The following is a 285,994-nucleotide window of genomic DNA, read 5'->3' as shown; positions in this document are numbered from 1 at the left end:
ATGGATGGGTGTGTATGTGTGTGTGTGAATGTGAGTGTTTGGGTGTGTGTGTGTGTGCAGGATACACGCTATGAGAGGGCTGCTTTTGAGCCTCATCCTGTTCGGGTCTGGTCTGACTTAACTTGGCCAGCTCTGGCCTGGCATGACTTTGACTTCCTCTCTGCTGAGCTCTCTCTCCCCCCCTCTCTCTCTCTCTCTCTCTCTCTCTCTCTCTCTCTCTCTCTCTCTCTGGGGGCGTATGACTGCTCGGCTTGCACATGTTTATTGTTGTTATTGTTGTATTGAGTACGCCTCCGGTATTGTTGCTGCTGCTTTTGCTGTTTGTTGTTGTGATTGTTGTGTTATTGGCAGCGCCTAGTGCGTGCTCAGTTCGAATCACGCAAATTTCATTATTATTATTTTTAATGATTTGAGTGGAAAAAGTCGACAGCAAAAAAAAAAAAAATAATAAAAAACGAATATATAACAAAATACAACAACAAACAAAGCAAAACAAGAAAACACCCAGTTAAATAGTCCACTGACCGGATTGCAATGCATTTTGTTTGCATTAAGTGAGGGTCGACTCGCGGGGCCCAGCGGATCACGTATGAAATGTAATGTAATGGCCCGTGCCATGCGTTTGATAATGCTCTCTCTCTTTCTCTCTCCATTTGTCCTAAGGTTATTTAGACTGAGTTGATAGGAAACGAGTTTTTACCGGCTTATATAAAATAATTTCTATTCCCAACACAGAAAACTGTTTGCTAAAACCAGATATATATTGAATGAATAGCTTAAAAATGGTTTAAATTATCAATTACATTGATTTAAGACTGTTTTAAGAAACAATATCAATCAAACGGAAATGTAGGGGTAGGGTATAATAGTTGTATGGAAGTGTATATAGAAGGCAACAGCTTGTCATAAGTTGTTTCATATCAGCCCCTTCTAACATAGTATCGATAAATATAGATTTTAACTTAGAGTTAGAAGAGCTGGAGACTCAACATTTTAGATGTAGGTTCTTGTATCTAAACAGTTCCTGCGTATTCAATAATGGAGTCTTCTAAGCTTAACTTACTAAAATATTTAAACAAAATAATTTGGATTTACTTTAAAGATTTAAAATTGTTAACTTTACATTTATAATTAAAACATTTTCCTACTTTTTTATACCCTTGCAGAGGGTATTATAATTTTGTCGTGAAATGTGTAACGCATAGAAGGAGACATCTCCGACCCCATAAAGTATATATATTCTTGATCAGTATCAACAGCTGAGTTGATATAGCCATGTCCGTCTGTCCGTCTGTCTGTTTCTATGCGAACTAGTCTTTCAGTTTTAAAGCTATCTTTATGAAACTTTGCAGAATTCCCTCTTTCTGTTGCACGCAGCTCATATGTCAAAACCAGCTGGATCGGACCACTATATCATATAGCTGCCATAGGAACGATCGGTCGAAAAGTAGGTTCTTGTATGAAAACATTTTTGTTTATAAATTTATCTTGACTCAACTCGGTATTTATTAGTTTTACTACGCTCCACATATATATGCAAAATCCTATTAAGATTGGACCACTATATCATAAAGCTGCCATAGGAAAGATCGGTCGAAAATTAAGTTTTTGTATGGAAAATTGTTGTGTGTTTCAAGATATCTTAACCATACTCGGCATTAACTATTTTCCCTGTGCTTCTTAGATACGGGCAAAGCACTATGAGCATTTAGAAAAGGTTGGGTCTGCAAGGGTATTAAATCTTCGGCGTGCCGAAGATAGCACTTCTTTCTCGTTTTTATATGTATTATGTTTCTCCTATTTGATCTACTTATATCGCATAGCTTTCAGCCAACGCACACTTGAGTCTTTGTAATCCGTTTAGCAGTGCACCCTCCAAACTTTATGGCGCTGACTCAATTTGGAAAACTACAAGCTCTGCTCGTGCTTTCATTACCATCGCCCCTCCCCCCCCCCCCCACCCTTTCATACCGTCATTCCCCCATACCATCACGCCCTCATACCATTCTATCTACTTTACATAATGTTCCACCTTAACGGTTGTATTTCATGTGTAATCGTGTGTAATTTTTAAGAAAATTGCACGTTTACTCACACACACACGCATGCAGACGTACAGACACACACACACACCCGTACACGCACACACACACTCGTGCCAGTGCATGAACATCCCCGACAACAACAACCCTAAAACAATGCAATGGCCAACAACAACTCAGCCAAAAAACTTTTTAGCTCACGTGTGTGTTCGGGTGTGTGTGTGTGTGTGTGTTATTGTCTGTGTGTGTGCGTAAGTAAATGTTGCATAAATAATGTTAACTGAATGACTTAATGTTGTGCTGGCCACCCTGTGGCATGGGGCGCATTATTGATTATTTTTCAGGCCGACACTCGGAAAGTTTGGCTGCCAAAAAGTTGCACCGAGGCCGCATCGCCCCGCCCCGCCCCCTTCCCTCCCCAAGGCCAGATACGCAGGCTTAAAGAAGTCGCCATTCGCTTGGCATTTAATGTGCATTCTGTGCTAATTACAAATCAAAAGGCAATTTAATAGCCTGCGGCATAAATTGGAGTTTGGCTCAAGCCGGACGCAGTTTTCCAATCAGAAATTGCTTTGTGCCACATTTGAAGCGATACCTCCGAATGGATGGCAGAATGTGCTACAATTTAGTTTGACTATTAATTACAACAAGTGGCAGCAGCAGCCGTGGCAGCAACATGTTCAGCATGTTGCAGCTATGCAAAATTATTGATGATTTTATTAATTTGAATATTGGCGAGCAACTAACGCTCCGGACCGCTCTCGAATGCTCTGGCCTGACAAAACGCTGGCCAAGACATTGGCCGGTCGAGTGTGTCTCAAATGATAAATTTTTAGCAATAGAAAGTTGCATGGAGATTGCAATTTATAGCTAGATTTTACAGCAGCAACATGTTGCAAGCGCGTTGCGGCAACAAAATGAGTATAATTAGACCGGTTTGTAATGCGTTATATGCGATAGGCCGGCGCATGTTGCAGATGTTGCATGTTGCTGCTGGTTACAAAAAAAAAAAACAACAAACACACACCAGCACTTGATTTGAATTATAGCTGCCCGGCCATAGCGATAATTAATCGTGCTATTTAGTGTGCTACATGAAATTCTACCAGTTTGTCGGTTATTGATTAGATTTGCTGCTGCTGCTGCTGCTGCTGCAGGAAGCGCTGTTGCATGCTGCATGAGCTGCTTGCTGCATGTTGCTGCTCGCCTGTGCAATTTAGACAGAGTTTTAATATGCGCAAATTGTACTTAATTTGGCTGGCATATTTTGTCGCTGCAATTTGCCGTATTTACGGCAAACTTTCACAACATGTTGCCAAGGTGCAGCAGCAACAATTGCTCATTAAGCCTCAGCTCAGACATCCACAGAGCCTATGAAATTATATTCTTAGCATGTCTCCTAAGTAGTTACCATACCTTTTCTCTCTCTGTAGAAATTATTTTGGTGTTGTTTCTGCTGCTGTGCATTCGTGTGCTGCTTTGTTTTGCATTGTTTGCTGCTTATGCATATGCCACATGCCTCGAACCGGGTGGGTGGCTCTTAGCCCAGACCAGCAGTTGCCTACGACCATGGCCCAGACATTTGCATGCAATGTACAAAATTAATTATTACTCCTTCTCTGGCCGATGCGAGTGCCCTGTGCTTCGGCTCCTGGTGCTGTCCACTTCCTGTCCAAAATCTACAATACAACGTCTGCTGCCCTGACTCGGGCATTACATGTCCTGCACACAACTTGCAAGGCATCGTCCTCGTCGCCTGCCTACCTCCCCTAGCTTGTGGCTCATTATGACCAACGACGTCGGCGACGTGGCCGGAAAAGTGCGTTCGTTGACTGCTGCCGGCTGCCCAACGTCGTCTGTGACTCGGACTCCCGACTCTGACACCAGCTCCAACTCGGACTCCTTCTCTGAGTGCAGTTTCTGTTGCTGTTGTTGTTGTTGTTGTTGTTGTTGTTGTTGCTGGCGTTGGTCATGGCGGCTTTGCATTATTACAACTGCAGACAGTTGTAGGCGAGTTGCCTGCATAGTTGCCGACAACAACAACAACAAAAACAACAACAACAACAACAAACAACAGAGACTCAAACACACACACACACAATCGGACTCAGTGGCACACACATGCACATCCATTTGCATTATGCATTAAAATCAACGCCCGTTTTGTGTACCGAAGCCGAAGACAGGAACAACACATCCAGAATCGTAGCTCGACTTTCGCATTTAGTGTTCGATTTTCGACCAGGCGTCTCTGTGCGAGTAACACGCATTTTGTGGGTGTGTGCGTGCGGCTGAGTTGGACAAAAATGTCAAGGTATGGGAGCAAAAGATTTGGGCACACTTTGCTGGTTGCATTCATTTAGGCGCCTTAACTTGGCTCAGTCAATTTGCAGCTTATCCCTTGAAGCATAAAAGGCTTAAACTAGAGATCAATTTATTGCAGAAATCTTCTTAATATCTTGTCAAATGATGCAAGTATGAGGGAAAGTAGCTTTTAACATTATCTAAAGATAACCTTTTACAGATTTTAAGGTATTTTATTTTATTAGTTCACTAAGTTTTTATTTTTCGATATTATTTTTAAGTATTTTATTGACTAATTTAATATTATATTAAATTATATTAAATTTCTGATGAATTATTTTCATATTCATAATCTTATTTAGTAACTAATACAATTCATTTACGGGTTGTTTTCATTGATGCAGATATTATTTGTTATAATTATCTTTTATTTTAATTATTATAGATATTAGTATTTTTATTTTGATCAATTAAGTTTTGTCTCAAAACATCTAGACAGAATTTCTCATAAGATTTCCTCATAGCCTAATGTCTTAAGCACATCCCTCCATGATTTATGAAAAAAGTTTCGCACATACTCTGATCTCTTATATACACAAAAGACTTTCGCATTTATATACCTCGAGACATATGTACATATGTATAACAAAAACTTTCTTGCCAGACGTGACTCATTCCCTCTTCAGAGTCTGGGCCCCGTCCCGCCAGGCATATAAATTATAATGCGGAGTAGGTGTAAAATTTTCGATTACGACAGGCGGCGGGCAGCCCTAACCACCCGCTGGAAGCCACACTGCGCTGCTGTAGCTACTTTGCGAATTCCCCTCTTCTTCGGCAGAGTCATTGTCCAGTGCAGGACGTCGTGGCTTGCAAGGACATGCACAGGACTCGGTCTCGAGGCAACGTTTTGCATTTGCAAAATTATGCGGCATGTGTGCGACGCTTCCCACACCACAGGCCCCCCTCCCCCTTTCCCGCTTACCCCCTGCCGCTGACGCTGCTTTTGGCTTTTGTTATTTTGTTTGTTGCTTTTGCTGTGTTGCTGTGGTCAACCGGATGGCAACAGGGATAATTAATGAAATTAATGCGCTTGGGCATGAGTTTTAAGTGCACGAAATATATTCGATAAATGTAAATTCTAAATTATGAGCCGTAGCAGGCAAAAGGCACAGGTACAGTCACCACTTAGCCAAATGCCAGTCGATAGGGTTGTTTGCATAACCGGCTGCATTTTAATGGCAATTAACTTCCGTATTGCTGCATACCTTAGACACATTTGCATACCTAGTACGAAATATCACAAATTTTATACCCTCGAGGTGCCGAAAATGAGATACACTTGCGAAATATAGTTGACATGAACTGCAGAATAAATGAAGATATCTCATTTTATTTGTTCTTATATGTTCATGATATCTTAAACAAACTCAGCAATTATAAGTTTCAGTAGTCTCCCTATGTATCTAAAAATCTTTTCGATATAAAATGACATAGCTAATTCAGGTCAGAAGTAAAGGTTTTGTGCCGGCAGGGATATATTTAATCTTCTGCTGGCTGAAGAAAGCTCTTTTTATTGTTCCCAGATATTTCAAATATTACAAGAAATCTAAGATTTAAAGATAGTTTAAAGTTTGGCGAGGGTTCAGGCAGCCGTTTATAAGTATTAGCAGGATATAGCAACAGGTTATATTCATATTTAAGGTAGAGATTTTATGTAGAACTATTAATCTTATTATACAAATACTTTAAGACTGCAAATTCCAATTTATTTCACGCAATAGCATATTGATTTTATCAATTAGTTTTTACTTATTAGTCGAGATGTTTACAAATTACAAGAAGATAATTTAGTCTTATCAAACCTATAAGTTAATAAGAGAAAAAAGCTCAAAAAAAAGAATATGCCGAATAATTGCAGACAAAGCCTAGGGGAGCCCTAGGCCCCTGTTGCACAGCGTTACATTTTGGCATATTTACGTAAAAGAACTCATGCAAGCCATTCATTTACTGTTTACACCCGCACGATGACAACCTGTTAAGATGATCCTTTGAAGCTGAACTGTTTGATTAAAGGCAACTCTTGACTTCTTTGCTCACTTTTCTTGCAGACGGCGCACACAATGCGAGCGGGTCAGTGACATGGCCGAGGGCTGCGAGGACTCTGCCGGCGCCGCTGAATCCACCACGTCACAGTATAAGCTCGACAACATGCTGGGTACGGTGCTGCCCTGCGAGGCGGCTATTGTAGCGACGCCCGGCAGCAGCAGCAGCAGCAACAACAACAATAACAACAATAGCAGCAGCAGCAACAGCAACAACAACGGCAGCAGCAACAACACTGCCAGCAACATTGTGAAGCGAGAGTTTTGCGATGGCAGCATCATGCCAGGTGCTAGTGTCAACAACAACAACAGCGCCGTCAGCAACAATAATAATAACAACAACAACAACAATAATAATACCAAAATGCAAGCATTGATATGCAGCAGCAGCAGCGGCAGCAACAACAACAATAACAATAACAGTAGCAGCAATAACAACAACAGCAATGCCAACAGCAGCAGCAGCTCATCATCATCCTCCTCCTCATGCTCATCCAGCTCGTCCAGCTCGTCGGCCAGCACCTTGACCAGCTGCACCACCGCGGCCGTAGTGCCCTCCAATTGCTCCACAAATGCCAACAAGTCGCCCGGTTCGCCCTACTCCCAAAGCGGCACGATCGGCATCGGCATCGGCGTCGCGCTCGCCAGCCCAATGCGCGAGGCCAGCCCGCTGCCCAGCCGCTGCTCACCAGCGGCCGCTGCGGCGCAGTCACCATGTGGCGGGGCCACGCCCGCTTCGCCGCCATCTGTCTCCTCCAACAGCTCGTCGCATGTGCTGGCGCTCAACATCAAAACCGAGTCGGTGAGTCGCTAAACGCAAACATTTCCAATTCGAATTATCTAATCAGAGCAACTGCGTGAGTCGTGCTTAAGGGGGTTAAATGAAGCGCAATTATTTCGATCAGATGGGCGGATAAAAACGATCAAGAGCATAGTTGTAAAGATACTAAAACAAAATATGGAAGAATATTAAACTTGGGATTTTATAACCAAATTTGATTCTTGCATTATTTATAAAAGTTAATCCCTTTTTGAAATCTTATGCATAGTATGTTACCATTTATGTACCTTTAACGATATAACCATAAATCAATCCATCATTTATCATCCAATCCTTTGATGAAATTCGTTTGCCTTTGCGATTAGGGATAGAAAAAAAAGAATTTATTGAAAGTAGACGAAAATGTATTGTAAAATTATGAATCACGCAGAAAACTATATTTAACTCCTCTAAAATCTATTCTAAATTCTTGCCATTGACACGAAAATAGTTGCGCTTGGTTCTGCGTGACAAATAATGTGGTCACGCGCGCATCTCTAGTTGAATACTTAAATTGGTTTGCATTTAATTAGCATGCAAGCGGCGCGGCGATCATTAATTAGTCGCGGCACCGACTGGCTAATCATGAAATCGGCGAGCTTGCCGCAAAATGTTGCCACTACAACAACTGCGACAATTCCTGCAACTCAGGCCGAGCGTCAAGGGCAAACTTGGCGTCAAACATTTTACGCTACAAAACGTTATAAAGCAGCCGCAGGCTGAAGCCATGTCGTGCGCAAAAGCAAAAACAAAACAACAACAACAAAATGAGTAAATAAATAAAAAACAAATGCCGAAAACTTAATACAACAGTGGCGGCAACACTCGGTCAAATATTTGTCCCAATTTTAATGACCATAAAAACTGAGCACAAAAAGCAGCAACAACAACAACAATAGCAACGACAACACCAACAAAATGAGATCACAAAAAAGTTTGTGCAATTGTCAGCAATAAATAAAAAATTTCGCATGTCCTCGTTGGCTCAGTTCGCTTGGGCTCGCATTGGCTTTGCCTGGGCTCGATCTGTGCCTGCTGGCGCATAGTTGCTTGGCGAATCAGCAGAAACCAACAACAACAGCAACAACAACAACAACAGCAGCAGCAACAGCAACAATGCCAATAGGAAAACAACATTGAAGACGCAGATCCGTCGATAGCCGAACCGAGTTTGGATCAGTTTTTTTTTTTTAAGTTTCAAGTTTATTTTTGTTTAGCTTTAAGTCTAAGGCGATTGTTGTCGTTGCTCATAAAATTGGGCAAAATTATGGCCGAAATAAAGGGATAGGGTTTCGAGTAGCTTCAGGCTTACATAAGCAATAAAAGCACATAAAATTATGATGTGCAGCAAATTTGAGCAAGCAAATCAGAATTGTATTTTTTTTGAATTATTAATTAGATTTTTTCATTATTTTTAAATTGTTAAGCCATATTTTCTTTTTTTATTATATAAACTTTTGATAAAAAATTGTATATTTAAAATAGTTCAAATCTAAATCTTCCTGATTGAGTGAAAAACCATATTTAATTTAAATATATACATAATTAGTATTCAAATTTATTCACAAGTAACTGCAATTATAAAATAATTGAACTGTTCTTTGGGTTGGCCATTCCATATTCGATAAATAATAGAAGCATATTTGATATCTTTGACCGCATTTTGGCTTTGCTCGCTTTGTCTCTGTCCGATCCGCATTCATTCTAATGACACAATCAGCTCACACGACACGCACACACAAAGTGTGACACCCTCTCCGGCGATTTGGGCCCCCTCTTATCCCTGCCAGCGACCCCTGCATACCGCCTGCCGTTTTCCCTTGAGCAAATCATGCAACTAAAATGCGACTTGTAATGCTCAAAAAGCCAAACAAAATGTTGTAAAAAGCAATTAATAAAAATAAAGCAATCAAAAAAGTGCATAAAATTTATGTGCATGCAGTCAAATGAGTAATCGCCTGGTCCAAACACACACACACACACACTAAACACACACACACACAATAGAGTCAGCAGCAACAACAAGAGCGACAATAATAAACCAGCAACATTTATTGAAAATTAAACAAAAAAGAAACGACAGCAGCAACAAAAAAATCGCATAAGCCAAATAATAAGCGCAAAATAATCAGCACACACACACACACACACACACTCTCACATACACACACACATTCACTCACACACTCGTAAAAAAAAAGAAATAAATTTATATTGGCGACTGGAAACAAGAAAATCCAGGTGCTATAAAGATCGTATTAAAGGCCACAGAAAAAAAGAGTGAGAAAAGCCACGTTTTTGAAAAACCGAAATTTACATACGCTTACAAGGATAACAAAAGTTTTAAAATATATTCTAAAAAAAAAATTAATTAATTAATCAATTAAATTTATAAACTTAAATTGTTATTAATAGTCTTATAACGAGTAGAAAGTGTTTGCCACAACTTGAGTTGCACAGCCTCAAGACGTTGGCGAACAACTCTGTTGTTAGGGTATTTCGAGCTAAGCAACTTCACAATAGCGCACTGACAGCAGCTGGGGAAGCGGAGCTGGGTGCAGTTCACAATATATTACAGCTAATTATGATCGGGGCAGTCGGGCAGCCCATTGGCCACGCAATTTGACGGCTTTGGCAGCGCGACTGCAATTTCAATGCTGCATTTGAGGCCAAGGCGGCAGCCAGCCCGCTGGGTGACTCATGTTGGCAACTGCAGCGTCTAATGAGCCTGCTCGGCCTGAGGCTTGGCCCGGCCGGGCTCTGGTGAAAGCACCGCAGTCCGCACATGTACTCTAATTTAAAGTCTAAAGTCGCTAATTACAAGCTGCGCTGAATAAGCGCAGGCTGGCTGCAGTATTCGCACTCGCACTCGCACTCACACTCACACTCATATTCATACTCATACTCACGCCTTTACTCGCTTTACAGCGCACATGTTGCGCATGTGCAATGAGGATGCCTTCTGCTGCGCGGTGGCTGCCACGTCTGACACGGCAGCGGCTACGTGAGTGCCAAGCGGATTTCATGTGCGCTGCCTCTTCTGCCCTGCTGGGTGGGTGTGTGTGTGTGTAGGTATGAGTGTGCTTTCGCATTCACATCTGCAACGTCATCATCATGATGATCGGCAAGAGCACAAGAACAACAACTGGCAGCTAAGAGTGGCAACCGGTTTCTGCATTTACTTTAAATGTTGCAAATATTTAAAGCGGGATTATCCACAAGCGAACCGGAGGCCTGGCCTGGTTCTGGGCCCAGTTCTGGGGCTTGTGCTCCCTACCTCGCTCCCGTCTCACTCCCCTCCTCACTCCCGTCTCACTCTCTGGCCTTAGCTGCATGGCATGTAAATCGTTTGTAATTAGTTAAGAGTCTCTACGCGTCAACGTTTAAAAGGAGCAGACAATAATTGGTTATTAAAAAGAATGTTTTCTGCAACAATTTTTATGACCGCCGAGCAGCGCGAAAATTGACTGCAAATGAGGTGACTGAACAGCGCGATAAAGAAATCAACCTGCAAATACCTTTAAATTGGGCTCAACAAAAAAGCACAGAATACTAGGTCTCAAATAGGTGTTAATTGGCAATTTAAGTAATTGAAGTCTTAAGATATAATATAATATAAATTGAATATTAAATATTATGCATTATATATTATAATTATATACTAAATATTATATATAAAATAGTATATATTATAAATTATTTCCTATATATAATACTATATATTATTTATTACATATTATATATTAAATATACATATATTTTCATTCTTAAGATAGTCATTATTTTATACATTTTTTATTCTAACTTTCACGATTTTTTATGATTTTGATTTTTAGTTTAGGTTGACTATTAAATCAAAATTATTAAAAATAATTTTTATAAATTTGTCAAATATTATTTTATAATTGTCAAGTTAAAAATAATATTCAAAAATAACATATTCGTTTATACGTTATAATTGGAACTTAATACAAATGCTTTATTATCTAATATACTTATATTTTAAATATTAAATATTTGTTTATTTATTTATCACATCATTTCATTGATCAAAGAAACTAACTAAATTAAAGAAAAATAGCTCTTTTTTTTTATTATAACAAACAACTTTTGAATTAGTCTATTAATAAATCAAGTTTCTTGAGCAACTTTTATCAATTAATTTAGTTATCTCGCTGCAAAATTAATTAATCTCAACTTTACATTTTTTCAATATCCTCGACTTATTTAAGAAGAGTTTCCCAAGCTGAAGCTGCAACTGCAATGGCAGCGGCAGCGGCAGCGGCAGCGGCAGCGGCAGCGGCAGCAGGTTCTCAGCTTAAGTCCCACATTCGACACGCCTTCACCGTCGCTTTCACATGGCTGACATTTGACAGGCTCTTCGGCTGCCCCCAAAAACTCAGTATTTATGTGGATAATGTTTCCCCCAAGTCTGAGGTGTAAGTGTAAGTCGCAGCCAAGACAAGACCCAAATTCCATGCGGACAATTTGTGGTTTTTTCTTTATTATTTTTTGTTGTATTAATTCAAAATTAATTGCAAATAAATTACAAAGCAATTTGTGTGTCGGACGGTTGTCGTTGTTGTTGTTGTCGGTTGTTGTTGTTGTCGGTTGTTGTTGTTGTTTCTGCGTGCTGCGGCTGTCGTTGTTGTTGTTGTTGTTGTTGCTGCGGTTGCTCCGTCAGCTGCATGCAACTTGAAATTGGCAGCGTATTTAATTATAAATTAATTATAATGCAAGCTGTACTTATGCACGTCCACGTAATGCCAATAATCATCAGGCGCTGCATTTATGGGGCGATATTATATGGCAAGTTGATTCTTTTTTGACGTTGAGCTCATTTTTCATTTTAAACGCCCCCTGCACCCCAACACCACCCCTTCTGTTCTCAGCGGAGGCCTTGACTTGCCTTAATTTCATTTTACTTACGCAAAAAAAAAAGACAGCAAATGGCAAATTGTCTTCATCTTAATTATGGTGGGTATTAAAAATTTATTAACTATGTTGCTGACGTTGTCCACAATTCTGAAGTTGTGTTGTTGTTATTGCTGCTTGTGCAGTAACTTGCAGTTGTTAAGTAGTATAAGCTACAAATAAAGCTGGAGACTCAGTTGGCGCTTGGATATGACAAGCATGTGAACAACGCCACCTGCCGGCTGAAAGTGGAGGCTAAGCGTATTAAATATTTAAAAATTTGAATGCTAATGGGAAAATTAGCTAATTTCGTGTCTATAAACTTTTAAAATGAGACATTTAAGCGGAGGATTAGTGCATCCTTTTTAATGGAAGATTAAAAGAGAAAAGGGGATCAAATGTGATTTAATAAGCACAGTAAATCCAAGGCCTGAAGTCTAAAAAACTTGTAAAAATAATAATCTTAAGTGAAATAATATATAAAATTAAATAAGTTTAACATTAGTAGGTACAGGATTTCGCATAAGTCCCCAGTTCCACTCATCCGTGTTCTTATGAACCTAAAGATTTCGCTGTGTGGTATTTTCGTTGCTGCCTCAAGTGATGAAAATATGTGCAACTTATGAAGCCATTGTTCTTTATAGATCAGCTAGTTTGCCCTTTGCCAGTCTAAAATTCTTTATTGCTGCGCCCTGACCTATGCTTAGTCATCTGCCAGATGCTACCGTAAACGCAGCTAAATGAATGTATCTATACATTATAAAGTGAATGTGTATCTGTGTATGCTTTTGTATCTGTATATGCATTGCATTTATGGCCGTATCTCTATTGATATCTGTGCCTGTATTTAAATCTGCCACCACGTGCAAAAGTGTTGCACATCTGTATATGCGGTTGACCTCTGACCTAAGCCAACCGTTGCTGTAGCTGCAGCAACAACTGGCTAAGAGAGCAGGCCAAGTAATTAGCAAAAAGCGGACCAAATTCAACGGTCAGTCAGCCAGTTGGGCCGGGTAAATACTTGTACTTAATAAAACATAAAGCGCCCAGCACATTATCATTAAAGCCCGCGCGACAAGCCAAGGCGGTGAGAATCAAGGCAGCACAACAATACCTATGCCCGCTGGCCATATAAGACGGCGTCTTGATGCTGAGATTGAAACCGAGCTGGGACGAGACGGGAAACGTCTCTGCAATGAGCGCGCGCGCATTAAAATAAATTTAATATTGGCGAGTGGAGCCGGTTGCAAGTTGCCGGTTGCAAGCTGCGAGTTGCCAGTTGCAAGTTCCGAGTTGTGAGCAGCGCATGCGCCACGTTTTGAGCCTGAACTTGGCGGGCCTTTCATAATTTGCAACCGAGTGGCAGATTGGTAGAGTGCTGCAGCGACGTTGTTGGTTCAACTTTGCTACACTCAATTAAATGCCCCTCGGTAACTCGATGTGCCTGTGCCTGTGTCTGTGTGTGCGTGTGTGTGTGTGTGTGCGTGTGTAAGCCAGCAATAGTTAAAGCCAAAAATAGCATTTAAACTCATTAATTTAACGCGTGATTATGACCATGTTTGAACGAGTACGAGTACGACTGTGAGTACCCGTTGCAGTTGTTATTGCAGTTGTTTTTTGGGATTTGAAAAACTGTTGCCAGCAGGCATAATATTTGTTGCTTTTATTTTTATTGTTGTTACTGCTGCAGTTTTCTGTTGTTGCTATTTTTATTTTGGCATTTATTTTGCGCTTCTTTGAGCTGCGGCCTCTGGAGTCGTACGTGGCACCACTTCGGCCATCGCATTGATGTTTTATGCATCAGCGGGACAATTTGGCCAATGCGACTGGATTACACTGTGCGACAGTGGATTACACTGACGACTGTAGAGCTCATTATGGCATAAAGTTTTAATAATATTAAAATATATTCTTGTGAATTTATCTCAGTCTGCAAGGAAGAGAACATTACATAAGCGCAAGACCTGTTACATATACTGCGAGTGCAGCAATTTTTATTTTTAATTTTTGTCAAAATTTTACTGTCCACCACCAAATAGAACCGATATATTTTCAAGCTTAGAAGCTATATTCTCAAATCATATCAGCAGCCCAATCAATATCATTCCTTTATAAATGCCTAAATGCTTTTTTTAACATCTTTTATTTCTGTTCAAAATTTTTCCAAAAAAGAAGCTTGACTCGTTTGTCATTTAGTTCCTAAAGAAGAGATTGCTTCTCTCCTTCATCTCATCTTAGTCAGCTTCGGGCTTTAAAGGCAAATCTGAGCTTCGGACTACTGTATAATACAGCTCTCATATAACTAATCAGATGGAAATTAAAGTTTGTATTAAAGGCAGTTGAGTATGCAAACAAGCCGCTAGGGTAAATAATATTCGGCACTTTTCTTTCTACTTTTTAGTATACTTTCTTTTAACTTTGTGCAATTAGTGTTTAATTTTTTTGAGTGTTGCCCGTCTGCTTTACAAATTAAATGCACATTCGTTTTGGCATAAGGTAAAACCCACAACTACAGCCACACAAGCCCACAAACGGCGACTAAACATAAAAGAGATGCCACAATTGCGATAATTTTTCTATTTGTTAGCGCTGCGTTTGTGGCCCCAAAAGAAATTGGCCATGAGCGAAACGTACCTGGTTTTTAAGCCAGCATTAATATTTTATGTGATTATTCGGGGCCAATGAGGGGACAGGGACAAGCAGAGGGGCCGGCGGAGGGGGGACCGGTGACTGGGCCAGGGCAGCAGCGGCTCAGTTGTTTATTCAAGCCAGCCATGCAACAGTCCCAGCGGAGCTGCACACAAGTCGAAAGAAAGAGCCAAACTCGGCGCTGCAGTTGGAACTCGAACTCGATAATTGCAATAAAGGCGCATTCTTTGGCCATTTAGCTGGAGGCGCTAATTCGTTTATTATGAGCGGGCCAACTGGCTCGAGGAGCCGTTTTCATAGATGCACTCGCAGATGGCATACTAAATTCGAGAAGAAAATGCATAATTTTTTCTCTATTTGCTCAGCGCTTGCGTTTGCTCCTGGGTGTGGCCAGCAAGAGCACAAACAATGCCAATACGAATAAGCAACGTGTAGCTTGTGTTTTCTTAATGACCCGAAATGGGCGGAAACAGGAAAGCATAAGGAAAACAGAGCGGGGAGTGGACGAAAAAAGAAAATATATATATAAACAAACAAGCTTGCGTCTAGCAAACTGGAATCGTATTTCAAACGATCTTAGTTAATAAATCTATCCGTACTTTGAGCAAAATTTAAGTTTTGATTATATTATGGATATATCGTATTTTAATGATAAAATGAAACTATATTAATAAGATTTATATATATAATATAACAAAATATCTTCAAGTTTTTGACTATAGAATATGTCAAATCTTTCTATTTATGTAACATTTTTATATACTGATTTGAAGATTTTATATTTATTGAATATTTTTTATACTAATCAATTGATAATTACAAATATATTCATTAAAATTGAAAGTTGAGAAATATGCAAAATTATTATAGACAACATTTAAATTGATTAACAAAGTAGATTAGAAAAATCTTATTTAGACCTGTTTAACAAACTTCTGCATTCCTGACACGATTGCAAGCAACATTCTAAGATAGATATGAACACAATAAGAGAAGCTTTTCTATGTGGGAATTGAACCTACTTTAATAGTGAGTGGAGTGGGGATCCCTTTATGACCCATACTCTGGCCAAATTGGTGGCAAACATCTGTCAGCTGCCTTTGTAGCTGCTGCTGTTGGGCGCTGCTGCTCCGTGCAACTAATTAAAACATACAATACCCAAATTAATTACTAAAACAGGTTAACTTGTGCGCAATAATAGTCATCTATCCACTCAGTTGGCTGGGTCAACAGCGGCCACAACCTGGCGACGTTGCTTGATGCGGCTGCCAATGAACCTCCTGCCCCTTGGTCTTGCTTTTCATCTGCCTCCTGCTGTTGCTGCCTCGCCGTGGCGCCAGCGAAATTTGTTTGAATAATTATTGCAGTCAACTGCTGTGGGTTGTCCCTGGGTTCGTTCGCGCCCGACCTCTTACCATGATCGCAGCACTTCAATTGTTTTATTAGTTCGTACAATGCCGTTGGGTGGTTGTGTGGGGCGGGCAACGTGGCGTATGTGCAACGCGTCACAGTGTCATGTGTCTTCTGTTCTGTTCAAATATTCTGCTCTATATGCTGTATATGTATATTCACTAATAACTATTTTACCTTAGCGACATGTGTCGTCCCGAAAACCAACCAGGTTATCCTTGGGCAAAAAGTTTGCTTTGCTGTTTTTGGCTTGTTTACTCTGACACTGCGCATATGTCAGCTGCGGCACTCATAATTTATTGAAGCACATAAATTTCACTTAATTGGCATTGACAACAATAAAAGAACAACAGCAATAACAACAAACACAACAGCAGCTACAATATTGATGTTAGTGGCAAAATACTAAAAAGTCTTTGCTCTCATATGCACATTAGTTGCAATTAGCCAAACGACTAATTACATGGTGCTCGGCATGCATACAGGGTGCTGCTACACTTTGCCCCCCCCCCCCCCCCCCCCCCATACATATTGTGCACCCATTATCAATTAGTTGCAAACAACTTTATTCTAGTTAATAATAACTTATTACAACTTGCTATCAGCTGGCAGAACTGGGCGTAATAAAGTAGAAAATGGCAAAAGCAGAAATTTGTAGGAAATTATTGTGACTGGGCGTTCACTAAAAATCTTATTTGAAAGCAGGTTAAAAATGTATTCTATAAATTGTTTAGCTTTAAGCTACTACAGCTACAGCCGAACCCAAGACTGAATCGTACATTAAAAGGAGTTCGGTTCTCAAAAAAAAGTATTATTGCAATACCTTTACGCGTTTGACTTTGCGCTCACGATAGTTTCAGTACTCCACGAGAAATCAACTAGTTTCTCTAACTAATAATTAATATGTTTATAACATATAAATGACACAAAACTGCAAGTCAATAACTTGAAGCAAATTTCCTTCATTCCGCATTAAAATCTTTCAATTATTATAATCTTACCCTGATTATAAAATACCTAACATAATTCTTGAATTTTGCAAGACACCAACAACTTGTTAAATGCAACTTCTAGGAAGTTAGCTGAATTTAATTAACTCAGCTACCCTCAAATCGCCAGTCCTGCTGCACCCTCTCCATGGGTATATATATTAACTAGCTGCTAGCTGGAACTGGAGCTGGTTGCAGGAGTCGTCGCCCCGCGGCCATCTAAGCATATTTCAAAGCCTGGCTAAATATATTTTTAATTATGATTTCGCCTTAATAATTATGAGCTAACAACAAAACGAGTTGCAAGTTGCAGTTGTTGTCGTTGCTTTTTACTGCTGTTGTTGTTGTTGTTGTTGCTGTTTTTACTGGTGTGCCTACAACTGCTGGAACAACAACTAATTGTGGCTATATCCTACGATACCCAGCGGAGCCGAATGCTTTAAATTAATAATTACGGAGAAAAAGGCGCAGGCGACTTTCAGGCGCGTCGCCACGTTTGCATGTGGTTGCAAAACGCGAGTGAAAAAATAATTAATGCACTTAATGTATAATTATTTCAATTAAACGATACGTATTGCTGTCCCGGGCCCGAGTTAGCTACCATCAGCGGGTCCTGTTCCGTATCGTTTCATTCCGTTTCATTTAATTGCCGGAGGGGGGCTGCCTGGATATTAAGGTCGGCCTAATTGGCATTGGCTCTGGCTCGGACTGGACTGGACTGAGCTTATGCCACCCCCTTCTCTCTGGCGATCATCGATAGAGCGTCCGCATATGGAGTACTGGCGAGAGCAGCCACATCAATCAGCCAGATCAGCTAAATGGCATGCCAGGTACCGGTACCGGTTTTTTGGCTGGCCAACAATTTGACTTAATTATAAAATGTCGTGCGACTGTCATTACAATAAATTTTATTTAGTCAAAGTTGTAAATTGCCGGTCGAACCAAAATCCGATGTTGGACAAAAACTCTTTTGGGGCTGCCCCTAATCGCGGCATATAAATTAATGTGGACGCGCAATCGCAAATATTGTGCTGCCAAGCACTTAACTCGGCAACATGTTGCCAAGGTGTGAATGCAAATGGCTAAGCAGCTGATTAGAGGTGGCAGCGTGAATTGATTTTGTCTAATTGACTTTCAGTTATCGACTAAATAATGTACTATATTCATTTTATTATTATTTTTTACACCAAGCCCAATTGAATGTCGTCTCAGATGTGGGTTCGAGTTTTTATTAGCTGTTTAAAAGTGAGGCCTTGCCCAATGACTTGACTTTCAATCATCGATTCATTAGTTATTATTGTTATCTATTGTTATGTATTTATTGTTCATATATACAGCTGAGCTTATATTTATCAATTTGGCTTTTATCATTTTTATTTAATTTATATATTCAAGACAATTTAATTGAATACTATTTTAGTTTATATTAGAGACGAAGAGATAATTCGAAAGTAACCTGGCTTTTTGAGTAGCAATTACATTCCGACTAGAAGATATACACTATTTTCTTCTAATTGTACACGTAATTCTGGTACAGTCGATGAATATGCTCACGGTCACGGTGCTAGCTCTAAAAGAGCTTGGCAACATGCCTACAAATTTGTTAGCAGCATGTTGCAGGGGCAACATTTAATTGTTGCATGGCAGCTGCGGTCGCAGCAGCTTATTCTCCTTTTATGCTTGCAATTATTGTGCGATTAGAAAGTTTTCCGCTGCCTCATATTGATATACAAATGCCGCCTAAAATTTGCACATATTTTTGCATGTGGAAATGACGTTGCGTCCGCTTTCCAAGTGGGTTAATGGCATATTTATTTATTACCGCCATTTGTCGCGACTTTCCAAGCGTGCTGCACTCACGTGCTTAGTTCTGACCATATCATACTCATTACTGTCCTACGCTCTCTTTCTCTCTCGGCACAGCTCTGCGTCATAGCAGGCGCACAGCAAACGGCAGCCGGGCATCTGGCCAGGGAGGTTGGGAGCTCACAGTCACAAGAAATACTCACACTGAGAGTAGGCATATACATATATACGAGTACTTCTAGTTGGACAATGCTTGGCTGGCAAGAAAATTCTCATAAGCGGAGGTGTGTGCGTGCGTGTATGCGAGCGTGTATGTGTGTGCGTGGGTGAGTGGGTTGAGCTGCAGATGTTTGCTTAAGGTTTGATTGAAGTTGCTTGGACACACCAAGTAGAGTGTTGAGAAGGAAAAAAGAAACACTTGAAAGCTTTTCCTTTAAAATAAGCAGAGATATGTGGAGAGTGTAAGCTACAACATCTGAGTTTATCGAGAATTAGAAAACTTCAAATATATTATGGCATGTTAAGCAACAGCTATGTGAGCAAAGTGGTTAGTTTATCCAAAGAGGTTTTAATTATTTTACCTCTGTTAAATTTCATAATTACATATATATATTTAAGTTTTATGCGTTAAGCCTTGAATGCCAACATTGAAATGCTAAGATGTTTATTTTTCAAAAACAATTGCATTTTTGTATACGAGTGAAGAAAATGCTCATATTAAATTTAGATGCTTGTCATCAAGTCTTCAAGTCCCACACAAAGCATGAACATTCACAGCTCTTGTGCTTTGGACTGGCCACATTCAATTTGATTATGTTATGTCCGGCAGCTATTTTAGATTTGATTTTCACACACATTTTCTGCTGCTCGTTCGCTCTTTGCTGCACTCCCTGTCGCCTCGAGTATTTTTCATATTTTAATTTAAATTAGAGTAAGAGAGAGTGAGTCGCAGAGCATGTCAGACTGGGAGAGAGCAGTAGACACACTCACACTCGGACACCCATGTTCGCAGAGATGCGAAGCTAGCACTCACTAACAGACAGCTCTGATACATATAACCCATTCAGACACTTGCTCAAACCCACTCAGACCCATCAGAGCCAGAGACTCATTCTGCTCTTAACGCGCTGATGTATGCTAATGAGCCGCATTGTGCCGGGTCCGGGAGTTGAGTCTCTAACTGGGGGCCCGTCCATAAATATGCATAATGCAATTAACAACCAAATGTAATTGCGAGCAAGCAACGAAAAAAGAAATATGCAGAGAAAAAATACAAAATAATGCAGAAGCTGAGGCAGGCAGTGACAAACCACCCGCCTGACAGTAACAGTGACAGTGACTGCAACACAGTGACTGCGACTCGTCAGCTGTCACAAAGCGCCAGCAGCTGTGACTGGATGCCAGCGCTTTTGCATGTGCTGCTGCTGCTGCTGCTGCTGTGCAACTTTCCAGGCTCTTAACCTGTTCGAGCGCACATTTTAATTAGGCTATTAAACAATTGCAGAACGCATGTTAGCTGCCTTTCGAGGCCCCAGCCCGCCGCACCACCCCTTCTAGGCACCCTGCAAACCAGTTGGCCACTTGGCTCTTAGTTCCGTCTCAAATGGCTGCGAATCTGTGCCAAATTTCGCATAAGAAAAAACTGCAACAATTCACAGCCGAAAAAAATCTACGAAAAGGCAAATAAACCGTTGCGTGCTTAAAGCCTGGCCAACAACTTGAGATCTCTGTCTCCATTACCAGTGTCTCAGTCCTTGTCTCTGCCTCTGTCTCTGTCTCTGTCTCCGTCCCAGTCGGTCTCCGGCTGTCTGTTAGCCTTTTTGGTGAGTTTGGCTGATTGGGCGCGCGTTTTGGTTTGTTTTGCATTTCACTGCAAGACTTTGTCTCTTGGCTGCGTAATAAAATGTATTTTAATTTGGCTAAATGTTCAATTAAATCTAAACATGCGCAGTTTGTTGTTAGCCGTTTGTTATTATTGTTGTTGGTGCTGTTGTTGTTGTTGTTCACTGTCGGTGCGTAGAACTCAAGCCAAGTAGAACTGAGCCAATATATCAATACTAACATCAGCAGCAACCAGGAGAGAATAAATCGAAACTTACAACAGTATAAAGATATTCAGATTCAAAATTTTGAGAGTTTATAAGAAATAGTTCGATCCGGTTGCATGTGAAAATCTTGAAGAATACACAAAGGGAAGCGACTGTCTAGTTTGTATTAATCAAACAAATGCATTGATTTTAAGCTCACACATATCATTATATACAATTTGATACGACAAACTTGAAAAATTTATACCAAAATCTTCAAAATCTATTGTTGTTTTAAGTAATTCACTAAGAACAGGCAGTAAGACGAAGAGACGATCTAAATCTAGCAACGAGATAAGCCAGTTCTAATGGCGGGCACCTCCATTCTGGCTACAATCTGTGCGGAGCGCTTGACCAAGTTCCTAACGCGTTACTCCAAGGCGCAGACAGGCAACTTGCGCAGCAGCATTCCAGTGGCATCGATAAAGCCGAATGTTGCACCACCCACCGTACGAGTAGTTCCCGTCGAGCGCAAGTATTCGCTGTGCCAGTCGGTAGAAAATCAATTTCAAATTCCGCTCCTGGAAAGGCCCAAGTCTTTAGACAACATCTACGGTTTTATAATAGGACAGGGCAAGCCTCAACAAAGAGCCGCCAATTTGGACGCGAGGCCCAGACTCGGCGGCATGCAAAGATCGCAGCTGTTGACAGCCTCTCGCACGTGCCTGGCCGACTACCATGGATTGGAGGCAAAAGAAATGCTCTGCAATGGACGCCCTGTTCTTTGCGGTCTACGTCAGCAATTTTTCGATCAGACCTTGACCAAAACGAAGGCTCGCTATGAGGTCCTGGCCAAGTATGCCAGTGTTCTACTTAATTCCAAGCCGCAAATACCCCCAATCTTTTAAATATCCCTCCATCGTGCCATTGGGTCCAAAGTAATTCTTTGTGTTTCATCTTTAATCTGTGGTATGCAGCAGCGTGATCCTTCTTCCACCTTCGTCTGTAGTCCCATAGCTTTCACAATATTTTTTTGTGGATAAACAACAGTCGTTTGTGGCAGAAGGACCCCGCTGCTTTATATCCCAACAAATAAACAACTATTCTCGTTAAAAATGGAATCTTTCATTAAGTTCGTAAGGCTCGTAAGGGAACCAAATTGAAACTCCTTTGACGATTGGATGGCCAATGATATGTCTGGGTTTTTACGAACCCCTTACATGTTAGCCTGGCTATCTAACTCAGAGAAAGTTCCTTTCAAAACTTTGTTCTGGTATTGATACAATTTTTGGATAAACTTTCGGTAATGTCAATTTAATTTAAAATTTATTCCTTTTGCCAACAAGCTTAAGCAAATCTCCTCTGCCATGCTAAGGAATGTGGTCACGGGTATTACCATTCGGTCAATGACGCGATGCCTGCCAATCTATATACCCAAGACCCAATTCCATTGCACTAACAGGGTGCGCGAAAAATATGATCCCCGTCGCCCGCTGGACTGCCCGGAAACAAAGACTGAAGATTGCAAAACCAATTTATCCAACAAATGTAGTCCAACGGAGCCTCCAGTGCGGCCATGCGGCGAGCAGGATTGTCCAGACAAACAAAATTATTCCTGTTGCGTGAATAAGCGAATTTCGGATAGCATTTGTGAAAAGCCTGTCAAGGCATCAGAATTTAAAAGGAAGCCGGACAAGTTTATATCGATGTGGAAAAACCGAGTAAATAAGGAGCAGAAGGCGAACCACGTGTGGGACTATCGACCCGAGTGTTGCCCCATGTGCCCCGACACGCCCTTCGACGTGATGTACTATCGACCATCGAACAAGTGTCGTCAATTTCAGCGTACGTGGTGGGAATGCTGTCCTCGCATGGTGCCCAAGCGCGTCTGCTGCTGGTGCGATGCCATTCCGCCCGAGACCCCAAGGCGTTGCTTGCCCATCTGCCCGCGCTCCGCTTGCACGCAGGACCATGAAGCAAAGCGTCTGGACTGCATCAACAAGAAGGCCAAGGGCTGCCCCCGGCAATCCATGCCGTGCTGTCGCGCGGCCCGCATACCGCCTAAATGCGCATTAACTCGTTTACCGACCGACTGTGTGAAGATCAAATGCCCCTTCCCTAGTTACTCCGAATGCGACCGCATGGACCCAGCTGTAGTACCCGAACGCCCTCCAGAGTGCCAGTGCTTAAGCTTAATATCAGTATGTGAAGCCTACCGTCTTCTGGACAAAAAGGAAAAGCTTGCCCAAAGATACTGCCCTTGCCCCACTTGCAAATAAATTAAGTCCATTTAAACTACAATGAATACTTTCCCTAAAATGCGCTAAATATGCAATATAGTTTAAAAGGATTTTCTCTATGGCTAAGGCCTGGGGCGAAATGCTCAAGTGTGCAATTCAGAAAAAATATTTACAAAATAAATGTACCAAATAAAAAACATGATCTATATTTCATTATGCAGTTATTCTTTTAAGTGACCTCTTAAGCGTATTATAAATTTCAAGCGATGTCTGATGAATTTTTATAGAATTCTAAAACCTCTCTCGGTTCTGTACCCAGTCCTATACTATAACCTCTTGAGAATTATATATATAACGCAAACACGAAAATGCTAGAAGAACCAAGTTCACCACTTATCTCTGCTGTTGCAAAAAGAATCTTCCAGTCTTCCGCTTGCGAACAACTCGTTTTCGGATTTCACCCGAAGCCTTGTTGGCTCCATAAGGTGCTTGCGTTTGTCGATGATGGTCTAAAAACCTTCAACAATACGGACTAACACTTTAATTTCCAGTTTTGTTTCCATTTGCCCTCACGGGTCGCAAATGCTCCTTCATTTTTTGTATATTAGATTAAGACATGATCGGAATTTTGTTTCAAGTTTTTCCCCTTAATCCAAGCAGCCCCTGACAGTTACATTATTTAACAGAATAATTTTCTTGGACTAGTCTATTATATCTCTTGAACTATACAAATTAAAGTAAGTTTACTTATCTTTGGAACTTCTAAATTTTTGTCAACAAAATTTATATACAAATATTATCAACGCTCGTCTATGAGCAACAGTCGCTGTAATGTCCCGTCTGTTTGGGAACGCTTATTACGTCCGCTCATTATGTCGTTGCACCCTAACCCCGTCCTCGTGGATGCCTGTCTTGCGGTGTAGCACCTCAGAGCACAGTCGGCCGGGAGATAGGGAAGTTCAAAGCGCTGAGGGTTTACCGCATTTCAAACATCAGAATGAGAACAGGATCGAACTTCCACTTAATGAAAATGATATATCAAAGGAAACGTATAGTAACAACAGCAATGAAACATGCCAGGACCTAAGCGGCAGAGATCAGAACGCTGGAAGTAATCTATGCGAACAGAATAGCAACATGAATGCTTACAGTGACCAGCTCGGACAAACCAATGAATCAGAGTATGCTCAGGATGGACAGCTTCACAACTCGGTGCTATCAGATTTTCCAGATGAATTAACTGAAACTTGGAGTGAACAGACACTGGATCCGGAGCTGGAGCGAAATGTCAAGTCCATAATACAGCTGTGCGCAACGCGAGATCCCGAAAAAACAGACGATACTTGCATCGGGGTCGAAGATTTCGATGTGCCATTCACAAAGAAAATGAATTTTGATTCCGGCGAGATTTTTGACAAATACCTACTCCAACAAGTCGAATCTGATATTTCAGTTCGTAATCCATTGCAAGACAGTGCAGATAATGCATATGCAATAGCTGCCTCCAAGGAAGACCTGCAGTCAAACATAAACGAGAGCCCTATCTCTACAGATAATTGCGAGGCAGATGGCGAAATTCTTGGCTTAAGCGCAATCAATAGTCGGGATGTGGACCCGCTAGATATCCATGGCTATGAGAGTGCCCAGGTCTACAACAGCATGAAATACTCTGGCTGTAGGTCGCAGCCCTTGATGGTGGGCCAATCTGAATACTGTGGGGCTCCCTGCAGAATTGATGGATTACATGATGGCAAGCTTAAAATTCTGCATCAAAACGAAAAACTTAGACGCTTATCTGATAGAAATCCAGATCATTCCCGTGACCAAAACGACGGTTTCTATCAATCAGAGAAACCGAAGCCTTATCAGCAGAAGGGCCGAGACGACAATATCATACCCTCTTATAAGCCCTTTCGGACTATTGAGGTGCCGATAACAGAGCCAGACGCAAGGGAAGCGGCAAAAGAAACTAAAAAAACGGATCATCCAGAGAGCGTTAAGTACGATCGAGTTAATCAAGATGTTGACAGAGATAAGATTAAAATAGCTGGCACAACTCAAATTGAGACAAATATGGAAGATCCCGATTCGAGGCAACTGATGCGTTATGCCCTTCTGCGGGCACTTCACAGACTGGATTCTGGGACCGGTTATTTTTCGGCTAAAATTACTATCACAGAACCCTAGAAAATCTCGAAAATGTCGAATTTTTGCATTACGTAAAAATAAAATTAAAATCTAGCTGTTATGTCCTTTATTTAATTTCAACGTGTATACAGCAGCTGACGCGTTCTTTAACGAACAACTGTAGCTTATCCTTGCTAGAAGGATCCAGAAGGTCCACAGTGTTAGAAAGGTACCGCTGCTGGCCTATATCACATTTGTCAAAATGAATGGTGGACTCATTTAAAATATTGCAGTTAATTTCGATTTTGTCCTTGATCCTAGGCTCGTATGTGGATCTTCTGGTGCTCCTTACGAAAAGTGTGTGGTGCTTTTGCAAGTTACGTTCTAGAGCAATCAATGATGATAGACCATGGGGTTTGTCTTCATTGACTGCTCTAGATCGTAGCTGGACTAGCAGTAAGAACCCTTGATGCCAGTATTTTCACGTTTGTGCAACACTTGCCAGATTTCGCACCTGCTTGAAGGCTCTTGGAGACACTGTCGAGGTCGCAGCGGTCGGTGCCTCGGGCGTTTATCCGAGAAGCAAGGAAACGGAGTCCGTAGCCTTTTGCACTTGCTGAGCTTGTTACGGATATAGCAGCTGCTAGCACAGCGCGCTGGCTTACAGCACGGCCAATATAGCTTGGGGCAGCTGTTTAAAGGATCAACTTTTCGATTTTTGCAAAAGTGCTTCATGCGTGCGTAGTCAAACATACAGGTCGTCTGGGGGCAGCGCTCCTTCATGCGCCTATTCACCTCCGGCGGGTCAATGCCATCCAGGCAGCAGACCTTCTTTAAACGTTCCTTCACCGGCGGGCACTCATTCCACGTGCGCTGAAAGCATCTGCACTTGTCCGACGGCTTGTAATAGATAACATCAAAGCGCGGCAACATATCTTTACAGTAGGGCTGCTCAGGTGGCTGACAGGGTGGCTCCCACATAGAACGGAACGGCGGACACTCCTTCTTCTTCTTCTTCCGCCTTGGATATGCCCCCTCACAGGGATGGTGATGGGCCGAGCGTAAAACGCAGCACGGCGGTTCCAACAATCTTTCCCGCTTCAGCCGCTCTAGATCAAGCATGTGCTTGTCAAAGGGCAGCTCAAGTTCCAGAACATCGCGGGACGTTTTGCAGTTATCTTTCACGTAATGGCAACGCGGATCAGCAGGCTGGCAGGGTGGATCAGGAAATGCGGCTGAAAATCTAGCTAATGTGCGAGAGCTAGATAAACCGCCATGTGCATTCCAGAGGCACCTGGCTGGTGACATCAAACGAGCCAATTTACATTTTAGAACCATTTCCGAATATAAATTTAGAATTTGGAATTATTTTTGATAGCAAATGCCGAATATTGTATCAAATTTATCAAATGACTAGATCTGTGGAAATTAGCATAACCTCGTAACACACTCAGCAAGCGTTTCGCCGAGAATTATCGAGAGCCTTCTTGTTCGTCTCTAACCCAAAGGGCGTCCACGATTCTTGAATGGACAGTAACCAACTATAGCTTCAGTGCACTTCTTAACCAAACCTGAGTTGCGATGATGCTCTCTCCATATCTCGCAGAGAGAGGGTAGCAGTCTGCAGGCGCATTCTTTGTCACAGTAGTCCTCTATGCAGTCTTTTTTACACTCGGAAAAGCTTGGAAATGGGGCCGGTACCTTCTCGCATTTTGTGGGTTCTCTGACTATTGTGCATTTCTTTTTCATAGTCACACCTGCGCGACACTGCGCTTGGCACAACTTTTTCAGCATGTACATATACTTTTCGGTCGAACTCATTGGTGGATGTGGTGGTTGCCTCTGGCGACGAGGAATAGGATAATACTCCTCATCAGGGCAGCAGGTCTTTTTTGGGTGCAGCCAAATAAGTGGACACTCGGACCAGGTGCGCTGATAGCGACGATTCTTGTTTGAGGGTCTATAGTAGCACACATCATGCTTGAATAGGCCACAATCAACCTCTTTGGGTCTTAAGATGTGAAACAAATGCTTGGAGTATTCACCGAACGCCACAGACTCCTCATCGACACGCTTGTAACATTTATTCGGTATTTTAATGGGCTTGCATTTGAATTTACCTTCCAAGCATTTATTCATCGAAGCGTCGTTCACTTTACAGCACTGTTTAGTGGAGGCATCGTAGTTTCCCCAGTTGTAGGCACGTTGTGGATGGAATAACAGAGCTTTAGACAATTCTCCTGAACGCCGCGATAGCTTTGATGATAATAGCAGCTTAGAACGCATTTTTTTTTTAATTTTTAAATAATTTTCAGATGTTGCCGAAAAGGAAATTAAAGACTGAATCTAGAGTAAGCTATAAAATATTCTACAGTAAGCTATGAAATATTCGGCAAAATTCGAAACTCACATTGTTTTTAATTTAAATTTTAAAAAAGTTTTTCTATATTCCGTCAGCTCAGGGGCTTGAGCCCTAACCCTTCTCCACTGCGGTACTCTATTGACTGACCGAAGACTACAATAAAAGACATATGCCAGCATTGCCGAGAGAAACTTAATTATTATTATTAGCTTTGTATTATTTATTTGTTTCCTCTTTATTGTTATTTATTTATTATTGCATTTCTTTGTGAAAAATATCAAATCTAATAAGTTAAGCCGGCGACTTCTTGCTTCAAAGCACAAAAATTTTATACCCGAGCTATTTTAGTTTTTTATAAAAACTTTGACTACGGTTTTCCCCACCTCTAAGAGGAAACTCCAGCAAAAATGTCAGCCGTACGCCTTGTGCTGTGCCTTGGTTGCGCTTCAGTCAGTTAGTCAGGACAATAGATGACATTAGATATGGAAGAATAGCTGTCGTATAAACTATACGTATAATTATTATCCTTTTTGAGTTCTTTAAAACTTAATCTTGGTAGTAACATAATCATTATTCTTATATTTGATAACTTTTAGTGTTATATTGAATATAATTAGTACGCAGTAGGTAATGAACATCATACCACTTTTGACAAATATTCCTTCTCCGAATATTGTAAGATCTATAATAATTGACCTCGATGTGCCCAGTAATACAATTTAAAAGACATGCATACTTAAAGGCGATTTGTGAAAATCCTCCCCTATCAAAAGGGAATTTTCAATTATTGGTGAAAAGGGCAGAGGTATACAAAAAGTCAAATATACATTATATTTAAGAACCTATAAACCAATTTCGACTTCTCTCCGATGTTAAAATGGGAATAACAAGATCCTTCTGCATTTCATGGCTCCCGATATCGACGTAGTAGAAGAGATACCAGACGTTCTTTTTCTCAATTTTCAATCGGTTTCTGGGTATTAGAACGTTAAAGTTGTGTTGCTCGGCAAAGTTTTATTTATGGCATATTGATATTATGAAATATTTGTGCGTAATTTAAGTGGATACGCCATCTAAAGCTCCGATTTGTCTAAGATTTTTTGTTGCGGTAGTATTCCCAAACTTTGCACATTGGTGGAGTCTTAGAGCAGTTGCATTCGATAGGCAGAGGGATCAGCAATGGGTCTATGAGACACTCTGAAAAAGCAGGATACTTGGTTAAACGCTTGCGGCACTTTTTTGGCCCTCTGGCGCCCGCCTTGCACGTGGGTGGAACAGCGCTCGTCTTACAAAAAGGCATTGTTACACGTGGACATGACGTTTTTTTCTTGGTTTTGCATGTCCGTAGGTTTAACTGTGGGGACCCTGGGGCACAAGGTGGCTTTTCACAGGACGAAGTCTTGCGTGTACGATCAATCGTGCGCCGCTCGGGTGTAGCGGGCTCGCTGACGCACTGCAACTTAACCTTGCGCTGCTTCATCACACACTTATTCCAAGTGCGTGGATACTTGCGCATCAACTTGTCGGACGGCTTATAGTGGGTCAAATCTAAGCGAGGAGCATCCCATGCACAGAGGTTTCCTAGACATTTCTTCCTTGCATCAATGAACGTATCTACCAAAAACTCTGGATCAGTGCGGCACTTGTACTCCGTACGCCGAAGCGATTGCCAGCATGGATCCTTGTTTGCAAAGCGATCCGGCTCTTCAATTTTCTTGATGTCTTCTCGGACCGGAGATGTTTTGTACGACTCTGCGCAATCTTCACATGTCTCTGACTGATACAAAGTATCCAAACCACGCTTGGAGATTAGGATGTTCGAAGAGCCAATGCTAGAGACAGTTTCTGGTATCTGCGAAGGTGGACTCCTCTGTACCATCACCATCTGAAGCTGACAGAAGCCCTTTCTCAGAAACTGCATTTCAAAGAATTTTGTACCCAAACGCGTTATCAAAAAAAAAAATTTTATTACTGAACGATTTTCATTTTTTTTTACGGAATGATACTGCCTTCAGTAAATCTAAATAAAAACTGAAAATTGTTGAGAACAAATGAACATCAGAAAAGAGTAAATCTTGTTTGTGTAAGGCACAAGTTGTGCTGAGTTTTCTTTCCCCAAAACTGACGTGAAATTGGAAGTTATATGAATTCCAATATGGTATAATATATACGCCAAGACGCAAGACTCTACCTATAAAATAGGGAAGTATCATATGCCTTCAATCAATCAATGTTAATCTATATTATGGTATGAAATTAAATAAGACCGTTCTTCCTCGGCCTGTTTCGCATATGACCAACTCATGTAGACCCTTTTATACTCTTACCAATTGTTTATCGGCTGGGACATAACCGTCCCCATAAAGTAATTATATATTTTTGACCTGCATCAACAGCCTTGGCGACCGCTAGTCCCAGTTTTAAAGCACTCATGGAACCTTAAAGGTCCGGCGCATCGCAACCACCCGGATGGGACCACTATAAGTTTATTGTAGTTTTACTGTAACTACTAATGCGTATAGCTCTATAGGGGGAATCTTTAAATATATGCTTTATAAAACATGTCTAATTTGATGTTCTGAAATTAATCTAGTTTAATTTTCGGCGTAAATAAATGAAGTTATGTGGCTCAGCAAAATTTTATTGACATTAATATTTTGAAGCAATTTTATCCGTCAATTAATTGAATACGCCTTAAGGTCCGATTCTTCTAGGATTTCTTGTTCCGGAAGTATTCCCAAACACTGCACATTGACGGGGTCCTGAGGCATTTGCATTCGACGGGTGGTGCTGTTGGTAACGGATCTATTAGGCACTCTGAGAATGCAGGGTACTTGGTTAAACGTTTGCGGCAGTTTTTTGGACTTCTGTGGCCCGTTTTGCACTTGGGTGGAAGAGCGCTTGTCTTACAAAATGGCATTGTTATACGCGGACACGATTTTTCTGGAGGTCTGCAGACAAGCAGCTTCAAATGTGGGGCACCTAGAGCGCAGGCGTCCGCTTCACAGGTCGAAGTCTTGTGTATACGTTTAAACTTGCGACGTTCGTGTGGAACGGGCTTCCAGGCACACTGCATCTTAACCTTGCGCCGCTTCACCACACACTTAATCCAAGTGCGTGGATACTTGCGCTTTAATTTGTCGGACGGCCTGTAGTAGGTTAAATCAGCACGGGGTACATCCCATGCACAGGGGTCCTGAAGACATTTCTTCTTCGCATCAATGAAAGCATCTAGCAAGTACTCGGGATCAGTGCGGCACTTGTACTCCGTACGACGAAGCGATTGCCAGCATGGATCCTTGTTTTTAAAGGGATCTGGCTTTTCCATCTTCTTTAGGTCGGTGCGGGCAGGAGATATTTTGTAAGACTCTAAGCACTCTTCACATGAATCTGGACCATACAATGTGTCCAAACAACGATTGGAGCTTAGTACGTTCGAAGAGCCAATGGCCGAGAGAAGTCCTGGGCTCGGCGAATGTGGGCACCTCTGTATTACCGCCATCGGCAGCTGAGAAAAGTTTTTTCTCAAAGTCCGCATCGTCAATTTAGATTACTTTGAGAATACAATTTTTCGAAGAAATTTTATACCCAAACGTGTGATTTACCAAAAATAGTGTTACTGAACGATTTTCATTTTTACTTTTTCCGGAATGATACTAACTCCAGAAAATCAACTTAAAAACTAAATGATGTTGTATGGAACACATAACCATCTCCCGATAAATTTTAAGTAAAAGTCATAGCCAACCTGATGAGGTTTTTTCTTAATATCAACGATTTTGACTGGATTTCCTCATATTTATTTAAATGCGGTAGAAATGATTTTGGGTTGCAAATGCCTGGAACAGAAAAAGGCTTTTTAGACCGCATTAAAAACACATGCATACATACAATATAGCCGGGTCGATCCAATCCGTCGGTCAGTCTGACCGTCGACTCCTTTCTAGGCACACATTGGAAAATACAAAGCTCCGAGATTGGTATGGATAGTTAAAGCTTTCCCATGAGCCTATTTGGTAAATGGGCTGAGGTAAAACCATAAATGCATAAACTGTTGAATGGATCTAAGGAAATAATGCTTGCTGCCCCACAATATGTGCAAGATGTCTGGCCTAGAGCCTACGTTTAAAAACGATATTATGTGTAGCTTCAATGCATTCAGCTTATAATTATATAATTCTTTATTTTAAATAACAAGATATTTTCTTAAATTATTTATAATCATTTTTAATCGCATCTTAAACAGTAACACGTCACAAGAGAAGGGGTGGGCGCGTCTGAGAGTAACGATTGCAGGCCACACACTCATATTTAACCACTTTTTTGCTCTGGACATCCGATTTTCTGCACTCTGCGGGCTTTCTGTACTTGATCGGTGGCTTGGTTTCAGGGGTCAGTCCTGGCTGTGTTGCCGCACAGCTGGGTTGAAGAGAGTCTAACGGTTCATTACTCTTTTTATCTTCAAAATCAGCCCAAGTACGCTCATAGAATCGGTCCTTTAGTTGCTTTGGTCTGTAGTGGATGCGATCGAAGCGGCTCTCGCTCATAGGCTCATATACAGATTCCTCTGGTTCATGAGCGCGGACTGCCTCGTGGTTATCATCGCTTGCCACATCTTGAACCACGTCCTCTCTAGACAACCAATTTTGACTGAGAAAGTGGCGATCACGAGAACGCGGCCGATAAAAATGTTGATCGTAGCTGGAACGTCGCTTTGCTGGGGGCGCTTCACATCGGCGGGCCTGCTTGCGAAGATCCCAGCATCTATTATCCAGTATAGACGAGTTGGCAGCCAGATGAAGGCTCAACTCTCCATTTCTTAAATGTCGCCAGAATTGCTTTAACGTTTGCATATTTGCTTTTAGAATTTAGACACAACAATAATTTATATTATTCTCTTATTTTTTTCCCCCAAAATTTTAGTTTCATAAATAAAATTGTGTAACAAACCGAATCATATAATAAAAGCTGATGAAAATGTGTGAAACACATATATTTAATATCAGCCCAAGACACCTAGGGTTACTTTGTTTTCAATTTGAAAACGTTTTTAATTTGAAAGTAATGACAGCTTATATGAGCTTATACCAAGGATGAATGTTTATAGATTTTCCAAGAGCGGAAGTGTGTACACGAATAGCTACAAGCCAGATATCTATCTATAGGCAAGAGAATATCTCAAATGAAATTTTGCAAAAAATCTTCCTTGATTTAACTTTGAATAATTTGCAGTTTTATTTTTACTATTTTCTTAAATCATTTGTCCGGCTTTAGGCAATCGCATTCGCTGGGTGACTTCGGCGGAGTTGGCTCCTTTCTACACTCTGAAAAGCTAGGGTAAGGCGCAGGCGTCTTCTTGCACTCCTGGGGCTTGCGTGTGCGTTTACAGCTAGGCTTGACCTTGTTTTTGGAGTCGCACTTGGATGACTTGTTGCCACATGAGGCATCCTTACCAAACAATCGAGAAGCAATTGCAACTGACCATGCAGTGTGTCGCAAAGTCAAATGAAAACGCCAAGCCATATTTCGCAGCATTTTTATTGAATTTTGTTTCGTTTACTTCCAAATATACTGCTAGAATGGAAAAACTCAATTATTAGAGCATGCCTGTACAATTTTAAACACTGACAGGAAATATACAGCAACCATGATAAAATGTCGAAAAAATATCTGGTAAGAAATTTGCATTTGCGTTTATTTAACATGAAGCTATTATAAATGTCAGTTATTTTGTAATAAATTTATATATAATATAATTTTATTATTTGTGTTATCCGTCGCGAGTATGTCATACTAGATCTCTTGCTCATCGGGACTTTGGGGCACCTTACTATTCGAGCTAAGTCTTAAGCTTCGCCACAGGCCTGGCCTGGCTGTTGTCCCCTAGCAATACGTCGCCGCAATACTGCCCATGCATCGCACAAGGCAAAGGCGTTCAAGCATTTACATTCGGTCGGCGGTAATGGTATCGCTTCATCCTTTTTGCACTCCGAAAAGCTTGGATAGGGCGTCTTGCGTTTTTTGCAGCTGCCAAGAGTGCGGAAAGCAGCACGGCACTTGGGTGGTCTGCGACCAACTTTGCAGCAAGGAGCTTTGACGTACTCGCACGTATCTTTACGTATTAGTGCGATACATGACTTCGTTATCTGTGGAACAGCAATCACCTTGGCGTGCTTGCGACGCTCTATCTTGGGGCGCACCATTTTTTCGTAGAGGCACACTTTTCTTGGTTTGACAAGAAGGCGTGGGCATTCGTTCCATGTCACCTGGTATTTGCGCTTCTTCTTATCTGAAATGCGGTAATACTTCATGTCGTAGCGAAGATCCAAAGTACATATTTCCGGTTCACAATCTTCAATCTTCCACATCGACACCAGGGGAGGATGGTGAACCTTCGGCTTGGTAACGTACATCTTCGTGGGCTTTAAGCCACAGGTGTATTCGTTAAGCACAAGACCGCACTTGGAGGCAGTTACTGGCTTACACTCCTCCTTGTCCGAGTAATGGCGTATTGGTCGGTTTGCCAGGCTAAACGATCCCAGCCGAGCCACCGAAACGATGTTGCCTACGCGACATCTTTTGGGAAATGAGAGCATGCTGAAAACTTTTCTCGCAATGAAAATTTTCTATGGTTTTTTAATTTTGTTTTAAACATATAATTTAGATAATACGTAAATCCTAAACAAATTTTTGAAATTCCAAAAGATCTATCCAACGAATACTCGGAACTCTACTAATCTCAGAGCAAAGCAAACTCCTTAGCTTATCCAAAAGCAAGGGTTCCTTTGATGTTGTACTTTTCGAAAAAGCAATTTAAACTTTGACTATAAATCTAGTGGCTTCTAATACTTTCGATTATTCAATATTTATTTCATGACAAAGTACCAATTTGTGTATTGAACTTAAAGAGAAGTGAAGTTACGACTGTTCTTGTCGAGAGTTCCTACCTAAGAAATTAATTTTACAAATAATCTTCTGCTCTCAGCCCAACAATATTGGGAATATGACTCTTTTTTGCTGTGGGTCTAGTCTGATTTTAATATAAAATTGCATGGACTTTAAAATACATTGATTCAAGTGTGGGGTTCTTAGGATAAGGTAAAAATGTGCATACTTTATAGGTCCTTAATACCCAATTTACCTAATATATTTCTAGAACCTTTCATTCTTAATTTGTTTACGACCTGGTCAATAACCATGATTTCCAAGTCGATTTTAATCGATTGATCGGAAACAATGCGAGTTACCAATGATTGAAATCGAAATAGTTCAGCGCAAGCCACAGGTCGGCCCACGTTCAAGGTTCACCGAATGTATCTGCTTCTGTCCCTAGCACAAAATATTGACCCAATCAATTTGAATAAAGGAATTACAAAAGCAGATCAGCAATTACCTGCTGATGTATGGTATAAAATATGAAAATGACTGCAATTTAACAATTTATTTATTTTTATTTTTTTGTACACCGCATAATTTGATTAAATTTGTACTGTCAGGAAAGTGTCTTATTTCCTAATTGCCGATCGTTCAGACAAGCGATCTGCTTTTAGCATATTATCAGCCAAAAGGACATTCTCACAGGGTTTCTCATCCTTTTGCTTTCTTCCAAAAACATTCCCAGTCATGGGTTTTTCTTCTTTTTGTTTTCTGCAGAGGATCTCTTCGATTATTTCAAAGGGTTTCTCTTCCTTTTGCTTGCGGCAGATAATCTCTGGATTCAGACTGACTGGCTTCTCTTCCTTTTGCTTTCTGCCAAAAACATTCGTAGTAATAGGCTTCTCTTCTTTTTGTTTTCTGCAGAGGATCTCTTTGATCATTTCAAAGGGTTTCTCTTCCTTTTGCTTGCGGCAGATAATCTCTGGATTCAGACTGACTGGCTTCTCTTCCTTTTGCCTTCTGCCAAAAACATTCGCAGTCATGGGTTTTTCCTCCTTTTGCTTTCTGCAGACGATTTCTGTATTTTTAACGACGGGCTTTTCCTCATTTTGTTTTCTGCCAAAATCCCCATTCGTACCAACGGGCCTTTCTTCTTTTTGCTTTCGACAGGTAATTTCTCCATTTATACCGACGGGCTTTTCTTCCCTTTGTTTTCTGCAAAAGATCATTCCATCCGTACTGATGGGTTTTTCTTCTCTTTGTTTTCTGCAGAAGATCTCTCTTATAGCTTCTGGCTTTTCCTCCTTTTCTTCCTTTCTGCAAAAGATCCCGCCATTTATACTGGTAGGTTTTTCTTCCTTTTGTTTTCTGCAGAAGATCTCTCCATTTATTCCAACGGGCTTTTGTTCCTTTATCTTGCGGGATAATATTTCTCCACTGGTAAGGATTGGTTTTTCTTCTTTTTGTTTTCGGCAGTAGATTTCTCCATCTAAACTGACGGGCTTTTCTTTTTTTTGCTTTCTGCAGAAGATTTCTCCATCTATACTGACGGGCTTTTCTTCCTTTTGTTTTCTGCCAAAGATCTCCCCATTTATTCCAACGGGTTTTTCTTCCTTTTGTTTTCGGCACAATATCTCTCCATGCATATTGAGCGGCTTTTCCTCTTTCTGTTTTCGACAATAGATCTTCCCTTCGAGGCTTGTCTTTTTGCTCGTTGGCTTTCTTCCAAAATCCTCCCCGGCGACACCCAATGGTTTTTCTTCCTTTTGCTTCCTACCGGACATCCCCCGGTTGATAGTACGGGGTTTACTTTCTCTCTCCAAAGGATAGTTACTCAATTGCTTTACGCTTTGGGTGCTTCCAATAGGGAATCCCGCCAACAAAGATCTTTCGATTTCAGCATGTCTCTGCAAGAATCCCTGTCCCGCTGCCGTCCTCGAACGCAGCAGCGCTGTGAATCTTGAACTGAAGGACAAACAACGACATATGGGGCTTACGACACGAACGCCTTTCGCAATAGACAGTATACCAGTCATTTCGTAAGTGTCGAATCAAAAATAAAATAAAATAAATAAATATAATTTGGAAGTTATGCCAAGAGGAGAAAAAAATTTTGAATTTGTTCTTATTGCGACCAAATCATGTCTGAATCTGACAATGCTAGGAAAGTATCTTTAGAACTGTGTGAAAAATCGATATGCCTACTTTGATTTTAAAACAAAATGGTCACAGCTAGCTTTATGGCTGCCACGTTGCATGGCAGCCAAAATCAGACTACCTGAACTCAGTTAAAAGCCACGCTGCTATAAATTATATAGAATGATCGTAAAAATGCAAAATATTCCCTTTGCCCGCTGCAAATCAAATTCTTGCTAAAAATAATCCCGTGTAAATTGATAAACAAGGAACAGCCAATGGACAGGATTCCAATTAGCAATTTTGGCTACCTCTTTTTTACACAGAAGTTCAATTTGCAGCTCTACAAATTCTGGTAAAACCGAACCCTTTGCCGAGAATTTGAGGAAAACAGCAAATATTTAGAATCAGTATTTATTATGAAAAATTATGTGATATTAATTTGTCCATGATGTTCAATTGGAGTCTACGATCAATTGATTCTGTTGATGCGAAATACTACTGTCAGTGCTGCTAGGTAAAAGCTCTAAACGTGCAGCCCCGATTCAGGGCTTGCAGGGATTCATGCTTATACGGCCAGAGTTGAGACGCTTGTTTAGAACCCTGAGCAGCACGCACATTGGTATTTCATCCCAACAGTGACATTCGGAACTACGCCTCTTGCGCAGCTTGGGACGGGAGCACTCCGAGAAGGCTGGGTATGGCGCCTTCACCTTTGCGCAAACGCTGGGATAGCGGATACGCTGGCACTTGCCAGGAACACGCGCAGGCCTACAACAGTGGGGCATTGTAATTTTTTTACATTTCACGTCTTCACACTTTTCTGGGGGTGGCTGGCAGGCCGTGCTGGGTCTCTCTTTGGGCTTGCGACGCTCAAAAGGTGGGCGCGCGTCCCTGACATGGCAACAGATCTTCTTGGGCTTGATTTCAACAGGTGGACACTCTACCCAGGTGATCTGGTACTTGCGCTTGTTCTTGTCCGACTCTTTGTAGAGACACTTGTCGAAGCTAGGGAACTCTAGCTCCGCGCAATCCATTTTACAGCAATCCTTGCTGAATTTTATCAGGTTGTAGAAGGGAAAAGTTTCCTGAATATTCTCTGCCTTGCGTGGTTTGGGGTGGTCATCGACGCAAGGAGTATTCTTTTCCACAATTTTTTTTTTTCCATGCACGTTGGAGTGGGATTGTGCTGTGGCATGGGATTGTGGTCCTCGCTCGATAAGCCTCGAAGTAGAACAGAATCTAGAATCCGGGCTTTTCCCAGCAGGCATCGAGACTTGCCAGATATTTGCTTCCACATCGACATTGAACTTTACAAATTTGGAACCAAAAAGAGGGGAATATAAATTTAGAAAATTTTTCCAAAAAGCCAAAAAGGAAAAATTAAAAACAAATTTTAGCTGTCGCAGTTGATTGCAGACTGAACATTTTCGGGCTACACTTTCTTACCCTGAAAATCAATGACAGTCATATTGACGCCTGCTTTGAGAGTTTTATCTTAAGTGAATAGGTTTTTTATATTATACTAGTGAGTCCACCCGCTTTAAAAATGATTTTGAAAACGATGAGACGGTTAACAAAAACTTTCATACAACCGTTTTCCGCCAATTTCCAAATGTTGCGGGTGAAATTTCCCAAATCGCTGAAACACGGGTTCATTAAGTTCTTATGCAGAGCTTTTGAAAATAAGTGTGAAGCAAATCGGACAAAACTTAAAACTTCAACAAAAAAATCGCTGAATCGCACTTTCCATCGCAGACGTCTTAAATGATTTTGTATATAGATCCTTGGAAATGAATTTGAGCGAGAAACATCATCCACCAAATCTTTGACCCCCATTTCCACCAAGGAGCAATGTATTTTTTGAAAAGTGTGAAGCACTCCTCAAATGAATTTGAACAAAGATCTTTGAAGCTGAGTTTGAGGATCAATAAACAATAAACAATAAAGTTTCATACAAATTTTTCCACGCATGTGGGCCAAATTTCCCGAAACCCCGTCTTAACGTGCACCTTCATCCCATTCAGTCAGTCAGGACAAATAGTTTTATACATATATAGAGATTTAAGACTTTGTGCGCAAGACTAACTCGAGTAGAATCTGAATCTTGCAAACGGTTATTTCCAGGTTTTCAAGATTTTAATAATTAAAGTTGTATTAAATAATTGCGTGAAAATAATATTGTGTGCGTGCTTCATCGATATTTTGTCTTTTTTCTAATTTCCCGCCCAGTATTTTAAATTAAATAACGTCCCGACCATCGTAAAAAAAATATTCTGCGAGTTACTAACATCGCACAGAAATTCCATGGCCTAAATAACACCTTCTGAAAAAAGGAGAAAACTTAAAAATGTAATAGAAGGATATTAATTTATATTCATAATTTTCGACTCTTACCATAAAATAGAGACAATTTTTAAAGTTATCCATCTATTAGTATTACGATATCATTTTCTTGATGTTATGTCCATATGTATTGCAACTCTGCTTACCGTTAACTCTATATATTATTTACATATATATATTTTTGGACTTTGAGTGTTCAAAAGTGTGTAATACGTGCAACTTTTGTCGATCTAATAGTTTCTTTTCCTATGTCTGTCTGTTTGTCCGTCTGCCTGTCTGTGTTCCAGGCTACTTAACAATGTAAATGCAAATCAACAGAAAGGCTAGAGTAAGAGCAGTCAAGTCTCTCATCTGGCATGCAAAGTATCTTTGGGGTTCCTGCTGCGCATGTGCAAATGCACACAATATTGTTTTAGTCAAGAGTGCCTGACTAGAAAATACCCTTGTATTCCGCGTTAAGCTGCCGTAACAAACATTAGAAATTTCTTTTATACATACATACACAAAAATTCCCTAAGACAAGTTCAAGATATTCGCTGACTATAGTCCGATTTTAATGAAATGTTTCATTCTTGGGATGAAAATGTGCTTACATATCAAAACAATAAGGAAGTACCTTTAAAGATGAAATATTTTCTAAATTTGTATGGGTTAAAGGGAAGGTATGCAAAAAGTACCATTAATAATTTTGACGCGATCTTTGGGCTAGGTAGGTCCAAATTGTAGGCTATCAATTTATTGGGACTTTTCGTTTTCTTGGTCAAAAATTTAAAACTTTATCAGAAAAGACGATTATGGTACACATGTCGTCTCTTTCTCTCTGCGAACAGAGTATAAACATAAAATGAAAAACACAAGTCTTAAGGAAAGAAAATCAAGGGGCACTGCGTGCCATATTAAATTCGCTTTATAGCAAATTACCAATGCAGATATATACACACAAATCAGTTATACTCGGCATCTATCAGCATATGGTCGCAGATACATATATTTGTAGATCGTATATGCATGCAGGCCGCATTTATTCGAGTTCGACTGCCAGCAACGGGCTGAGAGCTTCGAGTTTGATGTACGAGCGCGTCTACCAAATGCATGTGCATAATCAAGAGGGAGACAATCGAAATGAGTGGAATCACATTTAAGCAGCTGCCAAAAGGCAAAGCTCGACTTCAACATAATTGATGGATGGATCGATGGTTGGTTGGATGGCTTGGTTGCCTTGGTTACCTGAGATACTTTGACTGCCATCGCTGGCTTGACGACAAAACGTTCTGGCCGCATCCGCAGCTAAATCTTTCGCCTACCTGCCTAAATAATGATGTCGCATTATTTATGCGCCGCTTGATTTGCATAGGCATAGTGGGCCGAAGCTCAAGTTGTGCTGCTTGGGCAAGGCAATGCTTTCTTTAATAAATGTTTAATTTATAATTGATTTTCTCTCAGCTCCACGTTCACTCACGCACACACATATGCACGAACGTAAACACATGGTCAGAACGCCTTAGCCTTAGCTAAGCCCTATAACTTTTACTCAGCCCACGAGGCAGCTGAACCGCAAAAGGATTTTGCCCGCGCACGAAAACACTTAATTAATTCGCATAGACAGACAGGCTATGTGGCGCTTGGTATGGGGGAATCCGGCAGGTCGAGGACACAGCCCACCCAGCTGGTCAGACAGCCACAACTACAGCTACAGCCACTGCACACACACACACACTCACATAATTGAAATAATTAGAAATTAGAATGGAAAATGTATGCAAGTCGAGTTGACGATAACAACGCCCTAGAAATGCGACGCCCACACTCCGTGTGGCCCACCGAGGCATATTTAAAGTGTAACGACGGCGACTGCGACAGAGCAACTACTATATGATTTAAACTATATATGTTTGTCTGTGTGTGTGTGTGAGTGTGTATATATACTTAGTCCCTTTTAAGCAAGCCCGCGACAGCAGTCCAAGCCCAGTCGAGCCCAGTCGAGCTGCCATGCGGCAAAAAGTTGTTACCAACCTCATAAGCAGTTTCGATTTACATTGTAGCACTCGCAATTAGAGATGACACTTGGCATCGGGAATATCGAAAAGTCGATATTAGACGACATATTAAATACATGTATACATATGATAGTTTGTGTTATAAAATACATGTAATGTGACATATTTCCTAATTACTTATTCGATCTATTATGTGCCCTTATTACATATTCTCTATATATATTATAAATTATATAATTATATTCGAAATCGATTGTTTATTACTAATTCATTTTCATATTGAGCAAATTGATAATTCGGTATTTATACGATTTTAAAAATTACCTTCCGTTCGATTTTAAGGCTGTGTTGTTAAGCACATGTGCATGCACTTAGAGATGACATTTTTAATGTCAGAATATCGAATAGCCGATATATTTTAGTCTTTTAAATTAAGTAACTGTTATACTTAAAGGTACCTTCTAGTCGACAATTTGAAATTAATATAATCATTCACATAAATATTCGATACATCAAGTAGCTCATTCCCAGCCATCATCGCGCTTTCTGGATTTATTTCTAGACTGTAATTGCTCAATTAATTGAAAGTTTGCAGTTGGCGATATATCAACCCTGCTCAAACTAATCAGCATATTCGATAACAAAGGGCGCTTCCATTGCCATTTGCTGTAAGCAGAGTCAACGGCAGGACAACGTTAAGGACTACAAATGACGTGGGGATACATTTGCTGCTAATATCCGTTTACGTCTTTGGTTGGAAGAAAATTACAATATTTCGTGTGAGATAGTTTGCCCGACGCGGACAAGCTGCACCCCAACACCCACCACGTAGTCCTGTATATAAGCATACAGGATTTATATGTACATACTGTATATATTCATATATATAATATATATAAACAGTGAGCTTGAGCTACTTTTGTATCTAATTTAAATTTCACAATTTGGTGAGCAAGAAAAACGCCAAACGAAAAATGAGCTGGGCCTCAGCTTAAGCTAATTTTCTCGAGCTGCGTGGCTGCCGGACTGGGTTGGGTTATACGGCCATGGCTCGGGTTCTCTGCCGGATTAAAGCCCAGCAAGTGGACACAGACAAGGGCCTAACAAGGGGTTTCGGCAGTATGAGGTTCTGGTTTTGTGCTTGTGATGTTGCTTTTTCCTTTACTGCTTAGCCAAATTATATTATGACTTGTTTAAAATTCAAATTTGAAAACACTAAAATCATGTTTTCGATGTCTGGGCGCCGTTGTCCTCCTCGTTGGGCTGGGGCATAGTTTTGGCCAAGGGTTTAAGTAGCGCACGCGGCTGGCACTTGGCTCAGGCTGGGGGCGACATGGGGGTAGTTTGGCATCTTTGCCTTTAAATGCGCCACTCGCAACTTTAGCAGTGTCTGTGTTGGTCTCCGCCGGCTCAAGTTGGATGTTTGTATGAGTGTATATTATATTTACCTTCAGTTAGCCACATAAATTTAACATGGCGCTGTTTACTAATGTGTGCGTGTGTATGTCTGTCCTGCATGCCATTTGCAAATTTGCTTCTAAACAATTTTAATGATTTCATTAGTTGAAGCCATGGAAAACTGGCAATTAAATGAGGGAATTTCTTAGCATGAAATTTGGTTTAATTTGGTTTGTAAGATTTGTGCTACAGTTGTGGGCAAAATATAAGGTTGAGAAAAACATCTGCATAACAAATTGTATACATACACATTATATAATATTCGATTTATCGTATCTACATCCAAAATCAATGCCAGCTTGCCTGTCCCAACCACTTTCGTAACCAAGTCAATTAGGCTCATTTACAGGCAGACATAAAGTTTTGCGGGCGGAAAACTATTGCACCTGCATAGAAAACTTAACATTATACTTGCGCATATATCCTTTACCTATCCTTACAATCTAATTAACTGTCATTGTGTTAAAAAGACGCCAAACTGGCAACCAAAACTCGCTACCCGCCACACTTCACACGCTCCCCGCCGCCTGCGGCCTGCTAGCCGAACAATGGCAGGCCCGCAGACCGGCTGTTCGCGTGTCAGTCCTGACGGCAGCCCAAGTCCTGCCGAGTTGCAAGCTCCCCCCGCGGGGCCAACACGGGCAAGTCACGTCATTTGAGGCGCTAATACTAATGCGTTGGCAATAACTGGGGCTACACAATTTAACATGCTCTCGCGTGGCTCCCTTCGCCAGCCTTCGGAAACTAATCAATAGTGCAAAAATTTTACGTTTAATTAAAAATGTCTGCGTGTGTAAACCGGGCAGGTGGCAGAGCCTCAAGACAGTTTCTTATTGTTTAGGAGTGTTCCATGTGCGCCGTGTCTATGACTATGCAAAATGCCACGGAGTCGGGATGTCTGAGTCGGGGCTAGTTAGCTAGCCATAGGGTTGTGGCATTAACCGAACTGTCAGACTGATAATTGCATTGCATAATGCATAATTACGACCCAAAGCAAGGGGCAAACAAGGCCACAGATATTCACTCAGTAGATACCTTCGAAATGGCTTTTAACACAATTAAAGTTTTATACCTAATTACATAATTAATTTTCAAAATCAAAGGCATGTTTTCTACAATTTCAAAGGCATTGCTTTGATGATGTAAAATAATTTATGATCAGTTTTCATCGTGAGTTTCACACAAAAACCTTACAACAACCTGCTAAAGGAACCAGCTTATTGATACAAAAACTTCGCATCAACACATAGTGAATAACTTAATCAACTCTTGAATTTAGTCCGAAATTTTCTGATTATTTTGGATGAATCGCGTTAAGAACTAATTTTATAGTACGGACCACACATATTTGCTTTTGCAAATACCCAATATTTGCATTATAAAACTTGAAAAAAATAATAGATCATTTTATTAGTTCGTCTTTTATATTTGTTTTACCAGTTAAGCTTTACATTCTAAAACCTTATCTTAAATATTTTTGAATAATTTTCTTTGATTCGATTTAGGTGTTTCCCTGCCGAATCTTATGCTCGCAAGGCATAGATATGCTTCCTCTGTATCCTGTTCTGCTGTTGCTGCTTTGGGCAACAAAGACAAGTCCGAATGATGCCGAATGTAATTACATATCCTTAACAAGCATACACACACACACACAAACAAGCATACCTGATAATGTGTGAGTGTGTGTGTGTAACTGTGGCTGCATTTGGTTTGATGTGCAAAATGAAGACATTTGGCTGCGGTTTGAGTTTGAGCCCCGTCGGCTATAGATTTTCTTAGGCAAGCCGACACACACACACACAAACGCTCTCTGTTATATAATGCACAGCACATATGTGTAGATATATACATGTATATTTACCTGTGCCTGTCCTAGCCCCTCAGCCTGATTTTCCTGCCCGCTGGCCATGCGGGGGCATCAATATAAACTGCCTTCAACATTTAATTAGTGTGTTTTCGCATACATAGAAACTGGTTGGTCATGTATTCAACGTGGACTATGCAAATGTCGACGCGCACAACTGTACATGCTTACATATATACCACACACACACACACTACACACACACATGCTGGTCGCATGCAGAAGACATTGACGTTCAGTTGGTTATGCAAATTCCATGCCAACACCTTTTCGGCCAAAGACCAAGACAAACTTAAGTGGGTGTGCGGCTGTATGTATGTGTATAACATGCATACACACTTAGATAAACATGCACATAAACCCAGACACACACACACACGTACACACAATTGCCTTTTATAATTAATTTTACAGTTAAGTGTATTTCAAGAAAGTTAAATTTACGTAAATTCGAAAATTTTGAAAGGCCATTGCCTTGGCCAAATCCTACAGCTCACAGGCCACACAAGGAGAGAGAGAGGAAGTTTTCTAAGAGAGTGCATGTGTGTGTGTCTGTGTGTGTGTGTGTTGGACAAGGCATAATGCCAGGGCGAGACATCGCTGTGGCTTGTGTCTGAGACATTTGACTGCTTTTTGGGTTTAGTTCGTCCCGGACTAGCACCGAATTTTATTGAAATTGCCTTGGGTAAGGGTTAAGGGCTTAGACCGGCTATGTGGTGGGGTTTGGCGTCTAGTGGCATCCACTGGCCGCCCTGGCAACACTTACATAATGCAATCTAATTATGGGAGCCGGCACATAAGTGTGTGTACATCTATCCTGTCTGCCATTTCAAAGCAAAATGGCGACTTAGTTATAAACTCGCTTGAGCACAAGTCATTTCTAAGCGCACAAGTTGTTTTAAATTGTACAATAAAATGTTCGGCTCTTAACTCTAAGAAGAGATGCATTGAATATATTACCCGTCGTTGTTCATTCCAAGATATTTCCTTCAAGTTTAATATATATTTATCGTTTTCATTTATTTCTCTCCAACGGAAAATCTATGTCAAGTTATTTTAAACAAAAATTAAATTGAGGTGAAAGTTTATCGAATTGAAAAATATAAGGTAGAATAAACATTAAAGTCTCGTAGTATAATTTCATCAAAGCTTTGGAGCAAAGATGTTATATTATCTTCGTGCATTATAGTACTCTACGCATATTTAAATATGTTGCAATCATTTGCACTTATTTGCAAATTGCTTTGTAATTTATGTCCTATGGAACTCGGAGTACAGGTTATGCATACAATGCCTGGACTGTCTTAGCCTGCGTAACAAATGACGCCAACGCCTAAGTTGAAATATTGATCAATAAATTGCTATAATACAAAAAACTAACAAGACACGAAAATCGTACATACGAATACCTATTCCTACAAACAACCATCGGGGGTATGTTGCAGCCACTAGCAAATGCAGTAAGTACACACACACAATTGCACACACACACACACACAGTCGCATACATATGAACAGCTTGTCATTGGAGTTCAGGCAAGTGAAGAACCGAACCATTTAACCAACCGAAAATATTTCGAATTCATGACAAATGCATAAGATTTCAACAATGGCAGCAGAATGTGATGTCGAGGGCTGCACGTAGCATGTTACCCTAAACAGTTAAGTGCAATAAATACATGACTCACACACATAGCCACCCACACAGATACTGTGTATACACACTGCCATAAACACAATCACAATCAAATAAATTACAAAGCATTTAATAATTCATTCAAAAAATGGCCACAAGTACATGGCTAGCAAATGGCAGAGCCACAAAAACTCAAACCCTGCCTCGAAAGCCTGATAATTTGAAAAATCAACAAGATATATACAAATATATACATATATGTGAGAATATGTATGCATGTGCAGATGTGTATATTCATAACTGTAAATGCATTTTGACCACAATGGAAGGGTTTGGTTTTTAGGTTTTGTTGCATACTTTAGAGCAGCTGCTGCTGCTGCCGCCTGCCTTGAATTTGTCTTAATGCACTTGTCTGTCTAGCTCACACACACATACACACATGTATAAGCTTATCTCTCTTTTCTCTCCTTTCTCTTTCTTTCTCTCTCGCCCATGCCAGCATGCCATTGCACTCAATTAGAAGAATTTTGTCATTGTGTCTAGCAACAGTTTTGCCAATGCCCTATCTCGTTTCCACGCACTCACACACACACACACACACACACACACACACACACACGCAGCCGCTTGTTTTGTATGTTGATGTTGTGTGTTAAATTTCGCAGCCATTTTTGTTATTTTGCACTTTTAGTTTAAATATTTGATGCCTTGCATATTGATTGGTGCTCTGTGCAACGTGGCGCATGAGTAATAAATTTATCCATATACACCTACAGGCATTTTAACTACATACATGTGTAGCATATACACATATGTATAGACAATAGCAATTTTTCATTAGTATGTGTATTGCAACGTATTAATAGCCGAGTAGAGATATGTATATTATGAGAAGCGAAAGGTGTGAATATAACAAAAAGAAATTTACGAAAAATTATGTTTTGCAGCTTGTTTAGTTTTTCAGCTGATATTTTAGTATACCCACATCCCAGTTGGGGAATTTTTAAGGTGTGAACTTTTGTTTTAACTTTTGAGAGTAAGATCGATAAAATATCGTAGATAGTTCTCAGTTAAATCAATAGATATATTTTAGTTTTAAATCAACAACTTTATATTGGTATTCAGTTGGTTTCTTATATATATGGATTTTATGAGCTTGGAGTAGGCTTGTTATATTATCAAAAGAGATCCGATTTCATGTGGAATTGAGAAATAGATAATATTGAAATATTTACGTTTTAGACAAAACAAACAAAACATATATTACCAATGGTTTTATATTCTTGTAAAGTTATATTTAAAAATAATTTATAATCTTTTTTGCTCCTGTGCAACTTCCATTTATTATTTGGATTATTCGATATTTCACACATTAAATCCAGAGTTGGTGCTGAAGGAACTAAAGCGTTGATATACGTACAGACCAATGCCATTTAGGCAATGTCTTTTGTTCCTTAACCCCAAATGCGAACCGTAATTTCTCGTAGAATGCGTTTGCCAACGTTTGCCGCCATCGCCTAGGGGCACGCAGTGGAGTCTGCTCCAGCTGGAGTCATCTGCCAGTCACAAAGTCGGCGTGGGTAAGAGATTCGTGGACGGCGTAACCAAAGCCACGCAGCGACCGACAACAGGAGCACTAATCAAGAAATCCAAAAAGCATAGCATATTTTCAGGCTGATTATATTTACAGTCGGACGGGAGGCGGCGTGACACCTGAACAGAGCACAGGGAGACAGAGAGCTGGCAGGCCTGATTGCCAGTGCCAGTCCGGGACGGCCGTGTCTGGCTCATTCACATTGTTGGGCTTAAGTTGCGCCTAAGCGTTGCCAACAGTCGGCCAGCCGGCCCTAATGTATGCAACAAATCTCGCCGAAGCAACGCATTTTGTAGCCATTTAAGCTACTTGCATAAATGTAGCTGCAGTCAGCAGGCACCCGTCAGCCGGCACCCGGCACCCGGCTCCCAGCACCCCCGTCAAAAGAATTCGCAGACCCACTGAGCTGAGATCCAAGGTAGGCGACTCCAAAAACAGAGCCGGGTGTGAGCTGTTGGGGTAATGAGTGCTACAGTGCGGCTTTGACCGAGCACAGGGCCATGGGCCTGTCCAATGTTGCAACTCTCACATCTCGCCCCTTGCCAACCCGCAAACGTTGGCAAATGAATCTCATTTGCATTTAAATTAGGAATGAAGCTCGATTTGTTGTTGCTGCTGCAACTTCTAACGTAACATGGGTCTAGGTCTGGTTCTAGGCTCTGGGCAATGGGCTCTTGTCTCTGAGCTGGGGTACAGGTTGAGGGGCGATTTTTAATGAAGACAGCGCAGCTACTTAGGCGCCAACATGCATGCATGCATGTCGCCACCTATAGCGCTCCTTGTTCCTCCAAATCTCGCCATCACACTCTCTCTCCGTCTCACCCCTCACCCCTCTCTTTCTCACTGTTTGCATTGGAAATCTGGTTATAGAACTTTCCTACTTAGCTGAACTGCGTTGGGCAGCTCATGGTTTTCGGACAAGTTGCTCGATTGCATGCGAACTAATGGACAACAGCTTGGGACAAATGTGCTGGTAAATAACACAGCCAGGAGCCAAGGGGAAGCGGTACTGAGCTCAACTAAATGGGCGACGTTATGGCAAATATGTTAATAACCATTTTCGGGAGCGGGGCTTTACAAAATTTTAATTAGAAATGTTATATGAGGCGCACGTTTTTGGCTCTCCATATGCCGGTCAGTCCTGGCCGTGCTTAGACAACATTAGGGTTAAATGTGCAATGTGGGCGGACCTGGCACAAGGAAATGGGCAAGGCAGATAGCGTTGGCCGATGCGACGCTCAACAACATGACAGTAATTAAACTTTAATGGTAGATAATATAAAAGAAAAGCTCGGCTAGCGCTTGGAGATACTCTTTCTGACTTCTGTGTGCATACAGAAATAATAAATCTGCCCTGCTTCAACTACAGCTTAGAGTAGAATTATTTAAAAATAAATGAAAGTTAATAATAAATACTATTCAATTTAATATAAATATATTTAGTAAAAACAACTAGATTAAATTACATAGAAAGGCAAGCTTTAGAAAATTTGGCTGAAAATCGATAGTTATCGATGATGGGCAATTATCGAAGCTTGTAAATAAACTTTAGCTGGTGCAATGAACGGTTAAGGTTTCTAGCTTTTATAATCTTTGAAGTCGACTCAGTTATTTTATATTACATTAGTTACGATCTTAACACGGAACTTCATTATGCCGCTGCCACCTTGACCTTTTCGCTTATTATTCCAATAGTAGTTCTCAGTAATGACTTACATTTATTATCAGGGCATAATTTATGTACATTAGAATACGTGATAAATTTTCACTTTTATCTAATACAATTCATTTCTGTCAAGCATTATTTGAAATTAAATAAAGTCATTTACATATTACAGCCATAATTATCTAACTCGTTTAGTCTTATCATTAAATCGTTCATTTGTTACGTTTATTCGCCTGGTAGTAAACAATTGCAGTGCTCACCTGGCTCATGAGCCGCTTCTTGGCTTTAATTAGCTAAGCGCTAATGCGAAATTACAACAAACTAAATGCAGAAACCTTGTGGCGCACCCGCTCGGCTGGTGGTGCTCACGGGTGGGGTTGGTTGGGCTGGTGCGGGTACTGGTACTGGTGTTGGTAATCTTGTTTTGCAACACTGGCCCACCACTGCCAAATGCAATGAATGCAGCTATTCATTTATGTCAACGGTAATGACATTTTACATTGGGTGTGTGCCGTCCACGACGATGACGACGACGTCCGACGTCCGACTAGCAACAATTGCAACTCATGCAGCCGTCTCCTGGTAGGCTCTCCATTCGAAGGGAGGGCTGGGGTTTTTTTGTGTTTGGGCCCGGCTGCCATAGACAAGTGTCAGTTGTAATTGAAAAATAGGAATATTAATTTTAAAGCGTTATAGCGTCATATGGCTTACACAAAGGTAGTTGCCGCAGGGCTGGGCGAATTACAGCGCGCAGGGTCGACAAAGTGTAACATGTTCAAGCAGCATGAGACACTATGCAACAATGCAGCGCAAAGTAATTACATTTTGTTTAGTCAATACGCACGGAGGCAGAGACTGTTAAGGATTGGTTCGGAAAACAGTAAATGGGATCTTACGATATATGGAAATTAGCATTAATATTAAACATGAGTTTATACTAAGCTTACATTATCTAAAAGATATTTCGATAATAATTTTAGCAACCTATACTTATTTTGCTCGTTTATAGGAACTCTTTGTTGCTAGAAAAGAAGCTGTTGTTTGTGCTATCTATTGACAGTAAGCTCTGCACTTAATTCTGGCTTCTAACTGTTAAGGATAGTGCTGAAAAATATACTTCTTTCATGATTTTCAGCACTAAGTATTTGTTATTTATTAGGCATTTTGTTATAAAAAATGCAAATTGTACGGCGAAACTTACAGAAGAAGAATCAGCATTCGAACGGTGTAAAATCCCAAATATAGAGCGTGTGGAAAATTTATATAAGTCAACTTTAGTCAGCCTTGCTGACCACTTTGAATTTGATTAGGAAAACTTGAGCGAATACCTTTAAGAAACCCTCTAGCAACGAGTAGACGTTGCATAGACTTGAGACGGACTAGAAAACTAAACTATAAATGAGTTGATATACGAAATCGCAAAGTCATATTGTAGTTATCTTCCATTCCCCAAACTTATGTTCTTTATCCAGCAGAGAGGTTTTACTGTTTGAGACATTTAACGGGCACGCATTCAAGTTTCGAGTGGTATCTTTATTACTTTAACCTGATCGGTAGAGGAGCATTTCTTTTAGATGCACTCAGCCCGTGCTAATGGCCAATCGCTGAGTACACAGGAGCTGAGGAGCTCGAATAGTCGCCGAGCCGGTCGCCCCCGCAGCGTGCGACAGGGACAATGGACAATAAAATGGGTGTGTTGCTCTACGGCTAAAACAAAAATGTTTCTGCTGTTGTCATTGTGCTACTACATGTGTTGCCCAAGGGGGAGGGGTGGCGGGGTTCCAGAGGGAAATGGTGCGCTGGGGTAACAGGACCAATCAGCAGCAGGCACACAAACGCTTCTTTTTCTTTTTCTTGATAAAAACGCAACGTCGGCAGCGAATGAGAAGTGTAGAGAAAAGCGTAGACCAGCACACACACACACACACACACACACGCACGCACGGGTACGCGCGCAGTCACATCCCATAACACATGTGAGTGTGGCCCAAAGAGAAGAAAACAATTGCATAAAAATGCAAAGCTTTTGTGTTTTCTCAACGGCCGCCTAAAATAAAAATAACGCATCAGCAACAACAACAACAACAAAACAACAACAACAACAAGAGCAAGAACAAGAGCAACAAAGAAAACAACAGCGAGAACAACCAAAATGCCAAAAAATAACAACAAGAAGTAAAAGAAAGCGACAGACAAACAACAAACATAACGGTAGCCAAGCAGAGATCAAGGGAGCAGCGCAGCTGTGCTGCAGAGCGGGGAGGGGGAGTCATTGCTAAAAAGTAAACAAAAATTGCATTCGAAAAAATTGTTAAAAATAGCAAAAGCCGACAATAGGCAGAAGTCCAAGCGGTTTGGTGGGGTATGTATTGCAGGTAGGGTAGGGCAGGGACCCAATGGGGGAGAAGAGGTGCGGCAAACGTTGGAGGCACAAAAAATAATCTGACTGGCGCTAAAGGTGACAAAGCAGTAGCCAAGTGGTGCAGTGGGTGGAGGGCGTCAGGTGATGGGTGGGTGGAAAGAGGTGTCAGGAAGGGGAGAGGGGATAAGCAGAAGTTGACTACATTTGATGCGCTGATCTGTGCAATAGGCTTATAATACATTTTTTGTACAGTATGCGAGAGATGGAATGCTTAAAAGATCAAAAAATGCCAGATAGAGAGAGAGAGAGAGAGAGAGCATCACAAAGACCTTAGCAAACTTTCCAAAAATAGAGGAAAGAGAATTACAATTCTTTGAAAATATACGAAAATCTCTAAACTTGAATATCAGATCACAATAAGAAGTTTTTGATAAAATGAGAGACAAGAAAGAAAAGTAAAATATCAAATAAGAATAAGAGACGAAGAAAAGCTCAGCCAACATAAGTATAACCAGTTGGTAACATAAACAATAAATTAGAAGACCAAAAACTCCTAAAACAAATAGATAATCTTTGGGATATAATAGTTGCTTAATCTACTTATTTTAATGTTTCCACCGTAGGTAGATAGAGTAAATATATAGTACATAGGACTTGGGTTCTATGAGCGAAAACGTCGAAAAAAATTGGATTTATTAAGATGCAGTAAATCATTAATATTTTACGATGAGTGCTTCCTTTGTAAGTAGACAAAGTAAATATATAGTATATGGAACTTGGGTTCTTAATTTTATATGGGAACAGTAACTTGGCAATTTTTAATCGTTGTGCCTGCGTAATATTCGCTCTGGAATAAAGCAAAAACCTAGAGTAGTCACAGATGGGGGGCGCAGAAAGAGCCAATCAGTGCTTCTAAGCCGCTTCTGGCTCATTGTCTTTCACTGTCTCCACTGCTGCTCCACTGCTCCCGCTCTCTTTGCGCTCCTTTATGCACACATCCACTCTCTGGCACCAATTCCAATTAAAAATTTGATGTAAATGAGCAGCAGAGTCAAACGGAGCGGCCCCCAGGGGCCGCAACGTGGCAATAAATGCCGCGACAGACGCCCGAAATGGAAGAAACGCTTGGACTGAGGCTGGGCTCACAACTGACCAGTCAAAGGAGTGGGCAGGTGTTGTATCGGGGGGTGGGGTGTGGGTGTGGGTGTGCGGTGCAACTTTTACTTTTATTTTGGGCCGCAAAAAAGAAATGTGCCGCCAAAAGTGAAAATCAAGCAAAAGTTTCGCATACGTAACGCACGAGGGCGTTGCCGTTATCCAGAACCTGCAAAGGGGCTGCATAACGGTGAGTGTGTGTGCTGGGCGGAGGGAGGGGGGCAGATAATAGCATTTATTTGACCAGCGAGCGTCGAGAGGGGCCCAAGAATAACTGCGGCTGACCAGCGACCAAGCAGTCAGAAAGTTGTAGCAGGCAAACGCGGCGCTCAGGCCATGAAAAATGGCCAACAGCAAAGAGAATGAGAGAACAAGAGAATGAGGGGGAGCCTGAGAGAGAGAGAGAGAGAGAGAGAGAGAAAGGTGAAGAGCAAGCAAGTATACGAAAAAAATTAAATGAAGCGGCGCGTAAAAAAATGCTCCATAAATATAGTAGGAAGAAAAAAAATTGGGTCTGCTTGGGCCTGTGCCTGGGGTTGGGACGCGCTGCCTGGACAATACTTGGCCTTCATTGTTGTCAAGCAGCAGCCGTCGCCCAACACTCCCCACTGCCCGCTCCCCAGCGACTCTTGACAACACCCAACCCGCACACAATTTTCAGCCTGCTTGGGGTTGATTGAGTGGCGCGCCCATTGATGTCGCTGCTGCCGTCTCTGTTGATGGGCCCATCGACTACTGGACCGAGCCTGGGAAGGAGGGGGGTTGGGAGGCAGGCAGGCAGGCGGGCAGGCGGGTCCACAACTCTCCTGTCAGTTGTTGGCTCTGCTGTGTTTTGTTCCATTTTTATGCGCTCTGCACTCTCTCCACACTTTTCTCCATTATTTTTTACACATTTTTGTTTTGGTTTTTGTGTTTCGCTGTTGTTTTGCACGCTTTTTTGTTTTCGTTTGGCCATTCGCCATGCGACTGTCAGCTGGCGACTGCGGCCGCCCGATGCCCCCTCCACACCTACCGCTGCCCACCTATATATTTCAAAGTGCATCTGTATGCGTGCGCTTGTATATAGAGAGCCGGTCAAATGCTCGTGAAAACTGCAATGTCTGCAGCTTGCAGCTTTTGTTTGTTGTGGACTGATTGAACTGCGCGGGCGAGTTGCGGGCGCGGCGGGCAGCACAGTAATGGGCTTCGACTGCGACTCCGCTGTGTATTCGTATTCGTATTCGTTTTCGATTTCGGCTGCAACTGCAACTGAAGCTTACATTTTTATTCACACTGTGTGCCGAGGAAATTGTGCAAGAAATCGCTTGGCTATTGCAAATGGCGGCTCACGTTTTTTATTTGACTGCTTTATTATCGTCTCTTTTGTTTTCTTTATTTCTGTGTCAAATTTTGCTCATTTTTGTTGTTTTTGCTTACTTTTTGGATATTTGGGTGATTCTGCAGTTCATTGGATTTGGTCAATGTGCAGCGCGGGGCTTTTGAATTGTTTAGCAGTGGGCGAAGGGTGAGTGGGGGGGGGGGGGTGGTGTTTGTGGTGGTGGTGGTGGTTTAATATAATCTGCCTTATAGAGGAATTTCATAAACGAAAATTCGGATTGAAAACATGAATTCGTAGCTCACATAAGTTCGAAAGTAATACTCATTAAACAAAATAATGGCAAAAAATAATAAATAAAAAAAATGCTGTAATCGATACAGAAATTCGGTGATCACATTTTATGCATATTTTACTTATACAGACATGTATGTATACCTCTAGAAAGTTTTCTACCAACTTAAGAAATGTATCATATATAATTAATAATTAGCTAAATGCATGTGACTATAGATATATATATATATTTATAAGTGTATATGAGTATATGGGTTTGAAAGACAGGGGATTCGGGAACGAAATTATTGTGAAAGGGGCTAAGAGATGTGCAATTGTATTTAACTATATGTAAAAAACAATCTTGATGTACCTTAAATGTATTAAATATTCGCTAAATATAGCTTTATCACAAATATGATAAAACTGATTGGTAAATATGTATTTGCCTGGTATCTGCTGCATAAGGGATATATCAAGAAGCTGAATTTCATTAATATTTCTCACACACTAGCTAGCAACTGCTGCAGAAGTTCAATGAACCACATTGGGATCACATGGAGCAGGTCGAATCAGCTATATAGCTATATGATGACTTTCTGGCCACGCCCTTAAATGTTAGGCCTGGCCAAGCCATTTACCGGAATACAGTTTGGTTCCATTTGAGATTGGGCATTACCAATTCAGGCATATAAAGCAACATAAATATTAATTGAAAAATATTTTCACATCTCTGAGCGACTTAACAGGCGCAGAAGTAGAAATAAAAGAAAACTATACACAAACAGAGAAATATACACACGCACGCACACACACACACACACACGCATGCTCAATGATGAAATTATGTACATTTGCATTAAACAAAACATTAAATATGCAAAAGTGCATGCAGCTACCAGGGGGAGACGAGGCGAGGGGCAGCTACCAAAAATATTTGCATCCACACGAACAAAGCGGGGGATGGCTGCCGAGGGATACAAAGGAGAGCTGGCCAGCAAGCATGTAGCATATTGCTGGCCACAGCAGGCGCTGGCGACCAAAAATAGAACAAGTCAAATATTTTTCGACAATTTATGAGCCTGTTTCCCCCCGGCTCCTGAGAAATGCATGTCCACCCCATGCTTACGGCCGCGTGCCGGGAAAGGGTCCCCGTGTGGCTGTTGGTCAGCCTGTAACGCGGGCGCCCCACACAAAAAAAGATGCCATTTGCAATTAAAGCAAACAAGCAACGCAGCCGAGGCTGCAGCCGCTGGTTTCTTTTTATTTTTGCTGGCTACTTTTTGGCAATTGCATTTTTTAACAGGCGACGGACGCGCACCCTGCAAATGGCCAAGTACAGCCTCGACCTCCCCCCAAAACACTCAGACGTCCGGTCGGGCGCAGCCCATGCCACAAGTCGTTCGCCCTGGTCACATGTGTGAATTATAATTTCGCATTCGGCGTCGCGCTCAAAAGCATGCAACGAGACCAGCAAAAATGTGCTAAATAAAAACTGAACGGCAATGAGATACCCTGTATACTGTTTCAGATGGTTGTCAAACGTTAAGTTCTTAAATATTCATTGAACGCATCGAAAAGTATAAATTATATTTTCTTTGAATAAGTTGATGACTTTTGTATATTCTAAGAACCCTTTACATAATATTTTTTAAAATGTTTATGGAATCGAATACTTTCTAAAACAAACTACGTTTGCATATCAGAGAGTCTGGACTCCAATTTTGTGGTCTATTTATTATTTGCCAGAACCTAAGCTACCCTCTCAGACTCACAAAACACAGGGTATACAAAACAAGAAATACAAAACACAAACACACACACACACATACAGACGCACACGCACACGCACACAGATAGAAGTGCCAGGCGCATAATAAGAAGAAAGCAAAAGCCGCCGTTTCCATCGCATTCGCCGCCATCGCATTTCCATTTCGCGCCGGGGCTTTTGCTTATCACTGGGGCTGTCAAGTGCCCAGCATCCTACCCCGCTCCCACTCTCCCACTCTCCCTCTCTCTCTCTCTCTATCGCTCTCTCACTCTCTGCTTTGGGAAGCAACGCAGCTCGCGCTTTTTGCAATAATTCAATTCATTTTCTATTTTTTGACTTATTTTCATCTGACGGCGTCGAAAAAGCAAAAAAAAATAAAAGTTGTTTCACATTCATCGTTCGGCGGCTTCAAGTGCTCGCTTGATACGATACGTTAAGGGCTGGAGTCGAGGGGCGGTGGCTCATGTGTGCTCCTGATGCTTCTGTCCGGCACTGTCCAGAGTTCTGCCCGAGTGGCGTGGCTATAAATTTGGCGCGTTACCTTTTGTGAGCATTTGTGTTGCATATGTTGAGGCGCCTCGCAACTGAGATGTTAACGCAAAGAGGCAGCCCCGATTGGGCAGACAATAGCCCTAGTAATGACGAATTCTACACGTACGCCTGGAAATGTGTACAAGTTTATATGAAAATCAATGGAAATTGAAAATAACAACTTCAGCGGAAATTAAGGCGAATGAATATCTTGTTGATGAGGTATTATTTAAAAATGTTATTCTCTAAGAAATGCTCTGTAGTTAGTAAAAGGTCTTTTGTACTGCTTGAAAAATAGTATTTAATCGAGCTTTCTTCGAGAAAATAAATTGCCTTTATCTTAAAATTACAACATTCATAGCCAATGTAGTTCGTTTTATGTCCATAGAGTTTACACTTTCAAAGCCTTGGACCTCTTTTTTGTATATTCTTATTCCAGTGAAGAGAATGTGTGAGATTTCTAAAGCTGAAATCCTTTTCTATTCAGGTTAGCTCATGTGCAACGAGTGTATTCCAGGAATTTGGCATTCCATGCTGCTGCAGTCATCAGTTATGGCAAGCCTCTGCTCGAGGACTCGCATCAACAACCTGAAGTCCTTGCGTGTGGCGAGATGTTATTTTCACTGCTCGAGTGTGCTACATTCTGCTGGTCAGCTGGCATCTCTTCATCTATTTGGCTACAGTTCGTTCGTAACTTAGCTTTTGAGGGGCCTTTCAGCGCTATGCAGGCACATATAATTTTTGGCTGCCCAAAGTATATTAATGCACATATCTGGGCAAATGTTTGCAAGTGAATGACATCTCTCAATAGGTTTCAGTTGCAGCAGAGTACAACATCCAGCAAGAGAGTCCATGACACTGCCCTGCTGCAACACCCCCCCCCCCCCCCCCTCTACCTAACTCCCCCATCTCCCGCTCTGACTGACATCATACTAAATCAGTTTTTAATTTCCGCTCATTTGCGAAACTGCTGCGACTGCTGCAACAATAACCAACGTCAGCGCCTCATTATATGCCCCGTTTTGTTCGGCAACTCTGATGCCGCGGGCGCAGCCACTCCCCGCACATAGTGGCAGGCAGCGCCTCCTGGGCTGTGGACTCACTCTACCATTCAATTGAGCGTGTGTAAATATGTTGAAAAGTTAATTCATTGCACATCAGTGCATCAGCCAGCCCCCTCCCCAGCCCCGACCCAACTACTACTGGCTGGCATATAGTGACTGTCAGCGTCGTCGGCGGTTGCCGTCTGTTTGCATAAAGGACATGCATACAGGACATTTACGTTGGCTGCTTTTCATTTTTTCCCCCCTTTTTTTTTGTTTTTGTAGCTTTTCACCTTTTTTTTTTCTTTTTTGCACTCGTTCAATGTGTGTGTCATAAATTTAGTTCGATTTGCTGTTCAACGGCATTAACTTGCTCGTCCTCACCGGGTGGCAACAACTATCGAGAGTCCTGTTTGCGCACTGGCAACCGCTCCAGCTCCTGGTGTTTTAATGAATTTTGCTGTCCTGGCCAGAGCCCAGCACCTGCTTAAGTAGTTGCGGGTGCTTGTGTTTTCCCATTGCCGTTGTCGTCCCCAATTAATGTCAATTTTCATATTCGCTACCCAAATCCCAGACGAGTGTATTAGTTTTTTGCAATGTCCGAGTTGCTTTCAATTCGTATTAGCGTAGTTATTGGTACAAAGCAAAAAAAGTCCTCAAATTTTGAAGGCTTCATTACCAACGAATGATCCAAGGTCAGTGCAAAAATCATTATAAAAGTTCATATCAACATCAAGTTTTTGTATGTTAAAGTCTGAAGGTCACCAATCCTTGCATTAAGTAGACTCTTTTCGACTTATGCAACCGGCAAACAGAGTATTACGCAGTCGGTTTCAGCTACGTGCAGCGTTTTTTACTTGTTTTAATGTAGTTTTAGCACGCGGCAATGAAATTTATCAAGCGCTTAATTATTGTCCTGGCATATGGCAAATGTCGTTGCATACTTATTGCAGTCAATTTTGTAATAGATGGAAATTAGACAGGACACGTTTTAGTGTGTGTGGATAGATGATAAAGCGCAGCATTTATAGGCGGTGATTTTTATAGTAGAAAAACATACATACAAAAAAGAGAATTGAATGAATTATGGTTTAAACTACGCAGCAAAAAGCGAAAAATCAGTTATCGACGGTCGATTAAAAGCATCCATATGTGATACTATAAAATTCAAGCTGTAAGCCCGCTTTGGAATGTGAAACAATAAATTGTTTTCTATAAAGTCATATATTTAAAATATTTTTTGCGGATACGAAGCGCTTGCTTGAGGTTTTCTTAATCCTGGGATATACAAATTATTGTCAAGGAGCTAACAAAAATGTAAATAAAATACGATTGGGATGAAATATACTTATCAACCAATAAAGTTTGAAGTTTAAAAATAGTTGTAAAATTATAAAATTAATTTGAAAATATTTATTGTGATTTATTTATGTTATACAGTAAAAAGAATTACTGCTTATTTTGTTTTTTGTTTGTTTAAATATTATTGAAATACGAGAGCATATAAAATACTAAATTCAAATTCGTTGGTCTTATGTGATTACCTGTAAGCCCTATGCTCAATCGCATTGCAAACAAAACCTTCATTTAGTTTGGTTTCCATTGGTTCGGCGAGCATCTAACGCCCCCATAAAAATTCATTTAATTATCACTGTGGCCAACAAATTTCTATTTGCATTTATTCCTTGCACATTTAACACTTTTTCTGTACTGTCACGTTCGCTGCTTATTTTTATTGCTTTTTGCTGTGCTTTTTTCTGTTTTTTTCATTTCTGCTTTTTATTTTGTTTTTGGGTTGTTATTTTGCACTACAATTATGTTAATTTCCTATGCAAATAAAATTTAATTGAAGCTCTGGCCAGGGCACGTCGCGGCCCACGACGCCGGAGACGCCAGCAACCCGCACTTAGGCAACTGCGACGCCCTGGCATTAATGTGGCGCCTCTTCCCGCCCACATTTCCTGGCCACACGGGCGCGTTCTACCGCCGGTTCCTGCTGGACTTGCAGCACATTTAGAGAGCGTTGCCAGCATTAATTGCCAATAATTATATTGGTTTACCTTTCTATTTTCTTCTTTTTTTTTATAAATATTTTCTCTATGGTGTTCTGTTTACCCAGAGGCAAGTTCCTTCTTTAAATAACAAATGCTTCGATGGGCAGCGCGCAAAGAGTTTGCGGAATATTTAAGGGCTTTAGCTGCAGACATTTTTATTTAAAAAGGATTTCTTGAACTCTCATATTTATATATTCAAATAATGATCAAATATATTTATTATATCTTCTATTCTAACTAAGCATTGTAATTTTGAGCGTAAAAACACATTTCGATCTTTTAAAAAACATTTTATGTAGACTCTGCAAATTAAACTGAACGTCTTCGAGCTGATGAGCTTCAACAACTTAACTAAAATAAAGAGACGTTCCTTAATTAATTGAATTTGTAATTCCCTAATGTCCTTCAAGCTATATGCCTCTATTTAAATGCCCACACACTCACACACAAATTGGCAATTGCAAGCAATTAAATTTGCATAAATTGCGCTAGAGCCCCTGCAAGCAGGAAACACAATAAGTGTCAAACAATAAAAGTGCGTTGACAATTACAACAAAAATTAAATTAACTTATTAACTCATATAGCCCCCATGTGATATATTTAAACATGTAAATGAACACTCGGCAGAGCTGACAAAATGTAATATAATACGAGTAAATGCCGCGGCTGTCGCTTAAATAATAATCCAATCAGCAAACATTTGGACCCCTGCGGCACAATGGCCGCCTAACGTATGAGGTACGGGGGGGGCTGGGCGTGGTCAAACAATTGACAGTGCTGTGGATTATGTAATTACCAAATGCGCAAATATAATTTAATAAAAGCAATCACGGCGCACAATTCATTGGCTGTGCCGTGATTTATGCTGCACGCGGCGTATGCGTAATATTCTGTAGGTTCCCACGCAGTTGCTCTTGTTATGCAATAGTTTTGCCCAGCTTTAAGTGCTTTTAAATGCTTTAAGCTCATAACTAATTATCAACTTTATTCACTTTGGTTGCAGGACTACGACAAGGAGATCAGCTGCCACAAGATACATTCGCCTAGCAGCAGCAGCCACGCCCACCACCCCTTGCATCACCAGCATCACCAGCAGCAACATCATCAGCAGCAGCAGCAGCACATAGCGCTCCACCACCACAACCACAACAACAACAACGAGGATGACATGGAGCCAACACTGCTCTCGCCCGCACACTCCACCCACTCAGCCTACGACTCCAAGGAGCATGTCAAGGAGCTGGAGTTCTATAAGAATCTCGCGGCCAAGGCTGCCTCGCTGGCCAACCAGCAGCGCGATACGAACTCTGCCTCGCCCCTGCCCATGCAAATCGATGCGGATGAGGACGAAGCGGAGGATCAGACCGCCGAGGCGTTGCGTCTGCGATGCGAGGAGCAGGCCCAGGCCAAGGCATTTGCGGCACATCTAAATGGAACTAGTGAGTACATATCGAAAACCAAACTTTAAACGCTAAGCAACAGAGATGGAAACAATTATATATAGCTGCATAAATATGCTAAACAACTAGGATATTGGCTTATTGACTGCGAGACACACTGTCCTCAGCGGTGAATCGAATTAAATATCTCCAAACTCATATTGGATCTTGATGATGTTTTAGGAGCATAATTATGAAATTTGTAGTGCAACATCTTGATGAAACACACATTAAATATGTTGAAATTGTGATGCTAAATTCCAAATTAAATATCTCGCTTTAAAAGCATCTGAGAACGGGCATACTGGGATACAGAGAGTCAGCTAGCTAAATCGACTTGGCTCCTGATGCTTAAGCTCTTTCTCTCCCTGTTACAAAAATGTACACAAACCCATATATATGGGTATATATATATATATATATATGAATGAGCTCCGCTATATATTTACTTACGGCTGGTAAATTCAGAATTTAATTGAAAAAGTATTAAAATTACATTAATTGTTGCATTGATGATAACATGCAAATTCATTCAAATTTTAGTGCTAAGAGTTTTTATCTAATTCCTAATTAAACTACAGACTAAAAAGTGATAGTTTCCATCCCTGAATAACACGTTCACACACTGGCAGCCCTTCGATAGAGCTAACTGGCAATTAGTGCTGGCAGCTTTTAGGGCTGCTTCACCACATTCAAGAGCTCCGTTTGACATTTCTGCTAATTTTGCAACTGCTTCACCAAAAACTAATGAAAACATTTTCCGTGTACCTTTCTGTTTATCTCCCACTCGAACCAACAGTGCAAGACATGATAAATTTGCAAAAATTACAAAATTTGGCCACACTGCAACAACAGCAACATCAGCATCAGCAACAACAGCAACAACACCAGCAGCAGCAGCAGCAGCAACAACATCCGCATTCACATCATTCCCATCATCATCCCGCCACGGCTGCCGCACTGGCAAGTCTTCAGGGCTTAGCCGCCTCCGTGTTCAACTCACCATTGAATCTGAGCGTTGGCGCAGAGGCTGTGACAGCAACAACAACAGCAGCAGCAGCAGCAGCTGGTGGAGTCACCTCAACGTCCGCAGCAGCAGCTGCTGCTACAGCGAAAGCAGCGAGTACCTCGCCCAGCAACAGCAACAACAACAACAACAGCTGCCACAACGGCAACAAGCACAAGACGTCAAAGGGCAACAGCAACAACAACAGCAACAGCAGCGCAGCCGGCAACTCCTCCAGCCAGCAGCCGCAGGATAATCCCAGCAGCAGCAGCTCACCACATGCCCATGCCCATGCCCTCAACGCGACGACGCTGGCCAATGTGTTGGCTGCAGCGACCGCATCGCCACCGCCAGCGCTCCAAGCGCCGCCGGCGAGCGCGCAGATGCCGCAACTGATACTCGCCTCCGGGCAGCTGGTGCAGGGTGTCCAGGGTGCTCAGCTACTCATACCTACAGCTCAAGGTGGGTACACACACACACATACATGCACAGGATGTGTGCGCAGGGGATTAGTTTTAGTTGTGTTGGGTATCAATAACATAGTTGACTTCACTTGACTTTGGCTTATATCGCAGTCAAAGTCGGTGGCTGGCCGCGTCTATTAAAGCCACAGCTAAAGCGATTTGGCAATTTTCAATTTCCTTGATTTAGCAACCCATTTGGGCAGTTCCGAGATGAGTTTCAAGTTAGGATTAACGTTCATTTTAAAGATATATTTAACAATTAAAGTGCTTTGATCTCAACTGTAGAGAAATTATTTTTGCATGCAGCAAAAGGAGTATTAGAGATCATTAGTAGAGTAGAGAATACGTAATTTGCTAGAAATACGCCCCGAGAATATGCGCTCCTCTCTGTAAGATCGACAAACTAAGCTGCTTACCATTACCATAGTATTTTTGTATTTATAAAGCATATAGAATTCATGTGAATATCAATTTTTGCCTAAAAGTACATTAGTTTTTTTTTCAAATTAATCATGTTCCATACTCCGTAAACATTTACAAATTTCAGTTTTGTTCGCCTAATAAACTCAGTAGCTGCGATTGTGTTTAGGTTTGCCAAGCAGATCAGTCGAAATGAATGGTTCAAGGGGTTAGGGACTCTAAGATTCTTCCAAAATTGATTTACTGCTCAGAATCTCAGAAATGGCATATTGACGGATTGTGTTCGGGAAGATTTCTCAAATAGTTTGAATTCAAAGTTTCGTGCAAGGCGGCATATTTTTAATGCAACATTTTATTAGTATTAATACTCAAATAGTTTTATTGTTTAAGTCTATCATCATTTACTTATTATTTCATAATTTTTGATTTAACATTTATTTATTTTATTATTTACATCATTCATTTACTTATTTTATTATGTATTTATAAATAGTATTATTTTAGACATCTACATTTATTTATTTTATTATTTACATAAATATTGTAATATTCTTACAGGCATCTAAGTACTCACAAATTTTCTAATGCACTATTCTCCCCCTTCGTAGGCATTGCTGTGCAGACCATTCTTACCATTCCGGTGAGCCCACAGATTCCCACCAGCGAACAGTTTCTACCCAACGCATTCGGCGCTTTTGCCAGCTATCAGCAGCAACAGCAGCAGCAACAGCAACAACAACATCAACAGCAGCAGCAGCAGCAGCAACGCGAACAACAACGCGAACTTTTGGCTCCTCCGCTGGCTGCGCTGCAGCATGGGCCAGCCTTGCCGCAATTGGCGCAGACACCCACGAATTTACTGAAGCCTAATCTCTTTTCCACGGGCGTGCAGCAGTTGCTGACGGCGCTGCATCCGGAGCTATTTGCAGCCGCTGCCGCCAATCACCAGCAGCAGCAGCGCGAACGGGAACGCGAGCAGCAGCAGCAACAATTGGCGGCAGCAGCAGCCGCCGCAGCCGCGGCGAGCCACTTGCCACATGCCCACCTGGCCGCTGACATGCGTCGCTCCGCGGAGCGGACACCGCCCTCTGGCTCACCCACTGTGGGCAGTCCGGCGCTGCCGACGAAACAACCACCACCACCGCCACCGCCGGCTGCGGCGTTCTTGCTGCAACAGCAGCTGCACATCAAGCCTGAGACGCAAACGCACCTGCATCATCATCATCATCTGCACGGCACGACGACGGCAGCGTCAGCGGCACATCCACAGATAAGCTTGCGGCATCCGGATGAGCTGACGGCTCCGCAGCTGGAACTGAAGCCGCTGGAGCTGAACAGCAGCAGCAGCGTCTCGCCGCCCTCGTTGCCGCCTTCAGCTGCCCTGGCGCGACATCATTTTGGGCACAATTTGCGCAGTGCGGCAGGCTCTTCGCCCAAGCACAGTCCAGGACGCGGCTCCTCCGGGGCAACAGGCATGAATCTCAGCCAGCACCATGAACGGCTCGATCGACGCTCGCACACGCCCACTGCGACGGCCACGAGGACAAGCTCCGGCCTAAGCACATCCAGCGCTGCGTCGGTGCATCATTTGCCGCATGAGCGAGGAGCGGGCAATCTGCTCAGTGGACGCCTGACGCCCACTGTGTCCACTCCAACCGCCATCTGCAGCAGCAGCAATGAAAGAGGCTACTCATCTCCACTGTTCCGCTCACACTCGCCGCCCGTGCACGCCTTGAACATGGGCAGCTCGCCGCGACTGGAGCGCGACTATCTGGGCAATGGACCAAGTTTGAGCGGTGGCTCCAGCGGAGCCTCAGCCGCGGCCACCAACTGCACAGCGACGGCAACGGCGTCCAGCTCCACGGGCAGCGTACTTAGCAGCATCAATAGGTAAACTTTTGGCAGGAGTTGCACTTTGAATGGATTATCTAAGCGCCTGCCGTCTTCTCCTCCCCTAGACTAAACGCCTCCAACGGCGAGCTAACCATCACCAAATCTTTGGGCCCGCCGACGGCTACTGCCACGCGTGCCTCATCCGCCTCACCGCGGGACGATTCACCCTTGCCAGGGCCATCCACATCAGGGGTTTCTCTAATGCAGCCTTTGAAGCTGAGCCCCTCTTCGCGCAGCGAGCCGCCACATCTGTCGCCCAATGGGAACGACAATGACAACGACCTGCTTATGGATTCACCGAGTGAGTAAAGATCGACTCTTTTTCCATATTTTTGCTATAAGATTAGTTAACTTTTAGCTGCCTGTCGACATAAAACTAAATATTCAGCGCGTTATTATTTAAGTGCCTGATGCTTCTATCAATTTATTTTATTGATTTTTGTGCAATGAAGTTTCCAGTTCCAAAAAAGGCTTCACATATTTCGTGAAACTCTTTAAATCGTTTTCAAGTCTAGTTAGTAAATAAATGAAGCATAAAAATTATATTTATTCTATACAATTGTCATCTCCAGTAGATATTTTGGCTTAAGGCAGACACCTGGAGAATATTTCCAATGCATCAATCAAATATAAAGAAAGATAAAGTCACGAATATAGATGATTCAAGTTCAAGAGTTATTTGCAATTTTAAACTATTTATTTAGTTATAACTACTAAGAATCTTAGAGTTTAAAGCTGACTGTAAGCCCTAAGGGGAAATCTAGAGCCCGATGCTGGTCATGGTTGCAAATTCAACAAAAATGGTCATTGGTTAAGATCAAGGTTCAAGCTAATGCAATGTCTTTGGTTTTCGTACTTGAACCTGGTTTCCTACAATGTTTTGGTTCAAACAATTTTACAAATAGAAAGAGTTTATTTAGGAATTACACTCTCTCATAACTAGTTTGTTTATTTAAAAAACCAGATCTTTTGCATTTTAATGGATTTGAATTAAGGTTAAGAGTCAAGTTAAGGGCCTCTGGTGAAAGTCTGGAGAGTGTTTAGTTCTCTTTTGTATATACATTTTATTAGTTTGCTAATAATCTCCCGACTCATTCATGCCAGCTAATCGCAGCAACTTGGGGAAACGCCTTCTGACAGGCTGTTGCTTCAGATTTGTTTCTTATTCCCCCGGACTTGTTACCGACGCGTGACAGGTTCAACTCTGCTGCTAATTTGGCTAACACTTTCGGCTGACATCTTTCAACTTTTGGCAACGCGTTGCAAAATCTTTGGCTAGAGTTTTGTGCGGCGCTCGTCAAGCAGCTCGCGGCTGCATCAATTATGGACCATCTTCTGGGAAGTCGTGTAAATGCACAGCGAAACTTTTGCACACATGCGACGCGGTCCGGGCCAGAACTAGCTGCTCGATAAGGCCTGTTGCTGCGCCCCCTTCCTCCACCGCTGTAAACTTGGGGCGCATTTTCTTTTAGAAATTATATAAAATCCTGTTAACTTGTTAGGGCTTGTTTTCATTTAAAACGCAGTCAAAGTTTTATTTCTGTTGCTGCTCTCGAATTGCGTTAATTAATGTTGAAAAAGTTGCCGAAAATGACTAACTCCTTATAAGTGTGTGTGTGCGTTTGTGTGTGTGTGTGTGTGTGTGTGTGTGTATTTATATCACTCATACGCCACGCTGCACACGACCTTTTGGGGCTAGCTCTTAAAATATCAAATCATCAGGGAACTGCATCAATTCAACATTATCAACAAGCAGCAAAAGCAGCAACTCCAATTGAGCTTTTCACCTGGCACTCGAATTTCATGCACCCTAATCCCAGCTCTGTGCTCATTGAGCATTACATGATGAGTGTGTGTGTCTCTCTGTGTGTTTGTGTGCGTGTGTATTTCTGAGTCTTCAAAATGCTGACTAATTGTGTAAGCAAATATTTATGTTTTCTGTTGGGTTCTTTTTTGTTCTATTTTGGATAGATAACAAATCCTTTTTCGAACCTTTTTTAAATAATTTTGCGAGATTTATTTATTTCATTTTATTTTAATTTAAAATATATTGAAGAGGTAAAAGCGAAAAAGGCTTGACGAAGTTTTTGAGAATTAAGATTTTATTTATGCAAATTAACCAATTTTTCAAGTTAAATAAACTAAAGCTTTCTTAAACGTAAGCACTCCTTAATTTTTGGAGCCCGTGTCAATTAATGTTCCGCTCGCTAGCAAAAACCAATGTAGTATGTATGCGTGCATGTGTACGTTGTGGTAGCAGCTCGCTAAGACCTTAATTGAAACTTTGGATGCATTAAAAATGCAATCAGCACAACAAGAAGGCAAAGCCAAGCCCCAGGCAGAGCCAAAGGCAGAGCAAAGGCATCAGCTAAACCATCAGCTAACAGGTTTAGTACCACGTAGCGTACGTAGTCTCAATTGCATTGGGGGATCGTTTGCTGCTGCTTCTTTGGCCACTTGCGACTTCGTACTTGATGGCAGCTCTCTAGTGTCGCATCGCATACAAATTGCAGACAATATGCAGCTTAATTACTACTAATTGATGCATACAAAAACTTAAGATGTTTTCGTATTTAATGACATATTTCACTTCTCGAAGCCAAACAAACAACAAAGACGGCGACGACAGCAGCCCAAGTTATGGCTTGGCAAGGATTCAGGCAAGGATAACACTGGGGCTGGCTCTTGCTCGGGGTCTGGGTCTGGGTCTGGGTGTGGGGAGGCGCATCTTAATTACCGCTAAAGCTGGGCTGCAGTTACAGTCAAGTGAATGGCTTTGGTTTGGCTTGCTGCCACGCCGCCTGCTGATGGTGTCCTCTGTCTTCTGTCCTCGTCCTCGTCCTCGTCCTCGTCCTCGTTCTCGTCGTCGTCTCCTTGTTGTCGCTTGCATATCATTAATAAATAAATCAAATTTCTGTGCGTATAGTTTGGCGCAGCAACAACAGCTGCTAACAAATTAGGCATATAAAGGCAATAAGTTTTGCCCGCCTTGCCTAATAGACAAGCATAACAAGAGCTAAGTGACAGGGCAATAAAAACAAAAACAACAACATCCGCATCCAAGTTCCTTCCCGGGAAATATGGCAAATGAGTTTTATCCATTTACCTGCGACACTCTAATAATATTTCGCAATTACCGCAATTAACTGTAATTAAGAGCCGCGACTCGGAGGCAATTTATGTTGTCATTTCGCATTGGCAGTTATTACCTTGAACCGGGCTCGTTAAGAGACTGTCCGTGAGGCAGACGACGAGTTAAACTGTTTGACAGTCGGTTCGACTAACAGGCCGCCATTTTAGCTTAGCATTTAAGTAACGTTAGCAAAGTAACGGTCGCTTATCTCGCCCTCTTGACTTTAACCCTTCAACTGAACGCTATTTTGCAGATGAACCCACCATCAATCAGGCCACCACCAATGTGGTCGATGGCATTGACCTGGATGAGATCAAGGAGTTCGCCAAGGCATTCAAGTTGAGGCGCCTCTCGCTGGGCCTCACCCAGACCCAGGTGGGGCAGGCTCTATCGGTAACCGAGGGACCCGCGTACAGCCAGAGTGCCATTTGCAGGTGAGCTATGAATAGAGGACACGTTACATACGTATCTAATGTACAAATTATCTTAAAATATATTTATTTTGTTTATAAAAGGAGATATACATTAAAGTCAAGTCTGTTAGCAAAAAATAATAAATAGCTTAAAAGCATTTTAGATTAAATTACGAAAGAATTTTAATTCTGTTTGATAGTATTCAAGCACGTTCGAGTATTAGCTGGTCAATCAATCGAATTTTTTATTACACTCAGAGCAAAATCTATTAAATACAACTTAACATCAAATTATTATGTGAGCCTTAAGTGTTAAGTATTTAGTGATATACAAACTGTAAAAGCTTTACAATAGTCTTTCTTTATATAAAATAATGTATTTATTATTTACCAAATTTGTAAATAAAGTTTACTTAAAATTATTTAAACTTGAGGACAAAAAGAGCCTAGGAAATCCATTGAGTAAATACATTTTTATAATTTATCAAAAAAACTGAAAATTTGCATTGTATCGAAACAAATTGAAAACGCTTTAGTTTTAATTAGTTTTATAATATTTCTGGAACCATTTTTAGAGTGCCAGGACATTTTGAACAAGCTATTAAAAGTAAATATATATACACAAATATATATATATTTATATATACATATATTGTATGTATTAGTATTAATATATCGAACATAATGCTTAATTAGTTAATTATTTAAACAAGTGACAACAAAAATAATGCGAAATTTATTTTATTTATTTTATTTGTTTATTTTGACATCGCCAAATCGCCAACCGTCTCTCCTTCTTCACACTACCGTTTCACAACTCGCTGTCAACCGACTGTCTAAACCCCACGTCAACCGTTAACCGTCAAACGCCAAATGTCAAATGTCAAATGGCAAATACCAATATGCAAGCAGTGCACTCGCTGCGCAGATGTATGCCGCTCAACTGTCGACGCAACAACAGAACATGTATGTGTGTGTGCATCAGTGTGTGCATCTGTGTGTGCATCTGTGTGTGCATCTGTGTGTGTGTGTGTGAGTGCGTGAAAGAAACTTAACTAAAGTGCAAGAGCTCATTTTGTTTACATTTTCTTTTTGTATTTATATGTTATATAAGTATGCGCTTTTCCAACACCATCTAATCAAATTGGCCAGGGCATTGCCAATGAGCAATTTTAGCAGCTTTCAACAACAAATTTTGTATGTTTTTTGTAAAGCCAAAAGAAAGATAAAGTATGCTACTTGACAATGTCCTGGCACTTTAGTTACGTTTCTCTTACGTTAATCCAATTAGCGCATACAGACATTCGGTGTGTTACTAAGATACTCTATCTATATACCATGTAGGTTCGAGAAACTCGACATCACACCAAAGAGTGCACAGAAAATCAAGCCCGTCTTGGAGCGCTGGATGAAGGAGGCCGAAGAGAGGTGAGAGTATGGAGGCAGTTCCACGCAACGTCTAACCATACAATGGGCAGCCCAACTAAACTATATCTATCTCTATATACTCCCCGAAGCAGTCACTGGAATCGCTACAAGTCCGGCCAGAACCATCTGACAGACTACATTGGCGTGGAGCCCTCGAAGAAGCGCAAGCGTCGCACCTCGTTCACACCTCAGGCACTGGAGCTGCTGAACGCGCACTTTGAGCGCAATACGCATCCATCGGGTGAGTGGTAACTTTCAGTTGACCAAAACGAATAGCCAACATTTGGACTTGCCCTTAATGCAAATTCTATTCTCATTATGGCTTAGGCACCGAAATAACTGGCCTGGCCCATCAGCTGGGCTACGAACGCGAAGTGATTCGCATTTGGTTCTGCAACAAGCGGCAGGCCCTGAAGAACACTGTGCGCATGATGTCCAAGGGCATGGTCTAGTAGGGCGTGTACATATAGAGGCCTGCTATATACTGTATATAGTTTGTGTGTATTTTGTGATAGTTTTAAACACTTAGCGTTTAGTTTCTAGGCCATGTAAAGTAAAAGCTGTGTCATAGCATTTACAGTAAATGTCAGCAAATGTCAAACGCCCCCTTCCCCCCACACTCCACACACCACACTCCACCACACTCAACAAAATTAAATACAACCATGTACTATTTATGACTAACATTATGGACTAACATTTATCATATCCGAAAAAGTCTAAAAGTAGTCTAAAGTCTCAAGTCTACAGGCGCAGACCTTTGCGGATTTTAGGGCCTATTTTATGATATTGATGTGCCATTCCAAAAATTAAAATACAAAACAAAAAATAATTATATATATATATATATATAAATGGGATAGTATATGTATAACAAATTCACAACTAGAGATTTACATTTATCAATTTGTATGGCTAAGCGCAAAACCAAAATGTCAAAAAAAAAGAAGAAGAAGAAGAAGCAAAATGACACAAGTAAACAAATTCTTTATAAATCGTAAGCTCTTTGATTTAAAAAATAATTGCATTTAATGCGTTGGCTATATTAATATAACGTGTATACTAAAGTGTATTTTATTTAAACAATTTATAAACAAATTATAAACTCTAGCAATTAACGATTCTCATTTGGCCATCAAACCCCTCTAGCCCATAAACAAGCAACCCACTAAAATGTATGGCAGCGCACTAAAAATCTAGAATAAGCAAATTTATGTAGCAATTGTCGACAGCCCAGAACAAAAAATTAAATACAAGAACAAACGTATTTCAATTGCAAAATTCAAATGGTACACAAGAACAAACAAAATCATGAAAAACTGAAAACAAAAAAAAATATTTAAATAATTGTAATAAAAAACCAACATAATTAAAAATATGAATCTTCTTTGCGTTTTATTTTTAAAATAGATTGCTAATAGATTTGAATGAACAAATGTTTTAAGAACCGAACCAATTTTTGCTAGAATTGTGTAATTTTATATGAGCTATTAGAAGTAGTAACTATAACCTTATCCCAATCCTTTCGCTTGGTAAAGTTCATCACTGATCGATTCCAGCGCATATTAAAAAATGCATACTTTTTAATCGATTCATACGCCTTTGCGAAACTCCCATTGTTATATATTTTTGTTTTGCAAATTACTGAATTATATTAATTTTGAATAAAGACAGATTTCCATTTGCAAACGTATACATTTAATAAAAAACATTGAAGTAAAAACTTAAAAAATAGTTGTTTATTACTAATTACATTGTTCCTAATTGCTCTTAGTGTAGTCTGGCAATATCACATCAATTAAGATTAACATGGCAGAGTGAATCAATCGCTTAACATGGCTTCCAAGTTCTTTTGTTTTTGCCACACGCGATACTCTATCAGACCATATCTGTAAATAATATAGGGATTTTAAAAATGACATTACGTGGGTCTATTCAAAAAGTAAAACTCACCCCACGCAGCCCACAAGCATGGCGCACATCAGAATTATCAGTTTAGTGGACGTGCACAGCTGTGAGCTGATGACGTAGCCAATTACCGAACCGGTGCTCTCCCATAAACGAAAGTTGCTGTACGCGGCAATCAGGTGGTTGGGAAACAGAATGCCATAAAACGCTGTAAAGAAACGTTAGCAGCGCTGAGCAAAAGTTAACGAAAGCTCTGGCACTTACCATTGACAACAACCAGCCAGACGCCATCGCAGATACCCCAAATGGCCGCAAAGGCGCAGTAGGTCAGATAATCACCCTCGCGCGCCTCCCAGCTGTACATGTAGGCCAGCAGGCAGAGATTTAACACCGCACAGATGGCCGCCAGTGTGACGCGTCCGATGCGCTCCACCAAGGCGCCGGCAATGCCAGCGGCAATCGCATTGGCAATGCCAAAGCATATCATTGCGAATCCAATTTTGGAAATGCCCCATCCACAGGCCACAAACGACTATGGTGAATAAGAGGCAGGGAATTTAGTTGGGTTGCGCACCCGGCTAAGCTCTAAAGCTCACTTACCCGTGTAAAGTCCACGGCCAGGAATGCCTCCTCCAGGCCAATGAACATGGTAATGGGCAGCATGAGTATCTGGCGGCGTTTGCGCAGCAGATTGATTGTCACCGTCAACAGCCTCAGGCCAGAGATGCCATCGCCAGTGTCGCCGCGCTTAACGCCGTAGCTGAAAGTTGCGGAAGATGATATTTTATTCGTAAGATACAAATGCAAGTCAGATACATTTATAAATCAGAAAGTATTCCAATCTTACCGCTTCAGCGAGCTAACGCCAAAGATCATCATGACCACAGCGCCGGCCATGCACGTGAGGAATATGGAGTTGAGCAGCTGAATTTGTTCGGGCGCGGGTGGCACCAGATTGGGATTCACCTCGGCACCAATGCCGGGGCAAAAGCGGGCGCCGCACAGCTCGCCCACGCGACTAATGCTCGCCTCCAGCGGCTCCATTTCCAGGCTCTCGTTTGCTGGCGTTGTCGCTGCACCAGCGCTGAGTGTGAGCACCGAGGAGGATATGAGATTGCCCCAGACCTGGGCCATTTGGTAGAATATGAAGAACAGGCCAAAGAACTTAACCGTGTTCACATCCTTGCGAGAGCTGCTGCCGCGCACCTGCGTCAGTGCCTCGGAGACGGTGGACAGATATGTGCACTTGGAGCACCACAGCGGACCACCGCCAAAGCCCACCATCAAGGCGGCCGGGATGAGCGTTTCGAAGCGCGGATAGAACTGGGCGGCTATATAGGGCATGTAGGCGAACAGGGCCAGGGCCATGGTCAGCCGGCAGCCGAACCAACTGTTGATTAGAGTAAGTGGTAAAGCTTTAGTGTGTTGTCCATTTGTTTTGGCCCAGTGGGCCAGCCAGGCAGGAAGTGAACAGCCAAGCAGCTGCCCCAAGGACGGCCATAAATCTAAATAAATCGAGTTAACTGATTAAAGTTGCCACGGCCAGCATTTTCGGGCCGTCGGCTGGCGCGCGTGCCTGGAATAAGTCAAACGGGTCGGAAAAATGTGTCGAAACATGTGCGGGAGGGCAGCTACAAACGTTTTCTATAAATTAGCGATTTGTTTAAATGTCAGCCAAAACAAAATGGTCGCCAGCCAAGGGGCGAAACGGCGAAAGGATGCAAAGACAGGCAACAAGGGCAAAGAGAACGCTCGGAAAGGCTCTGACATATTGGCCACGCCCCCAACTCCCAAGCTCCTTCCGTTGACATTTAGCAGTCAAGCGCTTTGGGACGCAGCCAAAGTATTAACTGCTGACTGCTGACTGTTGACTGCTTTTCTGACTGTAGCATCTGCATAAAATTGCCATAAAAGCGCCACGCAATTGCCAAACATTTATGGCAATGCCGAAAATTTATGTCTAAGCACCACTCCAGCCCTGGCGTATGGAAGCAATTATTTGACAATGAGACTGTCTTTCAGATTTGAAATAAAACTGTTGGGATTTTTAAAGCTTTAGCTCATAAATGTAAAATGGGGTTAAAAACCGTTCGAATATGAGTGCTGCTGATAGTCTTGTTAGATCTGTAGATAAGACACCCTTCTATGCGATTCTCATCGATTCAAGGAAAAACTAAACAGCTCTGTGTCACTCGCGCTGTCTGCCTCCCTGTTACTTTATGGCTGTTTCATTTAAGTATGATAATATATCTAATGAGGGGGACTTATTTGAATGCAAGTGTCTAGTAATTTGGCCTTTTGGTTTTTATAGAGTACATTTTTGAAGGAACTTGCCTTCTAGTGCAATGGGTATATAGAATCAACAGATGCATTATCATATTTAGTCATTTTAAATGTTTGCATAAAGCCCACAGTTGCGAAAAACAATCGATGCAGAGATCGATATTCTCGATAATTAGGCCGTTTGGCAACACTATAATATGCAGATAGTTATGGAAAATGGCATAGAATTCTATATTATATATGTACACAAAGTGCTTGGTCCTTGTTTGTATCTTTAATAGGTTCATCTATCTCTCATTATGCTATTTAATTATTACGAACCTATTTTTAAACTACTCCCGGACTAGTCTAAAGCGGTCCGTACCCGTGATTTGTCTGTAATTGCTCACGCATTTTATGGAGTCAATTAGTGAGCGGGGTTTTTGCGATCCACTCATGCGTTAAATGCGGCATAGTTACTCACCTAATCACCGTCATGGGTAAAAATATGTTGGACAGTATGAGAGAGCCATAGATGACGGCAAGCGTTGTAGTGCCCAGCGCCTTGTCCGCATTCACTGAGCTCTGCAGATTCGATGTGCCGTGAAAGGCCGTGAAGTGTATCATAAATGCCAGGCCAATGACAACAACATTTTTGGTTATAATAAACCGCTCTCGTGGCTCATACTGTCGCTGGCTCGGCTTGCTGTCACCATTTGTGCTGCTGGCGGCAACAACGGCCGCGCCAGAGTTGCCATTCGCATGTGCGATGCTCGTGTCCAGTGCCAGCTCCTCGTTGTGTGCGTCCGATGTGTCTTTCGGGTAGACCATGTTTTACAAATTGGTTTTCTATAATATAGTTTAAAGATAAAAACTCTTTTATTTATCTTTTACAATGATTATATATTTGTTTATTATATTAGGTTTATATTATAAAAAGGTTTCAAAATAATGTTTAATGTTCTCCCATAACGCTTATATATTCTTATTCATAACGACAAGCTGAGTCCATCTGTTCGTATAAATGAACGCTTCTATCTTTAACTAAAACGACAAGCGACTTCTAATTTGAAATATATATTTCGTTTGCAAGACATAGGCAAAGTTAATTTTGATTTTCGATAGCTTCCTCCATTGTGATAAACGATAAGTATCAAATTTTGATCTGAGAGATCGGAATCATTTTAAGGCCCTCTAGAGTTTTATAAGCAACAATTCCACTGGAAAATATCTTAAAGTTTAGGAAGAGTTTGTGGGATTGATTAAAACATGTGATCTAAATAAAGTCTAAAAATTATTGAATTCATCTTTAAATTTTAAGCTGAATTTGTCAATTTTTTCTTCGCTCGTTGCTTACGATATGGTATTCAAAATGGAATCCCCTGTTTCAGCCAATTGATAGCTATTTATTGCGCTCTAAGGAATCTATTATCTCTTTGTTTTTATTCAAAAGCGCACAACTTGAAAGCTAGACACATTTCCAATGAAGAGACCAACGACAACAGACACTAAACCGCAAAACACTTGTCGGCACCGGCTTGCCATACCCTTACCCCAGCTGCACGAAGGGTATATTAGCTGACGTGTGTGTTTTGTAGCAGTTAGCAGTAGCGTTAGTTAAGTAGGTATACACAGGTTCTCAATAAATCCTGTTCCTGTGCATCCTCGCAACTTGTCAAGCTCCAGAGTCGTGCGCTGTGATACATGATACAGGAAGGGCCTTGGGGTGGGGGTATATCATAGTCAATCGCTTGTCTGCAGCATTGGCGCTTGTTTGGCAATAACTCTGCAGGCGTTACGCCCCCCTGAATGAGAGTGATATAAATTCTTACGTCCTTGCCAGGACCCGGCAGGCAGCCCGGCTGCCTCGGCTTGGCTTGGCTACGTTTCAGTATCAAGGACGAAGTCTGCGACTGCCGCCTCTAATCCTTTAGGCAGCGCCACAGCACGTAGCCCAGGCTTCAGCGTAAATTTATGCCTGTCTACGCCCACACACTGAAGGGAAGCCCAACACACACCCACACACACGCATACAGAAAGAGAAGCAGCCTGCCGGAGTCTGTTTGGCCAAGACTGAAAATTCGGCTCGACTTGTTTGATTTCGCGATGCCAACGACACTTTTGTGCAAATTTAGCACCTTTGATAAAGTTAAAGGTTTGTTTGCCAGCCGCTGAGTGGCTTCCCACGCGGCCGTAAAGTGTGTTGATATTTTAGAAGGGCAATGATTTTGATTTAACGCACTCGCACGACTCCTGCCCCGCCCCAGAGAACTTGATTGAATTGAGTATCCGGCTCGGGAGCGTGCGCTGACACCCCTGGGCGCCACAGCCGGCAGCGGGTAACTTACCAAAATGTTTTCCAAGATTTTTGGCAGCGTGATAAGCGAGTTAAATAATCAAGGGAAATTGATTCGGAATACCTTGGGGCGTGACAGCAACAAATATTAATTGCCGCAATTTAAAATCAGCCAAACTTGAATTAATCTCCAAATGAAGCGAGAGCGTTGCCAACAATTTCTGAACTCTTGATAGGCAATTAACTTGGCCCAAACGCTGCCCGTAAATCACTTTTATGAGCCATTTCCCAGCGCCTAACCCCCTGCATTAATCATACGCAGCGTTGATCGATTGTAGTAGAGTTGGGTCCTTGCATGCAACTAATTGGAATCATGAAGTGCACTTAGCAAACACGTCTATTCCGCTGAACCTAGTCCATGCTAATGTGCAACAAATGCATTATTGATTACACACATTCGTAACTCTAATTACATATACATTGAGTACACATGCTTTCCATTTATTCGAGGCCCAATTGTGAAAGCAATCGGAAAAGGATTTATTTCGGAATTGTTTACCTTAACACGAATAAATTATAGTTTGGAAAGTGACCTTAGCAGACCAGCATCTATACACCAATTATTATTTAAAAATATAATTAAACGCGAAAGAAAATATATCTTCGGCACACCGCAGATTAAATACTCTTGTATACATTTCAATTTGGCAGATATGTGAGCATGGTGATGCTCGAAAATGCTGAGTTTGATGAAAATATCAATAAAAAACAGAATATTTTGCCATATATGAACCTACTTTCGACCGATCGCTCCTAAGGCAGTTATATGATATGGTGGTCCGATATTAATGAAACGTACAATTACCGAGTTTGGCTAAGTTATCTTGAAAAATAATACAGCTGTTTACATAAGTACTTAATTTTCGAACGATCGTTCCTATAGCAGCTATAAGAAATAGTTTTTCAATGCGGCCTGTTTCACATTCACTTCCTGAAACAGAATGTCGGACCTATGCATCTATCTATCTCCTATGGGAGATAATTTCGCATAGGAACACACAGACGGACAGACGGACATGCCTATATCCACTCGGCTGTTGATGCTGATCTAGAATGTATGTACTTTATGAGGATGGAGATATATCCTTCTATGCGTTACACACTTCATAACAATATAATAATACCCTCTACAAGGGTATAATTAATAAATCTGTGCATCTGTTATTCAAATTTGACCATTAAATTGGCACTTTTAAATTTTTTTATTAATGGTCGACAAAACGACTGAATAAAAATATTAAAAGCTTAAAAACTGCACAATTATCATGTATATAATTTTTAATTTGAAAGTTTGCAATTATTATTGTGAAGCAAAGCCTTTATCAGCAGTCCAGCAGCGTTTAGCATAAAATAACAATAAAAATTCCCAAATCACTAAGCAACCAGCCATACACACACCCACACACACAGAGATATGCGCAGCCATTTGGAGCGACAAAATTGAAGCCACGAGACACCATTAAAAATAAAAGTTTTTATGGTTTGTTGACAGCTCACGCGACGCAGACATAAAATTTAACACATGCCTGCCAATTGGCCGACATATTTGGCTGGGCTGAACAAGCTGCTGGGGCCTCGTCCATCATCTAAATGGAAATCAAGCATAATCACCGAATGGTGAGGCAAATGTGACAGCCATTTTTACTATCCACTCTCTAAGTGGGGCATAAAACAATGAAACCTGGCGCTGGACCCGGCCGGACTTGGTCCTTTTGCTCAAAATTTGTGTCATAAAATGGCGTCCAGCTTGTGGCTAAGCGTGTGTATGTTTGTGTGTGTGAGAGCCCGATAACAAGAATTTGTTGGTATTTGCTTTATGTTTGGGTTTTATGTGGCGCCCCACAATAATTTGATTAAACTGTCGGAGTCCACGACCCACTTTTTAGCGGACTTTTAAACCCCGGAATTGTGTGCACATGAGATACGAGACGAGCTCCACACAGACATATTTATTTTGTATTCCCGGTACTGAGGAGTAACATTATTATGAACTGCTGCTCTGAGAATCATGAATTTCTGTTGAATAAATTAACCGTTTGATTGCCCATTCGACTGGCAATCGACTTTCCTGGAAGCTGCTCTGACAACAGCCTCGGCTGACCCACAAGCAAAGTAGAGCAGCAGCTGGCCAACAGCTAATCAATCACTGGCCAAATTAAAAAGAAAACAACAGGAAGAATGCCAACAAAAAAAAAAGCAGCAAGTCAGCCGAAGAGAAAAACAAATACTTTGACTTGTGGCACAGGCCGGGCAAATGCATACATACATATGTATTACAGGCGCCCGAAAAAATGTCGGTAATTAAGCCCATAACTAGGCACTCAACAACACGTGTCGAGTTTAGCAACAACAGTAAGATCTATCATACATACATATATAATATATATATATAAATTAATATACATATTTGGGTTCAATCATGCACAAGAAAAACAAACACAAGTGACTCGAATACATCACGAAATGACTGGGCAACAAACAAATCATTTGCTTGACCAGCTCATTAGAAACAACAATAAAATTTGAATCGCGCCCGAAAGCAGGCAACACAAATTTTCCCATAATCCCATACATTCTCAATTACAGTTTATCTGCGGTTTGCAGACATTGAGCAGATGTGGTGTATATTTCGAGACTCTTCTTCTTCTTACTAACCTTATTGTAGGTCGATTGTTTCGACTAGACATATATATTAATAATGAAAATGATACACAAAGTTCGTCACAACAACACGAATTTCATGGCGATTGCAACTAGACGAAGAATTCGCTTGCAAAAAATACGTTTGTAGTTTTTTCCCAAAGTTATTCAAATAATTTTTTGTGCATTTTTCTCCGAATTTCAATCAAGGGTTTTGTGCTTGTCAAAACGGTTTGCCCTGACAAAAAAAAGTAATCACAAATGTTTTGAATAGGTTCTCACACGGAAAGCAAGAACAATAATAATTTGGTATAGTGCACGACTAGCTGCTACCCTGTAATTGGTATATATTGGTGTTTTAAAAAAGTGAGAATATCTCATAAAAAAGTTACATTTCGATAGAAGCATTAATAAAAAAGTGAATATCAGTTAGAAAGAACTTATATTTTATATATTAAGATATTGTCAATCATTCTATATAGAACCTAGGGAAAAAACAACAATATGCCCTTGGACAAAGCTTTCTTCAAAACATTTTAATTTTAATCTTTAAGCATAGGTCCAGGTCACACCTTTAACGAGAAGAATGAGTATGAAATATGAAAGCTAGCTTTGAGAAAAAACAGTTGACACCAATTGTAGCAGCTATTGTTCTAAGGAAATGATATATGTATATCGATACATATATAATGTGTGCATGGGTGCCTGCCGATATTTTGCTGCTTGTTGGGCTGGCCTGTGGAGGCTGTGACTACATTTGATTTGCCGGCATTGCAAGCCGGCAGTTGCTGTATGCAGCCATTCGACATAAAAGAGTTTTTAATTTGAGACATCAAAGAGGAGCGCGCAGTCGTCAAAGATATCTCGATGCAGTGCGTCAGGTGCAAACAAAACACATCAAACCAAACAATGGAAACTTTTGTTTGCATTGCCAAAAAAACAAAAAAAAAAAAAAATAAAAATGAAGTAGAAAATAAAACGATGCTTGTTGCCATGAAAACTTACTTTGTGTGCTAACCAGGCGGCCAGGTCACGCCTCTTGCGCACGGCAACATTGTAAGAATGGCAGCAAGCAAGGCGGCAGGCGAGTGGGCGGGGCATAGAACAAAGTTGTCCAAAAAATTAAGCAAAAAGTTTTTGGGTGCCGCTTACCAAAAATGAAAAACAATTTCAATGCCAGAACATCGAGGCTAGAGCATAAATCTTGCCAATGCCTGCCAAGCGAATGCTGCTGCTGCTGCTGCTGGGATTTCTTTTGTGCCGCCGCGGGAGATGCCACATTTTTACAGCATACTCTTGGCGAAATTGTTTTATTGCCCAGTGAGTAACTCGGGTAACTTGCCTTAGACCAAATAGTAGAGACTACATGAGTTATGTTATTTTTTCATCTCAAAGCCAAAAACAAAAAGCCAAACAAAAACAAAAATCAGTTAACAAAGATGTATTACAGAACCATATAAAGGTGGAATTTACTCAATTGTGCGCTGCTGAGAACACAGCTAATAGCATCTATTTTACATTTGAGCATTTATAGATATTGTAGATGCTTGCATCTAGATCTGAGCCAGTCTCACTTTGCCCCACTGTGCGACTTTGCAACGTGCAATGGCTTGTGTACTTTATTTACATGCCTATGCGCTAGCTCCGGCAAATCTTTTATTGTTGCTTTGAGTACGCGATAATTTAGTTTATGCTTTGCCATTTCCTAATGAGCCATGCCCACAAAGTCAGTTCCGCGATTTGGCGCCCAGCATGAACGCAACTCCCGCACATATGCGCATTTTATGAAACAAAAAAATCAATGCCAGAATTTTTGCGAGGAGTTAAAGGCCCGAATGCGGCGTCGTCAGCCAGTCAATCATAAATTTATAATGCCTTCAAAACCTATAAGCATTTTTATGTTTATCACCTACCCCCCGCACGAATAAGCAGAGCTACTTAGGAGACTGCGCGCGGCTTTTATAGGCCGTGTGCGTGAAACTTTGGCGGAACTTAGCCATAACAAAAATAAACATACAAAGTGTAACGCAAACGTAAACGTTTTTCATTACTTCAGCGGAATTTGAAGGGCAATAAAAATGACAATAATAACTGAGACGGGCTAACGGAAAATCAGACCCAGCCAAAATACTCGTTTATTATGTATTTGAATCGATTTTGGATTTTGGATTTCCAAACAAAATCAAAAGACGTGGTATGCAAGTCGATTCCAGAGATCAGTGCGAGTTCAAAAAGTATAATTTTCCAAGTCGGACCATTTTTAGTTGAATTATAGCAAAAAAACGAAAAATCTTCAAAATTATAACGGCATTTTTTCGCGTTTTTTAAATCGCTCTATCTCGGCCAAAAAAGCCCCGATCTTGGAAAGATTGGTCTCGTTCGACTCGTGGTCACAGCCATTTTCAGCCAACATTGTAATTTTTGCAAAAAAAATAGTAGTTTTTCTCAAATTTTTCTTAGAATTCAGATCTTTTGGTGTCAATCGATAGTCGGGATCCGTACGAGAAGATAGCGGTATATCATTTCGAAATCGGATTGGTACCCGATATTTCATATTTTAATTTTAATTTCAAAAATAAGCCTCAAACGTATTATGTAGACAGCACGAAAGTACGCAGTACTAAAATTCTTTTGATTTGATGTGCGGCATTTCGCTTAAATTTCAACACTGTTGCCTACTCTTTGGCTGCCCAGTTAATATTACTGTGCGCTTGCATTACAGAGCGCTGTTAAAATTTCCCTGCTCTCAGGCCATGTTACTGGCTGTAACAGCTTAAGAGAGTCTTACAGCGACAATGTTGGGGAGACAGAATTTGAAAAGTTTTACGACCCGCTTTGCCAATTTCCGTTATCAAACTGATAAGCGGCTTAAACAAGTTGGCAACAAGCATCGAACATTTTAATGAGGTCGTCGTTTATTGCCAAGTTGGCATAACTATTCAGCGAAATGACTTCAATCAAGTGAAGCTGGAGACGAAAAGTCTTGAAATAGTAGTATTTATTTATAATGTCTTTAAAGCCACTACAAAATCACAAAATATTAATAGTGAAAGAGTTTCTTTTAATAAACTATATTTAATGGCGAAAAGGTGGTGCTAATTTGGGTCAAATGCAGCGTCTTGCAATTCGAAAATGGGTGGAAAACTTGGCTAGCAATAAGCAAAAAGCCTCTCTTCTTTTTTAAGTTATCTGAACCAAACTAATCAAACATTAACTTTGCTAATATATAAGAAAGAAAGTAACTAAAACCGTTTTGCTCCAGTAAAAGCAATTAGTCGCAGGGCCATTCAGGTATAAGGATATCTAGACCAAACTCAGCAATTAAAAGTTTTCTTAAGCTACATAAAGTGCAAGAAGACATTAAAAGTAGTAAAACTATAGAAACAATTAGAATAAAACTTGTAGCGCATCTCCTGCTAATCCTCAAGACTCTGATTAATTCTACTAAATTAATTAAACAAACTTTGATTTATAATTTATTATGTTTACTTCATATTGTAAAGTTGTAGGTTTCAATTAGTTATATTTAAAAAATGTTCAGAATTCGATGTTGGTTTCATTGTTTCCTTAAATTTGTGTGTAACCTGTTATGGGGATGTCATAAAATCCGTAAAGAAAAACAAAATATTTTCGTAAGGTAGTTCCTGTCAAAGATCTCAATATCAAACGAATAAATATAAATTTTATATGTAAAGAGGAACAGCTCTTCATCTAAGGAGTCAGATCTTGTGCAGCTGATGGCAGTCGAAATCCTGTCCAATCTTCCTTCTAAGCTAATTTATATTTTTAACTGCATTCAAGGCATATCTCCATTTCTTAAAAAGAATACAGGCAAATATTATAAATTTATTTCGCTAAACTAGGACTCTTCTAATAGTTTAAGCCCTTAAAATATTGATATTTATCAAAGGCAAAAGCCTGCTTGCCTTTACTCCTTGCCACTAATGTTAATTAATTAATTAAAGTGCAAGTGAGTTGTTCATTAGAAAAATTAAAACTGGTCGAAAGTTGATTGACTATTGGCCAAAAATCACATCGCAACGAGGCATGTGGCAAGCAGCGTGCAACACTCGGCATTGATCAAGCAGCACATATCCATAAAGTGCACCAGCTCAGGAGCAGAGGCAACTGCAACAAAGTATGCTACATTTATGTATGCGTATGCGTATGTGTATGTGTATGTGTGTGCATTGGAGCGCCCACAACTAATTTGCACGTTTGGAAGTTTGCAGCTGGCAACAAAGTGTAATGAAAGATTAGCTAAGCGAGGTAAGCACATGAGGAACATGCAAAACAAATGACAACCGGAAACGGAAACCGAAATGCAAATGGAAATGCAAGTACAAATGTCAACTTACGCATTTGAAATCGAAATTCGAAATGTGCACTTTTCGAACAGGTGCGACGATTAAATTGCAAATGGTCTTCGTATGCCAAATGTCAAAACCAGATAGTTTCTTCATTATGCCTCTGAGCTACAAAACGTTGAGGCATCAAATTGTGCTCTGCACAAGCAATGGCATTGTAATACGGTATGTACAGCAAGGCATAAAAAAGAAGAAACCAATTAGGATGGAACAACATTAAGGATGGCTGGAAATGGATAATAAAATATGAATGCACTATAATTACAAGAAAGCGCTGTCTAACAAAGCACAAAATGGGAGAGTACAGGTGTGAAAGCGCATGCATATAATCCACAAAGTAGTAAAAAGCCACTTTAATGCCACGTTTGTGTACGAGCCACAAAGAAGAATTGGCAATGAGGGTGGACAAAGAATTCGCAAGCCTAAAGTACAAATAAGCGGAGAGAAGAAATGATTTTGTGAGCGCGAGTAAAAGCTATTTGAGCACTTCAAAAGCATGATTTAAATCAAACGTTTACGGATGAGCCACAAGGCAGAATTGGCAAGTGAAATGGTCTAGAGAATTTGTGCTTCAGACCGAATTGTGGCAAGTGCCAAAACGGCAACTCTCTGCTAATGCGAAAAGCCCGCATACTCTGGCTAACCACCGTGAATATTTCTAACAATCGCCAGCGGAAGAGAGTTATTTGCAGCTGCAACTCAGACAAAATAGCCGCCGGAATATTGTGTAAACATTTGCTCAGTTGCAGTTTGTCGTCCTTTTTGTCGCGAGCTGATTCCTAAAGTGGGAGTCCGTACCACAGGCATGTGCCAAGCTCGGGATGCGTGTGTGCATTTGCTGAAGTGTGCGCACAAAAAAACTGGTAGTTTTCCTCTACTTTTTTTATTATTATTTTTTGTAGAGTACTTCCGCTTTGCTGCTCTTTATGTTGCTTATTTTCTGCTCGGCTTTCTTGTCGCTCCCACTGGCTGACTGACTGACTGACTGACTGACTAAGTGAGTGCGTACGAGTATATTCAACTCTGAAACCTGCACTGAATGTGTGCATTGTAGTATTTATCATCGTCTTTTTCGTATATTGTAGTTGTTTGCTTTTGGTGCGACTCTTTCGAGTGTTGTGTAAGAATAAACATTAAGCAGATGTCCTTAAGTCCATTTGACGTATGTTTTTTTCTGCAACGGAAAATGGCTATCCCAGGACTGAGTTGTTCCGTATAATAAATATCTTTTTAAAGCTTTTTATTTCTCTAGGTTTTCGATGTGCTGGTTAAAACTTCAATAGAACTTAAAGTAAGCACACTATCCATCGTGTAGCTCCTCCGACTCACGGGTTCCACTGACCAATGCCAATAAAGATTGAGGATTGACAGCCAAAATAATGTTCGAAATAAACTAACTTTGTCAGTTTGAAAGAGATTGCATGAACATTTAGAACTAAAGCAACCATTCACGAGAGTTTGAGAGAAGCTCGATTCAATTATTTCCGATTTTTATATGCGATTTGGTATTTAAGAATATTCATAATATAATTTTCTATTTTTAATTTACGATTTATTATTTTAACAAATATTTAAACTGATTAAACTAAACTGAACGGAATTAATGTTTCATTTCCTAAACGGTTGTCAAGAAGCAGACAATGAAATGCTTTTAAGATTTTAAGAGAGCGATAGAACTGACTTAACGATTCAATTGTTTTTATTTTTTATACAGCTTTGTGATTAATTTAAATTTCAATTATTCCCCATTCACTTCATACATAAAGAAGTGCGCTGACCTGTACTAACATTTCAAATTCGCTTTTTCGATTTGTGTACCCTATTGTTAAGCATTCCGCGAAGCAATTGATTAACTTTATGCCCAGCAGCTGCCAATAGCCATAATTTGTATTAATATGCTTTGAAAATCCGAGCTACATTGTTGAGCTACAAATCAAGAATCGCAGCTTGTTTATTGCAATGCAAACGAATAACTACAAATGCATGAACACCCCTTCCATGGGTAGGGTGTCAGTAGGGTGTCAGCACGCTAAAAGCGTTGGCAAAATAGTCCAATGGCTAATAGGCAGCTGCGGGAATGGAACGGTTTTTTAATTGGCATTAAATATGCAAAACAAAGGCAGCAACATCGCATTCATGGCATAGCTGAGCGTGAGAAAAGCCAGTCTGGGGATTATCGGCTTTCAATAGATATATATATATATATGTATATATATATTCGATGCTATAGCTGATGCAATTTGTTTGATGGCAGCGATCATCGAGCCACAAGCTCAAATTGCGTAAATTACAACAAACTCAGACCAAAAATGGCTGCGGTGTCAGAATCCCAAGTGTTATTTATGGCAAATGAGCAAATGCGCTGCACAGATTGCAATATGGTCTGGTTGAGAGCGTGTTGATTGGCATAGAGCGTAAGAGATGGACATTTTGATTGCTACATGAACACGCGCACTTGACTAGCACGCACGAACATTTCAAATAAATTGATTAGATTTAACTAATAATATGCTTTGCCATTGCAAAAGGCATTGCTTTTTAAACTATGTGAACCCTAGCGAAACGAAAGACAAAATCATGCTGTCACATATATTCTTGCATTGCTAAATGTACAGATTCGTGTTGGGCTCACTTTAGACACGCATGAGCTAACATCTTGTACACGAGCACGACGCAATGACTTTTCAGCAGAGTTCGCCTATTATCGTGCTTTTTCGTGTCACGAAAAAGTCATTGAGTCACGGCGCTCAGCTCTATGGCCAGAGTAAGAGTCTCGTGCTCGTGCGGCAATCTCGTAACTTAATTTATATGAAAAGGCAGCAACAACATTTGGCACATGCTGCACGCAAAAAGTTTAATGGGGAATGGTGCGCGGCTGGGCTGCAACATGCGTGTGAGTATAACAAGAATTCTGGGGACCAATGTTGCCCCGCCTTTCTTGCCACCTGCCACGTGTGCAGTGCCTGTGCGTGATATTCAAGAAACGAATCACACTTTGCGTTTCCGTTGCGCATTTTAATGAGTTTCTCGTGAACGCGTTGGAGCCCGAGTCAACCGAATGCAAAGAGGCCCTCTTAAAAGTAAACAGCATCAGTTCACAATTTATTATACTACATATTATACTGTACTACTATCTATGGGCGCACGCTTGATTCCAATATATTCCTATTCCCCCACTCATTAACTATGATTGAAGTTGAAGGTCACAAGCTTGCAACATTTTTTGATATTTCACTAATTAAAGCTTTATTATTTCCTCGTTGCGAATTATATATTTACGTATATGATGAAATGGCTAAAAATTACAGCAATTGAAAAATATGATAAAATATGAAAGAATTTTGCTAGTGATGATACCAACTATCGACTATCGGGCAAGGTCGATATAGACAGAATCAACAGTCATCAACAGTATCAGTATTTCCTCTTTCCGAATTCAAGGTTTATGTATGATAACAATGAAGTGATAGACAAATATTACAAAACTATCCACTTTTTGTAGTAATGGTACCAGCTATCGACTTTCAATATTAATATGAGTTAATATTCTCTATAATGTTACAGGAATATAACATTAAAAAAAAATGTACAAAAACAATCGTCTTAAAGTATCAACTATGGAATATGGATCAAGGCCATTTATGATCAAATAAACAGTATATCAAATTGTAAGCACATACATATGTATCCATTAAATAGGAAATAGGGTTTAAGTAAAATAGTTCTAATAGTATATAAAAATAACAAAAAGATAAATGTAGCTTTATGGCAGGAATAAAAATCATAAATTTATATATTCCACGTGAGTTGTTCTTTTGATTCGTATATCTTCTTTACGATATTCCCTTGTAGTCTCTGCAGTCAGCTAAATGATATCATTAAGAATGTGCTCTCGAGCTCTTTAGTTTACCTCGCTTTTTTCTTTATTTTCCACTTGAGAGTCCTCTAACTTAAGTTGGCCACTTAAATTGATTGCAAAATTTGTAAATTAATCGCAATTATTTACCCGCACTTAATTCACTTTTAACGCTTTAAAAGCCATTGCAAAAGTTTTAACTTTGCAACTTTGTAACTCAAACGAAATTTAATGCTGGCCGGAGCTAAATGAAAACCATCAATGTGACCGCCCAGCCACGCCCACGGCCGCCAACGCACATTTCAATTATCATACAATTTTTTGCCTTGCAGCCACGAGTTGTCTTCTTTCCTTCATTTCGCTTTCTGGTGGAGTTCTGAAACGCCCCGTTGTGGCCCATTTGTGCAAATGCTTGGCCAAGGCAGATGCCAGCGAATATGTAATTGAGAAAAGTCTGTACAATCGAAAGCCGCATGCATTTAATTAAAGATTGGTATTTCAGGAATATATCAGAGAATTTTACGCAGATATTTTATTACCAATCAAATGTATGCTAAGAAGAAAAGCCTCGAAAATAACAAGAAAAAGAGCTACCTAATAATAAAAGTGGTATTTGCACACATTTACTAGCCACATTTAAGCCTAATACTATCAAACGTATAACCCTCAATTTAATGTTTATTTTTTCTGCGAAAGAACGAGTAATCAAATGCCGAATTAAAGTTGCGTCTTAATATAAAACTAGAATGTAAATTGCTTATATTATTTGCGGCTTAATGAAGATTTATGCAAATGAGCATTTTCAAATGAAGGCATCGCAAACTATCGAATACAAGCGAAATCAAACTGGAAATTCAACGTCTTACAGATATGGAAGTGAGTTGAAATAAAACACGAGCCCATTGTAAATACTTGATACGCTCTAGAGGGTCGCCCATCTTGTTGTCTGCTTTAATTAAAATTCATTGTAAATATTCCGCATGGGGTAGGTTTGGAACTGCTCTCTTATTTGCAGGGCCCATCCATAACTTACAATTTAAGCGTTTATTCGAATGATGCTTGCTTTTTATTTCACGGACTCTTGATTGTGTGCACAATTGATGCAATTCGCTTTTCGCACTCGTGCGTATACGTGATTTTTTCAGTCCACACTTCACCAGCTATCCAATTATTCAATTTAGTTAGCTTTTGATTTATCGCACTTTGCATTCGAACATTAACCAATTTACCTGTGTTAAACAATTATAAAGAAATCACTTTTCACTTTGTATATATTAATAAAATAGATATCGAACTGGGAGATGACACTCCACGAGATATGCGAGCCGTTCGAGCTGTGGCACTTCGCGGCGAACTGTACCGTTGTCGCGCGCTATTAAAACTGAACTGAAATCTCAAATGGCAAACTTCTAAATATGAAATGACATGGAAATGAATGCGACAGTAACAACAAGAGGGCGGTCTTGCCAGCGGCCAGCAGATCGAGACTGGTTTTGGGCTTAGCTCAGTTCCATCTCTCGGGCTCCCCCTTATTTGCATGCTGCGATTGCCGAGTCGCCGCCCCTGGCGCACGCTTAGTGCAAAGCATTGTTTAGGTATTTGTTTATTTTTTTTTTATTAATAGTTTTTATTGCAGTTCTTTATTTTTAATTTTACCTTGCCACTTGCCACGTCGTGACGCCTTTCGCCACTTGGCGCTTGCCGCTTGGGCGTGTCAATTTAAGAACAAAACGCGGCATCTCAGCGAACTTATCATTCACAATCAGCAGATGCTAACCACAATGTGCGGTTAGCCAAGGGCTGCAGGTGAGCATGTGCGCACATTCGAAGGTTAAGCTCATATCAAGTTTGCACCTGATTACTCATACGCCCTGTGGTTAATCTGGCATCCCACAAAAAGCGCACTTGAACCCGTTTCTCAGCCAAAAGTCATAAACATTTCCACAGGCGAGTGTAATGAACGGATGGATTTATCGGATATGCATTATTTTTGATGGGCCGAGGTCACGTGAGTTGTATCAACTTTTACTATGTGCATTTATTGTTTTGTAGAGTGTAAAATCAGCCTTCTAAATTACATGCAAATGAAAATACGTTTATACTTCTCCATTTAACCTTAACTAAGTAAAATAGCAAACAGATAAGAAAACTACAAGACAAACCATTTGTATTTTGAGATAGCAAAAGATAACAATATATTGACAAACAAGTATTGAACGAATCTGGCCCAAACAAGCTGAAATAAATGAAAGTTAGGTTCAAAGTTACGTTGTCTACGCCTCTTTTTACGCCCAATTGTGATTTTTAAAGCTATACAAAACATATTGCGATATTGATATCTACTCAACAAAATATCAATAATCAATAAGATGCTTTGCGACCGTTTTAGATTGCGAATAGAGTATTGCGCAGTCTGTTACACCCAGCTGCAATGTGCATGTTTGTATTTTGTATCATTAAGAAAATAATGGCGAACAATTTTATTTGTACGTGTTGAGTAATTAAAAATTTCAGTTATAAAAATAGGTGTTGGAAAACGAAACTAATATCTAACGCCTTTGATCACAATTTTTCCCATATTTGTTAATGTATTCTCTCGTGTCTCTCGTCCCTTTCTCTCTCTCTCTCTCTCTCTCTCTCTCTCTCTCTCTCGCTCTCTCTCTATCTCTTTCTCTCTCTCTTTCTCTTTCTCTCTATCTCTCTGGATTGGTTATTCATGCTTTATAAGTGCTCAGATACGAGACCAAATGAACCAAAAATAGACTAAATTATTATGATGAAATATGTCATTTTATAAATTTTATATATTTTAAAGGAATCAAAATATAAATATAACATAAACAAATAATTAATTTCTGGATTTTATTTAAAGAAAAAATGTAAAAATCATAATGCTGCTGGGAATTTTGAACTGTTCCTGATTTAAGTTTGTATGGAATACATACTTAAAAATATTTATAATATCGCTTAATTATAAAAAACTGTAAATAAAACGTAACACACAGGTAAATATATGCAGTTGTTTTATAAACACAGCACAAGCGAGCTTTTTTGATGATGGTATTTACTCATTTAAACCAAAATCTGATTCATTTAGCCGGTTCAATTAATTTGTTGACTTTGCCGTAATGATTTACTAATATATGCTAATGGTATCAAAACAACGCACAACGGGGGCAAAAATTACCGTGCTTTAAAATAACATTCATAAAGCTATTAATTTGTTTCTTGGACCAGTTACTTGACAGTCAAAAATAAATAAACACGTCGGAAAGTTGACGCAGATGCCGCACGTAGAAGCAGAGGCAAAAGACGTCGACACTTTAACTTTGTTCTGCTTTATGGCTTAAAGTTCAGGCCAACATTGTTGCTGTAGCTATTTCTAGGTATTTCCCCAATTGTTTGTCAATGCGTCAGGTCTGGAAACTGGTTAATTGTTTTTGCTGCCGGTTATTTTTTTTGTATTCCTGCTGTCGTTGCCTTTTGAAACTCTCATGCTCTGGTGCTTTACATCTGGTTGACTAACTGAAGATGTCTAGTACGCGAAACGCACTCAGTTCTGGGAATTGGAGACAGCTTTCATATATTGTGTGCCTTTTTGCATAATCCGCTTATATGTGCTCGCCAATAACCAGAAACCAAACATCGAAGGGGCACACTTGGACGCTAAGCCCAACCCCCTCTTATTATTTTGCTTTTCTGTGGCGCTTCTGGCTGTTTGGTTAAGCACAACGTACTTCAGTGTTTGCCAGCTGAAGCCTTTCACTTGAAACAGTTTGCGAATTGAACTGGCCGCATTGAATTTGCAGCTCCGGCTTTGATGCCATAAATCCAGCTGAAGGTCGCTTCTATTTTTATAGTTTTTGTCTGCTTTGCTTGACAGTTTTTTGTCAACTGGATGCCGCTCTATGACATATGTACATTAATATGAATGTATAAAGTAAATGCACTCGAGTCGCAATTGAAATGGTTTTTATTTTAAGTGACTTTTTCTTTTTTAAATTTTTACGAATGAACAGAAAAAACATATCGTAGTTATTCTTTGAAAAAGTTTGTTGGCTATTTATCTTTATAAGACAATTGATTTTGTTGGCACAATATTAAAAAGCTGTGTAAAAACTCTTTAAACTTGATTTTTTATTGGTATCTGGGTTTATCTTTAACTCTTCATATTAATCATTAGAACTATCTATTCCCGAACTTGCGACTAGTTTTGAGCTATTCTCTATAAATCGCATCTAACCGGCTCTTACGTCAAGCAAATAACTATTTCTGCTAATGGGGCTTAATCCAAGGTAACGATAAGAACTTAGCTCGTCTGTAAGTTTGCTTTAAGGCGTTAAATAGTTGCCCATTGAGATTGACTAGTGTACAGAATTTGTAGCTGTTGATTTATGAGCCATACAACTGCGAATGTTGATTTTGTGTTTGGGAATCCCTAATTAATTTGAGGCCCCGATTATGCATACTCAATCTCAATCAATTAGTGGGCGCGTTAAATTACAAATTAATGCAGGCAGCCGTTGTATTCGTTCTTGTTGATGTTGTTTTTGTTGATGTTGTTGCTGCAGCTGACAAATGTTGATTTTGGCAAAAAAGTCGAACAAAACGCTGTTTTGATTTAATTTGTTATTATTTGTGCATGCATGTTGTTTTTATGCGACATTAAGCATTCATGTTCTTAATTAATGCTCATACAACACTTAGACGTCTAAATAAATGGTAAATAAAGGTTAAAGACAGATTATATGAGTCCAAACACTTAATAATAAGATATAGTATTGTGCCTTAAGATCAAGTTTAACGGCCCGCAACATTTAAATCAGATACTAATTTAATTATATTAAATAAAACCTATTTTTTATCAACTTGTCGGCATGTCGCGCATTGCTCAGAAATATTTTTAAACCAGTTTTAACATAGGCTCCACAACTGGCGACTGTTATACGAAAGCTTATGCTATTTAAGACACGAACCAGAGCTTGGGACAATGTGAGTTCTGTTAGCTTGCACTGTTAGCATTTTAACAGCATAGGCAGCTTTTATTGGTACTTTAATGAGGTTAAGGTACAAAAAACAATTAAAATAGTCCAAATTTTTTTAAATAATTTCATAAATTTGAATGTCAGCAAAAGTATAAGCGTATCTCTTTGTAGCTCAGCCAAAGTTTATTACAAAATTAATTATATTTTAGTAATTTTGCAAATGCTAGCTCTCCTTTAATTTACATAAAATTAATTTAATAATTGAATCCCTAAGCTAAAGTAATAATTGAAAAATTATTTCTTTGATTACTTTATTTAATTGGTCGTAAAATTAAAACATTTTTGTTCAGGCAAAAACAAAACTATGCATTAAAGCCATACTAAAGCCAAATCAAAACACAGAAATCGTATTTGAATTACTTAAATGTGACAGTATGATCGACCAGGATATGACCTGTAGCCAGGTGTAAGGGGATCGAAGTGAATACGAAAACGTGATTAGAGATTATTCCGTTTAAATAAATGTTTTTATATTATATGTACTCTTTTTAATTTACTTCTTTTTTATCGATTTACTATAATATTATTGTCACAATTATGTTTAATAGTAAATAAATTTATAATTATAAATTTAAATAAATATAATAATAACAATTAATAAAATTCGAACTATTTATTGAATGAGTAAAAATTTTTGTATGCATGGACAAATACTTTTGGATATAATTATTTGTACATGTAATCAATATTGACTTCATTCAATTTTTTTGCACCAGCAAAATAAAGATAGTTTTATAATACCCCTTTATTTATGTGCGTAGAGTGTAGGGTATAGTAATATATGTATGATAATATGGAATACGCTTATCGAAATTGTGCAAACAGCAAAACATATTTTGATGTTTTAAGTAGTTAATGAATAGAATAGTCGATAAGTGAACTGACTTAAATGTAAAGCCACATTTTATGAAATTGCAAATTAACTAAATATTCATGGCTGATCGATAAGCTTCAGGTAAACAATGCTGTTGACTGTCTGTCAGTCTTTACTTTTACCTGAACCGAATTGAGTTAATTGAATTATTTGAGCTGTGCAGCAGGTGTAAACGACAAACACATGCTCCACATGGAACTTATCTCGCTGGCATTCAATTTGGAATAATTCAAATCAATTTCCAGATGCGTGCCAACAAATGCATAATTATACTCGACATTATTGTCGGCTCAAATAGAATTAATTACACCCGGGTATTCACTTCTTATGCCGGGGATTGTCAGGACATGCCACGCACAAACATGCACACACACACACACACTCACACACCAACACACACATGCATATATTGAATACCAGACTTGGTAAAGCGATATTGATCAAAATTTGATTGAACAAAAGTGCGTTTGGAAAACATATTTATGGTTAATTTTGTCAGTAGCTGCCTGCCTGGCAATATGCTTGTGATGGATCGAAATTCAATTAAAATAAAGCCTTTGAAATAGTTGGTAGCATATTTTCGGGGCTTATGGCAATAAATAGTGCAATTAGTTCGATTTGCGGAAAATGCAAAATGCGTGGCATTGCAATTTTAAAATTTCCAACCGCAAAACTTGTTTTAGCAATTAGGCTCAATCAATTGTGGTCGAGTGCGTGTAATTACAAATTCTATTAGGCTTAATCGATGCGTGCAATTCAATAAATAATCAGGTAACTAGCTTTGCACTTCAACACGCCCAGAACTTTAAAGGCCAATCATTCATGAATGTCAAGAGCCAGACAGCATTTTGTTGCCACCTTTTCAGCGTGCTTTAACCGGCACCTCGGCGCTTTAAGCCCCCATTTTTTGCCGTGCGGGTCCCAGCTGCCTTTTTACATGCGCGCAAATATTGACAAAAGAAATAAGAACCGTTCCCGGGCCCGGGCTAAAGTTACAAAAAATGTCAGCCACGGCAATAAGTAAACATAAAAAGTTTAACCAAACATAATGAATGAACCACGAAATATCCGCTCAATGAAATTGATTTTTTCCCCCATTTGTTGCTCTTTTTTTTATGGGTATTTATACGTGTACATTTGTTTCCCTTCAAGTACTCTGAATTGAATGAAAAATTATTCAAATTAAATCAACTCAGTTGAATTCAGAATTCATTTAATATTATTAATAATTGGATGCCTATTCTTCTTCTGCTTTTTGTAACTGACAATACAAATTATTACAATATTAATCAAGTTAAAATTAATTGAACAATAACAATTTGCGTGAAACACAAACAATTATTTTTCAATAAATCCTCGATTATACGCTGCACTTATTCAGAAAGGATTAATACGGCTTTCAGAAGGATATGCCAATACATGCAGAGCGATCTCTCACAGACATACACATTTCGTTGTGTTTGTGCAACTGATTGTTAGGAAGATTTTGTTTCATTCTTTCTGGCTAGGGCAAAAAACGGCGTTTCAGCAGAAGTAAAATATGAGATTTTTTCTTTGTAGATAAGTTCACAATGTAAACAAATGAATTAATTAATTAATTAATTAAAATCATTCAATAATCAGCTACGAGTTGTCGACGTTCAATCGCCGCGAGCTGTGCTCTTAAGCTTGGTCTGTAATTATTTTTCTGGTACAAAATATATAAATAAATAAATACGAGACAATATATAAAAAAATTTAATATGCCTTTAAGCAAAACTTGACCTAAATTTAAAGCTTTTATATACTTTTATTTAATATAGACACTTTTGAGCTAGCTCCATTAGGTTCTTTAAGTAAAAATTAAAAAAATTCTTAGCTGACTATAATAGTAGAAGGTATCCTGAAAACAACGATTTTATTAGAGTGTGCAAAACTTTGGTCGCGAATACGTGGCACAATCTATTGTAATCCTATGTGCACGTAGGTAGGGATAAAAGATAAAGAATATATTTATACGTTCTGGGTTAATGGGTCGTAGAATTTTATGTTCGATAATAAAAAAAAACGTTTTAAAATTAATTGAAAAGTTTTTGCAAAAAAAGAGAATTACGCGACAACAAAAGACAATTGCATATAACAATTTGTTTTGTCGGGCAGGCGAACAAATAAATCTTTATGGCTTAAGTAGCCTGCGAGGCTGATGTACACCAGGATTATATATTTTATCATCGATCTAGATGTTGTTATTGTTGTCGCTTCAGTATTCATGCAGCCGCGCATAAAAGAATTTCGAGCGCTTTTGAACTACTTCTTGCCGTGGCAACCCAAAAAATGTTGCGCCCCCCGAGAGCAGAGCAAGCGAGCAGAGCACGAAGTTAGAGATAAAAGGTGATGCAGGGCCGAATGGGAAGCGGCCGGAAGGAGGACTGAGGATGTCGAAATCAAAATAGAAGCAAGCAAAATGGCCGCGGTCAGCAACGAGTGATTTATGCGGCAAGCGGCTTCGATGTGGGAAGCTTGGGGAGACACAAAGAGGCGAGGGCTGGCTGTGGGAACGAACATTAAGCTTTAATGAACTCGCATCTTAATAAATAAATTTGTCAATAGAAATGCGGCCAACAACAACAAAAACAACAAGAACAACAGCTGCGTTAACAACTGCCGCCATTGAAAGTGCAAACAAAATGGCGACATTGTCCTTGCCGGCGGTGGGAACTGCTAGCTTGTGCCTGAGGCTAGGATTACGAGTACCTCAAACATAATGAAATGAAGACGAATGGCATGCCCAATACTATACGCAGGCCTATAGAATGCCCAAATGCTTGGCGTCTTTTGTTGGCCATTTTCATTTGCCAAGCCCCATCTCCAAAAAAGCGGGCAACACATTGTGTTGCCTAATGAGCCTACCAAAAGCTAATTTGCACTGCGCGGAATTAAGTACTCTTTGAGTAAGAAATGTGTAAAGGAACGGGAAAAAAAAACACAAACATACACACACACAGATGGACTGACAAATGGATCTGCATATGTAATGAGCAACAGCTTTAAGTCGAGCAGATTGCAGAACTAATTAACGATAATTAAGCCGCTGACAGCGTGTGAAAGCCTATAAATAATTGATACAGCCAATTTAATATTTTCAATTTAAATAGTTCAACTGGGTTTTTACAAATAATAATGAATTCAAATATAATATGTATTATGTTTTATAGCACACACTTCTTTTATATAAAAATATGACTCTTTAGTATTTTAATAGGATAGTGACGTCACATTATCAGTGGTTTTTTTTTATTCAAAGAAGTTTTTCACTCTGGCAGCAGGTACCATATATGTTAAAGATTATGTTAAGAAGATTCCGTCTGTTACAAGCGTTTGATATTTATGTTAAAGATTATGTTAAGAAGAGTCTGTCTGTGACAAGCATTTGATTGTTTATGTTATAGATTATGTTAAGAAGAGACCGTCTGTGACGACGGTTTAACAAATTAAGAACATTGAGATTAAAGAAAGAATACCTACAGACATATACCATATTATCCTCTCAAACTTGCAAAACAATTGATTATTTAATACGTTAAGACGCTAATTAGTTCAATATTTATTAGTATTTCATCAATTTTTAACGCTTACATTTAAATTGAAACTCCTACGTTTGGCAACAGGAAACGTTTAAATAATATTTTGGAGGAGTTAACACGTTCCTTAAATATGTTTTTTTTTACAAATATACGAACAATATTTCCTTGTAAAATTTTCCATTTAACATACCATTACTCGCAATTTGTACAGATTCTCATTAAGCCTTTGAACTACGTACACCAAAAGGAGCAAAGTTTTGCGAATAGCTATTGAAGCTACTGATTTAACTTTTCAAGTTCAATTCCATTGATTTAAAGTTTTTTTCACTAATTAAATAGAGCTCTTGGTTAGATTTTTTTAACTCTGGCCCATTAAAAATGTTTGAAAAGGGTAGAATAGTTTACGGAAAACATCCTAACAAAGTGATAAAATCGCTTGTGTCGAATATTTTGAACGGAGCTGGGCTCTTGGTCCTAGTCCGGCACTCCCGACTGGAGCACTCGTACTCGCTTCATTATGCAATTCATCAACATGCTCCATAGTTTATAAGCATTCCACGCCAATTTCCCAATGCAATTGCTTTTCCGCTCCCTTCCGGGCAATTCAAACCATTTGCTACCTTATTTAAGTGTGCTTTAATTTTAGTTTTATTTGATACTCGAGTTCTGCCATTCCAATGTATGCGTAACAGGGACTACATTGTAGGTGCTGCGAATGGCGCGTCTTTGGTCAATTTTCCGCTTGATTTTATTGTTTGCTGACCAATTGACTTGTTCCTTCGTTTCCAACGTTCATCGCCGTCCGTTCCGCCTGCCGCTGCTGCTGTGCCCGCTGCTGTTGCTATCCGCTGGGGCAATCAACACATCATCCACTTGAGAGTGGGGATGAGCCCTCGCGTGTCATTAAAGTGCCATTGGAGCACATTCACATTCCGACATCCTTATTATCCATCGTGCACATCATCAATGACAGCAACAGCAGCAGCAACAGCAAAATCAGCAGCAACATTATCGTTTGTTTTGATAGGTTTTTTCTCTCTGTTTTTTTCTTAGCTTTTTTTGTTCGGTGGGAGGGGTAACAGGATGAGATTCTAGTTCAGGCACATGTGAGTTTTTGGTCTATGCGAAAGCTGTTTGTTTTCATTTTACTTTGCAGCTTTTGGCTCGGTATAAACTTTTTGTTGCCGACAGTGTTTGCCCGGTTTTTCAGGCTTAATCTGCACAGGAACAAATCATGCAAAGCATTCATCAATTCTGTTATCCTTCTGGGGGGAGGCTTATTGCCTTTGGCTTAGAACATGAGCGTTGAACATGATTGTTAGCCCGACTCCAGCAAACATTTGCAGGTGCTTAGTCAACATGTTAAGCATCCCAAAAATAGGCAATGCAGATTGAAATTGATGAGCCTTGCTTGGCCCCTAGAATGAATGGGTAACTGGTAACTGGATAACGGGCTCAGCTAGTATGCCCTACAGTGATATTTTGAAATGTTTAAGTTTTGATTGAGAACAGCTTAGGAAATTTAGGAAAGCTTAGTATACATAAGAAAAGCAACTTGATAGCAGTTAGTTATTTAAGATGTTGGGATTTAGAATTGAGTAAAAGGTGAAGGCGTTAAACTAAAACTAAGACATATATTGATTACATTTCCATAAACTATTATTACTTTTAAGCTCACAACTTAAGCACACAAAGTTAAAGTTTAATTTGAATATTGTAATTTTTTAATAATATAATGTGTTTAACTTATGAGCTATAATATTATCACCTTGTTTCAGACCTAAGACCTAAATATACCATAATTTGTTTTTAGTAACCAACAATTTCCGCTTGCTGATTTGCCAGCCACACAAAGTATTTATAAGCTGAAGCACACTCAAGTGGTTAGTAACAGACACACCTGCCGTCACCTGTCTGCTCCCTACTACAGCTATCTATCAAATTGTATTTCGGGTTGCGTTTCCCCAGGGACAACAAAATAAACAAATTCGTTATAATCATATGTGACGCCTGACTGACTTACATATACAAGCACGTATATATGTATTTATGGTGTGTATTTGCATATGTGGTATTTGGGCGGGTGTTCGAATACCCTGTAACCCCTGAAAATGGGTAAAGGGAGTATAATCAAATTCGGCATGAATATGTAAGACGGACACAACAAAGTATGTTTGTAAATATATATGTTCTTCACCAGCATCAATAGTGGAGTCTACCTTCACATTTTATATGAATATAAAGTCCAAGCTCAGCATCTAGTTCTCATATTAGTTTAAGTTGCCTTGCAAGGTAGCAGCACACTTATCTTGTTAAATAAATTTCATTATTATTTTTAAAGAAAAAAAAAAAAAAAAAGTTCTCATACAGTTTACACACTTACCTCTCCTACTTAGCCCAACTGTGAAATCCATTGCTATTTATATTTCAGATTTATTTAGGAATCAAATGTTTATTGTGCTGGGCTCTTAATAACTACACGGTATGTTCAAGTCGGACACCCTTGCCTACATCACTTTTACTTGTTTGTATTTGTTGTGGCTGTGTCCATTTATGGATTTTGTACAACTTGTGATTTGTGCTGTGTGATTTCTTTTGTGATTGTCAAAAAAAAAAAAGAAAGGATATTGACAGACAATATCTGATAAATTGAGATTCGGTCTTTCTGCTGTGTTGCATTTTGTTAACTTAATTTGAAATTTTGGTATTTGGCTTCAAATTCAACAGCTTTTCCAATGAGCAATGCATATTGATGAATTGATTTAAACAATTGATGAAGTGCTTGGCTGCCTGCATAATGTTATTTTTTTTTGTTTTACATTTTGTAGGTTTTTCTCTTAGACACGTAACATAGATTTTGCGACTAGTTTTTTAAATTGGATTACACAATTTATAAGAAAATACTAGTAAATTTTAATATTAATAATGCTAAAAAAGTAACCAAAAAAAGTGTTTAAAGTCTCAGGCCAAAAATTTTCTAAATTACTTTTTGACTTCCTCATTTCCCAACTTACCCGTCTTAAGCAGTAGAAGAGTACTTTATATTATTGCATTTGGGCTTCTGTTGCATATTTAATTTGCAACACTTTTGCTTTGATTTAAAAGTTCCAACACGGGACTTTTGCATAAGCCAAGGTGAAAAATGCCGACTAGTGCAGTAAACTGCAAACAAACTTTCACAAATGAAAGCAGCCCAAAAAGGGTTTCAGTAGAGAGTTTACAGTAAAACGTATGCATATGTAAATAATACATAAAAATATATCGTCGAGTATGGCTTCAAGCAATAATTAATTACGTTTTTATATAAAGATTATTTGTACATTTAGTTTTCGATACTTTTCCTGCCCAACAGAAGCATGAGTTGCAAACATATTTATTTATGTATCTTTTTTTGTTTACTTGTTCATAGGATATCCAATTATTTATGGAATTACCAATTACTTAATTATTCGTAAAAACAAATCAGGTCTTATATTTAGCGCATGTTAATATGTGCGTGCATGTGAATTGGTATTTGTGCATGTGCATGTACAATTACAAATTATTTTAATTATATGTATATTGTGTATTAATAAAGTTTTGGTCATTTGTGTCAATAAAATTAACATAAATCGAGACAAACAAACACGAACAACGACAATGCAAGAACAAGCCACCAGCAAACGAACACAAACACATAAACTCACAGACACACGCACACAGACATATTCACACAAAGCAATTTCAGTCCTAATGAGCAGCGCGCGGCTCGAAGACAAGGTCAAGCAACTATCCTGCTCACTCGCTTTGTCCTGCGCGCCGCTCGATGCTGATAAAAATGATAAGCCAAAGGGAATCGCTGCCAGTTCGCAGTCACGCAGTGCGAGACGCAGGAGGAAGGGAAATGTTGGCTGTTGGCATTAACCAAGAGATTTTTAGTTCACTGTTATAACAGTGCTGTATAACAGTTTATTTCCCCTTAACAGCCAGCGCCTTGCTTAGCTCGCTTCTTTGCTCATAAGCGCACTTTTTATTTTTTCATGAACCACTAATTAAATTTATGTCATAAAATGTACAATAAATGCGTTGATAATATATAGTACATCAATTTATGAAATTTATGAGTTTAAGTCTTAGTGAAATTCTTTAGTTCAGTTCCCTTTAAAGTTCTTGATACTGTTTAAAAATTAAAGAAACAACTTTTTTCCCTCTTTTTCATTGGAGATGTTAAAATTCTTGCACTGAACTTTGCCAAGAAGATAAATAACAAATGAAAAACAAGGCATAATTCATATTTTTTGAGGTATGTTCACTGTCAGGGAACTCGTCTACCTACCTTAAGCTGTTATCCAAAATTCGATATGGGCAACTCTAGCTAAGCAGATTGCCTCTATAAAAGCCATGACGCATGTTGCAGCATTTATCGCGCTTGCTAAGCACATTTCAGAGGGCTGACAACCCTGAAATAGCTGTTGGCAATTGTGGCAAATGCGTGGAATCTGTGAATCTCAAACTGGATCCAGCTGCCAAGTGCTGCGTCATTGTGTGTCAAATTAATGACAATGCAGTAAAAGAGTAGAATACGAAAATAAAATGCTGCGCGTAATGATAAACATTTCAAAAGTTTTCGACAGCGGAAATTGTGCGTGGCACATCGCACCGGAAACCAACCAAAAAGCCAATTGGAAATTGTTCAGCTAAATTACTGTAAATATCTAAACAAGTTTTTGCCAAATCGCGTCAAACATATTACGATGCATTGCACAATACACGCAAATATTTGAAAATCCGTAAAATTGGCAGACAGAAAACAATTTCGGATGCACACAACATGCAACGTCCTCCGAAAATCCAATAAAATAGGCTCCCGAGCCCTGCCACGAACGGGGGCGTGTTAATCCAATTGGAACGCATATTGAACTGGTCAGCCTGTAGGCCAATCGTTGTGACTGCCCCCAACTTCTACAATGCAAATGGCATTTGTATGCTGACACAGGGCTGGCAGCCAGCTAACAATCTGCAGTGGTCGGCATAGTTGCAAGTTGCATGAATGGACATGCCACAAGGCAAAAAAAAAAAACTTTATCAAAATGGGCATGAGGCCTATTGTTTTTGAATATCTTTGTGCCTTTAAAGCGGATGCGGATTGTCTTGCTGTCATGCTTGAGTCCAATATATGTCCCCCAAGGCCTTTGACCTTTTATATGCGCCTCTCTTAGCTTTTCATAATCGATGAGCAAGCGAGTCCCCAAAGGCTTCACCCCCAAACAGCTGCACAGACGGCGCCACATTATAAAGGGTTTCCAACTTTGACCTGCACCTTTTTTTACTTTTTGTGCAGACTCGGCAAATACATAATAAGTGAGGCCAATGTAGAAAGACGCACAAAAAGTTCGGCAGCGTTAGTTGATGAGGGGAAAACTTTATATGGCTACCGGCATTTTTACAACCGCTCCCCAAAGATTTAGGCTCCTGTATGTGAGAGTGTGTGAGGGTGTGTGTCAGATGTGAAAATTGATGTGAGAGCGTGAAAAGTGGTTTAAAGGGAAAACAATATTGTATTAAAAGGTTTTAAAACCATAAACGAGTCGTTGCTCCAGAAAATATAAATGCAATTTAGTGATATAGATTTTTATTAAATGTTTTGTATGCCTGTATTGAACTTGATATGAATCTGTATTCTTGAAAGTGACGTATGTTCTATACATAAACATTATAAATATGTAGCATAAACCGAGTGTTGTTCTAGTATAATAAAATCTATTTTTATTTTCCATTCATATATTTATATTGAGGTAAGGCTGAAAAACTTAAATCTATCAAAGCGCGCGTACATTTTCAGCCTACAGAATTCGATTGTCATAGCAGCCAGCTTTTTAACATGCCTGCTGATGGAAAACAGCTGACTCCAACAACTTATATATCGATAGTGCGGCAATCGATAGTTTCTTCTTTAACGCTTGCCATGCCATATCGGTAAATCGTTTGCTATTGTCACAATCGATAGTAAACCAAGCAATAGCACAGCAGCTGTGCAATTAAAGAATAAGAAACAAATTGCAAATTAAGCGCAGACAGTAATCAAAATGGCTCAGGATATGCTGCTCGGCAATGAGGAGCCCAGCAACAACAAGGAGACATTTCTGCAGCAGTTCTGCCTGCTGGCAAAGAACGCAACCGGCGACGCGCTGCTGGATGTCATAAAACAAGTGCTGGACGCGCCGAATGTCTTTGTGTTCGGTGAGCTGCTGGCGGAGCCCAATGTGGCCGAAGTAGGTACCCGGAAATATCTACTCCAAGCCCAGCTAATGGTTACTTTTGCTACAGCTGAAAGACGGACCCGACGCCAAGTACTACAACACGCTGAATCTGTTCGCCTACGGCACCTACAAACAGTTCCGTGCACAGCAGCAGGAATACATTGAACTGACGCCCGCGATGCAGAAGAAGCTGCAGCATCTGACCATCGTCTCGCTGGCCATTAAATCCAAAAGCATTCCATATGCAGTGCTTCTGAACGAACTGGAAATCGATAATGTGCGACATCTGGAGGATATCATCATAGAGGCCATTTATGCAGGTGCGTACATTATCTATTTGTACACAAAATTATCTTTGATGTGGAATACTTAAGAGTTTGCAAAGTGTATGTGTGCTATCAATTGAAGTAAGAATATATATTAATATTCAAGATTCCAATACGAATTTCATAACGCCATATGCAATCATTGGCAAGGGAGTAATTAATATAACGCTAGGTAATAATTTCTTTTTATACCCTTGCAGAGGGTATTCGAAATGTGTAACGCATAAGAGACATCTCCGACCCCATAAAGTATATATATTCTTGATCAGTACCAACAGCCGAGTTGATATAGCCATGTCCGTCTGTCTGTTTCTATGCGAACTATTCTGTCAGTTTTGCATACGTCTCTCTTTCTGGTGCCCGAACTACATACGCCGGAACCGGCTGGATCGGACCATTATATCAAATAAATAACTTGACCAAAGTCAGCATTTATAAGTTTTACTATGCATCTTTTATATATGCAAAATCCTATCAACATCCGACCACTATATCTAAATATTCACCTTATAAAATTAGGTTAACATATAACTCAACATTTACGAGCATCCCTATTCTCACATCTCTGCAAGGGTATTAAATCTTCGGCGTACCGAAGATAACTTTACTTTCTCGTTTTATCTGGAACTAGCGGGTATTACCCGGCCTTGCCCGTGGTGCAAAAATCTCTCCTTACAATTAGAAAAACATGGATATAGTGGTTTATATCTGTATTGTTCGAGGAAAAATGTATTTGATTAGTGAAATATTTTTGTCTTAAAAATTGATTACTAGGCCCATTCCGTTGTGGGGTACTTCATTTGTAAAATAAAAAATAACATTTGCGACTAAGAAAGTTGGGTAGCTTTAGGAGATGTCCGCTTGTAAGAACCGTCCAAAAGTAGAGATTGGTCCGCTTTCTGCTCCATAGGTCCCTGCCTTAGAAACATCGGTTGATAATTACGTTCATGTACGAAAGCGTTATTTGTCTTTCAATATATTTTGACCAAATGCGGTATTGATCACTATGTCAAATGGCTGCTTTAGGAAAAATCGATCATATATATTATTTGGCGAAACTTGATATTTGGGAGTTATTAAAGTCACACTTCTTCTACTATGTCAAAAACCTCTCAAACTTGACTAAACTTAGCATTCTTCTCGCCTTATATCTGTGAAACCGTATAAAAAAAAACCTTGTCAAATTGCTGCTGTAGGGACAATCGAACGAAAACACAGAGTTTATATTTTATCAAAGGTTTTCCAATGCATATTTAAAGATTGGCAGAAACTTACATATTAAAGAGAATTTAAAAAAATCCAAGCAACAAACAAATTACCTTATAATAAAAACTTGCTCATTATCCTCTCAAAAGTTTTATTACCGCAGATATACCGAAAGACTGCAAGGGTAATTAATCTTTTTAAGGGGGTAAAAAATGCAAATTGTAGCTGTAATTAAAAAACTTTTAGCAAACATCACCCCAGACGACATCCGCAAAACTTTACTCAAAGCTAGTTGAGCATAAAATAAGTTAACTGCATTAAATTTATTTTAAAAATTGCAGCGAGCGTGCGTAATCAGAATTTGCGATAAGCTGAAGTCGCGTTATCTTGTTTCTCGATCTGCATGTTGTTAATTATATTATCGTAGTTCACACTCCGCTTTAATTGATGCAACTATATATTACCGATTATTGACTGGTTCGTCATTTCAAAAAGACCTGCAAATACACGCAATTTAATTCGGCATGCAACTTTTACGGCTATCTCCCTCTTGCCCCACAATTATGTTTTACAAGTTTCGCATTAAATCTTGCATAATTAAATCAAATGCTAATTTTTCGATTTTTCCGACTGACTAACGAACGACGAGCGCTCCTCAATTACCATTTTTAGGCCGCAGCAACAGCTGAGAAGGCGTCAAAACGGATTTCAATGAGGTGAAAGTCACACCCCGAATATTATTCGCGACCGACTGACTGTCTGACTGACTGTTTGGTAACAGTTGGTACAAATTCTAAATAAACTCGTATCATGTTTCTCGTCTGCTTCAACTCCCGCTAAGGCAGTGCACTTGATTAGCCCGGTCAGCGGACGTTCCTGAATTGCTTGTGCCTTTACCTTCCTCCTCTACATAAAAACAATGAACTTATTAAATGACGTGGGTCGTTGTCGGAAAAACAGCCTGACTAACCAAAAATCAAACCCACCAGTTGCTCCTTAAAGTTTGCCATGATATTTTACTGGCCTAATGTAAATTCAAGTTAAACGTAGTATATGACAGTATTCACTTTGCATGGTTAAAGGAATCTTTAACCGCATATAAATTGTGGCATATATTTTATATTTAAAAGAAGTAAAAAATCAAAAATTTTAAATACCCTACATACTATCAAGGGATAAAAAATACATTTTTATTTTTCTATAATATCTTATATGGCAAAATATTCTATTTTCCGAGATATTTTCATCAAACTCAGCATTAGCGAACTTCACTATTCTCACATTTCTGCGAAAGGGAGATGTCTACAGGAATATTAGATCTTTGGCGTGAGAAGATATCCTAACTTTTTCGTCATATATATATTTATTTATATAATCCATCTAACGTTTTTTTAAGTATATAAAGAACCAGACGCATATTGAATTTTTGTATCAACAAACCGTACCAATATCAGTAGTTTGCTAGGGTATTTCATCTTCTTTTTGCTTTAAATTAAATAAAATAAAATATGACTTTACTCTAGAATTTAAGAAGAATTTGGCTAGATGCCCCAAATTTTGGTGCAAAGCTAATTAGTTTACCTTTCTGCCGAGCCCCGACCCCTTACGCCTGAGGGCATGAATACCCTAATTGTGTCTGGAGATTCAATGCATTCAGGTATTTTCGAATAATTGTATAGACCAAAGCTGTTGCTATTTGCGTATTTTGTGGCTTATTTCCTGTAGCATGTAGTAAAGCAACTGAAAATGTTGCAACATACTTTTATTGCCAAATTTTCAAAGGTTTCTCTCCCTCTGTCTCTCTCTCTTGTTTCCCTCCAGCAGCGCTTCCCGCTATTTTTAATTAATTTCAGCTGAGCTTGTGCAGCATTCTAACTAACTATTTGACCCCCTATTGCAGTGAATTTACATTCTGTTGTGTGCAGCTCGAAAAAGCCACAAGTTAAACGCAGCCAGGGCCAAACCCCAAACAATTTTTAGGATTGCTGCATTGATTAGAAAACTCGCACGGAATTTTCTCGCATGCTGTTGACTTTTCGGCCTAGGCCAAAGCAAGCCGCGCAAATAGCTTTGGAAACTGGCCAACTAACTGCCAGTTGCAATATTGCTCAGCTCAACAAATGCAACCAACCAAGAATGTTGCGAACGGGTACAACCGACTGTGTAATACTCATTCGGCGGCCAACATCAGGCGTAGGCATCGATCTTTGACCGATTGTTGGAAGTGTTTTTCTGTACTTATTATTCCAAATTTTGTTACTAAAGCTATCATAAATATATAATCTTAATACTTTCTCTAACGCGGGTACACAAAAGGACTATACCAAGTTTTTTAAGGCTCAGCAACGCCAAAAAAAAATTGACAGCAAGACGGACCTTGTACAAAACCTACATATATACTCTTTTCAGTTGTGTGAAAGAGTATACAAACCGTGGTTGTCGTACTGTTGAGCGGCTTTGAGAAATAAAACATTGCTTTGAATTCCAGCACTTTCAATAAAATGAGAACCACACACCCGATGAAAAGCTTTTATTCTCTTGTTTTCTGTAGCAGCAATTTCCAAAGAGAAACAAACACCTTAACGCCTAACACTAAACCATTAAACAATATTCAAATAAAAAGCAAGACGGCCGCGACTGCTTGACTGAAAGATACTTTCTAAACTTTAAAAGCTACAAAAATATTAAGACAACATGTGAAAAACCATTTATATGGATGTTTGGAGCAAGTTCATTAAATTAAATATTTACAAATAGCTGTACTTTGCCATGGCATGGTTTATAGATTAGTTAAATCTTCGAATTAGAAGAAGGACGTGTTTGGGAATTTAACAATTAAAGAAAAGTTTTTGTTCACAGCTTTTTTTTATTGGACAAATGCGGAAATGGCAAAGGCGCAGCTTTAACAATATACATATATCCATATATATAAATATAAATATGATATTGCTTGACATGTTATCTAATGGAACGCATTTGCCCACTTCCAATGACATGAACCTGCATCACACTTTCAGCCTTTGCATTAGTACAGGGTATGCTTAATATAAATATAGCTTAAATATAATCTCCTCGTCCATTATCGAAGTAATCAACAGAGCAAATAAAGTGACGACTGAATGTTGTTAGACCATAGCCCGTGGGCTTTAGGCAATCTGTCCTCACAAATAAGACGAAGTACGCAGAGTGGCTGTCCACGCGAACTACCTGTTTAATTGCTTTTCAAATTCAAAACAAAATCCCGGCCACAGACGCAGCCAGGAGCAACGGCAGAGATTTATATTATGATAGGCATCATTGAGCCATCACGAGAGGGCGACAATCTGGACACCTAAAAGCGTTGCATACTATTAGGCGCTGTAATCTAAAATCGCAATTGGATAGGCATTGTGAGGTGGGCGCGGAGGTTGTAGACATAAGCTGCCATTAGGCAGCTACGGGGCACCGCAGGACACGACTCCTGTTGTTTGCAGTAGCTTTTCGGGTGCTTTGTGTGCCGTTAATGTTTGCTCTTGCCTCACGTTTCACGGGGGCCCATTAGAGCATCATTTGTCTTGGCAGCGCGCTGATAAGCATGCCGACGGAGGTGTTGTGTCCCAAGGTGCTTACGTTAATTAAATGCATTCTATAATTGAAACTTGGCAAGTTGAGTGGCTATAGTTGTAGTCTAAACAATGTCCGGTGTTGGGAATCGTGTTGTCTAGATTAATTTTGGGCAAATTTCTCAATTCTTTGCTGCCCAGCATTTAAAGACTAGGAAATAATATAGAAATGTATATAAACTTATTATTTATTTAACAATATTTTGACTGCAGTCTAAGTATAGTTAAACTATCGGGTTTCTCCTCAATATATGCCGAAGCAGCCCCATATCAAGAGTTCCAATAAGAGTTCCTAAAAGAAGAAACCGCATACAATTTAAATATTGTTCTTCAAATAATAAATTGTAAGCAACTCTTGGCGAACTTTCCACAATTTTTTACTTCATTTTCTTTTCCATTTACTGTATTACTATTAGTAAGATATTTAGATATATTAACTTGGCAATAAAATTACCAAAAAAGTACTCAATATTGTTCAATGTCTAAATCTGTGATATGATATACTTGTAAACACCTCCACATCACGTTTACAGGCTCTCGTTTCAGCAGGTCTTACTAATTCACCTTAATTTACCTTTGCCTTTGTGGTGCCCTCTTTTGTTTTGCTGCTGGCGCATTGTATCTGGCGATTTAGACCCTCGTCAACGTAGTTTAAGCATGTGTCCGTTGTCAGATGCATCAACTTTCCAGCTAACTTTGCTTTAATTCTAACCTCTACCAAAAAATTGCACATTCAAAAACAGCAACAGCAATTAAAACAACGACGACAAGAGAGCTTTAAATAACCGCAGCAAGCTCCTAAAGTCTATTCGCGGTGTTATTCCCGCTACATCGCGATATGTGCAGCAGAGTCTTTTTTCCAATGCTCTGTAGCTTCTCTAAGATGTGGCCAGTTTCGGCTTCAGCATAACATATAGTTTGCACCTACGCCTACATTCACGTCGTATATCCATATATCACTTAAAAGCTAACATTTTATTTGGAATAACTTGTTTCGAAATATATCATGAATCGTGAAATGTATTGCAAATATTCAATTAATATATAACGTATAAAAGTGATTTATTATACTTCCTTTTATTTGCAAATAGTTGATGTATATACTTAGTTATTGAATTTAAAGCAAATCTTAATTGATAATTCATGAAATCCTATGCCGTCCAAATAATACAAAATAACATAATAAAAAAGTAATTTCTTATATAAAACAGACATTTTATATTATAGTTCAATTTGCTTAAAGAAAACATCAAAATATATGTTTTGTAAAATATTCAAAGGTTCAAATGAAATTGAAAGACATTTTCTGTAATTTAACCAACTCTCCATACAAATCGAATGCAAGATTTAGTTCCAGTTCCCTAAAGCGAAAATCGTTCTCAATTCCTGGTGCTGCTTTCACTGCATGTAAGCCTTGGATGATAACTATTTTAAGCAAAGAGTATACATACATATTCATGAGATCCTCGGCCCCACACTAAACATCAAAAAAAATTCCTACATTTATCAAAAAGAATAACAAACTGCAAATAAGAATGTCGCAGTTGGGTACAACCAGCTGCGCAATACTCTGTCGACAGGGATATAGAGTCTGACAGCAGATGCAAGAGACAATTGTTATTTTCTCTCAATAAAAGTTTATATGCGAATATAAGCTTTTTTGTGACCGAACACGTCACAATGTTTAAATGTTTAGGGTAACTCTCCGCCGAGCATTCGTATAGTCTTGAGAGTGCACTGTTTTTTATGCGAAAATCAGCGTTGCTTTTGTGGAAAGGTGACGGGGGTTGGATCATGGTTTAGCAGCAAAGCGTTTAGTTTCATCGTCGCTTTCATTTTTTTAGAGGATGCGGCTCTTGTCAAAGCTGAAATGACGCATAATACAAAAGGCTTTTGAGCCTTTGACTTGGATTTTACCTTGTTTTCATACCCTTTACCCATTGAAAATGTTTAAAAAGGGTGTTATGCTTTTGGGTACATATGTAATAGGCAAAGGGAAGCATTTTCGATCCCTTAAAAAGTATATATATAAAAAGTATATATTCAGAAGACAAGCTGGGTCGATCTATCTATGTCTGCCTATCGTTGGTCTCCGAAATAAAAGAACTAGGTACTTTAAATTTTAAATAGTAAATATTTTCGTATTTCACAGTCCCATCTCCTTATCGATAAATTTCGACTTTGAGTCTTGAGTTTCTAAGCATAATTCGAAAAGTAATTGGTGTGTTAGCTCTCGTGTAGTATACATAAATTCGGAATAGTTAAATTATTTAAAACGAAGCGTCAGTATTTGCAACGACAGCTTGTCGCGGGGTACAGGGTATCTCCTAGTCGGGTATTCCTGACCTAAGCACTCTTGTTTATTAAATTTTTTCACCATATTTTTGTAGTTTTTCCGATGTTGCAATTCGTGCATTTATTGTAGTTGCTGTTGTTTGATTGACACAACACTGACAACAGGATATGAGCCACGCCCAGGCCGACACCCTCGCCCACAGCCACGCCTTTTGCCCACATGTTGGTCGTGCAGCTGTTTTTGATTACTTTGCGCTTGCATCGCATATTTTTTGGGCGATTGCGGAACATTGTTGTAAGTCGGGCCGCGAAAGTTTCGAACAGCTTCCCCTGCACTTTGTCAGTTTTAGGTGAAAAGTTTCCAATAGTTGCCTGCCCGACTTTATATTGATGGCAGAAGTTGCTGGGGCGGCTATATCCTACCGTGCCCCTGTCTGTATACCCTGTCTGTCGCCTGCTGTCAGTATTCTGAATTTTCAATTAATAAGTTTTCATTTTACTTTCGGGAAAAAATCTGCTGCGAGCTTTAGCTAAAGCTGTCAGCGACAGGTGTATGTAAACTTTTCATAATGTTCAGCTTCACATTCCTTTGACTGGCCATTTAGATGCGCCGCTCCGTTAAGCACACAGCGGGGGCGAAATTGGCGTCAACTTATTGCGTTTTGCGGATATAACAAAGGAGGAGAAATAAAAAACAAAATAAATGAATGCAAATTAAACTCTACAATTGGGCAATCAATTACCGACAAAATTACAAAAAACTTATTATATTATTTAGCTTATTTTTGAGAACTTTAAATGAAGACTACAACTATGTTTTGTATTTTATATAGTTTAATATTAATGTATATTAACTATCACTTGAGATAGGAACTAAGCAAACCGTTCAAAATTTATGTTTCACACTTGTCCTTTGGATTGCAGAGTTTCCACTTTTGCATCTTCCATCAATGTCCTTAGTGAGACTTTATAATTGTATCTGCATTTTTTCCACTTGGCCTATTATTAATTTAAATAAAACTTAGCTCACACTAATGGGTTGATTTTAAATTCAAATGTCTGACAACTCAAAAAGTGTATTGCGTATTTTTTAACGAAATTAACAAATCCTTTTTGCATGCTTTTCATCTGTGAATGTATATTTGATGATTTTTCTTCGTTGGTTTTTTGTCGTTACTCAAGCGCTTAAAAGCGTGTTTTTTTATAATTTTAATATACACTCCGGCAATATAATATTCATATATATAAGCAGCCACTACCCAGCCAGTCTCTACCAGTCGCAGTCAGATTCCGCCCGGGCTGCGCAATTTTTGGCACAATTTGTGGCAGCCCCTGGCCCCTGGGTGCGGCACAAAAAGCATGATTGATTGTTTTGGCGCTGAGTTTCCAGCTTTCCGAGCTGACACCCCCATTCACAGACCCACACACACATGCACGCACATGGGCAATTTGTGCGCACCGCAAAACCAAGACACATGTCAACGCCAAAAATACCGCAAAACTTTACAACACTTGTGGAAGCCACGCCCACCTACTGCTGGCGTTGATGGAGGCGGTCGTCATGTTTTTTTTTTTTGTATCATAATTTTGTTGTTGCATGCTTCTTGGGCTCAAATTCAATTAAAATGCCTGCGCCCAGGCAAATCAAAGGAAATGCTTGAGTTGGCAGATAGCAAGAGCAAGGCAGGAAGGAGGTGGATCTCCTGGGCACAAGGATTCAGATCTGTGCTGGCAACTATGCTGCACATTTTTTTGTGCGTATTTGTGACAAAAGTTGGTCGTGTGCGGCGTAGTTCAAGGCCAACTAGCCGTTAATTCAATGCCAAAATGCGCTTAAGGTCTTAACTTGTGCTTTCACTTGGCCAGAAAAGGGGCGAAACTCAACCCAAGATATTTAATGGGCTCGCCTGGCCGTGGCCAAAAGTTTCTGACACTAGCTATCATTTTTGGCCATTCGTTATGGCCCTGCTCATAGTCATCTGTCTTTCCCTCGACCGATTATGCAACACTTAAGAGCTTTATAGGGCAGCGAGCGCAACCCCTTTGAAAAACTGTTCAATTGAAAATTTCTACTAATCCATGGTTATCCAATTTAAGCGCCCTAACAATTTCAAACTAATTACGGCCAACAATCGTTTTTGGCCTGTCCCGTGCAATTTCCATCCAAATGCTGCGCGTCCGGGCTTACACTTTCGACTGGATATTGGTAATTGAGTAGCTGCTGGCCAACACTGAAAGCTAATCACATAAGCCCTCGGCTATGCTGGCTGCCGTAAAATATCTAAAACGAAAGTTAAATATTCGAATGTTCATCGAATAACGAGTGTTTTTCATTATTTTATCAATTGCCAGCAGATTCGACTTCCCCTTGGGAGCTGCTCGGGGTTGCTGGCTTGCACGAGTACATTATTATCATTGACAAAATCGATTTGTCTGCATATTTTGATTTTTGTGATTTTGTTTTATTTCTTAAATTTGTCATCAATTTAATTGATATTGAATTGATAAAAGGACAGATTGCAGCCACTTCAGTGTTGATTATGAAAGCTTTTAAAACGATTTGGATGGATTAAAAGAGACTTACAGCGCTTATATTAGTATAAATATCTCAATTGAATACCCTTATTTCATTTTCCACAAAACGTTCTCAGTATAATAAAATTTCGTTTGGGAATAAATTGCAAATCTATGTATTAACGATGCGATTTACTAAAAGCTAGAATGGTATACTGATATTTCTAGCACGTGTTTCTTACATCAATTGCCAGAGCCGAAGTTATTGCTATATATTTGTTATGATGCTCAAAGGGGACAGAGATATATTCCTCTCAATGTTAATTTTATTGTATTAAGGCTATGAAAATGATATGATATTGTCAGATTATGGTCTTAGTATATTTTGATAATTTATTTGTTATTTTTATTTGTTTAAAAAGCCCGAGAATTAAGAAGATAATAAAAAATCCTATTTGTTGACAATTAAATATTTATATAGTGATTTAGGATTTTAGCTTAATATGAAATCCTTTTAGCTGGCAATCAAATATTTATATGGCATTTTAAGATTTTCAATCTCAACCTACTTCTTTCGGTCAGAAAGTTTTGTAAGTTTTTTGAACTCCACCCCGCCCATGCAGCTGTTGCCAACTTGGTGTTGGGCTAAGTATGTTTAATGTTTTCTGAAAACTAGACTGTCTGTGTGAGCCCGAAGGTCATGTTCTCATACCGAAAACTTTTTGTGTGCCCCGCACTATGATGCCACCGAATGACACATGGAAGCACTTTGAAGTGTTCGCCAAGGATCCTTTGTCGCAGCTATCGGTGGGCAGCTACCTATTATCCGCAGCCAGAAACAGAGACCACACAATTGCCACATATCCCGGCCACAATCAACTCGAAACTGTTCCCGAGCTCTGGCTGTGATTGTGTGTAGTGCACGTCGACACTTTGAGCTGGGTGCAGGCGTCACTTGAGTCCACTTATTTATTGGATTGGCATTTAAATTTAATGTTGCCCTCTGTGCTGTCCATCGGCCAGCTGATGCAAAACGCACTCTACTCGTTCTGGACAATTAATCAGCTATACTTGACAGCATGTGACATAGTAGCTGGGGTAGAGTATAAAAAATCTGCATTGAGTATAAAAAGAGGGGTCAATATTTTGAGTAAATGTTGGATTTGTGCAACATAAAGTGCAATGTAATCTCTCATCGTTTCATTTGCTGCTAATGGCTTTTTGTGGTTTTTTGAAGCATTTAAAATTTCAAGCTAAATGTTTCTTCTTTTATGCAGACATCATACATGGCAAACTGTTTCAGAACACACGCATTCTGGAGGTCGACTATGCCCAGGGGCGTGACATACCCCCTGGCTATACGGGCAAGATAGTGGAAACTCTGCAGGCGTGGGTCAATTCCTGTGATGGTGTCTCCAACTGCATTGACATGCAGATTAACTACGCAAATGCCGAGAAAGCCAAGCGCCTGTATAACAAGGAGCGCATCGAGCAGGAGGTAAGTGGGCAGCCACACTATTGACCATCATGCTGAACCATGTTCCACTTGAGTAGCTCATCAATTTGAAAAAAGTGCTGAAGAGCCAGGCCTCGGACAGTGATGAGAGCATGCAAATTGACACACATGGACCGGGCACCAGTGGCACCAGCGGCATGAGCCAATCGGAGGTGCGCAAGAAGCCCACAAAAATGAAGAATCCACGCAGCAGTGCGGGTGAGTAAAATAGTACATATATTAATCTATTTCAACAAATAAAACCTGTTTTGATATTCCATTCTTTTAAAGTTGGCCTTAAATTCAGCAAGTGAGTGCAGGCCGGCCGAGTGCCAAGAAGCCTCCTCAGGCCCAATTCGGCGCCGCGGGGCAGCTGAGAACTGGCACAATCGGCATGTACTGGAACCAAAATGCAACTCATTTAAAGACTTAATTCAGCAATAGCAACCGCATTCGCATCAGCATACACGCACCCTCTGGTATCCGTAATTAGTCATTAAACGTATTGCTAAATAATAATAACAATTAAAAATACAGTTCAGAAAATTTCAAATGAAATACCAGAAACGTTACCACTTATTTTGATAAATGCGCTTGTCCAAATGCGTTATTTGTTTACGTGCTCGTGTCCATTTCATAGCATTTAATTTGGGCCCGCAGTAGATACACAGCCACACCCACACCCACATACACATTCACGCATGAGAGTGCGTGTGTTTGCGCGGGCCGCACAATGTGGCATACATCAGTTATTTGCGGCTAATTAGCAGTGCGCCCAACGAGGCGCGTAAGCAGTGTGAAGTTGAATGCGTGTCAAAACATTTTGGACATTCTATGATTGCCTTTGCTTATGCCACTCGCTCCATAATTGACCTGATTCCAACAAATGTTTCATACGTTTTCAGCAAAAGCGTTTAATGCAAGATTATTTGGGTGTCGAGCAGAACCAAACACGATTAAAAGCTGCAATTTAGGGACACAATGGATTTAGCAATAGTAATTTAGCAAAAAGATATCAAGGCATTTATTAATTTTTCTTACAGTGTTCATTTCGGAAGCATAACAAGTAAGTCGGGAGTGCTTGACTAGGATATACTCTGAACTTTTTTCTACTAAAAGCAGAAGCACGCATGTCGGGATGTCGATGATTTGAGACGATCCTCTTTTACCCATTGGATCAATGGGTTCAGGGTAAAATTATGAAAAAAGATCGAATACATCAACTGATTTCTCATATAAATATGCATTTAGTTGATTTAATTTGAAAATGCATATTAATGTTCATTAACACATGCACACTTAAACACGCGTGCAACCACATAAAAAAAACCGGAAACAACTCGAGCTGCTCGTTCACTTGATCGGGCTTTAGACATAGAAATTTATCTTTAACGGGTTAGCATTATATGAAAATAATTTTAATAAATTCGTCCCCTCAGAAATATTTATTCGCTCCCATCAACCAAACTACTTGCATGGCCTCACTCCCAATTAAAAGAAAAAGCTCACGCATATCAATATATATTGTACATATGTATGTGTGCCCATGCATAACGAATATGCCTGTGATTGACGCTAACAGCCACGTGGTTGTGTCAATATGCCCACACGTTTTCTTTAATAACATTATTTAAACAGTTCTGGTGAAATTCGCAGTTCGCACAAAGGCAACGCTTCATTCAACCAGTTACATATACTCTCACAAAACCATTATAGCCTTTATCAATGCTTTCAGGGTATTAAAAGTATATATGTACATTAAAAGAGAATGAAATATGAACCCAATTTCCACGCTATTATTTTTAATTGTTTGCGTTAGGAGATGAGCGGAAGAGAGAGAGGTTATGCGAGAAGTAGGGCTTAGACAGCGTTTAACAAATTAAATATATTTAGCTGTTACACGAAGATATATTTATATAGAAAGCATACATAAATATGCGGACAAGACTAGGTTTAGGCAGGGAAACGGAGCCTGTGTAGATTTACTCTTGAATTGAATATTCTTATTCGCTATAGATACGTTCACATTCATTTCAATTATTCATATTCGTTGCGTTTTTTGTTTCTTATTTTAATGAAACGTGCTTTAAAATATATCAATGGATCTTAAAGTACATAAAGCAACCATCTCTTATGTTGACATCTGCTATGGTTTGCTGCCAAGTAAAATATAATTAAATGAATTATTTTATGCTTCTGTCGTAAATTGTGTGTATGTGTGTAAGTTGTTGTCTTTTAGCATATAGAGACGTTCACAATAGCTCGTCAATTCGAGCCGGTTCATGACCTGTATTACACAAAAAGTCCATAATTCTATGCCGCTTATATCTGCAGATTGAGAGGTGCCAAGCATTCATGTGTTGAGCACACATCGTGTAACCGCGTGAAACGCCTGATTTCGTGCGTGTTCATAAAAATAAAATATAAAATCTATATGCAAATCAAAATTCTTTAATACAACAACATGTGCAGTTATTTGATATAGTTTTGCGACTAAATTGGCAAAATGGAAAAAGAAGTAAGTATAAAAACTGACAGACGGAAACGGCTAGTTGTGACTCGGCTGTTGTGTGGTTTGTTCTGTATGTACGAATAAAACAATTGTGAATCAAAAAAAATACACCAATAGTAAAAAGTTATACGTTTGTGCTCGTGTATTTACAAAAAATACAACATGTACACAGCTCCAATTCACAGCAAAACTTTAAAGCAAATGCTGCACATATGTGCATACATAAGTATATATGTACGCACAGGCATCCGCATCACATACAATAGACTGATATGTGAACTAGGGGATAGGAGGCAGGTGTCAGTCACACACGGAGCACCTCAGCAGCAATTACTTAATTGAATCCTATGCTGCTCCAGCGTCTAACCATCTTGCTGAAAAACTTCATCATTAGCATCAAGTCAGGCTGAAGTCGAGAGACGGATATTATTGTTTTGTTTGTAGGTGGTTTTCCAGGTAAAATTAATTCGTATTTAAATTGTATGTTGCATATAAAGGAAAATAATCTTTCTTGGACTTGACGCTTAATTTGTTTGTATGCCTTTTGCATAACACAAATTCCAAAAATTAATATTATTAATTTAATATTGTCTGCTGAGCATTGGTGTTGGCAAAATGTTTGCCCGTCAAGAAATCACAACGGTTCAGATTAAATTAACTATGCAGTTGTATTTTAGATACCAATACTTGTATCTGTATCTGCTTAGCTCATAAGAAGAACAACAGAATATGCAAATGTGGTCCAAACTAAATATACTCTTAAAGACGAGTTTAATATGCAAAAGTTTGCAATGGTTTTGTGTCTTATTGCATAAAGTTGTTTATTAAACAAGTTGCGTTTATAAGCTCTTTTGTTAGCAGCAGGGATAACGTCGAAGAACATATGTATTAATCAAGTGTAACAGGATTATTTAAATCTAAAAGTACTATAGAACAATTATCAAATGCTCGCCATTAACGGTGCTATAATCAAATGTAATTAAATGGTATATAACAACATGCCCTTACATGCTTGCATTTGTTTTACATTTGCTTCTAAGTTGTAATACTCTGTACCCGATAAGGAACAACGTATATTGGTTTGTTGTAATAGAGTTTCATTCACCTCACGACAAATATTGATATGAAAAAAAAATACTCTACTTCCGAGATAGAGCAGCTCGTAGCTGGGAATTGTTGACTGCGACATAGTTGCACATTTTTAATCTCGTCAAAGTCTATTTCAAACTGATTGCGCACCCGCCTCTCTGTAATAGTAGCGAGCTGCGTGCTGGTTGTACTTGATGGCTCCAATTTAGTATTCGTATTTTTATATTGATAGGCATTAGTAGATAGGTGAAATGAATGCAGTTGAGGCTGGTTGCATTCAGTGATCTCGAATCGCTGCTCATGTGAAAATGTTTGAGGCTGTCTTCTTAGTCGCGATTAGTGCTGTTGTTGTTCTGTGCTGTGTTCTGTTTGGGCTTCGATATGAGCGCCTTGTCAAGCACATTGACAATCAGTTTGCTGGGCCAACATCCTGGCCAGTTGTGGGCAACCTATCACAGATGGGCATTAGCCCAGACGGTAAGTGAAAATGCCAAAGGTTAACACTAAGTGCGATAGCTTTTGAAGTCTAATTGGCATACGTTTTTATGATTCCGTGCATATCTATGTGATAAGACTGGTTTTTTTTCGATTTGTTTTTTGTGTTAATTAAAATTCTGGTTTTCTTGTTGCTATCCTAAAGGTACAATTATTAATATGTTCGATTTAATCGTGATGTTAGCGCCTTTTGGCATTCAGTCTTGAATCTGGTTGCTGCTGTCATCTGTAGCAGTTTATGTATGTGCAAGAAAAAACATTTGTTTACCTGTTCAAATCAAGTTTGTTATATGATTCGTGCAAATATTAAATGCGCCTCTTTCTTTTCAATGCGCGTCACAACTTAATTTGTGTTTAAGTATATTAAACGTTTGTCAAAACGCATTTAATATAAATATCCTGTACAAATTTAAAATGGATATTCTATTGCCTTTTGACCGTACAAAAATAGCTCAATACCTAAAATTCCTCGTTCTGGACCTACCGTTTAATGTGTTATAGCTATTGATAGAAATGAAATGAAATGGAGCTGTGTTGTTATACGAAGACCTTCGATTTAAAAAAAATATATATTCGATAGTCTCTGGAATTAACGGCGTTATTCAGACACACAGACGTCCTGATCATGAATATATATCCTTTCTTTGGGCCAGGAAACATTTGAGCCGCCTGTTACATACACAATTAATTAAAAAAAATTGAATTTTACCGGCGATTCTCTAACCGACTTGCTGTATCCTACCCGACCGACTGCAGATGGGAAATGTAAAACACCAGTTGTGAAATACAAAAACGAATACAGGCTAGGAATATAGGATAAGGCTATTTACTGACTAAATAGCTTAGAAAAGAAGATTTAATACAACAAGGAGAAGAATCCGAACAGGATACTCTGCAATGCTGATTGTAATAATTACACAGCACTCGCAACAATTCACTGGGTTGAACAAAATTTAAGAGACAAAGGTGTATAATTACGTGTTAGCTTATTAAAATTATGTGCGTGACTGAGATTTTCTTAACTGTTTTTTATAGCAGGAAAATGAAATTGGATCTATAAATATGGCCAGCCAAGGCTAAAAGAATGTACGTCAAATAGTTGTGGTACAAATTCGTTAAAAAGTTATTGATAAGAACACAAACCCAAAACTTGAAATAAGAAATACGCATTTATTTATATCTTTCTAAGCTTATAATTGCTTTCGAATATGACTACGAACCTAAATATAATTAGTAAGCTGTTAGCTAGTTTATTCATGCCCCTATCATTATTTAATCTACGAGAGTATTTAGAGTTATGAGTAAATTATAATAATTATTAGCCAAGTGAAATAATAACGAAAACAACAGCCAATTAATTACAAACTCTCAGCAACAATATTACAACATAAACAAAGTAGAAATAAAACAACTTTATTAAACAATTAAGTCAGATTAGGTGTCGATCATAAAGCAGACATTGAACCCTAGAAAGGAATAGATGTAAATGACAGCGCTTAGCTACGGTCGAAAGATTTAAATATTAATAAACTGACTGCCGGCCGGCGAGACACGATCCCAAGATCAGGGTGATCATTAGCTGCTAAAACTTGTTTTGGCCTTGACGCTTTGCTTCAGCTACTGGAAATAATATACGTATTTGTTTTCAAAATTAGCGAATGTTATGCGAATCGAAAGCGAAATTAAGGTTTGCAAATTTGCAACCGGTTTCTCAGCACAATTTACAGTTAGACACTTTTTTATGGGTCGCATGCTCATTCATTGGAGTATTCCGTGTTTTTGTATGCTTTGTTCTTCGTCTGGGAATAGTTTCTGCTGCTGAGAAAGACTCTTTGACCCACTGACTGCTTGAGTTAGTGGCAAACCGTGGTGATTAGAAAAACATTCGGTTTTTAATATGCTTTCAACAATTCGCTGCATATATTTTTCAGTTAAAAAAAGAGTATGCGGCAAAAACAATAAATGTACAGATTATTTTTCAGGGAGTGGTCCATTCGATCGAGTCAACATGTTCAGAGCCTATTTCTCAAGCTTTGAGGGGTGGGCAGCAATCCATTCGAGAGCGCGCTGGATCTCAACTGGGATTGGGGGTGGTGTGGGCAGCAAATCGCTCTGGGGCTGGTAACCATTCTCATCAGCCACATACTTAACCAGAACATGGACACCTTCGGGCGAGACCCAGCTGAAGTCTCCCTGAGAGTTTCCGTGCTCATCACCGCTCTGAGCTTGTTCAATGCCATTGGAGGTCTTCAGGAGAGTATTGAAACCATCTGGGCGCACATCGTCCTTGCGTTCAAGAGTTTCTGCATTCGCTTCAGACTCCACAGCGGCGGCCAGGCCAATAACTGCGCAGATCAACAGCTGAAAGACCAGATCAGATACTTATTATATATTGCCAATTCTCAACATCCTTTGAGGTACTCACGATTTTGAACATTTTGAGTTAAGTGCAGTTGTTGATTGTAAGGAACAAACGTTGACTGATGATCCATTTCAGATAGGCGCCGCCTTTTATACAACTTCCTCTGATGAAAAAAATATCAGACCTGTTCCTTCATGTCGCATATGCAAATTTAATATCAAAAATAAACCAACTCATCACGCCGAATTTTGAAAAAAAAAAAAAACAAGTTGAAAACCTATTAGACGAGTTTCTACAATTGAAGCTGCATATTATATAACAGTCTACAGTCTATATAAATACTTTGCCTTTTAAAAGAGAGTACAGTAGAACCTCGATTAAACGTGATGCTAGGGAACGAGCTCACGACGGATAATCGAATGTCCAGGTGAAAAGAGGTCGCATTTGCGCACTCAAAAATATTATTATATTACTTATCTATAACAAAAACATGTGCATCCGCACCTGTAAACAAATAACGTGTATATAGATGTATATAAAGAAAAAAGGTTTACAACTAATAGAGGTAAATCTCGGTTAATGGAGGTATAAATCAACCACTCAGCTTCCAGGTAAATAAATGTTCCAGCTTAATAATGATCTGTATAAACGAAGCTCTACTGTATTTCACAAGAATGTCGAGGTGCTATCACTAGTTTAACAATTTTAAAATTCTAATTTCTAAATCATAAAAGCAAAGAGAAAGAATTTCAAATAAAACAAGCGGGTACTGTCAGGCATACCCGGCAGAGAGATACCCTAAAACCGGGCTGAGCTTCCATTAAAAGCATTCTAGCTTACTGCTAAGCATGTATACAAAGAAACACACATGCACACGCACACACACACAGGAATGTAGCCTGGATTATGGCTCAAAAATAAGTTTAGGTGGAACGAAAGAGCTCCCAATGTGAGCACAAAGGAGCATAACTTTCATGACGTTGTCTTACTTATGTGTATGTTTGTATGCAAATACAATGTGACACGTAATATACTTTTATATATACAAAATATTTATAAAAAAAATCTTTTTCGTTTTGTCAATGTTGTATTGTGACTCGATACTTTAACAAATTTCACAGTCTATATCTTCCACAAAAATCGTTTAAGTTTGGTGCAACGCTTCTCAAAAATCTGTAATTATGATTTATCTGAATATCACACTCCAAACAAAAATGTGTTCTTTTTTAAAATAAAAAACATTTGTATGAAAATATTAAAGCCGAAATATATTACGATCTAAATAAACAATAAATACTTTTACTCAACTAAAAAGTGTTTAATAAAATTTTGGTAATCTGTTGATAAAAATCTCTAATTGATTTGTTTAAAAATAAATTTGTTCTCAATGTGAAAACTATATTTTTTAGTTGGAATTTTTCAGTTTGGAATTAACTTAAGTTACGCTTTTGGATTATGTTTATCTATCTTAAGAAAATTTCTCTCTTTTTCAAAATATATAAAGGATGTACAGGTGTTTGTCAGCATGTTCAGTTGATTATTCCTGACTATGAAAATCAGTATATCTCTATTAGAACTCGCTATTTGTACCATTCCTGACAAAATTTGAATTCAAAATTTTCGGTATAATTTTTTTCAGTCACTGCACTTTCTAAAAATTGTAAAACCCGAAAATAAACAACCAAAATTGTTGATTATGTGAATTTATTTTAAATTTCAAAAATCAATCATGCTGCGAAATTTTATAGGGTAAAGTTATTGAGAGAAGTCCATTAGAAGATCCATTCAACTGACTCAGAGCTTATTTCCGCTCAGGTGCCATTACTGAGAGCTTAATGCTCGGGAGTGGTCCATTTGATCGAGTCAACATGTTCAGAGCCTATTTCTCAAGCTTTGATGGGTGAGCAGCAATCCATTCAAGACTGCGCTGGATCTCAGCTGGGATTGGGGGTGGCACGGGCAGAGATGCACCCTGTGGCTGGTATCCGTTCTCATCAGCAACATAAGAGATTTCGATTTTTTCCCCCTCGGGCGAGATCCAGGCAAAGCTGCCGTGGATGTTTCCGTGCTCATCACCGCTCTCTGCGCGTGTGATGTGGTTGGTTGTGTCAAGGGCAGAGTCGAAGCCATCCGGGCGAACATCATCCTTGCGGGAAACAACTTCGGCCTTTACATCGTCAGGGTTAGAGGCAATTGGCAAGGCGGCGGCCAGGCCGATAACTGCACAGATCATCACCTAAAACGAGATCAGTTTAATTTTACACTTTTCAGCCCTATCCATTTCAGAACTCACAATTTTAAACATTTTGATTTTAGTGCAGTTGCTGACTGTAGGGACTAGCTTTCACTGATGATGCAGTCTAGATAGGAGCTGCCTTTTATACGGCTTCATCTGATGTGAAAGAAATATATAACCTGTTTCTTAGCATCATAAATGCAAATTTGGGTCGAATATTCATAATAGCAGAAATCTTCATTCAGCCGAATTACGAAAACTCTTTAAGGCTGTTTGACAGCAATAAATTTATTCAATTTTTATTTCATAGTTATTTATTATAATAAGTGAATGTTTTTTATAGAACTTAAATGTGGTCTTGACTAATATATTTTCAATCAAAATTATGCATACCTGAGAAGCGATTTATTTGTATTGCCTGGGTACTCAAGAAAAGCAGGGATAGCAAACGATATAATAAGATTATTTAACCTTCAATGAGAGTAGATGAAGAAAGTGGATTTCTAATGTTCTGATTATTTTAAATGCCAAAGTGCATTAGCGGCTGCTGAAGAAAACGGGTTCATCTTCTCCAAGACTAGTTATGACTGTTATTTTAGAACTCTTCGAATCACGTCCTGCATGTATAATACTATTCACATAACTTTCCCCTCCAATTTTTAAATCCGGCTCAAAAGCATCTGATTTCGAAAGATGAACAACGTCATATATGAGTTTTTTGTTGGTTGAGTGAATGAATGTCACGAAAGTTATTTCGGGATCTCGGGGAGCCTAAGATCAATCAACCTTTCAAAGTTTTCACAGTTTATTCTAATGTTCGCTATATAATGTAATATATATATATATATATTTTTATTATTTATTAAGTGTAGAACCTGTACAATCATAATTTAGTACCTTAACAACACATGGATAGAAAAAATAATTTAAAACCGAACCCCATAACGCAGTATGAGGATTTTAATATAATATAGTTGATCAATTTGTGATAAGAGCTAGACAATGTCATTTCAAGTTTCTTCGCTCTCAACGCAGAATCTGCACGAGCCTCCCTCCAACCACTCAGATTGTTGCCAGTACTACTTGCTTGCTCTCGCCGATTCTAATGGGGTAGTATAAACTCTCGTTTAGTATACATAAATCCAACATATTTCACCATTCGTATCTCTCTCCAAATTTATTTTGATAATCATGATAGTCTGACAATAAGCCCTGAACTTATTGAATAACTCATTTTCCATTGTGTTGGGTTGAGGGAAAAAGAAGCAGGGCCGCAGCATAAAGTGCGATTTGATGTACTGCCGTTAATCTGTGCAAGAGTATTTAGCTGATTTATGTTAATATGACATAGACATAGTCTGATTTATGGTACTTTTGGACTGTTCAAAGAATGTGTAAAATTTACTAACGATACTTAATTGTTAATGAAAATTGCTGTGCACAAAATTTTTAATATAAAACCAATGTCAATTCAAAAAACGTCAAAAAACGTCTGCCAACATGAAGACCCAAGACCTGACTGTCAAATAATAACATTATTGGTTGATAGACAAAACTTCTTTTTAATTTGTCATAAACAATGCACGGATAACTTAAAAATTATAAACGAGGGGAGTTCGAGGGTCAAGTCCATATGCGATCCAATATGCACTGTCAAAAGTCATTTAGTGCTTACTTTCGTACTCGGGTGCTGGGGGATGGGCGGCCAACCACTGAAGGGCGCGTTCAATTTCGACTGGGACTGGGGGTGGGGTTGGCAGAGCTGCGCCCTGTGGCTGGTATCCGTTCTCGTCAGCCACATAAGAGATTTCGATTTTTTCCCCCTCGGGCGAGATCCAGGCAAAGCTGCCGTGGATGTTTCCGTGCTCATCTCCGCTCTCTGAGCGGCTGATGTGGTTGCTTGTGTCAAGGGCAGAGTCGAAGCCATCCGGGCGCACATCATCCTTGCGGGAAACGACTTCGGCGTGCACATCGTCAGAAGAAGGAGCAACTGGCACGGCGGCGGCCAGGCCGATAACTGCGCAGATCAATAGCTGAAAGATGTGCAACATAGTTAGCCACTGACAATCCTTGTGTTCGTGTCCAGCTACTTACGGCTTTGAACATTTTGATGTAAGTGCAGTTGTGGATCGTGAAACGAACGTTGACTGATAATCCACTCAGAGAAGGCGCGGCCTTATATAGCTCTCTCGGTATACCGATTGGATGACATTTTGCGTGCAACAGATATGCAAATTTGGCTCGAAATTAACGAGGCTCGCTTATAATGTACATATTATCGATTTTGACTGTTGCAGTGCATTAATAACTAGAGAAAACGGGTCTAGCTGCTTGCGAACTTGTTTTCACTTCTAAATAACTGCTTAAATATTCCCAAAATAACACATCGCCGAATATCTGCTTCGCAACAGTTCTCGTATAGAAGAAATATAACTCTAACCCAGCCCCAATTTCATGTTATTAACATATGATATGCGGTCATTTACTTCACAGATCGTTGTAAATCTAGGAAGTTGAGCTTCCCAAATCAACCTCTTCCCTCTTATCTGTCGGAGTCATTTATTCCAATGAATGGAATACTTGCCAAATATATCAACTTATTTTATCCATATAACTGTATAGTTAAATGTAACTCGAAAAGTTTAAAAATATTTTAGTTTTTCATAAAATAACAATGTTCATAACATTTAAGTAAAACTAATTTATAAATATTACAAAATATTATAGGGTAAAATAAACTAATAAATATTTACAATATTTGAGTCAAACGGTAATAAAAGAAAATATATGTTTAATTTGACTGTTTTGTATTTAGGTTTTCTTAGTTGAATTATTTTCATTGTCGATATATATAACACTAGTCTATAAACCAAAAATAATTAAACTAGGCATGCTTATCCTTTGAGTTGTATAAGTAAAGGTTTGACTTGTGATCAATTCGCTTTAACTTGTTTTTAAATCTTCACATACAAAATTGACCTCGCGGGCGAGCCACGTTAATTGCCACTTAATATTCCTAATCCCACCGACCACAAATCAAGCAAGCCAATTTGCCTTTTTTTGTGAACGCTCTGCGCGAACAATTCATTTCATTATTGCCTACTTTTAGGCACTGAGTAAAGTCGCGACGGGATTCTATACAGATTTTAACAGAACAGCATATGTATATTTTCAAATGGTTCTTCTTCTTCTTATACTTCTTCTTAATCCAGCGCTTACCAAGAGTGGTAATTGTCAACAGGAATTCCCCGTATTTCCCTCCTTAAAGGGCCATTCAATTAAGATTTTTACAACTACTGGGGCTTGCGAGCAAGATTTTAACTAAACACTTCATTTACTAATTGTCCCAACTCAATATATATATACTGGTCAGATGAAAAGGTCCCACTCAAGTCAAAAGGGTCTCAAAAAGTGAAAATCTTACCATATCTGAAAAGCTATTCTAGTTTTTCTTAAAAGGTTGACCGCACTTTCTTACAATCGACCAAATTAACATAAAAAGTAAAATATTCAAAGATATTTTTTAATTATTGCCAAAAAAGTGTTAATTTATGCTTTGGGAACCCGTTTTAAAAGGACAAGATGCTCGTGACGTTACAGATTAAGTGGGTATGGTTCATGAATTGGTTTGGTCTAATTTTTAATTTATTTAATAACGACACGATTTGGCTAAGCAGATAGCTTCGGTGACACATGGAAACAAGTTTGCGACCAGTTGGCTCAACCCGCTCTTGATGCACCTTAGCATTCAATAAAAGATGATAGCACTATATCATTATTTTTGAACTCGCTTTTGTTTGGTGTCGTTCAAGCATTGGTTTTTCGTGTGGGTGTGTCGGTTAAACCCATAACTCACAGCCATAATTGTCCGATGCGCCTGAACTGGTCTCTAAGTGGACACTCTCTAAGCTGTGGCTGTATAAAAGACGCCGCCTGGCCGGTGTGCAGCATCAGTCAACGTTCGCTCTCTGTGTTCTACAACTGCCAGAAATATCAAAATGTTCAAAGTAGTAAGTAGTTTAAGACTGGGGATTAGCGGCAGTTAATAACCACTTGTTACAGTTGATGATATGCGCCATTTTCGGCATGGCCGTCGCCTTGTCGCCTGGTCTACTGCGTGGCGTCCGTCCGGTGGCGCATCCAGTGCGCTCCAGCCCCGTTGGACACGGCGAGGATGTGCACGCTGAAGTGCTGTCTCGCAAGGATGATGTGCGCCCTGATGGCTTCGACGCAAGCCTTGAGACCAGCAACCACATCAGCCGGGCAGAGAGCGGTGATGAGCACGGAAACATCCACGGCAGCTTTGCCTGGGTCTCGCCCGAGGGTGAACAAATCCAGATCTCGTATGTGGCTGATGAGAACGGTTACCAGCCACAGGGCGCAGCTCTGCCAACCCCCCCTCCAATTCCAGTCGAAATCGAGCGCGCCCTTGCCTGGATTGCAGCCCATCCTCCAGCACCCGAGAAATACTCTCATTAAGTCTATGATCTAGTTGCATGGATCGTAAAATTCACTTAGTTCTGAAACTCTATTGTGCTTAAGTAACTCGATTCTTAAAGCGAGTTAAATAAAAAACGTGTAATGCAGTCATAAGATCGTTAACTGAATTTGAATTAAATAATATTGTTTTATTTTTGCAAATTTCACCAGAAAAGACTCAAACTTTTACCAGCTTCACTCAATGGAGCAAATCTACCTCACTTTAAATATTAATATTTACTTATATATATTCGCAAGTTCACGCAAGTGATAATGTTTAATGCGAAAATATATAACCAAGTTTATAATTTGCTTGTCGCAGTCCTCGGTAGACGATCTGTCTGAGTGAACCATTCATTCAGGCAACAACACAGCTAAGGTTCAAAAGGATGTGAAGAGCCTTGTCTTAGCCGAAGGCTTGGTACATGTTTTTAATAAAAATACATGTTTTGGATTGTCTTTCTTGTGATTCTGAGAAATAACTTGCTCGGGGACAGTTCTCAACCATTGACTTTTTGACTATAGCTTTATTTTGTGCAAATGTAATCATTGAACGAAGTGCCAGACGGAGACATCTAAGACCGCATACAGAATACACAGCATACGATTTTAGATCTACCTATCTATCTATTGATCTATCTGCACCTTAGAAACCTTAATCTTTGTGTGAATATGTATAATTGAATTTTAAAAAAAAACTATTAAAAGATACAATACGTTTGTTTTGCGTCTTCCGATGGGTAGATGAAATGTATATTAGCTACGTTTTTTAGCCTAAACACGCCAATTCCATTATTGTTCACACCCAGCTTAAACCTGAATTGTATTATCAGTAAACTACAAACGGGTTTTCTTGTTAACAAACTAAAAACAAACCTCATACCAAGAGGAAGTTCCATATATAAGGGAACAAATGTAGGCAATGGATGATCAGTTACTTTTTTGCTATGCGCTAAGTAGTCAATATGTTCAAAATTGTGAGTAGCCCCTCGACATTTAGGAACGTGTCCTTATTGTTGACATCAATTTTAGGTGGTTTATTACGCTCTAGCTGTTGGAGTTCTGTCTGCTGAAATTGAGGTGTTGAATAATGAACATGTTATCAATCCCGATGGCTCATTCAAAACTGAATGGGATCTCAGCAACGGCGTGGAGACTAAAGTAGAGGGAGTTCTAAGAAATCTAGGAGACGAAACAGCTGTCGTTCAGACTGGAAGTCAAAAGTGGGTTTCACCCGAAGGCGAAGAAATCAAATTTGCTTTTGTGGCAGATGAAAATGGATACCAACCAGTGGGAGATCATATTCCGACCCCACCACCAATCCCTGAAGCAATCCAGCGTTCACTCGAATATATAGAGAAACACCCTCCTCAGGCTTAGTCTGACTTGTCATCGGACTTGTTCTTGTTTTATTAAATTGCAACGATTGTAAGTTACGGTGTTTATTATGTGCGGCTATTAAAGTCAAAAAATCTAAATGTGTATTTAAAATGCTATAATCGATTGCTCAGATAAATTATTATTATAATAAATAATAGTCAAGGTCGAATATCTGTTGGGCCTCTAAGCACGAGGCTCGCTTCATATTTTAGCGATATTAACATAATTAACATGCGCCTAACAAAATGAAATCAAACTAGTTTTGTAATAATCTTCAAACATTTTAAATATTTGCAAGTGCAATACATTTTATAAATATAACACTATAAGCAAATAGAATACATTTTTCGACATACCTTGAAGTCTCTAGTTCTTGTTAGTGCTTAGTACTTAGGGCCAAAAATAAAATACCCTTGAGGAATTATATTATTTTTTTTATTTTTTTATAACGTTTATTGTATTTATCAAAAAAAGCATAAGTATTTTAACAACGAGCGTAAATGATGTTTCTTTGGGTACTCGGGCTTTAGGCGCAAGGCAAAATTTAAATTTTTATGTTATTTATTAGTGATAATTTTCCCACTTTACGAAATATACAAACACCAAATTTTTGACGAATAGTAATATATGCTCAATGTTTTTGTCGGACAATTAAAAAGGATTATAAACTGAGGGAGTAGCTTATACAAACTGACAATCAAACTGACGAGCAGAATGCTTGTTGTAATGGATCATGAATATCTTTAGTTCATGGGGTCAAATGTATCCTTTTATGTTTTACAAGTACCGGGATATGGGTGTAATATAATAATAATGAAATATATACTTCAACATTTGTCTATTTGATTTGGCCTCTATATAGTAGTTCAAATTGGCCGACCGATTCTTGGCAAAACAAATATAAATAAACTAAAATATTGTATGTTCTTCCTTGCAGCCCATTTAAGAAATCTCTTAAAATTGTATAAGCAATACAATTACAAAAACTTTCGCATCTGGCTCGGCCCAATGCCCTATGTGCTATTCATTGAGTGCAAATATGTAGAGGTAAGCAATTAAGTGCAGTTCAAATCCAGTTTTGATCTTTATTTTGCAATGAATCAGCACGTTCTGAGCAGCACTGCTCTGACGTACAAATACGATCCGTATACGTTGCTGTACCCCTGGCTGGGCAGTGGTCTGCTCACCGGGAATGGCCATCATTGGGCGGTGCGGCGCAAGCTGATAACGCCCTCCTTTCACTTCCGCATCCTTAAGGACTTTCTGCACATTATAAACGAGACGAGCAATCGTTTCATGAAGCTGCTGGAACAGGAGTCAGACGCATCTCAGGGCCAAGTGATGGATATGCAGCGGCTAGTCTCTAGACTTACCATCGATGTCATTTGCGGTAAGCTCTGTAAGCTCTGTCTTTATTTCGTATATGTAAAATGAAATCTGATGCAGAGACCGCAATGGGCACCCGAGTAAACAGCATTGAGGGACGACCATCGCCGATTGTGGGTGCCATCGATGATCTTTGCAACATCATACCCGAGCGTGTGTTCTCGATATTTAAGCGCATGGATTGGTTTTATAAATTTACATCGTTACATAGGCAACAGCAGCAGGCTCTGAACACACTGCATGTCGAGTTCGCTCAGGTTGGCAGCCAGAAAAGCAAGCCTTTAGCCCCGTATTCAACTATTTACATGCATTTCAGATCATTGAGCAGCGTCGTCGCTTGATTCAAACTTCAAACTACCAAGCGGCGCAGTCGGACGATGAACTAGTGGAAGCCAAGCGACCTAAAATGGCATTCCTAGACAATCTAATAACCGCCAAGGTAGATGGTAAATCTCTGACATTTCAGGACATTTTTGAGGAAGTTTCCACATTCATGTTTGAGGTAAGTTCTTCCTAATAAGAAAGAGCTCGCCTTTTGCGCTTGATGAAATGGATAAAATTATACTAGAAGTATTATCAACAAAATATATTTTTAATAATTGAATGCCCCTTCCCGGGTTCGAGCTTGGCCCCATCAAACCCTTCGCCTCATACTAGGAGTGGCACAAGTCCATTTTATTCCTTTAACTTCTTATGTATAGGTTAAGGGTATAAAAATCTTATAGAAATCGGATTGCTATACTGAGATGCTATGGCATCATTCCGAACATAATTCTCAGTTTGTTTTTCTATTATTTATTAATAGATTTTTTTTTTCAGCCTGATAGAAGATATGTAGAAGAAGATAAGATAACATAATTTAGAATGCTGGATGAATAATATCTTAAAAGCAGTTCTGCCAAGAATGTTCATCTTGCTTTCGTATTTATAAAAATTCAAATTAATTATTTGGGTTTAAAAACGTTCTAACTCAGCTTTACTTATATAATTTATGAGAAAGGAGTGTAAAAAAAAACAATCGGACATTATCATAAAACGATTTAAAGAAATTGCAAATTTAACCAATATATAACAATTTAAAATATGGATTTAATTTCTCAAAAACTATGTTTTCAATGTGGATGATTTGAATCTTTAGGGTCATGATACTACCGCTTCAGCCATTACATTTTCCATCTGGTGCATAGCCGGGGCACCGGATGTACAACAACGCGCCTACGAGGAGCAAGTGAGCCTGTACGGCGATGAAAAGGAGCGTCAACCCACATACGACGAGCTGCAGGACATGAAGTATTTGGATTTGGTCATCAAGGAAACATTGCGTTTGTTTCCCAGTGTGCCATTCATATTTCGCACGACCCGCGAGCCGACTGTCATAAGTGAGTGATAAATGCTGCAGCCCTGCTCCCTGTCTAAGTTAACTGTCTGCTTTACAGTCGACAAATACTTGCCCCAGGGCACGACCATTGCGCTGCCCATCTTGGCCATTGGACATAGTCCGCACAGCTTTGAGGCGCCCTTTGAGTTTCGACCTGAGCGATTCGAGGCCGCCGAGCGAACCCAGGCCAATGCCTTTGACAATGTGCCATTCAGTGCGGGTCCAAGGAACTGCATAGGTACGTATCACTTATATGATTTATCAAATATATACTTTTTCATCATTTAACCAACAGGTCAAAAGTTTGCCCTGCTTGAGTTGAAGGTGACGCTGTCTAAATTGCTGCGCAGATTTCGCATTCTACCCGCACCCTTAGCTAAACAGACCATTGCACAGGTCTTCAATGCTAATTATAAGCCCGGGCCACAAGAGTTGAACCTACACATGCCCATTACCCTCAAGTCTTTAACAGGTGTGCCCGTGCGACTGCAAAGGCGATGAAGTCAAGGCTCGGATTAAATTCGGCTTGATTATTTTCTTAAAGTTTCTTAATTTCTGTACTTAATACATATTTGTACGCTTCTAAGGGTTTCATCACAAGTTTAAATATAATACATTCATTTACATAGCTTATCACCATCTGTGAGGCTTTCCTCTTTAACTGCCCCACTCTCTAATAATTGGGTCAATCAGTGCAGCTCTATCAGCCTGTTCTTTTATATTTAACATATGTATATACGAACATTAAGTTAGCATTAAGATATACTAAATAAGTGCGATTTCTCAGTTATTTTTATTAATTTCCCGAGGAAGGTGGGGGCGTGGTGTGGGGTATCCTAAAAGTAAAATGTGCTTGATCTGTTTATCGTATACCTCCGGTTTTATTTGATCGAAATGTAAGAAATAAATATTTATATTGTATGAAATGGAATATCATTATAAATTGGTTAGATACAGCGATTAAAGCATAAAGCAAACGTATTGAAGCTTAATTTATCTTGAAGTATTTGCGCGCAGCTCGTCGATATACATATGTAACTCGAATGTTCGAGTCAGTGAATCCATCCTGGCTTTGGAGCATTTTAGTGGATAGCTGTTCGTGGTTTAAGCCTGATTTGTATGCCATTTTCGGATTTGAGTGTTACACGAATGTTTAGCACCGGATCGTATTCACTTTGAGGCACACAGTCCACTTGGCTGTGGTCATTGATGCCCGGTGGCAGGCCATCCACGGCGGGCAATATTTCAAAGTGTCGCACCAGCAATGAGAGCAACGCCTGGAGCTGATACATTGCATACTTTTCGGCTGCAAGGTAGGAAGAGTGGGAGTGGTTAGGACTGATCAGGCAGCGGAATGTAGGGCGGACTTACCAATGCAGCGTCTGGGCCCAGCGCTGAATGGGACACTCTTGAAGGCTTCGATGCCTTCGTTCGTGTTCGCCCGCTCGAACCGCTCCGGCCGAAAAACGCAGGGCTCATCAAAGTAACGTTCGTTGTAACCCATGGCAATGAGGCACATGATGACAGTTGTGCGCTTGGCCACCTTTGTGCCATCTGGAAGGGGCGACAGAACCTTAGATTGGACAAAATCATGAAATCTTCGTATACTTACTTATGTCTATGGATTTGCGGTTGGTGCGTGCTATCAGCGGTACAGCGGGATACAGGCGCAGGGTCTCGCGTATAACCAACTCCAGATAGTGCATTTGGTCCAACCGCGCTATGTCCGCTTCATCGGACATATTCTTTCCAAAAACACGCAGCTGTTCGTCATAGACCTTCTGCTGTATTTCTGGATGACGGGAGAGCGTGTAAATTGTAAAAGAGATCGCAGAGGCAACTGGATCGTGACCCTATTGGAAAAGAGTACTTTTAGCTGGAGTCTATATAGATGTGTGAATGGAGAACTTACTGTAAATATGAACGTGGAGAGCTCCTCAATTATCTCGCGCTCCTTTAGCGCGTCCCCATCAAGCTTGGCGGACAGAAGGACATCCAAGAAAGACTTGTTTTTCTGATCATTGGTTTTGGACAACTGCTGTTGCCTTTGTCTGTCCGATATTGTCTGATGGAATAATGGTTGAGTGTACATTACATCTATAAAGATATATATGAATACTTACGCGTTTTATTTCATTCCTGAGCAACTGCAGCGCCCGGCGCTGCTTTAAGTAGTAGGGAGTCAGTCGGAAAAGTGCATCGAAGCGCTTGACTATACTAAATGTGCGCTCCTGTACAATTTCGCACAGACTAACAGAAGGTAAAAGAGTATGACAACTGATCGGCAAAATGCTAGGATTATATTGAAGCTTACTCTTTAATGGCGCTGTGTAAATCTGACGGCTCATCGTTCAGTGAATTGCTGGGCACGCCTGTTGCATTCTCTAAAAGGATTCATTAAAGGAACAAAGTTAAGGTGAAATCTATACTTAACAATTAAAAAAATATTATTAACGATAGCAGATCTATCCATATTGCCCAGTTTCTTTTTGTAATCATTTAAAATCATAAATAAAAACAAGTTAATACGATTTTTCGAACCAAAAGTTGAAATCTATTCTTTCAACTAAATCTTAAGCCCAACCTGCTGACTAAAAAACTGAACTTCAAACTAAAGCTAGCCATATTGTGGATAAATATAAACCAAAATGGATTTTAGTGGATGTTAAAAATCTGAATTGAACTTAAAGGGTTTGCAGCTCCGGTATAAACAACAAATACAAAGCACCAGCCATTACAGTTAAATACACCCATCACTTCTTTTGGTAAAATGCATTAGATGCAAAATATATGTTGCTTTAAATTTAAGCTTGCCGGACAGAATAAAAAAATGTCCCCCATCGGTTCTGTGATTTCAAATAACTATCTCTCTACCCTATCTACTTAATATAATTTAATATAACCTAAATAATTATTGGTTTACGTCCATGTGTTCTCCAAACTAGAGCAAATTTCTTAACTCTTCTTATTAACTTGTTTCCTTTTTTTCTAATTCTTATATACTCCTAATTAAAATAGTTAATTAGGTTCACTTTAATTTTTACAAAAAATTCCTATTTCTCTATTAACACCTACTTTTTGGCAGTAGATTCTAATAAATTTACTGATAAAATTAGCTGAGAAAACCGGAATATCTAGCCGAATGGGCAAGCAAATTATCCCAAATGGCTCGGTGATGTTATTAGAAATTTTTAAATTCTGATTAGGCCTTTAATTTTTCTACTCCCATGTATTAAATACTTAAGTTGTCACTTGTTTTATTTACCATTGATAAATAAATAAAAAAAACAAATGATTATTTCATAAAAATGTCCCATTATTTAAAAAATGTAATCATTCTTTTATGCAATTTTTAAAACATGTCCTTCGCACTGGTACCTTAATATCTCATGGAATATTTTGGGCGCAGTAAAACTTTTTCACCAGACAATCTCTGGCACTTGTAGCCATTTTCTATGTTATAAATCTCATTTATAAAATGGCCATAATAAATTACAAAAATAAACGAGTGCAACGCTCCCGAAACCGCACCCTGAAACTTAACCAAAAACAAAATGCCCATGACAAATGCTTAAAGTTTTACAACAGAATGCCTGCGCCCGCAACCTGGCACCACTGAGGACCAGCTTCCACCTACCGCAAACAATATCCAGCGTACACTTGGCAACCAGCTCCTGGGCGTCAAAGGGCTTTGATGCGTCCGTCTGTTGGCGCAGCTTCTGTACAAACCTATCGCCGGTTCGATGCACCACACGCAAATAGCCCTCGATGGCGGAGCGTTCAAAGGCGGGCGCATAGAGCTTCTGGTGTTTGAGCCAACGGGCCCCGGAGCTGGTGAGCAGCCCATCCCCCAGCCAGGGGCGCAGAAATGAATACAAGTGCTCCTTGTACAACAGTGAAGAGCTCGACAACATGTTCTGCAACGGCAAATAACATTAGGGCGCTTCCATGTAAGTGTTCCGTTTCAGTTATGGGAATGGACACAACTCACCTGAATTTCCGCCGGATCGCTGAGCATTATGTGATACTGCAGGAATACAAGCGAACGAAAGCCTTGAAAATCATATTTTCGGCAGTATTGTAATACCTTTTTGGGATACTCTACAGAAAATTAAACAAATTTTAATTGATAAGTAGTATTTCCTAAAAGTGGGTTTAAGTTCCAAGGTATAATAAATTTATATCAGTATAAGCCCCGACCCTCGTCGTACTCAAAACTTTGGTTATCATTCGCATTTGGCAGCTCAATTTCCAAGCTCCACAACTTGCCAAAAGCTGTAATTTCCTGTGCAAGCTAGTTTGAGAGTTTTAATATTCAGCTTTCTGGCTGTGAAATGTACTCTGTGAGCTCAGTTACTGGTAATTGCACGCATTATGCAGGTTATATTTGCATTTGCAAATTTCATTTGCTTACATTTTAGTCGTCTAATGATGTTTTGTGCATTGAACTGATAAATTGTCGAGTCCTGGCTGCAAGATGCTATCACTGGCTTTAAGACTTGAAATGGGCCAACTCTCTGAGTTGTGAACTGAGTGTGAATTGGTTCTGGGCTGACTTTGCCACAACTTTATCCCATGCATGCTTTGATGTGATTTTTTTTTAATCCACAATGCACAAGTCAAGCCAAGCAAAGGGAAAAGAAATGAGCAAAGCCTGCCAACAAACAGTGACTGCATCAAGTATCTATTAAAATGCAATGAGAGCAAAATCAAACAAGGATAATGGTATTGACAACGTAGAAACCGACGGGGATGCCTACACTGAGCAGCACACTCACAGAGAGAGAGAGAGAGAGAGGAAGCAGTCTCTATTGAGACAGCCAATGCCATCGGAGCATGGCAAAGCTATCAATTGTTGTGCAGCATTTTGTGCTCCGGCTGTTGTGCATTTGGAATGATTACTTGGCAAGCACGTTCAGGGAAACAACACCAAAATTACTCAACAAATTGTGCGAGCGTCTGGCGTTGGTGATTCGGACTGGGCCTCAGGGCTCGAGGGAAATGCGCTGGAAAACAAAATATGATGAAAATTGCAAAGAATATTGCAAAAATAAGAAAATGCACCCTGGCTATGATTTCTGTTGAAATATATCGTAACATTTATATCTTGGATAAAGAAATCTTGAATTTATCTCATAATCAGGCAAGTGGAATCTCAGAAAGTATTATAAACTAATATTTTATGCTTAAAGTTACTTTGCATTAACAGTCGCATTTACATTCTAGTCTCTGCCCGCCTATCCAAATAGTGCATAAATATTGTGCTTACCCGCTGGCTTCAGTCCGAACTGAAAGATATTACCGACAAACGGATATGGCGTTGGGCCCGGTATCATTTCCATAATGCCAGCCATGTGATCAATATAATTGAATATCTTGACACCCTTGAACACCAAAATTGTGGCCAAAACAATTGCCGCTGCTAGCAGAAACATGTTTTGATCTATTACTTTTTAGATGATTCAAGGAAATATATATTTATTTTAAAAATCACAATTTCTGTTTCACGCTCCGTTCAATTTGCAAACGCTTTGCTTACTGATCGGCCCCAAAAAAAAAGGTCTTCGGCTTTCGCTAAAATTTTGGGCTCGAACCGACGATAACATAGTCGATAGCTTATCTGTCTTTTAGCTACCCCTTTCTTTCCTCACAGTGCTCAGCACTTATGTTAGCTACTAAACAGTCATTAACCGGCAACAGTTCAAAACAATCATAACAATTATCGCCTGCTTATTACATAGTATTCAATTACCTGTAGCTGCTGGCAGTAAGATAACTGTCAATTAAAATTATAATTGCCTCATTACCTGTTCAATTGACTCACTTGGGCATCTAGATTATGACGTGTAAGTCTAAAGGGCACCTTCGTAATGGGACTGATAAGGTAATCAGTTTGTTTGGTTGCGATTGCCGCAAGACATTGCAAAATTGCAATGAGACTCAAGACTAATAATAACTCCTAAAATATTAAAACAACTAGTATTCTATTAATGGATTCCACATAAAACGGATAACATTCAGACTAAACAACAAAAGCTTCATATATAAGGGACAATTATTATAGTTGTTATTGACATAACAGGATATATATATTGATCCCTTAGACAGCTCATCTACCAAAGCCTTTGATAAGATATCAATATACATATGTTCATATGTTACCATACGAGCACTTGCGATTACCGGGTTTTATCCAGTTCAAGTTCTGCGCGTGGGAAAGGTAAACGCTGTTCAGAACGCAGCGTTAAACGCCAATCCCTTTGTCAGAACAAAGAGTTTTCTACATATGGATCGCTGTTGCCAACTATACTATGTCACGATTAAAGGAAAAACCAACCAAAAAACTGAAAAAAAACAACAAAATTTCAAAATAAAAACTAATAGAATTATCTTCATCATTTCTTGTCCTAATCGTCAAAAAACAGTAACTAATTCTAGAAATATTGCACAATTTAATATACATAAATGTGTCGATACTTTTACTGATGGATAGAATGCGTTTAACGACTCTGAAATGTCGTTTATACTAAAGTACCTAGGTTGCATGCTTCCGCCATCTTCTGATAATTCAAATCACGGCTCATTCAGGTTTTTAAATATCGAAGCCAAAAGTCGCGAAATTTTGGGTACGAAGAAATGCATAAATTTTAATTATACAACTCGTCTCTCTGAGTAAATACAAAAATAATGGTGGAAGAACCATCTCGTACTGATGATTAAGGGTTAGCTCCAAAACTCCGTATTAAAAGAAAAAATGAATAAAAGCTAATAAGTAAATAGATAACTTTCGGATGTATGTTTGAAAAGGTTGGAAAAGAGCTAAATCGCCAATACTAATATACATACTCATATCTGTTATATTTATCGAAGATTTGCACCCTTTCTATATGTAAAGAAAACATTCCATACTTCTGGGCAGCGTTAATTTTATAATGCCGATAAGACAGTTTCAACAATATATCACAATTCATTACGTTTTGACCACAACTGCCATGTTTAAGTCCTGAAAATAGCATTTAGATTATGTCAATATTTGTATATTTATACCCTGAACCCATTAAAAATGGGTAAAAAGGGTATAACGTATTTGTGCAAATGTATGTAACAGGCAGAAGGAAGCATCTCTGACCCCATAAAGTATATATATTCTTGATCAGTATCAACAGCTGAGTCGATCTAGCCATGTCCGTCTGTCTGTCTGTCCGTCCGTCCGCCTGTCCGTCTGTCCGTATGTATTAACGCAAGGATCTTAGAACCTATAAGAGCTAGAGACTTGAAATTAGCTGTAGGTCCTCCTAGTCCTCGCGCAGATCGAGTTTGTTTCCGATATTCGATAACTTGCCCCGTTTCCAAGTTATCGATATCGAAATCCTGTTTTTTGGGCAATTTCGGAAAATAATATGAGCTAGAGTCACCAAATTTTACATCTAGCTTCTAGAATAGTAAATATATATCAAGTATCATGCATTTTATACCTACCGCCTGTTGGAAGAAGGGGGTTCGGGGTATCCCCTAGTCGGGAGCTCCCGACTAGAACCTCTTCCTTGTTTTATTTATGTATGTGGAAAAGTTCGATTTTTTTATATAGGTAATTCGGTGCTAGGATCAGGGTATCCCCTTGTCGAGCACTCCACACTAAATGGTTATATTGCACTACTACCAAAGGTTTTTTAATATTTATTATCACTTTATTCAATGAACCTTGGATAGGATGGAACATTTCAAAAACGTTTCTTCAGAGACCAAAGATCGAAATTCAGAAGAGAGTATTTGTCGGGTCAAAAGAGAGACGAATCGTTGCCAATAATTAGCTAGGCGTTGTAAATATCATTCGTTTATGTCTGTTTAGCTAGTAAAGCGTCACAATTTATATATTATTTTACATATTACATATATAATCAGCAAATGAATGCGAATGAAAAAAGGAACTATTGGCGCTTTTTAAAAATTCACTGCTGCTGTAAAACTGAATTCGGTTCTCATTAAAATGGTCTTTCTCTTAGTTTTTTTTCTGCCAACTCATTATGATTGGCAAGAATTCGCGAGTGTTTGGAAGTTGTTTAATCTAAGAGACAGCTGATGGCATTGGTGTATTTAAGTTGTTTGCAGTCCCCAACTAGTATCATTTTCATTCCTTTGCTTGGCCCGAGCGGATCTGATCGGATCGAGTTTTTATATTTGGTCTTCGGTTTTCGTGGGCTTACAGCCGTGTTTAAAAATATGGTTCATTTTGTATGCATTTCTGGCATTGCCATTGCTGGTATTTGCGTACTTCGAACTGAGTGTTGCTAAAAAGAAACGTGTTCTTAACAAAATAAAGGGCCCTCCCACACTGCCGATTCTTGGCAATGCTCACCAAGTGGGCAAAAGTCCAGCCGGTAACTTCCCTACTTAAACCTTAATAATAATGACAATAAAGGACGAGTGCTCAAGTGCACACACACCGATAGTCTCGTACTTTATCCCTTTAATGGGAACTTGTTATTATTTTTAATATTTTGAAAACTATTATTTTCATTTTTAATATAATTTTTCTTATTATTATTATTATTATTTTATTATTATTCTATTATTATGATTATTATTATTCTTATTATTATTATTATTATTATTATTATTATTATTATTATTATTATTATTATTATTATTATTATTATTATTATTATTATTATTCTATTATTATGATTATTATTATTCTTATTATTATTATTCTTATTATTATTATTATTATTATTATTATTATTCTATTATTATGATTATTATTATTATTATTCTATTATTATGATTATTATTATTCTTATTATTATTATTCTTATTATTATTATTATTATTATTATTATTATTCTATTATTATGATTATTATTATTCTTATTATTATTATTATTATTATTATTATTATTATTATTATTATTATTATTATTATTATTATTATTATTATTTTTATTATTATTATTATTATTATGTTAATTATTAATATTATTATTATTGTTACGATTTTCATTATTATTCTTATTTATGTTATTTTAACTACATATATTAATTTTTATAGTTAATAGTTAACAATTGTGGCGTCCATCTGTAACATAAAGAATTCAGAATTCTTAACTGAATTCTCGGTCGCAATAGAAGTAGGTCTACTATTACGATCTTAATTGTATGTGGTTTGTTTCTAGTGGTAATTGTATACAATTTGAATTAAGGGCTCATCTGTCTTTTAATTGAGTAATATGTCAATATTAATATGTCAAGAACTAATTGAAAAATTGTTTGCTACGATTGACTACTTTATTAGAATTATTATTAATTTATTAATAGAATGATTGCAGTTCGTAAATTGGCAATAGTCGCTTAATAAGAAGCAGCATGTATACATTTTTCTATAATTGTATACTCAAAGTAAAACAATCACCGATTTTCTTAAAAACACTTAGCCATATTAAATACCTTGTTCGACTGGTGGTATGAATATGATAAGGATAACTATCGCATGTGGATGGGCTACAATGCAAACATTTGTGTGACTAATCCCAAACATTTGGAGGTATGTCTAAAGCTATAATGTTTGAAAGCCTTCTAAGTAGACATTACTATATTCTCAGGTCATAATGAACAGCAACACTCTAATAAAAAAATCGGATATTTACAATATGTTGTATCCTTGGCTGGGCGAAGGACTGCTCACGAGCTCCGGCAGCAAATGGCATAAGCACCGCAAGATGTTAACGCCCGCCTTCCACTTTAATATCCTCCAAGATTTTCACCAAGTCATGAATGAGAACTCAACCAAATTTATCAAGCGACTCAAGAAAGTATCGGCTGGTGACAGTATTATAGATTTCCAGGATGAAACACATTACTTAACGTTGGACGTTATCTGCGACACAGCGATGGGTGTACCCATTAATGCCATAGAAAAACGTGATACAGTAGAGGTTGTAAAGGCCTTTAAAGAGTGAGTTCTTCTTTGCAACTCTCTTGCGTCATTTAAATGATTTTTGTTTCTATAGTATGTGTTATAACTTGAACATGCGGGCGTTCCATCCCTTCAAGCGTTCCGAGCTGCTTTATCGCCTAGCTCCCGATTATGCCGCCAATGCGAAGACTCTGAAAACTTTACAAGACTTCACCAACGAAATAATTGAGAAGCGCATTGAGGCTCATCGCACGGGTATCGCCAAGAAGACGGAAGACAACGAATTCTCCCGTAAGAAGATGGCTTTTCTGGATACCCTTCTTTCGTCTACCATTGATGGACGTCCATTGAATCAGCAGGAGATATACGAAGAGGTCTCCACATTTATGTTCGAGGGACACGACACAACGACGTCGGGCGTGGCATTTGCTGGCTACTTACTATCCAGGTTGCCGGAGGAGCAGGTAACACGCAATTTTGTAGGCTGCCTAAAAGTTGACTAATCTTTTATTTTCCTTCCACTCACCAAAGCGTAAGCTATTTGAGGAACAGCGAGTTGTCATGGGCAATGAGCTTCATCGGGATGCTAAATTCCAGGAAATCGCTGAGATGAAATAACTGGACTTGTTCATTAAGGAGGCGCAGAGAGTCTATCCCAGTGTTCCCTTCATCGGTCGATACACTGAGAAAGATTATGTGATACGTAAGCAAGTGAATTTGCAGGAGCTCATGAATCTCAACCCTCCCCCTCTCTCTCTTTCTCTCTTCATCACTCCTTCTCTCTCTTTTTTCTCTCTCCCTCTCACACACTTTTAATAGATGGTACCACAATACCTAAGGGCACCGCTCTAACTCTAGTACTTATTATTCTGGGCTATGACGATCGGACTTTTAAGAAACCACATCGTTTCTATCCGGAACGTTTCGAGGTAGAAAAACGCGGGCCCTTTGAGTATTTTCCCTTTAGCGCAGGTCCACGCAATTGCATTGGACAAAAGTTTGCACTGCTGGAGATCAAGACTGTGATATCGAAGCTTGTGCGAACCTTTGAAATATTGCTCGCTGTGGATGAGCTTGTTTCCAAGGATGGCTATCTTAACACCTATTTGGGCCTGCCCAAGACGGAGAAGGAAAAGAAAGAGAAACTGGGTCACAAATACGATCCCATCTTGTCTGCCGTTTTGACCTTAAAATCAGAGAATGGTCTACATCTCCGACTGCGTAAAAGATAATAAGTTTTTATTTTACCCATTGTACATTTTATCAATATTAAAAGTTTTTGAAGCTAGAAGCTAATCAAGATGAAAGGTAAATTGGCCAGTTGGAGTGAGGATTTTTACACTTTCACAATTTGTTTTTGGGATTGCCGTAGAATTAAGTTATGTGAGAGAAACTTGTATAGGCATCAGGCAACGACTAACCTACGCCATTCGCAGATCACGTCGTTGGTCTCTTGCTAGAGTGGGTCGCTAACACTGCTACATGTCTTCTGGATCGGGACAGCTACCTTCATCTAAGAACGTCTCATCATGAAGCTGGTCTGGCGAGTACTTCCATTAATAGAGTGATAAGAGTAATCAGTTTGTTTGACTATAAACGAAACATCGCCAAGTTGAAAATGACTCAAGGCTAAGGTTCGTTCGATTATTGTAAATGCAAATACATACACTATATAATAAGAATAATTTTAGAGTTTGCTACAAGAGGGAGCTTTTAATTTTTATGATAATTATTAATAATATTATAGAACATAGCTTAGAACTAGCAACAATAGCAAACACCATACATGTGACTGGGATTCGAAGCGGGATCTTTTGTGGTAAGTTGCCTGACTGACAGCTCATCTAACGAGAATTCATAAGCCAACATTAGCGATTACTCGGCTTTGGCAGGTCCAAGTCCCGCGCGGTAAAACTTCCATTTATTTTCAATTTAGTTGTTGCTCTTTAATTTATAATTGCGCCTTTCCATACAAATAACAAATAAAAAAAATGAATATTAAAGTTGGCAATAATAAAAAACATAACTGTTTTATTATCGAAGTTCAAAACCTTTTTTGAAACTTTATGTTAACATTGCATACTCTTGGTCAGCACTTAATAATTCCAGATAACGCCGGTTCAAAAACATAATTAATTTACTCTTTGAGCTTCAAATAAGAGAGGGTTCCAAATCACACACTCTTAAATGTTGCCCACGTTTGTTTACATTTTGACCTTATCTAGCTTAAATTTATGTCAAAACTAATTAAAGGTAAACAAATATTGCTTTCAAACTTGTTTTTATATAAAATTGTTTCAAGTTTTCGCTTTTGGAAAAAATATTTAATATCAATTTAATTAAAACATTAAATTTTTATTTAAGACTCACGACATTGCAATTTATTGTTCTGTAAATTTTGGAACAAGTTGCTAATTTATGACGATTGATAATAAATAAAATATATATGATATTTTTTGGCTACTCAACTAGAAAGGCCCTAATAGTTGATAAACCAATTTTTATAACTCTTACATGTTGAAACTGAGATCGAGAAGACTTAATCGAGTGCGGGGGTCGGTGGTACACATGCAACTTGCTCTTTATTTCTCCTGATCATTTTCTATTTCTCTCTTTTCTCTCTCTCTCTCTCTCTCTCGTTTCCGTCTGACTCGCTAACATAGTTTTCCTTGCTCACTTTCCATGATGAGCAGCAACAATTTCTTCTGCTTTTATAAACTCAAACATTTACACACACATATATCTTTGAATGCATGTGTAAAGAAATAATAAGTTTGTTTCAAATTAATCAAATAAATAAATATGTATATTTAATTGTCGTTGCACTTATAGACACAGCATATTGTGCCGCTCCCTCGTGATGCAATCTCTGAGATTGATGCGCTTATACACGAATACACTAAAAGCAAGTCATATTAATATATTATTTAATTAAAATACAATTATACTATGCACAATGTACTCGTTAAGAAGAAGAAATAATGTTAGTAAAAATCGTAATAACATAAATTTTTTTTATTTATTTGATGAGCTTGTTTCTGATTTCTTTAGACAACTGATCCAGAATTGCTTCTCAATTTTTTACGGTCTGCTCGTGAGGCACACATAAATTTCTGGGCACATTTTTATTTCAGATTTGGGTTATGAAAGAGGTTTGATTTACTAATCGTAAATTCTTATCAACTAACCTTGCACAAGTTGCAATACATTCTAATCAGAACACAAAACTCAATAAACAAAAGAGAGCAAGAGAGTCAGGTCCGAAGAGAGCCGAATCGTTACCAATGTTTAATTAAGAGATTTTACAGCGATCTGTTGGTTTGTTTGTTTTAGTTATAGCAATGATAGCCTCAAGAAGAATTCCACGCTCAATTTTGAGCAAATCCACATTAACAACGATGCACTATTTTAAAAAAAAAAAAAATATGCCAACCAAAAAACAATCAGCGACCGTTTGAATAATATGCGATTCACGGCTGCTGAAAAACTAAATCGAGCGTTGCTTGAAATTGACGCTCTGTGAATTTTTGACGCCCATTAAATCACGTGTATTGTAAAACAAACAAATTGAAAATATATTTATATATATATATATATTTATATACATTTATAATGCTTAGCCCAGCTACGGGCTTATGTAAATCTATTTACTTATTTAAATATGTTTAGGCGGATCCACCATATTTATTCGTAGTTGAATAGTGCTCTTCCTCTTCCTCTGCCTGCTCTCAGTTGTTTTTCTGTCAACTCATTCTGATACGCTAAAAAACCCGCGAGTTTTTTGAAGTTGTTTAATCTGAGAAAGAGCTGCTCGCGATAGTTGTATTTAAGCTGTTCGCAGTCTCAATCTAGCAGCATTTTAATTCTTTTGGTTGGCGCGAGCGGATCGACTTGACTCGAATCGGGTCGAGTTGTTGTATTTGTGTTTAGTTTTCGTGAACAAACAATTATCCAAATCGTTTAAAAATGTGGTTTATTTTGTATGCGTTTCTGGCATTGCCATTGCTTATATTTGCGTATTTTGAACTGAGGGTTGCTAAAAAGAAACGCGCGCTGAACAAAATAAAGGGCCCGCCCACAGTGCCGCTTCTTGGCAATGCCCACCAAGTGGGCAAAAATCCGGCGGGTAACTTCCCTACTTGATAGGAGATAACATAAATAGTTAAAACAAAAATCTGAAAAGTTTTAATGGCTCATTTAAATGGCTAATTGCCTTCTCTCGAATAGCATTATGGCTGATGACAATTCTGGAATAACATCAGTTGAAATGCCATTCGGGTTAAGGCATTTAAGGATTGGCAACGAGCAATCATTTGAGTACCAGGCCTAAAAAACATATCATTTAATTTTTCACCCAAAACGCAGCTGCGACTGTCCCAGACGTATTAATTAGTTTGCTAATAACTTTTTTTGTTATGCTTAAGATTAGAGTAGCGATAAAACGAATACAAAAATGTGATTCGGGCCGTAGATTGTGATAGTGCAATAAAATGATAAGTTTCACAAAAACTGATTACCTGCTTTTAAAATATAACAATGATTGATTACGGTTAAAACGATTATTATTTTTAACTAATATTATTATTTTTTAATTATTAAAATATTTTTTTTAATTATTATTATTATTAATAAATCCAACTGGCTACTGTGCGGTTTAGCTTATGACATCACAATATATTATACTTGGTTTCGAAGCTTCGTTCTCGTTCTCAAGTGGCCATGCACGATATGCATTAGATTTGGATTGTATGCGATTAGATTCTACTAATCTACCTATATAATTTAAATTAAGAGTGGGGTTCAACTGCCAATCACGTAGGGCTTAACTAATTGAAAATTGAGAAAAGTAGTTCGTAATTATTGCAGCTGTAAGTTAATTGCAATATTAGTTTATTTATAACTATCTTATATAAATGACATACATGTTTATCTATGAAATTACCTATAATTGCACACTCAATTTAAAACATTAACCGTCTAATGCGTTTTTTATTTTTTTTATTTATTAAATGTACATAGAAATCCTAAACACTTTCTTCGAATGGTGGCACAAATATGATAAGGATAACTTTCGCATATGGATAGGCTATTATGCCAACATTTTGGTAACTAATCCCAAACATTTGGAGGTAGGTTCAAAGCAATAAAGTTTGGAAGCCTTCTAAATAGACATTCCTATTTTTTCAGGTAATAATGAACAGCAACACTCTAATAAAAAAATCGGATATTTACGATATGTTGTATCCTTGGCTGGGCGAAGGACTGCTCACGAGCTCCGGCAGCAAATGGCATAAGCACCGCAAGATGATAACGCCCGCCTTCCACTTTAATATACTCCAAGATTTTCACCAAGTCATGAATGAGAACTCAACCAAATTTATCAAGCGACTCAAGAAAGTATCGGCTGGTGACAGTATTATAGATTTCCAGGATGAAACACATTACTTAACGTTGGACGTTATCTGCGACACAGCGATGGGTGTACCCATTAATGCCATAGAAAAACGTGATACAGTAGAGGTTGTAAAGGCCTTTAAAGAGTGAGTTCTTCTTTGCAACTCTCTTGCGTCATTTAAATGATTTTTGTTTCTATAGTATGTGTTATAACTTGAACATGCGGGCGTTCCATCCCTTCAAGCGTTCCGAGCTGCTTTATCGCCTAGCTCCCGATTATGCCGCTAATGCGAAGACTCTGAAAACTTTACAAGACTTCACCAACGAAATAATTGAGAAGCGCATTGAGGCTCATCGCACGGGTATCGCCAAGAAGACGGAAGACAACGAATTCTCCCGTAAGAAGATGGCATTTCTGGATACCCTTCTTTCGTCTACCATTGATGGACGTCCATTGAATCAGCAGGAGATATACGAAGAGGTCTCCACATTTATGTTCGAGGGACACGACACAACGACGTCGGGCGTGGCATTTGCTGGCTACTTACTATCCAGGTTTCCGGAGGAGCAGGTAACACGCAATTTTGTAGGCTGCCTAAAAGTTGACTAATCTTTTATTTTCCTTCCACTCACCAAAGCGTAAGCTATTTGAGGAACAGCGAGTTGTCATGGGCAATGAGCTTCATCGGGATGCCACATTCCAAGAAATCGCTGAGATGAAATACCTGGACTTGTTCATTAAGGAGGCGCAGAGAGTCTATCCCAGTGTTCCCTTCATCGGTCGATACACTGAGAAAGATTATGTGATACGTAAGCAAGCGAATGAACAGGAAGAATCTAAGCTTTTAACCCTCTCACTCTCTCAATTTTTATAGATGGCACCACAATGCCTAAGGGCACCACTCTAAATCTAGCACTTATTATTCTGGGCTATGACGATCGGACTTTTAAGGAACCACATCGTTTCTATCCGGAACGTTTCGAGGTAGAAAAACCCGGGCCCTTTGAGTATTTGCCCTTTAGCGCAGGTCCACGCAATTGCATTGGACAAAAGTTTGCACTGCTGGAGATCAAGACTGTGATATCGAAGCTTGTGCGAACCTTTGAAATATTGCCCGCTGTGGATGAGCTTGTTTCCAAGGATGGCTATCTGAACACTTATGTGGGTCTTCCCAAGGCGGAAAAGGAAAAGAAGGAGAGCCAAGGTCACAGATACGATCCCATCTTGTCTGCCGTTTTGACCTTAAAATCAGAGAATGGTCTTCATCTCCGTTTGCGGGAAAGAAAATAGACTCGCAGGCTTTGTTATATGTTATTTCATAATACGATTTATTATCATTTAAAGTTGTTAAAGTTAGAAGCTAGCTAAGCTTGAACTTTAGTTAATGGCTACCAAAACGGTGCCCACATTGCCGTTGGCAACAAAGGCTGCAGTCTTGACGGTTTCTCCATTTATGTACTGGGATTGCAACGAGCTGGTTATGACCTCCGCATCCGTGCCCAAGGTAAAGTATTGGGTGAGGTTAATAGTCTTGTCGCTGCTGCCTAGATTCAGGACTACGATATATAGATCGCTGCCTTCCTTTTGCCTGGAAAATGATAGAGGAATGTTAGGGCAGTGTTCTCTTCACAAGAGGCCATGCTAGGTACCGTGAGTAGACAATGATATCATCATCCAGAGCTTGAATCTTAATCGCACCAGCACGGAAAGAGGGCTCCTGACGCAGACGCACTAGAGTCTTGAAGATTTGCAAATGCGACTGCGGAGCGCGCAGCTGTTGCAAGGCATTGTTCGTCTTATAGTCATCCGAAACTGGGAGCCAGGTGTGATCAGCACTTGTGAAACCTGAGCGAATATTGTGAAATAAAATGGAAATGAAACAGGTAACGGACAATAAGTTTGAGTGCTACTCACCCGCTTTTGAAGATGCATCCCATTGGTAGGGCGACCGGGCGGGATCACGCGACCGATCATAGTAAGTATCCGGATCGGAGTTGCAGGCCTGAGGATCCACTGTGTCCTCCCAGCTGATGAATACATCGGTCATGCCAAGCTCCTCACCATTGTACGTGACTGCATGGCCGGGCAAGGTCTGGAGCAGAATGTTTATCAAATCCGTACGCTGCACACCAAATCGTGAAGCGACACGTTTGTTGTCATGATTGCCCAGCACCCAATTGGCATAGACCCCAGCAGGCATGGCATTCAGCCACTTTTCTATGTGCTCCACGTATTCGTTAGCCGTAGAGGCGTTGTTAATGTTCGACAGAAAGTCAAAGTTGAAGGGAATTTGCGAGCCATTGCGAACGCCATCACCGTAGAATTTAATCATATTTTCAAAGCTGGTATAGGCCTCTGTCATAAGCAAACGCTGCTCCCCGCCGTGTTCCGAGCGGAATTCGTCGACTACCTCACGCCATTGATAGATCATGTCGACAGTCTCGGGTTGGTCTTGGACGTATACGTGCGTTAGATAGCAGGCATCGTCCGGATCGGGACAGCTGGTGTCATTAGAGAGCGCCTCATCAGGATACTGATTGTAGCGATCCAGGTCGATTTCAAACAGATAGGGTATTGCGTCAATACGGAATCCGGCAACGCCCTTGGCTAGCCAGAATCTGAGCACATTTTTCATCTCATTGACCACCGCAGGATTGCGATAGTTCAAATCCGGCTGCGCCGTGGCAAATTGATGGAGATAATACTGCTGCCTAACATCGTTCCATTCCCAGGCGCTGTACCGAAATACCGAATTCCAATTGCTTGGCGGCTCACGTTCTCCGGTTTCCTCATTAATTTTGCCATCGTGCCAGACATAAAAGTCCTTGTAATCAGGATCACTATCCACCGACTTGATGAACCACTCGTTCTTGTCACTTGAGTGATTGGGCACAAAGTCCAAGATTATTTTAATGCCCACCTCCTTGGCGCGTGCAATCATGCGCTCAAAGTCCTCCATGGTGCCATATTCCGGATGTATCTGATAGAAGTCTGCAATGTCGTAGCCAAAGTCCACCATGGGTGACTTGAAAATGGGCGACAGCCAAGTAGCGGTGAAGCCGATGTCCTTCAAGTACTGCAGCTTCTCGGTAACACCATTTAAATCTCCAATACCGTCACCATCGGAATCGCGAAAAGAGCGCGGATATATCTGATAATAGTTTCCACTCTCCCACCACTCAGTGGCACTAGCGATGCCCAGCACCGCAGCCAGGATCGCAACGACTGTCAGCAATCGCATGTTGAATGATTTTGTTCAAACTAACAACCGACTAGGGCCTTTTATGCCGATTGATAAGATCATGCCCAATAAGTTTTTGCCCACTTGGAGTGGGCATTTCAATTGCTGGGTAAACAGCTCGCCCGCATAGGTTCATGCGCTTCCATGCTGAAAATAATACCCCGCTCGAATGTCATTGTTTTTAAGTACTTTACTATGGGAAAGCAAAAAAGGTGATTTCGCATTGGATTTTAATGTTACCCAACAGCGATTAGTGATAGTGGAAAATTTGTATTTCTCGCTTCGCGTTGTTGTTGCTGTTGCTGCAACTGAAGTGCAACGGGTTTAGTCAGTGGGCAATAATCACCTGATAGGAAGTAACGAAGAATTGTCAGAATACTTAAACCAAAAGGGTTTACTTCTAGGGGAAACCATTAAAAGATAACTCAAAGAGCCACTAAAGTTAAGGTAAAAAACAATATTGTTTATACAAGTAAGCTATTTGTCATAATTGTTGGATAACCTTGCAAATGACACAATTGAATACAGTTTAATACATTCATATGTGTGATATATTTGAAACATTCATTGTACTTTAAATACAAAAATTACATTGAGTGCTTATAATTCTGCCAAGCTTTCATTAGAAACTACTTTGCAAAATTTTTAACACTTCACACACTTTATGCGTAACTTTTTTTATATATCTTTATTTTTGTATGAGTCTATATGAATATGAAAGAAAGAATTTACAAAGTCTTATCGATATTGAATCGATATGCAAATGTATATTGTAACTAGGAATAAAAAAAATTAGTGATTTAATTTGATGCAACTACGTATTTATTAAACTTATTTAAGAAAAACATTGATTAGGTGTGAAGAACTTAAAGGCTATCGAGAAATATCTGAGACTAGTCCGTTGTACGTTCCAAGTCCACTATAAACAATCAGCTTAGGAGCTGAATTTGCTTTAATGGTGAGAGCCATGGGGAGCGCTATGGGGAACGCTATGGGGGTTGTGGGGCTCGGGGGCTTGGGGATGCGCCTCGTTCCATGCAATGGAGCGTGCGATGGCTTCGGGGATAGCGGGGATGGCAGCTCCCGATGGCTGGTAGCCGTGCTCATCGGCAACGTACTTGATATCAATGTGCTCGCCTTCGGGGGAGATCCAGCCGAAGCTGCCGTGGATGTTTCCATGCTCATCACCGCTCTCTGAGCGAGTGATGTGGTTGGTGGTCTCAAGGCTTGAGTCGAAGCCATCTGGGCGAATATCATCCTTGCGGGAAACAACATCAGCGTGCACATCGTCGCCATGATGAACGGGCACTGGGTGTGGTGCAGGGTGCGGCACAGGGTGAGGCTCTGGATGGGATACCTTCACTGGATGATGGGGTACTGGGCGGTGTTCTATTGGGTGGTGCACCGCGGCGGCCAGGCCGATAATAGCGCAGATCATCACCTAAGGAAAGATCGATTAGTGTGGAATCATTACCGATCCTTAGATTCAGTTCGCTCTACTTACGAATTTGAACATTTTGATTTGGATGTGGTGCAGTTGTAGAACGTAGAGAACAAACGTTGACTGATGCTCCACCTTGGCCAGGCACTCGCTTTTATACAACTCCAGTGGGTGTTGCCCCATATAAATTGTGTCCAGTTTATGACTTGTACCCATCGAACAGTTATCGCTCTGAGTTATTGATGTACCCGTCGAGCCCCCTTCCAATATATTCGCTTAGAAACAGTTCCAAAGAAACAATGTACGGTTATAATCTTAAAAATAAAATCAATGCATTAGTGGATAAACAACGGCCAAATCAAACGAGTTCAGTTCAAACCCCAAACCCGTTTCCATTTCAAAACAACAGAGCATCAGTGTGTCACAAGCCCCTTGAATCTGACCAGATCCGGTTTCTAATAGGCAATGGAGTTTGGTAATCAACAAATTGCAAATTTTCCACAATTGCTTTAAGTTGGGGTTCTAAGACCTCGCACACATTTTGTTAAATTTAATATAATTGACATTAGGAACTGTGTTAGTACATTTATAGATATGGTTTTTAATCTAAAAAAGTTAATATAAAACTATATACAAAAATAAGTTCTTCATTAATCTGTGTAAAGAGTGTTGAATAAACAGAATGATGTATATCTCAAATAACAGTAAGGATTAATGGTTGATTAAGTAGAACACAACTTGTATGGAATCTAGGCGTGCCTATTCTAGATTTCTATTGCGATCAAACTTGTCGGAATATGCAAATCCCAAAATAAATAAATAAAACGTATGATTAATAGGTAATAAAATTGAGCACAAATTAAAATTAAAATTAAATTAAAAGACTTAAGCATACAAAATTAAAAATAAAATTAACAAAATATAATCTAGTGACAGCCTGAGTTGTTAAGAAATGAATAGACGAGTCTTTTCTAGATGGCGATACCAATCAAACTTTTCGAAATCGAAACAGATTGGAGTGTCTTATTTCGATAAATATAAAATTTTATTTTGAAAAGTTTTCCTCAGAATTTTCGAAATAATAAATAATTGGCACAATAATATAAAAATATGTATATATATTGCTTTTAAAATTATTTTTAATTTCTTATTCATTATATGGGAAAGTCATTTTAGTTTTCAGTGATGTAACTTTTATGATTATATTATGGGCTTATCTTTCTATTTATTATTTTATTATTACAAAACTACAACAAGCAAATCGAAAACTATTGAAATGGAACCAAAGTGAGGCGTCGTCGTTTTGCCTTAAGACAATCAAAAATCATTTTAAACAATGAATTGGCTGTCACCAATCACAATAAAGGAAAAACATCTGTAATATCAATTGATATGGAGTTGGAATAAAAACGATTTGAAATGATTCGTAGTCATTTAGAGTAGACGATAACTGAATTTACTTTTATGCCCCGTCAGATAGTTACCTTACAGGGTAGCATCTATCTGTTTATTTTACACACTTTTGCACATTTAAATTTGGCATGGTTTAATAAATCTTATTGCTTACGGGTGCAGGCTTTAACAAATACATTTTAGTTGCAGCTTTTTTAAAATTGTATTTTTATTGTGTTTTTATTAACATAAAATACCCAAAAACCTGACCGAAAAATAATTAAAGCTGTAAAATAAGCGCGAATACATTAATTGAATACAAACAAATAGAACCGCATCGACAATCCCTGGGCCAGGCACTGTAGCTACCGCGTCACCCTGAGCCGCTCTCCCCCCGCCCGTGATGAGGCTAATGCAAATGTGTTGCCCCCCATGTGGCTAATGTGTGGAGTGAAACTTGCTATAAAGAATTTTGGTCAGGCTTTTCCTGGGTGCACATTTGAACGTTGAGTTCCTGTCATTAATTAACTAAGTATAAATTTTAAGCAATGTAATTTATTTAAAAGCACATCAAGTTATCAATGGCCGGGGGCTGGCAAAAAATTTGTCAAAATAAAGTCGAGCACTTTTGAAATGTCAAGTGAGCGGTCGTCGGTCACAGTTGACAGCTGTCAAGTGGCCAGAAGGACACGTACATGAGCTTTTCGACCGTTGGCTTTATTGCGTCAAGGATAAATCTTTATGTTCCGTTCTGTCATGCATCATTCGAGGGCAATTCCACACTACTTCATATTAAAAAAAACCAACGACTGTGGTATTTTATATACCACAACAACATCCTAGCCATCACATTGGGCTTATTTCCCATTAATTGTAAATCAATGTGAAACTGAAACTATTTAAAAATATTTTTCGGCCTGGCAATTTTTATTTATAAGCGACAGCGAACTTTTAGACTAATTTACGTTCTTCTCAGATAAACATTATCAAAATTGTTGTAGTTTTAAAGTCATAAATAGCAGAACTTGTGACATTTCTTTGCATTTCTTAATGGTTTAATTGGATTGCTATCTAGAAATGATTCACCTGGGAAAATCTTGTTGATTTAAACAATTAAAAGACCTCAAAACTGTTCGCTGACCAGCAAACCTTTCGGTCAACCGACGTAAATGCAAAAGCCAAAGCCGCTGGGTATCTGAATGTTATGCTAGGGTCACATAAAACCATTTTATGGCAGCTTTTGTTATCCGCAGGGGACACAACACGTTGGCAAGTGTATCGACATCAACATCGTCGCATACGCATATTCCAAGAGTGCTCGACTGTAAGACACCATGTATCTATATACGATCCTTATGAAAATGTTAGAATAACATTCGGAAATACCTCAATCTGTGTAAGGTATATAATATTTATTTCTCTAGTTAAAACCAACAAGGTTGCCAATGCTGAGTTTTAGATATTTTTAGATAAGTAAAATCAGTTTGAAATCCATCGAATGAACAGTCAAAAGTAAGAATTTAAGATATGAACCGGAAAGTTTAACCACCTTTGACCCCCATTTTCACTAAGAACGGATACATTTTTCGAAAAGTGTAAAACATGTCTCAACAAAACTTGGAGCTAAATTTGACGGCGATCGGATGTTAAACATAAATATTCAAACCGCCGTTTTCCGGGATTTTTCCAATTCAAAATTCCGTTTAATTAATGTAAGAAAATTAAAGTCCAATGATATCAATTGCGAGATTACTTGCAATTACTCTGTTTCAAGCTTAAGATAGTTGCAACATTGTCTTAGTTGATAACGAAGAAAATGTGCTACAAATAATAAAAGCCGTGTCTAAAATTAGAGATATCTAGATTTTTCCTACTTGTGGAGCAAAGAGTAGACGCAAACATGTATTTGTTCGAAGTTGCGCATCTCGCTTCAATAGCGTGGAGGACAGAAGAACAGATTGGCACTGCAAGAGTCCAATATACTCTTGATAACTTTGGGAAGAGGGTGTTATAAAGCACAGCCGCAACTTGTGTAATCTAACAAGAATGTCATAAAAGTGGGCAGATTACCCATGTGCTCTGTGGGCCATGTATGCCGTACACGAGTGCCGCTGGCGTTGTTGAGTTTAGCCTTATCGCTGCAATCCCTATCGCAACAAGGAAAAAAGCAATTGTTATTAACTAATTGATTTTGCGACACTCAAACGCGAGCGAAATGTCAACGCGATTACTTCTTGGGCTGCTCGCGGCGCTTTTGGTAGGCACAACAGCAGCCTCAACGGACATTGATTGGTGGGAGAATGCCGCGCTCTATCAGATCTATCCGCGATCCTTTCAGGACAGCGATGGCGATGGCATTGGCGATTTGAATGGCATAACAAAGCGTCTCAGCTATCTGAAGGAAATCGGGATTACAGCCACTTGGCTATCGCCCATATTTAAGTCGCCCATGTCCGATTTTGGCTATGATATATCCAACTTTAAGGAAGTCGATCCGATCTTCGGCACACTAGCTGACTTTGATGCCATGATGGTGCAGGCCAAGGCGCTGGACCTGAAGATTATATTAGACTTTGTGCCCAATCATTCGAGCGATGAGTGCGAGTGGTTCCAAAAGTCTATTAATCGCCAGGACGGCTACGATGACTTCTATGTGTGGCACGACGGCAAGCTGAATGCGGAGACGGGTGAACGCGAGCCGCCCAGCAATTGGGTGAGCGTCTTTGGAGGGCCACAGTGGACGTGGAATGAAGTGCGCCAGCAGTATTTCCTGCACCAGTTTCAGGTGAAGCAGCCCGATCTGAACTTTAGTAGTCCCATGGTGCGTGAGCACATGCTGGACGTGCTGGGCTTCTGGCTGGACCGTGGCGTCGACGGCTTTCGCATTGATGCCGTGCCACACATCTACGAACATCGTAATGCCAACGGCAGCTATCGAGATGAGCCCGTCAGCGGCTGGAGTAGCGATCCCAACAGCTACGACTATCTAGATCATATCTACACCAAGGACCAACCAGAAACAGTGCAGTTAATGTACGAGTGGCGCGATTACCTGGTGCAGTACCAGGCGCAGCATGGCGGCCCGACACGTGTACTGCTCGCCGAGGCCTACAGTGCGGTGGAAACCCTGAGCGCCTACTTTGGCAATGGAACTCGGTTCGGCACACAGCTGCCCATGAACTTCCAGCTGATGTATCTGAGCGGCTTCTCGACGGCAAAGGATGTTGTCGGTTCCATTGACTACTGGATGCAGACCATGTGGACGCAGCATCAGACAGCCAATTGGGTTGTGGGCAACCATGACACACAACGCGTGGCCAATCGCATGGGCGCACACAAAGTGGATCTGCTCAATGTGATTGTGAACGCGCTGCCAGGCGCCTCGGTCACCTACTACGGTGAGGAGATCGGCATGGCCAATGTAGAGACTGAGTGCACGGAGATCTCCTGCGATGACCGCGATGGCGAGCGAACGCCCATGCAATGGGCTCCAGTGAAGAACGCCGACTTCTCCACAGCCGAGAATACCTGGCTGCCCGTCAGTTCCGACTATGCGCGCTACAATGTGCAAACCGAAAGAGGCGTGGCGCGTTCTTCGCTGCAAATATTTAAGGGTCTGCAGCAGCTGAAGAGCAGCTCTGCATTTCTGGCTTTCAAGGAGGAGGGTGGCTTCTCATACGAGGCGGTCACAGAGCAGGTGCTGCAGATTGTGCGGTAAGTGATGAGTAACTGCTTCAGAATTATAGTTTAACATTAATTATCCTTTATACAGCACCAATAAACGCAATGAGGAGTACCGTATTTTCGTTAACATGGGCAATAGCATCGAAATTCTCGAGGGTCTGTCTAATAAGGTCTACGAGTATATGCTTGTAACCGCCTACTCCTTGCACACACCAGGGTAAGTTTGCCTAGTATGTAGGCTGCCTCCCATGAACTAACGATATTTATGACAGGGAAACGATTGATCTGAGTCAAATACTGGTGCTCATGCCCTATGAAGCAATCGTGCTGCGGTGGTTGGCCTGAATCACCGAGTTTTGTTCAGCCTAATCAGTGCATTTTATGATCCTCATAAAGATTAAATTTAAAAGTGGGCCTACAGCCATGTGCCTGACTATACAAACAATTTTTCGCCACATGCCAGTGGAAAGTGCATAATAAATACAAAGTCCAATTCGACTTTGAGTGGGCAATTACTCGAAAGAATTGTAATTTCAACACTTGAGTTTTTCAATAAACTATTTACAACAGCTTCTCAAAGACAACATAGTGAAATTTACACATTAATATGGGCTTAAGATGTAAATTATAGATTGACAAATTTCTATCAGATTAAAATCGATAAGAAAAATTCGATTTCCAGCCCCAAGTTTTTGGTGTTAGTAGAGTCCCGAACCTATCATTTAACATACGCTGATAAAGTTTATTTGGGCTATTGATTTTATTCCCGTTCCGCCTAATCGATATATATTGTTTTAGTAGGTGTACGCTAATAAAATTTGTATCAGATTTCTTGTTTTTTAAATACTTCAGCTTATCTTTCTTCTTGTAGGGCACTTAACTACCCCATTTTCAAGTTTGATAATGTTAATTAAATAAACTTAACAGGCTGATAAGCTGATAAAACAAACTATTTCAAAAGAGTGCGGACTTACAAATATATAAAATAAGTGTATATTTTTTGTATGATCTTTATTTTTTTTTAATCTGTATTTCAAACATCTTTTGGTCTTAGAGATTGTCACGAAATATAATATAAGCTAAATGAGTTTTGGAAAATAAGAAATTAAATAGTGCTAAGGACAATGGCTTCCTTGGGCATCAACAGCAACGAATTGGCATAGGTCACATCACTAGAACGAAAAATAAACGAGAGAAAAAAGCAAAATTTTAGAGTAAATTCAGAGTATCTTGAAAGCAAAGCTTACTTCTTGCGACGCGCACTCTTGTCATTGACCACAACGTAGCTCAGCTGTGAGCTGAGTTCCGTGAAGGCAGAATCCAGATTAACCGACTCGACATCATCGTTGATGTTAATGACGGTTATGTATGACTTGTGACCGGCGAGAGAGCTGTGGATAGGTATAAATTATGCTCTGTTGAGTATGGGTTTTAGCTGAGAGATATGGACACTAACCGCTTGAAGGCCAGCACATTGGGTCCAATGGGGTTAACCGTGACATCACCCTGCTTCAGGGTGGGCTCATCGCGCAGAGCTCGCAGCTGCTTGTAGATGTTCAGATGACTGAGAGCAATGCCACGCTCCCGCTTCACATTCACCAGCTTGTATTTGTCCGAGACAGGTAGCCAGGTGCTGGTGCCATTAGTAAAACCAGCGAACTCCTCATCACTCCACTGGAATGGCGTGCGGACGGGATCGCGTGTGAGGCGCTCGAACTCCTGTTGGTTGGACTGGCATGCCTGCGGATCCACAGTGTCTTCCCAGCTGATCCAGACGTCTTCCATGCCTATCTCCTCTCCCTGGTAGTTGACGCTGATGCCGGGCAGCGTCAGCAACAGCATGTTGATAGCATCGATGCGATCGGCGCCCAGGCGCGTGGCAATGCGGCTCTGGTCATGATTGCCCAGCACCCAGTTGGCCGCCTTATCGGCGGGCATGTTGTCCAGCCAGTTGTGCAATAGCTCCGAATAATGATACGCATCGGAGTTGATGTTAATGTTTGAGATCAGCTCAAAGTTGAACGGAATCTGGGAGCCATTGTGGGTGCCGTTGCCGTAGTACTGCATTAGCACATCCAAGGGAGCATATGCTTCGGTGAGGAGGACACGATCGTCACCACCCAGCTCCTGGTCAATCTCTTCGATGACCTGGCGGAATTGGTAAACCAAATCAATGGTCTCGGGCTGATTTGTGGTATAGATGTGGTCCAAATAGGTGTAATCCTCAGGATCGCTAACATACTCATTTCTAGGCTCATCGGGCCAATCGCCATTGGAGTCGGGTGCGACTTCGAAGACATGTGGCACAGCATCGATGCGGAAGCCATAGACGCCCTTGCGCAGCCAGAAACGAAGTACATCCTTCATGGCCTCCACAACCTTGGGGTTGCGGTAGTTGAGATCCGGCTGCTTGGCAAGGAACTGGTGCAGATAGTACGCCTGGCGACCCTCGTGCCAGGTCCACTGCGAGCCGCGGAATACGCTTATCCAATTAGTTGGTGGCTGCCTGATGCCATTGACCACCTTGCCGGTATGCCACACATAGAAGTCCTTGTACTCCTCCTCACCTGCTGCAGAGCGTATAAACCAGTCGCACTCATCGGACGAGTGGTTGGGCACAAAGTCCAAAATGATTTTGATGTCCAGCTGCTTGGCGCGCTCCAACAACTTTTCAAAGTCCTCCATGTTGCCAAAGAGCGGGTCGATATCGTAGAAGTCGGCCACATCGTAGCCAAAGTCTGCCATGGGCGAGGTGAAAATCGGGGACAGCCAAGTGGCTGTAACGCCGATCTCCTTCAGATAGGCCAGCTGTTGCGTAACACCTGTACGCAAATCAAAGAACACATCAATTTGATACTTCACTCAGCCCTTATTGTTCACACCCACCATTAAGGTCGCCAACGCCATCACCATCGCTGTCCTTGTAGGATCGCGGATAGATCTGATAGAACTGGGCCGTGCGCCACCAGCCCACCTCGGCGAGCGTGGGCAGCACAAGTGCCAGCAGGCAGCACAGTGTCAGAGATTTGGTCAACATGTTGTCGCAATACTGACTACGACTGGGGATTAGTTGCTAGCCCTATTTATGCACTGGGCCCCATGCAGCGGGCAGCGATGATAAGCTTAGGTCGTGATAAGCCCCCAATAATGCAAACTATCGACCACTGATTAGAACTGAAGGTCTAGGCCTGATATGTTTACGACCGAAGCATTTTCAACCTGGTCTTCCATAGGAAATCGGGCGTAGGTATTTATGGGAGCCACTGCTTATCGCTTTTATTCTTGTTTCACGTTTGCAGATCATGAGACAGATAAGCAGCAAATTAATTTCGTAAATGCATAAAAAATATGACCCAGCCCGAGACCGAACAACAGCTGTTCTTATGAACAATTTATGAGTCCAATTTGCTGGGGATATTTTTTTAGTATGTGAACATCAAGTGCCACCCAGTACATTGATATAGCAGCTACATGTAGGAGAGAAGCAAAACAAATGCCAAGATAGATAGACCATAAGAATCTTTGTTAAAATATATTTTACTGATACCTTATTTCCACCCAAATTCCCTAATAAATTTCCAATAGTATCTCTACAGACAATTGAATGAAAATCTTAAAATTTGTATACAAAAGTATTCCACCCACATTAAATTTCTGAAAACCCCGCACCCATAAAACTGATGAGATTGGTCTGCACAAAAAATTTTAAATATGGTTTGTTATCGAGGAAAAAACCTTGTCTATTCTTTACAAATAAATCAGTCTAATTGTCAATTCTATCTTGTTCTGTACCCTATAAATAAGACTATCAAATCGTCTAATGTACTATCTTTTCAGCCCTAACCTATTCCAACAGTTCCTTGCAATAGTATTTATAATGTAAACCTAAGCCTGATAAAATAAAAATCTATTAGGGTTTCTATAACTTTAATAGTTTAAAAGAGTACCCGAGTCCCAATTTAATTTTATTTCAATTTAATCGATTCATAAATCACTGGAGTCGCCCCCTAGCGGAGAGGGCCCACGCTTCTCGAAAAACAACGATAAGCGCTAATGCCGATTGTTTTACAATTTAGATTCGGGCATTATCGATAGCAGCTGAAGGCATATAATAGGTCGATGGACCTCGGGTCTCCTTTAGTTTGAAATGACTACTTGGTCTAGCATTGCCTTACTACTGGGCTTAGGCCTTTTAGCCGTGGATGCGGCTGCGCCCTGGTGGCAGACGGCCTCCTTCTATCAGATCTATCCCCGCTCTTTTAAGGATAGCGATGGAGATGGCATTGGCGATCTGAATGGTGTTACCGAGAAGCTGGAGTATCTGAAGGAGATTGGTGTGACAGCGACTTGGTTGTCGCCGTTCCTGCGCTCACCTATGGCTGACTTTGGATACGATATATCGGACTTCAAGGAAGTGGATCCTCTCTTCGGCACAATGGAAGACTTTGAGAACATGGTAGCACGTGCCAAGCAGCTAAATGTTAAAATCATCTTGGACTTTGTGCCCAACCATTCGAGCGATGAATGCGACTGGTTCATTCGCTCTGCTGCCGGTGAAGAGAAGTACAAAGACTATTACATCTGGCATCCGGGCTTTTTAGAGAACGGGGAACGCAAGCCGCCAACCAACTGGGTGAGCGTATTCCGTGGGTCGGCCTGGGAGTGGCACGAGGGTCGCCAGGAGTACTATCTGCATCAGTTCCACAAGAAGCAGCCGGACTTTAACTTCCGCAATCCCGTCGTGCGCGAGGAAATGAACAATGTTCTGCGTTTCTGGCTGGAGAAGGGCGTCGACGGCTTCCGCGTGGACGCCATATATCATGCCTTCGAGGTTGAAGCCGATGCGAATGGCAACTACCCGGACGAGCCTCGCAACGACTGGACCAATGATCCCGACGAGTACGGCTACACCCACAAAATCTATACGGTCGACCAGCCCGAGACGCCGCATTTGGTGTACGAATGGCGTGAGATTCTGGAACAGTTCCAGAAGGACAACGGCGGTGAGGAACGGTAAGTTAACTGAACACTCTTTCGGAATGTGGACTTAGGAATTGTACTTGCTACACTAGCATACTCATGGTGGAGACCTGGTCCCCCATTGAGATTGTGATGCACTACTATGGCAACGAGACAGCCGAGGGCGCACAGATACCCTTCAATTTCCAGCTGATAAGCAATCTGCAAATGGACTCCGATGCCTATCACTACGAGTACTTGATCAACAACTGGCTATCGCTAATGCCGACCGGCAAGAGTGCCAACTGGGTGGTAAGTGGACTACAAAGGCTTCCCATAACCATGTGACTAATCGCATATTAAATCAATTGACGATACGGCGCGCAGATTGGCAATCACGATAAGAACCGCGTCGGTTCACGGTTTGGAGCCGATCGCGTTGATCTGTTCAACATTTTGTTGCTCACGCTACCCGGCTGCAGTATCACCTACCAGGGCGAGGAGCTGGGCATGCTGGATGGCTATGTCTCGTGGGAAGATACAGTGGATCCTCAGGCCTGCAATGGGTACGAGGAGAATTACATGGCGATGTCCCGGGATCCCGCCAGAACGCCCATGCACTGGACGAATGGTAAGTTGGCTGGTTTCACCAGCGGCAGCGACACCTGGCTGCCAGTTGCCCTGGACTTTGCCCAGCGCAATGTGCAGACGGAGCGCGGTGCTCCGCTCAGCCATTTAAATGTGTTCAAGCGTCTGCAGCAGCTGCGCCAGGAGCCAACCATTGAGCAAGGAGCCGCTGAAGTGAAGGCTGTCAGTGGCTATGTCTTGGCGGTCAAGCGGTGAGTGGAGCCCTCTTTTAATAAGCCCCAGTCTTCCTATATTTATCATTCTATATCTCTGACAGCTATCTGAGTGGCAATTACGTGTACATTTCGCTCTTCAACATTTTCGATCATATTGAGAATGTGAATCTGAATGACGTATTCAGCGGGCTGCCGGACAATTTCCAGTATGCCCTGGTCACCGACAAGTCCATCAAGCAGCTGGGAGACAAGGTCTCCGCCAGCAGTGTCACCCTTATGCCCCACGAAGCCGTTGTTCTACGCTCCACAACAACCATCTAAGCCAGCACAGAATAACAAGAGTTGTGAGAAATAAAAAATGGATTTCTATCTCGATGGGATTTATGTTTTGGACTTTTATTTAAACTGATAATGCTTATCTTCGACTGAAATCTGATTTGATTTGGGATTGAATTATGCATTTATTGTTGTCGCCAAAATCGATATGACAAACATGTATGCATGGAAATGTGTATATGAATGTACATATGTACATACATATATTCCCATATCACTCTATCGACAAATAATTGTAAACAAGCTTCGAAGCCATACGAATAAGCACCCTGTAAACGATTAGTTACGAAATTTCATTGATAAGAAGTCTTAAGGGAGACGAGGTTTCAATTTGTCAAGAAACTACTTTGGCAATCAAGTATTTTCGATTATCAGAAAATAATACAAACAACTTTTCTACAAAGTGTTTTGAAAATATTTAAAAATTATATAAAGATACTTCCATCGAGTCTACCACAAATAAATTAAATAAATAATTAGTACATCCGAAGATATTAATATTTGTTAGTTCTTAAAGTTGGCAAACCTCGTGAATAAGTTGAGTACGGGGTATACAAACAGCAGCAATAAAATTGCCGGCTGCCGGAGCGCCAGTTGAGAGAGCAAATTGGAATAATAATCGAATTAACGCCAAATATTGAAACTGTATGCACAGTGAGTTCTGTATTTACGAGTACAGTTAAAAATAGACATATAAATGATTGCGATGATAAGTTAATTCCTTCTGTTTCTCTGCAAACCAATCTATAAGTATATCTACAAAATATTATTTTTGCACAATTCGAGTATATATATAGTTTACTAAACAAAGAAAAAGTTTAAAATATTTAAATCTCCTTAAATACATCATATTATTATTATTAGCCTACATATATTACATTGTATGCAAGGGCATAAATTATCCCCATTCCGAACTATTTTACTCCGATCACCCACTGTGCCTACTCGAATATACGTATAGCATATACATATGTTTGAGAGTAAATATGTTGCTGTGCTCTCTGCTTCCCATTTTTCTATCCACTACGTAAGTCCTCTCTTTGCGGCTCAGGTGGTACGGAGAGCACGTACACTAAAAATAAATCAAGTAAACCAAATTCATGTGCTCAGCGCCGGCACACTGCAGGAGAGCACCGCACCAGGGGAGGTGGCGTAAGCGGACAGTCTGTGAATTTGCATGATCTCCAAGTGTTTCGCTTGCAATCGTCAGTCGCTTTTGTTTGTTCGTTGCGTTCAGTTCCAACGGAGACAGTTTCTTTATCAGAAAATGCTGTGCTCAGTGAGAGCTTTGCTGATGCTGCTGCTGATGATGCTGCAGTACATTGGCCCGGCGTTGAGTCAGCCCTATCCGAACTATCATGCGGACTTTGTGGACATCGATCAGCACAGCAAGGAGCCCAAGTGGTGGCAAACCGGCGCATTCTATCAAATCTATCCAAGGTCATTTAAGGACAGCAATGGCGACGGCGTGGGCGATCTGAACGGTGAGCCAGAGCGAAAGAACAAAGCAACTAGTAAAAGAGATACTGAAAGTGATAAACATTTTTAGGCATTGCGGATCGTCTGCCATATCTGAAGGAATTGGGCATTACGGCCACTTGGCTATCGCCCATTTTTAGCTCGCCCATGGCGGACTTTGGCTACGACATTGCCAACTTTACCGAGATAGCGCCTATCTTTGGGACCATGTCCGACTTCGAGCGACTCATTAAGATCGCCAAACAGCTGGATATGAAAATCATTTTGGACTTTGTGCCCAACCATTCGAGCGATGAGTGCGATTGGTTCAAGCGATCGGCGGCAGGCGAGGCGGAGTACAAGGATTTCTATGTGTGGCATCCCGGACGTATGGTCAACGGCACTCGCCAAACGCCTAGCAACTGGTTGAGCGTGTTCCGCGGCTCCGCCTGGGAGTGGCATGAGACTCGCAAAGAGTATTATCTGCATCAATTTCTCAAAAAGCAACCCGATCTGAACTATCGAAATCCCAAAGTCCGGGATACCATGAGGGTGGGTTGAAGATATCTACTAATCTTTGATTAAATGGCCTCTGTCTAGACTTATTCTTGACCGGCAATAGAGATCTTGACTGTTTCGAGGTCTCGCATCGACTGATGTAGATGCATCTTGACTGATCTCAAGTTGATCTCAATTGGCATTGTCCGATATGAACCGATTTCTAAATGAACGTCTCTGATTTTGTCACTATTTTTTTTTTCTCGCAGAATGTGCTACGCTTTTGGTTGGCCAAAGGCGTTGCCGGCTTTCGCATTGATGCAGTGCCGAGCGTGTTTGAGATAGCGCCCGATGCTGCGGGTCAGTATCGCGATGAACCGCGCAACGATTGGGTCAATGATCCCGATGACTACGGGTATCTGCAGCACATCTATACGGTGGATCAGCCAGAGACACTGGCCATGGTGTACGATTGGCGTGCCGTGCTCGATGAGTTCAAAGATGGCGACGAGCGCATCTTGCTGGCGGAGACCTACTCACCCATCGATATTGTGATGCAGTACTATGGCAATGCAACGGCTGAGGGTGCTCAGCTGCCGTTCAACTTTCTGCTGATAACCGAAATCTCAAACAAGTCCAACGCGGTGGACTATGCTCAAACCATACAAAAGTGGCTACAGCACATGCCGCAGGGTCGCACAGCCAACTGGGTGGTAGGCTTTCCTTCTGTCCCTTCGTGCTTAATCCCTTTCTAAGATTCTATTCTTTTCTATATTCACAGTTGGGCAATCACGATCAGTCGCGTGTGGGCTCGCGTCTTGGCGCAGATCGCGTGGATATGTTGAATATGCTGATCACCACATTGCCGGGCGCCAGTGTAACCTATCAGGGCGAGGAGCTGGGCATGACAAATGTGTGGATATCATGGAAGGACACTGTTGATCCCTCGGCCTGCAATACTAACGCCAGCATCTATGAACATTTCTCACGTGATCCCGAGCGCACACCCTTCCAGTGGAGCGGCGATGCCGACGCCGGTTTCAGCAATGCCAGCAAGACATGGCTACCCATTGCCGGGGATTACAAGCAGGTTAACGTAGACCAAGAGCGCCAACAGCCACTCAGCCATCTCAATATCTACAAGAAGTTGCTGCAACTCAAACGAACGGAGAAAACTCTGCAACTGGGCGATGTTGAGGTGAAGGCCTTAAGTGGAGCAGTTCTGGGAGTGAAACGGTGGGTTCACTATGGTTGCAAAACGAATCATTTGTAATTAGTCAAAATATTCCTTTCATAGCTTCCGTCAGCATGACTTTACCTATGTGACATTGCTAAACATCTTCGATGGTATTGAAACAGTCAATCTGAATCAGAGCTTTTCTGATTTGACAGCTCAAATGGAGGTGGTGGTGGTATCAGGCAACTCTAAGCGTAAAGTGGGGTAAGTAGTTTATATATTAATTATCAGATTGAGAATATTTAATTAGAGACTCAATATGACCAATGGGATAGATTTCCCATTTAAATTTATCCTTTTATTCAATGAAATATATTTTTATAAAATTTCAATTTGGAGTCTATAAAAATAATTATACTTACATCTTACGCCCATTTCATTTCATTAAAATGAAGCAAATTCCTTAACATTCCTCTCCACATTTATAAACTCCTAACTCTAACATATATTAACAATCGACAGGTTTAGATTGTACTTTACATTTCCATCCTGTTTTTTAGATAATTATTATGATCGGTTCACAAAGTGAGAACGAGTACATATATGGTTTTGTCCGTCTGTCCGAATAGCATTATATCTTTGGCCATACTTACAAAGAAAATCGATAATATAGCTGACCTCCCAAATGGCAATAATTAACAATATTAATATTTTGCAATTATCGTTGGTTTCTTAATAAGTTATAACTTCTAGAGTATTATGGCTTTTTTTAGTTATACTCATATGTCAAGAAAATCGAAAGAAATTCAGATGGTTTAATCTAGATTTGAGACTTCTACGCTAAGTGATCTCTGCTCAAAGCGATCTGATATATTAAAGATTGTCTTCAAATTTTATTTTTTTTCCTTAGCGATCTCATCGATAGCAGTTCTCTGCAGCTGCTTCCCAAGGAGTCGTTGATTCTGAGAAGCACATCCATTTATTACACGTACTATGTGAATGGAGAACATCGTAAGTTGCCGGTGCTGGGCATTTATCTGGTGTTGGCTCAAGTGGTGCTCTATCTGAACTATTGTCAAGTTCTCACACTCAATCGCAGGTGGTAGTCATTTTTAATAATGTGAATACTCATAGCCAAATAAATATTTACAAACATTCGATGCACTTGATGCTTATCAATCTAGTTGGAACGTTCGCTGGGGAGCACGATGAGTATATAAAGCTCTGCGAAATCGCGCATATAATCAGTTATGGCGCATTTATTCAAGTTAATAGTCACGTTGTTGTGCTTGGGGCTGCAGTGCGGCCTGGGCCAGGCAGCTGCTGTCGATCTGGAGAGCGCGAGCAGCAGCAGCAGCAGTGAAGCTACTCGCGATTGGTGGCAGGTGGCGCAGTTTTATCAGATCTATCCACGCTCCTTCAAAGATTCGAATGGCGATGGCATCGGCGATTTACAGGGCATCATTTCCAAGCTGGATTATCTCAAGGATCTGGGCGTTACGGCCACTTGGCTGTCGCCCATTTATACCTCGCCCATGGCTGACTTTGGCTATGACATTGCCGATTTCTTTGACATTCAGGCGGAATACGGCACGCTAAAGGACTTTGATGAGCTCATTGCGGCTGCCAACGAGCGTGGACTTAAGATCATACTCGACTTTGTGCCCAACCACTCGAGTGATGAGAACGTCTGGTTCGAAAAGTCGGTGCGTCGCGAGAAGGGCTACGAGGATTATTATGTGTGGCACGATGGCTACTTGAATGCCACCACTGGCCAGCGGGAACCGCCATCCAACTGGCTGCAGGCCTTTCGAGGCAGCGCCTGGGAGTGGAACGAGCAGCGTGCCCAATATTACCTGCATCAGTTTGCTGTGAAGCAGCCCGATCTTAACTATCGCAATCCCGCGGTGGTGGCTCAGATGAAGCGCGTCCTCACCTACTGGCTGGATCGTGGCGTTGCCGGCTTTCGCATTGATGCCGTGCCCTGGTGCTTCGAGGTGGTCCCCGATGCTCAGGGTCGGTACCCTGACGAGCCGCTGAGCGGCTATACGGATGACCCAGATGATTCGTCCTACCTGAAGCACATCTATACCCAGGATCTGCCCGAAACCGTGGACATGGTGTATCAGTGGCGGCAGCTGCTCGATGATCACAAGCGCATTCATGGCGGCGATACGCGCGTCCTTATGGTGGAGACCTATTCGGGCCTGGACTATGTCATGGAGTTCTATGGCAATCGCACCACAAAGGGCGCTCAAATACCCTTCAATTTTCAATTTATTGTCGGCGGGGAAGGCGATAAGAACAACACGCAACTGAATGCTGTCGGCTTTGTGAAGATCATTAATAGCTGGCTAAGCCAGATGCCAGCGGGCCAGACCGCAAACTGGGTGGTAAGTATTAAGTATTAGTTGATACATATTAAGTATTTAGTTCATATTATAATCTATGCAGTGTCAGACTTCAGAGAGCAATAATCATAAATTCCTGAGTTCAAATACTTACAGCTTATACATTAACTAGACTTGCTTTTGTTTTTCTTAGAATCATTTACCTATTTTAATTGATTTAAAATTTGTAATATTGCCTAAGGGCAGGCTCATCTTTGAGTATTATATAGTATTATTTTCGATTCTATATATGCACTATGTCATTAATCAGCCGCTAACTTTAAATGTGCCTCTATTCTCAGATGGGAAACCACGACCAGCGTCGCGTGGGCAGTCGCTATGGGGAGGATCGCATCGATTTGATGAATATGCTGCAAATGTTTTTGCCTGGGGTGAGCATTACGTACCAGGGTGAGGAGTTGGGCATGACGGATCTGGATATAAGCTGGGAAGACACGCGTGATCCGGCTGCCTGCAATTCCAATGAGAACATTTACGAGCAGTTTACGCGAGATCCCGCCAGAACGCCCTTCCAATGGAGCAGCGAGCAGAACGCCGGCTTCTCCAGCAACAGCACCACCTGGCTGCCCATCAATCCGAACTATTTGACGGTCAATGTGGAGACAGAGAGTGCCGCCAATACCAGTCACCTCAAGCTGTACAAGCTGCTCGTGCAGCTGCGTCAGTCCAAGACCCTCCAGTACGGAGCCACGCGATGTGCTGCCGTCAACGACAATGTGGTGGCCATCAAGAGATCGCTAAGTGGACAGCCAACCTATGTGCTAGTTGCCAATGTGCTGGGTACCAGTGTCAGCGGCGTGGACGTGGCCAGCGTGCTCTATGCCTCCGGCAGCTACAAGATTACGCTGCTCAATCCGCAAGCCCAGGCAGCCGTGGGGTAAGTTAGCTAATCAATAGCTCAATTTAAAGCTGACTTTTATTTCAATTTCTGCAGCGACAGCGTCACGTTGAGCAGCCTGAGTTTGCCGCCGTATGCGGCTCTGATTGTGGAATCTGTTTAGGTGTCCCTTAAATTATTTGCCTTGTCATAAGTTATCAAGAATATATGTATGTGTGCGTGTGCTCGCATGTAAAAGTCATTGGGAAAACTTTTCAATTTGGGGTCCCAGAATCTGGTAACTTATTATAAATTATTAGAGAACTTTGTCTGCCTCAAGTATGCCCATCCCACTCCAACCACAAGAAAAAAGAAAAAATGCCATTAGACGTGATTGATAAGACACACAAATCACGCATACGCAGCGTTGCAGCAGACATCAAAACACCTCCGACTCGCTGGCTGTAAATTTGCGCTCACATCCTTGCTGTTGACGTTGGCCGTCGCCCTGGCCCTGACAACTTCCCCGGCCAGCCACATTATAGGTGAGTAGGTGTGGTTGTGGTGTGGGCAGGACACGACCAGAATGGCAAACGACAGCAAAAAGCGACTGGGGTTAGCTTTTTAATTTACTCATAAAAAATGAAGTGAAATTATTATTAGCTTTCACCTCAGGGCAATACTCATGATGTGCTTCAAATTTATGTGCATTTCTCTCTACCACAAAAACATGCCCTGAAATGTAACTTGAACCTGTTAGCCACAAATTAGGCACGAGCTGCGGCAAAAAAAAAAAGCAAATACGCGAGGGTAGGGTTGGTAATGCCCTAATTCACGCTGGAACTCAATGTATACAAGTAAGTCGCGACGAGGAACTCCCAACTTGGATACCCTGAACCCTCTTCTTTCAAATCCAAATGAAGCTCGCGCTACGGGCTCGTTTGAGTAAACAGTAATAAAAATATATTTAAAAAAACAGAACAGTTCCCTCAATAAGATTCGAACCCATAAGAGACCGCACTAGAAGGCGATTGCTATCAATTGAAAGATACTTGACATATACTTATATACTATTCAAGAAGCTACATGTCAAATTTTGTGACTCTAGCTCTTACAGCTAGACCTAACAGATTTTATAAAAAAACATTATCTCGATATTCTTTTTGATTGCTTGTAAACGGGACATGCTATTTATTATCGAAAACAAACTCGTACTGTGCATTCACTGGGACCTATATTCCATATTTCAAGCTCTTAAATGTTCTGAGAACCTTGCGTTTATATATTCGGATAGACGGACGGACAAACTGACGGATAGACGGACGGACAGACAAACGGATATGGCTAAATCGACTTAGCTATTGATGCTGGTCGAGAATATATATACTTATGGGGTCGGAGATGCTTACTTCTGCCTGTTACATACATTTGAAAAAACACATTATACCCTTTGTAACCATTTTTAATGGGTTCAGGGAACAAATATCCTCTAAATAGTTAAGTGTGCATACATTTCTGTACTCCACATTATCTTTAAATTAAAGTAGTAAAATACAGAAAATTACTGTGTACTCTGGAGCCAGAATTGGGGAATATCTAACTGATGGAAAAGCTTGATAGTTGGATGTTTACTGTAGTGAATCTAAATATCCACCCCGAGAGTGAAGAACTAGCGTAGATAAATGTTAAATGACACGGCTCGAATTAGGATTGTCCGACTTACATCACTAGCTTTATTTACACAAGTAAAATGTTCTTATGCCCATTGTTTATGAATTTTTCACGCATAGAAGGAGGTTTTTCTTTAATCGATATACCGCTGTCATCACTAAACATTGCATTCCATCTTTCTGTTGTAGGCCATACATATAGGAATATATGTATATAGGAACCAACCGGTTCGGACCACTGCATCACCACTCTGGAATAGTATCATACTGTTCTATAGGAAAAATATGTCGAAAACTAAGTTTGTCGTTCTTGGTCGTTTCTAGCCATGTTCGTCTGTCTGTACCTCCGTCCGTCTTTCCGTATATATGAGCGTGTCGACCTCAGATCCTATAATATGTAAAAGGAATAATGCTATGGTAACATATGTGGACTCACCTTGAAAAAGAACCAAACAAATGCGGTCAAATTTGGTGACTAGCTCAAAACCCATCAGATTTGCACGATTTTTATCGATTGCCTGGAAACGGGGTAAGTTATCGCTTATCGGAAACAATCTCCTCCTGCGCAGGCACTGGAAGGACGTATACCTTAAATTTCAAGTCTCTAGCTCTTATAAGTTCTCAGATCCATGCGTTCATACATACGGACAGACCGACATGGCTAGATTGACTCGGCCTATTTATGCTGACGGGTCGGAGATGCTTCCATTCGCCTGTTACATACTGTTGCACAAAAACATTATACCCGTTTAACCCATTTTTAATTGCTTCAGGGTATAATAATCTTATCTCTTCAATTGTGTAAGTCTGCATAAGCCGAGTGGGCCTCTGTAGTAGTTACAGATATAGACATCATATTGGCTATAACGACAATTTATAATATTAAGCCAACAACTTTATTGAAAACTTTAGTTTTTTCGCAATCTTTACTCTGTTCGGTCTATTTGCTACAATTTTCTTCAGCATTTTTGCTGTTGTCAAATGGATATGGGTCCTGGCGGTATAACTTTACAGCTATGTTAAAAAGATCCGTTGGGCTCTCCGCCTAATTCAAAAAGGGGACCTAAATGATAGATTGTCGATTTTCAACAGGCGAAAGCAAGAAACTGGGAATAAGATGAAATAAGTCGTTAAACACATGCCATGTGTTCAATTTGTATTTAACCCAAAGCTTATTAAAGGTGCAACAATTTAAAATAAATTAAAATGTAAAAGATAAAATCCTTTTATTAACTATCTAACTATCAAGCTTACCAGCTCTGAATAATTTCAGTAAATTGTATGTGTTATGTTGTATGTATGCGCTGTTTAGTATTTATTATACCCTGAACCCATTAAAAATAGGTAAAATGGGTATTTGTGCAAATGTATGTAACAGGCAGAAGGAAGCATCTCCGACCCCATAAAGTATATATATTCTTGATCAGCCGAGTCGATCTAGCCCCGTCCGTCAAGGATCTCCGAACCTATAAGAGCTAGAGACTGAAACTATTAGCTGTAGGTCCTCCTAGTGCCCGCGCAGATCGAGTTTGTTTCCGATATTCGATAACTTGCCCCGTTTCCAAGTAATCGATAAAAATCGATATCGAAATCCTGTTTTTTGAGCAATTTCGGCAAATAACATGAGTTAAAGTTACCAAACTTGACATGTAGCTTCTATATATATAGTATTTTTCATTTATACCTATCGCCTATCGGAAGAAGAGGGTTCAGGGTATCCCCTAGTCGAAAGCTCCCGACTAGAACCTCTTACTTGTTTTTTATTTAAAAAAACGACAATTTTACTCCAAGATGTGGCAACTGACTGGGCTATTTTGGGACTATGTGATTCGGGGTCTGATAGTTTCCTTTGAGTCTCGTTTGACCTTTGCTCTATTAAATTCACTGCTATAATATTATTTAGTGTCAAGTAAGTTTAAATCCTTATATTTTTTTTATATTATGTCTTTTTGTCTGCCGCCTGTCTGCCCTTTAGACCGCAGTTCTTGAAGACTTTGCCAATGTAACACTAATAGGAAATGATTGATTAGGCCTGTTACATGCAATTGCACCCGTTTATCACAGTTATAAATCAATATATGGTATTTATAATAGCACTATACATACATATATAGACTATACATACAAATGAATTCCCCCCGCTTATAATAAATAATTAATAAAACGAAATGTTCGATTATCAAACTTAAATGCGAAATTGTTGTATATATTTGTATCTGTATCAAAAACTAAAGTTCAGTCATCTTTTTCTTGTCATTGCCTTCCAGCGTGAACTTCGGAAAATTAGCAGTCTGTGCCAAAGCGGCTTACAAAATATATATAAAAATTGTGTAAATGGCGGCGTGACTCGCCAACCCATTAAAAGGGTCGCAGACACAATCTGCGCCGGGGCTGGCGACTCCTTACTCTCGTTTACGTGACCTGAAGCCCAAAAAAAAAAACAGACCGAAAAGAAAACCAACAAGAACTAAATATGTATACATCTGAAAACCGCAAGACAAGGCCGAGCGCCACCTGGCGGGGGAAGCCTACCTAGGGCGGTATTTGCTTGGTTGGGCTCCATTCTGTGTGCATTTTATATTGTGAAGATAATGAAGTTAATTTCCCGAAAAGAGGGTGCTTAAAAAATCAACGCATTTCGCATTAAGTTGAAGATGGGTTTCAAAGATTTACGATGAAGCAAGCCGAAAACTTTTACCTCATCCTACACCAAAACTTTGAAATGCATTAAGTTTGTAATCTGTGGTAATTTCGTAGGCAGCACGGAAGGAAACAGTGGCACATTTACTAAATGTATTCCAGCTACAACAGCGTTTGCATATTAATTTTGTTTGCACACGGAGCGTATGCGTAATATTTGAGTGCGCATCACCTTTGTCTGGTTTCTCTAGTCTTCCAGGTATTTCTAGCCTAGTTTCTGTTGTTATTATATAGTTGTAAACGAGCCTCGATGTTTTTTTCTGCTTTTCGATCTACCCTATGCCAGGCACGTACATATTTGGTCAGGTGGGCACACAAAAATTACAATAACCTTTCGAAGCATTATATGTATATTTGAATTTATGCTGCTTAAAGACTAAGAATACATGGCCAATTGACTTACAAATTCTGGTGAAGGTTAAACCACATCAAGTTATTTCAGTTACGACTATTTGTTATCAGCTTTTTATACCCTGAAAGCGATTGAAATGGGCATAAACGGTATAACAAGCTATTGCAAATGTATGTTACAGGCTGTAGGAAGCATCTCCAACTCCTTAAAGTATATATATTCTTGGTCAGCATCAACAGCCAAGGTGATCTGGCCATATTCGGGTATTTGTACAATTAATGCTCTCAATATATCTTAGTGTTGGGCACTCCCGACTTGTAAACTCTTACTTGTTTCTTTTGTATTTGAAATAGTTGTAATACCTAAGGGTTAGGCCTTGTGAAACAGCTAAAAAAAATACCTCACCCATTTCATTACTTCAGGGTTACTCAGTGTCCAGTCCGGACAATATTTACCCGAGATATTCAAAAATATCATCAAAAAAGTTGAATTTTGAACCGACCCCGATTTTGAGAAAAAACGTGATGAACCCCTTGCTTTTTTGTCGGTTTGGGTCAAAATTTAGATTTTCATTTTTTTTAATGCCAATCCAAAGTAGCGATCCTTACGAGTACAAAATAGTATAACATTACAAAATCTGACATTTTTTGGCCGAGATATTCAAAAAAATCATCAAAATAGGTTGACTTTACAAACGAATCAATTTTTGGTCAACAACTTTTTTCTACCCATCGATTTTTAATTTGTTTGAATGCCAGTTAATTGTAGGGATCCATACGTATTCAAAAAGGTAGAACATTTTAAAATCAGACGATATTTACCTGAGATATTCAAAAAGAGCAACAAAAAAGTGATGTACCCCATTGCTTTTTTGTCGATTTGGGTCAAAATTTAGATATTCATGTTTCAATGCCAATCAAGACAGTCTATCGTTAATTGCACCACAAACATAGCTCAAAACCGCTGTGTAACCGAGGCAAAGGGTTCGGATGGGCGCTTTCGCCATTGGCCCCGCTAATTTAGACGCCACTCACGTAGCTGTCACCAAAACGATGACACTTAAGTCCAACTAAAGGGCAATAAGCGAGAAGAGACCACTTGGCATCGCTGCCTTTCGGTGTGAGCATAATGGGATTAGGCATACGAATTTGCGTATTTCAAACGCATCAGTCAAATCAGTGAATCGATTGAACACTAATTTCATGTAATCAAATTCAAATATCTCGTCACCTAGTTTCAGTCACTAAAATGAACAGTGATTGATACAATTAAATCAAACTATTGGATGCATAGGTAAAAGAAGTTGATGACAATCAAAAAGAGAAATGCTATCTTTATAGTTTTAAATAAATTAAGAACTTTTTCAGACATAAAATATACGATATAAAACGATGTAAATTTTAAACACAACTTATTAATAAATTGAGCTTTCTTCCGAATCATCTTATTTATTTGTCTTTTGAACCTCTTGAATATATGATAACAGCTTTATTTTTTGAGAAGAGCCTGTTTCCGTCAACTCAGTCTGCAAATCCGACAAGGTAATCCGGAGAGGTACTTAAACTAAATACCTGTAAGTGACCCACTTGTGACGCAGTGAAGTTGTGTTTTCACCTGGGTCACCTGTACGCACTTTAAAAATGTTCAACTATTGTACGGCTATTTTTAGTCGAGAAGCCCATCCATTACGGCAAAATGTATATTTGGGGAAGACTTTGTGGCTTGCGCGTTATTTGCCTTGCATGGCTAGCGCCAGAACATTAACATGTGTAAACGCAATTTAATTATCTTTAGCATAATTGAAATTTCACTTACAGAAACCTAACCCATGCAAGGGTACAGCTGCGAGGGTCAGTTGATGAGATATCGTTTTTTGAGTTATAGAATCCATTATACAAACAAGTAAAAGCAGTTGGTGTTGGTTGAAGAGGATTCAGGGTATCCCCTAGTCGGAAACTGCCTCCCCCCACGAAGAAAGCCTACAGCTCTTGACATCTTAGAGACATGACTTATAGATATTTATATATAGATATTTATTACGGCGACACAGATGTTCTTCTGGTGAATTAAAAGTGAAGAAATTTGAGTATGAAACCGAATGATCAATCCTCCTTCCTGACCTCTAGATCCATTTATATAACTCAATTTCTTTGAGTACATAGGAATCAAATATATTTATTTTTTTTAATTCTTTCGACGTTCTCGACTAAACAAAATTGTTGTCCGCTAAGTAATTAATTGCAAGAAACTGCGAAGCCATCAGCCAGCCCTCGTTAGGTGCCTTTAAACTTCAAAGGAGGCCAGGACATCGTGTGAGGTCGTCATTTTTGTGGGACTAGGCCCCACTTATCTCTGTATTTACTTTGTGTTACGCATACTTTGCTTTTCGGTTAAGCAAGCAAAATATAAAGTACCAAATACTAGATGGTTCGCAGCTCGACTTTAATTTTTGTGTAAACACTTTAAATGGCGACCCCCGTAACGAGTCCCGCGTCTTGCAGGAAATTACATGAGTGTGTCGAGCACTTGAGCCTATCTGCGAGCATGTCTGTGCGTGTGTGTGTGTGTGTGTGAGGGTGCGTGTGTGTATGACTGAGTGGTTTGTTTGTCGATTTGTTTCTTTATATATTTACACAAGCTTCGGCATATTTGCTTTGAGCAATTGGAACAAATTGCGATAGCAAATTAAGTTGGTTGGGCTTATAAAATAAATCCAAGTAGAGGAACTTTGTTGCAGTTAACTGGCACTCATAACCAGACCCTCTCCAGCAGCCAAGCTAAGGCCGTTGCTTTCAAACAGAGCCCTAATAAATAAATATAATTGAAAAGAGTTTAAGTTTGTCAATTGTCAAGTAGAGCTAATGACTCACCCCTCTGCCTTTGTGGAGTTCAGGCTGCGAATCTGCAGCGTCAAGTGAGATGGCAAAGTCTTGTCAAACTGGTCAAGATCAATTGTGGTGCCGCTGCTGCCTAAGTTGGCCACATAAACAATGCTGGGAGATCCAGACAAGTAGCTGGGCAGAAATAAAGATAGAGATTGTTAGAAAACATAGACAGAGGATTAAATGGAACAAGCAAACACGAGACAGTATTTGTATCTAGATTTTTAGAGAAGGTCATGCTTTCGCGGATTGCCCGCTGCCAAAGAGGTCTATGTCCAAAACGCTTTAATAAATGAAATAAATTTAATATACTTAATAATATATAAAAGCAACTCGGTTTGATGGCAATTTTTTCCATACATAAGCACGATGCTTGTGAAGTAAAATCTCCACTTAAGAATCGTAAAGTCTTCAACTTGACATAAGATATCTTGATAAATAGGAATGTTTTTTAAATAAGAGCTGAATTTTATGCATGCAGAAAAGTAAGATAACTTCATGATTAAGAAAGTAGAAGGCAAAGCCTTCGACTTTGCTTGTAGACCGGATCAGGTAAATATATGTATAAGGTTTTACAAGGTCGGAAAAATTAAAAACTAATGTCGCGAAACGCGCTGTTTCGCTCTGGCGCCCACAGCCCTGATTATATGAAAGCTTTCTCATTTTGCACTCAGAGTCTTGTCAGGCTTAAAACAAACGAACTATTTCCCCACCTGACCCCAACCCAGGATTAATCCTTAGATCGATTGTGTGAAGGACAAAAAAACGGAAAAGTATGTCTGTGAAGGGTGTGAACGGAAAACCTGAGAGCTCCTGAACTCTTATTACTTTAGCTAAGTTTACCTCTGCTAATTAAGTTAAGTTAACCACTCACCGCTTAACCACGAAGACATTTTCGTTGAGCACGGCATATTTGGTAGCGCCATTCTGTAGGGTTTTGGAATTCTTACGCAGTGCCACCAGCGACTTGTATATCTTTAGATGTGAGCGAGTGGCCGCCGATTGCACCTCCACATTGACCGTTTCGTAGCTATCGGCAAGGGGAAGCCACGTCTTAGCGGCTGTGGAGAAACCCGCATTGGTGCCACTTGTCCACTGAAAGGGCGTCCGTGATGGATCGCGTGTGAACTGTTCGTAGAGGTCCTGGTTGGAATTGCAGGCAGCAGGGTCTTGAGTATCCTCCCAGCTGATCCAACCATCCGTCATGCCCAGCTCTTCGCCCTGGTAGGTGACACTTCCGCCAGGCAAAATCATGACCAGCATGTTCATGGCATCCGTGTTGGCCACCCCATAGCGACTGGCCGCTCTGCGCTGATCGTGATTGCCAATCACCCAGTTGGCGGTGCGTCCGGCAGGCATGTTCAGCAGCCAGTTGTCCACAGCTGTCTTAATAGAGCCTGCCGAGACGCCGTTACTCGCCGGCACTGTAATCAGATTGAAATTAAAGGGCAGATGAGCCCCCTCCACCGAGCGATTGCCATAGAACTGCATGGTGTAGGCAGGCGGGGCGTATGTCTCAATAAGAAGTACTCGAGTCTCCCCGCCGTAGATGCGCTGATGGTCGTCCATCACAGTGCGCCACTGATAGGCCATGTCGATGGTCTCAGGTCTGTTCTCGATCAGCTCGCTCTTCAAATAGTTGCGATTGTCCACGTCGTCGGTAAGGCCACTCACTTCTTCATCCGCATACTGGCCATTCTCATCCACCTCCACCTCAAAAAGCACTGGCACCGCATCACATCGGAAGCCTGCGACGCCCTCGTTTAGCCAATAGCGCAGCACGCGCTTCATCTGAGCCACCACATCCGGATTGCGATAGTTGAGATCTGCCTGCTGCACCGCAAACTGATGGAGATAGTACTGCTGGCGCTCCTCGACCCACTGCCAGGCACTGCCTCTGAATCCCTGCAGCCAGTTGGAAGGAGGCTCCCGCTCTCCAGTTTCTGCGTTGACCTTCCCGTCGTGCCACACATAGTAGTCCTCGTAGCCCTTCTCCCGCTTCACAGACTTCTTAAACCATTCGTTCTCATCACTCGAGTGGTTCGGCACAAAGTCCAGGATAATCTTCAAATCCAGCTCGTTGGCTTTCTTGATAAGCGTTCGAAAATCCTCCATTGTGCCATACTCCGGCTGTATGTCATAGAAGTCGGAGATATCGTAGCCAAAGTCCACCATGGGAGACTTGAAGATGGGCGATAGCCACGCAGCTGTCACGCCCAAGTCCTTAAGATACTCCAACTTGCTAGTAATGCCATTCAGATCGCCGATGCCATCGCCATCGGAGTCCATGAAGGAGCGTGGATAGATTTGATAGAACTGCGCTGTTTGCCACCAGTCCTTCGAGTTGCTTTCTGTTGTTGTTGTGTCCTGGCACGTCTGGCCAAGAAGCACCAGGCAGAGCAGGGGAATAAGCACTTGCAAAGGTTGCATTTTAATCACTTGTCCGGTAGACGGTCAGAGCCGTGCTTTTTATACAATCGGCCAGCTATAAGCTTACGCTGACCAGCTCAACTGGGCTTAAATGATAAAACACGCCTCAAGTAGCCAAGGAATTTGCCAAGCACTTAAGCGGTAAAGTTTGAGAGTCAAGTACACACTAAAAAAGGTTGCGACAAGTGGGTGCAAAAAAAAAACTAATCTCAAATATTCTTGAAACGGTTAAGTGCGAATTTTTCGTGGAGGTTTAGGAGGTTCAGTTTTTTAGACCTAAGGTAGAAGCCAACATACCCTTTCCCAATTGCTGCCCTATACTAGTTTTCTTTCGGTTTTCTTTGACTTCAAATAAAAGTTCTCCTCTTTTGCATTATATTTATTTAAATTTATAATTCTCTCATACAGTCATTTTTGCAAGGCTAGTCCCTATCGAATTTTAGTAGAATGTCTGATTGTGTATACCCTTCTTCATTTAGTTATACCTTATTTGAACTTGCTTAGGCTGCGGACATTGGCAATTTCCACTGTTGAAAGCTTATCAGTATTCTGACTTCCAGCTCGTTGGGTATATAAGAGCCCCTGACCAGCTATACAGCTGTACAAAATGATTTCAAAGAACACGTTTGCCTGGCTGAGTCTTGTTATTTTGGCTGCCGTTGGGCAGGCATGCCAGGACACATCAGCCACGGTAAGCACAAAGGACTGGTGGCAAACAGCACAATTCTATCAAATCTATCCACGCTCCTTCATGGACTCTGATGGCGATGGCATCGGCGATCTGAATGGCATTACTAGCAAACTGGAGTACCTTAAGGACTTGGGCGTGACAGCTGCGTGGCTATCGCCCATCTTCAAGTCTCCCATGGTGGACTTTGGCTACGATATCTCCGACTTCTTTGACATTCAGCCGGAGTATGGCACATTGGAGGATTTCCGTGCGCTTATAAAGAAGGCCAACGAGCTGGATCTGAAGATTATTCTGGACTTTGTGCCGAACCACTCGAGTGATGAGAACGAATGGTTTAAAAAGTCTGTGAAGCGGGACAAGGGCTATGAGAACTACTATGTGTGGCACGACGGGAAGATCAATGCAGAAACTGGAGAGCGGGAGCCCCCCACGAATTGGTTGCAATACTTTCGGGGAAGTGCCTGGCAGTGGGTCGAGGAGCGTCAACAGTACTACCTGCACCAGTTTGCGGTGCAGCAGCCGGATTTGAACTATCGCAATCCGGATGTGGTGGCTCAGATGAAGCGCGTGCTGCGCTATTGGCTGAACGAAGGCGTCGCTGGCTTTCGATGTGATGCGCTGCCACCACTGTTTGAAGTGCGCCCTGATGAGCAGGGTCAGTTTCCCGATGAGGTGGTGAGTGGTGCCACGGAGGACACGGAAGATCGCGATTATTTGACGACGACGTACATTGAGAACCAGCCAGAGACCATTGACATGGTGTATCAGTGGCGCGAGGTGCTCGATGATTATCAGCGGATTCACGGCGGCAACTCGAGTGTGCTGCTGATTGAGACATACTCCCCAGCCTGGTTCACCATGCAGTTTTATGGCAACCGGTCGGTAGATGGCGCTCACCTGCCCTTTAATTTCAACTTGATAACTGTGATGGAAGAGAGCGGATTGAGTGGCAGCAACGTGCAGAAGGCCATTGATCTGTGGCTGCAGAACATGCCCGCCGGACGCACAGCCAACTGGGTGGTGAGTGGTGCAGAATGTTCTGGAGCTTGTTGAGATCAATATTGAAACAGCTGCTGCTTTTTAGCTGGGCAATCACGACAAGCGCAGGGCGGCCAGTCGATATGGTAAGGAGCACATTGATGCTATGAACATGCTGGTCATGATTTTGCCTGGCGCCAGTGTCACGTATCAAGGCGAGGAGCTGGGTATGACTGATGGCCAAATCAGCTGGGAGGACACTGTTGATCCCTGGGGCTGCAATTCCAATCCAGAAATTTACGAGAAATACACCAGAGATCCCGCACGCACGCCCTTCCAATGGACAAACGGCACAAATGCTGGCTTCTCAACTGGCTCGAAGACTTGGCTGCCTCTAGCTGCCGACTATGAGGCTATCAATGTGGCCACGGAATCCGAAACGGAGCACTCCCATTTAAAAATATACAAGTCGCTGGTGGCGCTGCGCCGCAGCCTGAAAACGCTGCAAAATGGTGCCACCAAATACGCGGCGATTACTGAGGATGTTTTCGCCCTGAAGCGGTGGGTTGGCGTTGAAAATCCCCTTTAAAATGAAAATGTCAGTTTATTGGACACACTTGTACCAACTTTCTTTCGTATCTTTAGTTCACTTTCTGGAGCTGCCAGCATTGTGTACGTGTCCAACTTTGGCACGGCAGATGTCTCAATCAATCTGGAAGAGTTCGACAAGTCCTTGCCGGCCAGCTTGCAACTGCTCGTGCGCAGCTTGGAGTCGAATAAAACAGAGGGGTGAGCAAATATATAATGTACTTACATGTTACACAAACTAATACCGCTTTTATTCTGTAGTGTCGGGTATGCCACCCAGGAGCTGCTGCTATTGGCTGGAGAGGCTTTGGTTTTAAGCACGGGATAATTCATATGCGGTTGAATCAGTTAGTATTTTATTGATAGTTCTTTGTTTAATGCTTTGTAAGTTCTCGTAAATATATGCCACCCAACAAGATTTATCGGTATTTAATTTATGTATGTATACATATATATACTATATAATTTAATGTATTTTAATTTTCAGAGACATTCAGTTATATGTGTAAATATGACTTGTATTTTCATATTAATTTCCTTGTTTTATTTTGTATTTTTTATACATTTATTACACACAGAATATTTAATACACATGCATTTTGCTAACAATTAAACTCTTTTTAATTTGGCTAGACTTTTTTTCAATTTTTTAATGTTTACGCGAATTAATTTTATTTGCGGGTTTTCCTTATCACCTCTTCATATCAACTTATATCAAATATTCTTTATAAGGGGTAGAAATGCTAAACTGCAGCACATTCAATAATTACGAATACACAAAAAGAACGTACAACTATATTATTTTAGGTATGTATATGTACGTGTAAGTTGGTATATGTACAGCTCGCTTACAATTAAATGTTGGCTCTGGACGCCCTTTTATCCACTTAACAATTAAATCTACCATGTTGCTGGGCTCAAACAGCAGAGTAAACGCAATTGTTAAGGCGCCGTCATTGCCGCTACGTTGCAAGGGGGTTGCGGGTGTGTTGCATATGCTACACGCAACCCCTTTGTAACATAATCACACCAAAATAAAAATTCACTCAAGTGCGCAAGATGTTACTTAGGTTACGACTTAGCCTAACAGTTAGTACGAGTACAAGATTAGATTTGGTTTTGGGTTCAGAAACACACACATTTTTGAAATTATATCACATTTTTTTCTTTTTGGTAATCTTTGCTGCGATTGCAAGCAAACCACATGCTCTATAACTAGTTAAGCTTAAAGATAAAACATTTAAAACGTTTCGCAATTATACAATTAAATGTGGCTGACAATTTTATTTGACTCTTCGTTGGGGTTATTGTTAAAATTGTTGCAACTCGTTTTTTTTTGTGCAACAGATTTTTCACAATATATCTTCCAAGTGGCAATGCAATCAGGGCAGGGAGGTTGTCTAATAACAATTATAAGCGATTAAAAAAACAGCATTAAATGTCCTAAGAAATCAGCGAAAGAAAATAAACCATTAAAAGAATGAAAATTAATTAATTTGTTCAGAAATGCAATATGTTTATTGCGAAACAATAACGTTTAAATTAAAAATAAAACTGCAAATAATAATCCTTTAACTAAAAATAGATACATAAAGTATTGAAATAAATCAATTCTCGAAATATATATTTCTTTATTATAATATATTTATTTTAATCGCTAAAACACAAATAAAAATGAAATATATATGTTAATAAAACAATAAAATCATATTTTTAATACATGCCAGAATTTAAATTTAATTTAGTATTTAATAATTTAATTTTCATATATCTATTTTGATTCAAATTATATTTATTTCTCACTATAGCAAATAATAACCTTTAAATTGAAAACATCAAAAACTAAGTATATAAATCCATAAAAACTAAAACTTTTTATATTAATATAAATTTATTTTTATACCAATTTAAGATATTTAACACTATACCAAAGAAAATATTTAATATAAAAAAATATATAAAGGACGAAATATTCTTTTTATTTTTTTGAATATACAACCTTGCAAATAAATGGTAATACTCTTTATATTATTTGAAAATTTCAACCTTTCATTCCCTAGACCACTCTGTATGCATTTTAAGATTTCTATCTAAAGATACCTTCACTCATCCTTTAGCTGCAGCCAATGGCTGACCACAGCTTAAACTGGAATTGCGGAACGCTTCTTGCCGCTTCCATTGCCGATCGTTGTGGCACTTCCGTTGCTACTGCCAGTGCTTGCAACATCGCTGCCATTGTTGTTGCTTGCGGCAACTTCACTCGCTGCCAGTTGCGATTGATCCGCTTGAGCTGGATTGAAAAACTCAACTTGTTGCTGCTGCTGTTGCTGTTGCTGGCGTTGCTGCTCCTTTAGCAGCTGCTGTTGCAATTGCTGTGCGTTTAGCTATAAATTGGTCTGCAGCACTGGCGCTCGTCTGCTTCCGTTTGATGTGGCCGTGGGCACAACTTCCGTTGCGGATGTTCCATCCGTTGAGCTAACCGAAACCGTCGATGCCGTTGTTGCTGTTGCTGTTGCTGTTGCTGTTGTTATTGCTACTGTTGCTGTTGTTTCTGTTGTTGCTGCTGCTGCTGTTGCTGTTGGTGCTGTTGGTGTTGCTAATGGACTGCTGGCCATGTGCTTGTTTGCCGTGCTGACTACCACAACAACATTGGCCTGGCCATGCTGCTGATGATTGATTTTGTTGTTGTTGGCCACAACCTGCTCGTCGGTTGGCTCAGTGCCACTGCCATTGGCCGTGGGCGTGGGCGTGGCCGTGGTTGTATTATTTGGCACGTATTGATCGGCATAAGGTATTTGGTTGTAAGCATTGCAGTCGAGGGACGCAAATATGCTGGATAACGCAATCGTCTGTGTGGCCATTTCGCACAATTTTTTGGCCTTAATCGAGTGCTCTGCAAAAGATCGCCACACATTGTTGATGGACCGGGCAAAAAAGCGGGCTCGGGTACCTACCTGTTTCAGTGGGCGTGATATGTTTTTGTAATTTCTCCTCCTGTGCACAGGTGGCGGCAGTCACGACCGCAGCGGCCATCATTGAGGATGGGCCAGTTCCCGCGGTGCGATGCATGTTGCCATAACGCGGGGGCATCATGCTTTGGCGCACATTACGCTCCGGTCGAACGAGTATTATGTAGAGCTGCGTATTAAGAGAGTGAGAAGTGGAAGGCGAGTCAGTACAAAGACTTGTAACAGTAACAGTTACAACTTAAATTAGCCCACATTTGCTGGGGCCCTTCATTAATCATACGCCCCATTGTACGTTCCCTATTTATGACTTACGCTACGACACGCCCCCAACAAAGCTGGAATACTGGCGCCATTAGTAATATGCCGTTTTTTGCGGTCGCGGTAATTATTACCAAAGGCCACTGACACTGCGACGGCGCTCAACAATTCCAGGCCATTAAATTGTCAACGCTCCTCGCTGGCCTTAGCCGAGGCTCAATGTAACGTTAAGCTCTTGCGTTACGTAACGCGCTGCCATTTCCGGTCTGCTGTGACATTGTTTGCCAGCCATTTGCCGCCGTTTATTATTGTTTTTCTTCTACAAACAAACAACGGAACACGGCACAGGAAGCAGCACAGCCGGACGCGAACTCGGACCAGCCGGCACCAGGCAAAGAAATACACAAAAAGGCAGCTCCGACTCGCCGGCAAATGGTGGTCGGAAGTTGCTTACTAGCCTGCCCCCACTTGTGTGCCTCGCCCCAAGGGGGCATCGCGCAGCGTCGGGCAGCCAGCTACACGGCTTGGATCTGGTTTGTTGCCTTAGTTCAGTGATCCCAGTTGCTTTGTGCTGGACTATTTGTTGTGGTCTCTTTTGTAGTTGGCAAAACAGCAAATACTAAATTGCATTTTTATGGCTTGAGGTGTTTATGGCAGCCACCTGCGTGAAAACATGTGTGCGTACGTCTTGGCTTGGTTGCGACTGTTAGTATAGAGGAAAGTGTGCATTATGTGACACCTGACAGCTATGTGGGCCCACAACCCTTCATTGTGCTGGTTAATAACGACAACTGCGCTTAGTATTTATTGCACGGTAGAAAAATTTTATGATAACTAGTTGGGAATTTCTGCCCAACAAAGGCGTTGTTAAGACAAAGTTCAGAGATACAGAAGTTAAGGGAAGTTTCTTCTTATATATTATTTGCGCCATCTACATCTAGGATGCTAGCTTTTCAAAAATGTTCGTACATAAAATTCTCTGTTGGCGGACAGCGAGCGTCAGGTATTTTTGTGAGCTTAAGGGAATGGTGTGGCCCGGATAATAATGGCTGAAGAGAAAATTTCCGCCCAAGAGGGACATCCGCCTAAGTGTTATGAGTGTCCGTTAGAAAAGTTCTCACTGTATCATTGAATCGGCAAATTAGCTGACAATAGAAAATGTCGAGCTGCCTCAGAGAAATGTGAAAAATACAGGTAATTTAATGCAGTCGCCCTTTTGCAGAAAATCGAAGGAATCTGAAGCTGATTAAAGGTAAATTACACAGCCGGTTGCAAGAGAGGGGTATTTCAAGTATTTGGAGGTATCCTCATAAAAAAATATCGAACAATTTGTTGTCGCGTGCATGTCTCTTAAACAGATGTGCATATCCACAAAAATATGGTCTATTTGATGGTTTCCTGTTCCAACTTTCTGTCTTGAGATTCGGATGGATATATTCGTTAGCCCAGGATTTGGTTCTAGCCTTAGTTCGTCATTTATTTTAAAATTATTAATGAAGAATTAAGTTTTAAATTTTTAAGCCGTGAAAATATGAATAGGGAATTTTTGGATTAAACTATTTTGGAAAAGGAATATGGTTCAGTTTGTACTTCAGATCATATCATTATACTTAGGTTCATATATTTAAGTTAGGGCATTTGTTATGTCAGCTCGGGTCTTATTTGCACTAATTTGTTTGACAACAGAGCAAGCCTGAGGACATCTAAAGTAATTTCTTGTGCAGTTGCAACAGCAAGAAAAAGCCCAAAGTGAATCCCAAGTTCGGCATTTAATGGCAAACTTTAAGATGTCAACTAAATGTTACAATTTTAACGAAGTGCGCCTTTGGGCCAAGTAAGTTGTAAATCTCCGAAACTGTCCAAGTAAGTTGTTAGTGAACTTTTATGCGCACAGTGCAGCCAACTCAAGCCAAATCCTCCGCTAATCCCCCACCAAGAGCCAAATTCTTGGCCCCCAACAGCCATAAATTGCTAAAGATATTATGCTCGTCTTGCGGTTCGCCGCAATTTAATGGCTAATAATGAAGCATTATTAAAAATGTTGTGGAAATGCCATGAACTCCTGGTCAAGGGAGTGAGAATAGTAAGACAAGTTTGGAGTTCATTGCACAGTGCTTGCACTTTCGTCTGTTGACACTTAAAGCTACTTAGTTGGACGCTTCAATATTGCAAGAAGATGTGGCAGGGCGAGATGTATCCAAGAAAGTGCTTTATGTAAATGTAAATGTTATCAGCACGGGATAAGATTGAATACAGAATACCTCAATTATTAATAGGAAAGATAAGCAATTAATGGGCGCCCAAAGTGGCAATCAATTGGCGCTTTTTCAGACAACACATAAATTATTAATTGCCGCTCGTCTTACCTTTGGCGTGAATAGACACGCAATCGTCACGCTGGCGGACAGGCTAATTGTCACCGACATGCTCGTTATTCGCAGCGGCACGTGATTGGCAGTTCCAAAGTACAGCGGCACAAAGGCCAGCCAAATGACGCAGGTGGTGTACATGGTGAAGCCTGGAATTATTCAATGAATGCAGAGCACATTAATGCCAAAATCTATTACAATCTCATCTTATTCAAATATACATCAAAAGCATTCTATTCATAATAGATGCTAGGAACTCACTCTTATAATTTAGGGACAGCACTTTAAACTTTAATTTAACTTCGACTTGAAGCTTGGTAATATCTTAAACTTAAGTGCAAAAAATTATATAAATAGTACAATCTTAAAACCAAAGATGTATATAATTTATCAACTAATTTTTCGCTTGGTAAAGTTCAAAAGATATTGAACGATTCCAGCGAGCATTACATTTGGGCTTTAATTAATAAATAAATTAAATTAATTGCAAGCTTAATTCGAATCTGAAAGTAAAATATCGCTCTAGAAAAAAAAACTCTAAATACCACAAATATTTCAAACAGCTGCAATTAAATTTTATCTTAAGTATCGTATCGTGTAACTTTATCTAAATTTAAAGACACAGAATCAAGACACATAAAAGTAAAGTATTATGGCTAAGCGCTTGCTGTTTATAGGCAATATATGGTGGAGTATATTAAAAATAAGCATAATTATATAGAGTACTTACCGATATGCTTAGATTCATTGAAAGCCTCGGGTATCTTGCGGGTGAGCACAGCATAAACGGTGCACACCACAATCAGGAGAATGGGATAGAAGAACGCAATCATGTAGGAGGCGTCTATGTAGGAGTCGCACACCAGCAAGTTATCTTCGCGTGTCGGATAATGATGCATGGCGTGTGATGGGGCAATTACCATCCAAACGCCATTAATGAGTATCTGCAACGAGAGCGCAACGCAAAGTTAAGATAAATGGGTGCTGCATGAGCGTGCGGAGAGATCCTTCACCCACCTGTACAGAGACTAGGCACGTGCAAATCACCAGCTGCGATTTTGGGCTAATGAATGAGGGCCGTTTAGCTGACTGTTTGCCAGCCTTGAAGATGCGCGCTATGCGATTAGTTTTGGTCAACAATGCGGCATAGACGACCGTGAAGCAGAAGCCCACGCTAAAGCTGCAAGCAGAGGGCATGACAAGATAGTTTGACACGATGAACTTATAGCTGCAGTCCCACACTCACACACTCATACACACACACACTTACCGCTGAATGGCGCAGACAATATTCGTTGGCTTCAGTACGAGGGCAAAGGTTACGCCATAGCACATAAATATGCCAGCGAGGAGTATGTAGCTCAGCTCACGACCAGATGCGCGCACAATGGGCGTGTCGTTGTGCCTGGATGGAAGATGGTTGGGCGAAAGAGCGAGAGCACAAAGTTATAATAGCTATATAAATACCAATACCAATGCAATGCCAATTAAACGAACTTGAGTCCTTGCAACTGGCGGAAAGACATAAAAGTTTTAAAGTGCCACAAACACACACACACACACAAACGCGCGCACACTTTGCATTTGGTCACACAGAGAACTCAATTAAACTCACACAGATGCAGTTACGCAAATGCATACACAGACGAAAACTCACCTGACAAACACGCCCACGACAAAGAAGGTTATCAATATGCCTGTTGCACTGAACGCCATGGCGCCAATGGCCCAAGCGGACTCGGGTCTAAGGTAAACCTCCGGTATGGGACGACAGTACTGCTTGTGGGCATCGGGCAGCGTGCCAAGTTTGCAAACGAGGCAGTGCGTTTCGTCAACCGGATGCCGTATCTGCAATTTTCGCAAAATGAAAATAATATACAAATATTAAATGATGTGCAATTAGTAATTATTGGGCACTGCCCGACTCTGTTGCAACAAGAACTAAATGAGGAGCCAGAGCAATAAATGATGGGCAAAATAAAAATCATGAGTATAAAGAGCTTCTTCTTAAGTTTACTTCGATAGTAATTGATGGTTTTAAGAAGAGAATGCAGACTCACGGCATCTATACTGATTTCAGTAAGGCTTTCGACTCTGTTAACCACTCCTTTCTGCTTCATAAATTATGCCTTGTCGGCTTCCCAGTCAATCTCTTCAACTGGACCGCAGAGTATTTGCGTAACACCACCCAAAAGGTTCTTTACAAAAATTTACATTACAAGATTACATACGAAATATTATAAGGGAAAAGCCGAGCAAACACTTTGAACAAAAGTTAATCTCTAGAGAATAAGATTCATGGGATTTTCTGCGTATTGAGCTACACTTAAATAAACTGTGCACTTGTTATACATTTATGCAAGTCAAGAAAAAAAAAACACAAAAATCAATAGAATTTTCAAAGAGTTTTTAGAGTGTTTTTTTTTCTGTAAAATTCATTGAATACCCTTAATGCAGTTCGCCGTAAATGAATGATGCAGCTCGTTTTCTGAATGAATTTAATGACATGCCTTTCAAGCCGCACTCTTCGCACAGTTTGCATTTTTTATGGTCCTGGACATTGAGCATGGAACCTATTCATGCTCTAGTTCTCACAATAATTCACTACATTACATTTCAATCAGGACAAAAGCCTTGCAAATAAATTACGAATTTTGCGCCACTTTCTTGCGGCAAGCCCCAGTTTCCCATAAGCTTAAAACAAGCGACCAGCTGAATGCATTCCATTGCATTAGAGTTGCTTTCAATACTAAATATATGGTAGAGTGAAAGAAAGAGGGAGTTTCACTTACTTGATAAGTCGTACAATTGAAACAGTGCCAACAACAGCTCTCGCCCTCAACGTATCTCTTGGCCTGACCACGCTCGCAGGGCAGACTGCAAACAGATTCCGGTGGCTTCGGATGCAACAGCTTGAACTTTACCTCTGGAGTGAGCAAACGAATCAGCATAAGTAGCAACTGGCTGTGAGTGCCACCTGTTGAGTGGTGTCTACTTACCGGACATATTCAGGCGCAGTTCGCCCTCGTAGTACTCGCCCACCTTGACCCAGCGGTACTCGCCCGCCACAGACTGCTTGAAGTGGATGATGTTATAGCGCGCGGGTCCGTCGCCGTTGCCGTCGAAGCGAAAATCATCGCCGCTGAGGCCTGCACACAATAAATGTTCGGGGTTAAATGCGTTTATGGCTTGGCGCCCAGCACCAGAACCATGACTAGAATCAGAACCGTGAACCCGCAGCCCAAAGCTAGAGCAGGCTTCTGCTTATCAGAAAATTGACAATTTGCGCGTTTTGCGTCAGTCGGCGGACTGCCTGCCGCCTGCTGGCTGCTGGCTGCTGTCCTGGCCTAGGCTGGGCTTTCTTATATAATTTATTGAATTTCAAATTGAGTTCAATGACGATGACAAGCAAGTCAATTTTCCACTCGAAAGCATGGCCAATGCGCATTGTGGGCACAGCTATGACTATGACTATGACGGCAGCTGGAATCCCCACTGTGAGCCTTGGATATAACCACTTAAATTATTTGCGCAACACTTGCGACATCGACACGCGCTCACACACTCAAACAAAAAACAAAACCAGAAGCCGTCATCCAAATTATCCTATAAAACTTTCGTTAAACATTTTAGCAACCGCTTGAATTATGCAGCTTTCCAAAGCACTTTTAGTTGTTTCAATTTTATTTCAATCGTTGTATCTATGCCTTCTCATTGGCCCTTAACATAGTTACTGACAGTATTTGATATATATATATATATGTACATACATTCCAGAGATTTACTAAGAGCATATACCCATGAGCGTAAAATCTGAAAGCGTAATTTTGTAATTATGTAGTCTGCCGGCATGAGTATGCGTAGTACTCATACGCGAAGCGTAAACGGGACTGAATCAAATGAGTAGGAGTAGCAGGGGCGGCTGAGGCCAACATCATATGCGAGTGTATTGGTTGAAAATTTAAGCTCACGTAATGGGAGTACTCTAAATTAATTCATTTTAAATGTCTGATAGAAATAACAGATGGTTCTGGTGTATTTTGAAAGTCAAATTCTGAGTAAATCGAAATGTATTTTCTTTCCTTAAAATATATTAATAATAATTATTAAGATAATTAGTAATATTCAGGAAAGAAATCATTAAAGACCTCCAAAAAATGCCAATTAATATCGATACCGATATTAAAATTACCTAGAATTTATTGATATTAAATGTAAATCAAACAAAATGTTTTCTGTTCTTTTGAGCTATTATTATTCATCAAATTAATTAATATTAAAATAGGTAGTATTCAAAAATAAATTCATTAAAGATCCCTGATGGAAACACTGATGGTAAATATTGAAAATCAAATAATATTAATACCAATAATGATATAGATATATATATATATATATAGATATATATATGTATATATATTCATTAATCAAACTAATATTTGATTTCTCAGATCTTAGTAAGTATTGAAAACATTCATTTTTGTTCATTCAATTCATGTTCAATATAGAAAATTTTCTCTAATGAAAACATAAATAACTAATAATAAGTATTGAAAGTAAAATAATGTTGATTTCGATATGAATATTAGAAGTAAATCGAAATAGTATTTACAGTTCTTTTGATCTATTAAAAATTATTATATTAATTAAAACAGATAACTTTTCAGAAGAAAAAAATCATTATCGATCTAAACAATGATAATAAATATTTAATGTCAACTATTATTGAAAGGTATATAGAAAATACCCTTTATTTCCTTTAATCAATCTGAGCCTAACAAATACTGAACAATTTATTTCAATTTCTAGACTCAACAATTTTCTGTTTTTTTTTTTTAATTTATAGAAGTATTCAGAAAAGAATTTGTTTAAGATCTCTGATGTAAATATAGACAAACTATATATTAATTTATTAATTAATGAAAATAAAATTGATCGATTTATATTAAACATGTTCGTTGTCAACTTTTTATCTAAAAGCTATTTTTAGCTAGCCTAGGCAAGGCTACATTTTATTTACATTTTTATTCAAGCGGCTTGTTAAAATTCGAATATTTATTAATTTGAATATTTAAAAAAAAATAAAAAAAATTAAAGGTTGCATATTTTCTCATTAATTCCCATTCACTTCTTCATTCAATTTGTGATACCTTTATCGAACGCAACTGATAAATTGATTTGCAATATTTATTTGATTTTAAAGTTGAACAGAAATTTAATTGTTCTGTATTTGCGTGAGGCTATTTGATATCTAAATCAATATCAATTTATTTGTTTTGCTGCCCTCACGTTTTGCCTCTTCGGCACACACAAGCTCGCAATTAGTAAATTTACCCGTAAATTCGACTTTGCGATTAGTCAACTTACCCTTGAATTGGACCTTACGCAAATATTTGAGCAAATCAGCACCCTTGGTCGGCTTCATGGCATCGCAGAGGGACGGACGACCGCCGCACAAGTCGCGATGCATGTCCCTGCGAGGATTGGGGCAGTTGTAAACAGCTACTGGCTGGTTTATTGCACGGATGTGTGTGCTTTGGGTTCAGCTTACCTCAAGGCATAGGCAAATGCCATTACCGCATCGCTAACGAACTGCAGTTGATCCTCAAAGTCGGTGTTCTGCCGGGATAGGCGTTCCTTGGTGGTGCAGGTACGGGTGTAGTTGTTGTACGGTGTGCTAGTGCTGCCCGGATAGCGACATTGGAAATGGTCCTCCCAGAATTCTGGAATGTGTGTTCGGGTAATTAACAAAAGCTCCCCAGGCTGAACAAAGGAAAAGGCAAAAGAATTTTGCGTACCCACAAACCAGGGATTGCGCTGGTTATTCTCCACAGTCAGGTTAAGAAAATATTCCTCGAAGCCACGCACAGGATTCGCCTGCGGCTGCACGGACAATGTACCCTCCACCTACAAAAGGAAGAAATGATAACGCGGACGCACGATGCGTATGCGTAATTAATTTGAGTTCAGTTTCGGCTGCCACTCTAAGGGTTGTGGGGCTTTGGGCGGCAAATTAATTTGCCAGAGCCTCGCCCTGTGCCAGGCATACGCAATACACAATTTATTTCAATTAAACCATAATTCATCATAGTAGGGCTACATTTTGTCTGGTTGGTGCTTTTGTCTGTTGCCATCATTTATAAATTTTTAGTTGCTGGCATGTCACCGCACGCCCCCATCACTCATCTATGGGCGTGGCACATCAACAACTTGCCCAACGATTCATTAATCACACTCTTCCGCACATTTACGCTCATAATTTCCGTGTGGCGCTGACACCACAACATTTAATCTAAGGCTAATAGTTTCTGCTACTTGCCTCTGGCTCATAGTCATCCGAGACGAGATTTCGTGCACTCCAGCCGTCGGAGCCAATCCAGGAGAAGGCGCCTGTTGCATTCGCTCGCCTCACCGCCCGCATCACTTGCCGCACTTCCTGATCCGAGCCGAAAATGATGGCGCCTGTTCGATGGGCACAATTTCCATGTTCGATTTTCAATTTTCCGATTTCGAGGCGAAATGCCAATGGACACGCGGCGCAGAGCGAGAGTGCGAAAGAGAGAGAGAGAGAGAGAGAGAGTGAGAGTGAGAGCGAGAAAGAAGAAATGTGCAAAAATTAATTTTAATTGCATTAAATATTAAGTAAGCGGATTCACATGCAGTAGTCCAGCCAGGCCTCTGACTCTTCTGTGTCAATTTCAAAATAATTCGTTGAATATTTCATTTTATTCTGCGACGACCTTTTTCACTGCAAATTGATTGCAAATTGCATTTTGAGTCCATGCATGAGTACAGCATTTCTTATATATTAACATTTCTGACGTTAACCGTATAAAGTAGCCTGGAGCTGTATATAAACAGTTGACCAGATTCATAATTCAAGTTGGTCCAAATGAGTCCAAGCAAAAACGAGGTATAACTCGAATAGCTGCCACGCGTCTCTGCCTTCTTCACCATACTAATACGCAACCTACCAATCTATTAAAATTACAATCCACTGAGATTTAATCCTCGGTCTTCACATCAGTTGATCCTAACACAACAATTTCGTTACCGATAGCCAAGAAATTTTAATTCATACAAATTGTTTTACCTCAATTACACAAGGGCAAAAACATCTGCATTAATTTATTCAAATCTCAATTTTATTTTTAATTTGTGTATAACATATATTCCCTCTTTCGTCTTTTTCTCGCATCGAAACTTTAGCCTCGCTCCGACGCCTATCTAACGATGCTACACAACCGTTTTTATAATTTTTATTTTTTATTTTTTTATGCCAAAAAATGCAATTCAATAACAATTATAAAAAATTATATATTTGAATAATTTTTGGTTCCTTTATTTAATTTTTAAAAAAGAAATATAATAATTGCAAATTGTTACTATGTTTGAACCGGCGACTGCTCGATTGTTAGTCCGACGCTCAAACTATGTTGTTTTTAATGTTTTTCACAAACATTTCGGCATAGCTTGCTTGTCAGGGAAAGCCCTTTAGTATATATGGATATATATATATAAATATTCTATATTTAAATTTTTGACAGACAACACATTCTCAGAAAACTGTCAAATTTCTGGGCTTGTCTAACAATAATTTTTCGCTTGGGTAAGCCTTTGTAGTCCCAAAGTGAAGTTTGTGGAGCGGTTAAGAGAGTCGTGTTATGTGTGTAAGAGTTAGTACTCCCGTTCTCTACTCCCTACATTTAATTAACGGCCTTTCCCATATATACTCCCTTATTTTCCACAAAAATTAGTTAAACGACATATATAATTTATGTTTGCAATGTATATTCTTTAAATCAAAGCAGAGTTTATATATATCTCAATAGACGGGCATGAGTCTACGCTTTTAACTAAAGAGTTGCACACTCGCTTTAAGTTTTTCAAAGTCGTGAAACAGAAATATTTATGAATCGCACTTCTTAAGCGAAAGCTTATATTTAAATCGCTGTTCGGGGACTCATAAATATCCTTAATAAACAATGCACAAGCGTAAAAAATGAAATTCGAAGCCCCAGCGCCGAATTCTCTACCGTTACAGTAGTTTATTGCCGACACCTTTTTGACATTTAACATGGAAAACCTTAAAAAAACGGCCTTTTAAATAATTTTTCAACTAAACTTTAAATGGCGACAGCGCAAACTCCGTCAATCATACGCCCATAATAAATAAAGAATTCATTCAATTCGCTTTGTATTCCCTGTTGTCAAACAGTTAAACTTTAGGGTATGATGATTGGCTAAAAATGTCAGTAATAAACGGATAGAAGCAGCATTGACACTGTGAAGTATATTAGTTTTATGTGATAAATAATAACTGGAAATCTAGTATGCGGTATTGGAGTCACAATAGTTGCATATACTGTGGGTTACTTAAAAGCTAGCTCCAGGGTATTTTCTAGTCTATCAATGTGCTTAAAGAATTTCCACTTTATTTTTTATTGCTTTGAGGTATTCGAAATGTATGTAAAAGTCGCTTTGATTTGCAAATATTAATCAAATGCCAGCTACAGACTGCCAAGAAATATATTAAAAATAATTACCATCACGAGCTCTTACGCATACCATTAATCAGGAGCGACTGCCAATGAACAACAGATGGCGCTGCAGCCGCTCCAGTCGCTCAAGTTGCTCAACGCCAATAACATCGACTCCTGCGCGGCCTCTGTTGATTTGCATAAATGCGCCATCAGTAGTCGTTAAAAAATTGACTGGCTATCGAGAGGAGAGGAGCGAGCCTTTCGAAAAGGGTTTCTCAACAATCATTATTTATTGTGATTTGTGATTTGACGCAATTTACCAAACAGAGTTCCATTCAATACCCTCTGCGTCTGCTCGACTCATGTATTTCGCTCTTTTCGTCAGATGATTAATCAAACTGACAAAGTATTTTCCCTCGCACGAACATTTCACACATGTGAGGGGTTACTCCACTCGTAGCTTTGGGCGTTACTTGAAAAATTATACTCGAAATTGTAAATGTAACTGCGACTTTCTTAACTGCCAACGCGAGTAAAATTTACCTTGCAATGCTTCCACTGGGTGCGACCCTATAAAAAGGCGTTTTCAAGTGCCTTACAAGCTTTTGCTCTTTATCGCTTCAGATAAGTTAAATTTACTACGCAAAAAAATGTACAAAATAAACATTCCCTATGCAGTTTTCTTGTTAAATTTTCAGTTTATTTATTAAGTGGCAACTATGTGGAGTTCAGAGTTTATTATAAAGCCATCAACTAGGTTCGATATAACATTATCATGTGCAATAATTTGTGGCCTTTTAAAGAGAGATTTTAACTTAAATAGAAATAACATTTTTGTAGAATTTTTAATAGAAATTCTGTCAAGATCATGTTTAGCCCACTTCACCCATGAGTTCCAAGCTTGACATGATGTTAGTTGACATCAAAATTTCATATTTAATTCTAAACCAACACTTTCTGTAAATAGGCAACACCACAACAGCGAATGCCAGATCAGGCAGCTTACTTCTTTCTATTCATAGTTTAGTGTCAATCTCTTATTTTGTCGAATATGCAACTGACATATAAAACTCTGCTGCTATATATTAACAAGGAAATCTGCATGAGCATGTAGCATATTTGACATGCTGTTAAAGCAGATGTCAGCTCTAACAGGAGCTAGATAAACTTAAAATCCGACTTTTCGTCTACGTGTAGCCGTAATTATGAACGTATTACCAACGATATACATGGGCCACATGAAAAACTCTCAGCTGAAGGCTCTCAGCTGCCCAGTCACATAGAACAAAGGAACTGCTTGAGTGTAAGCCCAATGGCAGCACAAAGGCGTCCTCAAGTTAACGTATTCTCTGTGCAGCTGTTGCTGCTGCGCCTGATTAAGTTTCGCTTAACTTTCAGCTCGGCACAAAAGCCAATCGATAAGTTTGGCATAGGACAAGCCGCTACAGAAAGGAGCCACCAGGACAGCAGGCCAGGAAGTCAGTGAGGCAAAATTATGACGCGAAACAAAAGCGAAATGTGGACGAGCTTGAGGCTGGGTAACGCTGCTCCTGTTCCTGATAAGAAATGACAACTGCAGTCGGCACAACACACAGAGCCAACCACAGGTTGGACGAGGATGGCTGCGGAAGACGGCAGCCTCAGCATCAGTTTGTCCGTCCATAACAATGAAAGTCATAACAATGAAAGTAACATCACCAAGGAACTCTGGCTGCTTAGCAGCGAGTCTCCCGGCTGACCATCAAGAGTCAGGCGTCAATAAAACGGACAGTTTTTGCCCGTCCTGGTCCATCATTAAGAGCCCCCACCAAAGAATATGGCAAAAACTGAAACTGAAAATGAAACTAACCCAGAGACTGTGGACAAGGAGCGTTTAAGTGGCCGGCTGCTCGCTCGCACAGCGACAATTTCTTGCTTATTGTTTGCATTTTGATAAGTTCTGCCAAACACTTTGTTGGCAGCAAGGCCGAGGTTCTCCAGCTTTCACAAAGTCTCTTTCGAGGGTCCTGTGCCTCGTCTCCTGCCATGACCACTTCTCGGTCTCTGTGCTTATTTAATTAAATATCAAGCAAAAAAATGACTGTGTTTTAAAGGTATTCATTTTAAATGCTTGACTCTCGGCGTCGCCTTTTGCTGTTTTGATTTTAACTTGATATTGTTTATAGTATTTGGTTGCTTCATTTACATTTCGTATTTAATTGCGGTTCTTGTGATTTATTCTGTGTGCTGAAGGTGAATCTAAGGCAAATCTAATTCTCAACTTAATTGTGGCTAGACAATAATGTTCGGTTATGTACATTTTGTGAAGCGGTCTGAAAATATGTAATTTACAAACCATATTGCGAATCAACAAATGTGGAATAATAATAAATACGAAAAGCCTTTTAATTTGCGGGTGGAATAGGAATCGATTATTCTGTCGATAGGGTTGTTTGTTTTTTAGAGTGATCGTCGCGACACACTGTCAAATGCCTCACTATATCCAGTATATATTTATATCAAACTTATTTTCTTGCATTAAAACGTTTGTTTTATTTAAGATATCTTGACCAAAGTTTTCATTTACTAGGTTCACAATGTGCTAGATTTTATACACTTCGGACCACTACAATTTATATCTACCACAGGAAGGTTGGGTTTAAAAATAAAGCAACAATTATTAGGTTTGATCCAAACTTAGCATAAGCATTCGTAACTGTGAGTAAAACTATATAGCTCGTCATCGTCTCCGTATTAATAAATTTACTCGTATTAATAAATTGCAAGCGTTACTATCGATAGTAACGAAAATATCGTCGGGGGCGACTATCGCTAGTTTACCAGCTCTAGCGTATCGCATCTAAGCGTTTACTTTCAATAAAGAAAATGGTAAGTACTCATCTTAAGCTATAATTTATGAGTTGAAGATTAAATTTATAGCAACTTAAGTTTCGAAAAATACGGCCATTACGCATTTTACATAAGATATTCTTATTGCATAGAAGTATTTCCTGAAAGCTTAGCCCTAATATCCATATGTGTGCTCACTCTACTTTCTCTGCAATTATGAAAAGAATTGTGATTAATAGCCTTTCTCCACTGGGCTTAAAAATGTCACATTTTCAAGTTTTACATATTGGTGTTCCACCGGTTTTCGGTAACATGTGAGTGGCAAAAGTACTGTTTCTTTAAATAAACAGCTGATCGAGTTGCTTTAATTTACATAAGCGCCGCACAGATTTCCTTCCAAAAGTCAAATAATACGGCCCCGAAGTAGCGGCTCCGTTTAATTGACTCTTTGCGGAATTTGGCCAACTTTAAATGTTAAAAACTGTGGGATTATTAAAATTTAAAATTATAATTTAAAGTTACCGCTTGCCTTCGTTGCAATATCAGCTGGTTTATGTTTACATTTTTCACAACATCGATAGAAATCTCGATTAATCATCGCAAAATACACGAAATGTTCGGGGCGAATTTACACATTTTTAAAAAATGTGACATTTTTGAAAAATGTGTGAAATGTGTTTTCTTATGGGGAAACGTACAGGCCGCATTTTACACATTTTGCAAAAATGTGACATTTTCAGAAATGTGTTCAGTGGGCAGAGGCTATAACTTCAATGTTTCGCTGACTGTTCGCATAAATATGTGTGAAGTATTTGTATTATATTGTAATATTAATGTTTCAATCGATCTGAATTACTTTGTTATCGACATGTCTTATTTGTGAATGATCCTAAACCCTAACCATATATGTATGTACATATGTACATATGTTCAGGGTAATCCTCGTTGACTCAGACTTGATTCCCATATAAAATACTGTCCATGCAAGCACAATACATTCTTTGAATACCAAATTAGTTCATCAAATCTTTGTCAAAACTAAGTTCTCGCTAATTTCCTTCCGTATTAATGCTGCTGCATCTGTGTTATCAACAATTTAGCTACCTCAAATTGAAGTCGAGACAAAATAATACTTTAATTGACCATATAAGAGACTCGAGCAAAGAGAGATTTAAATAAAGGAAGAATGTGAGTCACTTTTAATTGGTCAAGTAGCTAACAAGACTGACAAATGCCAAATACCATCAACATGTTTTCACTATTTGCAAACTGTCATTTTTTATGGTTTAAATTTATCATAATCCTACCACTTTTGCCATACACAACCAGCTCCAGTTCAGCAATTTGCCAGCACCCATGGTAGTTTATTTTGTCATTTGCAAAGTCGTGAGACGCTGCATTTTAATTTCCTGCGCTGGATCCTGCAGGCACTCACAACTGCAGCTGGGCAACGGCAGACACTGCAAAACGCAACTAGAGAAATAAGATAAAGAGACAAGGGAAACTGCACTGGTCGGGCTGCCCGACTAGTAGATACCCTGAACTCCGCCCCAATCCGCCAAAACCAACATTCTAGCTTCCTTCTACACACAAATACACAAAGTCGTGAATACACTCACACATTTACGATACTAGCTGCGCTGCTTCTTCCCTAAGCACCTACCAAGAGAAATTCTTTCCTAATTTACTTCGGTGTTTATTTAAATAATAAAACCCAGAGTATACCTCCGAAAATGCTTCGAGTAAAATAATCTCGATTTGTGTACAAATTACATACCAAATTATATATGTATGTATCTCTAGCTCTTATAAGCTGAAGATTTCGATATTGATTTTTATCAGCATCATGGAAGCAGTGCAAACTATCGATGTTTTGATGCAAACTCGTACTGTAAGCTAGCCAGCAGTCAGACTAAATTTTGATATATGTACACATGAATACTTTACAAAACATTTTCAGAGAAAAATAAAAATGCGATTAATCATTTCATGTTGCGACAGAGATATCTTTTCTTTCTTAACTTTTTTCGTCCCATACTTTTATGACACTTCGATTAAGAGCTAAGAAGAGTTAATGTACATATATAAACTAGCTGGTGTTGCCCCGCACCCCCTTAAAAGACACTACCACTTGATCTGCCTTTTAGGCCGCTTAGAAAGATAGATCGTAAATAAAAATAGAAACTCAGAAAAAAAATTTCCAATATACCTATACACCTATCCCTTGTTGAACGATTTGATTTTTGATTTAGAAGCCGGTTTGATTTATTGTCCAAATAATCTTCAGTCCCTGGTTCGTAAAGCCGCCTACAGGTTCCCTTAACGGCCTCGGTAATAAATGCATCCACAATTGCATCAAGAGATTTATGAACTCAATAAAGTCAAGAAGGTTCTTGAATACATGACAAGACAACAAGGAACCGTTTTCAATTATTAGGAAAAGAGCAGCATTAGCCTGTTAGAGGTCTCTAAATTTAGTCTTGATCTACTCAAAAAATAAACACTTGCTCTCAATAACCCAAATATTGAACGCTGCTCACAGACCAAGTCCGAAATGAAGGCAGCATATTACAAACTTTGTAGAAGTTTAGAAGTTGACTCTTAGCGTTTAGCTAGACATACAAAATTTCTTTATATTAAGTGTATTGGTAAAATACATTCATAAATATTAGTTAAGCTACAAGGAGAGTTGATTTTTTTAATGAATAAGTATAAAATACACTTCAATTCCAGGCTAATGTATGTAAAGTTTGCTTGCGGTATTTCAGTTAAATGCGAACTTTTGATCCCAATGCAGGCTGTTAAGCCTGGGATAGATGTATGAGGAGAATCATAAACATTTACATGACTACAGAGTATACGGAATGCAAGCAAACGTCGTGTTGCTTAAAATATTACGATTTAATTTGTGCAATTTCCGAAGCACGCCTCTGGAGCAGCGAAAAAATCTCATCTTTGACGCGGCGTGCTGCGAAAGTTAATGCCAGCATTTGGTCGCTTTCCGTTGACATTTAATTTAAAATGTTTTTTTTTGTTGTTGTGTGGAATTTGCTGTTACTGCACTTACCTCTAGCGCGCGGTTTCGTGAGCAGCTTTTGCACAATATTATCGTATGCAATATCCTCAGCCACTCCCGAATCCTTGACGAGCTTCTCCTTAATGGCAATACAAATGTTATGGCGTGCCAGCAACTCTTCTAGTTCCTCAAATGCCTGCAACAACAAGTAGACAAAGAAATGGAAATTTACTTTGGCGGAGAAAGCACGACGAGCTGCACACGGAGTTGGGCCACATCCGGGGTATAAATGGCGACCAGCTCCTGTGCCGCTATAAAAGCACAGAGCTTTCCGCAAAACAAATATGCAACGCTTCGTGTCACATAAAAAAAATACAGAACATAAAATAAAACAAACTTGAATTGAAGCTGCCGAATTGAAACTGTCTCCGGACACGCGATATTCCTAAACTGAATTCAAGCGACGAGTCGTTCAGCTTCCAAAATCGATTAACCCCTTTGAATGCTTGAAATACCTGCAGCTATGGTCTCAGAGAATATCTGCGCTTGAACTTTAAATATTAACTTCTAATCAACAACATTTAAAGCCATAGTATATATTTATAAAAACTTGTTTTGCTCAAATTGTCTAAAAATTGCATAAATTCTTGTCTATTTATTGTTTAGTAAAAATTGTTTTTGCGCTGCACTCACCTTGATGCCATAGTTGCTTTCCTCGTAGATAATCGAAACATAGGTCCAACCCATGCTCTTGACAATCTCAACCATGGCCTTTACCTGGTAGTGGTCGGAGGGAATGGTGCGTGAGAAGTACTCAAAGCGCTGCTTGTTGCTCAGCTCCGGGCTGGTTGAGAAATATGAGACCTGCAAAAAATAGATGCACAAGCAAATTTTGATGAAAACTATTCCATTATAGCGTCAACAAAATTGCGCAATAAAAAATGAGCTGCAGTTGCCGTTGATTGAAGCTGGCAAAAAAAAAATGGTGTACTGTGCACTTTTGGTTGGTCACAAAGTATGCTCGAGGAAGACTTTTTGCTTCGCTGCCCTTCGGAAATTGCAGATACTTTTAATACAAAATCTCAATAAAGCTATTTCTTTGTTATCTGTTATCCATAGCAGGTAAATACTACTTTTACGATAAACGATACATTGCACACGAAATTTAATATCACGTAAACCTTTTTGATGACTTCATCATAACTGAAGCGTTGTTGATATTTAATGCAACTCAAGTTTCCAGCTGCCCAGCACATTGTCAATTACCAGCATTCGATTTTCCAACGAATTTACAAATGTTGCGCGTCGGACTAATTATACTCTTATTTCCAGATTCTCGATTCAACTTTTAGTTTCTTAGTTAAACCATGCTCCTGGCATAACTAAATCTTAATAGACCACTACATCGATAAGCTCGATGTCTACAAGGACATTTAATTCACAAGATTTTTAAACATTTAATTAAATATCGTATTAAATAATATTTTAATTTTCCCCATTCCCGACTACTTGCCGTCTTGTCGTTCAGCCTTTTATATTAAAATAGAAACTTTTCTTGCCTTAGTTGGCCGACTCCTGACAAATGCTGAGCCCCAAACGTCACACTTGTAGCGTAACACAATAATTTCTAAATGCAGCAAAAATTCACTCCTTATGATTTTGAAATTCCAGCTACAAGTTTGTTCTCTAAGCGGTCGACATTCGCCAACGACCATACTACGCTGAATACATCGGTTCTCGTCCGATCACCGAAATTAAGCAGCGTCGGGCGCGGTTAGTACTTAGATGGGGGACCGCTTGGGAACACCGCGTGTTGTTGGCATCGTCCACAACTTTTTTTTATAGCTCGAACAAATTGTATACTACTTCAGTTAATCAATTGTTTTAACTTGCTCATTCAGTAGCTCATTTTCTTTATCTAACATTATTTATCTGATTATTTATAGATTATAGATTTTTTTAAAAATATAATTCAATTCAATCCGTATTAATTAATATTTTAATTTTTCCCATTCCCGACTACTTGCCGTCTTGTCGTTCAGCCTTTTATATTAAAATAGAAACTTTTCTTGCCTTAGTTGGCCGACTCCTGACAAATGCTGAGCCCCAAACGTCACACTTGTAGCGTAACACAATAATTTCTAAATGCAGCAAAAATTCACTCCTTATGATTTTGAAATTCCAGCTACAAGTTTGTTCTCTAAGCGGTCGACATTCGCCAACGACCATACTACGCTGAATACATCGGTTCTCGTCCGATCACCGAAATTAAGCAGCGTCGGGCGCGGTTAGTACTTAGATGGGGGACCGCTTGGGAACACCGCGTGTTGTTGGCGCATCGTCCACAACTTTTTTTTTATAGCTCGAACAAATTGTATACTACTCATTCAGTAGCTCACTTTTTCTTTATCTAACATTATTTATAGATTATAGATTTTTTTAAAAATATAATTCAATTCAATCCGTATTAATTAATATTCGAGCCTTTTATATTAAAATAGAAACTTTTCTTGCCTTAGTTGGCCGACTCCTGACAAATGCTGAGCCCCAAACGTCACACTTGTAGCGTAACACAATAATTTCTAAATGCAGCAAAAATTCACTCCTTATGATTTTGAAATTCCAGCTACAAGTTTGTTCTCTAAGCGGTCGACATTCGCCAACGACCATACTACGCTGAATACATCGGTTCTCGTCCGATCACCGAAATTAAGCAGCGTCGGGCGCGGTTAGTACTTAGATGGGGGACCGCTTGGGAACACCGCGTGTTGTTGGCATCGTCCACAACTTTTTTTTATAGCTCGAACAAATTGTATACTACTTCAGTTAATCAATTGTTTTAACTTGCTCATTCAGTAGCTCATTTTCTTTATCTAACATTATTTATCTGATTATTTATAGATAATAGATTTTTTTAAAAATATAATTCAATTCAATCCGTATTAATTAATATTTTAATTTTTCCCATTCCCGACTACTTGCCGTCTTGTCGTTCAGCCTTTTATATTAAAATAGAAACTTTTCTTGCCTTAGTTGGCCGACTCCTGACAAATGCTGAGCCCCAAACGTCACACTTGTAGCGTAACACAATAATTTCTAAATGCAGCAAAAATTCACTCCTTATGATTTTGAAATTCCAGCTACAAGTTTGTTCTCTAAGCGGTCGACATTCGCCAACGACCATACTACGCTGAATACATCGGTTCTCGTCCGATCACCGAAATTAAGCAGCGTCGGGCGCGGTTAGTACTTAGATGGGGGACCGCTTGGGAACACCGCGTGTTGTTGGCATCGTCCACAACTTTTTTTTATAGCTCGAACAAATTGTATACTACTTCAGTTAATCAATTGTTTTAACTTGCTCATTCAGTAGCTCATTTTCTTTATCTAACATTATTTATCTGATTATTTATAGATAATAGATTTTTTTAAAAATATAATTCAATTCAATCCGTATTAATTAATATTTTAATTTTTCCCATTCCCGACTACTTGCCGTCTTGTCGTTCAGCCTTTTATATTAAAATAGAAACTTTTCTTGCCTTAGTTGGCCGACTCCTGACAAATGCTGAGCCCCAAACGTCACACTTGTAGCGTAACACAATAATTTCTAAATGCAGCAAAAATTCACTCCTTATGATTTTGAAATTCCAGCTACAAGTTTGTTCTCTAAGCGGTCGACATTCGCCAACGACCATACTACGCTGAATACATCGGTTCTCGTCCGATCACCGAAATTAAGCAGCGTCGGGCGCGGTTAGTACTTAGATGGGGGACCGCTTGGGAACACCGCGTGTTGTTGGCATCGTCCACAACTTTTTTTTATAGCCGAACAAATTGTATACTACTTCAGTTAATCAATTGTTTTAACTTGCTCATTCAGTAGCTCATTTTCTTTATCTAACATTATTTATCTGATTATTTATAGATAATAGATTTTTTTAAAAATATAATTCAATTCAATCCGTATTAATTAATATTTTAATTTTTCCCATTCCCGACTACTTGCCGTCTTGTCGTTCAGCCTTTTATATTAAAATAGAAACTTTTCTTGCCTTAGTTGGCCGACTCCTGACAAATGCTGAGCCCCAAACGTCACACTTGTAGCGTAACACAATAATTTCTAAATGCAGCAAAAATTCACTCCTTATGATTTTGAAATTCCAGCTACAAGTTTGTTCTCTAAGCGGTCGACATTCGCCAACGACCATACTACGCTGAATACATCGGTTCTCGTCCGATCACCGAAATTAAGCAGCGTCGGGCGCGGTTAGTACTTAGATGGGGGACCGCTTGGGAACACCGCGTGTTGTTGGCATCGTCCACAACTTTTTTTTTATAGCTCGAACAAATTGTATACTACTTCAGTTAATCAATTGTTTTAACTTGCTCATTCAGTAGCTCATTTTCTTTATCTAACATTATTTATCTGATTATTTATAGATAATAGATTTTTTTAAAAATATAATTCAATTCAATCCGTATTAATTAATATTTTAATTTTTCCCATTCCCGACTACTTGCCGTCTTGTCGTTCAGCCTTTTATATTAAAATAGAAACTTTTCTTGCCTTAGTTGGCCGACTCCTGACAAATGCTGAGCCCCAAACGTCACACTTGTAGCGTAACACAATAATTTCTAAATGCAGCAAAAATTCACTCCTTATGATTTTGAAATTCCAGCTACAAGTTTGTTCTCTAAGCGGTCGACATTCGCCAACGACCATACTACGCTGAATACATCGGTTCTCGTCCGATCACCGAAATTAAGCAGCGTCGGGCGCGGTTAGTACTTAGATGGGGGACCGCTTGGGAACACCGCGTGTTGTTGGCATCGTCCACAACTTTTTTTTATAGCTCGAACAAATTGTATACTACTTCAGTTAATCAATTGTTTTAACTTGCTCATTCAGTAGCTCATTTTCTTTATCTAACATTATTTATCTGATTATTTATAGATAATAGATTTTTTTAAAAATATAATTCAATTCAATCCGTATTAATTAATATTTTAATTTTTCCCATTCCCGACTACTTGCCGTCTTGTCGTTCAGCCTTTTATATTAAAATAGAAACTTTTCTTGCCTTAGTTGGCCGACTCCTGACAAATGCTGAGCCCCAAACGTCACACTTGTAGCGTAACACAATAATTTCTAAATGCAGCAAAAATTCACTCCTTATGATTTTGAAATTCCAGCTACAAGTTTGTTCTCTAAGCGGTCGACATTCGCCAACGACCATACTACGCTGAATACATCGGTTCTCGTCCGATCACCGAAATTAAGCAGCGTCGGGCGCGGTTAGTACTTAGATGGGGGACCGCTTGGGAACACCGCGTGTTGTTGGCATCGTCCACAACTTTTTTTTATAGCTCGAGCAAATTGTATACTTCTTCAGTTAATCAATTGTTTTAACTTGCTCATTCAGTAGCTCATTTTCTTTATCTAACATTATTTATCTGATTATTTATAGATAATAGATTTTTTTAAAAATATAATTCAATTCAATCCGTATTAATTAATATTTTAATTTTTCCCATTCCCGACTACTTGCCGTCTTGTCGTTCAGCCTTTTATATTAAAATAGAAACTTTTCTTGCCTTAGTTGGCCGACTCCTGACAAATGCTGAGCCCCAAACGTCACACTTGTAGCGTAACACAATAATTTCTAAATGCAGCAAAAATTCACTCCTTATGATTTTGAAATTCCAGCTACAAGTTTGTTCTCTAAGCGGTCGACATTCGCCAACGACCATACTACGCTGAATACATCGGTTCTCGTCCGATCACCGAAATTAAGCAGCGTCGGGCGCGGTTAGTACTTAGATGGGGGACCGCTTGGGAACACCGCGTGTTGTTGGCATCGTCCACAACTTTTTTTTATAGCTCGAGCAAATTGTATACTTCTTCAGTTAATCAATTGTTTTAACTTGCTCATTCAGTAGCTCATTTTCTTTATCTAACATTATTTATCTGATTATTTATAGATAATAGATTTTTTTAAAAATATAATTCAATTCAATCCGTATTAATTAATATTTTAATTTTTCCCATTCCCGACTACTTGCCGTCTTGTCGTTCAGCCTTTTATATTAAAATAGAAACTTTTCTTGCCTTAGTTGGCCGACTCCTGACAAATGCTGAGCCCCAAACGTCACACTTGTAGCGTAACACAATAATTTCTAAATGCAGCAAAAATTCACTCCTTATGATTTTGAAATTCCAGCTACAAGTTTGTTCTCTAAGCGGTCGACATTCGCCAACGACCATACTACGCTGAATACATCGGTTCTCGTCCGATCACCGAAATTAAGCAGCGTCGGGCGCGGTTAGTACTTACATGGGGGACCGCTTGGGAACACCGCGTGTTGTTGGCATCGTCCACAACTTTTTTTTATAGCTCGAACAAATTGTATACTACTTCAGTTAATCAATTGTTTTAACTTGCTCATTCAGTAGCTCATTTTCTTTATCTAACATTATTTATCTGATTATTTATAGATAATAGATTTTTTTAAAAATATAATTCAATTCAATCCGTATTAATTAATATTTTAATTTTTCCCATTCCCGACTACTTGCCGTCTTGTCGTTCAGCCTTTTATATTAAAATAGAAACTTTTCTTGCCTTAGTTGGCCGACTCCTGACAAATGCTGAGCCCCAAACGTCACACTTGTAGCGTAACACAATAATTTCTAAATGCAGGAAAATTCACTCCTTATGATTTTGAAATTCCAGCTACAAGTTTGTTCTCTAAGCGGTCGACATTCGGCAACGACCATACTACGCTGAATACATCGGTTCTCGTCCGATCACCGAAATTAAGCAGCGTCGGGCGCGGTTAGTACTTAGATGGGGGACCGCTTGGGAACACCGCGTGTTGTTGGCATCGTCCACAACTTTTTTTTATAGCTCGAGCAAATTGTATACTTCTTCAGTTAATCAATTGTTTTAACTTGCACATTCAGTAGCTCATTTTCTTTATCTAACATTATTTATCTGATTATTTATAGATAATAGATTTTTTTAAAAATATAATTCAATTCAATCCGTATTAATTAATATTTTAATTTTTCCCATTCCCGACTACTTGCCGTCTTGTCGTTCAGCCTTTTATATTAAAATAGAACTTTTCTTGCCTTAGTTGGCCGACTGCTGACAAATGCTGAGCCCCAAACGTCACACTTGTAGCGTAACACAATAATTTCTAAATGCAGCAAAAATTCACTCCTTATGATTTTGAAATTCCAGCTACAAGTTTGTTCTCTAAGCGGTCGACATTCGCAACGACCATACTACGCTGAATACATCGGTTCTCGTCCGATCACCGAAATTAAGCAGCGTCGGGCGCGGTTAGTACTTAGATGGGGGACCGCTTGGGAACACCGCGTGTTGTTGGCATCGTCCACAACTTTTTTTTATAGCTCGAGCAAATTGTATACTTCTTCAGTTAATCAATTGTTTTAACTTGCTCATTCAGTAGCTCATTTTCTTTATCTAACATTATTTATCTGATTATTTATAGATAATAGATTTTTTTAAAAATATAATTCAATTCAATCCGTATTAATTAATATTTTAATTTTTCCCATTCCCGACTACTTGCCGTCTTGTCGTTCAGCCTTTTATATTAAAATAGAAACTTTTCTTGCCTTAGTTGGCCGACTCCTGACAAATGCTGAGCCCCAAACGTCACACTTGTAGCGTAACACAATAATTTCTAAATGCAGCAAAAATTCACTCCTTATGATTTTGAAATTCCAGCTACAAGTTTGTTCTCTAAGCGGTCGACATTCGCCAACGACCATACTACGCTGAATACATCGGTTCTCGTCCGATCACCGAAATTAACGTTGTACGTCTAGAAGGGTATTTAGTCGTCTTTGTGCCGAAGTAATTCGTTTTTTGCCATTGTAGCGATATTTTAAGTTATATTGCTTGCTTCTTTCTAATTTTGGGACCTCTTAGCACCGTTTTCTACTATTTTTATTTTGCCGGACATATTTTTAAAATATCACTTTATATTCGTGCCACAGCTGTCATCTCTGCCAGACGCTGCTTGCCTCATTTTGCAGAGCTGGGGAGGCGACATAGCACTAGAGCGCAGACAATGCACCAAAGTCAAAGTGAAAATCAAACCGTAAAACCGAAAAACTGACACCCCGTGCCGACATAGCTTAAAGTTTTTCCGTTGTAAAATGGTGGAAAAGACTTCCAGTGCCACTAAAATCCAATTTCACGCACAAATTAACGCCGCTTGCATGGTGACTGACAGCATGGTAAGTGGAGGCGCGGCTGGGGGCGTGGCAATTGAACCAATTGCAATCCACATGACTTGCAGTCGTTAAAGGAATGCGCAGCGAAGCTCTTAGCCCAAAAATGTTCACACAATTTCCCAGGAGCATGGAGGGGGGTTGCCCGGAACCCAAAGTGCAGCTCGGCAGGTATTTAGCTAACTACTTGATTTCTAATTAAGTGCTATTATCATCAAGGCGCGCTCTGCTCCCTCAGAGCCTCTCCGTTCGGCTGCCCGTCTGCGCGGTTCTGTCAACAATTTACCAACGAAGTGTTTGTGCAGTCTTTGAGACTGATAAGGAAATTCTCTGAATGCTATGCAAACTGCCGACGCTTTGTGAAAACTTTCTCGAGCACTTCAATTCGCAATGATGTGTATGCTAATGGCATTCGAGGATGGTATTCGTGTGGGCATGAGTATATTTTCCAGGTGCTTATTCCAGCTTTCTGTTTTATTTCTCTCTCTTTTTGAGAAAAATCGAACTACCGAATTCTGGGATTCATATTCCATACTGAATATTATTTTCTCGAATAAATCTTTAATCACGTATATATTCTGAACTGTGTTCTTCTGAAGGATCAAAGAGGATTTAAGGAGGATGTCGTGAAAAGATAAAAATGTCACGACATCCTCCTTGAATATTGTAAATTACCACGACGAGCTGGGTTTTTCTGATCATTGCCATTTGTCCTGGTTCTCTTGGTGCTATCCATAACAGACTGCTTATATTATAGCTGTCAAAACACAAAACGCACGCTCTCCGAATGAACAACTCGCTTTAAGAGTCTACAGGAGATAGAAGCAATAAATTCGATATGTCAGTTCTCGTTCTCCAGGGTAAAGAGGGTATAATGTATTTGTGCAAATATATCTAAATGGCAGTAGCTTCTTTCACCCCATAAAGTAAATATATTATTGATCAGCATCAATAGCCGAGTCGATCTAGCCATGTACTTCTGTCCGTCTGTCTGTCCGCGTCCGTCTGTCCGTACGCAACAATCTCAGACCCTTTAAGAGCTAGAGACAGTAAATTTGGAATAAATAGGTTCTCCTAGTGCCTCAATATCGTAATAATGTTTTTTTTTAGCAAATCTCGTATAGTTGCCATAGGAACAATTGGTCGAAAAGTAGGTTCTTATATGGCAAAATATTCTGATTTCCAAGATATTTTGCAACATACTTTATTTCTGTTCAATAATTCTTTATGTTCAATAATTCTTCCTGAAATCCAATGATATCGTACTTCTTATTGGCGTAACTCTGAGTTTTTATTAACTGCGGGCACAAAGTTTAATATATTGTCTTACTTTCTTCTTGGAAAGGTACCCATCCAGGTGCCTAAAGGAATCTGTTGCCTTGTGCTCTGGCTTATAAGCACATATAAATCATATATTTATGCCCGGAATTAACGACCAATTTCCACAGTGTGCGATGGAAGAAGATGAAGCACGGCCTTTGCAAAAAGTGCGCAGCTTGTGTGTGTGTTTTTGTGGGTGTCCTTGTTTCCCTCAGCTTAGAGCTGGTAGTCTGCTAGCCTGGCACCCTTGACTAGATTATAACCCAAGATCTTGACAACAGCATTATATGAGAAATGAACTACCTTTCAGGACTCGGGTCGAGGCGGAGCCACTCTTTGGGTCTGGAGAGAGTCATTCAAATGGCACATTAAATGAGCTTGTAAGGTACATTGTGGTCATCAACGTGCTCGACTTGAAACCCTGCCTGATTTGAAACCAAAATCCGTACTCTACTTGACTCTGTCGCTCGGAACGCAGCCCTAAGGCTGGGCTAACAATGTTTTTGCTGGCCAGGAGAACCATCAACTACCAATGAAATGCAATCAAAAGCTAGCGCTTGATTTATGGCCATCTCTGAGCAACTGTTTTGGGGCTGCAGTGAATGGCTGCTGGGTGCGTGTGGTGCGTGTGCGTTTAATGGCATACTTGCAGGCGCAGTTGCCTGTTGCCGTGTTCCTGCTTACTGTCGCATGTTGACTTTTTGGCTGTTGCTCACGTAGGGGCAACGCTGCGGCTACTCAATCTTCCCAAGCGACGTGACTTTGGTGCTGCCACACGATGTTTCGCAGAAGGAAACAGTAGCAGACGGTAACAGGCAACAAGAGCCAGGACAGATGGAAGCGTGTACTAGGCTTAAACGGAGTTCTGTAAGTATCCTTGACATTTCCCTTGCGCAGCTGCTGCACTTTGCTTGATTTGTTACCCCTTGAAAGCCAAACTAATTTGGAGCCACGTGCTGGCCGTTAAACTAATTTCCGGCTGAGCATTATGCGACAAATTTTGTGCACTTTTTAATTACAACCACTAAAACTTTTCACTGCCAACAGCGTCCAGTTTTCAATGTAACGTATACGACATGTGCATCGACCTACCTGCGGTATCCGAAACAATCTCAGCAAATTGGCCACCTGTATGGATGTCACCGATGAGGCAGCACCAACCACGCCCGATATCACCTTTCGGACTTGGGTCTTGTTGCAATGATATTCCGCATCGTCAATGTTACTAATGGATCCTGTAACAAAATCAAGAAGGAGCGTAATACCGTTAGTATTGAAATTTATACGAATTTTTAAATATGCAAATAATATTTAATACATTTTAATACATTTAGCAATGAAATTTATGATAAATTCTAAGAGATGAAAATTAATTTTCAAGTATGTAAATAATATTTAATTAGGATATTACAACTAAATTCTGTAAATAATATTTAATACAATTAGCAAAGAAATTTATTCTAAATTGTAAGAGATTATAATTTACTTCCAACTATGTAAATAATATTAAATTTAGAAATTTATTCTAAACCAGAATTCAGAAGAGATTCACATTCCTTTTTAAATATGTAAATTATATTAATTGATATTTAATTTGTATATATATAATAAAGCTGTAAAACCGATGTTTTGAAATATCCGCAACTTATCTAATAAACTTTAATTCTGTTTACTTTTGTTTTTATTGAAAAATGCCTTATCTCAAGTTTTGATTATAAAACATACTAAATTCTTCATTTATTTTTTGCTTTTATGTACAATTTATTTTTTAGCATCATTTTATTATCATCAAAATGTTTGCATGCTCTGAACTTTTGTTAACTTTAACTAGCCACGTTATGCAGCTAAACTAATAACTAACACTTAATCGTAAATGCCCCGTGGCGCAGACGAAGTTAGAAATGAAGAGCCAAAGTTTGCCAGCGCCAACTCAAGGCAGACCTTTGAAGAGCACAACCATACAAAACCAGACCAAAAGCAAAACCCAAACAATGTAGTTGGTCATTTTGTTCCTGCAACTCAATCGTGACGACCCCACGGCGTTTATTCATTTGCATATTTGTGTTGATGCTTGCAAATTTATGTTTCTCTGCTTTTTAGATTTTTTTTTGGTTTACTTTGCAGCGTTCCAGTTTTTAATTATAAAACTTTTTGTGTACTGCTATTTGTTGCTCCATTAAATAGTTCTAATCGACAGGGCCAACAGTGATATATAAGCCCTTACAGTTTTCTCTTCGGTAATTATATTTACACTTTATTCAATTTATTTATTTTTCGGTAACTATTTTTACGCTTTATTCAATTTATTTGAATTCATTTATGTTCGCTTAGTTTGTTTTTCGAAAACACTAAATATTTTATTTTCTGCAATTTATGTTTTGCTTTTGTTTTTGCATTTGGAAACCATAGATAACTTTGTATACCCTGTAATAATAGGAAATGTTCACATGTCTGAAGAGAACAGTTTGATGGTATTTATTATCTCTCAAATATTATAGGATTTAGTCATGGCTGCAAAAATAATAATATTTTGTATCGCAAATCTATAACCCAGGCGACAGTTTTCATTTTAATGACTATAGAATGAAAACATTACTTTAGATCTTGTTGCAGCATTTTAAATATGTGTTGAATAATATTTTTGGGAACAGGTTACGATGGCATTAAGAGTATTGTTTAGGCGGTGAGAATCTGCTATTTATTGTTGCGTATTTAAGTGCAGATTTATCTGCGTCAGGTTCAGCGCAAATAAATGCGTGTGTGTTTCTTTCTAAAATGCACAGCTGCAAACTTTTAATTGTAGTCTGTTGTGCAACATTTGCTGTGGCTGACTGCTGGTGGAGGCAACAAATAATTACTATAAACGCAGTAGAAAACAGATGCTGGCAGCTCCAGCTTCCGATTTCGATTCGACTAAATTAAGCTAAGCTCGATTTAATTCCCCAACAGCAACACAGACACAGACAGACATAATCTGAAATTCGGCTTGGGGTTATTTTTTGAGTATGTACTTAAATACAAATTAATTAACTCCATTGGGTAGGCCACTTAATGGGTGCCCCAACAATGACGAAGCTGATGACTTGTGCTTGTTGGGGGGGTGTAGAGAGATCAGTGGCTCATAGTTTGCGGGTTGCCTAATCCTGTCAATATAATTCAGTGACTTGGAAAATTATATTTTTCATACGTCGGATGCGAGAAATGTGGCCGCTAGTCAATGCGGCATGTCGCTCAAATAAATCCTTGTTGCGCACATAAATAATGAAATTATGGAGATTAGAAAGTGTTCAGGCCTGTCGCAAGGACAAGGCCAACGACAGCCAATCCTTGCCATGCTGGCGCAATTGATTATAGATCGTTGTAGCTGTCGTTGTCGCTGTTCCATGCGCCGCTTTATTGCCAGATAAAAGCAATAAGCCCCTCCTTCATGTGCCCGGGCAAAGTGCCAGACAAAACTGCCGCACGCGGCCCAACTTACATATGTGAGCCATGTGGCAACGCCCTCACATCCGCCGGCACGCCCTCGCCCACTTCCGGCCATGTTGATCTCTGGCGGCGCACTTAATTTTCGCTCGCATTGACACGTGGGACTTCTGATGCCTTACTCTGTGTGCCTGTGTGTGTGAACTTCTGTGTGGGAGTGTGTGTCTGTGAAAATTCAATAAATGACACCGTTTTGTCTTAGGGGAATTATGTATATTAGTTTTGGCGCACGAAAGCGCTCAGAGGGCTTAAATGTTCCTGTCCGCTGCTGCTCCCATATTCCCCGCAAAGAAGTCGCTTAATTTATTTATTAATTTTGTTTATTAATCAAACGTTCGACGCTCGAGTAAATCGTATTTGCGTCAGCTTTGCCTTGGGTTCAGCGAAGTGCTTAATATCCGAAACAACAAATATTCCCATTGCGTGGGCAATCAAAGAGGAAATCCTACATTTGTTCTCAGTTTTTATATAAACTGTAATTAAATTTGTATTGCTTTTAATATTTATAAAAGAGTTCTGCAGAAGCAACCAATTGCACAACAGATAAGCCTTATATTCATTACCCAGAAGCTCGTATGAATGTAAATCACAGTAAATATGTATGTTGTTTCCTTTAAAGCTATTATTTTTTTATGTTTTTTATGGATGGGACGAAGTGTAGTATTCGTAGTAAAAAAAGGCGAAATTCCGCAGAACTTTGATTTTTTTTACCCTGAACGCATTTCTCAAAATGGGATTTATAGTTTCGTGGTAAGGCAGAGGGAGGCATCTTCCACCTATCGCGGGCGATAACTGAATTTTGTTCATTATCGATAACTCTCCCCGTTTCGATATCGATATTCTGCTTTTAAATATATATCGGAGCTTATAAGTGCCAGATATCTATTGTAGTATGTAGGCTCTTGTACACAGATTCGGAATATTTCATTCTCATAGATATATCACATAATTATAATGAAGGCAATTATGAAGGAAATGTCTTGTACTTTAATATTTATATACATTCGATTAACATATTTATCCCCTGACAAATTTATAAGAATCGGAGTATAAACATCGAAGTTAATTAGGAACGCATTCGCCAATGTGTGGTGTTAAGTGAATATGGCAATAAGTGCTACTCTGCTATGCGAAAAGATAAAAAATACTCAATTGTATATAACAGCAATAAGATTTGATTTGTCGAGTAGATTTATTAATAACATTATCATCGTGCTATATTGATTATTCAAAATACACTTCACATTTGAAGAATGAAAGTGTGCGGGGCAGAATTCTTAAGAAACTTCTGAACAATATATGCATATGAGTCCCACTGCACTTACCTTTTATGAAATCCACAGCCATTTCTAGGCCATACGAGTCCTTGTCGCAATCGTCGAGAATATGGGCGCCGAGCGTGATGTTAGGCAGCAAATCCATCTCATTGATGCGATCGATTGTGTAGAGCATGGCCTCCAGTGCCTGGATGCCGCCCTGTGGCATGATGGGGCCACAGGTGATGGTGTCCTCGCGCGAATGCACCATCATGAGGGCGCCCAGGATGACGTCGCCCTCAACGATGGCCTCCCGCTTGACGGGCCAATGGCGCTGCGCCTGCGTTAAATGCAGTCGATCCTGAAGAAAGTCTACGGAGTCGGGCAGCGAGCGCAGATACTTGCCGCCCAGCTCCGAGACCAGCGGCAGCATCACATTGTTCGCCTGGTTGTTGTTGTTGTTGTTGTTGCTATTTTGTGGCATCACATGGCGTCCACGATGACGTCCAGAGCGCGGCGAGGCGCCGGCGGTCGCCATGTTGGTTGCCAGCTCCATGTTCGCATAGCGCTGATAGCTATCCAAATCGAAATGATTATTGCCATAGTCGAGATTCCCGACATGCTGACTGTGTGGCTCGCTGTCGACCTCCTCGTCGTTGACATAATCAGCAAAGAGCGCAGGCGTGGGCGGGGCTGGGGGCCTGTTTATGGTCGACTGCAGCCAGTGCGAGTGCTTGCCTAGCTGCTGCCGTCGCTGCTCCAATTCGAGCGCCTTGTAATGATTTTCTCTGTAAGTCCGACCATGGCCATGTTGCTGCTGATGATGATGCAGATGCAGATGCTGTCGATGCGGGTGCTGATGATGATGATGATGGTGATGATGCCTCGCGGCTGTGTAGCTGTTCAACTGTTCAATTGGAAACGACAGCAGCTGCTTCTGTTCCTGCTCCTGTTGCTGCTGCTGCTGCTCCTGCTCCTGCTCCCGTTGCTGCTGCTGGTTATCGTCATCGGTCCACTTATCATGAATGTCACCAATTACCGCATTCTCGACGCTGGCAGCTTTCGATTCGGCCAGCGCCAAAAGTACAACGACAATAATAACACAAATTTGCACAAACAACCGATTTAAACATGTCAATTTCATGTTTGCCTCAACTTTAAACTGGAGTTTGCGTCTCTTTCTTTGATAATTTATTTGATATTGTTGCAATAATTTGGATTTATAAGTTCCATTTTCGGTTTGCACACACAAATTTCTTGACGCATGTTTGCAGCATTCACTTTGTCATTTGATATTAATTAATCTAGAAATATGTCGGTGTATGTAATGAAATGTCTTTAACTTTGAGCTCAAGTTGTGTACGTGCACTCAATATGTTTAATTAACGAGTTTATGCTTTTTCGCAGTAATTGAAATGCTGATATTATTTATTGTTGCATTGCCATTAAAATTGCCAACGTTTTGTGGCGCTGTCAGCACTGCAACCGAACTCTAATGTCATTAGAGCAGAAGCCCCGCCCAGCTTATAAATGTCAGCCACATAAAGCCCTAAAACTGTGGACCCATTGAGTGTTGAGCCCGAGCCCGCGGCAAGCTTGCCATAAAAATTATTGCCCTGTATTTGGCCTGAGGTAAATTAAATTTTGCATAGAATTTATGTGGCGAAGGCGCACCACAAAACGGAAGCAAAAGTGCGGCTCACATAATGCACAAATCCTTCACAGCGACTTCAACAGTTCGCATGCCGCAGGGCGGCGGCATATAAAAAGTGTAGCATACAGCCAGGCGACGGGCGCGGTAATTAATCAAATTGTTGGCGGCATAATGAGCTTGTCGGCTTGTCAGAGCACCTCTGAAACAAGCCCCCAAAAGAAGCATCTCGTCCGTTCGTCTCGTTCTCCAACATGAATTCCCACTTCGACTCCGACTCCGACTCTGACTAATCAACGGGCGCATTAACGCCGCTTTCGAGGCACAGACTCGGTCTGCAGTGCGAGTTTACAAAATTACTTATCATCAGCATAATCAGCGGCATTATCAAGTCGAAGGTGGTGGCAAGACGGGGGCTGTCACTGCGTCCTGACCTCAATGCCTATCACTGCCAGGGGCAAATGCTTAAAAGGGGCCGGCCCAGGGCTGCAGCAGCTGGTGCCCCCGGCTTTGGGACGCATCTAATAATGAGATTGCGTTAAACAAATGGTGCTTTCCTTTTATTGCCCTTAATAGACACCGGAGGCTGCTTACACGCTCGTAATTTATTTTGATTACATTTGTCTCTCGTTCTCTCTCGCTCACTCTCTCTCTCTCTCTCTCTCTCTCTCTCTCACTCTCTCTCTCCTACACACTTTCACGCTCTCTCACTCTGTTTATCTAGCTAAGAGTGCGTGAGTGAAGGGTATAAAAGTTAGCCCAGGTTATTTGTGACTCAATTAATAAATTGATTCAAAAACATTTGTGCATTCTTAATAGTATTAGGCTGCGATTCCACACTTTAAATAGGCCAATAAATGTATTAAATAATACATTTAAAAAAATGTAAATCAAAGTTAGTTTTGCGTGTAGATCGAAAAACCTTTTTTTCCTTTTAATGTCATTGTATTTATTTTGGCAGACACATATTCTCTTTACTTGTACATGGGTCATTATCGAATCATAATATGGCATTTAATATTTAAAAATGGAAATGCAGCTTAAACTAACATTTAAGCCAAAAAATAAAAAACATGAATTACATCTTACTATGCTGATCAAAATAATAAAAATAATTTCAATCAACAAAAACAAAAAAACAAAATTTTTAGAAAATAAATAAATACATAAATAAATAAAAATAATGTATAAATTAAAAATTAAAAATTGTAAAGTGAAAGACTGTGATCTTACTTGTTCTTCGTTAATGTTGCTGCTAGCTCATTTGTCAAATGGAATCGAATCAAACTAACATATGCGCACAAGGAATAAACTTAAACTAATCAAACAAATAAAATAAAAGTACTTTAGTGCTTCTAAAGTAGAGATGCTTCTCAGCAGAGCTGATTTGAGCGTGTGTCCATGACTATTTCGGGGACAACAGCGAAAAGGATAATGAATAACTTGTCTAAGTGCAAACGAAAGGTTGTTCCACTTGAAATTCACTGCATGGGATATTACAGTGTATGCGAGGCTCGATGTCTTATCTGGGCTTATGCCCGATGCAAGGTTCTTGGGTCTACCGCCTAATGGCAGGACTGTAGCTGACACTGGCCCGGACTCGTCATTGCGCTGTATCCTTTGTGCTATTGTCTTATTTTGCATTTGGATGTGGGGACTTTGATTTGATTGAGCATTTCGCTCACTGGCTGTGTCCCTTTTTGCGCTTATTTGAATTTGCAGACTGGCATTGAAATTGAAATATGTATGTATTGGCGTGGTAGAGATTCCCATGGCCCGGATTTAAAGATAATTTGTGAGTGCCAGAGACAACTTTGAATGCGGCCAATCTGTTTGTGTATCGCGTGAGTGCCTGGATGCGTGGGTGCTGGATTTCAGCTTGGGCGAATTGATTTCCATCGATAGCAGACAAAGTTGCATAAATTGCCACTCGATGTGTTTGCGTTAAGCCTGGCACAAGGTCAAACACTCGATACGATGGCCGCTTAAAAGCCAATATCGTATTAACTATATACAAAAAGACCTCCATAAAATGACACTCGTTTCGCTGATAAGTAGGCTGTGAAAAAATATGCGCAAAGTCTGTAATTTATGCATTCATTCATGTGGCGCCCAGGGAACAGGCCAAGTGGTTTTTGCCTGTCACTGTTGCAAGTGCTGTGCCAGGCAAAAAGTTCCAGCTGGCAAAAAAACTCCATATATACGTCCTTATATATATTCCAGCCACAATGATTGATTGTCAAGCGAATATGTTGTCCAGTAACTGAATTTTTAAAACGTTGTGCAATTAACTGAGAGTTGGTTAATTCTGGCTTATTGTTTAACGTCTCACAGTTTAAACAACAGAAACGGACCTTAAATTTACACTTTAAATAACGAATGGCGCCCCTACCACATGCTGCTTGTTAAAATTCCTGGGACAGCCGTAAAGTATGTAAGGCAAATTGTAACATTTACATAAATGCCAGTCCAAACAACAGACGCATAAAGAAATTTCGAAATTCGCATCAAATAACATTCAATCATACTTTTGTGCGCCCCCCCACACACACACACACACACACACACACACCCGCCCACACGAAAACACGCAGCGAGCGCACAGGCTGACACCTGGACAAGGATGTCAACGTCCTGCAGCTAATAGCTCGGTTCAGAATCTACGCGGCAGCGAAACGCCAGCCGCGCGGATTAGACGACGTCTTCAATTTGTTACGCGTTGGAGCAAAAAATTAATAGCAACACATGTAAAAAATGCCGAAATGCTGTACACAAAAAACAACATTGAAGAAAAGAAATGCGAATAACTTTGACAGGTGTACACATACGGGGAGATATGCAAAGTCCCTGCCCCGCTCCAACCGTCATCCGCGCCCCCTCCCCGAAATTCTGCGCGGCTGTCTGCGTCAGTTACAAATGCCTGCGACTGTGTGATAAATTTTGTTCGCACGCAGCATGAACTGGGAGCAGGCGGAAGAAATTGTAGGCTACCGGCAGCTGCTCTACAGTGCCTGCGTATATCTGCGCACTTGCGTATGTCTAGATGTCAGGTAATCAGCACCAGCGACAGCGACAGTTTTGACACTTGCACAACAAATTTTAATTTGATTAGAAGCTATGGCAAAGCCTTTATACATATATTATTTGAGAAGCTGTTGTTATCCGTCATTGCCCGGTCAAGCGTTATTATTTTTTCATATTTTTATAGCCGGTGGGAGGCCAATTGAAATTTCTAGAGATAAGTATTACAAAAAGCAAAAACAAATAATTCAATTTAAAAAAAAATATATATTAGAATCAAGATAAAAGTATTTGTCTCTCAATAAACATATTTATACAGGATTCCTACTTTAACAGAAACTATAAGAAGTGAAAAGTTTTATATATTTGAAGGTTCGCCTTCTTCAAATGCTGATGTGTACCTAATATTAATACTATGTATATATTTTGTAACAAATCTTCTACAAATAAAATAACAATTATTATTCATACAAGTCGTTTGGCAAAGAGCTTTTCTTTTAAAAGATATTAATCGCAAAATCAACCATATTTTGGCCATTTCAAGATCAATCATGATGTCCTTCCAATTTGTTTTTTTTAATTAAACCGACTTCGAATGGAATCAAGTACAAATGGTCTATTAATCTATTTTATTGTCAAAAACAATTGGCAGTTCAAAGTTCAAAGTGCCGCATCTCTTTGTAGTTAATTTTGCGAATTTTAAAATGTCGATTAGTCTATTAGTATATAGATTTGTTCTGTGTAATTATTATTTATTTTTGTCCATTGTCCATTTAGAGTGTCCCTTTTTCAAATAAAAACAAATTACCATATGATCTATTTGTAATAGTCTGTCAGTTTCTTGGAGCTTTCATTCATAATACTATCTCTAGAAATCTAGCTAATGGGGCACTCCTTGGCAGCAGAGTTCCGTGTAGCTAATGGAAATAATTGCTGATTTCATTACGTGGGACCTATTAATGAGCAGCAAGCAATTGCTTGCCGCGCCGCATTGCCACACGACGAAGCAATAAAAGTCATTTTAATAAAGGTCAACAAACATAAATATGGAGAAAAAAAATACAATTTCACTTTCATTTCCGGTTCACACACGCACGAGCGCGCAGTGAAAAGTTTCTCTGCCGAGAAAGTTTTGCTTACGCCTCCCTGCTGTAGCCGAGTTTGAGTTTGCGTTTGAGCTGAGTTGTGAGAACGCTCCCGTAAATGCATAAAAATATGCGCAAATAACAATAAAACCTACAAAATTATTGATATTGGGCGCATAAAAATTGCTACTCAATGTGGGCGTAGCTCAACGCACGTATCTGGGCGAGGCAGAGTCTGCGAGCTAATGCCGAAGCTGAACTAAGCAAATAACCCTTAGATGTAAGGTATACGCATTTTATGCATGCCCGAGGCCAACTAATATTAAAACAAATATGCTGGAGCCCAGTCCATGGCACGCTGGCACAGAAACTTGTGCGGCAAATACTTTAAGGCAAACTTTATTAGCTACCAAAATACCTGAGATTTGTGTGCTGCCTGACTAAATATAGCCGAGCATCGTGGGCCCTACCCGACCCGTGCTACGACTACCCTACAGCCCCGCCGGCTAGCTATGCATGCGCCGAGCAAAATACAAAATGGAAGAATTGTAATTGGTTTCGTGTGTTTAACGCTTTGCGCCTCTGGGCCACAAAATGTGGCTAATAATCCCGTCTAGGCACGCAGCTCAAACAACAGGCTCTCCCAGGCATGTGATGGCACGGCAAATGAGACGGGGGCTGCAGACATGTTGGATAGACCAATTTTAGGGGCTCAAGATGAATGTAAAAGTTTGCGAAGCAATGCGTAAATTTTAGTAAATTGGACATTTGATAAGGGATCTTATTTGATTAATATTTAAAATTATGATTTTTATTAAAATGGCCATTAATATTATTATATTGAATTATTATAATCGACAACTGAATTAATAGGTTTAATATTTAAAAAATAAAAAATGAGGATTATTTTATATCTGCAGGCAATATTTACAAACTTCTCACGAGTGCTTTAAAAGTCCTTGTTTTTGGTGTTGTTCACAAAGTTTGTGCTATTTCCCAAAAGAGCTCGCGCTTAACGAATCATAATAAAATGAAAAGAATAATTTGAATATGAGAAGAACAATGCAAAATAATCAACGGAAGGAAGCAATTAAGTGAATGGTATGAGAAATGCCAAAACCAAGTGAGATTCAGCAGCGGAAGTGCCACATAAATGCACAATTATTGAACACAAATACATGCAGATAGATATTCAAACACGCTTTTTCACACATATAGACACGTGCCGCAGAGAGTACAAAGCAAAGTCCCGGGGCGAAAGTGAGAGCAGGAGCAAAAGTAAAGCAGATGACAGGAAATCGACAGGCGCTGCCATGTTACAATTTAGCAGCAAATTGTTTTCTTTCACATGACAGCCGCAGGCAGCCCGAACTCAATCAAGTGCCACGTAGCGCAGTGTACCATATGCCATATGTGTGTGCTGTGCCGAGCACTGATTGGTCAATATTGCGGTACAAGTTAACAACATGCACCTCACGGCATCGCCCGAAAATTCTAGTACACTGGCCCGTAGGCCTTTAAACGAACACAAGAAGCAGATATCGCTGATATATTCAACGAGTCGAAAGGAAACCAATCAAAGCTCGAGCTTTTAAGCTATAGATAATATATTTAATATTTTACGGATATTGTTAAGGTACTTTACACCTTAAGCCAAAAGAAGCTGTCACCTGTTGCCTTTGCCTCTACCCTGTAGTCTGGTTATAATCAAGAAATCGTTTTGAGATGGCAAAACTTAAACTATGACCCGGGCTTATCTCGACATGCTCGCCCTTTAGCGTGCAATATACTTATAAAGTAGGTATAAAATAAAAGAAATGACTTGCAGCATTTTACTTTGCTGAAATATGAGACATTTCCATAATTAAATTCTGCACGCCAAATAAACGCATTAAATTAACAAAGTTACAAGTAACCAAAAACTCAGACGTAAAGTGAAAATTTTCATAATTAATTTTTGTGGGCTTCAAGTTGTTGGGGTCTGCCCTGACAAAAGTTGGCCAGCCAGCCCACGCCAAAGACACAACGGCCGACCCCGAGCTGCCCCCTCCCCCCGTCCACCTGTTTTGGCTGCCATGTTTGCGCGCAATTTGTCCACTTTTCGGCGCGTCAATTTGGGCGACTGTTTGCACAACGCCAACACAACGCGAACAACACAATAAACCTCACACCTGAACGCCGAAAAGAGACTAAAATAGACAGACCAACGTCGGCCACACACTTTTAGTTGGCACTGTGGCTGACCGCTCCTAGCACGCAGCCAGTGTTGCCAGCGACATCGAGTGTTGCACACTACTAAATTATTGACGACCGCTGGAGAGCGCACTTAGACTTAGCAGCGAGCTGAATTCGTTAGACTTGGGCCAAAAGCAAATAGTTGGCATATTTATTTTTTTTTTGTATACCCGTGTATTTGTGCGCATTTGGCATGCGTTGGCCTTGAAATAGAATCTAACTGGGGTGTTTTGCTACAGCAGCAACAATATTCGGCCATTCGGCAATTTGGCTAATTGAATTCCTAAGCTAGCCGACCTAATGCAGCTATTTATAGTCATATGTTAGGCTTGAATGGTTGTCTAACAAATGCCATTTGCTGGCATTTGTGTTATTTTATTCTTGTCCTTTTCGTTTTTGGACATTTTAATTGTTATTATTGTTATTGATACTATGTTTTCGCATGCTCAAGAGTTTATTTTTTCTGCAGTTTTGTCCTGTTGCTAATCAATTATAACAATTTGTATACATATTTCATACATTTATTTGCCTTTCAGCACAGCGCAACAGCTGCAAACATTCTATTTAACTCCTTTCAACATTGCATGTAGTTAAAAGTTATTGCTTTCATTGAGTTTGGCTCGATGTTTGAAGTTTATTTCAAGTTGAAAATGTACTCAATTTTAATTGATAAATTCTATGACTTTTAACAACTAACTAACTTTGCGCATTCCCCTGTATCTTATTCGGACGACATCAAATTGGGTTTATTAAAAGGGGAAAACTTAAAATGTTTCTATTTATCTAAATAAGTGAACCAATAAACACAGGGATGCCGAAAATTAAATACCTTTGTTGCTGGACGAGCTGGTAATTGCTGAGTTTGGAAAAAATATCTTGAAAAAATGACAAAAATAAAATGTTTTGCATCGATTCTTCCTTTAGAGCTATATGATATGACCCAGTTAACATTTAACTGATATATAAGTACAGAGTGGAACTGAGATATGCGCTAATAACTGCCAACAAAGACAACTTGATAAACGAAAAAGCTGTTCAAATTTCAAGAATTTAATTTTTGAACGATCGTTTATAATGTATTTTCCTTTCCTATAGCATACATCGTCATATTTTCACGCAAGTTATAATAATATAATTGTTTAAAAATGTTATAGTGAGTATTAGAAAAGATAAACTCTATCGTATAGGGTACTGGATAGTCAGTATAGAATTCTCTGGCTGAAGCTTTTGCATGGAAAACTGAATGTAAATCACAGCCAAGCTCAGATTGAGCTATTTGGTACTCCTGACAAATACCTGCTCCAACACAATTATATAAACCTTTACGGATGGGCCAGTCAGCTCAGTCACTTGGCAAGTTGGTTTGGTGAGCGATTTAGGGAGCGGGCAGCTGCTGACAGGCAGCCAGCTGGCAGTCATCAGCATTTACTACCACAAGCCGTCAATCTTGCTTGCACAATTTCATTTGTGCATTCGTGTAAGGCTATAAGCAATTTTTCTTTGGACAAGCGACAACAGCCGCTCCTTACGCTTATCAGTGCCTGTTCACACTTCTGGCTTTTTTTTATGCTTTTGCTGAATTTGCTCTGGGTGTGTGTGTGTGTGTGTGTATGTGCAGCACGAGACAGAGTTGGTGGATCAAAGCTTGAATGGCAGCTGTGGCACACAGTTTGCACAAATCGTTGTGCATGACTCTGTAAATAATCTATTTCATGTTTACTTGCCACTTTCCAGCTAACCAACATGAGAGCCCGGTTCGCCAAATATGTGCGTGTGTGTGTGTGTATGTATGGATGGGTGGTTGGGTGGCAGCTCTGTCAGACCCGGTCGGCAGCTGTACCAGGCGAACAGCAAACGCGAACACTAGATGGCGTCAGTTTGTTGCCAGTTTGTCTGCTCGTGTGACAAATTATTATGGTATATTGGTTCTCAAATCAAATGTGCACACATCTAAGCATACTTCAGTACATTCGATCATTCTACGAATTGACTGGCTGTTCCCATTTTCCCTTTGGCTGCGAAATGGTGTTGCCAAGCTGCAGGCTCAGTTTAGATTGACATTCGTTTATCGCAAATTTCGCGTGCCAAATGCGATTTTTCCAGTTGAGCTTCCAGTTTTTGGCACGTATTCAGGTGTGGTTTTTGGGTTAGGATATATACAGCTCAACTAAACTCTTTAAACACGGTGTAGATTAGAGATGTGTGAAACATGAAATGTTGCGGAAAATATATTGAATGGATTCGGTATACTTGAATGTGCTCGAATATGTACTGAAGTTTCGAAGAAAGTCAATATTGGTAAACGAAAGCTGCCGAAACACATCAAATTAATTATTTTGGAATCAATAGTATAATGTTGTGAACAATCTTTGATTTTTAGTTTTCAATTACCAAAAATTAGTTTAGATAAATTTATCACAGAGTAGAAAGTCTCAAGGTCTTCAATCTTGAATAATAATTCAATCTTGATTAGCTCGGTAATCGAAGTACGAGCAGATTCTAATATCTCCGCTTATAAGGTTAAGTGTAAAACGCATGACTGAGTTTGTTTTTGATTTCTTAGTATATTTTTATTATATTTGACTTTTGGGTAAATTTGGTAATATTGAGTAAATTATTTGTTAAAGGCATAAAATAATCTTACCCAAAGCTAAATTGCAACTGTTGCTTGATTTTAGTTTGACTAATATGCTTATTACAATTACATTTCTGAATTTCATGGAAATAATTCTTGGCATAAATTGTGTGCTGCTTTTCGTTTGCATGAATTACAATTTATTTACGGCTGGCTTTTTGGTATTTTAATTTGGTTTGGCCCCTTTGCCAACCCTGCAAATAGCCAGGTTGCAAATATCTGTTTTGTCTAAATTCCACTTGCATATTGCTATGTGACATTCGTTTGTAAGAGTTGAACCTGCAAACAAGTCCTGTGCCACATTTCTACGGACACTTACAAAGGCGAAAGCAAAAATCATTTTATGCTCTTTGCTGAGTATTTAGTATTTTATGACATTTTTATGAAACTGACCAGTTAAACGCAGGGCAAGCAAAGAGCACGGACCATGGTTCGTTCAGTCTATTTCCGCGAATTATTACATTTCTATACAAATTTCATAGTATGCTAAAACACGACATGCAAATCATATGAAAACTGTTAACAAAGCTGTTGGCCATGTTCCGGTTGCGGAAATTGAATCATTGTTTTCGTAGCTGTTGCACCTGGCTGACCAGGCCATAATTAAAGCTAACATGCGAGTTGTTTTTGGACAGGTTACATAATTCAAAAGCACTTGGATAATTTAATGGCTCTCGACATGCAACAAAGTACACAGAACATCAGCAGCAGAATCACGACACGACTCCTAAACCCGTCGAAAAAACCACTGAAATGGTGTTAACTGTTTCATGCAGTTCACTGACCAGGCTGGAAAAATAATTTACTAAACGGTAGTCGAAAAGTAGCCTAAGCGGAAACGGAAATTGCCTTTGCTGTTATGTGTTGAAGAACAACGCACATAAATGGACAAAGTGATATTCCTTAAGATTAATGTGCGTAGTTAAAAGGTGATCAACGAAGCTGAAATTGTTACAAAGGCTTCTTTTTCGGTCGAAAGTAAGCACCTGACAAGTGAGTGTAAACGATGGTCAAAGTTTTAATGAAAAGCCCAACAACGCATCTATATAAAAGTAATTTGCAAACGTGACATCATGCCCTGCGTCTGAGCGTCGGACTAACAAGCGAGAAGCCGCCGGCTCCAACTCAGTAGCAATTCTACGCCTTTTTATTTGGTTAATTAAAATGATTTGCTTCTGCTTGAAATCGGGTCGATTTTAGAGCCGGTCGACGCCTGGGAGTCAGCTTTTAAAATTCTATTATACTCCAAGTAAGGCTGGTTCCTATTTCCAATATTTTTGATTTCATATATGCTGAATAAAGATTTTTGAATAATACTTAGGGTACATTTTATGTATGTCATTATAGATATATATTTCTTGAATATACCAAATTTATTTTTACTACAATTACCCAAATTTTCTACACTTTTTTTAAATATTCGGCAAACTGTCTCAGGTGAACTTAAATCATTAATTTGAAGTCTCCGCGAGAAGAACAAAGCTTTTGTGCATTTTATGGGAATTTCTCAAATTCAGAGTATAAATATTTCACTAGAAGCAAGTAAGTGCGCCGAGCTAAACTTGAGTGCCATGGGCTGCCGCAGAGTACGCCTCAATGACCAGCCGCAAATCCAGTGGAGTGCTTGGCTCTGGGCCTGGGCCAGCCCGTATTGCCGATGTATCAATGCCCATAAATTTTTGAAGAGATCCCATGCGGCTTCTGTAATTGCGTGGGGCAGGGCAAAGGACTGGGCGAGCATAATTCAGCGCCCCTGTTGCCGGCGTACTGCAGCACAACCGAACCCATTCCCCAGCGGAAGCAGCTGAAATTGGGTGCAAAGTGTTAGCGCCGGAAAATGTTGGAAATAAAAAAATGTAATGCGACTGTAAGTGTGTTTGGTATTTTGCCAGACGGTAGAAATTTTGCACGCCAATATAAGGACGGAGGTCGAGGCACGTAAATGCCATATTTACTTTTTACGATAACAAAGTAATTCCTTCTTGTTTTGAGAGAGAGAGAGAGAAAGATCGTAAATAATTAGTGCTGTTTTTTGTTAGATATTTGCCATAAAAAGTCTCGTCAGCTTTTGTATTTGCAGTGCGAGTGACAAGTGACAAGATACAAGCTACTTACACCATGTCAACATTTTTTACGATTTGTGTAAAATTTTTAATAATAAAATTATGTTTATTGCGAGCTTTCGTGATGTGCGACGTGGGGTAGGGGCGGGGTGTTAAGTGCATGCGAAATGGGCGTGTAAGCACTGTAACAAGAAGATCGTGTCGGGTCGTTACAGTGTTTACTGTCTTTTATTTTATTTAAACAATTTAATTTTTACTTCCTTAGTTGGATGTTTTTGTTATATTCTATTCTATACTGCCAGTTCAGCAAATGCTGCTCAATTTCAAAAACTGCTGCGGAATCGCAAGAGTCGTTTCAATGTACGTAAAAAGAGACGATGCGTGTTGAAAACTTTTTAATAGCACTTGTTCGTTGGGATGCTTTGGGAAATTAGTTTTTCCTGCGGCTGCAAGGTTGTCTCAAAAGAAAATTGTTGATAATTGTTGCAGTTTGGCAAAGACGTGTCCCATTAGGCCAAAATCAAATCTCTTAAGAGCCCAGACACACACACACACAACATGGACAGGGGGTTAGAAGTTATTTAAAGACACTCAAGTGGCAATTTCCGTTTTTGCCCAATTGAATTCCAGTTACAGTTAAACTTGCAGTTACACTAAGGCAAATGGCTTTTTGCAGAAGCAAAGCGCGCGAGTTGCAAATACCATTTGCTACAAAAACCCAAAAACCTAACAGCGGCAAACAGTATAAAAAAAATAAAAAACATCGTGGCCAGCTGTGCGTGTGGCATAAAAACTTCATTGAAAACAAAATAAAAAGAAAACAGAAACGGACGTAAAAACCAAACGGAAAATAATCAGCTGCATGCAAAACAAACCCGAATTAAAAATATCCACAGGGAGCTGCCAGGGGAGCTTTGAATTTAAGTAAAACTGAACAAAATGTTGTTTTCGTTAAATTGACCAATCAGTGAATAAAAGCGTGCCATTAACTGTGATGCGGACAGCAGCTGACAGCGAATTGGTTGAATTCCATTAAGCTCCAGGCATAAGTAGTGAAAACCAGGCTTACATTTTTGATAGCTGGTGGTTACCTTTTTTATATTTTTTTTCAATATATTTAAATCTTTATTGAAACGCGGCATTCTTTATACGCAATCCGAATATGCTCGCTGCTAGTGGATGCAGCAAAGTCCAAATAAAATATTCTTTAAAAGCCGTTCTTTGCACTGTAAGTAAAATGTAACCAAATGAAAAAGAGTAAACGAGCTTATAGTCTGCATAAATAGCAAAAAAATGAAGAAAGGAAAAATGAACATAATTACTTGCAGCTTAAAAAAGTATAAATCACAATTACGCGCTATATTTAATTTTCATCCCACATTAAACTCTCAGCTTAAAGAAAATGTTGAAATCAGAGAACGTCCTTTGCCGTCCATTTGCCGAATGCGCATATTTAAATAGACGGCGCTGTTTGTTTTATTTCAGTGTGACCAGACTCACTGATTGACTATGCATTAACCGTATCCACAGTCTCCCTGCGGGTCGGTTCGATTCACTGGCCAACACATTTTTATTGAATTTCTCGCGCGCCGTCAGCACATAGAGCTGTTGACGTCAAAACTTTTGTCAAGTTCGGGTTGATGGATTGATATTTATGAGGCTGTCTGCCTGCTTGATTCTTTTTTATCATTTAGGAGGCAAACCTTTTGGCATCGATTAGTTTGACTTTGACATATTTGCTCAGAGGCCAAAGAGCAAACAGCTCGGAAAAAGGCAAACAGTGCAAGCGACAAAGTAATAATAATCACACGCCCGAGCTGCCACTTTGAAGTTTTTTATAATATATAACTTTTATATATATTCCTTAGCATTTTTTTCTGCATTTAAATCGTTTTTTTTTCTCTCTCTCTCTTTTGCTGCTAACAAAAAGTCGACTTCCTGCAGCTGCTTGACTTTGTTTATTCAGCATTCATACATATTTATGTTTCCTGTGTTTATTTGCCTGCACGTGTGTGCTTAAGCGTGTTTTAGTTTTAATTTTAAGCGCAACTCACGTACCACACACATGCGGACAGTGTTGCGTATACGCAACGTGCTCTTCGGCCGTGCTCTGCTGTGCATTGTGTGTATCTCCCATTATGGGCAAGCGCTTGCTTTAATAGCTTCCGCGCCACAAATAATTCTTAATTAAAACGAGCAGTGAATCCGCCCTTCGAACTCGCTCGCCCTTAGCTACAATTTTCACTTTGCAATATTTACTATTGACTCATGCTTTCAGGCTTGAGAAAGAGGTAACTATAAAAACAAGCCAAGTCATAAAGTCTTAGCGTAATTTTAGCTAACGGTGGTTGTCTGTAGTTTTAAATCGCCTGTTATTCAGTGTAACTTATTTATACTTATTATGGTCAAAAACATAAAATTTAAGTGTAATTAGACCAAACAAGGTAACTGAATATTTTAATGATTTTTATTTCTACTTTAAATTAATTAAAAACAGTTTACATTATATTTTGAGTGATATTTTCCTTAAATGTTTGACTTTTTCGAGCTGAAAGAATCTGGCCGCAAGCATCTCAGAACCCATAAGAGCTAGAGACTTGAAATGTTTAAATTAGAGCCTTCTAGTGCCCGCACAGCAATCGATAAAAATATATATCGAAATCCTATTTTTTGAGCAATTGTCTTTGATTTTAATGGCTAGAGTCAACAAGCTTGATTTGTAGCTTCCAGAATAGTATAAACAGATCAAGTATCTTTTATTTTATATTTAAGGTCGTCCAGGGTATCTCATGGTTGGGCACTCCTGACTGGAGCACTCTAAGTCGCTCATGGCTGTGGCTTAAGTTGGTTTGATTAGCCACCACCGATTCATCGAGCAAAGTTTTGAACTTTTAGTAGTTTCTTTAATAATTTTTAACGTTGTCAAACTTTTGTTCTGCTTATTTTGGCTTAACATCAAAAAAATTAAAATGGAATATTTTAATTGATGCGACATACACACATAACTAAGATGAACATTTTCCCAGATAAGAATGAAAAATTCATCTAAAAATTCAGAATGCAATGCTTGACAGTAAGTAGTACTTAGTGTACTTAGTGGAAGCTTAACAGCTTAGCTGCAGCTTTTAGCGACGTCAGTTTGGGGTGAGTTAGGGAGCTTTAATTGCAATTCGGCAACTGATATGAGGCAAGTGGCAACGATCTATTAACTGAGGCACTTGAGCACGCCAGATTGATAACTGGTATATGAATCGTCTGACATCAGCGACATTTACCTAAGCGACCATAAAAAGCATTAATAAAGCACTCGGCGCGAATGGGCCGCAGCAGCGTTGTCTTCGGCCTGCGTTGCGGCTGCTATCAAGAGCCAATAAATAAAATCTCATTAAGTTGAAGCTGCAGCAGCGTGACTCGAGGCGGAGCGGAGTGGAATGGAATGGATCGGAGTATGTGGTTGTTTGTGGGTGTGTGTACACGTGTGTGTATGTGTGTGTTTGAAGCTCTTGGGAAAATTATAAAATTTCCATTTTATTGACATTTGAAATTGACTTATAACAGGCGCGAAGAGTGCGAATTCTTGGCTGGGCTTAAGTGTTTGCCTGCTGGCCATCTAAAGGGAAATTCTGTGTATGAAAGACGGCAACGATAAATAAGCAAAAACGTGTGGCATAAAACGAGGCGCTAAGCAACAACAACAACAACAACAAGAACAAGAGAAACAACAACAATCAGTCAATCAAGTTTGGCGAAATGGTTCAATAAAGACAACACACAGCACACCAGTGGGCGGGCAGGCAGGTTGGGCGTGCCGTTGCGCCCTGCGGCACAGCAGAGTTAAAGTTCAAACAGAGCCCTGAAAATATTTAAGGGCTCCCTTCACAAATTACATTAACACCGCACCCAAAAGCCAAGCACCGAGAGAATATACCAGAGAAACAAGGGAGAATACAGAGTGGAGTTGGGTGCACAAGAGAAAGTCAGTGTGTACAAATGAGCGCGAAGGAAGCGCAGTAGAGTGTCGATTGCTGATAACAGCCGGAAGCGAAGTACAACAACAACAGCAATAACAACCATACTGCAAACACCAATAACAAAGCTTAAAAGACAAAGCCTTGGGCCACGCACTGGCAGCGGGGTAGGGGCAAATAATTTTTTGTGACAAGGCGAACATTTTATAAAACGAAATTGGCTGAAAAGCAATTTTTGCATAAAGTTCATTCGAATAGGTGCGGCGTTATGGTAGGTGGCACGGTGGCACGAAAGGTGGGCGTGCCAGGCGTGGCATCCTTGCGGCTTGACACAAATTTAGACATTGTCTGGGCCGCCTTTACGAAACGAACTATGCTTGGTTGGCTTGCCAATCAATAATTCAAATTATGTTTGGTTTTTTTCCACGCCTGCATGGATAGGGGGTAGGGGGAAAGGGAAAGCAACGCATTAATTTGCATGCAGGGCAAAATAAACTTGAACTTGTCGCTCAATATTTTTCTTGCTATATTTATTATTTACTTTACATCGAAAACTTTTTCGTCTTTTCTGGCTTCTTCAGTAATTTACGCAAAAGTTTTTATTATTTCGCATAAGTTTCGTTCAGAAAATGCAGGAATAACTATACAAACTTTTGTACGGGCACTTCCCTAAAAGAATCGACAGCTTTTAGTTACATGACAATGCTATCGAAAGTCGAAAGTATCGATAAATTGATGCCATTATCGAAAACTTTTTAAGGGCTGCTTTGGTGATCTCGCAACACATAATGCAGATAGTTAGGAAAACTGTTTTAATAGCGCTATAAATAAGATTAGTTTGGAATTTTGTCGGAAGCCTAAAAAACACCTCTTGATTCTTTACTTATAATTCGCTAAGGTACAGCCAATATCCCCTTGTTGTACTTTTCCAGTGCCACTCTAAAAAACTTTCCACTTGTCTAGAAACAAAGAGGAGGAGCATACGCAACCAAATTGGCCGTTCATTTGGGATAAATATTGATGTAAGCTGTAAAACTTTTATGACAAAAAGTAACACAAACATTAGCCATGAAAGTTATGAAAGAATATGGCGAACCAACAGGACGAACTGTAAGCAAATCAAATATGCAACATATTTAAACAATAAATTATGCAGTCACTTAAAAAGTCACAATCTCCAAATACCCAGTCCTGCCGTCGCCTCCTCATATGATGTGTCACTGTGACTCATAAATCAGTGCCAAAAATAATGCCAGGCAAACAGAAATCGAACTGTGAATGCGAACTGCTCACTGAGACTTTGTGGCTGCTGCTGTTAGCTGGCTAACCGGGCGTATGTTGATTTATGTGTCCTATGTAACCTCAAAAGTGTTAAAAGTCGACAAGCTGCGTCATGTTTTATGCTTCCAGCTGTACTTGGCACATGCTGGCCAAACAAATTGTGGGCGCTGTTCGGGGCTGTTCTATCTGTTCAAATTGTCCCCTCTTATACAACCCTTATACCCTTTTATACAAAAAGCCATTTAAAAGAGAATTATTCATTTTTTAATATTTTTCCCCAATTTGATCCTTCATACATTAATTTATATTCATTTTATTATAAAATATATCTTATTTCAACAGTGCTCAAAATAATATTTATATTTTCGGAGCTAGAAAAGATAATAGACATGAATATTATTCAAATATTTCGATAAGTTCTACAATCGTTCGGCCATTATTCGACGATTTCCCAAAATATTTATTCATAAGTTTCTGATTATAATCGATTTCTCGTCTATTCTAAATGTGCCTACCAAACAGATTTAAATGCATGTATGTAAATCGTTGGCTAAGCACAACGGCGTGTCGTTGTCTGGTGCCAGGCACACATGAAACAGATACGATTTATATGAACTGCTCACAGGCAAATAAACAAAGACAAACAAAACCAAAAACAACATGAGAAGCAACCACAACAACAACAAGTTTACGATATACAAATCAACATGAAAGACAGCAAATGAAACCAAAGCTCGACTTGTGCGCCATAAAACGAATTGACATTTTTTTTATTATTATGACTAAAAGTCAGGATATCACGCGTTAGATTAGAGGGAAGAGTGATAGACAGAGTCGTTAAGGGGGGAAGAGAAAAAACTTGGAGGTGCTCTTTGACAATGTCAGCATCAAAGCGCTGACAGTTCGAAAATTTTAAAAGAAAATAAAATAACCTATCATATTCAGCTCAGCCTTCTTTAAAATTCCATTCCTGCACTTGCTACTCTCACAAACCACTTGTTAAAACTGGCGAGTGTCCATCAAAATGGCAACCAACCAAACACTTTACTTTACTTTCCGCCTGCTGTTCGGCCATTTTAAATGAGTTAACGGCACTCGCCGCATGGGCCCCTCATCCCTGTTGGCACCACCGGAAAATGTGCAATGTAACGTCCTGACAGAGTTGCGACGCCATTTTGATTTTTGACTTTTTATGAAAATCTCGCGCTTGTTTGACAGCCGCTGCTGCTGTCAGCATTGAATTTAGTGCATCGTAAAGGCATTTTTGTGGTTGAGGGCGGAGGCGTGCGGATCGCGTGGTGTCAGGGTTTGTGTTGATGAGCCACAAAAACTTTAAACAAAGTTTTCATAAAACTTTTATGAGCAAATAGTTGACAGCAGTTTGCGGTTTTGATAAATGAATTTGACTACATTTTTATACACTATACACCCGCATCCAGTGGTAAAAAGTGCATAAAAAGAGGTTTCTTCAATTAGGTATAGAAAATACTCAAAGTGTTGACTCGATCTAGCCAAGCTAGTTATTAAATCGATTCCAGGGGTTATAGGTGCCAGCTAAAGCAAAGTAATGTAAGAAATTTATATATATTTTTAAGCATGCTGAAAACTTTAAAAATAGCTAGATAATCATGTTATTGGAAATCATATTTAAGGAAATATAAGCATATAATTTACAATCCTTTCTAAAAAAAAAACCATTATGAATACTTTAAAGTTCATGGAAATAAAGCACAACATTCACTTATTAAATATGCCAAGCATTTCTCATCTTCTTTTCGACGGGAATTTAAAACTCCGAGCGCCCCCCAAAAGCATGCTCGATTCAACGCTAAAACCCCATTCAACAACGGAAGAGCAATTTTGTGTTTAATTGTCAGTCGGCTTTGAGTTATCTTTGATGGCGCACAATTTGACGGCTCATAAATAAAAAAACGCGCCACGTTCTAAGTCAAAAAACAAAAAAGAAAACATATTCAAGGCCTAGGCAAACCGGTTCAAATTTGTTCGCCATTAATTGTTATCACTGTGGGTGGCGAATTATTCGCCTTGGCTGGCGTCGCCTGTAGTTGGGTATTAAATTCATTAGCGTTCTTTGTGAGTTCACAAACAAGTTTAAGAACTTTGTGTTGTAGAGTGATGGACTTTTAAATACCCCAAGGTACATATAGTTTTTAAATTAATAATGATATAAGACCTAACTGTAGAATAAGTCGTATAGTATTTATTCATATAAGTTTATTTTAAGTTGTTTCTTCAATCAATCAATTAAATTTAAGAGAAACAGAAAAAACATAAAATGAAAATTATGTTCGCTTTCAGTTTAACAACGTGAATTAACAGAGCTGAGCTCGGTTAGTTAAAGCTAGAACCGTGCCTGTTAACAACATAGAATTTACAGTGCGCCAAATGTTTGTGCTAATCTGGTCATTGTTCTTACTATTAATCCAATTAGAAGCTTTCTCTGCTCTAATATAATGCCCAGCATTAGCCATATTTTCGCAGAGGTGTATTAGTTAATATAAAAGACAACATTTCTAGCAAAAAGAACTTAAAGATTTGTTTTCTATTAAAGTTATTTTTTCACATTTTCTGAGAAAGGCTGAAAATATCTTCTTTGTCTACTGCCAGCTAGCCGAGCATACCCATTTATTATTTTGCTTGTAGAGTAGAGCAATGCCAGTCGCAAACGACTTGAGCCATCAAAGGCTTTAAATTTTGTACATTTTAGCTGGCTTTAAGTTTTGTAATGACCGCGCAACGGGGCGCACGTGCGGCATTTTAATCGGATTTGTATTCAAAACATGCCATTGACTATTCAAAATTCAATGTATTGGAATTATAAAGGGGATAGAGTGATTCTCTTGCTGCTGCTCCTTGCGTGTGCCGCCTCAAATCTGTGTGCGTCCTTGGGCAGCAAATTCTTGTGCTCGGCAGCCAATTTTCAAATATTTGTTGTTGTTGTTGTTGTTGTTGTTGCGTCCGCCCTTTAATAGCCAATGCTGCCGAAATGGAGAGCGCACTCATAAAACGCTAACCGAAACCGTAGAGCTGCATAAATATTTTTATTTTTATTTCTATTTTTACGATGCCTCGCGCTTAGATAACAAAAGCAAAACACCAAAAAAAAGGCCAAACAAAGAAGAAGAAAAAAACCTGCCAAAATCCTGGGAAATGATTTTTGGTGTTTTTTATGCACAGCTGCAAATAGTTGAAGTCGTTAATGGGCGGCCATAAAAGAACGCAGCTCGCAGCCGTAGGACAAAGCAAAAAGCAGACACGGACCAATAATAAGCACAGCTTACGTATGCCCAAGACTTGTATAATTGGCGGGGCAGTGGGCCCGCGGCCTGTGGCAAGTTACGGACCCTAGACCCCACACTACGAATACTCTACATCCTGGTCCTCAGCAAATGCGGTCAAGCTGCTGCTAAGCTTCGCATTTGACACCGACAACGCACAGTGCCGGGGTCGGCAAATAAAAAAGGGTCAATGTTGGGTCACAGTTTTCGATTTGATTGTTAAAATTGTGTCACAATGCTTTAAGCACATTAAATTCATAAATGCTGCGAGTAGCCAGAAATCTGTGGATGGAAAGTACGACAAGAATTGTTTCTCCAAAAACAATGTATCTGTGACAATGCCAACAATGTGGCAGAAATATAAATACAAATATTTATTTAATTAAGATAAATTGCTGAAGAGTTTTATTTATGTAAATATTACATTAAATTTTGAATTTTATTGTGCACCTTGGAGTTTGCAACACAAGAGTTGGCTAAATTCAAGAGAATGAGATTTGGAGGAGCAGGCAATAAAGAAGCAACACGACATCCGTTTTCACTCCGTTTGACAGCCATTTTAATATGTTACCAATGGCGCAGACAGCGCACACAGAGATAGCCTCGCTTTAGAGTGCGACAGCTGCTGCATGTTGTGCCTGTATGGGTGTGTGCCTGTGTGTGCGTATGCATGTGTGCGTGCACAAATTGATATTATGCAAAAAAGGGTCAAATGTGTTACATGTTTGTTTTACGCTCTCCTCGTTTATTCCGGCCGCACATATTTTCAGCGTTGCCTCGTTTTTTTGGGCGCTTAAATCGTTTTTCTGTGCTTCCCACAAATTGTACTTTATGGATTAAATACGCCGCTCGCTTATGCAATGACAACGGGCACGGGACGCATTGGGGCGCAGTGGCAGTGGCAGTGGCAATGGCTGAAGCGCAGAAGCTGACATTAATTAAATGACAAACAAACAACTCCCAAAGAGGCTTAAATATGAAAAACAACTGCGCCTCGTTGAACTTCAAGCGGCCTAATTAGGACGAAATGTGTCCCTTTTGCAGATTAGTCAAATATGTACTACAAATGGGTGTCAAAAATGCGTTTATTTTATTTAGAGTCATTTTTGTTTTGCTCAATTCGTCACATTTCAAGTCAATGGAAAGTTTTTGGAATTTTCCTGTTGATTTCCGCCTCTCTTATTTGTATAATTTACAATTCATTCATCCGAAAACTCATTTTAATATTTTATGCCAACATTTAGTTGCGAGCTTGGTTAAAATAACATAAAAAGGCATATAACTGTGAGCTAAAATGATAACAAATAATATTTGATAATTATATAAATTAAGCTTGTTTATGATGAGCAGAATGCAAAGTGTAATCTATGAGGTCGAAGATGTGTTCTTTTCTGAAACAATTTAATTCGTGGTCAACTGTTTAGACTCTAAAATATACCCTATGTATGTGCGACGTAGACTTAGACTTTGACTTGCATTAAAAAAAAAAAATATTCAATTACCGCCAAATTATTTACTGGTTAGTTTTCTTGAACATCGTTTGATTTAGTCTTTATTTAGAGACAATGCCTCCTTTTGCTCAAATTCAGCTTACTTTGCTCTTCAAAGAAATGCTATTTTATTTTTTTGGCTTAAACAACATTTTGATTACGTTTCACCCGAGTATAAGCCTGCAGCTTTGTTTTTTATGCTCACACTGAGAACTCTTTTTCAAAGGTAAATTTAATTGAATTGCAAATAATTTTTTTTTATCTTATTTTGCTTCTCAGCGTAGAAATGCGGTAATTACATTTTTGTTTGCCAATTGTTTGTCTGAATAAAGTAGGTATGACGATTGGAATTTCTGTTTTATGTAGCATCAAAAGCAACCTTTGCAATTGTCAGCTTATGGTTTGTGGTGCTGTATTCTCTCACTACAGCTCACTGAGTTAGAAGTTTTGTGGTATGTCTTTTTAATATTTTGTATAGCTTTATGCCGTACTTCATGTACCCACATAACTGAGATTGATGGCAAAGCCAAGTTAGCTCATGCAAATTCGATGCAACATTCCCTGCAGGGGTCCTTGCGACATGCCCTAGTGAGGATGAGTACGTGTATACGTATATATTTCCTGTTTACTTAAACTGGTTGGATTGAATACTCGGTGACTGAATGCGGCTCAAAGGCTTTCAGCTGACGTACAGTTGTACTGCGGTATTCTGGCAATGATATATAAATTCAAATATCCTGGAACCTTCTATTGCAATCCTCATTTGCATTTGACCTTTTCATTCGATATGTGTGTGCACTGTAAAAGGGATACTTGCTGCAGAGTTCTCACCCTCTGCTCACAGCTTATTGAAAAGTTAATTAATTTAATGTTATTTCAGCCTGAAAACCTCGTCTGTTTTGCTCCATTCTGTGTACCGTGGTCCTCACGCACGCCAAGCAGGAATCTTAAATATTCAATTAGATGCTCCTAAATATTCATAATTATCATAACGTACTTGGCTAAGCATAAATGACAGTTTACCTGCTACGAAAAATGTTGAAAGGCAAAGCTACGCATTGAGGGGGGCAGCCTCCTAAAAGCAACCGGGCGAATGCATAAGCCAGTTGGCGGCAGAGGGTGGCTGGCGGCATGCGGAATGCGGCATGTGGCAGGCAACATTCAGTCAACTTTTTTTCTAATGGTGTCAGGCAAAAGTGCAACCGAGGCAGTGCCCATAAACCTGACACTTGAGTGGCAATTAAAGCTCGGCAGGTGTTGCCTTGAGACTGGCGTGCTTCTAGCTAGAGATGAACGTTTTGTTTAACATATATAAATATATATAAAACATAAGCAATGCTATCAGGTGATGTAATTTTTCGATATTGCCTGAATTTTGTTGCATGTTTACAATACATACAAATTATTAGCAGGCATATAGCAAGGCTTATTGCCAATTTTGCTTAAAAATTTAAGGTTCAAAAAACAGCAAAATATAAAAAGAAGTTATATCGCATATATACGTGTGGCAAGAATGGATTGCAATGAAACTGGCAACAGTTATGCAATAAAATATAAATTGAAGAAAAACAATTTCTTGAACTTTTTTTTATTTAATTTTGATTGCATATATTCAAGAACAAAGTTTATTGCTTGCAATCAAACATTTAATTTTATTTAAACTCTAGCAAATAAAAACACAATTTTTAGTTGTAGCATTCAAGCTACTCAATCTTAAAAATATATATACATCAAGTTACATCATAAGACGATATGAAGAAGGCGATGTTTTATTAAAAACAGTTGAAATAGACTAAATACAAGATTTGGTTCAATATGTGAGACAATGCTCATAGCAGTTCCTCGAAATAAAAAATATTTACTTGAGGACTTTAATATGAATTATGGAAGGCCCTTCGACCTTGTTAATTTATATAATTTGGTTCAATATGTGAGACAATGCTCATAGCAGTTCCTCGAAATAAAAAATATTTACTTGAGGACTTTAATATGAATTATGGAAGGCCCTTCGACCTTGTTAATTTATATATATATATATAAATATACGCACTGCCCAGTACTGAGGCTTCCTTTTCGGTCAAAAGTAAGCACTAAGACGCGGCTTTGGGAAAATTCGAACGGAAACTGTGGGAAAAAGATGGTCAAAGCTTGTAAGCGTGACGTGCCATGAGCCCGTGAAGCTTGGTTATCTGAGCGTCGGGTTGTCAAGGGTGAGGTCGCTAGCTCAACTCCACTTTCTAGCAGTTTCCAATTTTAGATTATTTTATATTTGCATGATTAATTATATTTAATTCAAGCTTTTACTTTACGATAAAAAGAAACAAAAATAATATAAAAAAAGAAACAAGTAAATTAAAAATTAACACAAGTTAATTATTAATGCTTTTCTTTTATCTTGAATTTATGATGGTTGAAGTTGAACCCAGCGTCGCCGAGTAATTTGTCGGGATAGATGCATGGCGCACACTTTACCGAGTTAACTAAAACGCACGCGCAACAAAATCGTGATGAGTATTTTTAGTTTACAATATAAAATATTAATGCGTCCAACAATTTGTAGGCAAAACATTTTGCTTATTGTCACGATGCCATCTCCATTTATGTCAACTCTACTCAGCCACACTCAGTTGGAGGTGTGCGTACTTCGCATAACGGCACTTAATTATTTTCGCTTGGAGCTGTGTGTGCGTGTGTGTGTGGGGGGGGGGGGGGTACACGTGTAAACCGTAGAAGAACATTTGTGATAAGTAACGACAACTAAATGGGTCTAGGCCTGTATCTTCCTGTATCTGTTGGAGTGAGGAGCCTAATGAGTGGCATTTGATAATACACATGTTTCTAGCCGGTTGCCGCTGGCTGACTGACTGACTGACTGACTGACTGACTGACTGGCTGGATGGCTGGCTGCTTTCGACAGGTGCTCCGCATGCAGCGTAATTGCCAAATAAAAAAAGGAACAACAAAAATGTACGGCACACACACACATACACAAATGTAATTAAGTTATTATCTCAGCTGCCACTGTTTGGCTAGCCTGGCCTCCTGGTGTGGGCGTTATTTAGTTTTTGGCAGCTAGCTGATTGCGTGTCAGCATCGCAATTGCCGCACACACGCCTCAGCAAACTTTTGTAGCATACTTCGAAGCGCTGTCAATAAGCGAAAATTGCAAGCTGTAAAGATTTTTGGCAACTGCATTTAATGAGTTCCAGTGACGAGCAGCTCTGAGTCCCCCGCTCGCTGGGCGTCGATTTGGAGAAGCTTTACAGATGAAAGCGCATGATGAGTGTTGCGTCTAACATTTTAATGCCTTTAAAAGCAATTCCTTGCTACGTACAACTTTTAATTTGATTACATGCCACAAACACGCAAACACACACACACACACATGCACACACACAGATAGACACACATGTGTATCTTATACAGCGAAAGCATAGAATATGACATGCCTTAGCTCAACGTGTGTCAGCTGCCAACACACACGCACGCCGATGGCTGCCCACACATACATGCATATTTCATAAGGCCAACACGCACACGTACGCACTATAAACACTAATACGCACATAGCGCGAGCCGAAAAGTCGAAATTTATGTGCTGCATAAATATAAATTTCAATTTTTCCTTTCTTTTTTCTCTTTTTAGGCACATCGACCCGATCCGCCGCCCGCCCCTGTCTCAATCTATACCCAAAAGGTCTATAGTCCTCAGCTTTCCGAGCTTCGGCTCTATTTTCGGTGGTTGGCTGCACAGTGGAGCAGGTGATGGTAGGGGTTGGGTGGGGGGTGGGGTCTTTGATGTAGCCTTAGCTTGAGGCTGGTAGTTTCAGGCAGCAGACGCAGTCTGCGTAAATATTGTTGGCATTCAGGCAGCTCAGATCCTCGAGGCAATACACACGCAGACCGGCACCCACTTAGACAGCTACTTACACACAGAAACTGGCATTCTCATATGCCACACAGAGGCAAGCCGCTTGCAATTACAAGTGCCAGACGCTGAACTACCCTGCTTTAGTTTTATTGTCATATAACACAAATACATTTGAAGTTTCATACAAAAAACAGACAATGCATAAAAGTATGTACTGCGGAAGTGGGTTAATCAGATGCGGGTACGAAAACCCGAGTACTAGCCTGTTTATTAGTTATGTTGATAGTTTGTTACTTACTATACTAATAACTATTATTATTAATAAAAATATATATATGTATGTGTACACACAAAAAAATGATAACTCAAAAAATATATAGTTCATTAGACGGCCGTAAATACCCGAGATTTATCCGCATTCTTCCTAGCGTGACAAACTTCAGCTGGATATTTTGATATTTTATAGATGGCTGCGCTTAATTGTACGCTTGGCTCCGCATGCGTTGACCTTCGTTTCTGCGCAGTTAAAGTCAGCCCGAGTAGTTGCCAAATTGATGGCGCTTTGAGTGCATATAAATTTACCTCTTAAAGGCAAAATGTGCCTAAAATGGCCAAACAAATTCTTTATGCACAACTTGAGCAATATCCGACCAGGCTGTCTGCTTAAACTACTCTTTAAATAAAGCGAGCAGGCAGCCAGACAGAACTCGGCGCAGGCAAAATACCACACAGATTAAGCAATTCCCTCTCGTCAGCTGGCTGGAAACTTTTTAATTATTATTTCATTGGCCAAGGATGGCAGCATGTTTTCCTTTCTTTTTTTTTAATAGCTTAAGCAACTGCCTGCTGAATTGCAATAATTTATGACTGCATTATAAGCACTGCTGCTGTTAAAAAAATCTTTAATTATCCCAACTTTGAAAAGTTGAAGTTTGCTAACTGCAGCTGATTTTGCGTAAAAATCCGTGCAAACCTTATTCCAAACGCATAACCAGCATGAAAATCTCCAAAATAATTTCTGAGTAAACAAAGTTAATAAATATAACAAAAACAACACAATTAATTTTAATTGCTGTCTACAGAAGAATACAGAATTAGAAAAAATTGTATATGTCTTCTAGAAATATCAAAAATTAAATAGTAAAGCCTTAAATTAAGAACTTAAATATTCAAATGTAATCTTTTTTACATTGAAAAAAGATATAAAACAAATTTTTTAATTTCGATGAATGAAATCATATAAAAACAAGGAAAGTACGGCACAACGAAGATAAAATTCACTCTATATTTACCATCGAGTGCTCTGAAGTTAAATACATTTTTAAAAATAACCAGGGAAACAATAATAATTTTTTACAATAACTAACTGTCGCTAGTTTAAACTGAACATAACATAACAACCACTCTACAGTTGATGCTAAAAGAGAGTTTACTATATATACGATGGAGATACATTGTTTAATGCGTTATAATACCCTATAGAGAGCTATAACAAATTGACGTAAGCTAAACATATGTGACTGCCTTTTGAATCTTAAATGCATGGAAGATCAGCAAGGGCATTTATATGTACATATTTTCCTCCTACTAAATTAATATTTGCTTGCTGTGCATATACTAATGGCAGTCACTGTTTGCGCAAAAGTACTCAAGTTGACATCGAATAAGGGAACAATTGACGAAATCAAATAAAGTAAAAGCCTTTTTCCTCTTTTTGCATGTAATCTGTTTTAATCAGCCAGCAGCTCTCTGGCCAACAATAAATAAGTAGCCGCAGATTGTGATATGAAAAGGAACTCACGTTTTCCGGCAGATGCGAGGTTGCTGACAAGACAAATAAGCAAATAGTCAAATGGCAGCAAATAGCCACTGGAACAACAACAATGGCAACAACATTAGCCACAAGTCAGCTGTGGCTGGGCGGGGCGGAGAAACAAAGCAAAATGTTAATGGCAGGCAAATATGTGTGTGAGTGTGCGTCTGTGTGTATGTGTGTGTGTGTGAGTGAATGTCGTATAAATCACACGGCCAACATGGCAACATACGCATAAGTGGCGCCCCTCGTGTCACTGCCATTGCTGGCAACTGCATTTTTCACCTTACCCACTCCGCCCTGCTGGCCCCGTCCCCATCCCGTTCCCCGGTGTCGTTACATGTGGCATGACATATTGGTTAGCCCTGGCTTAGAAAATGTATGTGCGAGCTGCTTTATTTTGGCACGTGACTTGCACAACAAGTGTTAAGTAACGGAAATTGAAAGCAGCAACAAATACATTGCCTACTTACGGGCGGCGGCCATTTGTAATGTCCTTGCGGCCTTGTCGCCTAGTAATGGCCGCTTGTCGTCTTTTCTTCGTGACACGAGCATTATTTGCTAGAGCTAGTTAATTGGATCTTGTCTTGTGTCTCAGCGGAAATTACAACGATCAACAAGTTAAAGATTAGTTAAGAATTAAATTAAATTATTTTATTTTTATGTCTTACTTTAACCCGCAATTCATATTTATTTGAATTCAAAGCCGAATCTTGATTCTAATCAGCTGGCCGCTCTAACTATTGCACAACAAATTGGTGCTAAGGGCAAATTTTTAACTGGTTTACACAACACAACTACAAAAGACAATGTGTCTATACAGCAAAATATCAGTATATCCCAGATATATATAAGAAATTAATCCGAATTTTTATAATTGGAGCAAGCCCTGTAAAACTTTTTATATTTTTATTAAATTCTTGTCACACGCCCGTCTCTATTGCACCCATAAAGAATATTCTAATAAATATTTATAAACGAATATTTAATTTCTGGTAATTGAACATTCCTCTGCTAAAATCTGAGCAAGCATTAATGCAAGCGCAACATTTTTGTCATTTTGCTAACTCAGCTCACATTTTGCAGCATGAAAAAGTCATGAAGGTGGCCGCAGTAAAATGAGCATAAAGTTGCTTAGCATTAAACTGATTTAAATGCTCTGCATGTGTCAGCACTTGGACAGCAAGAACTATACGAATTTGAATTAACAGATTGGTTGAGATTTGTTCCGCTGAATTGTTGGTTTAGGAACCTCTGCGGCCCACAAAATGTGTGCCTTAAAAAGCGACAAAATTAAAAAAAAAAAAAATGTGATTTTTTTTTTTGTATATTTATCCCCCTTTTTTTTTGCTGTGCTACCCGAAAGCGCAAAGTCATGACAAATACAACAAAATAAAATGGCAAGCGGGTAAGTGGGCAAGGTTAAGAGTGTGTGTATGGGCGGATGTGTGTGTGTGTGTGTGTGTGTGTGGGGGGGGGGGGGGCTTTTGTTTGTTTGTTCTTGTTTTACGTTGTGTGTTTTTCGGGTTGCCAACTCCGGCATTTGTGCCAGGATATGAGCAACAAAAAGATCATTACCACAGTGTCTATTGTCTGGCATTTTCAAGAATGCTTAGCATTCCGTCGGGCTTTTATTTGCCGCTGCACATGCCCCTAAGCTGTGCTGCACAAAACTAAGTACTAAATATTTTATAGCTTTATATATTTTATATATATTTTTTTCTTTTCCTCACTAATAAATGGCAGTCAGGCATGTTTACTGCTCTGGCCGCAGGCATAACAAAAGAAAAACATATTTGGCATATAGGCATGTAAATTCAGATGTATGTGTACTCGTATTTAATTCTGCGCCCTGAAGTGTGCTTTAATTTGAATGGCGCACAGTTTTTGTGTCGGCCCGTGATTTGGGCCTCTTGTGCGGCATTTGTTTTCATCATGTTTTATGACATTATGCGTCACGCATTCAATTTGATTTGCTGTCCACCATACTCAAGCTTTTCATACGTCAAGTTGTATTTGTGGGCTTGTGAAATGAGATACTCGAGTGTGGACCCTCAAAAAGTTACAGACGGCAAACTCTCAGAAAGTTTTGGGCAGGCATCATAATAAATTGCTAATAAAATGATATAAATTGGAAACTAGCAATTAGCAAGTGCAAAGCATAAATTTGAAAATAACATACCAACTTTTCCATATAAATTTCTCTGCCGCACTCTCCAAAGCCTATTTAACTAACTTTTGCCTTCGCTTGCGCACCGCCAACTCAATTAAACCTTATCTAAAAACAATTTAAATTAAAGCGCTGGTCGCCGCCATAAAAAACATCCCAGCGTCAGCAGAGTCCATAAAAGAATCGTAATACTGGCGGTTGAAAAAAACAAGCAACTGCAGAAATTAATTGCATAATTAGTGGCGCTTATCTGGCTGTCAGGAAGTGTTTGTCTCCCAGTCTCCCAATTTAAACAAATTTATATGCGCATGCATTTTGACAAATTGGTAAGGCACAAGTCGGGCATATTAGCTGTCAGTTGCTGGCTGCGAACGTTTGTGACAGCCACCTTTTGGCTGCCACATCAAATTGACTTAATCGGAAAAGTTTCTGCCGCCAAACTTTTGCGTAGACCTGCCAACACATTCATTTATGTGTTCATGAAATACTCCGACAAATACTTATATATAAGCGCAGGCGGAAGAGCGAAAATCTAGCGCATGCTTGTCAAGTTTTTTGGCAACATTCAGTAACCGCAGAGCTACCTGAGCATAACTGGCGCTCTCTTATTTATGCATATTTTACTGGGCGCATTCCAAATTTCAGTTTCTTGAATATATATCAAGGCGCTAACTGATATAGTTTTGCATGCCTCTCTAAAGCGTACTATTCTAATTATTTGATGAAATGTTCAATGAATATAGGCAGGCATACCCGAGGCCTTATCGTATATATGTTCTAAATTATTATCAGTCTGTCTGTCTGTTTCTCTACAAACTAGTCACTTAGTTTTATAGTTATATGGTGTAAAGGATTACTAAATCATATACCTCATATAGGAACAATCGGTTAGAGCTTTCGCTTATTGTTTAATTTTCAGTGACCAAAATCAACCTCGGTGATTTGTGATGCTGGAACAGCCTCATTGGCCTGTTGTGTCTGGCGACAGTACAACTTTTTAAGCACCTAACCTCTCACTTCACGCTCCAGTTAAAGTTTAACTCAGTTGCGCCATTTCCGTTTCCTGCTGTGCGTCATTTTGACACCCCCTTGCCGTCTGCTCTTGAGTGCCGCCCGTTGGTGACGCTTATTTGCTTGCCTGGGCAACTATTTGATTTTCTAATTATTTTACTCATGAGAATTTATGGCGTGTCTGGCCAACAGTTAATGCCAAATACACATTGTAAACGCGGTTTAAGAGCTTCCTTTGGGCCATAAATAAATTAACGTTTTTCGTTGCGCATGTGTGTGGGTGGATCACTGGATCGCTGGCTAATGAGCATAAGATACATTTATTTATTTTACCTATCGCCCCAAGTTGCATGTGGCATAATTAATTCGTTTTCCTCAGCTCTGCACACGTTGCTTAAGTTTTACGAGCAGCTTGATAACCATGCGATGCGCTGGCATATTCATATACACGGAGTCAATTCTCGCCAGAGCGAACATTTTTCCCAAATTAGAAGTTCAGACTTGCGAAACGTTCGGGCTCTGCGGAGTCTGTGTGGCTGACAGCTGCTTGAACATTTATTGGCAATTAGCATTAAATTTCCAAAAACTGCTCATTAATTTAAATCAAGTTTTACGCTGTAAATAATGCGAAAATGTTTGCGCATTTGCAGTTTGCAGTTTAAAGTATACGACAGCAGACGAGGAACAGTTCTTGGCTCCAGCGTAATTAATTACAGTGCATTAAAATACAATTGCCAAACGAACACAGACATACATTGTAGGGCTTACTTACGCTGGCAAATGTAACAAAACGTTTTAGTATATAAAATAATAGAATGAGCTAGTGCAATAATTCCACTTTAAAATAAAACCATATAAATAGTTGTATAAAGTAAAATGAGGGCAAATGAATTTTGGAGTGGAATATTCAATAGATTCGAGTAAAAATAATATGAAATAAATCATATTGTTAACTGGCATATACTATATTTGCTCCCCTACTTTATTGCCCGCAGTTGCCATTTTGGCTTATGGCAATGGCAACGACAATGGCAAATTCAAAGCGAATTTATAACTGGGGGGAATTCATTTATTGTCCGAGCCATTTATCATTTGAAGTCTGCGTTCAGTTGCTGCTTCTGCAAACTCTCTAAAATATATTGCTTGCCATGCATACGAAAGCGCATTTTAATACTTAACTCTGCTGATAGAAACTTGCAACGTGTTAACACAATTTGTAATTCGATAAAACTTTCGCTTAAAAATGCGAGAAAGTATTTAAAAAAGTATCCGCCATCAGTGGAAGTTTCTGTGTAGAAATCTTCAGCTGGCAATTGTAACATTTCCCAAAAGCAGGCAACAAAGGATTTAATTACCAAAAAGGGAGAGACAGCTGATATAACACATGGTATGGACGAGTTGACCGACTTCATTAATAGGGTCCCTATTGTAATTAAGCAAAGGCCAGCTCGGGCTCATACGACAATGTGTCAACGACTGGACCTCCGGGGCTGTGGGGCGAATTTATCACAGCACACAAAAAATAGACTCAACTATCTGAAACATCTGCACACATTACAATGAAAACTAAGCTGGAGATTTGTATAAAGACCGGAGCTCTTGTAATTATTAAACAGAGGTAAGCCCAACCTATATCCTGCCATGCGCTCGCCTTTCAGTTCGTTACGAGTTGCTGTTGCTAATGCGCTTAAACTGGAAATAAAATTTGCAAAAGACAGGCGTTTGTTGCCCTGGCAAGGAAATTAAATATCCTGTTGGTGCTGCTGGGCATGGTGGAGTAGATTTTGGCACTCAACACACACACACACCAACTAACACACACACATTGCGCAATTGTAATTTAATTTTTATAGGCCCTGGGTTCACTTGACTCGACTCTGCTTTTATCTGGGCTCTGCATGGCCTGTGATTTTTGATACAAATTTACCACACATGCAGGAGGGAAATTTAGAAAATTTTGCATAATTTTCTAATTAGTTATAAATGGCTTTAATTGCCTGAGGGACGGCCGACTTTCGTTCATTAGCTTCGGCTTGTCTAGAATTTTATCAGAGGATGGCTGGAACACACCTGTGGCCTACGTGACGTATGAGTAACGGCTTTGCATAATGCCTAAACATTTCGGCCTATTTCCTATGCATCAACTTTTGACAGGGCTATTAGGGCGCATACATATTTTATTTAATGTGTGTGAAAATTGGGGAATATTGTATTTTCTGGAATTGTTACAGCGTTTTGACAAGACTTGAAAACTTGTTTGGCATGAGAAAAACTAAACAAACAACAAAATAATATTCTTAAGAACGTAGCATCAGATTTAAGAGGCACTTTGCAATGAGTGCTAGCTGCTGGTTGCCAGCACGACGATGAATCAGATTGCCTCTTGTCCTGCCAGCACTTTAATTAAAATACTTCAACGCCTCAAACTCAGCCAATGAACTTTTCCTATTTTCAATTTCAAAACAACAAAAAGTGTCTATTCACCGGCCCCCGTCAAAGCAGCAAATGGAAATGAATTAAAAAACAACTTATAATTAAAGGTAGAACATAAAGCAAAATGCAAACTTTGTTCGACTTTTGCTTCGCTCATTTTAAACAATTTTTTTCGTTGCTGGAGTTTGCCAGCCGAAGCGCACAGAATTTCATTTAGATTTATATTAATTAATATTTGTTTGGTCCCTTTTGAAGTGACAACGGCCCCTCAGACAGAACAGCAGCCGAGACGTACTCTAGCTGGCTTCTGCAAGCCGGAATTAAAAATACAACGAGCCCTCGAAGTTATTTAGGTATTAGAATAATTCAATTAGTTTCGCAATAGATGCGACTTAGGATTTTATGTATATATTTATGTTTTGTGGCTTCAAAGAAGCTGAAAATTAAGGCCTTGAAGAAAGTAAGGGTCCCCAAATGACAATTTATTTTCTGTTGTTTTTTATATCGTATATACAATTATATTTTCATTGCCTTTTGACAAGCCAGAACCGACTTTTTTTTCAATTTAAATATTATGCTTTTTTTTAATTTTGAAATATGAGTTTTTTTAACGACAAGTTTTTTGATATTTAGGCAATTAAAAAAATATTAAATTAAGTTTTGCAACGCGCTCAAATTTAAATATGGGCATAAAAGTCGGGATTTCCCTTTTTTTATTTCTCGTTCTTTTCTTAACTCACTAAAACACACTTTAAATAACAATACGTTTTTTTCTTGTTTTTGTTAACTTATTATTATTTCTCGCAAAATAAAAATTAGATTGTTTTTAAATATTTTTATTTTCGAGTATTTGATACACTTTCGATTTTCTTGAGACTCACATAAACCGTTAAACGTTACACTTTTCAAACGTTCACTTCAAAGCGATAAGTGATAACTGTTTCTTGGCTGCCGCAGGTGCGTCTGCATGGTTGTATGGCCGGCGTGCAACTGAAGGACGCAAACGATGCTTCACTGCCGCCAGGCTGAACGGACGCCCGAACGGAGGACTCGGTTCTTCGGTGTTTCGTCGCTGTACGAGCTGCTTTCGTTGGGGATGTGTGCTAAAAACTTAGTACATGTAGCACAGTTTAAACACTTTGTTGCTGTCGAATTCGGGGCACTGGGTTACTCGGCAAGAAGGCAATTTATGAATGGAACAAACACTTGTTAGCGTGCGCTGGAGAAGCTATATAACAGTTTTGCATATGTTATACAGCACAACTGACATACTACTTGCAGGGGAAACATTTTTCATCTTTCATACAATTGTATTCTATTGCCAAGAATCGGCCAGTAATGTGTGGCCAACATGACGTATGGGCAATGGCTTATCTAAACGTTTTGGCATAATACCCATGCATTCTTGTTTACTGGGCTATTAGTCGATTAGTAATTTTGGCTATAACATAAGATATATAGAGGCCACGCAAAAGGAAAAAGTTGAAATAATATGTGTAAGGGATGACCTGGACTTCCCTAATGCTGGAGGGTAAGATTTTGATATCTTTGCAGCCGGGTTTCGTGAGAGGTCTGACCATTCTGCTCGACTGTGATCGCCACATTAATTGATTTGGAGTTATACAGTCAAGAAATATATTAATTTAATTAAACTGATGATCAATAACGAAGCCTTTCGTATTTTAGTGTACCCATTTGCAAAATTTGCAACATTTTTAAAAATTTAAGCAGTTTGAGGCTGAGATCTAATTATTATATTTAGTTCATTCTCCTAATTAGCTTTATTTCGTTTTTATTAATTATGAATATACTTGATCTTGAAGCTTAATTCTATGTGATCAGAAAACTTGAAATTAATTGGTTTTACTTATGTTTTCATACAATTCACACTCCCAATTTATAACGTCATAGAGAAATTCAGATGCACATAGATAACTAGCCCGAGCTATGGTCAAACGTTTTCCGCAAATAAATTATTTCATTATGTGACGTTGTTGGTAACCAGAAAACCGTTAGAGCCAGAACAACTACAACAACTAAAACAGTTGAAATGTTACTACAACAAAACATGTCAGTGGCCAAAAAGTAAACTGTCCTGTAATGGAATCCAGAATTATCTTTGTGTAACTGATTCTGCCAACAACTGTTACTGCGGCCACTGACCACGAAGCGGCTGCCAGAGGCTATTTGGTTGGCGCTTTGTTGGTTGTATCCTGTCCCTGCAGGACAACCAGAAATTTAAACATTTGACTTGTACAAGCGACATCCCAAGTCACTGGAGTTTTGGCCATGGCCCAAAGGGCTCCCTATTTGTAAATTACATATTCGGGGCTTCTGCTAATCTGCTGACCCCAAGGCTTCAAGTGAAGTTAAGTTGTATATAAATCGCTTATACCATATTTGGGATCTAGCTTCAGCGTCAACAAGCTGTCAGAATTAATATTATATCCGAAACTGTATGCTGATTCAGTCATTTTGCGCTTTGTTGCACATTTAACAATATATTCAACATGATTTCGTTGTATTTGTTTATGGAACTTCATATGATAGAATGTTTACTTATAAACGTTTTTATACACCTTTTATATGCATACTTTTTGGCCATTTTATAGTTTAATATAATTAAATAGTTTATCTTTTCAGTTTTATAGTCCTGTGCATATTTCAATTGAATTAAAATGTACATATATTGTTTAAAGGATGTTTTTAAAGTATGATTTGTTCATCAACAATTGTATGTGCTTAAGCTTTTTAAGGGCTCTGCTAAAATGCAGAAGTCAGCAATTGCAACTGCAATTGGCAGATGCAAGTCAAGTCAAGTCGGTCGAAGGCAAAATGAGCACAATGTAAACAATGCAACAATAGATATGACTGCAAATGGTGGTACAGGATGAGGTGGATGAGTAAGGGGAGGGTGGGAGGGGGGGGGGGGCAGCAGCAGCAGCCATCCTGTAAACTGAGTCAACAGTCAAGTGCCGGCAGGCAGTTCAGGGTCTAGCAAAGGCCAAAGCCACGATAAATTCTTTGATCAAAACAACAATAAAAGGTATTCAGACACCAGGAACAGCAAAAGCAACACGCAGAAGAAAAAAATGATATGAGAGGAGTATGCTAGACTGCGGAACGCTTAACATTTATATTTACCACAGGGTATATATGCCCAATGAGTCAATATATTATACTTTAGAGAATAAAATCTTTTAAATTCCGAAGTGCAAATTTATAGTTACTTAACTTTTCTCGTTGTACAAACTGAGCCAGTCTTCCCACTACAGGGTATATTAGGGCTTTGTTAGATGTCTGCAGCAAACGTAGCTATTATATTATTGCTATCCCGATTCCTTATACCCCAAGCGAGCACAAGAAAAAACACTTTGTTAGAGTATAGCATTACACCAACAGAGAGCAACAATGAAGACAACAGAAAAATACCCTGCCGATGTAGACAGCCGATAAATTTCCAAGAATATAAAAACAAGCTAAGGGCAAGGAGGGCGAAGGCAGGGCAATAGCTGAAACCTATGTGGGATCTGCTGCTGCTCAATTGCTTCAAGTTTCACGTTGCATACCTTTAGGGGCAGCTGGAAATTGATATGCGCAATCGAAGGAGAAAAATATATGTTGTCAACAGCATAAATTATCATATACATACACACATATGTATGTGTGTGTGTGTGTGTGTGAGTGTGTGTGTGTGTTTGTATGTGTGAGTCATATTAAACATTTTGTAAGCGGCTTAGAGCTCAGTCGATTTGAGTGCAGAAAAATGTTGAGCAGCCTGCAGCTAAACTAGTTCAATACTTCTAGACATATGTACACATATGCACACATATGTGTAAGTAAATTAGGCTGTGAGAGCAACCGAACAGTTGGCCAATAAAATCTTGTTAGCAATCAAAGTCAAAGCTGGAAGAACAGGACCCACACGAAAAAACCGAGACAAACGCAAGTCGGAAAACGAAAGGCAAACTTTTCGTCAAGAATGGCGGCAAGCTAACTTTTAAGAAAAATATGTGCTAGGAGAAAGCCAGAAGCAGACGTGAATGCAGGCAAAAGACGCGTCTCTTCTTTCGCAGGAAACGGAAGGCAGGCGAAGGAAGGATAATGCCCGGCATGCGTAACGCATAAGCGGCAAATTCCATTAAGTGCCAAGCAACAGCAACAACAATCAGAACGCACAAGAACAAGACCAGCAAAAACAAAGAGTAGCCAACTGAGTAGATAAGTTGGTGGGTGGGTCGGTCGGAAGTTGAAGGGGTGGGGAGGAGGGGTGGTGCGGGGAGCAGCAACGAATTAAACTGATATGAAGCGAGCGTTGCCAGAGTTGCCGCTGCGTCATGGCAAATAAACATTTTTTATATGCCTTTTGATGAGGGTGTGCCAGTGTGCGTGTGTGTGCGTTTGTGTGGTTGTGTGCGTGTGTGCGTGTGTGTGCGGAACGAGAAAATAAAATTTCAATTTACAAGTGTATAACTGGGTCAGTGAAGGCTGCGGATTCGGATTTTGATTCCGTGGCGATGCTGTCGCCAGATCGTAAAGGAATTCGTTTTCCTTTTTTCCCCTTTTCGTTTTTTTCTTTTTAATCCAATATAAACAGTTTATATTCATCGATTTACGGTCATGTATGCATAATATTTACGCGCATAAATACGCTATGATATTTGCACTATTATAGCCGCAAAGAACGTAATTTACTATAAATGGAGCTCATTTAATTCCACAGCATTAATGGCCGTACTTTACATCCAAATGATTTTAATTGCAAACCTATAAATTATTCAAAAATCAATCAATCGTGTTAGGCTGCATTTCAACCGCAATTATTAAGCATAATATATTCAATAAAGTACTGGCATTTAATTTGCTTTATTCAATCGAAATGTATTTGCACCTGTGAAATGAATATAATTCATGATATTGCAAATACCTAATGGTAAATTCGAATTTTATTTTTAATCACATTTCGTTTTGAATTCCGCACGAATATTTATTCAGCCCAAATTTAATTTTCATTTATTGCCATTAATGATGCGTTATTTTGGGTGCTATAAATGCAAGTATTTACAGGCAGTTTAGTACAAACAAATGAAAATATTGCAATTGATTTATCTATATTTACGTAGCAATAAGATCTTTAAAATGTCCATAATTCACTGATTTTGATGCAAATTTTAATAAAATAAAATTGTGATTTTCAAAATTTAGATACCAGACGAAATGTATAAGAACAGTAACAGTTGTCCCAAAAATGTAAGGAATCTGTTAAGGGCTAAACGCTGTAGCCTGGTCCCAACTATAGCCAGGACATGAACCGCAAACGAAAGCTTTCAGTCTATTACTTAACAGCGCACAACAACTTCCACACGGCTGTTAAGCAACAGAATGCTTAACAGGAAATGACAATGACTGTGACGAAAGGTTCAACGAACAGTAAAGGACACGTGCACAGGAAGAGTGGCATAAAGAGAATGAAAACGAATGCATTTTGTTTAACCCAATTAGTTTGCTATTTGAAATTAGTTTGCTATTTGAAATACACACAAAGCAGCTGCTCGGATTGACAAAGTGCTAATTATAGCCAATATCCTGTTGGAGCCACAGCAGCGGGCACAAAGAGCGACAGGGACCGTGAAGAATGCTATGCCCTCTACAAAGACAATTATTGTTGGGCACAAATGACAAGTGCCGAACAGCAAAGGGAACAACAACTGAACGACTGCATTGTTGTTGAGACATAAACCCATACACACACGTGCCTGGGCATGCAAATGTAGAACTTCATGTGGCATAACCTCTTTCTATTCCCTCCCACGAAAGTCGGTATTAATATTGGGGACAATGGGTATGACGCTGTCGAATTTTCAAATTGAATTGAATTGAATTGTAATGAAGCTATGCAAGGACTTGCCAGCTAACTTGTCAAACACATGTGCTCTGCATACCCCTAGCCCTTCCCCCTCTTCCCTCAGTCCCTCTCACTTTCCAACTTGGCATCTCTATTGAAATGGTTTAACACAGTGAGCAGACATGTTTTTTGTTTGCCTCCTGCTCTCATAGAGCCTGTGGCTTCCTGCGCTATGTTATTGTAGGCAGGATAATGGGCTTACGCATCTACAAGCATTTACGCTCATATTGTTTTTATCTACGTATTTATTTGCGGCTGGTTTGCGGTTTTACAGCAGGCTATGCGCTCTACAATATGTAAACATTTGTGTTAAATACTTTATCTATCTAAACGAGCAGCGCGCGAGCGTGTGTGTGTGTGTGTGTGTGTGTGTGTGTGTGTGTGTGTGAGTGTGTGTGTGTATGGGAGGGTGTGTGTGTGTGTGTGTGTGTGTGTAAACGACACTTGACTGTTGTATGCACAGCTTTTGCAAAATGAATTGCATCTCTTAGGTGGAAGCTATTTAATGTTAATTGATTTTTTTTAATTTGTACAGCTGCGATTATTTGCATTATACCCTATACGTTTTAAGCGGTCTACAGGGCATGTTAAATTTTCGCTTAAATTTACATCATAATCAGATCAAGATTTATCCAATTTAACTAATATTATGCATATATACTCAAGCACTAGTTTGATATTGGCTTGCTCGTCACTCCGTTCATCTATTTGTCTGTATCCAACCGTCGGGGGCGGAGACTAAACAAGCTCTTTAATATTTTGTATTAATCATGTCACAAGATTGATAAATATTATATTAATCTATTGCACAATAACTGAGACGTTATCGAGGGATTGGCAAAAGGAATTTTTAAATCTGTTTTATACGGATTCACACTTACTTTTTTTAAAGGTATGTTATTATTGTAAATTAAGCTCTCACAAACAGCAAAATGTTTTCACAAAGAACGTTGAATGGCGGATTTTATACTTGGGATCAGAAATGCAATAGAGTTGTGAGTCAACTCGCGGTTGGGGAGGTTAGGTTAGGTTATTATCTCCATTACTTAACATACACTTTTAGTTCCTGTAACAATTTGAACAGAGTATTGCGCAGTCGATGGCATTGGATTCAAAAATACCATGTTACCTTTGAACTCATTATATGTCGAACTATCAGCCAGTAGAGACTTCAAATTTAGAACAGGTCCCCAAATTTCCTAAATATTGTAAATTTTATTGCGTCTGATGTATTGCAAATTTTCATTTCTATAGGTATTACAAATGTCTTCTGCTTCCCGCACTCCTTATTATTCTATAAACTGCAAATGTTTACGCAATTTATTACAAAATCCATTAGCATATGCGACGGGCTTAAAGCACGAACAAGAACCAAAGAAAGCTGCCCAATAATTGACGAAGGCCAACCTGGCCATTATATTGCTGGGTACCTTCCAGTCTGGGTAGTCCTTCTTGTTTCACATGCCATATCTGATCGGTTTGTGACAGATCCCATAAACAGCATATCTGATAGTCGGGCTGGTATTAAAGGAGCACTCTCATTTGCTTTCTTTAATTCATTGTCAGCATAATTTACCCACAGCATTTATTGAAAATTATTTGTGTCTCATGTATGCACTGGCACTTGTATTCCATTTGCCTTGGGCGTAGTAAATAAAGAATGGCACTGTCATAAAAATATTATTGCACCTGGCATTTTAACTGAGCTCTGCTCATATTTGATTTTCAACCCATACCCATGTGCTATGTACATTTAACAAAAGTGAATATAAAAATTAAATTGAATATTTCATGATGTCAACTTTCAGCGCGTTCAGGCGTCAGTTGGCAGCGTTATTTCAATTTATGAAATTTAACATGCCACAGGCAATTGAAACATTGCGGCCAACCGATAAAAATTAAAAAATAAAACACTCACACAATACTTAAAATTTAAATCTGTCGCGCCTGCTGCTCACAAATTGGTCAACGGAAATTAAACAAAAAGAAAAAGCCTATGCCCATATATGCCGCTCGCTAATATACAAACTAATCCGATTAACTGGGCTAATTAAACGGAATTGCGTCGAATTTCGAAGAAATTGATCATTTTCGGTGCATTATTTAGATATAATTTCCGCGGAATTCTAGTTAAAATGCAAACTAAATATTTGGTAGAAAAAAATATAAAAATACATGTTTATACACAAAAACTAAATAAATAAATCCTAGGAAATTAAATGTAGTTCGCTACACTATTCACTTGTGTTTTAGATTATTCATCATAGCTTTTGAGACAAAAAGATTCTCTTATTTATATTCCCCTCAACGAAGTTTCCTAGCCTTTTCACCGTGTATTCAAAGTTAGGTATTGATGTATTGCTAAATTTTCAGAAGAAAAATATGTGCTTGTTATTATTCGCTTCCTTTACGAGCACTTTGCGCTAGGACCTCCTTTGTAGCATTTAACTTTGAATTAATTTTCACCTCGGGCCTAATGTGCGCAGGCCTTCCCATACTTATCTTTCAGTTCAATTAAATTACACAACATACTCGCGGCATTTAAAGCACAAAAAACAATTAAAAATGCCGCAGTTGGTTGGAAGCGACTGCGTAATGCTCTGTAAACATACCCATTGATTAAGAGTTTTTGAATACATATAGTTTCTTTCAAACTGTGGCTCGAGCATGTGAGAAGGTCATTTTGAAGACTTTCCGCTTAGTGCTTTGTATGTACCGTACGGGGTATCTGTTAGTTGGGCAAACCTGCTCTAGAGCACGCTTGTTTGTTTATCCAAGTTTTTGGCTCGTGACGCACGTGTCCCTGTCCACCGAGATCATTTAAATAGTGGATTTTTGCTGGTGACTAGTGATTTTTCTGAAACTAAAGTCTTGTCAAGTTGGAGCCAGACTAATAAATCACCTTTGTTCCGCCGGAAAGTCTTCACCCCAAAATGGAATTCACAACAAGCAAAACATAAGTAATGTCCAGGTCCACTTGTCCATATCCTCGCCAACGTGCAGCAACTTTAAGCTGCTTTGGACACATTTCAGCCAGCCCTGACGGCCTGGGGATTGGTTGGGTTGCGAGGGGGTTCAGTGCATGCTAATTAAATGCAACAGCGGGCAAGGGGTAATCGGAATGTGGCAACAGTGCCGCGAGTCGCATTCATTTTGAATGGCTTTTCGCTGTTGTGCCTGTTTAATGGACAGCATTTCGCCGAGTATTACGCAAAATGCACAACAATAACAAACGATTTTTATGAGCGTTGACGCTTTGAATATGCCACGCCTCATAAATATTCAAAATTACAGCGCAATTATCGCGCTCAGCTGGGACGGCGGGGTGATACGGAAGAGATGCGAGCTGCACTTACCCTTTATGAAATCGACAGCCATCTCCAGTCCATACGTATCCTTGTCGCAGTCATCCAGTAAATGTGCGCCGAGCGTTACATTTGGCAGCAGTTGCTGTTTGTTTACCTGGTCCAGTGTGTAGAGCATGGCCTCCAGGGCCTGAATGCCGCCCTGCGGCATGATCTGGCCACAAGTAATGCTGTCCTCCCGCGAATGTACCATCATCAGGCCACCAAGTATCACGTCGCCCTCGAGCACGGCGGCATGCTTCACTGGCCACCCGGAGCCAGTTGCCGGGGCGCTGCTGGCCAGCGGATTACTCAATATATTGGCATTCAATGGCGACAAGCTTGTGGCCCCCAGCCAGCGCGGCCTACCTTCAATTGCTGCTGTTGCTGTTGTTTTTTCTGTTGCTGCTGCTGCTGCGCCGCCAGCTGTTGTTGCTGTTTGCCAATTACTTTTATTATTGGCCTTTATGATGGGTTCTACGTTCAGCAATGTTGCATTTGCAGTTGCCTCGCTTTGTAATATATTTAATTTGACTTTTGTGTTGTCAACAGCCGTTGCATTTGTTGTTGCTGTTGCCAACATTGTTGTTGTTGCTATTGAAGTCGGTGTTGCTGTGGGCGCAATGCGTTTAGTTTTCAATGGTATTGCTGTCGCCGCTATTGCGTATGAGATATTTTTTGTATGCATAGCTGATGCTGCTGTTGACAATGGATTCAATATTGCTGCTGTTTTTCTCAATTCTGTTGCAGGCAGTTTTAGTTTTTTCCCAGCGGCAACAGCTGCCTCGGCTTGACCCTCATCATTTTTTATAGTGCCTGCTCTTGTTTTCGTTGCCGGCATTGCTGTAGTCGCTGCATTCGAATTGCCACTTAAAGGTAACGCGGCCAGCTCTGAACTTTGACTTCTCACCGTCATTATTGTCCCTCCATCTATACCTGGCAACGGCTTTAATTGCTGTGATGCGTCTTTTCGGCTGTTCATCATCAATTGCTGTTGCTCTTGTTGTCGCTGCAAATGTTGCTGTTGCTGTAGTTGTTGACCATGTTGTAGCTGCAAATGTTGCTGTTGCTGTTGCTCTTGTTGTAGCTGCCATTTCTGTTGTTGCTGTTGCTCCTGTTTTAGCTGCAATTGTTGCTGTTGCTCATGTTGTGGCTGCCATTGTTGTTGCTGTTCTTGTTGTAGTTCCAATTGTAGCCCGTGTTGTAGCTTCAAATTTTGCTGTGGCTGTTGCTCCTGTTTTAGCTGCAATTGTTGCTGCGCTTGGCACAGCGCGCACGCCATTAGCAGCAGCATCAGCATGCATTTTGCTATACCGAACACCATTTCGTACACTCTGTTGTGTGTGTGTGTCGGTGGTTGGGTGGGTGTGTGTGCCAACTGCTCAGTGTGACAGCATTAAAAAAGAAAGTGACCGAATTTGTTTTCGGCGAGCACCCAAATAAATTGCAATTAATTTTAACAAACAACAGCTTAAAATTGCTGCTGGCCAATGCCTTTTAATTAAGTCGCCTTTGCCAGATGAAATTGATGTGTCCGCTAATTTCACACGATGTTGCTGCTGTTGTTGCTGCTGTTGTTGTGGGGACGCATTTTTATACGTCTCAACTATGTAGCCGCTCTGGTTGCATGTTGTTGTTGTTGTTGTCCTGTTGCTGTTGCTGCAAATAAAACGCAAGTGAAACTCGTTGAGTAGCGCAGAAAATGCCAAAAAAAAATAAGAAGGGAAATAAATAAGCATGCTCAAGCGAAAGTGAATTATAAATGTTGAGCAGTTAGGCAAATTTAATGAACAGTAAAAACGTACATAAAAATGAGCCAGACATTTGTTTATTTCCCATTTCACACTTTGTTGCGTGCGAAAATGTTGTTCGCCAACTGTCCGACTCCGACTTGCCTACTCTCAGGGGCAACAGCAGTTCGGACTCTGCCCAAAACGAATCTGTTCGACTGGGCCAATGGGGAGTGCTGGTCACGTATAGGAAGGGCGAATTGTGCTGGCATACAAAATGTGAATATCTGGCAATTAAAGCTACAAACTTGGCCAGAAAACTAACTAAAATGCAAGATTATGGAAATTTTCTGCTCATTCGCACGCTTCAAAACCAAAAAAAAAAAACGAACTCTCATATTTTTATGGTCTGCATTTTATAACGGCAACTTTTATATACTTTTGCATAAAGCACTTGAAAAAGGTATATTGTTTATTTTTGAATTTTAAAGGCGGAATTTTTAGTCAAGTTGGCTTAAAAATAAATTTGTACAATTCTCCATACTTTTCGGGAAAATAATCCCAACTTTTGGGGTCTACCGAGGTCTACGAATTCTCCTATAGCAATAATCAAGTCGAGTATAAGTCTAATGCATTTTAATTATCTTTTTAAGCATTTTAAAAGGAAAGACTGATTCTAATTAGGCCTATCAGTAATTTATTAACATAAGTTTTTTAACATAAGTTTTGATTGATGCAGTGCGTAATTAGAAATGGATTCTCATTAATAATATCTGACACACAGTACGCGACTCCGACAGCTGAACGCAGCCATTGTTGATTCATGTCCACAGTGCATATACATATATTACAAACAACATGTCACTAGTTAATTACAGATATGTGTTTGTAGACTAAATATATCATGATAAAAGGAGGGACATTTTTAGCCCGAAAAAAGGAACAAAGTGTATCATTGCTGGAAATTGCTTACTGAACGTGTCCATTGTTATGAAAAACGAGAATGAGAAACAACAATTTGCACAAATTGTTGACATTTGCTTGAAAACACAAATTTGAGAACTTTCAAATAGCAATTTGGCTTCATTAGAGTTCACAATCAAGTGTTGAGAATCTTGTTGCCACATAATGTGGAAGCAAATAAACACACAAACTGCCGAGTCGACAGAATCCTGGTCTTAAATTGTTAAATTGTTAGGCCTTAGGCAAGGGCGGATATCCTTTTTACACTACAAAAAAAAGCTTCAACTGCCGCTGGGAGCTACAATAACAACAATACCTGCAACAACTATTCACCCCGACTACTGACCGGAAGTGACAGCCGGAAAATAGCAGCAGCATATGCTTGGCAACACGGCGACATTATAAGTGGATCTATGTCCGAAAATAGGCAAATAACAGTGGGCGTTACCTGATAATAGCCTGGCGACAATGTCGAGAAGAAAATTGAGTTACACGCCAATTGGAACACGTTATGCTCATTAAATATTAGCACACACAGACAGTTAATTAATTAAGAGGCTTCAAGGAAAAGGCTTTTCCGGTTTAGTTTTGGAGAAAACCAATTAGCTGCTTGCCGATATTAACCGTTCTTTCAGCCACCCAGCTTATTAACTTCTTATCATGAGCAGCCTAATAGGTATTCTATAGTAGAGATGGGGGTCTTTTCATGGTAAGCTAAGTGAGAAACTCTCACACTTGAACCTAACGATAAACTTTAAAGGCCACACTTTTAGGGGTCAATTGCTGTGCTTTTGAATAAACCGATAAGCCGATAAACACAAAATAGCGTCTGGTTTTAAAGCTCTTATTAAATATACCAACGATTAACTGCGGCTTTTTGGGTCTGCTCCGCCCCGACCGATTGCCTAAATACTTTGACGCACAATATAAAAATACCATTGGCGCATATTTTTGGCTGGCTGTGACATAATCTTTAATACGCCCAACGCCACCCACAGCCCGGCTCTTATCTCAAATACCTGGCATGCCAGGGCTGGCCTACCCCCAACCCAGCCTCTGTGAGTATTTTTGTTTAGTTTGCAGCCAACGAAAATGGCCGCAGGCTGCGCATTTCCAGTTGCCCTTTCTATATTTTATTTGTGCTAATATTCCCTTTATTGAAACGATATTGGGTGGGTCGTCGTCATCCCGAATGATGGGCAAGGTCGTATGCGAGCAGGCGTCAACTGGCATGTGGCCTACAAATGGCCGGGACGTGCGAATAAATTCCGTTTTGTGCAGCGGCAGCAACTAATGAAATGTTGCCTCGCATGGAACTAATGAAACGCTGCCTTGCGGGCAGATTCCACACCGTCCATGTAAATTTAATTAAACTTATCAATTTTCGCAGTGCTGAGTGTCAGCCGCAAGTCAAACAATTGACAGCTGTTGACCATTGTCATGGCCTGACCACAGACATCAAATCATGATATACGATACAATGTGGCACATATACGGGCCGGGCCGCAACGCCTGCAACCAGAAGCTGCTCTCGTTCAGGCGTAAATGTCTGCAGCAGCAAAGCCTTAACGCAGCCTCTACAACTTCTGATAATAATGCATGACATAATAATGAACAGTCGATGTGGGTTGGCCACATGCTGGTTGCTTAACCCGCTGCTAGCATAGCTATAAAAGACACTAGTCTACATAAATACAAATATTTTTAGTTTCATAGCCGAATGTTAAAAGTGTCAAGTATGTCAAGTATATCTCACATATTTGACACGCGGAAAACTCATAGATTTCGACAACAAATCATTTAATTTTTAATTCTCTGCTTCCGCTAGACCTACCAGGAACTATCGCCATTTATCCCCACCTCACTGACTATGAGTTGGGGCATAGCTTGCCGGACGGGCTTTAAATTCCACCCACCGCGTTGAATGAATTCATCGAGTAAATTTTTTACCTACCCACTTAATATTCCATATAATCGAAGAAATTTCTTTCACTTTTATTAACAACTTTTTCGCCCCCTTATCCTATTTATTATTATTACTCTATTATCAATTAAGATAATTTTTAATTTTTACTCAAGAATTATATTTCCTCTTCTAACAGCTTCCTTCTTAGCTGTGGACTCCAATGATGTCACTGACGAAATGAAATGCTGAGACTGCTTACTAAAGAAACCGCCGAATGTGAAGTACGTAAATGTAAGAAATGTAGGCTATAGTATAATCAGGTTATTAAATTGTATATCAATACTCTTGACGTTATAAGTAGCTTATTTTTGTAGGTACTTCCTTTCAGCAGTTAATTAATGTCGCTTATCAAACGAAATCCATATTTTTGCTTACACACGGATTCAAAACCATAAATCAGAGTCTAGAGAAAATAAATTTGGATTGTATTTGATACAGTGACACAAAGAAAAGAAAAAAAACCAGAAGAGAGTGCTGTAAATAAGAAAGAACCAAGATTTATGGGATAAGCACAAGATGAATTGTTATTGTTTAAATTTATTAAAACGAGAGTAAATCAATCGAACTTTGGAACTTAAAGCACGTAATATATCATAAATATTATTCATATTATTTAGCATTGATCAAAATTTTGCCATGTTGTACGAGTTAAAGCTACCGATTTTCAGCATTTGTTACATTTTTCTATTAATATAGTTGGCCTCAAATACGCTGTGGACCAGTGTGCTAAAGTGAAAGCTTTTAATCAGCACAATAAATGCTAATTTGAAAGTTTTGTGGACCGAAGTAATTAGCATATTATGAAATTGATAAATATTAAACATACAATATGTGAGCAGTATAAATGTTTAAACGTATAACGTTTTAATGACTTCAGTAATTGATACAGATATCCGTTAAATCTAAAATTAACCCAGCTTAACGAGGTTCAAACAATATTCACCTCAAAATGTTAGATGTCCTTGGTCCACTCCCAATTATGGCATTTAATGGGCGGAAGAAAGCGCAGCTAATTAGAGGAAGTTTATTTTAATGGATATCTCTATAATGGGCACTCATTGATTTCAAGCGTGGCGCCAATCCTTTTAGCTACAGCTGAACTTTTTTAAAGTGCGGCATACCGTGGGGGCGTCGAACTTATAATGTATTAAAGCAATGGGAATATGCAGGCAGACACATTCAGGTAATGTGCTCGTAACAGTTTTGGCCATGTTTTTTTATGAGAAAATTATGCAGAAAGTTCAGTAAGCGCCCGGGCAAGGAGCAGTAGCCGACGCCCGCTGCTATGGCCCCGTCAAAAAGGCTGCAACAAATGCAAAATTAATGCGGCACCTCCATTAAAACCAGCGGCGCGGCATAAAGCAAGCGGCACAGACATCATCATAACGTGCACGCGGCCCAAGCTCATTTAGCCGCTGCTCAATTATGGCAATATTATTTATAAGCCCAAGCCAAAGCAGTTACCTTTTCGGAAAAACGTGAACAGCGGCAAAAAAAAACAAATAAATAAAAAAAAAAGTTAGGAAGGCTTAGCCCTTGGTCAGTTCATATGACGCATACGCAGCGTAATGCGTGGCACGTGACCTGGGCATAGACCAGCCAGCCTGGAGGGCCACTCGCCGGAGCGTTGACCACTTAATGCATGATTATCTCTAATGAATATGCAATGCGCATAAAAACATTTTTTCTCTATTTTTTTTTTTTTTGGTTTTTTGTGAATTCTCGCTGTGGTTCAAAGTCATAAAATTCACATAAAATATTTGTATAGTGCGGTAATTTGTCATTTTCAAATTGAATGCGGGCGGCAGGAGCAGCGCGTGAAAAGAGCGTGGAATGTTGTGTATTTAAATAAAAAGAAGAGCATAAATCACAAGCTGAATAGCGCTGACTCATTGCGGTTGTAAAACGGAATAAGTGAAAAATGTTTGAAAGTTAAAGTTGAAAAGTTTACAAAACTTAAAAGAAGATTATATTGAGAGCCCTTTCCCAATATGTAATTAGCTTCGTGTAGTCAATCAAATGTTTTATTACCTTGAATAGTATTATTTTTAAGACTTTAGACTTCGTCTAAAACAATTCAACATCCATTCCCTTAGCCAAAAACCCAGCCCAGAATTCACCCTTGCTTGACTGATGGACTAAGGAGGTTGGCTTATGTTTGAGTTTAATAAAATATATATTTTATCTTAGAATGCAATTTGTTTTTGCAAATATTATAAATTGTTGCACAAATGCATTAATAATTGAATTTTTTTATTAAATATTTTGTGTTTTTGAGCTTTTTAACCAAATAAATGCCAAGTTGTGGCCGATTGCTATAGAAAGTAGTACAACATTTATTTTTCGACAAAACTTTTTTCTAATGTTCTTTGTTTTTGTTGTTTTTTGTCATTAATTTCATTTATTATCAGTTTTATTGTTTCTTCAATTAAAAAGTTTTAATATTTATTCCGTTTGGGGTCAGCCAGGCTCTGTTGGAAATTTAAGGCACAGTTTGGGCGCAAATTTGGGCGAGTTTCGTTGACAAAATGACGACACACCACGCTAAAAAGTTGTGCGAAAACTTTTAATTAGCATCGTCCAACGGGGAGCAACAACGACAGCAAAACGGACGGGCCAAGCAAAAATCCCAAAGGAAACGGCGTCAAAACCCAACATTAGGAGCGCAATGGGTGCGGAAACACCTGCGCTGAAATTAAACTCAATTTTCGATGCGTAAAAATAATGTGCACCAGAAAGGGAAAGCCGGAGTGCGAGTGTTTGGGAAAGCTTTAAAACTTTCGACACGAAAGTTTCGGCTAGTTGCGGATTGTGCCGACAGCTGTGCGGCGAGTTCTGCGGTTACTTATTTGAATTTGATAGATCAATTTGGTCTGCAGATGTCAGCAGCGCGGCAGCTGCTAAAGTTCCTTAAAGCATTTGGCCAACTTGTGATTAAAAAAAAAGGGCTAGAGAAGTAAGGCATAGAAGAGTCCATCTTTAAGCCTTAACTATTACAACTTATGAAACTACAGAAAAGCAGTTCAAGTTCCTTGAAGTAAATTAAAAAAGGTAAAACATAAAAGTAATAAAAGTGATTTAATTGAAAAGTTTTGTGTGCTCTCCAGGCTATATATCTTTCCCAATGCAGCGCGATTCATCAGTCTGAATAATGTCTTCTTTTCTTTAATTTTTTCTATCCCTTACATGTATGTGGATGTAATTTGATTAATTGTCTTGGTTGGGTAAAACGCTGATAATCCCATTTAATTATACTTTCAGTTTTTTCTGTTGACTACAGTCGCGGACAACACACTTTAAGCAATTTAATATTTCAATGTGGCCTAGTCTTTTATACTCATGCGATATCAATACAAATAAGGGTGCTTTAGTATAGTGTGCCTGTCAATATATTCTGTATCCATTCCGACTTCCTTTTATACACACGCACGCACACACACACCCTTCCACAATCTGTGCACTTTACGCAGCGGTCCCCCTCGGCCCCACTGCACGGTATATGCATTCTTGTTTATTGTCTGATTTTTATGAAATTTTCAGCGCTTAAATATGGCAGTAAAATCTGTACATATACGAAGAGCAGGGCCTTCCCTCTTAAAATATTTGATTTTGTTGAGACGGGAATGAGGTGCAGCTATGCTTCGAAAGTAATTTATTTATAAATCAATGCTAATATTGTATTAAATTATATTTAGAAAGTGGGCGGAGCTAAGGAGAAGAAAAAAAATTATCTTTATATTGTGCTTATTGCTTTCGTAACAGAGGGAAGCACAGGGCTAGAGCTATTTTTACTTAATGCAGTCGAAGATGCTTCCCTCTGATTGTTACATAGATTTTCATAAAACCATTATGCCCTCTTCTAAGAAATTTTAAATGACTGTAGGATAAAACAAGTAGGAGGCTCTAGTCGGGCGTTCCCAACTCTGGGATACCCTGGAACCTCTACTACCAAACCAAATTCAGCTCGCGCTACGAGCGCTTTTGCCTTAGCAGAAATACAAAATTTAAAAAGAAAATCAAAATTATAAAATGACAAAAAACAGGATTTCGAGTTTTATCGTTTACTTGGAAACGGGAGCAAGTTATCGATCATAGGCCCTACGTTTAAAATTTTAAGTCTCTAGCTCTTATAGGTTCTGAGATCCTTGCGTTCATACATACGACGGACGGACGGATAGACAAATACATTATAGCACAAATACATTATAACCTTTTCACCCATTTTCAATGGGTTTAGAGTGTAAAAAAAGTATGCCAAACGACGAGCGGTACTCCCGACTACCCGACGTGTCGGCCCATTAAGTGCCCCAAAACTGGCAGTGGCGGCATTCTGGGCACACTGTCTGCCTCCACTCGGCTGTGTAGTAAACAAATTAATCCATTTTCGCGAAAGCTGCGCCTCAGCCTCGAGTGAGCCACCAAACTGAAACCGAGCGCCCAAGGCAAGTCGCTTCAGGCATAAATTAAGTAATTAAGTGCTTGGGCCAGCGCTGTTGTCTAGTTGTTCACTTTGGTAATTGATGCTGTGTCAAAGTGTTTATTTAGTGCTTAAGTGCGCATATTTTGCTAATTAAATTGTAGCTGTGTTTTTTTTTGTCTAGCAAAATAGATTTGATTTATGCCCATTGCGTTAAGGATGTTTGCAGCACCACATGTCGCATGATTGATTTTTTAAAAAACGCTCAATGTGGCGCAAAGTTTGCCAACAATTTTAAATGCATTAAGATTTCATAAGTAGATTAAACGCAAGCCAAAGGAAAATGGCCTCCCGAAAATGCTCAAACATTTGTGGAAAACGAAAAAAATTAATCAAAATTAATCGCATTACATAAACAGCAAACGGCAAAGAACGAAGCATGTGAGTCGAGCACTCGACTATGTGATACCCTCTACATCAGTTACCCTGACAGCTACATAACAAAATAATTTAAGCAACATGAATGAACATTATACTAAAACTAGCTGAAACGCTAAAAAAATATTGATCGTGAACGCGTTAAATTGCGTTGGCGCCCAACGTGGGAAAGCGATTAAATGTCGCACACTTTGACACTCAACTAAAACACCCGTTCCGAGGACGTGGTATAAAAGGCGTCCGTCGGGCACAAAAGCAATTTACGTTTTACCAACTTGACATATGTATGCACATGTCATATGATTGCTTTTTGCTCAGGCACGAACTGAAATGAAATTTCAAATTTCAAACACTTTTAAGTGAATACAGACTTTGGGAAGAGTGCTCAGAACTCATTACGGAAATTACTTTGCACAGCAGCCTATAGGTCTGGCAGTAGGCAACACTCTCGGGTCGATGCCGTAGATGGGCAAAGCGAGGGACTCCACGCAAATGATATGCTCATTGAAGTGAGCTTCAATGCCGACGCTAAATAAATAAACAAACATTCCCGAAACGGCAGACAACAGGCACCGAGGGTCGCGCCCGCCAATTAGGACCAAGAAGACGGCAAAAGGCAACCAAGGAAGCATATGGGCAATCTCCACATGAAATGCTGCCGCCAAAGACGGCGCTTCATAAGCTCCGCAGTCACAGAGCAGGCGCCACCGACACTCACACAATGACAGAGATCGACTGATAGCTTGGCCAAATGCGGCTGATGCCATGCACAGTGGCTTTAAAGCAACCTTTGCTAAAATTGATAAATACTCTTGATAAACTTTATTTATTTGGTTTTCGAATTTATTTTGCTATTTTGCTTAAGGATAAAAACAAAGCTTTGATAGAATTAAACAAAATTTAAAAAAATTTAATAAATAATTAAAATTAAATAAACATCCTTATATCTAAAGAAGTTTAAGTAATGTTGAAATTTCACTTATGAAAACATAATAGAATTTTTGATTGACTATTTGTATTAGGCTGGTACATCCAGTATCCAGTACTGAGTATGGATTAATTTTTAATGATTAACTTTTAATAATCTTAGCTATTTACCTGTCACAAGCTTGACAGTGTTGAGATAAAGAGAGAAGTATTGCTTATTAAGCAGAGTTGACTGAAGACGAATGTGTGTAGATGTGCTCAGGCGGTATAAAGTACGACGAAATTAAAGATACATTTATACATAAAATAAAAAACAATTACATATTCAAATAAAGTGCAAACACATTTATTTTTTGTAGAAAATATAATTAGTATAAAAAATTAATAAAAATAGCAGGCTACAATTTATTAGTACTTAATCTAAAAATAAATTTAAATTTTTTTCAATATATAGGCTGCTTCCCCATTATACATTTCCCCCCACACATTAGATTTAAGCTTAATAATTTCTGCTTCAATTTTATACATTCATTAGGAACTTTCCGCTGTTCCATCTGTATGACAGAAATGGTAGCTTTTGCTGGCTGTAAATCTCTGTCGCTTGCCACAAGAAGCCGTCAACATCGTCAACATTTTCTACTCTCACTTTTCAGCTACTCTACACTTTTTTAATTTTCGACTACCTGCTACACTTGGTCAAATACTTGAGTCCTGTCTGCTGAGTTGGTCCAAGTTTGTCTGAGTTTGTCTGTCTGGGCTGTAAAGTTGGTTTGTTTTACACTTTGTTCGACGCCCCGCCGAGCAGTTTGTTATAGCCGGCACTTATTGATTTAGCCTCTCGGTGCTCCAGCGAACACGCCCAAGTCGATGTAGATTGCCACTGATAACATTGAAATGATATACACGGCACATTAAATGGATTATTTAATGTTGTCACTTGTACGTATGCCTGGCAAATGATGCGTACAGCTGATAGCTGTAGCCCCAGGCCCCATGCCCCATTCTGTGTACCCCAGCAGCTGCCTATTCTGCGCTGTGGATTACACGCGAGGGAGTCGTCCTTATTTTTATTTGTCTTGTGTGTGGTTGTCGACGGGTTTGTCGTCGCCATTTGTTGTTTGGTTTGCCTTCATGACTTCAAATGGGGGCTAAAGTTGATTGTGCTTGAAATTGGGCGGGTTGTATGTGCGTGCCAGTTCCTGTAATTGCTGATATGCTCTTTACCCAGCCGGCGCTTGCCACGCAGCTTGTAATAATAAATTTGGAAGCAAAGTTTGCGAACTCAGACTCAGGCTGACAGCCAACATTCTTGTGGTTATGCTTGTTCTTGTTGATTATGTTAAGGTGCCAAGCACTCAGAAGTCCATTGGCATTATGAAGATAGTCGCTGAAAGTGAAATCCCACCTGTGGCTTGGTATGTTTAGTATATGAATTCAGACACGACACTTGACTGGGGCTGTCAATAACATTTCTCATCAGCAGAGTCGGTAAGAACTGACTTTTTTATAGACTAAGCGGGGACAATTGCAATTTGTTTTGTTTTTTAACAGTTCAAAAAATGTTTAGGGATTCGCATGGAAAGTCGAATACGGAAATTTAATATCCACTTTTGGTAACATTTTATATTTGGCATAGAGTTGATTTGAAATTAATATGTATCAGATGCCAATTATTTATTCTAGGGCCAAGCAATTGTATCGGTCCGCTTGGCTTGCTTATCATTGGCCTGATAATCCACTAAGACATCTTTTGACCTTTGACCTTACTGAAACACACACGCGTGCATCATACACAGAATGATTTGTAATCTGTTTGCTATGCAGCTCGCATATTCGCCAGCAGCATAATTAACCACATTATTCAAGTCTATCAAGTGTAATTCGAATAACAAACTCAGTCATTTTTCAGACTTGCTTTGGCAAACAAACAAACACGCTCTGCATATACGACCGAATGGCAAACAAATATGGGCACCAGCATGAGCATAAGCCACTGGAGCGGACGCCTTTGGGTACTTCCTCGTCTGCGTACGGGCTTAGCGGCTGATCTATTTATGACCTGGCTAAGGCGCCCTTATAAATATGCATATTATGGCATACGCATGGTGAATGCCTCCTCTTTAACTAGCTCTGCTGTAAGTGAATAATAAATTGGGATCAATATTCATAAGATAAAATCGAGGCTCGACGTTCTAATTACGATGCCATTTCGTTTATTGGTTGGACTTGATAAACAGAGTTTGTTTGGAGTAGTATTGTATTTCATTCGGTAATTTATGCCTTTTAAAACTAATTTTTTCGCTTAACTTAATCTGTTTAATACACTATATAAACAGGAAAAACTTACTTGTTTCTTCTGCTCCTCGAGGAGACGAGCAGGCAGCAAACTTGAAACTTTTACATTATGTTTTCTTCTCTAAAGGATGCCCTTTTACACTTGTATTTTTAGCTTAACAAAAAGAAACCGTCAAAACAACGAAAACATAAAGAATACATTTGAAACTTAAATTTAGCACATGGTGCAATTTGTAGGCGCTTCGCTAAACCACAACCTTAAGCCAAATGCAATGCTAATATTTTGGCAGCAGCACAATGAGAGCTCATCCTTATGCTGCCATTAGGTCTTTTATTGCTGCGAGGCGGCAAGGTCGTCCACTGAAAACTAACTTCAGCTAATTTAGTTACATTGAAATGCAAATGCAGATAAGTACTTGGATGGCGCTGCTAGAAAAGCAGTTGGATTTCAGGAGACTTAAGCACGGTCCGGGCCATGTCTCCGGCAAAGGCATGTTAAGCCACTTGATCTGGCAACGCTGAGTACTCGACTTTTGTTACATCTGGCATCTGGCTTTTGACAAAACAAATTTTCAACGCATTCTTTAAAAGACGTTTGCAAGTATGTTAGAAAAATAACTAAAGTTAATTGCGCAAGTTGCGAGTGTGCTTTGAGTGCACTCGAATGGCAACAATTTTGCATATTGCATGTTACAAGTGAAAAATATGTAAAATAAATGAATAAAGGGTACAGTTTTGTGCGAAAGAAGCTCCTTCAGCCAAATGAAGCTATGCAGGAAATCTTAAATGTATGCTCAAGATATTTGTTATTCCTTTCTATTGAAACAACAACAAAAGCTACCAAATTTTAACAAATGTGAGTTCTTGAGAGTGCTCATGCAATTACTATGCATATTTGCCCGGCTACATACATCCACCTACATTAGCTTGAAGCAGTTCGCTTTCATCAGCGCAGTTCTTACTAAAAAAGAAATGATTCTTTCTTAGAATCGGTATATTTAATGCAATTTGTAAGATATATATATATATGAATGACTGACTGACTGACTGACTGACTGACTTATTGACTTATTGGTGATCAACGCACAGCCATTACCGTAAGAGCTAGGAAGCTGAAATTTTCACTGTAGTTACCTTATGTGCTGAAGGGGTTAAGACGGGGTTTCGGGAAATTTCACCCGCATGTATGGAAAATCGCAAAAAAAGTTTGTATGAAAGTTTTTTGTTTACCGTCCGATAGGTTTCAAACTCATTTGCAATAATCCTTGAGAGAATTAATTTTATACGTGTTATATAAATATTGGTGGCAGCCTTAATAATACTGGTTCCATGCATATTGTTTAATTTTGTCAGCCGAGTTATTGTTGTTATTGTAAATCGATTGACTTCTTTATTGAAAAAAACAATCAAAAAATTCCTGCTTTCTGCAACGTCACATGCCGCTCAGCTCTATTAACACCTAGATCTTTGCTTCCACAAATAACCCTAATAGCCCTAATCACGAACCCAAGCAACATTTAGCACATAATCAAAGTTATAAATTAAGTTATTAATTATTGATTAATATTTTACACCTAAGAAGGGTGTACAGTTAATAATGCAATAGCAGCCTTTTGAGTGAAATGTGTAACGCATAGAAGAATATATCTCCGATATATATAATAGATCAGCAGCAACAGCCGCGGTGATATAGTCATGTCCGTCCGTCCGTCTGCCTGTTTCTATGTGAAATAGTCTCACTGTTTAAAAGTTATCACATTGAAACTTTGCAAACGTTTCTGTTGCAGGCAGTACATATTTCGGAACGGACTCTTTAACATCAGACCATTATATCATATAGCTGCCATAGGGAAGATCGGTCGAACAGAAGGTATGGAAACATAGTGCAAATATTCTGTTTTCCATTATATTTTCATCAAATTACGCTTCGCTATTCTCGCATATCTGCAAATCGGAAATGCCTAAGAGGGAATTAAATCTTCGGCATGCCAAAAAGCCAAAAAGCTAAAAAGTCATGCTTAAGTCTATTTTTCCACTGCTATTCAAAAATAAAAAAATTATTTAATTATGTATCGCATTAATTAAAACAAGCTTTAACAACATATGGCTACAACATACCATGAGCGTTAATACATTTTGAGCGAACAATTTTACAATAGGATTAATTTTAAGAACCTTATTTAAAAAGTGAAGGACGACTGTGACTGTATACAAATTTAATTAATACTTTCATATGTAGCCAACGGCAAGGAATTGCGAAGATACAGGCCAACGCGTTCGCAGCTCTTAAATGAGGGATTCACTTATTTCCATTATGGGCCATTTGTTATAATAAATTCAATATTTTCGCTCTCGTGATAACTGCATGGAAAAGCAGCTTTTCACCTCATTAAAATATGGCTGCCACGTGCTGTACGCTACGTGGTGCGCGGCGCGTTAATCTGTGGCAAGTTGCTGTTAAATGCCGACGGCGGGCAGCTTTAAAGTGCCATAAAAACGGATGCCATAATAAATATTAATGGCGACGGCCGGGTGGGCAAAACTAACTACTGCAGCATTCGCATTCCGGCATAGGCTAAATGTGCGCTTCCGCTTCCGGTCTCTAAGGCTGCCCGCAGGTCGGAAAAACCGAGCACTGGCAAACCTCAGTGGGGGCCGTTTCTTCGTTTTGTTTACATTTACCTTAATATTTTTATTTATTTGGGCAGCATACACAACGCGCGCCAAGGGCATCATTTGCATTGAAACACTTTCATTGTTGTTAATCTTTTGCGCTCACATATAGAATTTAATTAGGGCGATGGGCTGCCATTTTTCAATTCCTGATGGGGCGCATCAGTCAAGCCCCAGTGTGCACGAAGTGTGACCAAACTTGGCCGAGACACGCCCCGTTGCCCAGCTGAGAGCAGGCGAAAGTAGAAGGTTGCAAAGTACAATATAATGCCCCAGTTTAAATTGGTGTGAACTTGATTCTAGGCGCAAAAATTGTGTGCGATTTGGTTACGAGTGTGATTTTGGCCAACTCACACACACAAACACAGACACAGACTCGCCCACTCATAATCAAAATAAAACCCAACGGCGCTAAGAATAGCCTTTTTGTAAGATGATATTCGGCAGTTCAACGAACGACCAAGAGGATTTAATTTAATGATGTTGGCATTAAGTAGCAAAAACCCAACGGTCAGCAGCAGTTCAAGTCCAAATAAAATAAAATAAAATAAAATAAAAGATGAAGAGATCACATCTTTGGAGAGCGCAAAACCCAAAAGCATGTTAATTAAAGCACAGCAGAAAAGCAAATGGGGTTTGTCATTTCTCTAAAAGTTCCTCTTAAAAAGTAACTTAAATAATCACATTATGCTCCAGCACTTGCACTGCAAAAAAATTTCTGTAATCGCTAAACTTAAGTGGAACGTCAATAATTTTGCAAGCTTTTAAGACTTGCTTTTAAATATTTTTATATTTTTTACATACAACAAAAAAGTTGTGATAAGCTTCAGAAAAATTGCACAAGGCGCTGAGTGAAAAATTCTAAAGGAATAAATGGTCTTAAAATTCCAATAGGTAGGATAATTAATATAGAACATAATTAATACTTCAGGTATATTATGACAATTTTATAATTCGCCAAGTAAAATAAGATTTCGTGCGTAATTTAACCGGGCACGTTAGACTAGATAAAAATCTGTAGAAATATGGCATAAAAGCAATTTTATAAAATAATTTTAGAACCCACTCAATTTGTTTTGTTGTTTATTAACATTATGTAAAGTTTTTAGTAACCTTTCGAATAAATAAAAGAAATATTAAATGCCCCGTTAAGTAGGCAACAGCATTAAGAATACTTCCAGCTGCTAATCCACACGTAGTCATATAAAGTAGGGTGAACCACTTTGAATCCATTTTCACAGCTACTTACACCCACATTAGGGGCTGGCCAGGCCAAAACTTATTCCACACACGCACACACACACACACACACACAAGCACAAGCTACGTGGCAGCAATAGTGCTCGGCTAGTTTCAAGTGACAAAAACTTCTACAGCAGCTGGGAGAACGAGTTAAAAGTTATTAAGAAGAGTTTTACCTTTTACCTGTAATTATGCTAAGCCTGGGCGCAGTAAAGACGACTCAAAGCCAAGCAACTCGTAAATGCGTATACGTGCATGTGAAGTGATCCCTAATGAAAAAAAGGGCACAAAGAGCAGGGGAAAACTTTGGCTACTTTCTTTTAAGCTGACACATTTGTGTGTCCATTGACGCCTCTTTACCAAACGAATGTGAACTGCCCAATGGCCCAAAACTAACCGGCTGTCAATGCAGAGGGTGACCCGCGAATGAAACAAGCCGATAGCTAAGCATGAAAGAGTGCTGCTATCTGCCGAATCGATGATACCCCGTAAAACACATACATTAACAGGTATATTCACTGCCATCAGCGCAATTCAAACAGAAATCGCACACTTTGGCAAGTGGTTTCTCAGAAACTATGATTCATTAATTGAAATTTAAACCTAAAATGGAAAATTGTCATTATTTTACATACTTTTGCACAGCCGTATTATACTCTCTTTACCATTTTCCCTGATCACAGGGTATATAAGAAGAGTAAACGCTGAACCCTGAGAAAAATTGCATAGTGCAGCGGGACAATCAGCGATGTGGAAATGCTGGTGCTTAAAGTAAGGCGAAAATGGTTGGTAATAAATTTTAGTGACTTGCGCGTGACAACTCATTAGAACTGACAATGGGCCCACAGGGTGAGCGGGGTGAGTGGGGTGAGTGGGGTAAGAGAGAGAGGGCTCGTCAGCCCAGCCACGCGATTTAGAGAAAATCATCACATATTTCGCTTCATATTGACAGAGCGCAGCCCAATGGGCATATGAAATGTGGTACGAATATAATTTGAAGATGTCTATGCAATATGCTCTTCAGTTCTGGCCTACAAATTTTGGCATCCGATGCTCCGTTAACAATTGCTGGCACATCAATCATAAATTCCATCAGAATTTAAATTGTTTGCTGATAAGGCATTTGCATAGGACATTTTTCAGCCGCAGATAAATTAATTTTATTTTTGTTCGCATTTATCACTGCACCCACGCAATGAAAACAACATTTTCACAATTCTCAATTTTTGAAACATCAGCAACGCCCAACATTACATTACGTACATTAAAATTATGCCAAGCGTGCCTTTTGCCTAGTCATTCCCTCAATTTGGATTGAGCAGAAATTGCCATAAATCAGTTTTTTTGCATTCCCCTCAAAGTTCCACAAGCAAATGGGTTGCAGCCACGCGAAACGTTTCCAATTGTAAGCTGGAATTAATAGACTTGAATTTATTTTGCTCGCTACTCGCAAATTGTGGCAATTGTGAGAGAAATTCGTCACTTTTCCGGAGTCTGTGCCACGTTCCATGTGCAATAGGCAAATACCTAATTCAAAATTAAAATTTGTTGATTCGGAAATGCAATTGCTAAATAAATGCAGATTGTATTTTAACTCCTTTAATATTATTTCCACTAACAATTTAAGTATAGACTATACTTAATTTGAATCATGTTTAATAAATTAATTTGAAATGCTGATACATATGTATATTGAGATTGTACCATGCGAACTCACCGATAATATTAAAATCAACAGTTTTGTAATTGTAATTTAGCGCAGCACATAAATTTAGTTTTTTCTTGGAGCATGTAATTTATTCAAATTTATGGCACACATTAAATCAGGCACAGACAAATTAATATATGCATGGCTGTTGTTTCGATATATATTTTAATTTCTTCTCATCTCATTTAGTATTTATTATTTTTTTAGATTTTGTATATTTATGGAATAGGTTTATCGCATTTTTCACTATCTGATCTGCACTTTATTAAGTAAATCTTGTTGATTTTAATTGTGTGTTAGTTCCTTTAAGTTTGTTTTATTTTAATTTTTTATGTTTTTGCAGCAAATCTTTCCTTGAATTTCTTATCTTAAATACTTCAAGTTTTAGAGTGTTTTTTTATTTTTATTTTTTTTATTCATCAAAATGGATATATTTATTTAACAGCGAATTTCGGACTTTACCAATACCTATGTTTCATTTATGCACCCATATGCCAGGACACGCACTACTGTTCGCCGTCGAATCGCGTTCGAGACTGTCGCGCGCCTGTTAGATAAAGTGAACAGCAGCCGCCGAGCCTCTGCTTCTGTTAATTTTTGTTTTGGGATTTTTTAACAGAATTTTCTTGCCAGCAAAGCGTTAAAATGGACTGTTAAGCTGCTGCAAACAAAGCATCAGCAGTGTACTTTTAGGTTTGCTGAGGCTATACACACCGATATAGAGCTAGACTTCTATCTAGATGGAGTTGGCTACTCTGCTGATATTTTTCGTCTGCAGCAGGATTCAGTTACTCTGTTCATATAAAATTAATTTGCTCATGAGTGACGTTTCTTGCGCCTTGTTAGAAGCGCAACAGCTTCATTGCTGAGTTTTTATGGGCTCGTCAAGATTCAAGGAATCCCCGTGGGATATTAGACATCACGCATACGCATCGTGGCGACCAGCGTGGCAACGCAAAACCTCTTGTGGGTCTCTGAATAGGCATTTAATGCCAGACATTTAGCATTAACGCTGTTAACGTCAACGGGCCAGCGAAAGATAAACATAAACATAATTGATGAGATCGGGATAAGCATCAAACGCATGCGACCCATTCATCATTGCCGACCGGAAACTTTTATAGGCACCAAAAAGGCGTGGGCACAAAAAATATGTGACTTTCACGCCAGCATCAGGGCTCTGTATAGTTTTCAAATAAATGAAATATGTGTATTTTTGCCAAGTATTCTTGAATATTTATTTCCTGGCAACACCATTTCAACCATATCGAAAATGCCATTGAAACTGACACACGTGATATACAGCTGAAAACTTTATATGTATAGCATTCAGGCCACACACTCGATTCTCAGCGTCCCCAATTTATATGAAAGTGTCTTGTACTTTTGCAAATAGCCGGAGAAACTGTTACTTTCATGGACTGTAAATGTCTAGCTGATGGTTTATTTCTCGCTGCAAATAAGTGTACATTTTCTCGATTTGCTTTACGCAGTGAAACTCTAGTTTCTGATTAAAATAAATTTAGTTACTTATTTTACTTTAATGTCACAATAGTTTCCAATTAATTTCATATCATTTTTCATAAAATTGAATGGAAGTACTACAAACTACTTATAACATTAATTAATATTTTTTCACTTGAAAATCTTTTCAAAGACTATACCGAATGGTCGTTAATTAATTGTCGATTTCCTTACGTTTTCTTCACCTTCTTCACTTTGCGCAGCTTCAGACAATTTTCAAGCCATGCTCAGTTCTGATCCAGTGATTCACCTTAATAATTATTTTCACTTGTCAATTGGTATTGAATAAAAATATAAAAAAAAAAGAAGAATGTTAAATGCTTAACGCGCAATTAAGCAGGCAGCCAGAGCAAAGTGCGTGCCAATAAACATTGAATAAATATTTGCCAAAGGCATGACAGAGAGACAAACTCGGAGTCTGATAGACTGATAGACGGGCAGACCAATGGACAGACAGCCAGCCAGGCAGTCGGGCTGGCAACAGCGAGAACGTGCACGGCGTTAAATACTTTTGCACGTCGATGCCAGGAACAAGAAAAACAGCCACAACTTAAGACGGCGACAAGCAGCTGATGATGACGCGAACCGGAGCCGGAGACTGGCGAGCAGCAATGCAAGCCGACAGCCGACCGTCCATTCGTGATGTGCTTTTTGTTGACAGCATAATTACGTTGATGACAGCGGCCGAGCGGTGGGATGGGAAGTCGAACAAACACAGACGTGAACATCAACCTGAGCTCGGACAATGGACGTTGGGGCGTAGTCGAGCGCCATTAAGAGATGACCACTAGAGCATTTCAGAATATTTCTGCGTGTTTGTCTGTGTGTGTTTGTGAGGGTTTCTAACTGCACGCAGGTGCTTTGCGGTTGCCAATGAATTTGGCATCGCGCACAAAAGCGTGCTAAAAATACACTGCAAGTTGACCCATGTGTGGACCATATTTCTCAGGACACGATGGGGTCAATGCGCTTTTTAAGCGGCATTTAAGCTTGTCTGGAAAGTAATTCAATTAACGCATGCACTAGACAACCTGCTCAATCTTGGTGTTAATATCTTATTGTTGTGGCTTGTTACGGACAACATTAATATTAAGTTAATACTAAAGAGGCCACTACAAACATTTTTTCATTAAACTGTAATGTTTTTAACATAAATGTAAACATAAACAAGCGCTGTTAAGATAATAGCTTTTAAACAGAAATTAGTAACGAATGCCCTAAATCTATCCCCAACCTATTCTCCCAAACTATTATAGTTTGTTTCAGTCTCATGTAATAAACTATTTTATAGTAAACCATCATAGTGTGAAGCAATATTATATTTCTGTGGTTGGATTGTAAAACTAATGCCTTTTTTTTTTTAACTAAATTTTCTGTTTTGTCCATAGTATCAGGCTACATATGTGTGTTCACGTGTGTGAATAGCTATGGAATATACTTGGCCGAATCACGATATGATTTTTCATTGAAGATTGCACTATTTACGAGTCCATTGCTCAATGGGGCGAAGCAAAGTCTGTCCCAAAATGGACACAATATAGCCACTAGCTATATGATGATGGCAAGGTACAGATGAATAAGGGGAGCAAGCAATTATTTATATTTTTCAATTAAAGCATCAGAGAAGGATGGTATGAGTATATAAAATTTTCTGTTTTTTAACTGAACTCGCATAAAACTAGTGGAAATTTAACACTGTGAATACCATAAGGATGTTCGGCTCAAAATGTTTTCATCTGCCAAATATAAGGCTCTTTAAATGCCAATATTTGTTTTTGTTAGTGATTTATTGTTTTTTGTTTTCAATTTGTAAAGCATCACAGAACAAAACCCAGAATACACATGTACTTTCAGATATAGTATAATGAAAAAATGGGCTGCAAGTATTTCCCTCATCTCTCAAGGTGCAATTTGGGCAAAATCCGTCCAATTCTCAAACCACGAAAACCAAACCAAAAACCACTAACAAAATTTACACTCAGTGGTCAGGAGGTTAGACATATCTCATATCAAATAACAAAGGGAGCCCAAACAAAAAACTAAATAAATAAACTGGGTACTACTCGTACGTATACTTCTATGGAAGTGTACACACAAACACACAAACACAAGCACACACTCCCATACACATACACAAGGAATTCACACACATGGGAGTATCTGTAAGTGAGAGCTGGTACGAACGACACACTAAAACTTTTTTGTGGGCAGCGTGGAAAAAGTTTGTCCGGATCGTCTGGCAATAATCATAATAGCAGACTCATGTAGCTAATGAAGCCGTAGGGTATCTGCCTGAGTGCGATACGCCCCCACAATTATGATTGCAACGAGCGTGTGCATATTAAAGAACATTTGCAAGGACACTGCCAAAGTAATTGCACACAGCTAAAAAGTTATTAATTATCTGCATGGCCTCAGAATGTTTGCCGAGCTTTGTGAGAAATGCAAATACTACAGCTTGTTCGCCCTTTGAGCCAACTTTTGCTCTCGGCCAAATCGCAAGTAATTAGTGAACATAAGTCTATACGTTTCCTCCGTAGATGTGTATGTGAATGCTGGTGTAGTTTTCGGGGCGTTGGTGCATGTAGTATGCGGCAGCAAGGTTAACTAGTTTCCAGTCTCTCAAAAGCAATTAGAGTATCGCCAACTTAACACGCTCAAAATTAATTAGCTACATTGACGATAACGGAGTTTGTTTGAAGACAGTCAAGTGAGTGAGATAGTCAGGAGCGCTGAGTTGGGCTAAAACCAAAATTAAGACATAATTAATGTAAGGAAATGCCTTTGAACCAGACCGAAACTGATTTCTGACTAGAATTTGGCAGTCTCTCATTGCACGCTTTCCTTTCCTGGACCAACAATGCATTGCACTGTATTCTAGAACTGATTGGGAATTACGTTGTATTCATTGCCATCCAACGCATCTGGTAAAATTCATGATAATTATTACTCTGCAAAAGGTTCTTCGGTCTTCAATATATTAGACTTAGCTTACGATTCCCAAGAATCATTAAGCATACAGAATTGGAATTCAGTTTGAATTGTTTGAGTAAGCCAAACGTTGACATATTAGATTCAATTCCAAGTTACATTCGCCGTTTCGTTTTTTTAAGCGGAACATGTTCATTTTTTGCTTTAATATGCAAGCTAGTCTCAGCTTCATTTTCCATATGCAAATGCAAAATCTTCGCTTTGCTTGCCAGCTTGATTACGTTCCATATACTGGGATAGTGCGGATGTATGCTTTTGCAAATTAAACGAAATAAAACGCCGTGGCTGACTGGGACTCGGACGGTCGGTCAGTTGCTTAGCTTAACAATCAGCCAGTCGAGGCTTTGTGATGTTTCTTTCCGTGCAGAGCTCGTTAAAATCTACGCGACAGAGAGAACGTGTCCGGAATTCCATCAACTGGTTGACTAGTCATATTCAGTCTATATCTCTCTTTCTCGCCCACTACCTTCCTCCCTCTCTCGCTATTCATGTGCTACCCTCTTGAAAATGCACACAATTCTTTTGTTTTAATTTGAATATCAATTTGTGTGGACATTGAAGCCACAGTTATGGCCAAGCAATCAATTTAAATGGAGCGATTTTCTAATGCCAGCAAATTCCGTTGCTCACCTACTGGCTAGCGATGAGCGTGTGTCGTGTTTTTATCGTGACACGAAACATCTGACTTTTACTTATTCTTATCGAAAAATGCTCAAACAAAAGGTTTTTTTTTTTAATGTTATGTTTATGTTAACATAAATTTCTTTAAGCACAAAATTAAACTGTATATTGCTGTATTTTAAAGGTTTATCTATTGAAACAGCAAATTGCCAGAAATTTGAATGTCTTATAGAAATGAGTCTTTTCGTGTCGTTTCGTGTCGCTTTAATTTTAAGAGCATGTGAGGCTGCACTCCAAAAATGCCAGAGGTAACCGTTTCGACCTGTGACCCAACGTTGGCCCAATCCCTGTTCTGTGTGCCTGTTATCATTTGCATAAATAGCTGTACAGAGAAGACAAAACAGAAACAGGTCGGCGTACTGACCGCAGCATGAGGCTGAGGTCATCTCTTGGCTCGCTTTTAGCCAACCCAAGTCACAAACATAAAATATATAAACACATGGGGCCGACGGCTTTAAGTTTCTATTTGTTTCGCAGCGCACACAAAACTGACGCCATGTGGCATAAGGGCGTAGGATGCGGACGTGTGGGGGCAAATCCTCGCAGTTGTTTGAACCGGGCAAACGGCACTCAGTTGTCATAAAACTGTCAGCTCGTGGCAGACACAAAAAGACAAAATCTGCGATAGGTTCAAAGATTTGCCTAGGCCAAATATGCGAAACAAGATAGAGATTTGCATATTTTAAATATGAAATGTGTCCTTAATTGTCCGTGCCATAAAATATAAAAATGAAATATTTTTATTTTGGTTACTGTAGTAAATCCACTCGTTATAATTTGCAGACCCTGTTGAAAATGCGCAGAGGAAAGGGAATAATAAAAGTCTTCAAACTATAGCAGCCGGAATTCAGATGAACAACATTCTTATACTCCTTCACAAAGTGAAAAAGGGTATACCCGATTTCTTTCGGACCCTTTGAAGCTAGAGATTTCATGTAAGCTATATACTCTTGTATATTCGCGTCAGATAAAGGATTAAAAAGTTTTTGCCCACGCTCACTCGGGTCATTAAACTTTACTAGGATCCACTAGAAACTTGAAAAATTGGAAAATTCGATAAATGTAGGAGATGGCATGCCTTGGGCTGTGATTGGACTGTTAAAGAGTCGGTTGCACCCGACCTCAAAATTCTCGCTTACACTTTTTAGCAGAGTTGACAGAACTTTTAATATGTGCCAAGATTGTTGGTATATGCACATATTTTAAATGCGATATTTATGCTCTGAAAGAAACATAGCGCATTTCAAAAAAAATTACTCAAAGTGTGAAGGTGAGTAAAACAAAAAGGACAGCTCCTGCCTAAAGTACGCAGCATGTAGCATGTTTCCATGAGTGTATGAATGTGTTCTATCCTATGCATATTTCTATAAATGGGAGCAACCAAGTCGGACAACTAACAACTTAATTCTAAAGATCTTCTGAATAACATAATCAAATCAATTTCATTACAATTTGCCGCCTCTTATTATTATAGTCGGCTATAATTAAAGTCGTCGCGACGTCATAGAGCTTCCTTGAAAAACTTCTGGTAGATAGTTTATTTTTCCTTTTTATTTAATTATTTTGTCTTAGAAAGAAAGAAACGTGCATATGGGTTATTTACCACATTGCAGTTGCTCAATCAAAACACTTTGCACCCAAGAGTTTGGGTGCCAAAAAACTTTGTTGCAAATTAAATAGAATTAATTGTTTTTACGTTTGTCGTGGAAAGTTTTCGGTTTACATTTCGCTTTACGAGCCAACACTTTGGCCAACCAACAGAACCCGAGTAGGACTAATCCCAACAACAACAATAACAACAAGAGGAACTTTCATTATGGTGCTGTTTGGGGATTGGGTTTGAGGATTGGATCCGGGTGAGCTTACTGCGGTTTAGTGGCAGCTCCTAATGAAATTCGCTCGACTTGTATCCTGTTTATGGCACGCCCGCCCACAAACTTTAGGCATTATGCAGTCATTGTTGTTTTTGTTGTTATTGTTGTTGTTGATGTTGTTGTTATTGTTATACGCTGAAACAGTGAAAACTTGGAAATGATATTGGGTGTTCTGGATCCGGTTCGGTCCAGCTACAGCATGTCTGTGTCACTCAAATGATTAAAGATTTCATTTTATGACTGCTGCCTGGCTGCGTTTTGCTCTGGTTGCTCGCTGTTAGCTGTCGGCTGCTGTCTGCTACTTTTTGCAACAATTTATCAACTTTCAAGGTTGTCCGCAGCAGTTGTAAAAACTTTGCCATTTGGCTTTCTCCCGCCCGCATTAAATTTCTAATTTAATCAACTTACAGTTCGGTCGGGGCAACACGCGCTCGCGCTTTATAGGCAAATTTCTACTCATATTTCATGGTTAACATAAAACCAAGCCAGGCGAGTTTCTCGTGACCTTTAAATATTCAATCGACTGGACCAACTCTTCTGCCCACTTCTTGTTGCTCTAATCGAAGGTCATGGCTAGGCCCATCAAGAATGATTGATGGCCGCCATTTTGCCACAGCAACAGGGTTCTGTCAGGTTTCAAGTTGCCAGCAATACTACAAAACTTTTCAGACAGCCGGATAAGCTTCAAATGCCAACTTTCCACTTTCCACTTTCTATTGGCGACAATAGTTACGTTTTCGGTAATTCACTTTAATCATTTCGCAGCCCAAAAACTCCTCCCAAGACCGAATTTCCTAGAAAACTATTTATCAGTCAACTCATTACAATGCGAAATTGGATTATTTGGAGCCGCATGCGTGTATTTACATCTCACTGGCAGTTTTCTTAATTACTTATGTGTGAATTGACAGAGTACATAATTATGCCACACATACCCAAGGCTTAGACACTAGCTCATGGAAAACCACATAGGTAAATACTTAATTGTCTCGTATAGCAAAGAATGGAAATTCAAATTCATTATTGAAACAATATGCCACAACATTATATTGTATTAATGAACTTTAAACCGAAAATGTAATAAATATATTAATTACAATCTAGCGATAATGATGTTGCATGTGAAATGGATGATGCGTATGTAAGATTCTGACAGTAAATTTATTATTAATGCATTTATTAGATATTATTTGTATAGTTTATATTACCTTGACAATTGTCAGTTGTACAGACCACACTAACATTTTGGTTCATTTATCCACTTTAAAACTGTTTGAATTAGTAA

The 285,994-nt window shown here is 39.5% G+C and overlaps 25 protein-coding genes, 1 long non-coding RNA gene, 11 other non-coding genes and 1 pseudogene across 46 annotated transcripts in view; 23 read left to right on the top strand and 15 right to left on the bottom strand.

Moving 5' to 3' along the window:
* pdm3 (pou domain motif 3) overlaps positions 1–71,445 on the top strand; it is a 93,746-nt gene extending 22,301 nt beyond the window's left edge. Inside the window, exons 2-11 of one of the 6 annotated variants that reach the window (XM_064695875.1) lie at positions 6,455–7,250; positions 60,877–61,312; positions 62,112–62,780; positions 63,811–65,092; positions 65,161–65,396; positions 68,482–68,662; positions 69,554–69,607; positions 69,986–70,069; positions 70,162–70,310; positions 70,397–71,445. In XM_064695875.1, the coding sequence (XP_064551945.1) occupies positions 6,486–7,250; positions 60,877–61,312; positions 62,112–62,780; positions 63,811–65,092; positions 65,161–65,396; positions 68,482–68,662; positions 69,554–69,607; positions 69,986–70,069; positions 70,162–70,310; positions 70,397–70,521 (3,981 nt within the window). In that variant the 5' untranslated portion in view covers positions 6,455–6,485 and the 3' untranslated portion in view covers positions 70,522–71,445. Of the gene's footprint in view, positions 1–6,454; positions 7,251–60,876; positions 61,317–62,111; positions 62,781–63,810; positions 65,093–65,160; positions 65,397–68,481; positions 68,663–69,550; positions 69,608–69,985; positions 70,070–70,158; positions 70,311–70,396 lie in introns of those variants that run through there. The other 5 variants (XM_064695874.1, XM_064695873.1, XM_064695872.1 and 2 more) reach the window with 5 other exon arrangements.
* On the top strand, positions 22,320–23,511 carry LOC135437746 (uncharacterized). The gene is made up of 2 exons (XM_064695804.1): positions 22,320–23,249; positions 23,292–23,511. The coding sequence occupies exons 1-2, from the start codon at positions 22,431–22,433 to the stop codon at positions 23,340–23,342; spliced, it is 870 nt and encodes a 289-aa protein (XP_064551874.1). The 5' UTR covers positions 22,320–22,430; the 3' UTR covers positions 23,343–23,511.
* LOC135438000 (uncharacterized) lies at positions 25,543–27,770 on the bottom strand. The gene has a single exon (XM_064696139.1). The coding sequence runs from the start codon at positions 26,766–26,768 to the stop codon at positions 25,881–25,883; it is 888 nt and encodes a 295-aa protein (XP_064552209.1). The 5' UTR covers positions 26,769–27,770; the 3' UTR covers positions 25,543–25,880.
* On the bottom strand, positions 28,529–29,819 carry LOC135437997 (uncharacterized). Its single transcript, XM_064696136.1, has one exon. The coding sequence runs from the start codon at positions 29,711–29,713 to the stop codon at positions 28,883–28,885; it is 831 nt and encodes a 276-aa protein (XP_064552206.1). The 5' UTR covers positions 29,714–29,819; the 3' UTR covers positions 28,529–28,882.
* Positions 30,413–31,471, bottom strand: LOC135437998 (uncharacterized). The gene has a single exon (XM_064696137.1). It carries the CDS (start codon positions 31,328–31,330, stop codon positions 30,503–30,505), a length of 828 nt encoding a protein of 275 aa, XP_064552207.1. The 5' UTR covers positions 31,331–31,471; the 3' UTR covers positions 30,413–30,502.
* Positions 33,462–34,531, bottom strand: LOC135437999 (uncharacterized). The gene has a single exon (XM_064696138.1). The coding sequence runs from the start codon at positions 34,386–34,388 to the stop codon at positions 33,639–33,641; it is 750 nt and encodes a 249-aa protein (XP_064552208.1). The 5' UTR covers positions 34,389–34,531; the 3' UTR covers positions 33,462–33,638.
* LOC135437789 (uncharacterized) lies at positions 37,348–38,231 on the bottom strand. The gene has a single exon (XM_064695857.1). The coding sequence runs from the start codon at positions 38,073–38,075 to the stop codon at positions 37,350–37,352; it is 726 nt and encodes a 241-aa protein (XP_064551927.1). The 5' UTR covers positions 38,076–38,231; the 3' UTR covers positions 37,348–37,349.
* A 305-nt stretch (positions 71,446–71,750) lies between the features above and the next one.
* LOC135437722 (UNC93-like protein) lies at positions 71,751–88,826 on the bottom strand. 2 transcript variants are annotated; one of them, XM_064695777.1, is made up of 7 exons: positions 88,688–88,826; positions 74,724–75,088; positions 72,825–73,367; positions 72,578–72,737; positions 72,242–72,509; positions 72,023–72,185; positions 71,751–71,958 (listed from the first exon to the last, which is right to left on the bottom strand). In XM_064695777.1, exons 2-7 carry the CDS (start codon positions 75,068–75,070, stop codon positions 71,892–71,894), a joined length of 1,548 nt encoding a protein of 515 aa, XP_064551847.1. In that variant the 5' UTR covers positions 75,071–75,088; positions 88,688–88,826; the 3' UTR covers positions 71,751–71,891. The 2 variants fall into 2 exon arrangements, with proteins under 2 accessions (XP_064551847.1, XP_064551848.1); XM_064695778.1 differs by lacking the exon at positions 88,688–88,826 and adding an exon at positions 88,492–88,640.
* A 14,086-nt stretch (positions 88,827–102,912) lies between these two features.
* On the top strand, positions 102,913–115,175 carry CSN7 (COP9 signalosome subunit 7). Its single transcript, XM_064695933.1, has 5 exons — positions 102,913–103,191; positions 103,247–103,499; positions 114,400–114,620; positions 114,677–114,836; positions 114,909–115,175. Exons 1-5 carry the CDS (start codon positions 103,006–103,008, stop codon positions 114,929–114,931), a joined length of 843 nt encoding a protein of 280 aa, XP_064552003.1. The 5' UTR covers positions 102,913–103,005; the 3' UTR covers positions 114,932–115,175.
* A 3,118-nt stretch (positions 115,176–118,293) lies between these two features.
* On the top strand, positions 118,294–132,926 carry LOC135437951 (probable cytochrome P450 4e1). The gene is made up of 8 exons (XM_064696065.1): positions 118,294–118,695; positions 130,108–130,217; positions 130,275–130,560; positions 130,617–130,813; positions 130,873–131,058; positions 131,695–131,935; positions 131,993–132,172; positions 132,230–132,926. The coding sequence occupies exons 1-8, from the start codon at positions 118,527–118,529 to the stop codon at positions 132,433–132,435; spliced, it is 1,575 nt and encodes a 524-aa protein (XP_064552135.1). The 5' UTR covers positions 118,294–118,526; the 3' UTR covers positions 132,436–132,926.
* Positions 120,587–121,188, bottom strand: LOC135437961 (larval cuticle protein III/IV-like). Its single transcript, XM_064696076.1, has 2 exons — positions 121,139–121,188; positions 120,587–121,074 (listed from the first exon to the last, which is right to left on the bottom strand). The coding sequence occupies exons 1-2, from the start codon at positions 121,148–121,150 to the stop codon at positions 120,733–120,735; spliced, it is 354 nt and encodes a 117-aa protein (XP_064552146.1). The 5' UTR covers positions 121,151–121,188; the 3' UTR covers positions 120,587–120,732.
* On the bottom strand, positions 122,811–123,412 carry LOC135437960 (larval cuticle protein 2-like). Its single transcript, XM_064696075.1, has 2 exons — positions 123,369–123,412; positions 122,811–123,311 (listed from the first exon to the last, which is right to left on the bottom strand). Exons 1-2 carry the CDS (start codon positions 123,378–123,380, stop codon positions 122,955–122,957), a joined length of 369 nt encoding a protein of 122 aa, XP_064552145.1. The 5' UTR covers positions 123,381–123,412; the 3' UTR covers positions 122,811–122,954.
* LOC135437959 (larval cuticle protein 2-like) lies at positions 124,873–125,855 on the bottom strand. The gene is made up of 2 exons (XM_064696074.1): positions 125,406–125,855; positions 124,873–125,344 (listed from the first exon to the last, which is right to left on the bottom strand). The coding sequence occupies exons 1-2, from the start codon at positions 125,415–125,417 to the stop codon at positions 124,976–124,978; spliced, it is 381 nt and encodes a 126-aa protein (XP_064552144.1). The 5' UTR covers positions 125,418–125,855; the 3' UTR covers positions 124,873–124,975.
* LOC135437953 (probable cytochrome P450 4ad1) lies at positions 132,817–137,460 on the bottom strand. Its single transcript, XM_064696067.1, has 9 exons — positions 137,204–137,460; positions 135,926–136,035; positions 135,572–135,851; positions 134,249–134,318; positions 134,058–134,184; positions 133,847–133,999; positions 133,547–133,787; positions 133,306–133,488; positions 132,817–133,240 (listed from the first exon to the last, which is right to left on the bottom strand). The coding sequence occupies exons 1-9, from the start codon at positions 137,367–137,369 to the stop codon at positions 133,017–133,019; spliced, it is 1,554 nt and encodes a 517-aa protein (XP_064552137.1). The 5' UTR covers positions 137,370–137,460; the 3' UTR covers positions 132,817–133,016.
* A 3,913-nt stretch (positions 137,461–141,373) lies between these two features.
* LOC135437853 (cytochrome P450 4e5, mitochondrial-like) lies at positions 141,374–148,532 on the top strand. The gene is given in 11 exon segments (XM_064695929.1): positions 141,374–141,475; positions 141,534–141,886; positions 141,942–142,311; positions 142,379–142,550; positions 142,667–143,068; positions 145,794–145,973; positions 146,867–146,976; positions 147,035–147,387; positions 147,443–147,812; positions 147,880–148,051; positions 148,117–148,532. Coding segments are annotated over 11 exon segments (2,952 nt in total). The 5' UTR covers positions 141,374–141,421.
* Positions 148,533–148,542: 10 nt separating this feature from the next.
* On the bottom strand, positions 148,543–150,498 carry Mal-A1 (Maltase A1). The gene is made up of 3 exons (XM_064696061.1): positions 149,157–150,498; positions 148,892–149,087; positions 148,543–148,830 (listed from the first exon to the last, which is right to left on the bottom strand). The coding sequence occupies exons 1-3, from the start codon at positions 150,481–150,483 to the stop codon at positions 148,620–148,622; spliced, it is 1,734 nt and encodes a 577-aa protein (XP_064552131.1). The 5' UTR covers positions 150,484–150,498; the 3' UTR covers positions 148,543–148,619.
* Positions 150,499–151,282: 784 nt separating this feature from the next.
* Positions 151,283–152,432, bottom strand: LOC135437958 (larval cuticle protein 2-like). Its single transcript, XM_064696073.1, has 3 exons — positions 152,304–152,432; positions 151,988–152,238; positions 151,283–151,924 (listed from the first exon to the last, which is right to left on the bottom strand). The coding sequence occupies exons 2-3, from the start codon at positions 152,138–152,140 to the stop codon at positions 151,436–151,438; spliced, it is 642 nt and encodes a 213-aa protein (XP_064552143.1). The 5' UTR covers positions 152,141–152,238; positions 152,304–152,432; the 3' UTR covers positions 151,283–151,435.
* A 3,074-nt stretch (positions 152,433–155,506) lies between these two features.
* On the top strand, positions 155,507–157,584 carry Mal-A2 (Maltase A2). The gene is made up of 3 exons (XM_064696064.1): positions 155,507–157,030; positions 157,089–157,217; positions 157,273–157,584. The coding sequence occupies exons 1-3, from the start codon at positions 155,532–155,534 to the stop codon at positions 157,343–157,345; spliced, it is 1,701 nt and encodes a 566-aa protein (XP_064552134.1). The 5' UTR covers positions 155,507–155,531; the 3' UTR covers positions 157,346–157,584.
* A 410-nt stretch (positions 157,585–157,994) lies between these two features.
* On the bottom strand, positions 157,995–160,067 carry Mal-A3 (Maltase A3). The gene is made up of 4 exons (XM_064696063.1): positions 159,887–160,067; positions 158,457–159,822; positions 158,248–158,391; positions 157,995–158,172 (listed from the first exon to the last, which is right to left on the bottom strand). The coding sequence occupies exons 1-4, from the start codon at positions 160,035–160,037 to the stop codon at positions 158,106–158,108; spliced, it is 1,728 nt and encodes a 575-aa protein (XP_064552133.1). The 5' UTR covers positions 160,038–160,067; the 3' UTR covers positions 157,995–158,105.
* A 1,065-nt stretch (positions 160,068–161,132) lies between these two features.
* Mal-A4 (Maltase A4) lies at positions 161,133–163,146 on the top strand. The gene is made up of 4 exons (XM_064696060.1): positions 161,133–162,013; positions 162,073–162,271; positions 162,347–162,798; positions 162,864–163,146. The coding sequence occupies exons 1-4, from the start codon at positions 161,148–161,150 to the stop codon at positions 163,081–163,083; spliced, it is 1,737 nt and encodes a 578-aa protein (XP_064552130.1). The 5' UTR covers positions 161,133–161,147; the 3' UTR covers positions 163,084–163,146.
* Positions 163,147–164,308: 1,162 nt separating this feature from the next.
* Mal-A5 (Maltase A5) lies at positions 164,309–167,391 on the top strand. The gene is made up of 6 exons (XM_064696056.1): positions 164,309–164,582; positions 164,648–165,108; positions 165,324–165,767; positions 165,836–166,290; positions 166,352–166,495; positions 167,142–167,391. Exons 1-6 carry the CDS (start codon positions 164,366–164,368, stop codon positions 167,335–167,337), a joined length of 1,917 nt encoding a protein of 638 aa, XP_064552126.1. The 5' UTR covers positions 164,309–164,365; the 3' UTR covers positions 167,338–167,391.
* Positions 167,392–167,466: 75 nt separating this feature from the next.
* Positions 167,467–169,721, top strand: Mal-A6 (Maltase A6). Its single transcript, XM_064696057.1, has 3 exons — positions 167,467–168,624; positions 168,924–169,519; positions 169,577–169,721. Exons 1-3 carry the CDS (start codon positions 167,482–167,484, stop codon positions 169,641–169,643), a joined length of 1,806 nt encoding a protein of 601 aa, XP_064552127.1. The 5' UTR covers positions 167,467–167,481; the 3' UTR covers positions 169,644–169,721.
* Positions 169,722–176,781: 7,060 nt separating this feature from the next.
* On the bottom strand, positions 176,782–179,515 carry LOC135437946 (maltase A1-like). Its single transcript, XM_064696059.1, has 3 exons — positions 177,938–179,515; positions 177,052–177,195; positions 176,782–176,985 (listed from the first exon to the last, which is right to left on the bottom strand). Exons 1-3 carry the CDS (start codon positions 179,491–179,493, stop codon positions 176,919–176,921), a joined length of 1,767 nt encoding a protein of 588 aa, XP_064552129.1. The 5' UTR covers positions 179,494–179,515; the 3' UTR covers positions 176,782–176,918.
* A 547-nt stretch (positions 179,516–180,062) lies between these two features.
* Positions 180,063–182,168, top strand: Mal-A8 (Maltase A8). Its single transcript, XM_064696058.1, has 4 exons — positions 180,063–181,204; positions 181,269–181,723; positions 181,808–181,951; positions 182,012–182,168. Exons 1-4 carry the CDS (start codon positions 180,101–180,103, stop codon positions 182,076–182,078), a joined length of 1,770 nt encoding a protein of 589 aa, XP_064552128.1. The 5' UTR covers positions 180,063–180,100; the 3' UTR covers positions 182,079–182,168.
* A 1,560-nt stretch (positions 182,169–183,728) lies between these two features.
* mtt (mangetout) lies at positions 183,729–260,581 on the bottom strand. 2 transcript variants are annotated; one of them, XM_064696048.1, is made up of 17 exons: positions 216,075–217,211; positions 212,359–212,501; positions 202,368–202,538; positions 201,726–201,870; positions 193,666–193,808; positions 193,145–193,253; positions 192,898–193,069; positions 192,714–192,820; positions 190,346–190,495; positions 190,139–190,272; positions 189,004–189,194; positions 188,617–188,751; positions 188,364–188,526; positions 188,077–188,290; positions 187,344–187,495; positions 184,705–184,888; positions 183,729–184,643 (listed from the first exon to the last, which is right to left on the bottom strand). In XM_064696048.1, exons 1-17 carry the CDS (start codon positions 217,147–217,149, stop codon positions 184,135–184,137), a joined length of 3,897 nt encoding a protein of 1,298 aa, XP_064552118.1. In that variant the 5' UTR covers positions 217,150–217,211; the 3' UTR covers positions 183,729–184,134. The 2 variants fall into 2 exon arrangements, with proteins under 2 accessions (XP_064552118.1, XP_064552117.1); XM_064696047.1 differs by lacking the exon at positions 216,075–217,211 and adding an exon at positions 259,293–260,581 and having other exon boundaries at positions 183,737–184,643.
* On the top strand, positions 203,378–203,496 carry LOC135438004 (5S ribosomal RNA). The gene has a single exon (XR_010437787.1). It is a non-coding gene; the product is annotated as a 5S ribosomal RNA (ribosomal RNA).
* On the top strand, positions 203,892–204,010 carry LOC135438005 (5S ribosomal RNA). Its single transcript, XR_010437788.1, has one exon. It is a non-coding gene; the product is annotated as a 5S ribosomal RNA (ribosomal RNA).
* LOC135438003 (5S ribosomal RNA) lies at positions 204,333–204,451 on the top strand. The gene has a single exon (XR_010437786.1). It is a non-coding gene; the product is annotated as a 5S ribosomal RNA (ribosomal RNA).
* On the top strand, positions 204,847–204,965 carry LOC135438002 (5S ribosomal RNA). The gene has a single exon (XR_010437785.1). It is a non-coding gene; the product is annotated as a 5S ribosomal RNA (ribosomal RNA).
* Positions 205,361–205,479, top strand: LOC135438014 (5S ribosomal RNA). The gene has a single exon (XR_010437796.1). It is a non-coding gene; the product is annotated as a 5S ribosomal RNA (ribosomal RNA).
* Positions 205,874–205,992, top strand: LOC135438013 (5S ribosomal RNA). Its single transcript, XR_010437795.1, has one exon. It is a non-coding gene; the product is annotated as a 5S ribosomal RNA (ribosomal RNA).
* LOC135438012 (5S ribosomal RNA) lies at positions 206,389–206,507 on the top strand. Its single transcript, XR_010437794.1, has one exon. It is a non-coding gene; the product is annotated as a 5S ribosomal RNA (ribosomal RNA).
* Positions 206,903–207,021, top strand: LOC135438011 (5S ribosomal RNA). The gene has a single exon (XR_010437793.1). It is a non-coding gene; the product is annotated as a 5S ribosomal RNA (ribosomal RNA).
* LOC135438001 (5S ribosomal RNA) lies at positions 207,417–207,535 on the top strand. Its single transcript, XR_010437784.1, has one exon. It is a non-coding gene; the product is annotated as a 5S ribosomal RNA (ribosomal RNA).
* On the top strand, positions 207,931–208,049 carry LOC135438006 (5S ribosomal RNA). The gene has a single exon (XR_010437789.1). It is a non-coding gene; the product is annotated as a 5S ribosomal RNA (ribosomal RNA).
* On the top strand, positions 208,444–208,562 carry LOC135438007 (5S ribosomal RNA). The gene has a single exon (XR_010437790.1). It is a non-coding gene; the product is annotated as a 5S ribosomal RNA (ribosomal RNA).
* Positions 208,956–209,074, top strand: LOC135438008 (5S ribosomal RNA; annotated as a pseudogene).
* Positions 248,255–265,082, top strand: LOC135437963 (uncharacterized). 3 transcript variants are annotated; one of them, XR_010437780.1, is made up of 3 exons: positions 248,255–248,300; positions 249,036–249,216; positions 264,076–265,082. It is a non-coding gene; the product is annotated as an uncharacterized LOC135437963 (long non-coding RNA). The 3 variants fall into 3 exon arrangements; XR_010437779.1 differs by having other exon boundaries at positions 248,261–249,216; positions 264,076–264,160; positions 264,254–265,082; XR_010437778.1 differs by having other exon boundaries at positions 248,261–249,216; positions 264,076–264,170; positions 264,254–265,082.
* The last annotated feature ends 20,912 nt before the right edge of the window (positions 265,083–285,994 follow it).

This window comes from Drosophila montana, unplaced genomic scaffold (genome assembly GCF_035044405.1).
Source record: "Drosophila montana isolate Dmon_TW-CO22-7 unplaced genomic scaffold, ASM3504440v1 contig_3833_1, whole genome shotgun sequence".
Lineage (NCBI taxonomy): Eukaryota > Metazoa > Arthropoda > Insecta > Diptera > Drosophilidae > Drosophila > Drosophila montana.
Note: the sequence above shows the minus strand (reverse complement) of the source record. Positions and strands in the feature narration are given on the sequence as shown.

What these genes read in the sequence shown, in the direction of transcription:
- LOC135437746 (XM_064695804.1), top strand. Translation starts at nt 22,431, where the DNA reads ATGCTAAGGAATGTGGTCACGGGTATTACCATTCGGTCAATGACGCGA. An exon ending in GCCCTCCAGAGTGCCAGTGC is followed by an intron (nt 23,250 to 23,291) that starts TTAAGCTTAATA and finishes CGTCTTCTGGAC; the next exon opens with AAAAAGGAAAAGCTTGCCCA.
- LOC135438000 (XM_064696139.1), bottom strand. Translation starts at nt 26,768, where the DNA reads ATGGTTCTAAAATGTAAATTGGCTCGTTTGATGTCACCAGCCAGGTGC.
- LOC135437997 (XM_064696136.1), bottom strand. Translation starts at nt 29,713, where the DNA reads ATGCAGTTTCTGAGAAAGGGCTTCTGTCAGCTTCAGATGGTGATGGTA.
- LOC135437998 (XM_064696137.1), bottom strand. Translation starts at nt 31,330, where the DNA reads ATGCGGACTTTGAGAAAAAACTTTTCTCAGCTGCCGATGGCGGTAATA.
- LOC135437999 (XM_064696138.1), bottom strand. Translation starts at nt 34,388, where the DNA reads ATGCTCTCATTTCCCAAAAGATGTCGCGTAGGCAACATCGTTTCGGTG.
- LOC135437789 (XM_064695857.1), bottom strand. Translation starts at nt 38,075, where the DNA reads ATGCCTGCTGGGAAAAGCCCGGATTCTAGATTCTGTTCTACTTCGAGG.
- LOC135437722 (XM_064695777.1), bottom strand. Translation starts at nt 75,070, where the DNA reads ATGGTCTACCCGAAAGACACATCGGACGCACACAACGAGGAGCTGGCA. An exon ending in TTACCCATGACGGTGATTAG is followed by an intron (nt 73,368 to 74,723) that starts GTGAGTAACTAT and finishes TCTAATCAACAG; the next exon opens with TTGGTTCGGCTGCCGGCTGA. An exon ending in TGGCCGTGGACTTTACACGG is followed by an intron (nt 72,510 to 72,577) that starts GTAAGTGAGCTT and finishes TATTCACCATAG; the next exon opens with TCGTTTGTGGCCTGTGGATG.
- CSN7 (XM_064695933.1), top strand. Translation starts at nt 103,006, where the DNA reads ATGGCTCAGGATATGCTGCTCGGCAATGAGGAGCCCAGCAACAACAAG. An exon ending in CGGAGCCCAATGTGGCCGAA is followed by an intron (nt 103,192 to 103,246) that starts GTAGGTACCCGG and finishes CTTTTGCTACAG; the next exon opens with CTGAAAGACGGACCCGACGC. An exon ending in CATAGAGGCCATTTATGCAG is followed by an intron (nt 103,500 to 114,399) that starts GTGCGTACATTA and finishes TCTTTTATGCAG; the next exon opens with ACATCATACATGGCAAACTG.
- LOC135437951 (XM_064696065.1), top strand. Translation starts at nt 118,527, where the DNA reads ATGTTTGAGGCTGTCTTCTTAGTCGCGATTAGTGCTGTTGTTGTTCTG. An exon ending in GATGGGCATTAGCCCAGACG is followed by an intron (nt 118,696 to 130,107) that starts GTAAGTGAAAAT and finishes TCTTCCTTGCAG; the next exon opens with CCCATTTAAGAAATCTCTTA. An exon ending in TTTCCACATTCATGTTTGAG is followed by an intron (nt 131,059 to 131,694) that starts GTAAGTTCTTCC and finishes TTGAATCTTTAG; the next exon opens with GGTCATGATACTACCGCTTC.
- LOC135437953 (XM_064696067.1), bottom strand. Translation starts at nt 137,369, where the DNA reads ATGTTTCTGCTAGCAGCGGCAATTGTTTTGGCCACAATTTTGGTGTTC. An exon ending in TCTCCACGTTCATATTTACA is followed by an intron (nt 133,788 to 133,846) that starts GTAAGTTCTCCA and finishes CTTTTCCAATAG; the next exon opens with GGTCACGATCCAGTTGCCTC. An exon ending in TGGGCCCAGACGCTGCATTG is followed by an intron (nt 133,241 to 133,305) that starts GTAAGTCCGCCC and finishes CCTACCTTGCAG; the next exon opens with CCGAAAAGTATGCAATGTAT.
- Mal-A1 (XM_064696061.1), bottom strand. Translation starts at nt 150,483, where the DNA reads ATGCGATTGCTGACAGTCGTTGCGATCCTGGCTGCGGTGCTGGGCATC. An exon ending in GGATGCATCTTCAAAAGCGG is followed by an intron (nt 149,088 to 149,156) that starts GTGAGTAGCACT and finishes ATATTCGCTCAG; the next exon opens with GTTTCACAAGTGCTGATCAC. An exon ending in GATATCATTGTCTACTCACG is followed by an intron (nt 148,831 to 148,891) that starts GTACCTAGCATG and finishes ATCATTTTCCAG; the next exon opens with GCAAAAGGAAGGCAGCGATC.
- LOC135437958 (XM_064696073.1), bottom strand. Translation starts at nt 152,140, where the DNA reads ATGGGTACAAGTCATAAACTGGACACAATTTATATGGGGCAACACCCA. An exon ending in AAATCAAAATGTTCAAATTC is followed by an intron (nt 151,925 to 151,987) that starts GTAAGTAGAGCG and finishes ATCTTTCCTTAG; the next exon opens with GTGATGATCTGCGCTATTAT.
- Mal-A2 (XM_064696064.1), top strand. Translation starts at nt 155,532, where the DNA reads ATGTCAACGCGATTACTTCTTGGGCTGCTCGCGGCGCTTTTGGTAGGC. An exon ending in CAGGTGCTGCAGATTGTGCG is followed by an intron (nt 157,031 to 157,088) that starts GTAAGTGATGAG and finishes TCCTTTATACAG; the next exon opens with CACCAATAAACGCAATGAGG. An exon ending in TACTCCTTGCACACACCAGG is followed by an intron (nt 157,218 to 157,272) that starts GTAAGTTTGCCT and finishes TATTTATGACAG; the next exon opens with GGAAACGATTGATCTGAGTC.
- Mal-A3 (XM_064696063.1), bottom strand. Translation starts at nt 160,037, where the DNA reads ATGTTGACCAAATCTCTGACACTGTGCTGCCTGCTGGCACTTGTGCTG. An exon ending in AATGTGCTGGCCTTCAAGCG is followed by an intron (nt 158,392 to 158,456) that starts GTTAGTGTCCAT and finishes ACCTATCCACAG; the next exon opens with CTCTCTCGCCGGTCACAAGT. An exon ending in AAGAGTGCGCGTCGCAAGAA is followed by an intron (nt 158,173 to 158,247) that starts GTAAGCTTTGCT and finishes TTTTCGTTCTAG; the next exon opens with TGATGTGACCTATGCCAATT.
- Mal-A4 (XM_064696060.1), top strand. Translation starts at nt 161,148, where the DNA reads ATGACTACTTGGTCTAGCATTGCCTTACTACTGGGCTTAGGCCTTTTA. An exon ending in GCAAGAGTGCCAACTGGGTG is followed by an intron (nt 162,272 to 162,346) that starts GTAAGTGGACTA and finishes TACGGCGCGCAG; the next exon opens with ATTGGCAATCACGATAAGAA. An exon ending in TATGTCTTGGCGGTCAAGCG is followed by an intron (nt 162,799 to 162,863) that starts GTGAGTGGAGCC and finishes TATCTCTGACAG; the next exon opens with CTATCTGAGTGGCAATTACG.
- Mal-A5 (XM_064696056.1), top strand. Translation starts at nt 164,366, where the DNA reads ATGCTGTGCTCAGTGAGAGCTTTGCTGATGCTGCTGCTGATGATGCTG. An exon ending in GTCGCACAGCCAACTGGGTG is followed by an intron (nt 165,768 to 165,835) that starts GTAGGCTTTCCT and finishes CTATATTCACAG; the next exon opens with TTGGGCAATCACGATCAGTC. An exon ending in AACTCTAAGCGTAAAGTGGG is followed by an intron (nt 166,496 to 167,141) that starts GTAAGTAGTTTA and finishes TTTTTTCCTTAG; the next exon opens with CGATCTCATCGATAGCAGTT.
- Mal-A6 (XM_064696057.1), top strand. Translation starts at nt 167,482, where the DNA reads ATGGCGCATTTATTCAAGTTAATAGTCACGTTGTTGTGCTTGGGGCTG. An exon ending in GCCAGACCGCAAACTGGGTG is followed by an intron (nt 168,625 to 168,923) that starts GTAAGTATTAAG and finishes CTCTATTCTCAG; the next exon opens with ATGGGAAACCACGACCAGCG. An exon ending in CAAGCCCAGGCAGCCGTGGG is followed by an intron (nt 169,520 to 169,576) that starts GTAAGTTAGCTA and finishes CAATTTCTGCAG; the next exon opens with CGACAGCGTCACGTTGAGCA.
- LOC135437946 (XM_064696059.1), bottom strand. Translation starts at nt 179,493, where the DNA reads ATGCAACCTTTGCAAGTGCTTATTCCCCTGCTCTGCCTGGTGCTTCTT. An exon ending in AATGTCTTCGTGGTTAAGCG is followed by an intron (nt 177,196 to 177,937) that starts GTGAGTGGTTAA and finishes ATTTCTGCCCAG; the next exon opens with CTACTTGTCTGGATCTCCCA. An exon ending in AACTCCACAAAGGCAGAGGG is followed by an intron (nt 176,986 to 177,051) that starts GTGAGTCATTAG and finishes TTTATTTATTAG; the next exon opens with GGCTCTGTTTGAAAGCAACG.
- Mal-A8 (XM_064696058.1), top strand. Translation starts at nt 180,101, where the DNA reads ATGATTTCAAAGAACACGTTTGCCTGGCTGAGTCTTGTTATTTTGGCT. An exon ending in GACGCACAGCCAACTGGGTG is followed by an intron (nt 181,205 to 181,268) that starts GTGAGTGGTGCA and finishes GCTGCTTTTTAG; the next exon opens with CTGGGCAATCACGACAAGCG. An exon ending in GATGTTTTCGCCCTGAAGCG is followed by an intron (nt 181,724 to 181,807) that starts GTGGGTTGGCGT and finishes TCGTATCTTTAG; the next exon opens with TTCACTTTCTGGAGCTGCCA.
- mtt (XM_064696047.1), bottom strand. Translation starts at nt 260,580, where the DNA reads ATGCTGATGCTGCTGCTAATGGCGTGCGCGCTGTGCCAAGCGCAGCAA. An exon ending in AAAGCAACTATGGCATCAAG is followed by an intron (nt 201,871 to 202,367) that starts GTGAGTGCAGCG and finishes TTGTTGTTGCAG; the next exon opens with GCATTTGAGGAACTAGAAGA. An exon ending in GCGCAATCCCTGGTTTGTGG is followed by an intron (nt 193,070 to 193,144) that starts GTACGCAAAATT and finishes CACACATTCCAG; the next exon opens with AATTCTGGGAGGACCATTTC.